This window comes from Hyaena hyaena, unplaced genomic scaffold (assembly GCF_003009895.1).
Source record: "Hyaena hyaena isolate Hyena2069 unplaced genomic scaffold, ASM300989v1 scaffold_80, whole genome shotgun sequence".
Lineage (NCBI taxonomy): Eukaryota > Metazoa > Chordata > Mammalia > Carnivora > Hyaenidae > Hyaena > Hyaena hyaena.
In genome coordinates this window covers 2,917,767-3,206,124 of record NW_024080712.1, presented here as the reverse complement: position 1 = coordinate 3,206,124, position 288,358 = coordinate 2,917,767, and the positions used below count along the sequence as shown (strand labels likewise).

The window sequence follows — 288,358 nt, the reverse complement described above, 5'->3', positions numbered from 1 at the left end:
TAACCCATTGACTAGAGTCTGCCATTGTCACAATACTGGGTCAAGTAACGATGCCCTCTACACTGCTTTTTCTTCTCTTTTCCCTTTTGTGTTCTGGTCTTCTTTTCCCACCACTTCTCAGCAGGATTCTCATGCAGATGCAACAGCCGACTGTCTTGACTGTCTTCTGCAGGTGGAAGTGTTCCTTTCCTGAAGCCAGCAATCAGAACACACTTTGTTTTCTGCCATCTTTTTATCTGTGACTGTTCTAGGCCATTTATACTGTTATACAGGGTTTCCTACTGCTCTGAATAAAAGGTGCTGGGCTGCCGAATGCCAGCTCCGTGGGGGAATACACATACCCCTTTATAAATCAAGGGAGAGTAACTTGACTTCTTTGAGTAATAAAACCATTCATTTTTAGAGCTGGTCAATGACAAAAAGTATTATTTAGGACATGTAATGACTGCTTTAACAACAGATGAAAATGCATAAAAACTGTTAATAGTTCACCGAAATTTTACAAAAAGCATTACTTTTAGCATTTATATTACAACTACCCACTCTAAAAGTTTCCTACAACTCTTACTTCAAAGGGTTCTAGGACTTCCCTATTCTTAAACAAGATGGCAGGGTTTTCATGTTGAGGCTTCTTTCAATAATTTAAAAAGAATTAATGCTACTTGAAATAACATAGGCCAAGAACAAATGAGGTCAGTGTCTTGGAAGATGGAAAAAGTAATGTCTGGCACATAGATGTGAAATAAAGATTTCCTGAGACAGTATTGTTTTAGTAGACTATTTCATCTAATTCACAACTTCAATTACAACGGGCAGAGCCTTTCTCTCTAGAATTCCCTTGGGAAAAGTTAAGTACAGGAACCACTACACCCCAACTAGCATCTAAAGCATCACAACACAGTGTTTCTAAGTCTGCCTTTTCATTTCTAAAACTGAGTTCTAAAAAATCTATGCCATACCTTAGCATTATGATGTTCTGTATGTATCACCTTATAAAATGAAGTCATACAAGCAACAAGAAGCCCCAAGAAATGAGTCTCCTCTTCAATTTTGGAATACAATATGTTACATCTAAAGCTACATCAAAACTGTATTTTAAAAAGCTTATCAAGTACGTACATATTTTGCTGTATTTCATATGAACCTTACTCCCTTTATTTAATACTCACAAGATCAGCATATTTCTTACAGAGAGCTGCCAACTTCTCTTCTGGAGTTGAAAGGGTGTTTAGGGCTTGCATCAATAATAAAACTTCTTTTCCTGATGATTAACAAGATAAGAAATAAGTCCCAGAAGAAGAATGAGATCAAACCTAACCTGTAAATTCTATAGAACACTTCCTATGTTCTGATATCCCTAGTGAAATAATTTGTGCCTATAACTAGAAGTAAGAGATTTATAAGCTAAATTAAGAAAGCTATTTTTAAGTTCTGGATTAGCATGCAACCCCCCTCCCCCCAAATTTCTTCATTCACTAATACTGCTAGCTATTTGTAAGAACACTTGCTGAAGGCTTAAAAATTCCCTTGCTTAACCACTGGTGTCCAAGTTAAGACAAAGGGCAAGTTACAAAGGGCAGAATATTTTTAAAAGCTTCCTAACCGAGTACAAATATAGAAACAAGTTCAAAAGGAATTTCTGTTGGTACTTTCTGTCTAAGATGCACATAATTACTTGTGACATGTATCTTTTCTATGAGCAATTAACTTCTATGTGATTTAGAAAGCACATTCCGTGTGTTAACCAACTTTAGTGTATATAAAAGGATGTCAACATAACTTTTTCCCCCATGAGAAGCACTAACAACAGTATTTTAAAAACTTTTTCGCAGGGAGAAGCAGGTGTCTGAAATAGAGGACAAATGGTCTTTCAAAATAAGTGGTAATGTTTTGTTTCTTAAAGAACCATTCTTACTTTTTTTTTAATGTTTACTTTTATATTTAGGATGTTTACTTTTATATGTAGGATATTTAGAAATCTATATATATATATTTTAAGTTCATTTTATTTATTTTGAGAGAGAGCATGCACAATGCGTTCACAGGAGGAAGAGAGAGAGGGAGAGAGAGAGAGAGGAAGAGAGAGAGAATCCCAAGCAGTCTCCACACTGTCAGCACGGAGCCCGATGTGGGGCTTGAACTCGTGAACCGTGAGATTATGACCTGCGCCGAAATCAAGAGTCCGATGCTTAAACCGACTGAGCCACCCAGGAGCCTCTAGAAATATATATTAAAATGACTTTGGTATGTGGTATATAGACTGCTCTGAAGAAAAAACGCAGGCTGACATGAAAATAGAACACCTTCCTATCCACAATACCTAAATCTCTCATTCACAGCCTGAGGCCAATAAGAATTTTAAGAGATGACTCAACATGATTATTAAGTATGATTAGAAGTAACCATAATATAGCCAGTAATTTTTAATCAAGACTTAAAAACCCATACTCCATCTGCTTGGTTTTTTTCTTTGAGATACAATTCACATACCATAAAAATTACCCCTTTATTTTTTAATATTTTTATTTTTTAAACTAATCTCTCCACCCAAAGTGGGGCTCAAACTCACATCACTGAGATCAAGAGTTGCATGCTCTACCAAATGAGCCAGCCAGGTGCCCCAAAACTCGCCCTTTTAAAACTGTACAATTGAGTACGTTCATAAAGTTGTGCAACCACCACCAATGCCTAATTCCAGAACATTTTTATCACCCCAAAAAGCAGCCCCATATCCATTAACGGTCATTCCCTTTCACTCCCACTCTAAGACCGTGGCAACCACTGTTCCACTTTGTCTCCACAGATTTGCCAATTTCGAACATTTCATATAAAATGGAAACATCATATGGCCTTTTGTGTCCGGTTCCTTTCATTTAGCATGTTTTCAAGATTCATCCATGTAGGATGTTATCAGTACTTCATTCCTTTTTAGAACTGAATAATATTCCATTGTACAGATACACCACATTTTCTTTATCCATTCATCAGCTGATGGATAAGTGTTGTTTCAACTTTTTGGCTATTATGGAAAAGGCTGTCATGAACACTCGTGTACACATTTTTGTATGACATGTGCTCTCAACCCTCTTGGGTACATATCTAAGAGGGTCACATGGTAACATGTAACTTTTTAAGACTTAATCTGCTTTTACACATATAACTGGGGCTGATTTTGAAAAAATTTGTAAGGAATTAAAATTATTTCTTGTCTTTCTATAATAATTTTTAGGTTTTCCAAGTTGGCAGAAAATGGATTTAATAAGGATAACTTGGGGCGCCTGGGTGGCTCAGTTGGTTAAGTGTCCGACTCTGCTGTCAGTGCAGAGCCTGCTTGAGATTCTCCCTCTTTCTCTGCCTCTCCTTCCCCTCCCTCTCTCTCTCTAAATAAACAAACTTTAAAAGTATATAAGGACAATTTTATAGAGAAAACCAAACAAATCAAACACTGTTAATCTTAGGTATAATAAGTATAAAAAACTTAGGGGCAATAAGTAAGGCTAAAATAAAAGGGGATTTCAGATTTCATAACAAGATTTAACGTATTACTTTTTTAGTCCTAAATCTCAAACACAGCAGGGAGAAAGAAAACATACCCTTGAAAGCCCGTCTTAACCCACTTTCTGAACTACAGACATTATGTTTTCTCTTAAGTGTTAGGACTAGTTTTTAAATATATCAAATAAATATACAGTTTTCACAGTAAATTCCAGTCAGACTCCATTAAAGATGCAAAAAGGCAAGTCAAATACTACTCCTGTCAAATTGGCCCCAAATTTTGTCAAGGAAGCCTATTCTGGATTATTCAGGGAAAACAACTTCTGGCTTTTTGTCTCCTACACAAAATGCAGCAGACACACAGACTGACTCCCCAAGAGCTGTATTAGCTAAACAATAACTGCCTCAACACCGGCCATGTTCATCAATCACCTGTGCTGAAGAAAACAGAAGTAAAAAAGTGCACCATGAGAAGATGTTCAACCACTGAGCACAGATTATTACCTAAAGTTTTTTCTTTGTTTCTGTTGCATTCTGAATCTTGCTGACCATCAGGGGGATCTGTTCGAGCCTCTCGCCCAGGAATCTCCTCCCTCGACTCTTGTGTGCAGTATGCTGGGCTCATCAAACTCCTATTCTTTGTAATAAAATCACTGCCTTCATCCTCTTCCAATGAATGCTTGTTACTTGTACCACCACAATTTGAGTCTTGATGTTGAAGAATATCATTTGATTGAGAGTTGCGCAACATGTCTGCTTTCACCCCTAACCCACACACTCCAGCTTCTTCCATTGTGCCCATCACAAACTAGAGGGAAGGAGGAAAAGAAAAAAGATGAGAGAGGGATTATATCAAATGTAATCAGTGTTTACATCCAATGACCTACCATAGGTTGACAGCCTTTCTTCTTTCTTACTGATTTGTAAAACTAATATAAACATGGTAATTTCTAAGTTTCACAGACAGGTGATATAACTAAAGTATAAGAAAACTAAAGTTAAAATAAATCACAACTAAGTGGTACCAAAGGAAGTGAGAAATGCCATTTAGTTGAAAATCTAAACTTATTTCCACATAAAAATTGACCACTTAAAATAATCAACATCTTAGAAGTACAATTCTCCCAAGTTAGTGATCATTAATATTCTGGTCGGATCCTTGGTGAGATGGTGCAGCAGAGATGGCTCACTAGCTACCCAGCAAAACCCCATGCTCCTCCAATATCGTGTGGGGCTGGCACTACCCAACAAATCTCAGCCTAGGACTATGTTTCCCAGAACCCCATATTTCAGTGGAACTCCCATATGAAGTTCCCACAAATGGAATATAAGACCAAATAAAGACTGTCCCTTCTGCAACAAGACTTTTATTCTTAGAAGCACACATTCTTTCCCCATCATCTCTTCCCCAATCTGGCTGAATGCAGAGGTCTCCTATGCCTTGTGAGATGGCACAGCCACAGGATGAAATAAGTGACAGTCTAGGCCCCTAAATCCCATGTACTTACAAGGGAAGGCTGCCTTTCTTACAAAGAACACCCACACTGGATTAGACGAGCACAAAAAGAAATTTCTCTCAGGTTAAGCCACAGAAATTTTGAGAATCATGTTTTAAGCAACTATCCCCACCCTAACAAATATAGATAGTAGGCATGGGGAAAAAAGGCATTACTCTAGTATTTTATTCTCAGATCAGTAAAATTTACCCTGCTCTCTCTTCTATCATATTGTTAACCCCATTCATTTATGGGGTTTTTTTCCCCCCTTAACACTACTTGGTCATATGATGTGGCACAAATTTGAATTCTATACATTTCCTCATCACTTCTCGGCCTTTTGGCTAAGATCAAGTGTAGTATACATTTCCTCTCTGTATGAAGGAGAGCATCTTCTTTTGAATAATACAATTGAAGAGGGAGGTGTCTAGTATATTTCTCTTATCACAAGTGGACAGAAGTTACTTTCCAGTTAATAGGAGAGCAGAGATTTATTATTTCAAGTTACAATAGTACTTCCAACTGAAGAATTAAAAATAATTTTTTTTAAATTTATCTTGAGAGAAAGAATGTGTGCCCATGGGGAGGGGCAGAAAAAGAGAGAGAGAGAGAGAGAAAGAGAGAGAATATGAATCCCAAGCAGGCTCCCTGCTGTCAGCTGTCCACATGAAGCTTACTCAAGGCTCAAACCCGGGAACTGGGAGAACATGACCTGAGCCAAAAATCAAGAGTTGGGACATGTAACCAACTGAGCCACCCAGGCACCCCTAAAAATAATTTAAAGTATCAAAGTAGCAGGAGATAGGGACATTATGGAAACTAAATCTTTTATAGTCTAATGTTGATCAATCAGGAACTGTGCTTTTGGAAGAACAAATTGGTATAGCCACTTTGAAAACCTGACAATACAGATACTTTTCAACCCATTTAATTCTACTCCTAGGATTTTACCCAAGTGTGTACACATGTGCAGCCAAAGGCCAAGCATGTTTAAAACAGTGCTATTTGTAATTGCTTCAAGACAGAATCAACCCAAATTTTTATCAACAGAAGGGATAAATTGTACTATGCTCAGACCATCCGGCAACAAGAACTAACTACTGCTAGATGCAGTGACACAGATAAGTCGCATAGACCTAAGGCTATGCAGAAATCCATACTGTAGTATCTATCCAAGGGACACAGGTATGCGGTTTCGAAGGGACATATGCACCCCAATATTTATAGAAGCGCTATCAACAATAGCCAAAGTATGGAAAGAGCCAAATGTCCATCGATGGATGAATGGATAAAGAAGATGTGGTACACACACGTGTACACACACACACACACACACACACACACACACTGGAGTATTACTCGGCAATCAAAAAGAATGAAATCTTGCCATATGCAACTACGTGGATGGAGTTAGAGGGTATCATGCTAACTGGAATTAGTCAGAGAAAGACAAATATCATATGACTTCACTCATATGAGGACTTTAAGATACAAAACAGATGAACATAAGGGAAGGGAAGCAAAAGGAATATAAAAACAGGGAGAGGAACAAAAACATGAGAGACTGTGAAATATGGAGAAGAGACTCTTGAATCACTGTTGCACTAATGCTAACTTGGATGTAAATTTTAAAAAATGAATAAAAAACATCCATTCTGCAGGAAACCATATATATATTATACATATATAAAGTTCAAAAACAGGCAAGGCTAATCATTTGTGCTGGAAATCAAGAGGGCAGTTACCTTTGGGAGTAGGGTCTTCTGGGTACTTGGTAATATTCTATTTCTTGATCCAGATGGCGTAACAGAGATGTTCACTTTATGAAAATTCATTATACCTAAACATTTATGACTTGTGTACTTTACTGAAGTGAAACATTAAGAAAAGTTTATTTTAAAAGTTGCAATTTAGGGGCGTCTGGGTGGCTTAGTCGGTTAAGCGTCCGACTTTCGCTTAGGTCACGATCTCATGGTTCGTGGGTTCGAGCCCCGCGTCGGGCTCTGTGCTGACTGCCAGCTCAGAGCCTGGAGCCTGCTTCAGTCTGTGACTCCCTCTCTCTCTGACCTTCCCCCGCTCACGCTGTCTCTCTCTCTCTCTCTCTCTCCTAGAAATAAATAAAACATTAAAAAAAAAAATTTAAAAAAAAAAATAAATAAAAAAAAATAAAAGTTGCAATTTATACACTGTTCAAAAGTTATGGAGAACCAAAACAGAATATATTTTCCTCTTGACAAAATGATTAAAAATGTGCTGCTTTAATCAAAAAGAATAAAATCTCACCATTTGCAACATGGATGGAACTAGAGGTATTATGCTAAGCAAAATTAGTCAGAGAAATACAAATATCGTATGACTTGACTCATACGTGGAATATAAGATACACAACAGATGAACATAAGGGAAGGGAAGCAAAAACAGTATAAAAAGGAGGGGGACAAAACATAAGAGACCCTTAAATACAGAATACAACCTGGGGGTTGCTCAAGGGGTGATGGGAGCAGGTGGGGGCTAAATGTGTAAGGGGCATTAAGGAAGACACTTGTAGGGATGAGCACTGGGTGTTTTATGTAGGAGATGAATCACTGAAATCTACTCCTGAAATCATTATTGCACTATATGCTAACTTGGATGTAAATTAAAAAAAGAGAGAAAAAAAATGTGTTGCTTTCCATATTTTAAAAATAATGTACACACAATACTTTCATTTCTTTTAAAAAAATTAATGCATTAAGGAGAAATGGGTGGTCTAGTTTCAGAGTTATGGTTTGAAACCAAATTCCAAGCCTAAAAACTTAGAAATATTGAAAAGACTCCTAAATTCTTTTAAAAATTTTTTAAAATTCACTTCCATATGTAATGCATTCTGTAGAATGACATAATCCATAGGTATTATAGTTATAAAACATTCATAATGAAGTTTCAAGAAACATCTTGTATTACATTTCATTACTGCAAAACCTGTAAAGCCAAGAATCTGCCCAAATAACATACTACAAAAATATTATCAAACTAAATGCAAAGTAATCATTTTAATGCTACATTATACATAGAATTACCAGTTCCATCTATACTTTATATCAAATATTGAATTGCCATAGACTATTGGGCACATGGATAATGTTAACGGGCACCCTCTACACATAAGCAGTACAGAGGAAAAATGGGTGCTATTAATATCATCTTTCCCAACTTATAAAGAATAATTTTTATACTTATCCCCTGAAAACTATTAGCATAAGAATGGGCTCATTAAATCACAATATTGGTTTTAAATATTGATGAAACTCTGTTAAAAGATAACTAAAATGGAAGACTGCGATCTCTAACACATGACAGAATTTCTCAGAAGTGGAACGATAATAAAATCCACATAGTACCAGAAAATGTTTCGTTAGGCCACACTAAAAATATAATAAGCAAGCAATTTGCTGGAAGAAGAAGGGGCAAGAATAATTTCCAACAAGGAAAACCTGAGGCCTCTCCTAGGATCAATTTTAATAAGAAGGGTACCTGAGGAATGGAATTTGTTAATTTCTAGTGTTTCAGTTCTATTAGTGATTTTTCATAACCTTTATTGAGATATAATTCACATATTTTTCACCAATTTAAAGTGTGCAATTCACTGGTTTTTAGTATATTCATAGAGTTGTGCAACCACCAATCTTAGAATACTGTTGTCAACTCAAAAAGAAACCCTCCCGTTACCCCCAGCCTGAGGCAACTAATCTATGGTGTCTCTACAGATGTGGTTATTCTGAATAGTTCACATAAATAGAATCATCTAAATGTGACCTTTTGTGTCTGGCTTCTTTCACATGTTGTAGTATATTATCTCTACTTGATTTCTCTTTACTGCCAAATAATATTCCATAGTTTGGATATACCACATTTATCCATTCATCAGTTGATAGGACATTTGGATTATTTCCAACTGGCTATTATGAATAATTCTGTTATGTACATTAATGCCCATATGTCTTTATGTGGACATATGTTTACATTTCTCCAGGGTATATATACCTGGGAATGGAAATGCTAGGGTCATATGGTCACTCTGTTTAATCTTTTGAAGAACTGTGACACTGTTTTTCTAAGTAACTGCACAATTTTATATTCCCAACAGCAGTGTATAAGGGCTCCATTATCTTCACCAACACTTGTTATTCTCCGTCCTTTTGATTATAGCCACTATAGTGTGAAGGTATCTCATCTAACGACTAATGATGTTGAGAATCTTCTCACGTACTTACTGGCCATATGTATACAATCCTTTGGTGAAATGTTTATTCAGATCCTTTACCCTTTATTTAACTGGGTTATCTGTAATGCTATTACTGAGTTGTAAGAGTTCTTTATATATGAAAGACAGGAGTCCCTTATCAGATATATGATTTGCAAGTATCTTCTATTATTTTTCTCTCAATTTTGGAGAATATATATTCTCCAACATACAGGTGCAATATAGGTGCAATATATTCACCTATTTCAACATGTCACCGATTTAATTAAGTTACTCTGGCTTTCAGGTTAAAGGCATATAGGTCAATTACAACTATCATAAACAAAAAAAAGTTTAAAGACTAGAAAGGTCAAAATGTTTACCTAACACAAAATAAGAGCTGGCGGCACTGAGCATAAATAAGGATACTGATCTGCAGAGCACACAACCATCGCATGGTATCCTATTTCATCATTCTCTATTTTTAGTTAATACTATTTTTCTTGTTTTTCCAGACACTCCCCCTTTTACCTCTCCCTGTCACACATATTACATTATCACTTATTTGGTATGCATATCCTCCTGTAGACAGCAAAAACTTATGCATAAAAGGTACTCAAATGCCAATCGATGGAGAGCACAAGGAGTCAAAACAGCTGCTGAAAACAAGCCACAGAAAGTACCTAAACATTACTATACAACTTTGAGAAAAATACCTCTAATACTACTTTAATCTCTAGAAGTAATACGGTATTACATTACAATATTAGTGCAACTAATTTTTATGGATTTTTCACATGTGCTAATAAAAAGACGGACTTTGGCTCTAAAAATCTTTTTTGTTTATGAATAAGCCTAGGTCCAGCTAGACTCTTGAAATAGCAGGCCCCAATTGTTTGTTTGTTTGTTTGTTTGTTTTTTACTGTAAGGACTATTTGTTCAAGAACTTACTTGAGGTTCTGCACTAGGCCACGGTATGAAGCAAATTCTTACGCCAACTACTTTATTTATATTGTAAATTATTTCTCAGCCCTCATCTCCTTAAGCAGAGACCTCTACATCAAATGGCAAATACAACTTCCTACTCTGCTCTGATACCCATTCTGGATGCCTTTCCTTGGGAATAATCGCTGGTATAAAAAATAGCAACAGCAGCTAGTATCTATACAGCAAATACATCTTGGCACTACTGTAAGCACTTTCCTGTATTAACTAACTAAATCCTCACAATAATGTCACAAGAGAGGTACTATTATGATCTCCATTTTACAGATGAGCAAACTGACATGGTAAAGCAAGTACCATGCAAACGGTCACAATTAGTAAATACCAGAGCAAAGATTCGAACCCTGGCAATCTGGTTTCTTAGTCCACACATTTAATCACAATGATATACTGCTTCATGACTACCCTTGATCTACTATACAAACACCCTTATCCTGGCCAGCCATCTTACAGAAATGTATTTATTAATAATGGGTCAAGATGCTCCCCAAATATTGTGTATAAAAACAAATTGCAAAATAGTACACACCACATATTTTATATACACACTTGTACATTTATGTGTGTATATACATACACATAGAAAGTGCTGGGAGGAGGAGCACCTGGCTGGCTCAGTTAGTAGAACATGCAACTCTTGATTTCAGGGTTTAGTTCAGGCCTCATGCTGGGTGTAAAGATTACTTAAAAAGAAAATTAAAAGAAAAATAAGAAGAAAGTGCTGGAATAAAATACATTTATATACTAATAATTGTTATTTTTATATAGTATAATTATGGGTGGTGCTTCTTTTTCCTTCACTAGATTTTCTAGTATTACTATAGTCAATTTTTATTCCTCTTGAAATTGAAAAAATTCAAAAACTACTCATGCTAATAACATTGGAAGCACCATAGAACATATGTAAATGTTATTAAAATTTCTACACACAGTTATTTAAGATAAAAATTAATTTGGGAGGCACTTGGGTGACTTAGTCGGTTAAGCCTCCAACTTTGGCTCAGGTCATGATCACACGATTCATGGGTTCAAGCCCTGCATCGGGTTCTGCGCTGACAACAAGTAGCCTGCTTCAGATCTTCTGCCTCCCCCTCTCATGCATGCATGTGCGCGCGCTCTCTCTCCAAAAATAAACATTGGGGTGCCTGGATGGTTCAGTAGGTTGAGCTCCCAACTTCAGCCCAGGTCAGAATTTCAGTTTGTGGGTTTGAGCCCTGCATCGGGATCTCTGCTGTCAGCACAGAGCCCACTTTGGATCCTCTGTCCTGTTCTATGTCCCTCCCCCACTCTCTCTCTCTCTCAAAATTAATGAACTTTTAAAAATAAATAGTGGCCTCTGGGTGGCTCAGTCGGTTAAGCATCCAACTTGAGCTCAGGTCATGAACTTGCAATTTGTGACTTCGAGCCAACATCAGGCTCTGTGCCGACAGCTCAGAGCCTAGAGCCTGCTTTGGATTCTGTGTCTCCCTATCTCTGTTCCTCACCAGCTCACACTCCACCTCCCCCTTCACCCCCCTCAAAAACAAAGATTAAAAAAATTTTTAAATAAACATTGAAAATTAATTTTTTATTTAACACAAATGGATACTCAAAGAATGTTAAGACCCACAACGCAACAAAAATGGGCAAACAATATGAAACAAGAAATCACAGAAAAGAAAATACAAGTGGCTAGTAAACATATACTTAACCTTATAATAAGAGAAGTGTAACTTAAAACTATCAGATACTGGAGCGCCTGGGTGGCTCAATCAGTTAAATATCTGACACTTGATTTTAGCTCAGGTCATGATCTCATGGTTTATGGGATCAAGCCCTGCATCGACTCTGCACTGACAGCATGGAGGCTGCTAGAGATTCTCCCTCCTCTGAGCCCTCCCACTCACGCTTGCTCTCTCTCAAAATAAATACACATTAAAAAAAAGTATCAGATCCCATTATTCACATCAAAAACTTTGACCACACAGCATGGGAGAGGGTTAGGTACTGTCAAGCATTCCTGGTTGGGGGACAAATTGGTTTAACAACTAAGTAGTCCAATTCTAGGCAGGGATTGTGTGAGAAGGGGGACAAAAGGAACTTTCTGCGGGTGATGGGGATGCTCTATAATTGATTAGGGTTTGGGTTACAGAGTTGGATCCATTTGTTAAAACTCAGCACGTACATACTTAACATGGCTTTATGGGTAAAAGGGACCAATAAAAGGACAAATGAAAAAGTAAAGTATCAACGGTAGAATCTTGGTGATGGCAATATGGTTGTGTCAAATTCTTTCAACTTTATGTTTGAAATTTTCCATACTAAAATGTTGGGGGAAAAATTATGCCATATAGCTTTGACTCGCCAAAATCATTTCTCAATTTCCCCTATAGACAAACCATTACATCTGTGAAATTACATAATGAAATTTATAGGATCAGGATTTATAGCAACAAAAAAAAAATCAGAAATACCCTAAATGTCCATTAATGATGAAATAGACGTTAATAACTTTGTATGGTGACAGATGGCAAACTGCAGTGGGCATTCCGTAATGTACATAAATGCTGAATCACTATGTGGTACAGCTGACACTAATATTGCATGTGAACTATATTTAAATCAACAGGGGCGCCTGGGTGGCTCAGTCGGTTAAGCATTCGCCTTCAGCTCAGGTCATGATCTCCCCACTGGTGAGTTTGAGCCCCACATCAGGCTCTCTGCCATCAACATAGGACCCACTTCAGATTCTGTCTGCTCTCTCACTGTGCCTCCCCTGTTGACGTGCGTGCTCTAATAATAAACTTTAAAAATGAAGTAAAATAAAATGACTACATACACCCTACCAAAATAATGGGCTGGCTAGATCAATGTGGTACATCCATACAGCAGAGTACTATTCCATCTATTAAAAAAAAGAATAAGGTAGTTACATAATTACTAATCTGTAAGGATAAGCTGAAAAGGGGGGGGAAAAACACCCTGTACGGTGTGCTGTATGCCACAATTTGGGGGTGTGGGTGGGTGGTGGTGGTACAAGTTTATCAATGAGAATCATATACAATCTCTGGAAGGATACAAAGAAACATACTTAAGGGGAGATGGCAGGGAACACAAGGCTTTCACAGCATGCCTATTTTTATCTTTCAACTTAGGGATAAGTTACCTTCATAACTGTTGTTTTAAAAAAAAAAAAAAAAAGCCAAGATGAATAGAGTTCTCCAACATAGTACCTATCATTAGGAAAAACCAGGAGGAAATGTTTATTGAAATTACAATTTCAAACGAAACCGAAACAATAGGTAGTTTCAAGATAAATTTCTATAGGAACTTCTCCCTGAAAATCACCAAACATGAGCTATCATTTTCATTTTGTTCATGAGTCTACAGTCATGAGCAGTACACATAGTTCTTGTAGCTTTAAAGGCTCTAGGGGCGCCTGGGTGGCTTAGTCGGTTAAGTTTCCGACTTTCGCTTTGGTCATGTTCTCTCGGTTCGTGGGTTTGAGCCCCGCGTCGGGCTCTGTGCTGACTGCCAGTTCAGAGCCTGGAGCCTGTTTCGGTCTGTGACTCCCTCTCTCTCTGACCCTCCCCTGCTCACGCTGTCTCTCTCTCTCTCTCCTAATAAATAAAACATTTAAAAAATAAATAAAATAAATAAAATAAATAAAAAATAAAGGCTCTAGAGAGGGCAGGTCATTCCAGTGTTTACTGGAGTCCTAAACCATAGCAATCCTCCACCCCAGCCACTCCCCCCCCAACACCCCCAATCAAAGGATATGTTTCTTAACCTTCCTTCCACTGTCTAAATACTTGGAACTAAGATGATTCCTTAAGTGAAGAAGAGATGCCTTCAAAATGATAGCCACCAGTTCACCAATCATTAACTGCAGGAGCAAATAATAGCTATTACAAAAGATTTTTTGCAAACATGAATACACTGTATCCATCTACTACCTGTGATAGCTTTTTCCACCAATACATTTGAAACTGAGATCACATGGGAATTAAAAGACTAAAGAAAAAAGTATTTAAATTTCTTTCCCTTCTACTCTGTGAATAAAGAAAAAGGTGAACAGTTTTAAAGTTTAAAACTTTCAGTTATGCTCTTCAAATACTGCTGAAGCTTAAAGAACCAGATTTCTTTGACTTATTTTGTTTCAAGCACTTAAATGTTTTTAGTAATGGCGGCTGTTCTTTTAGTAAAACTGGTCTAAATAAAAAACTAAAAAGCAACACCCACATTCACTTCCTAATTATTTCAACTATCATTTACTTAAGTGAGACTGAATGCCTTCAACCAGTGCTAGGCACGTGCTAAAAGCAGAAATCACTCAGTCCTTGCCACTGAAGGCTAAGGTGGCCCTTCAGAAGGAGCAGGTGGGAAAGACTGCACATTTATACATTTTCCTGAGGAGCGATCCTTAGCTAGCCTCAGGTTCCCAAAGAGTCTTGGAAAAATTTACCAAGTAGGCAAAGTGAACCTTCAGAACCTGCAAGTCCCCTTACCCCATTTAACCTTCCCCTCTGAGAGGTGGGTCTTATTGTTCCCAGAAAGGAAAATGAAACTTAGTGAGTTAAGTAACTTGCCTACGATATTAGAATAAAAGGAGCTCGCAAAATTCAAAACCAGGTCTGTCAAAATCAAGAGCCTATGTTTTCTCCATTACACAACTTCCCTCACTTCATACATTAGCCTTGAAAAATCAAAGGTCAAACACAGCTCTCATGTAGTTATAAGCCTAAGACATTACATGGATGTCTAAAAATATATAGCATGCTAGATATTACTAGGGTGAATTTAGGAAAACACTGGGAAAAAGCTTTTAAGATTTTTAACAGTGATTAATTCTGGGACTTAGGGAGGTGAGACAGGACTAAGTTAGGGGTAGGAATATCTTTAATTATAACTGATTATTTAAGGCATTGAGGTTGTTGTTATTTTACTTTTTTGTGTCTTAGGATAAACTAAATTATGTCTAAAAATCTCTTCAACCCTAGGTGTTTAATAATTCACCCTAAGAGTCATCAACAACCCAACAGGAACATGAGGACAGGAGTACGTGCTTGGCAGGCTCAGTGGCGGCCAGCAAAGGAAGAACGGCAGGAGAAGATCCTGAAAGGTACCAAAGATCCTCTAGCTCTCAAAGTATCAGCTATCAGCCTTGGTTGCTTTTTAAAATATGAACCTTCCTCCTAAACACATCCAGTATTTTGAGAAGCTTTATACATTTCCAAAGACAAAGTTTACAAACTTACTAAAAATGTACATTCTCATGTGGTTTTTAACTTTTTTAAATAGGTGAATGGAGTTGGTGGGCATTTCATGTACTTTCTAAATTAGAAAAGTGACTTTGGCTTTATACAAGTCATTTAAAAGTTTATATAGTAAAGCTATTTTAGTCTTTAAAAGAATTATTCTGGATAGCAAACTTTTCCACAGCGTTAACACTCTATCAATCATTCATTTCAAAATTCTGTTTCAACCATTCTGGACCAAAGCCTTTAAGATATGTATTACATAACTTGATACCTCCTTTAATGGTTTTACTGTGTTAGAACAAAGAAATGAAAGGGTTTTAATTTTTTTTTACTATTTTTATTTATTTCTAGGAGACAGAGAGACAGCGTGAGCAGGGGAGAGTCAGAGAGAGAGGGAGATACAGACTGTGAAATAGGCTCCAGGCTCTGAGCTGGCAGTCAGCACAGAGCCCGACGCGGGGCTCGAACCCACGAACCGCGAGATCATGACCTAAGCGAAAGTCGAACGCGCAACCAACTAAGCCACCCAGGCGCCCCCCCTTTTTTTTTTATTTTTTTTATTTTTTATTTTTTTATTTTTTTTATTTTAGAAAGGGTTTTAATTTTTAACAGATAAAATGATATATTATCATGCACTAGAATATAAGTATATTCTGGTGTACGTTTCCACAGTGTGCCTATGTTAAGACAATAAACTCCTAATATGTCAAAATAAAAACTCCCAGATGAGACCTTATTTTTACCTCAGGCATGAAATACTTGTCTGAGAATTCCTAATTATATAGCACTGTCTTCCAAAACAGATCATGCAGAACCATATATGGGAATTCACTATATTTTTAAAAAATGGTGTCATTTCAAATTGGTAAAGAAAATAAATAATTGGATTGCCTGGGTAGCTCAGTTAGTTAAGACTTCAGCTCAGGTCATGAGCTCATCACGGAGTCCGAGCTCCACATCAAAGCCAGCTTCATCAGATCCTCTTGTCCTCTCTCTCTCTCTCCCCTACTCACTCTCGTGCGTGTGCTCATGCTCTCTCGCGTGCTCTTTCTCTCGCGCGCGCGCATACGGGAGAATAAAAAAATAAAAACATTAAAACAAAAAGAAATCAAACAAATTTCACCAATAAGACCACTTAAAAAAAAAATGAAATTATTTCAGATCTCTCCCAAACCATTTGGGAGAAAAAGAATGATATCCTGTAGCATCCCTCCAGATGTACCAAGACTGAGAAAATAAAAATGAAAACCACAAAGAACTAGAAGTCCTAAGTAAAAAAATTTTTTCATAATCTTGGCATGGGAGAACCCTTTCTAAATAAACCAAGAAGCACAAAAGTTATTTTATTTTTTAAAGGACAGGAAGATCAATTTACTAAACAGTAACTGAAAACACTGTACCAGCCAAAAGGCCACATTTACATGGGCCTCAAATGAATCAGAGACCCAATTTGCAAGAGTTTGTGAACAAGCAGATCACAGTTAAAGAATATATTTAACTTCATTCATAATAAAAAGAAATACAAATAAAAACATAAATCATTTTTAATCTACCACAAAACAAACGTTAGTGTGGGCAAACATGTCCCTCAGTACAGTCCTGGGGAGTCCGAATTAGCAGAGTATTCGTTTTGTAAGGGTATTTGGCAGTAACTATCAATGTCTGAGTACACATTCACTTCCACCTAGTGATTCCATGGCTAGTTTATTCAAAAGACATTCTCAAAGGCAAAAAAGGCTATTCACCAAATTACTAACTCTTACCATGCAAAACGACCTGTCTACCAGTAAGGAACTGGTTAAATAAAGAACACTCATCCATACAAGGTAAAACTGCAGCTATTCAAAAGAATAAGGACAGATCTCCAGGGGCACCTGGGTGGCTCAGTTGGTTAACCATCTGACTCCTGACTCACAGTCATGAGATCGAGCCCCATGACTGGCTCCACCTAAGTCTCTCTCTCCCTCTGCCCCTCTCTCTTGCTCTAAAATAAAGGAATAAATAAAATATGAAGAGATCTCCAAGATACAATTAAGTAGGGAAAAAGACAAACATCTAGGGCAGGATGAATGTCTAAGTTTAAAAATGTATTAATGGGGCGCCTGGGTGGCTTAGTCGGTTAAGCGTCCGACTTTCGCTTAGGTCATGATCTCGCGGTTCGTGGGTTCGAGCCCCGCATCAGGCTCTGTGCTGACTGCCAGGTCAGAGCCTGAAGCCTGCTTCGGATTCTGTGTCTCCCTCTCTCTCTGACCCTCCCCTGCTCACGCTGTCTCTCTCTCTCTCTCCTAGAAATAAATAAAACATTAAAAAAAAAAAATTTTTTAAAAATGTATTCATATATAAGCCAGTATATTGGTAAAAATTTTCTCTGAGGATATCCTCAAAATTGTTCGCCATGACGGATTGGTGCTGAGAAGCTGGAAATGAAGACTTACTTTTAATTTTATACTTTTTGGTTCTATTTTATTTATTATGTGAATGAATGTATTACTTTAAGGGAAAAAAAAAATCAATGAAGTTGACTGATTTAATTTTAATTTTGGGGTGACATCACAGTATTCTACATGTTTACACTTCTACCACTACATCCCAAGATCAGGTCTAAAGATTGCAAGAGTTCCTATTTCATGTCATCTTTTCCCTTCACCCTGCTCTACACCTCTGGGTCTGTCCCACTACATCTTTATACACACATCTTCTACTGAATTATAGAAGGAAGATCTACCAAGCATGAGGTTTTGTTCTTATTTCCTTCTTAAAACAATTCTGAAAATTCGAACATCTCATTTAAACTTGGCCTCAATTTAGAACTATGGCTAGGACATCTGACAAATCACTTTGAGTTAAAAAAAAAAAAAATGTTTAGTCATGGATAAGTGTTCACAAGTGGAATCAGATGGTCAATCTCTCTTCAATGTACACAGATACAAAAACCTCAACAAGATATTAGCAAGGGGTGCCTGACTGGCTCAGTCGGAAGAGACTGAGAAAGAGAAAAACCTTATGATTTCACTTATAATGTGGGATCTAAAAAACAAAACTCAATAGATACAGAGAAAAGACTGGTGGTTATTAGAGAGGAAGGGAGTTGGAGGTGGGCAAAAGGGTAAAGGAGGTCAATTGTATGGTGACAGATGGTAAATAGACTTATTATAGCAATCACTTTGTAGTGTATGCAAATGATTATTACATTGTACATCTGAAACTAATATGTGATGCTACCATTTTACCTCAATTAAAAATATCTAACTTGACTGAAATATATGGAACTTACAAAAGAGGATTAACATGATATACATAAGGCTAAGTTCTAAGTAAAGCAAGGAAAGAATAAACCTAACATTTACTAATTATTATATGCTAGACATTTTAAATACATTATTTAGTTTAGCCTTACAGTTCTAAGATTGTGAGAATGTCACCCCGTTATACAGATAAACTAAGGAGAAAGGTAGGAAGAGGGGAAAAGCCCATTATTTCAGACCTGCATTTACTGAGCTTAGTATGGAAGTAATGCTTCTGTGGCAGATGTCCTAAAGAATCACATGTGAAGTTAAGAATCCTGACGAATACCCAAGTGTTTCCTGACAAACAAAACATGGTATATGATACATACACTAGATTATTTAGCCTTAAACAGGAAAAGTTTGGCACATGCTAGCACATGGATGAACCTTAAAAATACCACATTAAGTGGGAGCACCTGGCTGGCTTAGGTGGAAAAGCATGTGACTCTCGATGTCAGGGTTTTGTAGAGTTGTGAGTTTGAGCCCCAAATTGGGTGCAGAGATTACTTAAATAAACTTTAAAAAAAAAAAATCATGTTAGGTGAAAAGAGCCAGACACAAAAAGACAAACATTGTATGATTCCATTTATATGAAATACTGACAGTGGTCAAATACACAGAGAAAAAAATAAAATAATGGTTGCCAGGAACTGGGTCGGGGGAATGGAATACAGAATTTCAGTTTGGGAAGATGAAAAAGTTCTGGAGATGGATGACTGTGTCTACGGCCATACCACCCTGAACGCGCCCGATCTCGTCTGATCTGGGAAGCTAAGCTGGATCGGGCCCGGTTAGTACTTGGATGGAGATGGATGATTGTGTTGCTTGCACAACACTGTTAATGTAATCGATGTAATTAATGCCACTGAACTGTATGGTTAAAATGGTAAATTATAGGGGCGCCTGGGTGGCTCAGTCAGTTTAGCGTCTGACTCTTGATTTCGGCTCAGGTCAGGATCTCACCAGGATCTGATTCATGAGACCTAGTCCCTGCTCTTACCGAGGAGCCTGCCTGGGATTCTCTCTCCCTCGCTCTGCCCCTCCTGTGCATGTGTGCACACACGCACACATACACTCTCAAAATAAACATTTAAAAAATGTAAGTTTTATGTCATGTATATTTTAACACACACACGAATCATGATGAATGTATTTTGCTTTAGAATGTTCTTCAAGCCTTTAGCAAATAAAACATATTGGCCATTAGGAATTAAATGAAAAAAAATTCTGGTTGCTAGGATTACTGAATCGCTCCATTAGCAAGATAAAGCAGTTGAGTCAGTAATAATTAGGATTCCACATTCCTCGAACAAGTCTTAGGAAAAGGGCCAGGAAAAATAAGCCTATTCTCTTCTGATAGAATGGTCTTGGGAAACATAGAACAAGGAAAAGCAGAGCCCACTTCTGATAAAACTCAGGGACGGTGGTTCTCAAAGTATGGTCCCCGTGAACCCTTCACAGAAGTCTGCAAGCTCAAACATAATTTTCATAGTAATACGGAGATATATTTGTCTTTCGGTGTTAACATTTGCACTAATGGTAACAAAAACAGTAAAGAATACCAGTGCTGGCTCCTTAGAACAAAGTCAGTGCAGTGGCACTAAACTCTAAGTCATCATTTTCTTCACCACCATATACTCAAAGCTGGGGGGGGGGGAGCATTTTACTTAAAAATGCCCTTGAGGAAGCAGTAAAAATTACGAATTTTTATTAAATCTCAACCAATAGCCACACATCTTATCTGTGTGAAGACACATCAAGTATACATAAAGCACTTCTGGTGCACACCAAAGCAGGACAGGGATCTTGAAGAAAACCACTAATGCAGTTGCTTGAATTATAAGCCCAACCAACAGCTTTTTCCATCAATCACCTTCTTTTTCTTTTTTCTTTTTCTTTTTTTTTTAATAAAGATAACCCATGCTTGTTTATTCAGACTTGGGTATTTGGCAGACATAGTCTCCAAAATATATATATACTAAGCCTGTTACTTCAAGGCAAACAATGGACAGTATTCATTGCCAATGATAAAACTGAATTTTTAAGCAAAATTTAGAATTTCTGAAAACTATCCGCTACCATGAGTTTGACAGCTTCCCAATACTTAAGACTTTTCTGTACAACATAAAGAATGTAGTTAATAATATTGTACTAACACTGTACAGTAACATATGGAGACTATACACTTAAGGTAGTGAGCACTAAGTAATGTATAGAATTATTTAATCACTATGCTGTACACCTGAAAATAATATAACATTGTTAAAAACAAAGATTCTCTAGAGGACATCAGTGGTGATACTTAACATGATTTTGATATTATAGAACAAAATGTGTCAACATTTGGAAAATCAACACAATTTGGTAAACCAATGTTTGTTTTCAAATGACTAACAGATGATGTTTACAAAATGATGTATGGGGGGAAACATCCATTCAAAGTGCAAAACACACTATTAGATTTTAATATAGCAGTACTAAAAGTTCAAAAGGATTTCAGATCCCACACAGGCAACTAACCTTCAAGAATTACTAACTGCCAGGGTGCCTGGGTGGCTCAGTTGGTTGGACATTTGACTCTTGGTTTCAGGTCAGGTCATGATCTCGAGGTTTACAGGACTGAGCCCTGCATCGAGCTCTGCGTGGAAAGCACAAGGCCTGCTCAGAATTCTCTCTCCCTCCCCCCTCTCTGTCCCTCCTCATTTTGGCACACGCACGCACACACTCTCTTGGTCTCAATAAAAACATTAAAAAAAAAACTACTTGCCAAGTTTTGGTGTAATATCAAAGAATTTCTACAAATGTCTAAAAAAAACTATTAAAGCACTCCTCCCTGCTCCAACTACATATATATGTGTGGCCAGACCGTCTTCATATACTTCAACTACAGTGGCATATTGCCATAGATTGAATCCAGAAGCAGATGTGAGAATTCAGCTGTCTCCTATTAAGCCATTCATTAAAGAAATATGCAAAAACATAAAACAATGCCATTCTTCTCACTTAAAAAAAAAAAAGATGTCTTGATTTTTTTAATTCCCTTCATCTATTTCATCCATTCCCCCACCCACATCCCCTCTGGCAACCACCAGTTTGTTCTATTTAGGAGTCTGTTCTTTTACTTTGGAAAATCAACAATTTTTAATTTTCAAAACACAGGCTAATATGTGGTAGGCAGCTTCTGTCATGGTTCCCAATGATCCCAGCAATCCTCCTGGTATTCACAACCTTGTATAATCCCCTCCCCTTGAATGTGGGCTAGACCTAGTGACTAAATTCTAATGAAGGGCACTAATCTGGCAAAAGTGAGGAGATGTCACATCTATGGTTATGTGACAAAAGACTGCAACTTCCTTCTCTCTTGTGCTAACACTCTTGCTCATTCTGATGAAACCAGCAGCCACGTTGTGAGAGGCCTATGGAAAAGCCCATGTGGCAAGGAACCAAGGGAGGCCTCGAGCCAAGAGCTCCTGAGGAACTGAATCCTGGTAACTGAGTGAATTAGGACATGGATCCGTCCCCATCAAGCCTTCAGATGACAAGAGTCCATGAGATCCTGAAGCAGGGGACCCAGGTAAGGCACACCCACATCCCTGACCTATAGAAACAGTGAGATCACAAATGTTGATTCAAGCACTAAGTTTGGGGGTGATTTGTTATACAATCGATAATAATTGGTACAACATTACTTCATTTTAAATGAGTAATAAAATATCTAATGTACGAAATACTAGCTGTAACCCACAAAAATTCCTTGGGATTCTCAAAAAAGATCCTGAAGCCAAAAAATGTGATAACTACATACAGTCCTGGCTGTGGTGGAACAGGAATAGAGACAGACTAAAAGGCCAGCTTGGTCAAATCACAGTCTAAGAGGGGTCCTTATCTTGGCACCCTTAACCAAACAGATCCATCTCTAGGGAATATGGCCCTATGGAGAGGAGTGCCATTTCCTCTGGCTCATTCAGAAACCTCTCCAACAGTACTTGATACACTTCTCCTCATTTAATCTTCAGAACTGCCTTAACAGGCAAGTATGACGAACAAATAGGCTCACTTGGTAAGGTAATTTTAACTAGTTTGTTTGGTCATGAACCTAAGGGCTTGGAAAGCAGAAACAGAACTCTTAGTTTTCTCTGTATCATTCCAGAGAATACGTTCTTCCAAGGTTATATGAAAAATAAATGGGAGAGTCTGGCTGGCTCAGTAGGTTGAGTGTCTGACTTTGGCTCAGGTCATGATCTCATGGTTTGTGAGTTCAAGCCCCACATGGGCTCCCTGCTGTCAGTGTGGGGGCTGCTTCAGATCCTCTGCCCCCCCCCCCAGTCCTTCCCTGTTCACACACTCTCTAAATTAAAAAAAATAATAATTTTAAATAAACGTGTTGGGGCACATGAGTGGTGCAGTTGGTTGAGCATCCAACTTCAGCTCGGATCATGATCTCATGGTTCATGAGTTCGAGCCCTGTGTTGCTGTCAGCATGGAGACTACTTCATATCCTCTGCCCGCCCCCCACTCCCTCTCCCCTGCTTGCTCTCTCTCAAAAATAAGTATTAAAAAAAAAAAAGGGAAACACTTCCCAATTCAAAAAATAAAATAAATGTGGTGATAGTCACACAACTCTGAATACACCAAAAACCACTGAACTGTACCTTTTAAGTGGGTGAATTGTATGGTATGTGACTTATACCTCAATAAAGGGACTATCCAAAAAATTAGTAAATTAAAACAGGAGTAAAGTCAGAGAAATGACAAGAGCTCAGAGAAATGACAAGAGCTCTGAGGAGGGATAAAAATTGGGAGGCAAGAAGTCCTAGGAGTTGTCCCAACTCCTAATTTTTGGCAGCAAAAGGCTCCAGAATGATCTGTCGCAATACATTAGGAAGACGGGGAGCACGTGGAGGCATTAATAGGTAAATGAGAAAGGGGGAAACCAGTGCTGAAGTTAGAATGAGGGAACCTGATTTCCCCCACTGGTGAAGAAGCCAAGAATGAGCAAACATGTCCGGAAAAGGTCTAGTTGTGACACAGCTTCTTTAGCCTTATGGCCTCTCTTGCGGTAGTATTAGCATCTACAGTGGTAGGTGCTGACATCTATATTAGACCATGCATACCATTTGCCTTTTAAAACAAGGACAATGGCATTAGATTTCACATTTAACTTCCATGGCCATTTATTTTATAAAAAATAAAGGATGCTGGACTGATTTGTAAAATCACTTCTATCTCTAAGACTGTAATCCAACGATAATTTACAATCTGAGAGATACCTGCATTAACTTAAACACCTATCTAGGCACCGAAAGCTATCAATCAGGAAGCCCTAAAATTTTATTGCCCAAAGCTACTAAAATATGCTTGGACCTGACCTATTTTGCAGAAGGGTAGGGGCTGGGTCACAAAATTAACATCTTCAAGCCACAGACTCCTAAAAATGTAAAATGATCTCCTACTTTTAATGGAACACCCCATCCCAATTTTTGAAGTCACATTTCACCAGCTCCACGTGGACCAACCATGATGCACCTCTGAACATCAAGCTATCTCTTTTTTCTTGTCCTCCTTACCCAAACCACTTCAGTTCTTTGTTAACACTGTGCTGTGTGGACTTTAAGACAGGTAATTTTAGGGCTAAGCACCAGACTCCTTATCTCAGTTTGTGACATCTACGCTGAGCATGGAGCCTCCTTCGGATTCTCTCCCTATTTCTCTGCCCCTTCCCTACTCACACTTGCGCAGTCACTCTCTTTCAAAATAAATGAACATTTTTTAAAAAGACAGGTTGTCGGGGCGCCTGGGTGGCTTAGTCGGTTAAGCGTCCGACTTTCGCTTGGGTCATGATCTCGCGGTTCATGGGTTCGAGCCCCGCGTCGGCTCTGTGCTGACTGCCAGCTCAGAGCCTGGAGCCTGTTTCAGTCTGTGACTCCCTCTCTCTCTGACCCTCCCCTGCTCACGCTGTCTGTCTCTCCTAGAAATAAACAAAACATTAAAAATAAATAAATTAATTTAAAAAAAATTTTAAAATGTTTTTTTTTTTTTTTTTTAAGTTCTCTCTAAACCCGCTTTCAATTTGTCCAAATTACAGGGATACTTTTGCGGGGAATTAAAACATTCATCTTTATCATTTATCGTAAGGTCGACCATGAAACCTGTAAGGCTCAAAACTTCCTAGATTACAAAAGCTTTTCTATACCCCCAGAGACCCAACCACTTTTCATAATTTGTTTTCATTTAGCAAAAATTATTTCTCTTTTCACCCACCACCAAATTTTGCTTACATTCAACAAGGTGGATGTTTTTATTTTCTATCCTTGAGAAATGTGTTGAGAGCACAAGACACATGGCATACGGGTAACAACTTCGGAGCCCCAAAAGTCTGACCTTTGAATATACCACTCACTGCTTCCTATGTAGCCGCGAGAGTGGTCAACCTCTCAGTTTCCTTATCTGTAAACTAGGGATGTACAATTTTCTACCTTCCAGAGTTGTAAGAAGATTAGATATAACCAATACAAACTGTAGCATACCGAACTGTTAAAATAATATCTGAGTAAGGATGCATTTGCAAATTAGGCAAAATGCCTACATTCTCGCTTTTAATATTGCCCGCACGTCAACCCATAAAATCCTTAGTGAAATGTGCTTCTAAGCTACTGGCACATCTTCCTTGCCAAACTATTCTACATTGACCTTTCTGAAAGTAGGGAAAGAAAAAAAGTGAAAAAGTGCTATTTTAGCAATATTACTTATGGCAGGTTGTAGAGTGGCAAGTTGGGGATAATGGGGGGCATTCTGGGGACATTTTGGAAATGGAACACAGAATGCAAATCAAAACCCTGAGCAATAAATGCTAAGGAAGTTATTTTGAAATAACATTTTGATAGCACAGGAGGACAACACTGAGCATTTTATTTATCTTTTCTCTCAAGTAATAAAATTTAAGTAGTTAAAAGTACCAAGAGAATTTCAACTAGAAAATAAACTGAATCATAAAAATATACTTTCAGGGGCGCCTGGGTGGCTTAGTCGGTTAAGCGTCCGACTTTCGCTTAGGTCATGATCCCGCAGTTCGTGGGTTCGAGCCCCACGTCGGGCTCTGTGCTGACTGCCAGCTCAGAGCCTGGAGCCTGTTTCAGTCTGTGACTCCCTCTCTCTCTGACCCTCCCCTGCTCACACTGTCTCTCTCTCTCTCTCTCTCCTAGAAATAAATAAAACATTTTTGAAAATCTTAAAAAAAATAAAGTTCTTTAAAAAAATAAATAAAAATAAAAAATAAAAATATACTTTCAGGGTTCAAATCCTTAAAGGGTCACCTGACCTATTTTTATTCTCTTCTGGAAATGCTCCACTTGGGAAAAATTTAAACATAGCTAATTCTCAATGTTAACAAATATTACATTAAGTTTATATGTTACTTTATACATTTAAAATACTGTCACATCTGTTATACTAATTGAAAGTTGCTGACAATCAGTTTAGAACCAAACAAAAAGGAACTGAGGGAGAGGGAAAGGACTGGAAGAGGGAGGAAAAGGTAAAGGAATTTCTTTGGGATACTAGGTTAAAACCTGCTAGGTAAGCAGAAACTGTCCACAAAGGAGGGTAGATCAGTTACACAATTATGTATCAACCCTATGCCAACTTCACCAACTCTGAGCTATGTTATTTAAGCAAGTTTTTTGTTTTTTGACTGAGCCTCAGATAGCGTATCTATACACCTGGGGATACCACCCACTCTGCAGACACTAGAATGTAAGCACATTTTAAGTGCCCAGCACATTGCAGGAAACAGTGAAGACTCACATTTCTTTCCTTTGAAACACAACTCTCTGTAAAGTATAAAATCTGAACAGAACATCTATTGAAAAATCTATTATAGTGAATCCTTCTGCGAAGAATCCCACACAAAAGCAAATCATAATACACTGTTTTACGACATCTAGATTTGACATATACATTCCTCCATAAAATTTCTCTAATCAACTGGATGGATGGCACTAGAGGGCATTATTGTAAATGAAGTCAGACAGAGAACAAAAAAATACCATGATTTCATTGTATGTGGAATCCAAAAAAAATAAAAAATACAAATAAACAAAAAGCACGAACATATCCATAAGTACTGAGGACTGCCAGAAGGCAGGTAGTGGGGGGATGATGGGCAAAATGGGTGAAAGGAAGTGAAAGGTACAGGCTTCTGGTTATGGAATGAGTAAGTCACCAGAATGAAAGGTACAGCATAAGGAAAACAGTCAAAGCTATTGTAACAGCACTGTATGGTGACAGAGGGCAGCTAAGCTTGTGGTGAACACATTAGACTTGTTGAATCACTATTTCAGGTACACCTGAAACTAATTTGACACTGTGTATTGATTATACTTCAATTAAAAAAAAACTTCTCCAGTCAAGACCAATACAAATGAAACACATAAAATCCAAAACACCTTCCAGTAACATAGTAAATAAATGTGGCATATTATGATCTAGAAACATGGTATTACTAAAGAAACTTGCTATATCTGTTCGGCTCTCAATACTGCTTTGCCTCTTTGGTTCCCCTTGAAAACTGAATTTACCAAAGTTTGATAATAGACAACAATGTTGTCATTAGAAGATCACTTTGATTCTTAATATTTAATCTCTGTGCCAAAAGAGTGGAAATTCAAATCCACAAATGGAGAGAAAAACAAGATAATGAAATGGTTTCTTCCTACCCCACACTCTTGCCACACCCTGACTGGACTTCTCCTCATTTTATCTACCACAGAGAAATTCTGGGAAGAGAGAAGAATACAAAGGTCGGAAGATGGATGTACAAAATTAATAGCACACTAAAAGCAAGAGAAATGGATCTTTCATATATTCTCCCTGCCAGATCAGCTAAAATTCTACCCGCCCAGTGCCAGTACTGTGCTGCACACTTTACATCAACTCTTCCTCTTCACAACAATCCTGTGTGGCAGGTGTTGGCATCATCATCACTTTACCACTGATGCAACAGAGGCTCAGAGAGATTGAGAAACTCACCCAAGCCTGCACAGCTAGTAAATGGCAGAGAGCCAAGAGTCTTGACTCCAAAATGCATACTATTCACCCACTAGTACAGTACTAATTACCACAGTCTAGATGAAAGGGTATTGAGTTCTAGATTCGGCTTCATCCCTTGGGCAAATTACTAGACCTTGCTGAGCAGTTTGTCATCTTTAAATGAGGGCAATTACAGCTGCCCCAGCCTTGTCCATAGCATCCAGTAATGCTCAAAGAGTTAACATGTGTGCTGTAAAAATTATGGGGCACTATGCTGATGTAAGATTTTGCTAATCTGAGCCTTGGTTACATACCTTTATCCTTCCAAATGGTTTACCGACCTAAAAATAAGTTTAGCAGCAGTTAAATAATCTTTAATATTCCAAAGCAAAAATCTAGTATTAGGAAAAAGAAAAACCTCCCTTAGACATTCTGGAAAAATGCAAAACTATAGAGATAGGAAGATCAGTGACTGCCAGTAGTCTGGGGGGAATAAAGGCAGGGATATATAGGGAATTTTCAGGGCAGTGAAAACTATTCTGTAGGATACTATAATGGGGGATACAGGACATTACACATTTGTCAAAACTCTCGGAATGTGTAACATCAAGAATGAACCTCAATGCAAATTATGGCCTTTAGTTAATGGCAACGTATTAACATTGATTCATCAATTCTAACAAAAGCACCACATGAAAGCAAGATGTAAATAATAGGGGAAACAGCGTGTGTGAGGGAATGTACAGAAACTCTGTAATTTATGCTCAATTTTTCTGTAACTTAAAACTGCTCAAAAAAGAGTATTAAGTTTTTAAAAATTCAACCTTATAAAACAAATTCTATACAGAAATTTAGAAAGTAATGAATGATCTTGGTGTTCTAAAAAAATGCCCAGATTACATGACAATGTATATCCTTTTTAGACCAATGTTGTCGAAGAGAATTTTATGCCACGATGTAAATATTTTTGATCTGCTCTAATACGGTAGCCACTAACCACACTAGCTACTAACCACACTTGAAATGTGGCTAGTATACGAGGCACCTGGGTGGCTCAGTCGGTTAAGTGTCCGACTTTGGCTCAGGTCATGATCTCACGGTTCATGGGTTCAAGCCCCGCGTCGGGCTCTGTGTGGACAGCTAGCTCAGAGCCTGGAGCCTGCTTCGGATTCTGTATCTCCCTCTCTCTCTCTCTGACCCTCCCCTGCTCACACTGTCTCTCTCTCTCTGAAATAAATAAAACACTTTTTAAAAATTTTAAATAATTAATTAAAACATTTAACTTAAAAAAATGTGGCTAGTACAGATGAGGAATGGAATGTTAAATTTTATTTATTTTCTGTTAACATTTAAACTACCACATGCAGCTAGTGACTATCATATCAGCACAGTTTTAGATAATTCAAGAGATTCCCTAGAAATGTACTAGTATTAACTTTAGAAGAAAAGAGTTACCTTAAGAGACTATTCAATGGATGTAGTTATGAAACAATGACACAATTAACTGAGCTGGTGAAGAATGACTAAGTAGATGGTCCAAACAAATAGGAACCAATAAAGCCCATCTCCAATTGTTTTTCACTTTCAGTCCCATAATGTAACCAAAGTGACCAGTCACTTTTCCTTTAATTCTTTCAAAATTCTGAAAACATTCCAGTTAGTTAAACATCATTAGTGCTTCCTGAAAAATAGGATACAAGTCAAGTTATAATTAGGAATATTTTTTCAAGTTAGTAACCCAGAGAAATAAAAAAATTAAGGGTCATAAACAAGTGATTTTTGCAGACACAAGATAGTCTCCTATTTTTTTAAACAAAAATTCAAAAACTAATATTTAATTGGGTGTTTCAATTCCATGTCATAGTCCATTGGAAATCAAAAGGAAAAATGATGCCCAGAAAAACATGAGCAAAGAAAAAAAGGTACAGGAGATTATTAAACAAAAATGAGACCTTACAGACACACATGAGTATTCATATCTAGCTATTACCCAGAGTGCTGCCTCAAAGGGTCATTACCTCTTGGTCATTTAAAATGCTAGTTGAGGGGCGCCTGGGTGGCTCAGTTGGCTAAGCATCCGATTTCAGCTCAGGTCATGATCTCACGGTTTATGGGTTCGAGCCTGACATCGGGCTCTGTGCTGACAGCTAGCTCAGAGCCTGGAGCCTGTCTTCGGATTCTGGATCTCCCTCTCTCTCTGACCCTCCCCTGCTCACGCTGTCTCTCTCTCTCTCTCTCTCTCAAAAATAAATAAAACATTTAGAAAAAAACAATTTTAATAAATAAAATACTAGTTGATTAAACCTCAGTTCCTAATTCAGACTTCTGGTCCTAACCCCAGTGGCACAAAAGGGAACTTATGCCCTCAACTGCAGTGGCTTTTTTTTATCAGAGTCCTCCCCTGGGAGACCTATGAAATCAAACAGGGAGATTGGCTCCCCACTCTCAGGGAAAAAACGAAGCGTCCAAAGTGACAGTTTTGAATCCCTAGAGTACATTCGGTCCACAGCTTCTTTTCCAGCCCTTCAAGTAGTGGATCTTTATTTTACAGTACAAAGAGAGGGAGAGAAAGACAGATAACTGAGAAGTAGTAACACCCTTATGCAGAGGGGTATGAAAATACCTGACCGTAGAAACAGGCCCCCAAAAGCCAATTCTTGACGCTGTGCGCAGATGTAAGCCAAACCTTTGTTCTCCTTTTTCAAGACGGTAAATTGGCATTAGAAAAATATTTCGTAACTTCACACAGGAGTGATTTTTGAGAGTATTCAAATATGTAATTAAGAAATATTAAAATAGCCCTGAGTGATCAAGCAGGACGTCCAACAGGTTGAACGTTTCAGGAGGTTCAACTATAAGGAAAGAGAGACAGGGTTTCCATCTTTCCAGCGCCTAACCGTGCGGATTTCCACTCCTGGGCCCTGAAAGCCCTGTACCCCATTTGTTGTGCAATCTTTATCAAACTCCACCCACTGACTCCAGAACAAGTGGAATTCTCCCATCTGAAGGTCTCGATTTCCCTGTATCCAGGGAGACACTGAAAACTCCTTGACGTGAGTCAAGTAAGGCAAGGGGAACGGTCCAGCCTGCCTCCGAGATTATGAGAGACCAAAGGCCAGGGTAGGGGAGTCGCTCAAGTTTCCGTCACCCCCAAAAAAATAAAAAGAAAAAAGGGGAGGAAATAAAGAGCAAGAAGGGGGAGCGAGGCAAAAATAGGAAGGCCGGCTATCACGCGATGCTGCCCCCAACTCTACGGGACCCAGGTCCTCCAGCATCGTCTTCCCATCGCTGGCTCCACGTGTAACCAGGCCCGCGGCGCCCAGAGACGAGCCCCGGGGCCGGGAACCCAGCGGTCCTTCCAGCCCCGCGGCGCTCGCCCGCCCGCGCAGTGGCGGGGAGCGCAGAGGGGGCGGGGGAAGCGGGGCGCAGTGCAACCCCGGCTCCCGCGCGGTTATCTTACTGCGCAACAGCCTCGCCCGCGCCGCCCGGGCGCACCCCGCAGCGCGCCCAGCGCACCTGCCCGGTAAGAGCAGGGCCGGCCGGTGACCCAGGCAGCCCCCCGACGGCAGCGCCCAGCGCGGAGAGCACGGGAAGCACGGAGAACACGCCGAGGGCGGGGGCTGAGAGAAGGAACACCTGGCGCCGGGGGCTCCGCGGCGCCGGCCGCACGTGGCTGTCACACCTGGTGCGCCCCCGCCTTGCACCCCCTCCCCCTCACACCGGGCTGCGCCCCCTGCCCTCTGCCCGCCTCTGCCGCGCGCCGCGAAACCCCAACCATCGCTCCCTCCCACCCCATCCATCCCGGTCCCAATCCCCCCCCTACCTGCTCCCACTGTCGTCACCCCCGGGAGAGAAAAGGGCCGGATGTTCGTCCTGTGGCTAAAGGTAACCAGACAGAGTGAAGATGTGGACCCCGAAAAGGCTAGCCTGAGCATCCCCCGGCCGGCAACAACGCGGCCGCCACCCAGACTGACCTTCTGCCGCGGGCTGCGTCGCCGTCCGCCCCGTCCGGTTTCAATAGCCTCCTCGGCGCCGCCGCCTCTTCCCCGCGCTGCCTCCTCTACCCGCGTCGCCATGAGGTGACGGCAGCAGCCAAACAAGCAGCCCGACAAGGGGCACGGAACCTTTCAGGGCCCCCGCGCCCCGCCTCCGAGCCCCCACGGCCAATTGCCGCATGAAAGACTTGCCACGTGACCGGAGGAGGTTGGCCCCCGAGGGGTTGGAGCGGGACGGAGGTGGGGAGCATTGAAGCCTGGGCTGGCTTCTGCAGGGCCGAAGGGCGAACACAGGCCGCGCGAGTCTGCGCAGACAGGGAAAGGGACTCTGAAGCGGACTACAAGTCCCAGCGGGCTGCGCGGCCACGGCTCCCAGACCCAGCTCAGGATTGGAGCATTAGGCGGCGTTCTGAAACGGGGAGACTCTCCACTGGGCTGCGCAAGCAGCCTACTGGGACTTGTAGTTTTCTGGAATCGATGTATCAGTACCGGAAGGTACTCCTTATTATCCTGAGGGAAAAGTTTAGAAATATTCCAGTGTTTGGGAGAGAGCCGGAGTGGGCGCACGTTGTTGTGTCTTTATTTCTGTTGCTCCTCTTCGGAATTCAGCCTAAATTATTTAGGGATAAGGGGAAATCGTGACTTTCGAGACGGGAGAGATGGAATGGCTTTCAGAATGTGAGGTCTCTGGCTGGGACACCTGCCCCGAGTCCTGCTGTTCCACCAGGGCTCTCAGCACCGTTTACCTGTCCCGAGTGCGGGTCGGTGGCTGCGCCCTATTCACCTTGGCTGAACCGCCCGGTCTTCTAGCACAGTTCTCCACACTGAGTCGGCGCTTAATTCATGACATGTTGAATGTATCCTATTTTCTCTGCTAGTCGGTTCGTTATTGAAATTTTTAAACAAATTAGGTTTGCTGAATCGATTCTATTTTCTTGACAGGATTGGGGCGGGGGCGTGCAGTTTTGCTCAGGAATATTCCCTGTTTCCATCTGATGGATCTCTAAGGACCGAGCCGCTGAAAGTCACAGACCGTCATGAAAATTCTGATATATTAAGTAACTCATTACGAAAATTTGTGTAAATCCTTTACCATTTTTTATTAGAGTTGAATACAAAACAGTGGTATCAGACGCTAAAAATTAATAATATACCTGAGAGTAAATTTCAATATTGTGGAAATTCCATCTATGAATTTTAATTATTTCTGTAAATTTGGGGAAAGTACCTGTACTTTCTTTCATGGACAGAATACCTCAGTCCAGCTTTGAGATTTCAAAACTAGAGCAGTAGATAACGAACCGATACCCAGATTCTATGTAAAGCTGATGGTCTCAGCCACCATGCCTCACCTTAAAGATAAAATTCCCAGCAAGATGCATAATAAATGTGTGGGTAATGCTTTTTCAAACCTGTTCAAGGAGTGGAATGTCAAAATGCACAGTAGTTAAATTATGGTACAATAGAACACCATGCAGCTACTAAGAATGATCAACATTTTTTATATATGACCTAGAAAATATACATAGCATAGTGAGCTTTAAAAAAAAAAATTCTAGGGGTGCCTGGGTGGCTCAGTCAAGCCGCCAACTCTTGATTTCCGTTCAGGTCATGACCTCAATTTCTTGAGATCGAGCTCCGCTTGGGATTCTTTCTCACCCTCTTTCTGCCCCTCTCCTGCTTGCGCTCTCTCTAAATAAATAAACTTAAAAAAAAAAATTTTTTTTTAAATAAAAATTCCAGGGGCACCTGGCTGGCTCAGTCGGTAGAACATGCAACTCTTGACATCCAGATTGTGAGTTCAAACCCCATGTTGGGTGTAGAACTTAAAAAAAAATCCAGGGGTGTCTGGGTGGCTCAGTTGGCGAAGCATCCAACTCTTTGATTTCGGCTCAGGTCATGATCGTACAATTCATGGGGTCCAGCCCCACATCAGGCTCTGTGCTGACAGTGAAGAACCTACTGGGGATTCTCTCTCTCTCCCTCTCTCTCTCTGCCCTTCCCCCTACTTGTGCGCTCACACACTCTCAAAATAAATAAATAAACATTTTAAAAAATTCTATTTGGAAAGGGTCGGGGATGGGCAAAAGGAGTGAAGGGGAGTGAGAGAGGGGTACAGGCTTCCAGTCCTGGAACAAGTCACGGGAATGAAAGATACAGCACAGGAAATATAATCAGTGGTATCGTAACAGCACTGTATGGTAACAGACTAGCTAGCACAGCATGAATGTATAGACTTGTCAAATCACTATATTGTAACATGAAACTAATGTAACATTGTGTGTCAATGATACTTCGATAAAAATATCCATTTGTGTAGAATTACCTGTATGTTCATAAAGAGTTATTTAGAAGGATATTGATCAAAATGTTAATAATGTGTTTACCTGGGTGGTGAGATTTGGAAGTATTTTTATTTCATGGTTTTCTGTATTGTTTGAGTATAAGTATGTGGGGAGGGGGGGAAGTCAGTAATTATCTTTGCTAAGAAAACAAAGGGCACCTGGGTGTCTCAGTCAGTTAAACGTCTGACTTTGGCTCAGGTCATGATCTCACAATTGGTGAATTCAAGCCCTATATCAGGTTCTCTGCTGTCAGCATGGAGCCTGCTTGGAATCCTGTCTCACTGTCTCTGCCTCTCTCTCTCTCTCAAAACTAAACAAACATTTTTAAAAAAAGAAATAAAACAAAAGAGCTATGTAAGTGACCTCAAGTCTTAAAAGATGAAAAATATTAAATTGTATTTATTTTATTTATATATGCTCTTATTTCAAAAGGGATTTAGGTTGCTTGGAAACATGTGCAGCATATGCCATGACATACGTGTGTATGTAGATGTATAGATCTATATCATGTTATTCATTCATTCATATGTATATATAGGGGGGAAGGAAATGAGGAGAGTGAAAGTAGGATAGGAAAAAGAAGATGAAGTCATGGGTGACTTGAATCCATAGAACGCATGCTTTGAGGTCTTGTACACAACCTGGAGGTGAGCCAAATGTTTTTTTGAGCTTCTTGACAGCTGAGAAAAGAGTAAAACACAATTTACAGAGTGATTCACAACACTGTAAAATAAAAACAAAGTGGTTGCTCAAGAGAAACATAGCTATTACTGCTCCTGAGAGAAATATGAATTTTAGACGTCCTATAACATCTTAAAGTAGGCAATGGTGGTTTTTAAATCTGTCCACAAGTTCTTTGATGCTCCTTTCTTCAAAAGGTGGAGTCTGATTCCCCTCCTCTTGGGTTTCGGCCAGGCTTAGTAATTGGCTTCTAAGGAATACAGCAGAACAGAAGTGAGGCATAGCTTTCAACACTGGTGAGACAAAAAATAGCTTCTGCCTGGCCCTTTAGGTCGTGGATCATTCTCCTAATCCTTGGGTCTCCTAATCCCTAGATCAGACTAACCTGATTTTTTAAAATATACTCATTCTTTGTTTAGATTTTTATCTTCAGTGTCTTCAGAGAGGTCACTGTCAAACCTTAGTCGAAAGCTCTATAAAGCACTTTGCTTATCTCTGCTGGGATCCTTTGTTGGGGTTATATTTTAGGCTTTCAGGGGCCATCATTTTGTCATTTCTGAATCTTAAAAAGGCACCCCATAGTCTGTCTTCATTAATTATTTTCACATTTGCCCAAAGAATTGTCATCTATTCAATTAAGCATTGTGCCTGCCTTGAAGCGCCTGGGTGGCTCAGTTAAGCATCTAACTTCAGCTCAGGTCATATCTCATGATTCATGAGTTCAAGCCCCTCATTGGGCTCACTGCTGTCAGTGCAGAGCCTGCTTCAGAGCCTCTGTCACCCCCCAAAAAACATAAATAAACATTTAAACAAACCAGCAATAACTAAAAAAGAATTGTGCCTGCCAGGAAAGTGAAGGTCACAAGATAAATAGCTCCTCCTTGGTTAGGGGGTATTCTCCCCAGGTCCCCTAAGTGCTATGCATATAACCTGAACATGGGCCCATTTATTCAGATGTTTATGAAACAGCCATGAGTCTGTGGCACAAAACAGTTTTTATGAATAGTAAGTTCAATAATGCCCCAGCTGTCTGTTTCACATACTCTGATAATCATGCAAGGCACTCAAGATGGGCTCACCACAATTACAAAGGGATGATTCTGTTGGCCTCATAGCCATTATCAGAGAACTGGAACCCCTAGAGTTCACAGCTGGACGCAGGGCCATTTGGAGGTTTAGCCTATAGTATTCTGCCTAAGGAAACAAGCTTCCAACTTGCAAGGTATTATACCTTGTCATTGCAATGGTGAGGAGAGTCTCACATAGTCTAAACAATCAATGCACATGTCTTGAATATCATTGATTTCACCAATTCGAGCCCATTTCTCTCACCTGTTATACTAGCTAACAAACTACTATTTCCACCAACGAAAACCAATTGTTAACCTTCATTTTGCTACTTAGCAAAGCTGCTGGTTTGAGCTGTGGCTGACAGAAGCATTAGTAGCTATAATATGGCATATGGACTCCTGGATTGATATAGCCGATCACCTGTGGTGTGTGTGTAAAGTCCTGAGCAGAGTCATGGCTAGCCCTTAATTTAACGCAACACACACACACACACACACACACACACACACGCTACTACAACCACACTTTTTGCTGACAGTAAATTACAGGCCTCATCATACAGTAAGGGCCAAGGGCAGACTGCCCCCAAATGTGCCCCTTTAGTATGCAGATTATTTCAAGCTAAAAAATAACCAAGGCCCAGAAACACTCCAGAAGAAACTTTGAACTTCCCCCTAACTGCCTAAAAGAACACAGAGGGCCTGATCCGGAAACAGAGCTAGCACCATAGGTACTATATTCTACTATGAACTGGGTATGGTAGACAAGAAGGAACCCAGCAAGCCTGTTTGACCAAATTCCTCTTTGTGTCCCATTGTTTGAGTGGCCCAGCAAACATTTGTTTACCAAACATTTACTCTCTTTCATCTTTGTGTAAGTTGCTTCCCTTCCCTTTGAGGTCCCAGACCCCTACCCACTTCTCCTTAGTTCCAGAGGACCTTCACACTTCATTTTGCCTCTCATGTCTCTGTGGATTCCTTGTACGTCCATAATTAAATTCTATTTTCTCCTGTTAATTTGTCTTTGGTCAGTTTGATTCTTAGACTAGCTAGAAGAATGCTGAAGGATAGAGGGAAATTTTTATTCCCCAACAATCCCTTATCATATGAGCAAAAGTATTCACAAATCTAAAGAAGCAGTGTGTCTATTAGAAGAATAGAAACCCAGGGGGCGCCTGGGGGGCTCAGTTGGTTAGGCAACGAACTTTGGCTCAGGTCATGATCCGACAGTGAGTTTGAGCCCCACATCAGGCTCTGTGCCCACAGCTCAGAGCCTGGAGCCTGCTTTGGATTCTGTGTCTCCCTCTCTCTCTCTCTCTGCCCCTCCCCTGCTCGTACTCTGTCTGTCTCTCTCTCAAAAATAAACATAAAAAAAAGAAAAGAAGAATAGAAACCTAGAAAAGGGAGAGTCAGGAAAGCCTGGCTCACAAAGCCATCTCGGCAATGTTTGGGGGAGAGAGAATCTTGGTCAAAAAAGAGAACTTAAAAAAAAATTGTCCCTATTCACAAGCCTAATTCCTAGTGTGGGGATGGAGGCCCCATCATCCAAAGCCTTTGAACAGGTAAAAGTGTTTTGATGTCTGGCCAAACAACCTTCCTGTTAGAATCTGGCTCTCTATGTGGATCTGACTGCAAAGAGAGAATGTAAATATGTGTACATTTCCATTCAGTGAGCGACTTCCATTGCTTATTGTTACTAAAGGGACATTTTGACTTTGTAAATCAGGCCTGAGCACTGTGTTCTGGAGAGAATATATTGTGAGCGGTCCCTCCGGGAAGCCTGTCTGGTGCCCAGAGCGTCTCACATGCACCACGTTATCCATCCCTGTCAGGCTGTACTGTTCATCCCGAGCCAGCCCTGCTCTTCCGTGTAAAGGTTTAACTGACCCTTTCCCCCAACCAGGTGGTAATTGAAGTGAGGGCAAGGACTGTGCCCATCAAACTCCTGTATCACCAGTGCCCAGCGGAATGTCACACTCAGGGAAAGCTTCCATTGCGTACCTGAGAATAAGGGCCTCTGACTAGATAAAATGTACTGATCCCTCATTTTCCTCAACCTGTACAGACGAAGGCCAAACCCTCAACTCCCCAGAGTGATATTCCTTTGTACAACCTCTTAGAGAGTCTCCTGGCAGCAACAGTTCCCACCCCACTGCCCACCACTATACTGAGAAGACCTCAGCAAGCCACACGACCAAGATCACCCCAAGATAAACTTGGTGACAACAGAAAGTTTTCATTCATCGATTAAACATTTGAGCACCTACTACATTCTGAGCTCTTTATTAGACCTTGAGCATGCCACAATTTAGAATAAGGGCTCCCAGGCTAATACTGGACAGTGACATACACAAGCAATGTAATTCATAAGATACAAGTGTTGCAAAGGAACTTCTTGAGGATCATTTTCTATTGGTGGTAGAGAGATCTAAGGAAGTTCTAAGGTAATATCTAAGCTATGTCTTGAAGGGTCAACGGGAATTAAATTAACCATGTTAGTTTAACTAGTCCACCTCAGCATTTTCAGAGAAAGAAAAGCTCCTACTAACTTATAAATCCACCAGGAGTATTATTTCATCAAGAGTTAAATTTCATGGGGCGCCTGGGTGGCTCAGTCAGTCAAGCGTCTGACTTCAGTACAGCTCATGATCTCACGGTTCATGAGTTTGAGCCTTGCATTGGGCTCTGGGCCACCAGCTCAGAGCCTGGGGCCTGCTTCGGATTCTGTGTCTCCCTCTCTCTCTGCCCCTCCCCCACTCAGAGTCTGTCTGTCTCTCTCTCTCTCTCAAAAATAAACATTAAAAAAAATTAAATTTCATGTTTGTTGGATACTTTTGGAGCTGTAGGTAGTGGAAGGAGTATTTGTCTTGTCATGGAACAGAGAACATATTGTTTAATTTGATTACCCAATACCATCCTTATGAGTTAACCCTGATTTCCATGCTTATAGGAATTTGGCCAATTGCAGTATTTGCTATACACTTCCACATTTCTGGCAGACACTAAAACATTCAGACAATGATTTTACTTTATACCCAGATTGCTCAAGCATATTGATGGCAGGGCATGGAGTGTACTATTAGACCGGCACACAGTGGAGAGCCAGCTTCAGCAGGAAGTGGATACTTCCAAAATTCTCACTGTGTCTAGAATATCGGGAGAGTACGTGCATTTCAAAAACTCAAATGCATATATTGCATATTTCAGTATAGGCATTCATGAATTTTGTTCTGATTTCCCCAAGTCTCAGCTTTAATTACATGCTTTCAAAGAAATGGAAACTATGTATATAAAGATAATGGTAAAGAACACGAACTATTCATGGGTTAGGCTCTATTAAAAAGTCACCGTATAGGGACCCTTGGCTGGCTCAGTCAGTGGAGTGTGTGACTTTTGATCTCAGGAGAGTACATTCGAACCCCACATTGGGTATAGAGATTACTTAAATATAAAAATCTTAAAGAAAAATCCCTATATAAATATCAAGTTTCCTTGAGCAAATATTCTACTTGAAACATTATCCCTTTTCAATCTTTTCCAAAGTTGGTCCAAGAGCTTCAATTTAAAATTTTCCTTGGATGTGGGGATGAGCACTGAGTGTTATATGGAAACCAACTTGACAATAAACTATTCAAAAAATAAAATAAAATTTTCCTTGATTGATAAATTACATATTCCAGGTATCCCTCCAAGATCTAATTTGGAGAAGAGTGGCATCTTTTGGAATATTTGTCTTTCCATCCATGAATACAGTATATCTTTCCATTTATTTAAGTGTTCTTTAATATCGCTTCACATCACATGTACATCTTTTGTCAGATTTATTCCTAGCTGCCTTATATTGTATGTTGCTAAGTGGTAAAAGCAAATGAAATATTTCAGACATAACAAAAAACTATAAAGCAAATATAACTGGCTGCAGGTGATACATCAGTCCTCTCTTGCCAAAAGAATGTAACAATGTAACCAAACCCAAGTTCACCTGCTGGATGAGACAGGAGAGCAAGACTCAAATACACCTCCCTAAAGGAGTCAGAGGAATTTGATGCTGGCGAGGATGTGGAGAAACGGGCACCCTCCTACACTGTTGGTGGGAATGTAAACTGGTACAGCCCCTCTGGAAAACAGTGTGGAGGTTCCTCAGGAAACTAACAATAGAACTCCCTTATGACCCAGCAATAGCACTGCTAGGAATTTACCCAAGGGATACAGAAATGCTGAGGCATAGGAGCACATGTACCCCAATGTTCATAGCAGCACTCTCCACAATAGCTAAAACATGGAAAGAGCCTAAGTGTCCATCAACAGACGAATGGATCAAGAAGATGTGGTTTATCTATACCATGGAATACTACATGGCAATGAGAAACAATGAAATCTGGCCATGTGTAGCAACATGGATGGACCTTGAGGGTGTTATGCTGAGCGAAATAAGTCAGGCAGAGAAGGACAAATACCATATGTTTGCACGTATAGGAGGATTAGGAGGAACTTGACGGAGGACCAAGGGGGAGAAGAAGGGCGGAAATGGTGGGGGAAAGGGAGAGAGGCAAACCATGAGAGACTCTTGAATGCTGACAAAAACTGAGGACTGATGGATGTGGGGGGGAGGGGGGGATGGGCATGAAGGAGGGCACTTTGGGGATGAGCACTGAGTGTTATGTAGAAACTAATTTGACAATAAACTATTTTTAAAAAAAAAAAAAAAAAAAAAAGGAGTCAGAGGAATTTGAAGGCAAATGAAAAAGTTGCAGCTGTATTTTATTAAAAAAATTTTTTTTGTTTATTTAAGTAATCTCTATACCCAACATGAGGCACGAACTCATGACCCCAAGATGAAGAACTGCACCATCTTCCAACTGAGCCAGCCAGGTGCCTCAACTGCAGCTGAAGAATGAGATGATGACTGCTCCAGTTACTTCTGGGTTTACAGGAATGACAACTTTCTGCATTGCTTCTGGTACTATATATATATTATGTTCATTTATTTCTGAGAGAGAGAGAGAGAGACGTGAGCAGGGGAGGAACAGAAACGGGGAGACACAGAATCTGAAGCAGGCTCCAGGCTCTGAGCTGTCAGCACAGAGCCCGACACAGGGCTTGAACCCACGAACTGCGAGATCATGACCTGAGCCAAAGCCAGATGCTTTACCAACTGAGCCACCCAGGCGGCCCTGTACTATATTTTATCTAAGGCCTTAGGGGAGATTTGTTGTAGCCCAGTAGCTTGTTGTACTTATTGACTGATTTTTTTTAAGTTTTCATTTTTTAGGGGCGCCTGGGTGGCTTAGTCGGTTAAGCGTCCAACTTTCGCTTAGGTCATGATCTCACGGTTCGTGGGTTCAAGCCCCACGTCGGGCTCTGTGCTGACTGCCAGCTCAGAGCGTGGAGCCGGTTTCAGTCTGTGACTCCCTCTCTCTCTGACCCTCCCCTGCTCACGCTGTCTCTCTCTCTCTCTCTCTCTCCTAGAAATAAAAAAAACAAAAACAAAAACAAATTTAAGTTTTCATTTTTTAAGTAGTCTCTACACCCACCGTGGGGCTTGGACTTACAACCCAGAGATCAAGAGTTGTAGTCTCCACCAACTGAGCCAGCCAGGTGACCCTCAACTGAGGTCTTGTTTTGTTTTGTTTTTCCAATTGGTTGGGGTTTCTAGGAAGTACGGAATATCCACTAGACGCCCCAGGCATTGGACATTGCTTGTGGAACTTTTGCCACAAATGCTACTCCATTGTCCCTATCAACTATTAGCAGCAATCCAAGCCCTGGAATGATTTTGTTTAACAGTGATTTGACAACTTCTGAGGCCTTCTCTGAGCAGCAGTGAAAAGCTTCAACCCAACCTGTAAAGTTGTCTACAAACAATGACAAATATAAAAATGACCTGTTTTGGGGGCACCTGGCTGGCTCAGTCACTAGAGCATGCAACTTGACCTCAGGGTCAGAAGGTCAAGCCCCATGTTGGGCATAGAACTTACTTTAAAAAAAAAGTTACCTGTTTTTGGCATCATGGCCTAGTCTGTCAGTCTTCTCCAGGTTTGGTGCCTCTAACTTATACACCTTTTAGAATTGGTAGGGGCCCAGTCTTGGGATTATTTTTAGCATAAATGTCTTATTTCTGCATTGTTTTCTGAAGACTGGGACCCACCAATTACTTCTGGATTCACTGATGATTAGCATCTCACCCATAATGGGTGATTTGGTGAATATGGTTAACTGGGATAAGGATTCATTATATTTCTGGCTGGCTTTAGTGCCAGCATGGTATCCAAACCCCCATTCTTTAGTTCTTCTGAGACTCTCCCAGAAATATTATTCCCTTGAGCAGTCAATTTGGGGTGTCGTTGGCATTGGACAATAGCTGATGGGTCACCATTCCATCTAGCGCTTTGTTGTCCTTGATCTGTAACACTGCTCCCATCCGTGACTATCTCAAGGTCTGGAATTTCCAATGGCAGACCTATCAAGTCAGGATGGCAGGAATAAACTTGTTCCAGTGATCGGAGTGGCCCATATGGCAAGAGGCAAACATGGGCCAGGATGGCCATATTCTCTGGAGTTTACTTCAAGTTTTCTAGCCTCAGTTTGCAGGGGTTCTAGAAAAAAAGGGCCAGTTTAGTTCTCAATGATTTCAAGTCAAGACAATGGGAGAAAATTAGAAACCTCAGTTTAATCAATGACCTAATAAAGACAAAACATTCAAACTTTGTTTTCCTAGACAGATTAAAGGTAAAAACCGTGGTTTACAATTCAGACCAAAAATCTCAAAAAACTGTCATTTCAACAGAGAGGAAAACCAAATCACAATCTCATACCGTGTACTAGATATTTAGTCTCTTATTCCAACAAGATGAATTTTCAAAAAAAAATTTTTAATGTTTTATTTATTTCTGAGAGACAGAGACAGCATGAGCAGGGGAGGGTCAGAGAAAGAGGGAGACACAGACTCTGAAACAGGCTCCAGGCTCTGAGCTAGCTGTCAGCATAGAGCCCAAAGCAGGGCTCGAACCCACAAACCGTAAGATCATGACCTGAGCTGAAGTCGGCCGCCCAACTGACTGAGCCACCCAGGCACTGCACCCCACCTTTTTCTAAATTTTTTTTAAATGCCAACAAGATGAATTTCTAAAGACTTTATGCAGTCTCTTTTTTCCCCTCCCTGTCACTTCCCATGTTGACATACACTTCTTTTTTTCTTTTTTTTAATTCTTTAAATGTTTTTATTTCTTTTTGAGAGAGAGAGACAGAGAGAGAGAGACAGAGTGAGCAGGAGAGGGTCAGAGACACAGAATCCGAAGCAGGCTCCAGGCTCTGAGCTGTCTGTCAGCACAGAGTCTGACGCGGAGCACGAACCCACAAACCGTGAGATCATGACCTGAGCCGAAGTCGGACGCTTAACCGACTGAGCCACCCAGGCGCCCCGACATACACTTATTTTGACAAGAACATCCAGGGCATTGCATGGATCTGAGTTGTGGACACTATGATATACTGCCCGCAGTTTCCACCAGGAAGACACGACTCTCAGCTGTGGGGAGGCTGCTAACCATCCTCAACTCTCAGAGGCTGTCAGCGACTGCCTTGACTGAAGACCGCTGCCTTGTGAAGGGCATCCCCTCTTTCCAAGTGGTCGTATTCAATGACCCAACCCTTTTGCCTGCATTTTGGATGGTTCTGAAGGATAATCTAACTTTTGGAACTCCTCAGAATCAGCTAAGCCCTCTGTTAATATTTTATCACTGCTCACCTTCTGTCTCATCTTGCTCTTTTATGCTTCCTTCTCTTCCCCAGGTATTTGTTGATCACTCCCTAAGAAACTTTTTTTCACGCTCATTGTCTAGAACCATAGTCCCCGCCATGTACAAAATTCCTTACCGAAGATTCCCTTCTCACAAGCCTTCTACAACCTTCCTTTTTCACATTTAGATTTTACTCTAAGTTTTCCCTCTTTAACCAGTCTCGCTTTCATTGCATACCGACTTATTTCCCTTATTATTTCGTCTTAGATGACCCATACAACTTCATGAAGCATGAGACAAAGCTCTAAGTTTTTTTCCTTTTCTGACAAAATTTGCAATGGAGATAACATAAAGTTTTACATTTATTAATTTTTTTTTTATTTTAGAGAGAGAGGGACAGAGAGTAGGGGAGAGGGGTAGAGGGGCAGACAGAGAGAATCTTAAGCAGGCGCCATGCTCAGTGTGGAGCCAGAGGTGGTGTTCGATCCTGTGACCCTGGGATCGTGACCTGAGCTGAAATCGAGTCGGATGCTCAAACAACTGAGCCACCCGGGTGCCCCATGAACTTTTACATTTAATGCTGATAATTCTAAACAAATGTCCATTTTAATTAAACCAACAACCTTAAATTAGCTTCAATGCCAAGTATTTCCCAAGATCATGTGAACTTGAAAACCATTTGAGTTAGTTTCTATCTTTCTGAGTTTAAAAATTCCCAATTCTTACAAGTGCTTGCCTTTAAAGCAACTAAATAGAGCTTTTACAAAAAGAGCGCAGGGTGGAACTCATGAACTGCAAGATCATGACCTGAGCCAAGTTAGACGCTTAACCAACTGAGCCACTCAGGTGCTCCCTCTCTAGTCGTTTTTTTTTTTTAAGTTTATTTATTTATTTTGAGAGAGAGAACACAAGTGGGGTAAGGGCAGAGAGAGAAGGAGAGAGAATTCCAAGTGTGTTCCACGCTGTCAGCACAGAGCCTGACTGGGGCTCAAACTCACAAGCGGTGAGATCATGCCCTGAGCCGATGTCAGATGCTTAACCGACCCAGGCGCGCCTCTAGCCTTTTTTTAAGCAGACAAGAAAAGGAGGCTAAGAGAACCAAACCCCTTACGTGGAGGCAAGCAAATGAGGTGAAGAAGTCTCAGCGAGCCAGGCCAAACGGGAGCAAGAAATAAACTCATGTCACACAAAGGACTCACCAGGAGAAGTCTGTCCTGATCGAACCCCACAACCATTTCCAAACTGCAAGAGATAGATTAGGTGCTGCAGGTCAGTGGTGCCCAGTCGGGGTGGGGCCCTGGGGACGGTCCCGAGTTCAAAGAGCTAGGCAGCTGCCCAGACACTTCTCCAGACTCCTGTTACCAGCTGGGGGCTGGGGCCCCGACGAACCATGGGCACTGGAGTTCCCTGCTGGCTTGCCAAATTTGTAACCAAAACCAAGCTCCTCGGCCTGACTCTTGATTTGGGTCATGGTCTCACAGTTCATGACTTTGAGCCTCCATCAAGCTCTGCGCTGGGATTCTCTCCCTCTCTACACCACCCCTCCCCCCCTCCCCGTACAAGCACACTCTCTCAGAAATAAAGAAATAAACTTAAAAAATAAAGGCAAAGGAAAAAAATCTGGGTAAAAAGCTGCACCTGCGCTTATTAGTCTGCAGCCGCAATTGGTCCCATTAACCACATTTGGTTACCAATTGCAACAAGAAGGTCATGTCACAGATCCAATTTAATGTAAAGAATGATTCGTCCATATATTGGAGAGGGAAAAGGGAACCCTGAGGTTGCACTTGCCGGAAACAGCTCTTACTCCTAGGACTGGAGGAAACAAAGGAGAAGCGGGAGGTATTGGGGTGATCAGCGTGGAGGAGGGGTCCGCACCTCCGATGAGGGGGCACTGACTATACCGGCATCTCAGGGAAAAGCTGCAAATGGGAATTAGCTGCTCCCACTGAAACTAACGACAGCCAGGTGAAATTGATGTGGTGGACAAAGCCCAGAAACAGGTCCTCTCTCGGTGCCTCCCACTGACAGGCCCTAACAGGGAGCAGCTGGCCAGGAGAACCAAGGCACCTGGAAGGGCAGGTGTCAAGTTCTGAAGGGAGAGCTTAAGGCTCCGCACAGGTCTTCAACTTCTGGCTGCCTGGGGTCCTGGAGGCCCTGGCTCAAGACGACTATAGTGGTGTCAGCGGCTGGGTCACGGGGAAGACTAGGGTGGGAGGCCTGGCAGAAGGGTCTGAGTGGCCCAAAGGGCAGAGGGACATATTCACAGTGTCATTATCCATGCTAAATTTCTAACAAGAATTTTTTTTTTAAATGTTTTATTTATTTCTAGGAGAGAGAGAGAGAGACAGCGTGAGCAGGGGAGGGTCAGAGAGAGAGGGAGTCACAGACTGAAACAGGCTCCAGGCTCTGAGCTGGCAGTCAGCACAGAGCCCGATGCGGGGCTCGACCCCACGAACCGTGAGATCATGACCTAAGCGAAAGTCGGACGCTCAACCGACTAAGCCACCCAGGCGCCCCTCTAACAAGAATTTTTAATATAACCCAATGTCCAGTCCATTTTCAAATTTATTCTACTGTCTCAAGGATATATTTTAGATATACACATCTAATATGTAATACACATATTAGATATAAAATACATAATATATCTAATAACATATATTTTTAAATTTATTGAGTGAGATTTGCATAAAAGTAGCCATTTCTGTGATATTTTAATTTAAATTCAACTTAGTTAACATACAGTGGTCTTGGGTTCAGAAGTAGAACAAAAGTAGCTATTTTATTATTTTTTTATTTTTTTTTTAATGTTTTATTTATTTCTTTTTGTGAGAGAGAGAGAGACAGCGTGAGCAGGGGAGGGTCAGAGAGAGAGGGAGTCACAGACTGAAACAGGCTCCAGGCTCTGAGCTGGCAGTCAGCACAGAGCCCGACGCGGGGCTCGAACCCACGAACCGCGAGATCATGACCTAAGCGAAAGTCGGACGCTTAACCGACTAAGCCACCCAGGCGCCCCAAAAGTAGCTATTTTAAAGTGAACAATTTGGTGGCATTTGATATGTACACAATGTCATGTCACCACCACCGCTATCTAGTTCCAAAACTTTCCCATCATCCCTATACTCATTATGCAGTTTCTCCCCATTCCCTCCCCTAACGATCAATCCTTGTTCTGTCTCTATGGGTTTACCTATTCTGAATATTTCATATGAATGCAATCGTACATGGGGTGCCTGGGTGACTCAGTCAGTTAAGCATCTGACTCTTGATTTTGGCTCAGGTCATGATCTCACAGTTTATGTTTGAGCCCCACATCAGTCTCTTTGCTGAGCAGAGCCCTCTTGGGATTTTCCGTCTGTCCCTCTCTCTCTCTCTCTCTCAAAAATAAATGGATAAACATTAAAGATAAATAAATGCAATCATACAATATGTGAACTTTTGTTCTGACTTCTTTCACTTAGCATGCATGATGTTATATGCGTATATATCTATCTATATATATCTCAAATCCTTTAAATTTTTTTTAATGTTTTATTTATTTCTAGGAGAGAGAGAGACAGCGTGAGCAGGGGAGGGTCAGAGAGAGAGGGATTCACAGACTGAAACAGGCTCCAGGCTCTGAGCTGGCAGTCAGCACTGAGCCCGACTTGGGGCTCGAACCCACGAACCGCGAGATCATGACCCAAGCGAAAGTCGGACGCTTAACCAACTAAGCCACCCAGGCGCCCCTATATCTCAAATCCTTTAATATCCTGAAAGAAAATTTTTTTCCCACCAAGAATCATACACCCAGCCAAAGTATAGATATGGAATGAACTTGAGAGTGGCTATGTGATCTGCTTTGGCTATTAGAATGTAGGCAGAATAGACAGTTATCACTTCTGAGCAGAAGCTTAAGGGTCATCTCTGGCTAGCTACACCCTCTTTTCCTCTAGTTTGACACTGATGTCCCAGTCAGGGGCCGCTCCATCCCCTTGGTTCTGGAGAGAAGAAGCACAGAGCTATAGCCAACCCATGACAGACACATAACACACCTGAGAAAGATTTGTTGTTGAAGACCAGACAGGTGTTGGGATCATTTGTTACCAAAGCATAACTTAACCTTGGGTGACATACAGAGGGGTAACTCAGAAAAAAGAAAAGTATGAGATCCAGAAAAAGGGACCCAACCGAAGAAACAGGAGAAAGGAGGCCCTGACTGGAGAGAGCGAACAGTCCGCGCTGGAACAGAAGAGAGTAGGTTTCCTGGAGGGATGTCTCCTGAAGTAGATAAAATGACTCAATTACCTGAAGTGTTAGAATGGATTGAAAGGAGACTGCATTGAATGTATTCGTAGCAGAGACTCTAGAAAAGAACTATGTCATAGGGGTATAGAAAATCAAGCAAATAAAACCATAAGGCAATAGTTAACTCAGAGGCAAAAAAAACAGCTGAACAAAAAAACTTCTATATTCTTAGGACACTATATGACTAGGTTGTAAATAATATTCACATGGAAATAATGTAAAAAAGAGATTAACAAAATTAAAACACACTTCTGCTTTTTATGGGGAAGTGTGTGTGTGTGTGTGCACACACTTCAAGTTTCTTTAATTCTTTCATAATTTTCTTCTCTCCATTATGTTTTCTGTCTCTGGAATTCCTTTTTTTAAATGTTTTATTTATTTTTGAGAGAGATAGAGAGACAGCGTGAGCAGGGGAGGGTCAGAGAGAGAGGGAGTGACAGACTCTGAAACAGGCTCCAGGCTCCGAGCTGGCAGTCAGCACAGAGCCCGACGCGGGGCTCGAACCCACGAACCGCGAGATCATGACCTAAGCGAAAGTCGGACGCTCAACCGACTAAGCCACCCAGGCGCCCCTCTATCTGATGTCTAATTCTTAATATTATTTGTGCCTTCCTTTTTCTCTTGATCAAATCTTTCAAAAAAATCATTTGCTTCTCTGATTCTTTGTCTTGTACTCCTGCTGCTTATTACTCTTCCCTTCTAAAAAAGGGGAAAAGGGTAACTGTATTAAATGTATTTTTGTAATTTGCCTTTTATATTTCATCGAACGTATTGTTGTTATGCCGAGAGACACAGAGCCCAACCGAGACCACTGAAGTCGAATTCAGGGAGTCTTTATTACCGGCCGGGAGCGCATAGAGTTAACACAGAACTCTCTAAATGTGCGGCCTGAGTCCAAGGACTTAGGGCTTTTTATAATGAGCAAGCAGGCAAGTGGGCAGCACGGAATCAGAATTGACCAGTTACTGTAAAAAAAAAAAAAAAAAAAAGTCTACAAAGTGATAAAGAGAGCAGTCCTTATCCTGGTATGTAGGACAACATTTGTTATTGTCAAGGCATGGTTTAGGGTTTTGGGGAGTTTCAAGGGAATAGCCATTATCTCAAGGACAGAGTATGCAGACTGTGTCATAAATAACCATGAATACGGCACATGAACCCTCGTCGTCTTTGTGTTTTTTCCTTGCACCTGAGGATAGTCACGCAGCCCTCCGAGCGCAGGCCCAGAAGGCAAACTCTGGGTCAAGATGGAAGGGCTGAGGCTAAATTCATGTGCAACATCATGAACATTCTTTCCTGTCAAATACGGACCTCCGACACCATTTTCTTAAGCAGTGAACAAAATGCTTTATCCCAGAGAAATCACACCCAGAGCCTCCAAGAACAAAACAGATGCAATTAGGGTCTGGGCCGACTAGGGAGGGGGGCCTTTCTCTGCCAAGCAGGCAACAGCGGAGCCGGGCGCGTTAATCTCCAGGGCGATGACTCAGCTTTGATTTGCATCACCATAGTGCACCGCAGGCAATATATTTTCAAGTTAAAAGCCAAGGTTCCCTTTAAGCCTATTATTTCAGAAAAGGAGACTTTTCTTTACCCAAATGGTTGGAAGAGCTGCCGCCTCACCCTCCGTGCACCAGGAGTGACAGCTCCTGGCTATCTTCTCTCTAATGGTGATGCTCTACTCCTGTTTCTCTTCAGATAGTACAAATCTTTTGACTTTTGTTGAATATTTCTGGGGATTGGAAACAAGCTTGAGTAGCGATCTTTTCTGAGCCCTGTACGTGCCCGGCTGATATTTGCATATAATGGGACATCTTGTAGCTAACTACTTCTGGCCTGTTGTGACTTCGTATCTTTCTTTTTACGTCTCTCCTAAATTGTGAGAGGGCCCTGGCTTTTCTAGTTCTGTAGTATCTGATTTTCATGGTGTTTGTCTTCGTGGTTTTACTGTTCACTTGTGTTTCAAGATTATGCAGATGAAGCCATTCTGCTCTTTTGGGTCTTACATTCTCTGCTCAAACGTTTTGTGAGAATCATAGATTCGTTCACATTCCCGGGTGCAGCTGTTATTTATTCAGGTCTTTGCTGTTCACTCTGGTGTAGATTTCCATTCTGTATTGATGGTCCTTTGGGTTGAGTGCAGCCTGAGGCCCCTGGAACACTGTGATGGGTATTTTGGCACATGTCACATTGGATATATCCTTCCATTTATCTTCCATTTTGCTAAGTAATGGCAATTTTCTTCATAAGTACTTATATCATTTTAGACTCCCTGGGAGGGGAATTGCTGGTCAAAGGGAAGTGCATATTCAACTTTTCATTTAAGTAACGCCAATTTTTGCTTTTCCTCAAAGAGGCTGTACCAGCGGACACGCTCCCCAGCATGTTAATATACAGTCCAGTTTTTTGGCATGCTCACCAACTTGCTTTCAGACTTTTACATTTTTGAGCATCTGGTGGGTGTGAAATCCATCACTTACAATGTCTGCATATTGTTCCATTATATGGATGAGCCGCCACTTGTTCAAATGAAGATTCCGATGTAGAACATATAGGTTGTTTTGGATTTTCCTCTTTTCTAGCCAAAGCCGTGCTTGTCCAATCTGTCAGGATAAATTCCAAGAGTGAAAATGCTGGACTAAATGTTCTGCACATTTAACATTTTGATCCATAACATCCAACTGCCATTCAGAGAGATTTTACAATTTTGCATTCTCATTGACAGTATTTGCATACCTTTCTTCTTTTTTTATTTTTTTAATGTCTTATTCATTTCTGAGAGAGAGGGAGACCACATGAGCAGGGGAGGGTCAGAGAAAGAGGGAGACACAGAATCCGAAACAGACTCCAGACTCTGAGCTGGCTGTCAGCACAGCGCCCGATGTGGGGCTCGAACCCACGAACCGTGAGATCATGACCTGAGCCGAAGTTGGTCGCTTAACCACTTAACCGACTGAGCCACCCAGGCGCCCCTGCATACCTTTCTCCCCATACCCTAGTCAAGAATGGCAGAGAAGAAGGCGTGCCCTGTCTGATTTTTGGCAGGCTACTGCTCAGTCACCTCGGACCTGCCCACTGTCATTCTTGCTAGACTTAGAGACTTGGCAGGTGAGGGTCTAGACCTGACATTGGATATTGGTAAGTTATGGGGCCGCAGTTCAATCAGACCCACCCACAGGGGTGGAAGGGAGACCTGATCACTCCCCGGAGACCTTTTAGGTCTCACAGGTATGGATTCCCAGGGAGTGAATAGTGAATGTAATAACCTCTGGTCTTAATGTGTGAGTGAATGTGCAGCCCGACCTGGTCCTCCAGTTGGGACTGAATCTGTGGCTCCACGGGGAGGGGGGGGGGAGGGCACCCTTAAGGTCCCCGAAAGCCCACAGAGTCTGAGTGGGCTCGTCTGCAATTCCGTGGTGAACGGCATACAGTCTATGGCAGCATCAAAGTAGTTCCTGATCATAAGTCACAAAGCTGAGACCGCTACGGCGAAGCATCACCTAAGTTCCTTAGGACATGGCCAGATGGGCATCTGACTGGTCTCCTCATTAGAGGGGGCACCCCTACCCCTTTGTCTGTCTTTGCAACTCTGTCTCATGGGAACATTATGGGGTTGGGACAGAGCAAACCCACAGTTCTCAAAACTATGATCAAGAACTTCAAAAAGAGGGGCGCCTAGGTGGCTCAGTCGGTTGAGTGTTCGACTTCGGCTCAGGTCATGATCTCACAGCTCGTGGGTTCGAGCCCCATGTCGGGCTCTGTGCTGACAGACAGCTCAGAGCCTGGAGCCTGCTTCTGATTCTATGTCTCCTCTCTCTGACCCTCCCCTGCTCACGCTGTCTCTATCTCTCTCTCAGAAATAAATAAAACATTAAAAATTAAAAAAAAAAGAACTTCAAAAAGAGGTTTTTGGGAGACTTTGGAATTAAGATGCCCCCCAGCAAGTTAAGGACTCTATGTGAGTTGGAATGGCCCACTTTTGGTGTAGGATAGCCCTTGGAGGGAACTTTAGATGTCTCAATGGTCCGCCGAGTCTGGCGTGTTGTGCCCGGGGACCCAGGTCACCCTGATCAGTTCCCGTATATAGACTCCTGGTTAGAGATTGCCAAACCCTGCCCCCTTGGGTGCGATTTACCTGCAACAAACACGGACAGGATAGGGTCTTAGTCGCCTCCACAAAGTTGCCCAAGGAAGGTCAACAGAAGTCCCGACTTCCACAAATTCTCGCTGCTGATCCAGAGAAAGAACAAATCTTGCCCCCAAACTGCCTCACCCCCACCCCTAGTTCCCGATACTCCACCACCTTCCGTCTCCCCACCACTTCCTGACTCAGCAGATCCTCACTTCCCCGGACCAGCGGCCAGATTGCGCCCTTGGCCAGGCAGGCACTCTCCTGATGCCGGTCCACAGCCGCTGGTACCAAGAGGCTCTCCTCTGGGGGGGGGGGGTGATCGGGGGATCGGGGGATCAGGGGATCGGGATGGAGCAGGGGCTAAGAGGCCCATGAATATGCCCAGCAGCAAGGGGAATCCCCCAGGGATTATTATGCGAGGCTACGCGAGGCTTAGACCCTGTTTGATCCCAAGGCACAAGAGGTCATGATGAAAGGATGGGGAAGGTCCAGCAACAAAAGTGGGGAGGCCCAGAACCTCCTTAGCAAGGGGTCCCTGCGCCTACTGCAAGGAGGAGAATGAATGTCCCAACTGGGGAAAGTCCCATGAATGTCCCAACTGGGAAAAGTCCCAGAGGACTGCCTTCCCCACTGTATGGGCCGAGGACAACCCCCTCAACCACTCCCCCAGCCCCAATTTGCCCATAACCAGGACCCTGTCATTGTAGAATTAATCCCAGGGGCTCAACTGCAAAGACAGCGGCAATTCCCCCTCCCATAAGAGGCAAGGGCAGGCATCCAAGACGCAGGCATTCTGGTTGAATGCCAGTCACCCTGGATCACCTGGCTCTTGCCAGTCAAGGAGCCAGGAGGAGGGTACAGACCAGTTCAAGACATACGAGCTATCGACAAAGTGACTGTCTCCTTGCACCTGGTGGTCCCGAACCCGTACACCCTCCTCAGCCAGATCCCAGGCTCTGCCAGCTGCTTTCCAGGCCTAGACCTACGGGATGACTTCTGCCTCTGTTTGGCCCCGCCAGAGCCAACCCGTTTGCCTTCGAATGGACCAAGCCATCAGAGGCAACTGACTTAGACGCACCTCCCACAGGGCTTAAAAACCCGCCTGCCCTCTTCGGGGAGACAGTGGGCAGAGACCTCGCCAACTTTCCCAGGGAGGCCACATGCTGCACCTTCTCCTGTCGGACTCAGGGTATCAGGTCTCATGGAGAAAGGCACAGATCTGCCAACAGCAACTCTGATACTTAGGCTTCCTCCTCACTCAAGGAAAAAGAGCACTAGGGCCTGGGAGAAACAAAGTCATCACCTCCCTACCCCAGCCCCCAACTAAGGAGTGGGGGGGGGGGGGTATGAGATTTCTGAGGGCTGCAGGATTCTGCTGAATATGGATTCCTGGAATTTTGGCAATAGCAAGACCCCTCTATAATCTCTTGGTAGGGCTGGATCGAGACCCCCTGTCTGGACAGAGGAGGCCGAAGCCACCATCCTAGAGATAAAGGCCTCCTTGGGTCCAGGCACAAGCCCTTGGCCTGCTGGATATAGAAAAGCCTTTTAATCTCTTTGTGCATGAGAAGGAAAAGGTCACCCTCGGGGTTCTCGCACAGACTGTTGGCCCTTGGCCATGGCCAGTAGCATACCTGTGGAAGAGGCTGGACCCAGTGGTAGCAGGATGGCCACTGTGCCTTAAGGCACTAGTGGCCACGGTTCTGCTCATTAAGGAGGCATATAAATTCACCCTGGGACAAGAAGTAAATGTCAAGGTCCCTTATACTGTCGCGTCTCTCATAAACACACAGAAACACCACTTCCTCTCCAACTCTCGGCTAGCACAATACCAAGGACTCCTCTGTGAGAATCCACAGGTCACTCTTGAAACAGTGTGCACGCTAAACCCAGCAACTTTCCTACCTTCTGAGGAAGGGAAACCAGATCATGACTGTTCTGCGGTGACCGGTAAAGTATTTGCAAGCCCCCCAGATCTGTGTGACCAGGCCGTACAGAGCCCAGGCCTCACCTTGTCCAGTGACGGTAGCAGTTCCATCACAGAGGGTGTTCAAAAGGCAGGGTGTGCAGTGACAACCACAGATGAAGTCTTAGAGGCCAGTGCCTTACCAGAGGGACGGTCAGCACAATGGGCTGAATTACATACCTTAATCTGGGCCCTCACCATTAGCAAGGACCAGTGAGTCGACATCTACACTGACTCCCAGTACGCCTTCGCTACTGCACACATACGTGGGGCAATCTACAGAGAAAGGGGCCTCCTCACCGCACCGGGGAAGACCATCAAACACAAGGTGGAAATACTAAAGCTCCTCCAGGCCGGCTGGCTTCCAAAAGAAGCTGTAGTTCTACACCACAAAGGACACCAGAAGGGAGACGACCCTACAGCACAAGGGAATCATCTAGCAGAAAAACTGCATTAGAGGCCCTCCTCAAAAAAACAACATTACATCAGTCTGCTGAGTCCAAAGAATGGGAGCTACCCGCTTTGAGGACCTTAAAATAGACTTTACGGATGCCCACCCAAGCTGAGGACTTAGATGCCTCCTAGCGATAGGCTGTACATACTCTGGATGGGTCGAAGCTCTCCCAACCAGGACAGAGTGGAGCATGGAAGTAGCTAAAGCCCTCCTGAGATAAACTGTCCCCTGGTTTGGCTTACCAGCCACAATCCACAGCGATAACGGGCCTGTGTTCATGGTGGACATTATACAGACCAGCCTCAAATCTCAGGGAAAGTAGAGCAGATGAATCGCACCCTCACGGGAACCTGAGCCAAGTTCTGTCAGAAAACAGACGTCCCGTGGCCGGACCTGTTGCCCCTGGACCTCCTGCGTGCCTGTTACACACCAGGAACTCCAAGTTTCTTCCCCTTTAACCTAATATATGGGAGGCCCCCTCCATGTCTAGGGAGACTCCCAGGGAACCTACACCGAACAGGGGATTAGGAAATAAAAGAACAACTTCAAGCTTTAGGGGCCACCCTAAATAAGTTACAGTGATATACCATAGAGAGAGCCCCCATCTCTTTAGGATCCCCCAAACACCCCTTCTCACCAGGGGACTCAGTCTGGGTCAAAGATTGGAAAAAAGACCCTTTCAAACCACAGTGGCCTGGGCGTCATACCATTATTCTGACCGCCCCTACTGCCCTCAAGGTCACAGGTATCAGTCCACAGGTCCACCCCTCCAGAGTCAAGAGGGCCAATCCTGAGGAGCCCCAGACTTGGAAGATGGACCCAAGTTTGATGCACCCACTCAAAGCGACCTTCCGGAGAGTCCTAGATTCTTAGGGTCTTCAATCCTGCTCCAGCCACACCCGGGAAGCTGGCTGGTCTCCATAGGGCAGAAGCTTGAGGAAACGCTCCCGGTCGGATAAAATAAATAGACTGTCCTTACTCCTTGCCATCGGATTGGCAGAGGTTGCCCCAGAAAGCTGGAGAAACAGCGAGAAGTTCCTGTTTGCACCCACCTTCCTCTTAACAGGTAGGATGTTTTGTTGGTATCGATTGCCTCTAATCTGGGCCCCATTTGTAAGAGCAGGGCACCTTCAGTAGAAGGATCTCAGGAGGGGTTTAAAAGCTTAAATGTGGTGTAACCTCTTTTGGTCTGCTGGTTTGCCTGCCAATAAGGAGGTTGGTAATGCCATTTGGGGGAAGTGTTTGCACTGGTGTATGTGCCTCAAGCTTCAGGAAAAAGAGATTGAATGATACTCAGGATGAAAGTTGGTGCTCAGATTGACCTTCAGGCCTAAGGCCCAGGCTAAACGAGCAGTGGTGCTACCCGTCTCCTAGGGGCAAGAATAGCCACAGGTATCGGGACTGGCATAGGAGGCATAGGCTAAAACACTGTTACAAACCGGGCTACGGCCCGAGTGCCGCCCCTGCAAGGTTACCAGCCCATAATCAGTGAAGAGGATGCCCTCTAATACAGCCTAGATCTGTTTAAAGGGGCATCAAAGTGGGGAATGATAGGGAAAAATCTGTTATAAGATGGCCGACAGGATTGTTAGGGAAATTCCAGTCCCTGACCAAAGACTCCCCCTCTGGGTTCTTCTTTCTACCCCACTTACCACGCACTCCAAATCACTACTAACGTGGAATGCGGAAGTAACAGACTATAAATTGTCCCCTCTGCTTACGCGGGGGACTCAGATCTCTGGAAAGTGATCTCCTCTGAGCTGGCTGGTGTAAAATAAACCTCCTACCCGCCAAGATCTCCGAGTGCCACTTGGTTCTTCTGCCGGGCGATGCAGACCAGGTTCTGTAACAAGTTAATTGTCTGATTTCAGCTCAGGTCATGATCTCGTGGTTCATGAGTTCGAGCCCCGCATCAAGCTCTGGGCTGACAGCTTGAAGCCTGGAGCCTGCTTCAGATTCTGTGTCTCCCTCTCTCTCTGCCCCTTCTCTGCTCATGCTCTGTCTCTTAAAAAGAAATAAAACATTAAAAAAAAATCTTCTCGGGGCGCCTGGGTGGCTTAGTCGGTTAAGCGTCCGACTTTCGCTTAGGTCATGATCTCGCGGTTCGCGGGTTCGAGCCCCGCGTCGGGCTCTGTGCTGACTGCCAGCTCGGAGCCTGGAGCCTGTTTCAGTCTGTGACTCCCTCTCTCTCTGACCCTCCCCTGCTCACGCTGTCTCTCTCTCTCCTATAAATAAATAAAAAAATATTTAAAAAAAAAATCTTCTCTTTATAATCTAATCTTAATTTTAGAAGTCAAATGATAAAGCCTTTCTGAACAGCAGACCCCTTACTTGCCTTTCCCCATCCCCACTTCCCAGGAGCCATAATTTTCTTTTATTTTCTATGTATTTCTTTTTTTCTCAGGGGCCATCATTTTAAACCCTTAGCAGTTTCACCTGTTTGCTTCTGTAGCTCATAGTATGCTTCTATCACTCTTGATTTTTCAGTTGTAAACTGTGGGAAAGGCCTCTCTAGTCGCCTACGCTTATCCCAATTTTCCCTGTCTTTACACCTTTGGGAATTCTGAGCCTTTCAGGTTCTGAAACATCAAAATGTCTTCCTCACTGCCTGGCTACTGTTCCTGCTCGCCTGTTTTTATTACTATGAATTTATACTTTTTTTTTACTCCTTTACTGTCATTTAGTGGGATTTGTGGATGGAGTGGAGCTAAACGCATATACTTAATCTACCATTTTCAATCTCAAGCCCAAGATATCGTACATATCAGAAAACAAAAAACACTGTGAAAACAGAATTAAAATAGTCTCTATTTTACAAAGGGTAAAAATAGGGTAACATTTAGGACACGGGATGGACTTTAAAAACCATCCCATGGCTGGCTTCGTTGGTAGAGCCTCTGACTCTTGATCTCAGGGTTGTAAGTTTGAGCCCCACATGGAGTGCAGAGATTTCTCTAAAAAAATAAAAAACAAAACAATAAAAGGAAACAGGCAATTCTACCCTTTCACTTTTCTAAGGAAGCAACTCAGTGCCCCCCCCACCCGGTTATTTTGCCCAAGCAGATCTTTTTATCCCAGGCCTCTTTCCCCTAGTCCCAGAGCTTTGCAATTCGGGGCTGCTCATCAGAAGGACTCAGGGAGTTTCAGAAGGACTCAGGGAGTTTATTTACAAAAAAAAAAAAAAAAAAAAAAAAAAAAAAAAAAAAAAAAAAAAAAAAAAAAAAAAAAAAAAAAAAAAAAAAAAAAAAAAAAAAAAAAAAAAAAAAAAAAAAAAAAAAAAACAGAACAAAAAAAACCCCCTAAGGCCAGGCTACATCCTGAACCAGTTAGTCTCTCTGGGGGTGGGGGTTGGGCATCAGCATTTTTAAAGCTCCCAGGTAGTTTTCAAGTTCAGGGACACTGCCCTAGGCCAATAAATTCACTGGCGTAGCCGGTTCTTTTTTTTTTTTTTTTTTTAAAGAATGTAACTTTATTTTTTTAATGTTTTATTTATTTCTGAGACATAGAATCTGAAACAGGCTCCAGGCTCTGAGCTGGCTGTCAGCACAGAGCCCGACGCGGGCTCAAACCCACGAACCATGAGATCATGACCTGAGCCGAAGTCGGACGCTTAACCGACTGAGCCACCCAGGTGCCCCTAGTTGGTTCTAAAAGTGTGGTACTTCGGACTCTAAGGCCTACATCCTAGGTTCTTGTTATGAAATTACTTTTGTGTGTTGTCAGATTTAATAGTGTCTGTTTTCATGCCTTAATTTCATAAGCACGTGGTTTTTAAAAAAATTTTTTTTTAATGTTTATTTATTTTTGAGACAGAGAGAAACAGCATACGTGCGGGAGGGGCAGAGAGAGAGGGAGAAACAGAATCTGAAGCAGGCTCCAGGCTCTGAGCTGTCAGCACAAAGCCTGAGGCGGGGCTCAAACCCACAAATCATGAGTTCATGACCTTAGCTGAAGTCTGGACCCTTAACCTACTGAGCCACCCAGGCGTCCCCACAAGCACGTGTTCTGTTGGTTCAATTACCAAAGGACACTAATCTTCTCTGGTGGCATTTTTTTTTTTTTTTAAGTAAACTCTACGCCCAATGTGGGGCTTGAACTCAAGACACTGAGATCAAGGGCCACAGACTCCAAATGAGCCAGCCAGGCACCCTCAAGTTGTATCTTGTACCACACTCATTTGGTAGTGGGATACTCAGTTCTCATATCACATTTATAGCCTGCAGTGTCTTCATGAAAGAGTTAATAGTGTTGAGTGATGTGGTCATTTTGCTGCATCTGGATTTTTGCACTAAGTGATGGCAGAGAAGAATAATATGTACTTAATGGCTATTTCCAGGATTATCATGTGGATACTTCAGTAGTAGTCACCAAAATCCTCTATTTCATTGAATTGATCTGTTCTATTTATTAGGTCACAGGCTTTTTTTCCCCCCTTTCTTAAGTAAGCTCTAGGGCCAAGGTGGATGCAAACTCGTGATCACAAGAGTCGCATGCTCTCCCCAACTGAGCCAGCCGCGTGCCCTTATTAGCTCACAGGCTTAATTTTTTTCCCCTCAGCTTTAGTGAGAACCGGCTAACCTTGTTGAGTTTTAGCTCTAGCCAGCAGAAAGCACAATCAGTACTCATCATGGTTATCAGGAAAGAACAAGACAGATCAATATGGACTATAACTAGTGGAGGAGGGAATAGCTTTAGAGTAAAAGAACTGCTGACTGGGTTAGAATGATTTTTTATTATGAAGGACAACCCACTGCGCTTGAGTAGAAGTCTACAGTGAAAGTGAAATGTGTTCTGAAAACTCAGTACTTTCTCAAGGCAGTTTTAATTTTCTTCCTAATTTTTTTTTGAGGGGGGGGAGGGGCAGAGAGAGGGAGACAGAATCCGAAGCAGGCTCCAGGCTGTCGGCACAGAGCCTGATGTGGGGCTTGAACTCACAAACCATGAGATCATGACCTGAGCTCAAGTTGGATGCTTAACCAACTGAGCCACCCAGGCGCCCTGCAGCAGTTTTAATTCTAACAACAGAAGCCTACATACCAGGTAACTTTGAAATATTTACAGGTCCTTATTGGAATAGAATTTTTAGTTATTCAGGAAAAACCATTATAGCTTATACATTATCACTAAAAATGACATTTATTTATTCAGAACAAAGTGGAATATAGTTTTTTCATATTGGAAATAAATCAGAATGCACTGAATAAATGCTGTTAAAAACTAACAACTGTTTAACAACTGAAATCATAAATGGGTTTCTCTGAACAAATTCCTTAGTGTGAAGACCAGATAAACAATTGACAATTTGTCAGAAATATGTAACTGCATTGATTAAAGCTTCATGAATATATATTTATCATCTGTCACGACTCATTAGTTTTCTAAGCACCATCTTTTTCGGGTATTATAACATGCATTTTGTAATTTTATTTTCCTATCAACACAGTCTGGAAATAATCATTTATTAAAAAGGACTCCCCCCCAATAAAACGGATTATATAAACTGTATCTAGGTTTCTGCCACTTACATTTTTAGAAGCTGAAAAATAAATTTGCTAAAATTGAATACACCTAATTTTCACAGCTGAAAAAGGTTTATCTTTACTTAAAAATGGAGGGAAAAAAATCTCACTATTACTGGAAAGAACTGTATCAAATTATTTAAATTATAGAAGCACATTCACAGTCCTGATTTTTATACCGAAGTAGTCAAAGAGGGAAGTGAAGTATTGCAAGTTAGATGTGATCACAAGGTTGTTGTTTTTTTTTTTGTAAACCTTTACAATGTCCTAAAAGTCCTATTTGTAATAACAGTTTGATCATAAAAAACCATCTTGGTTACTGTAGGGCATCTGAAAGCACTGTGAGTTACAAGTATAATTGCTGCTTTATTCCCTAAAAGATAAGGGTCTCTGGTTTAACTTCTCAAAAATTACAAATTGAGATTTTCCGCTTTGTAGAAGTTACCATGTTTGCACAAATGGACTTCCTGACATGGTAACTAAGTTGGCTGCAGCAGAGGGTTTTAGCTGCTTGCCCTAAACTGCTGGGACTACAAATTAACAGCCTGCGAATTCTTGCATAGTCAACACTCATGTACCGAAAATTGGCTTTAAAGACAGTTTGATACTCTACTACCTTTTCAACTATTTTCACTTGATTTCACATGCATAAACATGTCATACACGGCGCCATCCATCATCCTTTTTAGCCTTCAGGGGACATGAATCCTTGATGTTGCACAACCTCAGAGAAAACTCGGCAACGTGTGAAGTTCTCAGAGGGCCTGATCTCTGCGCTCTGAAGTGTTGTCATTTTTCTCTGAAATGTGTGATGTTAGAGATACCTGAGCGGGATTAGTCCTGGTCCCCCTGGGCACCTGGTTCCTCTTTATTTGGCACTGTACTGACTGCAACAGCACAGAGATCTGTAGCACCAGCTAGAAAGATACCATCATCCAAGGACGCTAGTGGAAAGGGAAAAGAAAAAGCACCAACAACCTTGGCTGCCGAGTGCCTCAGCACGTTAGTCCAATGTGCCTCAAACTGTAAAGCTCGTTTTTTCCCCCAAAGACTTATTTTTAAGTAATCTCTACACTCAACGTGGGGCTGGAACTCACAACCCCGAGTCGCATGCTCCACTGACTGAAATAGCCAGGCACCCCTTTAAGCCCATTCTAATCCCCAGAGGTCTTGGTCACGTGCTTTGGGCGAATCCGTGGCAGGGCCCGAGCCCTGCAACCCTAGCAAGTGCCCAGGGCGGGTCACGGCTGGTTCCTGAGCCACACTCTGAGGAGTGTGAAGAAGTCTGTTTACATGTCAGCGTCTGTGAAGCTTGGGCGTTTTTATGCTCCGTATAGCTTGTTGGCTACTCCCCAGGCATGCAATAAATACTTACAAATCTTCCACCAAACAGGGTTACACATTATTTTTCCCTTTAAAGGAATACATTTCAGGGGCGCCTGGGTGGCTGAGTTGGTTGAGCATCCGACTTCGGCTCAGGTCACAATCTCATGGTTTGTGAGTTCAAGCCCCACATCAGGCTTGCTGCTGTCAGGGCACAGCCTGCTTGAGATCCTCTGTCCTCTCTCTCTGCCCCGCCCTTGCTTGCGCTCTCTCAAAAATAAATAAAATATTAAAAAAAAAAAAAAGGAATACACTTCAGTTACCTGTATCATTTATAAAAGCGTAACATTTTACTCCTATTTGAATCATAAAAATAGAGCATAACTGTATTTGTATGCTGTGTATAAAATCATTTTATCCTTTTATTCTCACAGAGCAGTGCACAGGTTGTTTTTAAATGCAGTGAGAGTATTATATAAAGTTGACGGTAACAACTGTAACATATGTCTATTGGCATTTTAATTTTTTACTTTCTCTGAAAGCTTTGCTTTTTTACATTTATTCAACAATATGAATTTTAGTGCATATACTAAGAGCTAAGTGCTATCATACTCTGATCTGCTTACATCCAGGATTTTCAGCTACATAAAGAGATTTTACGTGTTTCTTTCCCTCCAGAAAACCCTATTTACAAATTATAAACCGAATTTTCCCTTCAGTAGGATTATTTTAGAAGTTGCCAATCACAATCTCTGAATCCAAACTCAGTAATCAGCAACTGTGGCACCGCAGTGGAAACCCCCTGATAGTGGGGTCAGTGGTTTCGTAGACTATGTGAGTTTATTGCTATAACCCAAGAGATCCTAGCTGAGACAGTCTGGCTCCCTCACAAGTGTGTATACCATGCTACAAACAAGAGCAAAGCTTGGACGCATACTCAGTTTTCTCATTGACTATACCTTTGCCAGAGGACCATGGACTGAGTTTATGGGGTCAACAACATAAATAGTACATTTTTCCTATAAAGGATTGTCATAATCCTCTTCGCTTTTATGAAATAAAGCTTCCTTGAAAATTATAACAGTTTCAGGAAGCAAATGCCTTGGGAGTGTTACGACATTCAGCCACCTTGTTCTTTTAAAATAACCATCTTCTATGAACACGGGCCTGCTGGTGTAACAGGACTGAGCAGTGAAGTTCCCTAAGGTGTACCCAGAGGAACACAGTTTTATAAAGACTGACGGTTTAATTAAGACAAACAAGGCTGAAACATTTATACGTGGTGATGATTTTCACAAAAACAAGAGACTGTAAGGTGAATGGGCTTCTTGAAGGTCATTAATATAAAAGGGAGGAAATGCCCTGCTTTCTAAAAAAAAAAACCTGTGATGTGAAATTTAGGAAAGCAACAATATTAAGTTTGGTATAGTTAAACAAACAAACAAACAAGAAAAGGCCCCAGAGAATAATAAATGTTTTTGCAAAGTATTTCTCAATGTCAAATTGTGTGATGTGTATACCATTAAAATTAATGTAATTATCTCATCCTTAGGCTTCTAGGTGGAATTTTAGAAAATATCTACCAAGAAAATAGTCTTGAAAGTGCTTCTTCTTAAATTCTTTCATACAATTTGGTCATTTCGATACTTATCAATCCTTTAAAAACTGTAACGTACATGTAGCAATGAAAATGCAACAAGTAGTACAGATATTTAGAAAACCACAACTGAAGAATAAATTATAATTCTGACCTCACGGAAAAGCATTTCTGTGGCAAAGATATCCATCCTCACTATGTGAACATCTCTAACTAGATTTTTATTAAAGAAATATTACATAAAACATCCCTTTTTGAATATTAGAATAACTGTTCTATGTACTTTTTTTAAAAGCAGAAAAGGCAAGTTTCAGCTTGAAAAAATAATTTTCAATTTCATAAAGTTATGCCAATCTTTTGTGCCTTCTGATTCAGTGAACGCCATCATCTAGAATTTAACGTCAGTTACAGAATGTTAAAGATTATTCTTTTATTTCAGGAAAGAGCTAATTTTCCTCCTGCAGCATTTTCTCTATTTCCTTATCCCAGTTTTCATCTCGTTTCTCTGATTCCGTCACCACTTCATATTCTTGCAGCTCCTGTTGTAGTGCCTTTTCCCAATCTGCAGGCTCCTCTGAAACAAACAATTGAGAAGGAAAAGATTCATAAGGCTAGGTGTGACAATTCGGTCAAGTACAATTACCTGTGGAAGTCCCTGTCGTGGTAACTTTTAACATCTCAGGTTTCCTTGATGTGTGTGCCCAGAAAAGCGGACCAAATTTTAACAATAACCAAAAGGAAATAGGATTAGAAAGATAAACTTGTTAAGTGCTGTAAGTGTGAGTGTTATTTTGCTTTATTAAAACCTCTGCTTGTCTTTATATTTGAGTGGATAATTGATAATTACTATGTGGTTGCAAATTAATCCTTACTGCTATCAAGGACTACGTGGCAGAAAAAACAGCTAACATTTCTTGTGCACTCACTGAGCCGGGCGCTGTGCTGTCTTCTACACACCACTCTTTTTCTTTTCTTGCATCCTTAGAACAATCCAGGGACTAGATACACTCCTGCACATTTTACATGGTGGAAAACAGAGGCTTAGAGAGGTTAAGTGACTTGCCCAAGAACACATAGTTTGACAGCAACAGACATACAGACGGAGGCAGATCAGCAGGCTTTAGTCTCTGTGAAAGTACCTTAGCAGTAGTCTCCCTAGAGTGGCAACAGTTACCAGAACCTGAAGTTGGGAGGTCTCCGGCTGAAGCCTGGCCCCTCACACTGGGCTCCATCTAAGCTCTCACGTTCCTCTTCCGTGCTGAGATTCAGAGCCGCAACTTTCTGCTTGGATATTCAGTATAGGTGTGTGTGTGTACACGCATGTATGTATGTAGATGTAAGGTATCTGCTATGTGGTGTATCTATAAGGAACTCACCAAACTCCACACCCAAAAAACAAACAATCCAATGAAGAAATGGGCAGAAGTTTTGAACAGACACTTCTCCAAAGAGGACATCCAGATGGCCAACAGACACATGAAACGATGCTCAGCATCCCTCCTCATCAGGGAAATATAAATCAAAACCACACTGAGATACCACCTCATGCCGGTCAGAGTGGCTAAAATGAGCAAATCAGAGGACTCTAGATGCTGGCGAGGATGTGGAGAAACGGGCACCCTCCTACACTGTTGGTGGGAATGGAAACTGGTGCAGCCCCTCTGGAAAAGAGTGTGGAGTTTAACTCAGAAAATTAACAATAGAGCTCCCCTATGACCCAGCAATAGCACTGCTAGGAATTTACCCAAGGGATACAGGAGTGCTGATGCATAGGGGCACATGGACCCCAATGTTCATAGCAGCACTCTCCACAATAGCCAAACCATGGAAAGAGCCTAAGTGTCCATCAATGGACAAATGGATCAAGAAGATGTGGTTTATCTATACCATGGAATACTACATGGCAATGAGAAAGAATGAAATCTGGCCATGTGTAGCAACATGGATGGACCTTGAGGGTGTTATGGTGAGCGAAGTAAGTCAGGCAGAGAAGGACAGCTACCATTTGGTTGCACGTATAGGAGGATTAGGAGGAACTTAACGGAGGACCGTGGGGGAGAAGAAGGGGGGAAGTGGGGGGGAGAGGGAGGGAGGCAAACCATGAGAGACTTTTGAATGCTGAGAACTGAGGACTGATGGGTATGGGGGGGGAGGGTAAGGGGGATGATCGGCATGGAGGAGGGCACTTGTGGGGATGAGTACTGGGTATTATATGGAAACCAACTTGACAATAAACTATTTAAAAAAAGAAAAAAGAAAACAAACCAGCTATTTAAAAAGCAAAGCTAAAATTGATTACATTTTTAAGTGATCTCTATGGCCAACATGGGGCTTGAGATCAAGCAAGGGTCACACGCTCCACTGAGCCAGCCATGTGGCCCCCAGAAAAATAAACCTTAAACTTAGTAGCTATAGAGAAAACAAAAACCAAATGTTTTAATTTTTTTTTTTTTTTTTGGCAGCAGGACCTCAAGGGAAAGGACATGGTGTGCTGCTTACTGCGTGCCAGACTCCACACTGGTGGGGTACTGTGGGGAACACAAGAACAAGGTGTAACTCCCTTGAAGAGCTTACAATTTAGGTGCGGGGGCAAGATAATGAATATATGTAAAAATATTATGTGGTCCACATTAAAAGTTGGGCAGGAATTCAGAAAGAACAGTTCGCTCAGAGCAGCCAGCCAGCACCTGACGAATCCTGCTGCAGGGAGACTTCCAGCTTCCTGTGGGGCCTCTGCTACCAGCCATCTCTGGCAAAAGAGGAAGCAGGGCACAGCCTGCTCTGGCGACTGCCTGCAACACATGGGGCTCGTACGCACTGTCCTGGCGAGGGGGCCAGCAGCCATGTTTATTAGAAAACAGACGGGGGGGGGGGGAAGGGAGGGGTCCGAGGCACCTAGTGAGTTCACAGTTTCGCTTCCCCTCTGGCCCTCTCTTTCCCCCAGATGCTCTTCCCTCCTCCTTCCTTCTCAAGTCTCTCCCCCAGAGTCCCTCTGCGGCGCACAAACAGGGCTCCAGTTCACCTCTGGGAGGCTAGTTTTCTCACGGGTGCTCTCTGTGCAACCAGGTGAACAGCTGGCTCCCTGAGTGCATTTTAAATCTCAGAAGGCTTCAGGAAACACTCTTAATTTGATGATTAACCCGAGCCTTTGCTTTTCATCCAATAGAAAGCCAGTCATTTGCCCTGATGTGCCAAAGAAAGCAGCCTCCCCTCCTTCCACTTGTACTTTGTCTCGAAATTCTTTTTGTTTTTTAAAAGCAGGGTGCTCCTTCCCAGGAGCAATGCTCTTGTGGCACACAGCAGCGAGGAGCACAATCTTCTACATATAAGCATAAGCCCAAGTAGAAGAAGGCTGGAGGGCAGTGTCTCTAAGTGAAAGGTGGCGCACTCTTTGCGGCCCGTTGCTGGCCGCATGTTCTCGGGGCTGAGGTGCCTTGGACCAATCATATAACCTCTCTGGGCTCAGTCTCTCCTCTCTACACTCCAGTGCATGCTTAAGGCAGAGGAATGTGAGGTCTGGTCAGGCGTGCTAGAGTCAACCTTCTAACTGTGAACAGAGAAGCAATTCTGATGCAGAAGTTACAATATGTCTGTAGATCTGCTTCAGAATGACGCTGTCTATAATCAGCCTCGGAACTGGAAAAGAGCACCACTATTTGGTTAGTTTGGTACCTTCTAGTACGGCTGTCTCCTCCTCCTTTTTGTCAAGAACCAGTTGCTCCATTTCCTTCCTTAGATCCTCCTGATTTAAGTTACAGGTATCAAAGGCATCGCTGACAAACTCAGAAACCCCTGGGCTGGTAGAAATCTCCTCTTCATCCTGAAATGCAACAAACGAGCTTAGAATGGTTTTCTAAGTGGCATTTAGCGCAACCTCACTTTCATCTCCTTCCTCCACTAGTCAGATGCTCACAGTTCTCCAGGCTTCTAACCTACGCAGCTGCTCGGGAAGCAAATGAGCTGCCACCTGAATCCACTATGCTCTCTCAGTTCAGGTCACTCCCGTCATTAGGTCCAATTCCTGAGAGCACATCTAGAGTGACTGATGCCAGGGAATCGCCTCAGGTCTCAGCCACAGGTCCCTAACTGTGCGAGTGCCGGAACTCTCTTCTCCAAAACAGCTAAGACCCGTATTCATAAGTAGTTTCAAATGGGATCTGAGATCGTTAACACAGAGTTACTTCACTTCCAGACATCAACCACTAGGTACAATGTAAAACTGTATTACCTCTTGAGTTTTAAGCTGAGATTTGATTACGACAGGTGGTGTTTTGGGCCGTACTGCCTCTAAGAAGTGAGAATAAAAGAGACAAAAACGCTTGATTCAATTCTGAATACACATTATAGTAACAACTAAAATATCCACAAGTACGACGATACTAAGTAATTTTCATAAATGAGCTTTTATGTTATGCTTTTAAGAAAAAGCTAGGTGAGACCATTTCAACCTCTTTCTTTTGGGGATATTTTTTAGAGGTCATCCTACTTGATGCCCCGCATATAAGACTTCCAAGCAGGAAATAAATTTTGACGTCAGTGTTAGCTGAAGCCAAATTCAGGAAGAGTTCTACTCCTTCTTTCAGGATAATGAGAACTCAGTTATTTATCAGATTTTCCTTTTGTCATGAATGCTAGAAAGCACGAAGCAAAGTGCAATGCTCAGTCACAGCATTTCTATCTTGTGAACCTTACTAGGTGTATAGTCTTTATTGAACCCTGTCTTAAGCCTGTTTTGTTACACAGGCAGCATGTGGTTACATGGCATTTCCCAATAAAATTAGTGAAAACAAAAAGCAAAGAATAATACACAACCAGGATTCTTTTTAACATTTATACGCAAAATGCCAAATTGTAGTGTGTAGAGCAACCTCATCCCATTTCCCCGACCCTAAATGCACCGTCAGGTTCTTTTCTAGTGGACTGTACAGCCTGTGCCTTAGGATACCTGGTTTTGCCTAATTATTTACAATCCCACGAACAGGTTAAGTCTCCAGTTGTAATTAGTACCTATACACAGGTGTTCATTAAATGTTACAAAAGTGACACAAAATACCGGTCTTATTTTAATTACCATTGCAGATCTTCAATTATTGCTGATATCTTAAAACATTTCCCCAGCAACCAGGGGTCACTTGTCCCAACAAGACTGCAATGTGCAACGTGATGGTGCCTCGGTCTGAGCTGGACCCTGACGACCCGGAGTGGAATGGAGCTTAGTTCTGCTCCACAGATTACAGCACTAGGGGAACGCCAGCTTGAACGGAAGGCAGAAAAACCAAGAAAAGCGGTGGGGAGGACAGAAAGTATAATATGCTAAGTGGTAAAGGTCCAGGAAAGAGATGGAAAGAGAGACTAATGACTAAGAGAGAAATAAAAAGGAAGAGATTTAAAAAAAACACAACCCTGAAGAACAAGAAAAGGAAAGGAAAGGGACAGGGACAGGGATAGGGACAGGGAAAGGGAAAGGAAAGCTTGGGGGAAGACAAAGGAGCAGGGTCAGAGAGAGGGCAAGGAGAATGAGTCTTTCCTCAGGAAAGAATTTTCCAGAAGATGACATTTTTGGTACACATAAGATGACAAGCTCATGAGAGTCTCTGAGTCAAGAATATTTTTACAGTAACTCTTTGTCTTACTCCGAGTCAAGTCTTCTCCCAGCATACCTGTCATTGGCAAGTCTTCGTCTTTGTCGTGGCTCTTCTCCTCCTTCCCGGCGGCCTGCTGCTGGGCGGCCAGGGCGGTGAGCTGGGCTGACTGCTTTATCAGGGAGACGCGGTAAAAGTAGTTCCTCCAAAACACTTCTTCCCTCACGCTTTTCAAGACAGACAACGACACATTTAAGAATGCATGCAACACATACAAATGCATGCAGGGGCTATTTGTTTCAGTGGAGTTGGGAAGAGATGTTTAGGGGCGTTACTCGTTTGTATGTGAAAACCACTTGGCAGAGTGGGTGCTGGTGACCAAATCCTGTAAGGTAATTGTCCACGTGGGGGTGGCCCAGAATGGGGAGTAACAACCTGAGCCAGGAAAGGGGGATGTCTGAGCAGGGAAGGGGGTGGTGGTGAAAATGGAAGACTACTTACACGCAGAGGGTTGATCAATTAAGTAAAATTCTTTTTTTTTACTTCAGTTAAGTAAAATTATTAAGGATAGTGGGAACCAAGTTTCTCACAGAGAAGGGAGTGACAAATATTGAAAGGGAAAGTTCTAGAATGATCCCTGTTGTGAAGTAGCACTATGAATACATGGTTTTCATTTAGTAGAGACGTAAATGAGCACATGGGTATATACATGAGCACATAAATATTCCTCAGCTCTGTCCACTGAGTGGACCAAGGAGTAGGACAGCTCAATACCAATGAGCATGCCTAAGTGCTCAGATCTTTGTGTCTATACACCATTTTCCACTAAAATGAATCAGAGCTCTTTGGGTAAATGGCCAATTCCAGGGTTACAGCAGGGAAAGAACAAGATGAGCCTGGACTACCTTATACCAGAAAGTAAGGAAGCACTAAAAAATAATGAGGAGGAGTCAAAAAGACACAGAAGTCAACCTGAATAGGCTCCCACTGGCCAACCTGGTGATAATTTGAGCATCACAATAAATAATTATAGCAATGTAATGGATTATAAGCATTACATAAAACGGGACCATGAGTCTATACAGATACAAATAAATACATGAATACATTCAAAGTCTGATGAGGAAAGCAGTATTTTTAGAGAGTTCCAAAGTACCTCCCCAGAAAATACTTGTTAATTTCAAAGACGAAAGAAGTAACTTTATGGTCAAGAAGTCTGGCAGAAACCACCTTCATTGAGTGACCAAAGTGTAGACAGTGCAAAAAGGCACTGTGCACCACTTGATAGGATGCAACAGACAGAAGGAGACTGATGAGACATGAACATTAAATGCAACATCTGAGCCTGTACTGGATCCTTCTGCTAAAGAGGACACTGGGACAAATGGTAAAACTTGAATGGGGCTGGGGTGCCTGGCTGGCTCAGTAGGTAGAGCGTGTGACTCATGATCTTGGGGCTGTGAGTCTGAGCTCCACGCTGGGTATGGAAATTACTTAAAAAAAAAAAAAAAAAAAAAGGGTGGGTGGTGCCTGGGTGGCTCAGTTGGTTAAGCACCTGAATATTGATTTTGGCTCAGGTCATGATNAAAAAAAAAAAAAAGGGCTGGTACCTGCTCTTAGGGAGCTCATGGACTAGTGAGGTAAAAGTAAACAAATTACTATAATATACTGTGCAGGAAAAGCGTGTGACTCATGATCTTGGGGCTGTGAGTCTGAGCTCCACGCTTGAAAAAAAAATTAAAAAAAAAAAAAAAAAAAAAAAAGGGTGGGTGGTGCCTGGGTGGCTCAGTTGGTTAAGCACCTGAATATTGATTTTGGCTCAGGTCATGATCTCACAGTTGTGCACTTGGCGTGGAGCCTGCTTGAGATTCTCTCTCTCTCTCCTCTCCCCCTCCCCTGCTCACTCTCTCAAAAAGTACCCCCCAAAACAAACAAAAAAACCCCACAAAACTTGAAAGGGGTTTGAGAATCAGAAGGTAATAATGCATAAGCGTCCATTTCCTGATTCAGGTAGTTACACCGTGGTTATGCAGGAGAAGCCTTATTCATAGGAAATATACACTAAAGCATTCAGGAGTAATGGAGCATCAGGTCTCAAATGAGTGAGAAAAAAGTTTTCATGCTATACTTCCAAACTTTCTACATAAAGGTGCGATTGTTTAAAAATAATAATAATAAACAATGACTATGCTTACCTAAGAGCAATTAAATAAAGATCTCGAGGGTGGAAGGCAGAACACAACTCAACAAAAACCATAAAATGCACTCCCCAGCCCACCCCGTCACTGAACTCGCAATGAACGGCTTTGGTGACCCAAGGAGTTGTGCAGGGCCACACCTACTGGAGGAGTCATACGTTTTGTGTTCCCAGAACACTGTGCTAGTAGAAGTCACAAAAGGGTGGGAGAATGTACCTTTATTTCCCAGTTTACTAGAAGGGATGGATGCGGGATTTAGAATGGAGAGAAACCTAAGAAAGTATAACTGAAAAAGGTTTTGAAGGAGTAGAAGAAAATCATGAGAACTAAGAAAATTGAGGACAGGACTTGGCTTACAGGAGACATCAGGACACATGGTTGCCACATCTGTGAATGGCGAAGCTGGGCCAGGAGACGGGCTTTTTAAATGATTGAGGCCAAATACAACTCTATACAAGCTCAGCTAGATAAGAAGATGATGTGCTGCTAGATGCAGGCCATCTTTTCTTTCATTAATTCCACCAATATTTACCGAGTGCCACATTCATCAGACCCCACGCCAGGCGATTCAGGGATGAAGAAGACAGATTATCTGCCGACACAGATGGTCACAGGAATAATGACCTCTTACTTGTTAAGTTCCTACTCTGTGCCAAGTAGCATGTCCCAACCTCATGTGGTCTCACAACCCTTTTTCTTATAACATCTCCTGGAAATAGTTTGGCAGGAGGGAGATCCAGCTTAATGGCAGGTGGTGAGAGGTTAAGGTCACACACCAGTTTACCTGAGAAGAAAACAGTATGCTGCAGCTGCCAGAAGAGCTAACAGAACCCTAGGCGGCATCAGAGTGACACAAGGCTCACTCTAGTGTGCTCTTCTGCAGGCAGAAAGCACTTGACACCCCTTCGGATACCTCACTTTCAGACAGTAAGCACCTGGATGTTGAGGGGATACAGAGACAAAGACACCTGGGGAACAAAGAAAACAACTGGGGCTCTTTACCCAGTTAAGTTCAAGAAGTTTCAACTGTTAACATTGTGGTTAGATGGAATGGGTAGCTGAGCTCCCTGAGTGTTTTCAAGGTCACTCTTAATTCTGACCTCTATGAAAAGTCTAAAATGAAACAGGTATGCTAGCAATCTACAGCAGATTACGGGCAATCTTCCCTCTCTCAGTACAACTAAGCACCTGGACTATTTTCCTTCCCAGACCTTCTCCCTCTTGATGGAAGAAGAAGCAGTCACAGAGGCACACTACAGAAACAACGTTACCCTCTGGAGAGTCACAATGCAGGTGACATATAAAGGTTCTGAGAGGCTCTATGATAAAGAAAACCATGGGAGTTAGCAACTCCCAAATGTCTACCATCTAACCACTTAGGCTTTCATGACTTTTTTAAGGCATTAGTAGGCTGTGACTACCCTCTGGGAAACAATGCGCATAGGTTACAGTCCAAGGCCAGAAAGGACTTGTGATTTCTCTACTTTGTCAGAGTAAAGACCTCAGACGGCGTCTGTGAGGCAAAAGTAGGGCCCCGTCTCATGTCAGCGCTGCTGTTGCAGGGATGTGTTAACACGCTAGGAGGCATTTTGAAATACAGAGCAAGGGTTTGTTTTGATTTGTTTTCTAAATTGTTCCTGGTTAGTGATGGCTTCTGTTTAGAAAAAGTGTCTCAGAGGACCAAAACGAGAGTCCTAGATTTGTGTGTGATGGCTCATGTTTTTATTATGGAAATTTCAACAAAAACAAAAGCAGAGAGGCTAGGACAAAAACGCCCCCTGTACCGGTGACCTAACCAGCAATCACCGGCATTTTGCCAATTACACTTCATGTCTGTCCCTCCCCCCTCCAGGCATGCCTTTCTCTGGGTATGGGTTGGAATATTTTAAGGCAATGCCAGATATCACATCCTTTCATCCACAAATATTTCAGTAAGCATTTCTAACACATAAAGACTTATGAAAAATGATAACCCTAATTTCTAAATCATCCCCAACAGAATTAGCAATAGGAAACTGGAATTATATTACTCAATAGACCATTTACCTAGCCAGCAACAAACCAGAAATCCTACTTGCCAAATACCAATTCTCCCAATCTTTTCAAGACTCTAAAATTACTCTCAACAGTAAGAGGGTGTCCAGAATTGTCACTAACCAACGCTGTGGACAGCTGGCCACATGCCTGCCATGCGTAACCCCGGGCCACATGCCCCACTGCCTTGGGGCCTCAGGACCATTCCGAGAGCATTGGCAGAGAGTCTGCTGTGTGGCCCAAGATGATGTCAATAGTCTTCAAGTTGATGGAGCCTTTAGGTACAAAGCCCTCCCGAACCCCAGACCTTTGCTACTCTTCTCTCAGAAAGAGGCAGTTATTCAGAATGGGTACAACCTCAAATTCTGAAAGAGCTTCTAACAGGTATATACATATGAACTTGTTCAAAAGCCAACTCTCAGGATTTTGTGAGCGTAATAGTGAAAAAAGATCAGTTGATAAATTTTTTTTATATATCCTTAACTAAAAAAACTAAACTACTTTATCTATCTAGCTAGCTATCTACCTATTTATTTTTAAGCAATATCTACACCCAACATGTGGCTTGAACTCTCAACCCTGAGATCAAGAGTCATGCCAGCCAGGTGCCCCCAAAATAGCTATTTTGGACACAGTCTAAGGATTAGATTTATAATGAGACTTTAGCCATCCTCAAATAACAGAAAAGGAATTAAGTAAATAAAACCCGCATGCCAAAGAGAACTGGCGAGGAAAGCACAGTGGGAGGGGGAAAGCTGATGGGCAAACAGCAACCTACTCTGTAAACCAGGCAGGAAGGGTGGCCGGCGACGACAGGCCGGGTCCCCAGGGGCGCGCTCCGAAGAGCCGGGGACAGGAGGCACAGGCATCTCTGAAGGCTGGGTGCAGGTCGGGCTGAGACAGGAGGCATGGCGGCAAGCCCCAGAGGAGCAGCAAGGTGGGTGATGCCTGAGCCGCCCTTGCCAGCTGGGGACCTTGCTCCCATGCGACAGAGAGCGACGGTTCACCCGGAGCTGAGCCACTCCACACTCAGACAGCTGGCGTGGCTGGGAGGGTCAGGCAGGAGGTGGAGGAGTCCTCTCCAGGAAGCCACCCTGCCCGAAAGGCCTGTGGGAACACACAGCACTAAGTGCCCTTTCTGCACGGCGCCTTCAGATATGAAGGACAGATAAGGAAACCCTGCGACATGAATGACAGAGCCCAAAACAAACACAGATTAAAGAAAAGCACTGAGACAAAAAGGTATTTCAAGAAAACTATACTTCATGTCCTCAGAGACCAGGAAGATACTGCACCCATCCAAAAAGAACAGAGTGCTATAAAAAAGGAATGCTCACAGAGTTAGACAGACTGTGGACTAAAAATGCAACAGATTCAAACGAAGGAATTGGAATTAAAAAAGGGGAGGAAGAGCCCGTGATGGCAGAGGGGAAGGGAAGGGACCCACCCACCATGGGGGGCCCCTGCTCATCCAGGTCAGGGCTGTGTCCCTGAAGACATTATGCTTGCGCCAGAGCTAAAGGACGAGCAGGACTTTCAGAGGAGAACAGGGCCTGCGGGCAGAGGAAAACTTTGGGTGGGAAGGAGAACAAGAACGCGGTCACTAGAGAGCAGAGCGGAGTGGAAAACGGCAGTGGACCAGGTCCTTATGGGCCTTGGAGACCTTAATTTTATTTGGAAGACACGGCACGGTGGTTGTTTCTAAAAGAAACTGTGTTCTAGCTTCTAACTGGGGATAAAAGAGAGCATCTTATCTCTACCCCAAATTTCCCGTTAGGCCCACTCTCAGTTCCGATTCTATGGCTGTGTGTGTGTGTGTGTGTGTGTGTGTGTGTGTGTGTGTGTGTGTGTGTGTGTGTGTGTTAGAGTGAGAGTGAGTGAGAGAGAGAGAGAGAGAGAGAGAGAGAGAGAGAGAGAGAGAGAGAAAGCATGCATGCACACAAGCTGAAGGGCTGCAGAGCCCATTTTCATGAAAACAGAACAGGAAACTGCCTTGGCCCCCATTCCATGATTTTGCCCCGAGACCCTGCATGTGACCAAGGCCACCAGAAACCACATATACGTGCGGTGTGAGCAGCGCAGCTCTGTCTCAGGAACGCACTGCTTACAGTTTAGGAACAAGGGCAAATCTCATCCTACTCAGCAGCTCGTCCTCCCGGAGCATGACGAGGGCAACAGGGTACATCTGATCAAAGTCAAAATTAAACTGCACTCCGGCTGGAGGGTCACGAAGGAAATTCCTCTTGTCCTTTGACGGAAAGGGGGGAAACATGGGGAAAACCATAGAAAGCAATTAATATGTAACAATGCATCACTGATTTGACAAATATTGAATTCTCCTCAAGATTTCAGCCACAAAATCCATTAAAGTATCATTGACCTGTCTGCTTGAGAGTGGAGAATGACCAATTCTGTCATATGTTTATCATTTTTTAATTTTTATTTTATAAAGTTTATTTCAGAGAGCGAGTGTGCGCATGGGTGCACACGTGCACACGAGAGTGGGGAGGGGCAGAGAGAGAAGGAGGGAGAGAATCCCAAACAGGCTCTGCCCTGTCAGCATGAAGCCCCTGAGATCATGACCTGTGCTGAAAGCAGGAGTCGGACACTTAACTGAGCCACCAGGCACCCCCTGTCATGTATTTTTTAACGGTCTCCATTGAAGAGAGCCTTGTGGGAGGCCAGGAAGTTCAATCATGCAAGTAGTTGAAATTACATAGTTCGAAATCATATGAATGTACGTTTGTTTCAGTGAGCACCTTCAATATGTGAAAACCACTGTAAAATAATCTTAGGATACTGGCTACTTAAATAATCTTAGAAACTGGCTACTAAAAGTCGGTTTCATCTTATCTTGCCCGTGTTAAATTTTAACTATATTTTTGGTTTTTGACCATTCCTACATCAATAAAGCAAGAACAAATCTGAAACTAAATGGAGTTTAGTTATCTTACCTTCTCATGTAAAAATTTCAAAGTCTAAAATTGCCGCATCAGGTTTTGGCTGGAATTCTACAGCAGCCGCTGAAGGGGCAGCTATCTCCAGTCCCGTCTCTCCTACCCAGAGCAACCAACTTTCTACCCTGTCCCAAGGCAAACATGTGTTTCACCGGTCACTAAAATCCTTCAACGACTCCTTTGTCACCTTTGAGATGAAACCTAAACTTACCAGAATGGTACAGAAAGGTCTTCACAATCTGGCTCTTTATCCACACCTCCACCTGCACCATGCAGCCCAGCCACACCCAAACGCTTACGACTCCCCCTACCTGAACGTCAAACCCTGTCCCATATCCCCCAAACATCCTCACACCCTCCTGCCAAGACTCGTGACTCCACTGCCACGTCATCACTCCCGGGAAGCTGCCCTGAAATCATCCTCTTCCCTCTCCAAAACCAGGGGGACGCCCCTTTTCTTGGTGCTTCGTTGGTGTCCCGCACAACGGCGCTCAGCACTGGGAGCGATGCTGTGTGTACTCAAGTAGCAGATGTCCGGCAAGCCTTCAGGCTCTGGAGGGCAGGTCTCAGCCACCTCCAGGCGCAGGACTGGGCTGGCCCAGGGGAGGTTCTAAACACAATTTGCTGAATTGCATTCTCACAACTACCTAATGACAACTGTACTATCAATGTTTCTTTTTTATGCGTGATGCTCTGAGGGGTGCCCCAGCACAAGAAACTTAAAGATCTACTCTGCCATAGGCTCTGAATTGTCCCAACGAGTGCTTGGCAAGTCAGAGAATTTAAGGCAACTCTAATGGAAATTGCTAATCATCTCCCAGTATCCCTCTCTCCTTCCCTCCCATCTCCCAGTATCCATCCTTTCATCCCTGCTTCCCTCCCTTCCTTCCTTCCAGGATCACAACTCTTGAGTTCCAGCTGGGCAGGTGGCCACCCAGCCAGAGACCGGATTTCCCAGGCTCCCCAGCATCTAGGAGGGGCCATGCGTCTAAATTGCCAAAGGGATGTAGGCCTGGAGGGACAGGTGCAATTTCTGAGTCTCATCTTTCAAACGGTCTGGCATGCCCACCAACCTCTTACCCAATTCCCACAGGCTGGAGCACAGGCATGGTCATGGGAGCTGGCTTCACCAAAGAGAAGGCAGAGAACACCCCAGGGGCTGGCATAGGATAGGATTAAGACAGGAAATCCTTGGGTCTTAGATGACTTCATGAGCGAAGCACACCTACGTGGACCATCTACCTCTAGACTCTTACATGAGGGGGGAGGAGGGAGGGAAAGCCACAGCTTGCTTAACCTACTGTATTTTTTTATTTCTCTACTATAGCAATTTAGTCTCTCTCTTAAAACATTCAGTAGCCACCATAAAGGATGAGCTGAAGATGGCTCAAAGCTCTGGGTCATGCTGACATCCTGGGGGCTCTCTTGCAGGCCCATCTGTGTGCAGTGTTCCCTGCATCATCCATTCAGCAGACGCGCAGTGAGCACCTGCTATGCCCCAGGCACCACGCACCTGCTCAGTAGGGCACAGCACAAATGGAGCCCCTCCCTGCCTTCAGAGCATTTCCATTCCACTTGAGGGGTGGGAGAGTGGGAAGAGACAGACAAGGGTTTAGACTGCTAAGGCTAGGAAACGGGGTGACTGGTAGAGGGCTGAGAGGGTGGCGAGGGAGGTGACCTTTGAGATGAGATCTTGCGGAACGGTGCGGGATGGGCTTCCAGGGAGAGTGGGCAGCAAGCACCAGGCACTGAAGCAGGACAGAGCTTGGCTTGCTTGTGCTCCAGAAAGAAACAGCAGCTGGAACACTGGGATGCAGGGCAGCGGGGCATGAGGGAGGGGAGGAGTGCAAAGTCAAGAGCCTTCGAAGCCAGTGGAGGGGGTTTAGATCTTAGCCCACGAGAGATGAGATGCCATTAGAAGGCTCTATGTAGGAGAGTGATACAAAGGAATTTATACGATAAATGGGGCCCCTGTGGCTTCTGTGAACTTGTTCGGAAAGGGGCAAGGACAGGACTGCAGTTGGGACTCTGAAGACAGGAGATGATGGCACAGGGCCCGTGGTGGCGGCGGCAGGGGAGAAGTGGTGTAGAGGTGTGCCGGGAACACAGCGTTGTCAGGATGCGGCAGGCCCAGGCGGGCTGGGGGTTGGCTGTGACTGAAGGAAGACTCCTGGGTTCGTGACTAGAACAAACTGGTGGATAACCGGAGTCTTATTCTGAGATGGAGAAGATGAGGACAGAAACAGGTCTGGGGGACAGAGGAGCTATGAGGACTCACTTGACTGGTGAGTATCTATCTGATGTTTGCCCTCAAATGACAGTCTCATTGTCCCCCTTCTCTTCTGGAGATAAGCATTATGTGTTGCCGGATCAAGTGTGGCCATAACACAGTAAACAAACAACATGGTGTTCATACTGAACTTGTAATGGTCGGTCAGGCCTTTAAAGGGCTTACTAATGTGGGGGGCACCTGGGTGGCTCAGTAGGTTAAGTGTCCAACTCTTAGTTTCCGCTCAGGTCATGATCTCATAGTTCATGGGATCAAGCTCCGTGTGAGGCTCTGTGCTGACAGCGCGGAGCTTGCCTGGAATCTGTCTCCCTCTCTCTCTGCCCCTCCCCTGCTTATACTTGCGCGTGTGCATTCTCTCTCTCAAAATAAATAATAAACTTAAAAAAAAAATCTTTTAAAGGGTTTACTAATGGAAAGGAAAAAACCTTAAAATGTCCTGGGGGAGAGCAATGGAAGCAAAGTAAAGTCCAGCTCTATGTCTGTTTTCTAGACTGAAGTTCCATTTATAACCTTGGTTAAAAAAAAAAAAAAAGGGGGACGCCTGGGTGGCTTAGTCGGTTAAGCGTCGACTTTCGCTTAGGTCATGATCTCGCGGTTCGTGGGTTCGAGCCCTGCGTCGGGCTCTGTGCTGACTGCCAGCTCAGAGCCTGGAGCCTATTTCAGAGTCTGTTTCTCCCTCTCTCTCTGACCCTCCCCTGCTCACAATCAGTGTTCTAAGTTAAAAATTTTTTTGACACATTTTAGTAGTTGTAAGTATCTCACTATGGTTTTATTTTGCATTTTCCTGATGACTAAAATGTTGGGTACATTTTCTTTGCTTATAAATATGTATGCATTTTTAATCCAGCAATTTTACTTCTAGGGATTTATTATGAAGAAATACACACTCATGCACGAGCANTCGAGCCCTGCGTCGGGCTCTGTGCTGACTGCCAGCTCAGAGCCTGGAGCCTATTTCAGAGTCTGTATCTCCCTCTCTCTCTGACCCTCCCCTGCGCACGCTGTCTCTCTCTCTCCTAGAAATAAAAATATTAAAAAAAAAAAAAGAGTGGGTTAAAAACAAAGCTTGAAAACCACTGATACAGTCAAAGCCCTATGATACAGGCTGCTGGCTGCTGAGGACAGAGATCAAAGCCAGTCTCTCTGCCCAGTAAGAATCCACGGCCCAGTGGAGACACATGTAAGTAGTGAGGGTCACATTTGGGAGTCAAAGTCATCACGCCTGCACAATGGCGATAAAAGCTTCTACCTACCTCATAAATGTGCGGTGAAGCTTAAAGGAGTTAATGGGTAAGAAAAGTTCTTTCTCAAACTGTCAGGTACTGTACAATTGTTAACTGGTATCACTATGTTCCCTTTGAAGTACCAAGAGAAATCTTTGTAGGCTAGCAAACAAAATTTTATTTCAGTTTCAAATACATAGAATAGTTAAAGAGAATTTAGAATACAGTCTTTTCATTCAGATGAATTAGAATGCTATCTAGAAACTTTGTATGATAGCATATCTCAAAAGATTATCTTAATAACATAAAAGAATCCTTTTAAGGCTGAAATAACTGTTTTCTGTAACAGATCATACTTTTCTGTTAAGAAAAAAGAACTTAAGAAGTTAAAACTTGTGGGGAGGAACTCGGGAAAAAACAGTGGAAGTTGAGGTGTACAGTCCTAGTGTCTCAAAACATTTTAAATACTGTATAGAAGAAAAACATTCTATGGATAAAGTCATAATAGGAAGAAAGTATTTCTATACAGGGAATCACAAGGTACTTACAGCGGACAAGGCCAAGATTTGTTGTTGAATTGTTTCTTCATCATTACTATCAACCCATGGGGGCACCGCTGCTTCTAAAGATTTTAATAACAAAGAAGAGTAAAACAGGTTACAAAGGTTACACTGCAATCCGTGGTTTGAAAGAATGAGTTCTCACATAGTCATTTTAGCAATTTATTAATGAGCGCCAAATATGAACATCCATCATAATGCCCAGACTTAAGGTATGAGTCTAAAGCATGTACGCATTTGGTAAAAAATTACTTGAATTATATGGTGAGGAAATTGGACAACACCTTGACCAAGTAACCCAAATCATGATCACCAATGACAAAGAGAGGATCCATTGTAGGCCTCCAGGTAGGCTGAGAAGGACGCAACATCATCTATGTAGTATTCCGGCCAAGAATGCATAATCTGAATCTAATCATGAAATATCAGCCAAAGCCCAACTACGAAAGGTCTATTTAAACAAAAAAAAAACAACAACAAAAAAGGAGGCGGGCGGGGGGCAAGGAATATCCTTTGAAAACATTAATGTCCTAAAAGACAAAGGCCCCGGATTCGTGCAGATTAAAGGAGGTAAAGAGGGGCGCCTGGGTGGCTCAGTCAGTTAAGCATCTGACTTCGGCTCAGGTCATGTCTCACAGTGCATGGGTTTGAGCCCCGCGTCGGGCTCTGTGCTGACTGCCAGCTCAGAGCCTGGTGCCTGTTTCAGATTCTGTATCTCCCTCTCTCTCTGACCCTCCCCTGCTCACGCTGTCTCTCTCTCTCTCAAAAATAAATAAAACATTAAAAAAAAAAAATAAAAAAAATAAAGGAGGCTAAGACACATGCATGCTGTACTGAGGGGGAAAACATACAAAGGACCTTCCTGGGTCAATTGATAAAATTAGAATATGCACATCGTATCAATGTTCTTTCCTAGAGCTGGTAACTGTCTGGTTGGTGATTATGTAAGAGAATACCCCTAATTCTTAGGAAACACACATGGAGTGGAACAGAAAGACACACACAGAGGGAGAAAGAGTGTAAAGGATAAGACAGATGGACTAAAACCAGCAACCTAGGGAGAGGGGGGATGGGTGTTCTCAGTGCTCCCTTTATACTTGCAGCTACTCTGTAAACTGAAATTATTTCCAAATAAAAATTTGTTTAAAAAGTCACTGTACTTGATTCATGACAAAAGGTGATAAGCAGTTAGGAACTGAGAAAAGGGTTGTCAGGAGTGAAAGCAAAGAAAGAAAGAAACGGGCAAATCAGGGCCAGTAAATAACAGGGCTGGGATCTACAAAGACACATTGTCTTTGGGGCTCACAAGAAAAAGGGGATTATAACTCAGCAGGCTTATAGTGCTGGGTGACAAATGGCAGCCACTGAGAGGTGAGTCCCAGGGGTTTTCTGCGGAGACCTGGGAGGTGATCTTGGTCTAGGAGTTCAGTGCTGGGTGTGTGTAGCAGGTGTTCAGAGGAAGCAGCAAGTACGGAACAGTGGAGACAAAGCCAGTGAGCATCCAAGCTGGGGCTGTGGAGGTGGAGGTCAGCACAAAAGATATACATGCAGGGTGTCCTAGTCTTTTTGTCAAAACACCCCCTCCCCTTTTCTATCATGTGGTAAAAGTCCAATGGAAGAGACATCCTATTGTATACCAACTGATAGAAAAGTTATGTGCATGTGTGGATGGACATACGGATGGACAGAGACAGACAGACACCTGGCTCATTCTTTGGCTCCATCCTAAGCAAGCAAATGACAGCAATTATAATCCAAATTCTGTTAAATATTAGATAAAATAAACATATTTCCATATTTTAAAAAATTGGGGTTAAAGCCCCTTTAAAACACTATTTACTTTAATAATCTGGCCTCCAATTTAAGTCTATTCACCATGGGTGGCCTCTCCTGGTGCTACTTACCCTCAGATGAGGTCGTCTCAAGGCTCAAGCTACTGGTATGGATGAGACACTCCCCGCCTCCCTGTTCCTCTGAAACTGCTCTTTTAGGGTGATCGACAACCTCCTGGTTGTCCAACCCGTGGACAGTTCTTAGTTCTTTTCTCTCTAGGCCCAGTTTCCTTCTTTGCGAAATGGAGATAAGAGTAAGTGTTTCCGAGTTACTGTGACCGTTAAATGAACAAACGCACATGGAGCACTCACAAGGTGCCTTTCTCCGTGGTCCTTGTAAATGCACCTCTCAGCTGATCTTACTCTCCTTGAAATTCTCCCCTCTCTGGGCTTTCGTTGCTTCTCTCTCCTAGCTGCTCTCTCTTGGGTAAATGGGAATTGGTTTTAATGGCAGATTTGGTTCATCACTTACCAGCTGAGTAACCTACAGCGAATTAACTTGTCAATCCTACCTTTTAGTAAAGGAGATGTTGCATATAAAGTGCCTGCCACTTAAGAGGCACTCAGGAGCTGTCAGTTTCTCCCATTCCTTCCTTCCCCTCAACACTGTTAGATCTCTGCTCAGCTCTCTCTGTGCTCGACACACTTCTCACTGAGCTCACCTACTCTCATGGTTTTTACACGATTTGACCACTAATCTGTATCGGTAGGTGGAATTATTCATGCACGCCTCACACAGGAATCAACTGCTCCTGTTGGACCCCATTCAGTTAATTTAGAGCTGTGCCGACCAACAGAACTTTCTGCAATGATGGAAATGTTCTAGGTTTCACAACTGAAAGTGCCTCCGATCCTTTCACCCTGCTCCCTCAAAGGTCCTATCTCAGAGGCCCTGACCAGCTCATATCCCAAGTCTCCAAGCCAGGGTCACTTTTACTGCTCCCCTAAGGTAAACTAATTTGTAAAGATTATTTGTCCCCAAAGCTGCTTTACACTTTGAGTTTAACTAGGTACTTCAATGCCTGACCCGTCACAAGACTAAGTAGCTCTTTTTGAATTTCTGGCACTGCTCGAACTGATGGAATTATTTTACCCTTTTGCCAGATTCAAAGACAAGAGGCCAGTTTTGTGTCTGAGCACATCTAAACGGTAAAAGTAGACATTCTGAGATCCTGTAACTGCAAACATTTAAACAAGCACTTGTCGGTAATGAAATGTATTAACTTCCTCAAACATGCATGACTTTTTGCAGCTCTCTGTCAGTCCTCTGGAAGGCTCTTTCATTCTTATCTCCTGAAGAGAATGGGAAGGGAGCCAACTTTTGCTAAGTGCCAATTATGTGTGTATCACACACTGTGCTGGCCACGTTATAAGATGAGAAATGAATGCTCACTTTCTGTCAGAGTCCGCTCTCCAGAGGGGCCATCACCAGCTGATCTCACTCTCCACCCCAGCCACAGGGAATAATTTCTTTCCTTCCTTTAAACCCCAAAGGTTTATGAGCTTTTAGTGACTTCCCCACTAGTCTTTGTGCTGCCTGAAAGATGGTGGCTGTTACTTACACATTTTTGTATTCTCAGAGCCTTAGTGTAGTGCCTGGCACATTAATAAGTGCTCAATAAAATCCAGTAGGTATGTCATGTATAAAAATCCGTATCATACCTGATTTTTTGGTATGCTGTTCCTCAACAAATTTTTTCTGTTCCTTCTGAAAATCTCCTATAATGGTCTGTTAAAAAAACATATAAAGAGTCAAATTACTTTGGGAAGCTTATTACATGTAGGATTTGTGAAGTCATTTGAGATATTTTATTAATTTTTCTCAAATATAAAGGTTAAAAAAGTGATACTTCCCCCTTTCTTCAACAAAAAGAGAAAATCAATTCAACAATTTTGAATTTTAAGTATATAACCCTTTTATGATGGATTATCTTTTCAAATGCAAAGATAAAATGAGTTAAAAATTGAATTTTTGTTTTTTTCCAAAAAAACAATAAAAGCCAGGTCAAATCTCATTCTAACATGTAGTACACAGAACAGAACATCTAAATAACAAGCTATCTAAAGTTTAATTGATGACCTTTTTAGTTCAAATAATTACCAACATAAATGAAATTCCTTAGGCCTGTACCCTACCACTGCAGGAAGTGAACAAACTCACTCCTTAAGAATCTTAAAATGTAATTCCTAACGGGACTTTAAAAATTTAATGATGCAAAGGCATAAATATTTGGAAACAGTTACAGTTTAAAATTAAACTCACAATATAAAAAGTTCAGTATTATGCAAAAGTATCAGTGTATCTCAGAATATATTAAAATTAAAACCAAGGTTACTTAACTCATAGCCACTTCTTATACAAAAAGAGGGGAAAAAAATCCCAAGAGTCTCAACAATTAATATTTTTATCAGAATATGATATCCTACTTGGGTTAATGAAGTTCATAAAAAGAAGGGATGATTACATTTAGCTGCTAATCAATGTGAAAAGATGTTGAAATGTACCTTATCAATGATGTTATCTATTTTTCCTTCTTCTACTGACTTCTTTATTGTTTGTGCTGTTTCAGCAACTGATTCAGTTATCTTTTTTGTAGCAGCAGTTGCAAAGCTAAATAGATAGTCTGTAAAGAATAAAAGAGAGTCTATGCACCATTCAAGTACAATGGTTATTATATTTGTGATTATTCCCTTAAAGAACTCTCATGCGAATCTTAAACTATAGGGCAAGTTTCTGGTTAATTAGGACATGAAATAAGAAGCACTGACAGTATCCCACCTTTTGGGTGGACTGGCCGGCCATCCATCCCACGCCTTTAATTCATCTCTTGCAAAGAGTGTTAAGCATATTCCCGTTCTCCCCTAGTAGCTGTTTCAGACTTGTCTTGCCCTTCTCCAGTCTCTTGTTCTAACTTACCGCAGCAAGTTATCTCCCTTCCAACCTCACAAATAAGATCAAAGCTCCTTTTTACTTTCCTTACTTTCTAGACCCTAAACCTCCTATTTTATTTTCTCCTTCCCTCTTCCTCAAAGAAAAAAATCCCTCCTTCCCTAGATTAACCCATCCTGTGATAAATCTGGGGGGAATTTTTAATAAAAAGAAATATTGGCAAGCCTGAATATAAATATAAATCCTTCTTAGCTAATAATAATGAGCAAATATGTAGAATAAAATTAAAACTGGAACACACAAACTTTCACCTTTACAAAAGCACAAAACTAACTTTCCTGAAGACCTGAAAAGACATTATGTATCAAGGTTCCATTGCAACTATAACATAAAAGCCTGTATGTAGACAAATATCATTTCGTACACATTGTATACAATGTAGGCTGCAGGAAGCAACTTCAGGCAGGTCCTGAAGCTGGACTCACTGGGGGATGCTCCTGAACCACTGCCTTGCAATCTCATCTAGTGGGAGATACTCCGTAAGTTAGGGCACTCTTGCCTCTGCTACTTGTACCTGCTGAGGGGCAGGTGGGTTGACTCTCACAACACTCAAGGAGAAAACCCAGATAAGAATGGTAAAGGGAGGGGCGCCTGGGTGGCTCAGTCAGTTAAGCGTCTGACTTCAGGTTGTGATCTCACGATTCGTGGGTTCGAGCCCCGCGTCGGGCTCTGTGCTGACAGCTAGCTCAGAGCCTGGAGCCTGCTTCAGATTCTGTGTCTCCCTCTCCTGCTGACCCTTCCCTGCTCACATTGTCTGTCTGTCTGTCTCTCAGAAATAAATAAAACATTAAAAAAAAAAAAAAGAATGGCAAAGGGAGCTTGGCACACTAGATTAAATCCTCACTGGTGGCTGGTATCAATTCCAAAGAATCAGGCAACTTGTCTCATTATCTGGGAGGAGCAGTACTATCTCTCAATCTGAATGACCTTCTCCTCTACTTTCCATAGCCTTTACCATAAAAAGTCTACTTTCTCCCACTGTGTCTGGTGGCATTCACCTGTCAATGACGTCAATACCCCACTGTGACTATAAAACGGGACACTACTTGCCTATGGTCTCCTTGTCATTCTTCCCCCTCCTATTCTACATTCATATGATGCCAAGAAATTCTTGAATATCAAGGAGGTTTCAGATAAATTATTCCTTGGTCTGAAACACCTTTATCTGCTCTCCTTTTATCTAGCTTAACTCTGCATATACTGTGGGTCTCGCTTACATATCACTTCTCAGGAAATGTTCCCTGGCTCCTTGACTGCAGTAGGAGCTCCTGAGATGTGTCCCCTCAGCAACTGTGTTGCCCAACCAACAATATTCACGACACTGTATTGATTACTTGGTGGATCTATCTTCTCAGTTAGATGGATTCAGGGCCCATTCTAAGTCCCACTGGGGCAGGGACCAAGGCTGTTTGATTTGTCACTGTATCCCCAGTGAGTGGCCGATAAGTCCTTGTTGAATGGACAAATGGGGAGCAACATAGTAAGTTTTAGGGAAGGGTTTTAGGGAAGTCCCTCATTTCTGTTTGGTTATGACTAGTCTATTTACACAGGGTGGTACAATAAATTGGGTAGACAGCCAGATTATTTTGTAGAAATATTCTTTGCAGATAGTCAAAGAAATCTAAAGTTCTAAAAGAGCAGGGTTCCTCTTAGATTTTCTCTCAGGAGGTGCCTGAGTGGCTCAGTCGGCTAAGATTTTCTCTCAGGAAATTTTTTTTTTTTTAATGTTTATTTATTTTGGAGAGAAAGAGGGAGACACAGAATCTGAAGCAGGCTCCAGGCTCTGAGCTGTCAGCACAGAGCCCAACACAGGGATCGAACTCACAAACTGTGAGATCTTGACCTGAGCCGAAGTCAACCGACTCAACTGACTGAGCCATCTAGATGGCCGCAGGAAAATGTTTTTCATCAGAATTATCATTTTTATGGGGCACTTGGATGGCTCAGTTGATTGAGTGTTTGATTCTTGGTTTCAACTAAGGTCTTTTTTTTTTTTTTAATTTTTAAATATTTTTTGAGAGAGACAGAGACAGACAGAGCATGAACAGGGGAGGGGCAGAGAGAGAGGAGACAGAGAATCCGAAGTAGGCTCCAGGCTCTGAGCTGTCAACACAGAGCCTGATGTGGGGCACAAATTCACAAACTGTGAGATCATGACATGAGCTGAAGTCAGATGCTTAGCTGACTGATCCACCCAGGCACCCCTCGACTAAGGTCTTGATCTCACAGTTCATGAGTTTGAGCCTGACATCCCGGCATCAGGCTCTGCATTGGCAGTGCAGAGCCTGCTTGAGATTCTCTCCCCCTCTCTCTCTGCCCCTCCTCAATGGGCACACTCTCTCGTTCTCTCTCTCAAAATAAATAAAACTTAAAAAAAATCATTTCTATTCTAAGGAGGACTGCCATTTAAAAACTGGCATTTTAGGGGTACCTGGGTGGCTCAGTCAGTTGAATGTCTGACTTTGGCTCAGGTTGTGATCTCGTGTTTGGTGAGTTTGAGCCCTGCATTGGGCTTGCTGCTGCCAGTGCAGAGCCTGCTTCAGATCTTCTCTCCCCTTCTCTCGGCCCCTCAGCTGCCTGCATGTTCTTTCCAAAATAAACATTTAAAATACATAAATAAATAAAAACTGGTATGTTAGCATAATCATCTCAATTCTCAGATTTTAATGACCCCATGGGTGAGTACACTGAACACAGAGAACATTGGAGAAAGTATAGTTCTCGCCCTCAAGGAATGACCATTTCCAACCAAATAAAAGGCTCAAAGACAAGAAGAGCAAGAATAATCATTAAACAGAGGCACTCAGAGAAGGGAGTAATTAGAGAGTGGTCTGGATTGTGAAGTCAGAGGGAGTGGGGCATGGGAAAGCATGATGGGAGATTTTCAGGCAAGAAAGCTCATAAAGATGACAAGTGGCTTATTAACTTTGCAAATTAATATATCAGCTGACACCAAGTTAAAGGCAGTTTTAATTGCATGGTTAGGAAAAGTTGAGACAAAGATAAGAGTTAACAGGAAGTAATAGCAGTACAACGTCCACTTCAGGAACACAGGCAGAAAGAGAAGGTCGGAACTGAAGCAGCCACCAAAGAAAAGGAAGACTAAGTAAAATGTGTTTCAGTGAGCAAGAAATAAGTGAGCCTTATTAAAGGAGGGGGCAAATTTCGAACTACTGAAAGTAGTCATTTTACCTTCATTTTCATTATGTCATTTTAGTCTCACTATCATCCTGGGAAGAATAGGTATAATCTGCCCAGTTTACACATCGGTAAGCCAAGGCTCACAGACAATAAATGATTTGCCCATTAAGATAGCAGCAGACTCTGCTGATGGCTTAGCCAATACCTATTCCCTTCCTCCTTACCAAAACAAGCCCAATTTTGGTGGGTGCTCATCAAACCTGGGAGTGGTCTTAGGGATTTCTGACACAATCAAGGTGGTCTTATTAAGCCTGTTTGTTGGATTTTCTGTAATTTGTAGCTGAACTTTCTGTAATTTGCAAATGATATCACAATAAAGACAACAGTGCAGAAAACTTAAACACAGGCCACCTGCTTCTAACTGGCAAGCTTGTGCTCCAAATCCACACTGTCTCATGTCAGATGAGCACCTGACAAGGCTTGCAGAACTGAATGGAATGATAAAGATAAGGGAAAGTGGGAAGGTTCTCAAAGGTCAGAAAAAGCATTAAATTCATCAGAATAAAGAGAAGAAGGTACAGTTTAAGGCTTGCTGCTAGAATTGGAAAGAAAATGAGCAGAGAGTGGTTTTTAAGGCAAAGCCTTAGAAAATTAACCTTAAGAAGGGGCTGGCTAATTTTTCAAAAATACTGTATTTCATACAATTTTAGAACCTTCATGTTGGAGGACTTTAGAGGTTACCTAACTGAACCTCTTATCCAGGTAGCCCCACTTCTAGGGATGGGGAGAACGTGACTTCAAAAGGTAGCCAATCATTACTGTTATCCCCTCTAATTAGGAAATCCTTTTCATTTTCCTTCTCATTCCTACCTCTCAGACTTAAATTTTTTTTAATGTTTTATTTATTTCTGAGAGAGAGAGAGAGAGTAGGGGAGGGTCAGAGAGAGGGAGACACAGAATCTGAAACAGGATCCAGGCTCTGAGCTGTCAGCACAAAGCCTGATGCGGGGCTCAAACCCATGAACTGTGAGATCTGACCTGAGCCGAAGTCGGATGCTTAACCGACTGAGCCACCCAGGTGCCCCAGAGGTCCTGGTTTCTTTAAAAGGCTAAAGAAATGAATCTATTCAGAGGCTGTCAGGCTCAGAGGTGCTTAACTTCAGGTTTTTAAAAAAAAATTATTTATTTGAGACAGAAAGACAAAGAGAGTGGGGAAGGGGCAGAAAGAGGGAGAGAAAATCCTAAGCAGGCTCTTTGCTGGATCCCACAAACCTGGAGATCATGGCCTGAGCCAAAGTCAGACGCTTAACTGACTGAGCCACCCAGACACCCCTATATGTTTTTAAAATTACATAAATATCAGAACCAAAAGAGCTCTCACTTATTTGGAAACTACATTTGCAATGTGTATGTGAGTGGGGAAGTTGGGATTCTCTCTCTGCCTCTCCCCGACTCTTTCTCTCTCAAAATAAATAAAATTAAAAAAAAAAAAAACCTGAAATTAAAATATCTCTGAGCCTGACTTCCACTTAAGTAGGTTCATGGTAGTACTTCCATCTAACCCTAGCTTCCCGAAACACCAAGAGTCTGGTGAGGAAAGAAAGAGATGGGGGCAAAGTAGACATCCATATTGAAAATAAATCTATTTTATAATATTCAGGTATTTGTTACTAAATACAAATTTTCAAATTGATGATAAAGCCCTCACTGTTTTTTTAAATATAATTTATTGTCAAATTGGCTTCCATATAATACCCAGTGCTTATCCCAACAAGTGCCCTCCTCCATGCCCATCACCCACTTTCCCTCTCCCCATCCACCCTTAGTTTGTTCTCTGTATTTAAGAGTCTCTTATGATTTGCCTCCCTCCTTCTCTGTTTGTAACTATTCTTTTTTCCCCTTCCCCTCCCCCATGGTCTTCTGTTAAGTTTCTCAAGTTCCACATTGAGAATGAATGAAAACATATGGTATCTGTCTTTCTCTGACTGACTTATTTCACTTAGCTTAATACCCTCCAGTTTCATCCACATTGCTGCAAATGGCATGATTTCACTCTTTCTCATTGCCAAGTAGTATTCCACTGTATATATAAACCATATCTTTCTTTATCCATTCCTCAGTTGATGGACATTTAGGCTCTTTCTATAATTTGGCTATTGTTGACAGCGCTGCTATAAACATTGGGGCACATGTCCCCCTGTGTATCAGCACTCCTGTATCCCTTGGGTACAAGAGTCGGACGCTTAACTGACTGAACCACTCAGGTGTCCCCAGCATGTGACTCTTGATCTCAGAGTTGTGGGTTCAAGCCCCAAACTGGATGTAGAGATTACTTAAAAAAAAAAAAAAAAAAATTTTTTTTTTAAATATTTATTTTTGAGAGTGTGTGGGGGAAGGGCAGAGAGAGAGGGAGACAGGATTCAAAGCTAGCTCTGCACTGACAGCACAGAGCCCAATGTGGGGCTAGAACTCATGAACCTTGAGATCATGACCTGAGCCCAAGTCGTATGCTTAACCGACTGAACCACCCAGGTGCCTCAGAAGCGACTTTTGATAGTTCCCTGAAGAGCAATGAAAATGGTTCTCTGTGTTGTATGAAATGGAGTAAACATCCATACCCTGCTTTTCCTAACATGGTCCCACTTGTATCCATCTCAACTACTTAACATAGCCTTTCTAGTTCTAGTCCAATTCATCTCACATATTTTGAATAAGGCAAGCTCATTTCTCCTCAATTTTCTACACAGAAAAACAGTTATTCTCTCTTTAGGGATTTTGTTGCACAGCACTTAGTTTTATGTCTCTTGTGCAGTGTTTAGGGGCCTGGAGCTGAGGTTCTGTGCTGTCATGACTTTAGATTAGGCCTATTTTCCCTGCCTCTCCCCCAAACGTTCTGAACGTTACAGGCTTTCTTTTTTAAATGTTTATTTATTAATTTTTGAGAAAGAGAGAGTCAGCATGAGCCAGGGAGGCGCAAAGAGAGAGAAAGAGAGAGAGAGAGAGAGAGAGAGAGAGAGAGAGAATCCCAAGCTGACTCCTTGCTGTCAGCATAGAGCCTGACTTGGGGCTTGAACTCACAAACCATGAGATCAGGACCAGAGCCCTGTGAGATCGTGACCTGAGCTGAAATCAAGACACTTAACCAGGTGACCGGTTTAGCGCCTTTCGCATTCTACTATGTGTTTCTCCACTTTTCAGGCTCCAGCCTCCCCTATGCTCTTCTTGCCTTTTAGTAGTTTCTTAAAAAATGCTTGCTAAATTGAAGATCTCCCTTTGCCACAGTTCTCTCACTTGTAGTACCATCTGCTTTGGGGCTCCCCTTCTCAAAGAGGTCTTCTTTGATTATTTCAGCCTGCCAAGGTCTCCAGAATTAGAATTACCAGAGCTATGTGTTTATTTTTCAAGACTACTACTTTTATTCTCCTCCCTAACCAGACTGTGGCTCGCAAAGGGTATGACCGTTCAAATTAGACAGACCCGGATTCAAACGTCTACCACTTGCCATAGCTTGGAGCCAGTAACTCTAGGCTTGTTCTCCCAACTCACTGAGGTGTTTAACAGACTAAATGAGAAATCGTCCACAAAACATCCCGTACTGAAACCTGCATCACAGACAACAATCGATAGCTACTTTCCCGCTTTAAAAAATAATGCCACTGCACCTATACCAGCCTGGGGGCCGCCTTCGCTAACTCTTCCCGCAATTTACTTCAGACAACGCACTGCACTAAAGGCGCAAAAGGGCACTGTTCCAACCACCTGAAGCGCCCCAACGTCCCCCGTCCTGGGGGTGGGGGGTGTGGAGATGAAAGCTGAAGAAATGAATAACGAAGATGCCTTGTCAAACCTACAGACGTGGAGCCACACCGCTTTACGGGAGGCCTGGCTCCCAGTGTTTACACACCTCGTAAAGAGTGGCCTGTCACCAGGAACTTGCCCCGAATTTGACTGCTAGGTGAAGCTTCGGCCTTGCCCGGATCCTCACCAACCTCTCCCGTCCCAAGAGGACCCACAGACACACCTTCCCCACCCTTGCACCCACTCCACACCCCCCAAACCGTCGGGTCTGCGCCCCGGGGCGTCAGAGGAGGGAGCGGGCACCCCCACACTCTCTGGTCCCGAGGGCCGGAGAAGACTCACTGCCGAGGCCTTTCGCTGGGTGAAGGAGTTCCTGGTCCCCCGCTTGCTGCGGCTCCCCCTCCGCCGACTCGGTCACCGCTTCAGAGCACTCCTGGGGTGGAGCGTCTCCCTCCAGCGGCCTGTCTCCCTCAGGTTGCCGGCCACCCGCCGCCGGCTGCTCCAAGCCAAACCAACTGCTCAAACTCCGGAACATCCCGCCCGCGGTACCGCCACCGCGGTCCGGGTCACCGGAGACCCTAACTAGCACCGCCGGCTAGTGACTCCACAAGCCGCGTCGCCCAGGGAGATGGCCGGAAGTGCGACCCGGGAGCAGCCCGTCTATCCGTCTCCTCGTCTCTATGGCAGCTCCGCCGCCGGCCGCGCGTGCGTCACTTCCACCAAAGGCCCCGCCTCCGTGGGCTGTTTATTTCAGTAATTTTATGACATGCGTGGAAAACGGACAAAGGGTTTTCCCAGCGTAGTCCCGCCCTGTCGTCTCTCCTCCTTCCCCAGCTTTTCTAGGTGACTGATCCTGTCGTGTGAACAGCGTCTTTGTCACTGTAAGCAGCTTGGCTGCTGAGTCAGCCTCGCTTTGTCAGGCCATGCTGGGCGGTCCGCGCAGAAATGGAGGTCTTTAGCCCCTGAGTCCGAATCAAAATTGGCCTCTAGGTGCAACGACCAGTTTACAGGGAATACAACAGACTAAGGAAAGTGTTAGAGGACCCCATGGGATGTGGGCAGCAGAATCTAAGCCGTGAGAAACCACAAGTCAAATGACCTTGTTTCTTCAAATAAACTGCAACGAAGAGAGGGGAAAGAGAACCTTCAGGTTAGAAATGATTTTAGAGACATAACCCATGGCAACCAGTGGATTTTCTTTGGGTCCTATTTCAAAGAAACATTGGGAGAAAAAGTATGACTTTTATAAGAATTGGAAATTTGAGCAATGGATAGTTGATGAAATTACGGAATTGTCACATTAAAATTTTAATTGTAGAATACACATAAAATGTATCATATTAACCATTTTTAAGTGTACAGTTCAGTAGAATTAAGTACATTCCACATTGTTGTACAACTATCTCCAGAGCTCTGCTAATTGCAAAAGGCACTAAACAACTCCCCATTTTTCCCTCCCAACAGCCCCATTTTACTTTGTCTCTGTGAGTGTGACTACTCTAGGAACTTCATGTAAGTGGAGTCATACCATATTTGTCTTTTTGTGACTGGCTTATCTCACTCAGCAAATGTACTTGAGGTTCATCCATGTTGTGGCACATGTCAGAATTTTTAAAAATTCTGTCTTAAACAAAGGCTGAGTTGGGGCGCCTGGGTGGCTCAGTTGGTTAAGCGTCCAGCTTCGGCTCAGGTCATGATCTCACAGTTAGTGGGTTCAAGCCCCGTGTTAGGCTCTGTGCTGACAGCTCAGAGCCTGGAGCCTGCTTCAGATTCTGTGTCTCCCTCTCCCGCTGACCCTTCCCTGCTCACTCTCTCTCTCTCTCACTCAGAAATAAATAAAACATAAAAAAAATTTTTTTAAAGGCTGCGTTGAAAAACCTGAATAATATTCTATTGTATGTATACACCACTTTTTTTTTTTTAATGTTTTATTTATTTCTAGGAGAGAGAAAGAAAGAGACAGCGTGAGCAGGGGAGGGTCAGAGACAGAGGGAGTCACAGACTGAAACAGGCTCCAGGCTCTGAGTTGGCAGTCAGCACAGAGCCCGATGCGGGGCCCGAACCCACGAACCGCGAGATCATGACCTAAGCGAAAGTCGGAAGCTTAACCCACTAAGCCACCCAGGCGCCCCTGTATACACCACTTTTTAAAAAACGTTTATTTCTTTTGAGAAAGAGAGGGAGAGAAAGAGAATCCCAAGCTGGCTCTGCATTGTCAGCACAGAGCCTGATGTGCGGCTCCAACCCACAAACCATGAGATCATGACCTGAGTGGAAATGAAGAATCAGATGCTTAACTGACTGAGCCACCCAGGCGCCCCATATCACTGTTTATCCATTTGTGTGTTGATGGACATGGAGATTGTTAATCTTTAAATTGTGGCGGTAGTATTGTGTGTATTCAAAGGAGTTTTTATCTTTTAGAAAGTTGTACTGAGGTATTTACCAATGAAACGATAGGATGTCTGGCATTTGCTTCCAATTAATACAGGATGGGGGGAAATGGAAGGGATATAGATGAAACAAACCTGTCCACGGGTTGACAGTTGTCCAAGCTGGTGGTTACTTTATGAATGCTGCTCTATACCTTTATTTTTTCCCACAATAACATGTAAATGAACAACAACAAAAAAACTAGTCAAGTAAACAACTACCTCTCCAGAGAATTCATGAACATATTTCACAAGCACAGTCTCAAGCAATCCGTTGGCAAAGGACATTCCATTATTCCTCCTCCCACCATTTCGAAGAGTAACCTAGTTCCGGAGACTTGTGTGAGTACCTGGGGACACATTATGACAGATTATGATTCTGATTTCCCTGATTTCCTGTTTTCCAGCCTGAGGTATATTTACAATTCAAGTCTGGGACTTTAGCTAAATAAGCCCCAACAGGGACTTTAGCTAAATAAGCCCCAACAGCTTTATTGAGATATAATTCACATACCATGTAATTAGTGTGTTTAAAGTGTACAATTCAATAGTTTTTTGTATATTACACTATTAAGTTTTTAAATTGTAGTAAAACGTATATAACAAAATCTGCCATTTTAACTATTTTTAAATGTACAACTCAGTGGCATCCGTGACATTCCAACCTGTTTTTAGAGTCTGGGTATTGACTCAGCTTTGAAAGTCAAGAGACCTCTTAGGACCAATGTCTTGTAGGATCTGTGTCAGTGAGAACCTGAAGAAGGTGGTCAACACTTTACTAAAAAGAGATAGTTGGTTCAAGTATGATTGAAATGAGCCCAGAATTTCAGTCAGAAGCTTAGAGGAATGAAGATTCTAACTTCACCATCTACTAGATGAATAACCTTGACTTGTTATTTGTCCTTTCTGCCCTTCAAGTTTCTTCACCTGAAAAATATAGTGCTGGCCCTTCCAATAAGCAGAGGTGGGGCCCAGCCCACTCCGCTTGACTTTTGCTTTATCTCCAGGAGCACCCGAAACCACAGGGAAAGCTGTGTTCCCCAGGGCACAGGCAGATTTACAATAGTTCTGAAAGGTAGAATTCTTCAGAATAAAAAGATTGTAAAAGAGCGTGAGCAATCTACTTAATGACAAACTTCTTTTTAATCTCTTTTTTATCCTTATTGCTAGGCTCGTAGGAGGCCATGAATGGGCACTTGTTGAATGAGGATAGTCTTGTCCCACCCAAATCAGTCAGTCTGAACCCTCTTATCAAATCTGTTTTCCTGCTAACTCCTCCCCCCATTTTGAATTAATTATACAATAGTTATCATAATAATCCCTTTGTATTCACAAAATGGCTTTCATCTGTTAGCTACATAGATTGATAGACTAAGGTAAGAATAAGGTCCCACATCATGTGGTGAAGAATCTGGCTTCTGGGGCAAACATTTTACAGTGGCTTTGCCACTCATATTAACTAACGTACCTTTGGTCAGGACACATCACATGTGTCAGGTTCTTCGTTATAGAAGGGAGATCATAGTAATTGTCCTGGTTATAAAAAGGGAATGAAGTGTTGAAATGTGGAAGGAAATCTGACATGTGGCAGCAAAGTATGACCATCGACGTCAACCCATTTCATAAGTGTTCTTTCCACAGGATCTTCTGGGAGTGTTGGTTCACAACAAGCCTCTTCAAGCCTCCAGCCTTCAAAGGTATTTCCTCCTTTTCAAAAAATGTATTTATTGGCTTTCGTGAAAACTTGGGGCTTCCACAGGGTTCCTGCTGAGTGAAGCCTCTGTTTATTTTTCTAGAAGTTGACATCACCATCCCTAGCTCCTTCCTGTTTCTCCCTTGACACTCCTCTGTCATCCTTGGTGGGGAGAAACTCCGTCTCATTTTTGCCATACAACCCTCCAGCCATCCTTGTTGCTGTCATCTATTCACTTTGGGGTCACTCATCCACATTCACTGAAGATTTGGTTCCTTGGCCTCCATCCGCTCCTCCAAGCTCAAGGCCCTCAATGTCCCGCACACCGGCCTGGTGGGTGCTAGACCCAATTTCAGTGATGCCCAACTCGTTTGACTCTGTTTTAGCTGTCAGACTCTAAACTGTATCATCTCCTGGAATTACTTTCCCTTTGAAGTCTCAAATGCCAACCCCACACTCTGGTGACAATGTGCCAGCTGCCTCATTCCGATAGGCCTTTGTCTTTAGTTCTCTTTTCTTTCTCCTAGTCTGTCAGCTCCACACTGCTGTCAGTCCTTTCCTGTGTGGACTAGACTCTTAGTGCATTACCACAATTACATTCTCTCACTCTGCTCCCTCTACTCGGCCTACAAACTGCTTTAATCATAAATATTCGTATTTATAGATCTACCTGTAGATAGCTGGCAAAATCATAGCTGGCCGTCGTTACACAAGAGTGGTTGTGACTCCTCTGGGTCTTCAAAATTTTTTAGTATTTTATTTATTTCTGAGACAGAGACACACACAGTGTGATCAGGGGAGGGTCAGAGAGAGAGGGAGGTACAGAATCTGAAACAGGCTCCAGGCTCTGAGCTGGCTGTCAACACAGAGCCCGATGCGGGGCTCAAACCCACGAACCGTGGGCGTGAGATCATGACCTGAGCTGAAGTCAGACGCTTAACCGACTGAGCCACCCAGGCGCCCCTCCTCTGGGTCTTCAGTGACACTTGTCTAACTTGGCACTCTAGTGACTCTCACTGGTTATTCACAATTTTCACCACTTTCCTAGCGCTTCAATCTCAATTCCCAACCCTTCTATTGTTCAGTTAGATCCTTTCTCCTTCAGTGGTGTGTGTCCTTCCCTTTGGCTTAATAACGTGTGTCCTCTCCCAGCCCAGCCCTCCTCCAAATACTTAGTTTCTGAGTGAAGCCCTCATTGTCCTCCACCCTCAACCAGCTTTTTTCCCCCCTACACTAATACCGTTTGAGGAAATTTACTGATTTGTTTTTTTAAGGATTTTATTTTATTAAAGAATGCTTAAATGTTTATTATTTTTGAGCGAGAGGGAAAGAGACAGAGCGCTAGCAAGGGAGGGGCAGAGAGAGGGGGAGACACAGAATCCCAACCAGGTTCCAGGCTCTGAGCTGTCAGCACAGGGCTGGAACTCACCATCAGGGCTCGAAACTCACTATCCTGAGATCATGACCTGAACCGAAGTCCCACGCTTAACCACTGAGCCATCCAGGAGCCTGAAATATTTTATTTTTAAGTAATTCCAACACCCAACATGGGGCTGGGACCTACAATCCCCAGATCGAGAGTCGCACGCTCCACCCGCTGAGCCAGCCAGGGGCCCCAAGGAACTTATTGATTTCAATAGACGTGTAGAACTGCCTCCATACTGCGAGCCCCACAAAGGCAGGAGTTTTATTTGCAGTTCCTGGAGGGCAGTCAGGGTTCCGCAAACGTTGGCGACAGCGTGAAGCTCTTACAGTGGTGAGAACTGGACGGGAAGACCCAAGCCAGGGGGGGTCGCCCTGCCTAGAGGCAGGGGCTCGCCGGGAACGTGGCGTTCACCCGCGCCTACGAAGTGCCTCTGCTAAGTGAGCCACGGAGGGGAGGAGCAGTCCCCGGGCTGAACGAGGCCTGGGGCCAAGTACATCCAGGGCGGAGGGTGGCGGGAAGCTGTCTGTGCCTGAGGAGTCACTTTTTAGGTGCTTGTTTTGGAGCATTGCACAAACACGGGTGCAAACCCCAAGCTCATCAGCGTGAGTCAGCGGGGCCGGCAGCAGCAGGAGAGGGAAAGGTGGGCGAGGAGGGCGCCGCGCACCCCGAGGCCCGCGCGGGCAGCGGGAAGGACCCGGTGGCGACAAGGGACACCCCTAGCGGCGGCCCCTTCCCCAGCCCTACAGGTGAGCGCGGGCCCGCCGCGGGGCGGAGCGCGCCGTCCCTACTGGCCACCCTCCCGGCGCCACCACCACCGCCGCAGGTAACCCCCCTCCCGGACCTTTCCCGGACCCCCAGGGCCTCCGCATCCCCAGCCCCGGGGCGCACGTGGGGCCCGTGCCTTTGTCCCCTCGCCGATGGCGCCCGCGCCGATTCGGAGAGGGGCCGGCAGCCGGGCGCGTCCCCGCACCCCGTGCACGCAGACTGCCGGCGGACGGCGGACGGCGGACGGGCGGGGGCCGGGGCTGCCCTGCCAGCGCCCAGTGCCGTCGGAACCTGCCGTGCGGCGGCCCAGCGATCCGGGCTCGGGAGCGTCGCGTCCCCTGGGTGCGCTTCTCCCCGCACGGGCCTCGGAAGGGGGCGCAAGGGCCGGCTGCGCTCTGGGCCCCATTTCCCCCTGGCCTCGGGAGCCCGGAGAGCCCCGAGATGGCGTTGGCGGAAGTGAAGCCCCGCATGGAGTGAAATGGCCTTTCTGTCCCCTCCCCCGCCTAGTGCACTCCTTAAACAACGACCCTAGCATTTCCCCCCAGAATAGCTGCTTAGGGCTAAGTACGCAGCTGTTACAAAATAGCTTTCTTTTTGCAGCAGTTTTCAGGGATTTGATGTGTAATTTACATGCAACAAAATGCGCCCATCTTAAGTGTGTAGATCAGGGATTTGACAAATTATACACCCGTGTGATCACTACCCCAACTTTGACGTAAACCATTTAGATCACCCCAGAAAGTTCCCTCGTGCCCCTTTCTAGTCAATCCACAACTCCCCCCAGCTGCCTGATTTCTATAATAGCTCAGTTTTGCCTGCTTTCGAACTTAATAAAATGGGATCAGTCAGGAAGTGCTCTCATGACTAATATTACGTTTTAAATGGCTGTCATTGAGAAGGTGTGTCTTGGTGCTTCTGACGTTTTTAGTTGATCTAGGCCTGCAACTGTCCAGGGTGGTAGCCACTGGCCACATGTGGCTCTTGAGCTTTGGAAATGTGGCGAGTCTGAATTGAGATGTGCTGGAAGTAGACATACCAAATTTTGAAGACTAGTACCAAAAAAATGGGGGGAGGGGGAATGTAAAATACCTCACTAATGAATTCCGATATTGATTATATGTTAAAGTGATAGTATTTTGGGTACATTGGGTTAAATAAGATACTGTTAAATTAATTCATCTAATTCTTTTTACTTTTTAACTGGCTACTACTATGAAATTTAAAGTTACACAGGTGGTCCTTGTAATGTTTTTATTGGACAGCAGACAGCAGCTCTACACACTACTGTTTTAGAAACAGTTGGTTCCTTTTACTGCATATTAAAAGAAAAAGAGTCAGTGAAGACTTCAGTCTTCACAGGGGGAAAAACATACGGATTCAAGAACGTAGCCTGAAAAGCCTGATTTTTCTTGCAGTTTTAAAACTTTGCTTCAAACTTACTGGCTTGCTTACAAGAAGTAGAAAGGAGTAGGTGTCTCTTTGATATTAAGTTACATTTTCAAGAAGAACATTGTAAAATATCTGATGTGCTTAAAAAGGGTTAGCTTGTGCCTTTGAAAATACAAAAAAGTAACAATTGCTTACTGCCCAACCACCTAAGCTTTAAAATTTAGCTTTTTGATGTAGTTTTGATTAGTCTTAATTAAAAAATATATTTGAGATAATGTATTCTATTTTATATTCTTGTATATAAGGCAAATTTTTCTGAAAAATTCTTAGGCTTTTTGACAACCACATAATGAGACTTCACATGAATGTACTCTTGTTTTCAATGACATTTTTCAATTTTGCTAACTTTCACAAACAGGAAGCCATTTATTTTTATTAAAAAATTTTAAATGTTTATTTAGTTTTGCAAGAGAGAGTACACATGGGGTAGGGACCGAGAGAGAGAGAGAGAGAGAGAGAGAGAGAGAGAGACATAGAGTCTGAAGTAGGCTTCAGGCTCAGAGCGGTCAGCACAGAACTGGACACAGGGCTGTAACCCCAAGCCGAGAGTTCATGACGAGCTGAAGTGGGATGCTTAATGACTGAGCCACCCAGGCTCCCCAGGAAGTCATTTTAACAGTGTGACAGTACCGGTATAAGTTACAATTACAGCAGTTCTCATTTGAGAGAGTTTGTCCACCCCATGCGTAGCAAGCCAATAAAAACGGACACTGAGCTTTTACAGTGAAGGAAGATAGGTTATTCACTGGTGTGATGCTACCTAGGAGAAGGGTGAGCTAATGCTCTAAAGTCCCTAACTCCCTAATGGTTCGCAAGTGAGGGTTTTGGGGGGCAAGATTTGGGGCAGGGGTCTCCTGAGAAGGTGGATGCCATGAGATCATGCTAGCAGGTGCCTGGCTGCTGCTTCATCCGACTTTGTGTTTATGTTGGAGATTTCATGAGATACACCTGGTAATTACGTCATTACTTGTACACGAATGGAGTTGCACTCCTACGGGTTCCTTGACTAGTCCAGCTGCACCTCGGGGTGATATGACCTCTGGTATTCATTCTTTTGTCTCAACTGACAAAACAGGTGCTGGCCTCAACTTGCCCCTTAATCCCATAGGAAAGGTGAAGTCCAAGAGGGCAGGGGCCTGGCCTTTTCATTCATCCCCATAGCCCCAGGACCTGGGAACATGTCAAGCATAATGGACGTTTAATAAGCATTTGTGAGCTGATTGAATGGTGAATAGAATGCTGTGAAAAATGCTAACGGCTAATTTTTGTTGAGCATTTGGGCACTCTCTTTGTAAATGCCCACAAACCTCTATACCACAGGCACTACTATTATCTTTGTGGACGGCACAGGTAGGGAAATTTGAGGTTTAAAAAAGTTCAAGAAGTTACCCAGGGTCATAGCTGTAAAAAACATTTGAACCCAGGCTATCTGACTCTAGAGGAGGGGCACTTAATAAAACAGAAGAAATCAACAAGGGGGTGGGTAACGGAGAGCTGTGAAGAAATTACCCCTATAATGACTACCTGGGCCAGTGGAAGTGGAAAGAAGCAAATATTTAGATGTATTGTGGATCCACAGGAGGACCATTCTGGGTTTGGACTGATTGTGAATCTTTTAGGCTAAATCTAGCCGCAGTCAATGGAATGCCAGCTGGCTAGGAAAGAGGAACAATGGCACTGAATGTGATCATCTGTAGTATGTAGAGAAAGGTAGGTAGGTCCGTGAACTTAGGGAAGCGATTTGGGAAGGGGCGTGTGTGTGTGTGTGTGTGTGTGTGTGTGTACTTTTTAAAATTTATTTTGGGGGTGGGTAGAAGAAGTGGGGGAGGAACATAGAAAGAGGGAGAGAGAGAATCTCAAGCAGCACACATTCTGATGCAGGGCTCAAACTCACGAACTGTGAGATCATAACCTGAGCTGAAATCGAGAGTCAGACGACGTTTAACCGACTAGCTACCCAGGTGCCCCAGGACATGTGTATTTTGGATGGCTTCAGTTTACTTGCCTTGACCATGGTCAACTAGTTCAACAGAGCTATAACCTTATACCTTTCATATCATGATTGTTTGTTTTGAAAGTAGAGGAAATTACAAAATCAGAATGGGCACCAGCTGACCTCTCATCTATAGCTCATTTCATCCTCGCAACCACCTATGAGATTTTTTTTAATGTTTATTTATCTTTGAGAGAGACAGAGACAGAGTGTGAGCAGGAGAGGGGCAGAAACAGTTGGAAACACAAAATCCGAAGCAGGCTCCAGGCTCTGAGCTGTCAGCACAGAGCCTGATGCGGGGCTCGAACTCTGAACCATGAGATCATGACTTGAGCCAAAGTCGGACACTTATGCAACTGAGCCACCCAGGTGCCCTGAGATTTTTTAAAATGTTGGCTTATTTGAATATTGATTTAAAAAAACAGACTTAGTTTTTTGGAGCAATTTTAGGTTCACAGCAAAACCGAGCAGTAAGCACTGAGTTCTCATATATTCCCTGCCTGCCCTATAGGCACATACTTCCCCACTATCAACATCTGGAACCAGAGTGGTTCATTTGTTACAACTGATGGAACCTACATTGATGCATCGTTATCATCCAAAATCCATGGGCTACATCGGAGTTTGCTTTCGGTGTTTTACATTCTGTGGGTTGGGACAAATGCATAATGATGTGTATCCACCATTAGAGTATCACACAGAATAGTTTCACTGACCTAAAGATCCTCTGTGCTCTGCCTATTCATCCCTCCCTCCCTGTAAACCCAGGCAACCACTGATATTTTTATTGTCTCCATAGGTTTGCCCTTTCCAGAATGTCAAATAGTTGGAATCATACATTATGTATGCAGCCTTTTCCTATTGGCTTCTTTGACTTGGTAATACACATGGCAGTTCACCCATGTATTTTCATGGATTGATAGTTCATTCCTTTTTACTGCTGAATAATGTTCCAAGGAACTGGTGTGTGTGTGTGTGTGTGTTTTTGTAAGTTTATTTATTTATCTGGGGGGGTGGAGGGGGAGCGGAGAGAGAGGGAGAGAGCGTCCCAAGTAGGCTCTGTGCTGTCAGTGCAGAGACCAATGTGGGGCTCAATCTCATGAAAACATGAGATCATGACCTGAGCTGAAACGAAGAATTGAATGATTAATTGACTGAGCCATGCAGGCGCCCTGGGACTCGTATTTTTTTTTTTTTTAATCCCATTTCACAGATGAAGAAACAGGCACAGAAAGGATTAGTAACTTGCCCAGGTACAGTGTGTACAGATCAGTCTGATTTCAGGTCCTTGTCTCTTTCAGGGCGCCTGGGTGGCTCAGTCGGTTAAGCGTCCGGCTTCGGCTCAGGTCATGATCTCCCGGTCTGTGAGTTCGAACCTCGCGTCAGGCTCTGTGCTGACAGCTCGGAGCCTGGAACCTGCTTTGGATTCTGTGTCTCCTCCTCTCTGCTTCTCCCCTCCTGCTCATACTCTGTTTCTCTCTCCCCAAAATAAATAAACCTTAAAATTTTTTTTTTACCATGCCTCTGACTCTCATAGAAATTTGTTTTCTCATGATGAAAAACAGAGTTTTTCACATGACAGAGTTGGGGTAGATGGAAAACCCGGGCAACGGAGGTAGCCACTTTGCTTGCAGGAGGTATCTACAGCTTCCTGCGTATCGACAAAAATGGAAAACCCAGAAAATAAGATTTTGTTTCGAAAATTTATTTTATATGGAAAAATGCTGTTTGCTTTGAAATTCTGGTTTAACTCCCTCCTGCTTCACTGGTTTGAGAATATGTTTCTCTTCCCTGACCCTTAATTTTATTATCTTTCAGATTATATCTGGGTGCTGGCACCCAGCCACTCGTCTCCCAATGAAGTACATCCTGGTCACTGGAGGGGTCATCTCGGGCATTGGTAAAGGCATCATTGCGAGCAGCATTGGAACGATTCTAAAATCATGTGGACTCCGAGTCACTGCCATAAAAATTGACCCTTATATTAACATTGATGCAGGCACTTTTTCACCTTATGAGCACGGTATGAGAGAATAATTCCCCCCTCTTATAAAGCACAGGGTTAAATTGCAGTTCTTTCTTGTATTTGGGGTAATTTCATTAGGATAGAGCTCCAGAAGTAGGGTTGCTGGATCATACATTATGAAAATGTGGATGTTCTCATGGTTGTTGATACCTTTTTCAGATGGTGATGACATTCCACATTCGTTCACCCTTTTGAAAAACAGTGTATGAGGACACCATTTTCATTGTACCTTTTGCAGTGCAAATTATGTTGTTTTATTTTATCATAAAGGTAATATAGTTCTCTTAACATCGTAAGAGAAGAAGTCAGACAGTAATGGATCATTGCCAGAGGCCGGCTCCAGCAGGTCCACGGGTCCCTGAAGGATGGACGGTGTCGGCGAGAGGGAGAGTGAGAGAGCCCCGAGATCCTTTCTGATCACCAGGCAGGCATCTCCGTCCTGTCAGTTTTAATGTATTTATTTAAAGGTTCAACAGTAACATGACATCAGAAGACAGAATTTTTACAGAGGCTAATTATTTGTAATAAGACGCTTTGATCAGCGGAAGGTGTACAGAAACAGGCTTTACAAAAGTATTCTTGCAGAACCTCCCCATATTCTTGACGTCAGTCCCCCAGATTAAGGTACTAACAAACTTCTCTTATTTTGCATGGGTAGGCCTCTAGACAATTTTTAATCACAAGAGGAGGAATGTATATTAGGCTTGTTCCTAAATTGCTTGAGCGAGCCTTTTCCTTGATGCTGAATGTGCAAGCACCATGGGGGCCCTAAATGTGTCAGTCTCTGCGTCTGGGTTTATGTTTTAGCTCCTCTTGTCTATCCTCCTCCCAGCTGCCGGTGTAAGGGAGGGGGTCTGTGGAAAGTAGGCCTTGAGGAAGGGACTGCTGTGCTTCACCAATTAGCAAAGATATATGTAGTAACTATGTTCTGCCCTTATCTGTACCTTAACTTTAAATTAGGCTCTTTGTCTCGGGGCCAGGCTCAATTATAACTCTTGTGTTTTTAACCTCCTTTATTGTCTAAGTCTTGGATCTGCAAGGCCCATAGGAAGAGCCTTTTGACGATCATCCATAGAGCTTTCATCTAAAATCTCTCTTGCAAAGGCAGGAATATGCTTTTCCTTATGAGGTATCTGTATTCAGAATATGGGTCTGATACGGAATATCGTGAGGCCTGGTCAATACCAGCAGCCTCATTTCCAACATGAGCCAGTAGTAGCAGAAGGAGATACCAGTTTTCATTTCTCATGGCAGGAGCTGCAAACACTGCCATTTCCTTGCTGTGACCGCCATCCAGAGAGGCCGGTGCGGTTCCCGGCAGATCATATTGACAGTTACATTGACAGTATAGAATGGCATGAAGAAAACAAAAATAATCCATTTCCCACCACTTGGAGTAACTATTATTATTATTATTCAATGTTTATTTATTTTTGAGAGAGAGGGCACGTGAGCAGGAGAGAGGCAGAGAGAGAGGGAGACAGAATCTGAAGCAGGCTCCAGGCTCTGAGCTGTCAGCACAGAACTGGACATGGGGCTTGAACTCACAGACCGTGAGGTCATGACCTGAGCTGAAGTCAGACGCTTAATCGACTGAGCCACTCAGGCGCTGGAGTGACTATTCTTAACGTTGACATTTTAATATATATGCCAACTACTTTTTAAAAGGTATTAGCACTTACATACATTTTAGTTTTTATTTTTGAGGGAGAGGGCATGCATGAGCATGGGAGGGGCAGAGAGAGAGAGAGGGTGACAGAGGATCCAAAGTGGGCTCTGTGTGGACAGCAGAGCCGGCTGAGGGGCTCAAACTCCCATGAGCTGGGAGATCATGACCTGGGCCCATGTCGGATGCTTAACCGACTGAGCTACTCAGGAGCCTCTAGGCACCTTCTTTTTAAACTTTTTACATGCAAGCAGGAAAGTGCATAGACCATAAGTGTACCACTCGATAAGATGAACATACTATGTAGCCGGCCCCCAGGTCAAGAAACAGAAAACCCCCTTTGCCCCTTCCCATCTTTCCCCACCGGAAACCACCAAAGTGACTGCTCTCCTGTCTTCTAACACTATAGATTACTTTTGCTCATTCTTTTTAACTTATTTATTCTTTTTTGCTTTTACTTTTCATCTTGTTTTTATTACGCCCTACATGATACGCTGCATGTTGCATAATATACTGTGCAACCTACTAGTAGGGATAGATGAGCATTAACGGAGTTATTTCTCAACAATTAGGAAAATGCTTCCTTAATCAATGTTCTCCCAACTCTTCGACATATAGTAAGGATTGACTCCAGACATTACTTTTGCCTTTTTTTTGAACTTCAAATGAATTGAATCTTTTTTTTACTCTTTTTTTTACTCTTACAGGCCACCCACAACCTGTACAATAATAGGAAATAATTTCCAGTGTATTGATATTAAAAACATTTTTTTTGGTAATGTTTTATTTATTTCTGAGAGAGAGACAGCATGAGCAGGGGAGGGTCAGAGAGAGAGGGAGAATCTGAAACAGATTCACAGAATCTGAAACAGGCTCCAGGCTCACAGAGCCTGACGCGGGGCTTGAACCCACGAACCGTGAGATCATGACCTGAGCTGAAGTCAGATGCTCAACCAGCTGAGCCACCGAGACACCCCTCCAGTGTATTGATATTATAAACAACACTGTGATGGAAATCTTGAAATCTTATGTTTTTAAACATAAATACCTATGTGCAGAATTTTTGATGTCACGTATGCTTTTTAGGCTTTTGACGTATAGTGTATACTACCGAAGGTTTTTAGGTTCATGATCCCTATGTATAACTCTAAAATCCAAAAAGTTCTGAAAAATTAGAATTCTTCATAAGTTTGTGGCTATTTGTAGTTTTTTTTCAAAAGTTTAGAAAATTGAAAAATCTTCATAAGCTGTGACTATTTCTAGTCTTTACTTGGAATGTGTTTGTGATTCTTTTTTTAAAAAATAAGGTTTATTTACTTATTTTGAGAGAGAGAGAGAGAGAGAGAGAGATTGAGAGAAAATCCCAAGCAAGTTCCACACTGTTAGCACAGAGCCTGATGTGGGGCTCGATCATGACCTGAGCTGAAATCCAGAGTCAGCTGCTTAACTGATTGAGCCACCCAGGTGCCCCTGGAATGTGTTCAGTTCTTTATTTCACTTGGGATGTGTTTGCATTCGAAGTGTTTTCTAATATATGGAAAGTTTTCTATATCACCTTTCCATAACCTGAAGAACTTCAAATTTCAACTTCCATCTTGTTTCCAAGAATTTTCTGATGAAGGCTGTGTATCTGCCTAATTTATATACACATCAATTGCATGAGGCCTGTTTTTTTTTTTTTTTAATATCCCTGCTGAATATCATTCTTTTTAAACTTTACTGACCTGAGAGAAACCCAGAAAACAAAAAAAGGTATCTCATTGTTCTAATTTAGATTTCTTTGATTTTCATTTTGTCTGTGGAATGACTTATGCAAGTCGATGGTAGATTATATTTTTGTTTGAAAGTGTTACCCAGCTTCCTTCTGTGGAGTAAATTTCCTTGTTCCATTGACTTTGGACTCTGGTCATGTACGGTGGTTAACTCATCCAGGTTTGCTTGGAGCTTTCGTGATTTTGAAACTGAAAGTCTAAACCCTGGGAACCCAATATTAGTCCTGGGTAAACCCGAGAGATTGGTCACCTTATTTGGCCACGTGATTAGTTTTTCCCTAGGAGACATTAGTGAATGTACCTTGTTGAAGCAGAAATTTTCAGTGCCATGACACGATCTGTCTCTGTCTCTTTGGTGCTTCTGCTCTCTGCCTTGAGAACTGTCTGCCCTGTGTAGGAGTTTCTCCTTCAGTCTGGGTCCTGGAATGACTCACAACTGCCCCACATACGAGGGAGAAATCAATAAGTGTTTTGTAAGTCACTAAGATCTCAGGGTTGTTTGGTGTGCAGCAAAATTGACTAATGCCATGTGTTATGCCAATTTTTCTTTGGACTTTTTTATATGATTTTCAAGAATATGTTTTTTTTTTTTAATTTTTAATGTTTTATTTATTTCTGAGAGAGAGAGAGAGACAGCGTGAATAGGGGGAGGGTCAGAGAGAGGGAGACACAGAATCTGAAGCAGGCTTCAGGCTCTGAGCTGGCAGTTAGCATAGAGCCCGACGCGGGGCTTGAACCCACGAACCGTGAGATCATGACCTGAGCCAAAGTCAGCCGCCCAACCAACTGAGCTATCCAGGCGCCCCTCAAGAATACTTTATGTAAAGTGTATTAACCTCTGTGTATATAGTTTTACTCTATTTGAAATTTGCCTTAATATTCTGTTAGTTACTGATGAATTTCAACTTGCCATTTATGTGATTAAAGTATCAACTATTTCCTTTATGGTTTCTGCCTTTGATGTCACTTTAGGCTTCTCTGCCACAGGAATATTTAAATACTCATCTGTATTTTCTTCTGGGGCTTTTATAGTTTCCTTTGCTTTTACTTTAACATTAATAACACTTCTGGAACTTAATTTGGTGTGAGATGGGGATGTAACATAACTTTTTTTCTGATTAGCCGACTATTCCTAATGGCATTTATCAAAGACTTCATCCCTTTTCTGCTGACTGGAAATGCCACATTTTCGTCTCTACTTAAGTCTATCTTTGTCCTCTGTTCTGTTCCGGATTTCTGTGTTTATTCCTGCCTATCATTTTAATAGCTGCAGCTTTTTATTATCAAGTAGGTCAGAGCTCTCCATATTTCTTTTCTTCTTCCTTTGTTTTTTTCTGAACCTCAAAATGTTTGTTGTCTACAGAATTAACTTAGGGACCATTTTGTCCAACTTCACAAGAAATTGCATTGGAGTTTTTGACAAAAATTTCTTTAAATTTATGAATTAATTTGGGGAAGAATTAAACACTGAAAACATTGACTGGCCCATTCAGGAGCTTTAGAAGTAGCTTTCCTTATTTTTATACCTTCTTTTTTTGTCTCTGAAGTAAGGTTTTTAAGTTTTCTAAATATAGGCCCTACATTTCTTTGAAGTTGATTTCTGAGTGCTTTATTTCCTTTGATTTGTGATGCTCTTAGGTTTTATTATTTTCAGGTCCTATATTAAATTCTTTGATGTAATAGGGATTTTCTTGGATATTTTGGTTCTGTACACTTGTTGACATCTTGTTCCATCTCTCTATATATTGAAATATAGGTATGCATATGTATTTCGATCTTCCTTTACTCACTGTTATTCATTATAAGGACTTTCATTATTTTTTGTATGCTTTGTTTTAGTAATCACCTGTGTTTCTAGCAAATTCACTGTAGGGTCATCGTCAAGTTGAAACAATCTGTTGGAATTTTTATTATAACTACATTAAATCTAAGAGCCTGTTTTATTTATTTATTTTTAAAATTATTATTTTTAAATGTTTATTTTTGAGAGAGACGCAGACAGAGCACAAGTGGGATAGGGACAGAGAGAGAGGGAGACACAGATTCCGAAACAGGCTCCAGGCTCCCAGCTGTCAGCACAGAGCCCGATGTGGGGCTTGAACCCACAAACTTTGAGATCATGACCTGAGCCGAAGTCGGACGCTTAACCGACTGAGCCACCCAGGTGCCCCTCCCCAGAACCTGTTTTAAAGACTTGTCATCCAGTTTGTCTCTCTCTCCTAGGAATATAATGCATACATACTTTTAAAATTTTAGGAATTTAAAATTTCAGAACTTTAAAAATTCAAGACCTTTGCCATAGACACCTACAGTGTTGCCAAACTGGCTTTGGCCTGAGTTAACTAAAGAGATTTTAGCGATCTTCCCTTATGTGTCAGAAGTTAAGATGATCAAAGTAAAAACACTCCTGGGGCACCTGGGTGGCTTAGTCGGTTAAGCGTCCGACTTTCGCTTAGGTCATGATCTCGCAGTTCGTGGGTTCGAGCCCCGCGTTGGGCTCTGTGCTGACTGCCAGCTCAGAGCCTGGAGCCTGTTTCAGTCTGTGACTCCCTCTCTCTCTGACCCTCCCCTGCTCACGCTGTCTCTCTCTCTCTCTCCTAGAAATAAATAAAACATTAAAAAAAAACAACAACAAAAAAAACAAAGTAAAAAGACTCCTATAGGTTGATGATTCCTCATTAACGTGAGACAGTGGATTTTGGACTGGAAATGGAATTTAGGAAATGTGAAAATAGTGTGATTTTATCAGTTTGCTCTTTTGTTCTTAGAGATCTTCCTGACGTCACTTAGGTACCTTATAAGGGAGACATAAATGAAGGTATTAAAGGTTTATGAGGGGTGCCTGGGTGGCTCAGTCAGTTAAGCATCTGACTCTTGACTTGGGCTCGGGTCAGGATCTCATAGTTCGTGAGTTTGAGCCCTGCATCTGGCTCTGCACTGTCAGCGCTTGGGATTCTCTCTCTTCCTCTCTCTGCTACTCCTCTGTTTGTACGCTATCTCTCTCTCTCAAAATAAATAGATACATTTTTAAAAAAAGGTTTCTGATTCGGTTTATAAGCTAACCAACCTTCTTTTTCGCTGTGAACATCTTGAAATGGGAGTAAATGATAGAATTGCCTTGATCAGGGAGAGGTTCAATTCTTTTTTTTTTTTTTTAATTTTTTTAATGTTTTATTTATTTATTTCTGAGAGAGAGACAGACAGCGTGAACAGGGGAGGGTCAGAGAGAGAGGGAGGTACAGAATCTGAAACAGGCTCCAGGCTCTGAGCTGGCTGTCAGCAGAGCCCGATGCGGGGCTCGAACCCACGAACCGTGAGATCATGACCTGAGCTGAAGTTGGACGCTCAACCGACTGAGCCACCCAGGCGCCCCAAGGGAGAGGTTCAATTCTTATAAAGTGGTTTTTGAACACTGGACTCCCAATTGATGCCCTCAAGCCACAGCAGAGACCCAGAGACATGCACAATCATCAGCACAATCGTCCTTGTGTGATGAAGTCTTTATCTCTGTCTTTTTCAGGTGCTGTTGTGCAGCCTGGCTTTTTTGTCCCCCTTAAACTAAGTTGCCCTGTCGGCCTGCTGGGGCCCTACTTTTCATGTATTGTCTGTTTAATTGTGGCTTAAGATTCCTGAGATGGGAATTAAGATGTTTTTATGCCACTTCCAGAGTCCACGACACTCATGCTTTGAAATAAATTGCTATTTACCTAATGTGGGGCTCGAACTTAGCACCCCGAGACCAAGAGTCTCATGCTCCACCAACTGAGCTGGCCCAGTGCCCTGAAAGATTTTTAATATTTACATTGTCTTTTTTTTTTTTTTAATCTTAGGTGAAGTATTTGTCTTAAATGATGGTGGAGAAGTTGATTTAGACCTTGGAAATTACGAACGGTTCTTGGATATTAACCTTTATAGAGACAACAACATCACCACTGGGAAGATCTATCAGCATGTGATCAATAAGGAGAGACGTGGCGATTACCTGGGGAAAACAGTACAAGGTACTCTTTTCCCTAAAGCTTAACAAGTCCTGTGCGCTGAGCACCCACACACTGCTCAAAATAGATGTGAAGAGGAGGAGGTCCCTGAACTCTACACGTTCTAATCCTTTTCCTATCCCTGCTTTCTTTTCTCCTTTGTTTTATTTTTATTTTTTGTTTTTTTTCCCTCTTTGTTTTATTCAGAGGTGTCCACTTCACCCTCCATGCTCTTGATTGTATTTTTTTTTTTATTTCCACATAACACTTAGTGCTCATCCCCACAAGTGTCCTCCTCCATGCCCATCCCCTCCTCCCCCCTCTTGATTGTATTTTTATCAGTCTTTAGGTGTATTACTAATGGCATTATTTTCCCTGGTCCATATATCTGTCTTTAGCTTTTATGTATAAAACCCATGGAGAACCGTAGTCATCACTTTTACCTAATTGAGGTGCAGGTTTTTTCGGATTGTTTTTATTTTGTCTGTCTCCCTTTTTCTTGTATCTTTGCATGGATCATACCTACTCCTCTTTGGGGGACGGACTGGGGGATTGAACTGGAGTGGCTGGTAGTATGGTCTGAGCCTTTTTCACCAACCCTCTTCCTGAGTGGTAAGATTCTCTTTTGCCTTAAGAGAGACCCCCTGTCCTCCCTTCTCTGCCCTCCATCCCCACCAAGTTTTGTATTCATACGTTCCCACATGGTAAAGGTGCTATCCCCCAACTCCTTGAAATCACTTACACGTTGGAACCGGCTGAGAAGTGGACATGGAGGTTGGACGGCTGTAGATCAAAAGATCAGCTGTGTTATTACTGAAACTGGATGGTGTGGCTTAGATCTCAGCTGCGCTTGTGCTTTCTAAGTTTCCCCCCGAGGGTAGATCTTGGAGGACCCACGGGAGGGAGAGTTGCTGCATGTAACGTGGGTTGTTCCAGATGCACCAGTCGGTGATGACTTCCTGCCCCCTCGAGGAAGCAGCAAGTGGGAGGTAGAGCTTTCTCGCCTCAGCTTCCCAGTGGGCGACTTTCCTGCTTCGTGAAGCCCATTAGGTTAGTTGGCTGTACCCGCAAGGATGTCGCCTTTCTGTCTCTTCGGTAGCTGCAGGCCTGCTCCCCACCCAAGGGACCTCTGGGCCTTAAATCCTTGCTGGGTTGTCACCTTCTGGCCTCTTCAGCTGATGTGAGCAACCACAGGTCCCTGGTCAACATGAGGGTCTCGTCTATACCCGGAGAAGACCCCTCCCCACTGGCTGGTGGGTTGTGGGGCCAGACCACTGTGCGTCTTTCTTCCCTGTGGGGTCCGGCACACAGTACCCTTGACAGCCCTCCTTGCAGTTTCTAGTTGGCATTATGGGTGTTTCTAGTTGAAATGAACATGGCATTTCTGCTCTCTGTTTCTTGCTCTCCGTGGTTGGTCAGTCTCACTAGAAATGACAGAACATTTAAGTGATTAAACTTATATTGTGCCCATAATATTTTCAAGTGAGGTGGATAATCACATGAGAAATGTAGTTTGTCTCATTTGCCAAGTGGCTTTCAGGTCTTTTGGGAGGTCTAAAGACACGAATACGTTCCTTCCTCCTGACCATGAAATAAGCTTTTGTGCTAATTACTCCTTCTTTCTGCAGTTGTCCCTCACATTACTGATGCTGTCCAGGAGTGGGTTATGAATCAAGCTATGGTGCCCGTGGATGGCCATAAGGAAGAGCCCCAAATATGCGTTATTGAGGCAAGCACGGAATTTTTTTTTTTTTATAAATTTATATCCTTCTGGGTTATTAAGCATCTACTCTTCATTCATTCAACACATACATATAGATGGCTTCCTATGTGCTAGACACTGTGCTGGGAGGTGGGATTACAGCAGGGAATGACATGGATGGTCCCTGCCTTGGTGGTCCCAGATCACTGGGCAAGATCAGCATTAAACGCGGTGAGTACTCCTGGGATCGGTGTGCAGCAACCTGCATGTGGAGAGAAATCAGTTACACCATGCATTCTGGTGAGTGCTACTTGAGTACAGTTGACCCTTGAACAACTTGGGGATTAATGACGTTGACTTCTCCCCTCACCCCCAGTCAAAAATATCCCTGTATATCCATGTATAGCTTTGACTCCCCCAAACAGCCTACTGTTGACTAGAAGCCTTACCAATAACATACACTGGCAATGAGCACATACTTTACTTTGTATGTGTATTATGTACCATATTCTTTTTTTTTTTTTTTTTTTTTTTTTAGAGAGAGAAAGAGAGAGACAGCATGAGCAGGGGAGGGTCAGAGAGAGAGGGAGTCACAGACTCTGAAACAGGCTCCAGGCTCTGAGCTGGCAGTCAGCACAGAGCCCGACGCAGGGCTCGAACCCACGAACCACGAGATCATGACCTTAGTCTTTTTTTTTTTTAATATACATTTTTTTTTTAGAGAGAGAAAGAGAGAGACAGCATGAGCAGGGGAGGGTCAGAGAGAGAGGGAGTCACAGACTCTGAAACAGGCTCCAGGCTCTGAGCTGGCAGTCAGCACAGAGCCCGACGCAGGGCTCGAACCCACGAACCACGAGATCATGACCTAAGCAAAAGTCGGACGCTTAACCGACTAAGCCACCCAGGTGCCCCAGTACCATATTCTTATAATAAAGTAAGCTAGAGAAAAGAAACTGTTACTAAGAAAATCACAAGGAAGAGAAAATCTGTTAACAATACTGTATTTATTTTAAAAGTCCATGTATAAGTGAACCCACACAGTCCAAACCCATGTTGTTCAAAGGTCATCTGTATTTCCAAAGTGCTCTGGAAGTAGAGAGAGACTGAGTTAGGGAAATCTGATGGTGGAGGCAATCTGGAAGTGAGAAGTGAGGATTAGCTGCTTAAAGAAAGAACATAGTATTTGAACTTGTTATTTGTTTACTGTTTCCCTTCCTCTCAATGAATGGGAACGTGCATGTACTCCTTATCTGAATGTCAGGTGACCCAATTGCTAGGCAGGACAGCAGAATAATGAACAGTTTAGTTCCTATGGACCGCCTGCACAAGTTCAGATTTCTGTTGTGACTTCCAAGTGGTATATCGCTCAGTGGTTAAGAATCTGGAGCCAGATGGCTTGGGTTCATAGCCAAGCGGCGCCACTTACCAGCTCGACGACCTTGGACAAGTGGGCTTCTGTGTGCCTCAGTTTACTCATCTGCTAAATGGGGGATAATGTTTTGAGGCTTAAATAAGTCAATACACTTAGTGTTTAGAATGGTGTCAGATCTATAGTACGTACTCAAAAATTACTGTCCATTATTAAGGTGCCTGTGTGACTTGTGGCAAATTACTTCTCAAAGCTTCCACGTACTCATCTATAACATGATAATAATGTAATATTGTAATACAACCCAGACGATATTAACAGGGTTGTTGGGAGGATTCAGTGCAATTATATAAAGCACTTGGCATGTCTGACATTCAGGAAGTGTTCATAAACATGTGAGCTGTTATTACTGTCATCATTGTCAATGTCAGCAGATACATGTGCTATCTGCAAGATCCATTTTGTTAACAGAGCTGATAAACTTGTGCTATCATTTATTAACCATAAATTGTACTACTTTAGTAGTATCCTACTGAGTATGTTAAACTTCATATGAATGCATCAGTGTGCTATGCAAAAGTTTCTCTCCCTTGCTATTTCTTCCTTCACAATTTATGAGGGAAAAAAAAGGGTGCTTCCTTTAGAATTTTTTAAAATTGGAGTATCACACAAACACACAGAACTGTGCACATATCATAGGAATATAGCTTGATGAAGTTGTATAAACTGAACATACCTGCATAACTAGGTTGGCTTCTTTTAAAACATATTTAATACTGGGGCTCAGTCGGTTAAGTTTCCAACCTCGGCTCAGGTCATGGCCTGCCTCTCCCGCCTCACGCTCTGTCTCTCTCTGTCCTCAAAATAAATAAAAACATTTAAAAAAATAAATAAATAAAAGAAGATTTATTAGACAAGTTTCTCTCTGAAAATAAACTTAAAAAAAAAAAGCAAAAAAATTCCCACCAAGACCCAAATCCTGAAGTATTACAGCTCAATTTTTCACCATTAACTTAAAAAAAAAAAGCTTAAACTTACATGCCTTAGAGGTTATTAAATGAAACTAGAACTAACAAACATGCCAGATGTTTTCAGTTTTAATTGTAGACACAGCTCCTATACTGATTTTTACAAAAAAGCATGTTTCAACATGCATCGGAACAGTGTTCAGTGTCATGTGGTTTATGTAAGAGTGACATTTACCATAATTCAACTGCCTTAACCTAAGTACACTTACTGCTTAAGTACATCCTACAATATAACTAGACAAAAGCTGAAAATCGTTTAACAGCTATACTTTACTCAGTTTTTACATCCTAGATGAATGTGCTCAAAAATACTGAATGTTAAGTCTTTAAAACAATCCTGATTTCCACTTAGAGCAGGCATAAATCACAAGCTTGTATTACAAAGCTGAAACACTTTTTTTCTTTGAAAAATGCTGACCAAGGGGCACCTGGGTGGCTTAGTCAGTTTAGCATAAGGCTTCAGCTCAGGTCATGATCTCATGGCTTGTGGGTTCAAGCCTGCATCAGGCTCACTGCTGTCCATCCAAGAGCCCGCTTTGGATCCTCTGTCCCCCTCTCTCTCTGCCCCTCCCCTGCTCACGCTCTCTCTCTTTCAAAAATAAATAAACATGAAAAACAAAAGAAAAAGAAAAATGTTGACCATGAGTCAGTGATCAGGATAAATTACATTCCCCCTCCATCACTTAATACTGGACATGCTACGCATCCCTCCCATTTTGTTCACTCCCAGAGATGCCCAGCTTCCAATACGGTAGTAGCTGCTGTTCGCTGCCCCTTGGCTGCCTGTGCAATGCTTGCTTGGAAATCACTGGAGTTTTCCCATAAAACTTGGTCATATCCACTCATGCTGCTCTGGCCACCATGGCCACCCCCACAACCACCACTTGGCTGCTGACTGGCCGGGCCACCATAACTGGACTGGTTTGACAAGTCTGTGCCTCCCATCATTTGGCAACCATCAGCCCCCACCGTCTGTTCCTGCTGTAGAATTCAAGAAGAGTTCTACATATCTGTGTTGCATATTTGCTTTGTCTTTTAACGAAGCTGCTGCGGCATCTTCGTGAGTTACAAACTCGACACCGGCTTCACCAGCGACTCTGCCATCAGAACCCATTTCAGTAGGTACTCTCACAGGGTTGAGCAGTGAAAAACAATTAGAAATGTCATTCTCAGTAGCTGTGTAAGATAATTCCCGCATGTGTACACAATGTCCCATTGTGCTCTGGAAGGTAGACCCCCCCCCCCCCCCCCCATTATCTGTGATCAGGCATTCCTGAGAAACAATAATGGAGGTCTCTTCCAAATCCATCTGACCTGAATCCATAGCCGTCATTATAGACATGATAAGCATCACAGCCTCCGTAGCCTCCACCGTAAGCCCCTGGCCTCATCCGGTCAGAGCCAGCTCCTTGCCAGTGCAGTCACAGCTTCTGCCAGCTCCAGGTCTGTCGTAGGGACCTGGCTGCCGCATTGCCACAGGCCTCCGTGGTGAATCATAGCGACTTCTACCTTCAGCTCCACTGCTCTTTAACATTTTGATCTACCTGTGCTGCATTCTTTCCTTGTGTTTCTTTAGAGCCTTTTCAGCTATGAAATAACATTTTGGATTTATTAAGCTACATAAAATATAATGTCAAAATTAATTTCTCCTGTTTCCTTTTGCTCTTTTGAATGTGGCAACTAAAAACTTTAAAATATTGAGCGCCTGCGTGGTTCAGCTGGTTAAGCATCTGACTTCGGCTCAGGTCACGATCTTACGATTCATGAGCTCGAGCCCTGCTTTGGGTGAGCTTGAGCCACACTTTTAGTTAAAAACATGAGCCCCTCCTCTTAGGGTGAGTCCTGCTTCTCTCTTTCTCTCTGCCCCCTCCCTTGCTTGCACCCTCTCTCTCTAAAAAAACAAAACAGAACAAAACAACCCCAAAGCTTTAAATATTTTTATTTTTATTGGTGAGTGCTGGTCTAGCACTTTCACTAGTTTTTGCTGTTCTAGCAACAGGAAAGGTAAAAAAAAAAAAAAAAAGGCTTTTTTTTTAAACAGTATTAACCTTAATCACAGGAAAATTTCCAAATGGTCATGTGTATGAATGTTTTTGCCTCTGCTTTTTCTTATTTAAAAAAAATTTTTTTAATGTTTATTTATTTTTGAGATGGAGAGAGACAGAGTGTGAGCGGGGAAGGGGCAGAGAGACAGAGGGACACAGAATCCAGGGCAGGCTCCAGGCTCTGAGCTGTCGGCACAGAGCCCGACACAGGGCTAGAACTTACCAACTGTGAGTTCATGACTTGAGCCTAGAAGTCGGATGCTTAACCAACTGAGCCACCCAGGCGCCCCTCTGCTCTTTTTTTAAGAAATAAATTATCATCACAAAAAGAGAAGGAGTAAATCTATTTTTTAAATGTAATTGAACTGCCTTTGAACATCATTAACATATAAGCCCAATTTGACCTTGAGGAGAGCCTACTTAACCCTTCTTTTCCTTTTTGTCTGATTTTTAGCTATTGTTTAAAAAAATTTTTTTTAGAGGCACCGGGGTGGCTCAGTTGGTTGAGCGTCTGACTTCGACTCAGGTCATGATCTTGTGGTTCGTGGGTTCGAGTCCTGCATCGGGCTCTGTGCTGACTGCCAGCTCAGAGCCTGGAGCCTGTCTTCAGATTCTGTATCTCCCTCTCTCTCTGACCCTCCCCTGCTCACACACACACACACACACACACACACACTCTCTTTCTCTCAGAAATAAAACATTAAAAAAAATAAAAAAAATTTTAATGTTTGTTTATTATTTTTGAGAGAGAGTCAGAGTATGAGCCGGTGAGGGGCAGAGAGAGAGGGAGATGCAGAATCTGAAACAGGCTCCAGGCTCTGAGCTGTCAGCACAAAGCCTGACATGGGGTTTGAACTCACGAACTGTGGGATCATGAGCTGAGCTGAAGTCGGACACTTAACCAACTGAGCCACGCAGACGGCCTTTAGCTCTTGTTTTTTGAGAATCATCCTTGAAGAAAACTTCTATGTTTCCTTCTGGGGCCGGCACACCTGATTCTCTGTCATCATTTTATAAAGATGCATACTATAGATTCAGACTTTTGTTGAAGATTCCACTTGTACCGTAAAATCAAGAATTCTCAATGACATCTCAAATTAAACTGAAATTTCCATCCCATCAAACAACAAGCAAACATTTTAGGCCTGTACTTGCATATCATCCTTTTTTTATGCCTTTGGTTCTTTGGTATTATTTTTTATCCTGTTCTCGAATTGATTTATTTGGCTTAAAAAACATTAATTTAGCGTTTACTAGGCACTGGTCCCAATCCTAGCTGCTAGGCATAGGAAGGCAAATATGACCCAAGTCCTGCTCTCCAGGACTCCTTGTCTTCGTTTTTAATTTCCTGGAAACGGAGAAACTATGACAAACTGTCCCCAACAAAACTCCTTTTTCCTATAACCCTGACATTTATATATTTACTTAATATATATATACATTACTTAATGGACACTAGATCAGGCAGTCTTTTGGGTTCGTTGTAAGTTGTGCTCAACATTTGTGTTTGTGCACGATTTAAGCTTTTGAAAAAAAGACCACCAAAATGATTTTCAGTTTTAAGCGTGTAGAAGCTGTTGAAACGTCTCCAAAGCCTTTTTGTGAGGCTCTTACTTCTCAGACCCGTGGAACTGACAGGCTTTATTTGTATTAGTCCAGGTTATCTCCACATAAACCTGGAATAACTTATGCCTGGCTTAAAGGAATAAAAGGCTTCTTTCTTTCTCTCTCTCTCCCTTTCAAAAAAGAAGAATCCTTTCCTTAAAGGCAAAACAGACATTGCACATCTCATAAATTTGCTGTTGCTTCAATTTCAACTGTGGATAAATCTTAAAATATTGTTAAGGCTGATGTTTTCCTTGTTGTGCGGGGGAAATAATGAATTTAGGAGTATTCTAGTAATAATATGGAAAGTTTCTGATGACAATGGGGAGGCAGAGGAGTGGTAATGGGATCTTCCTAATTGGCCGAGACTTGCAGTACCACTCTAAGCCATGTGAGGGCAGAAGTGGATAATGTTTATAGCCTTTTGCCTTCTTTTCCAGATTGCCTGTAGATTACGAGAGTACACCTATGAAAAAACAGATGTCCCTATATGGTTTAGTTTCAGTGCAGAGACCTTTTTTTTTTTTTCCTAAAATTTTTTCCCATTGGATTCTGGTGCGTTGCAGTTGGTGAGCACTTAAGCCCTTTACCCCCTGCCAATTTCCTGATTGCTTGTGATTTTTCTAGGATTTTTGTAATAAGTTTGTCATTCTCCTACACAAAGGTCGTATATTTCTATCTGTTCCACACCCGGGAAGCTTGAATTTTAATTATGTTTTGTTATCTGGCTTAAAATTAGTAAAGAATCATTTTCTTTTTTGTAACAATGTAGTCTTGAGATTTCTTAGTTTGATTCCATTGCAGTTACAGTAACAGGTACTAGAATGCTGTTTCCTAGGGCTTATATTGACTTTTGAGACCCTTCTGCCCTGAGATGACAGCTAAGCTAAACCCTGTTGGAGAGGGAAAATTTTACTGTTACCCTTCAAGGTTCTTCTGGTTGATCTAAGAATCCAACCGACATGAAACAGATTAACTGGACAAAATCAAAGGCTGAATTACATACATACAGAAAATCCATATAAACATGAAAGATTCCCAAGCAGTCAGGCAAAATGAGGCTTATATGACACCCTGAATCAAGGAGAGGGGTAGAGCCTCGAGGCTACAAAGGGAGGTAGGCCATTTGCAGGGAGGCAGAGGAGATGTTTGGAAAACAATGACTTCCCTGTTATGCAGCTAAGTTTCTTAGGTAAAGGGGCTCTCTGGTAATAGCTTTCTTCCTGGGACAGGGATCCCACAGTCTCCAATGTAAATTTAGGCAGTTGAGGGGGAGGTGAAGAGCTTTTCCTGAATCTGCTGGGTTTTGATTGCTTTTAGTTCAAAATAATCTTCATGGCAGAGTGGCATACTTCTGGGAGACCTGTCCTGAGCCCCTTCAACCCCAGGGAGCTGGGCTTGTGCCAGAGATAGGGTGGGGAGCAGGGCGGGTATGTTCCTAATCTCCTCCTGGGGCTTAGAGCTAGAGGCGGGAAACAAGAACGCACGCGAAATAATGGCACCCGGTGCCGACTTCGTAGGAAGGCCACAGACACAGCGCTGTGATAGGGAGTGGTGGGAGGGAGTCTGCTCTAGGTGGTGGTCAAGGTCTGGCTTTCTGAGGAAGACGTGGCCTTTCAGGCTGAAGGATAAAGAAGAGATAGATGTAGATAAAGAAGGAGTGTTAGAGAGCTTACGGGGCAGGAAGAAGAGAGTGGCCCATGTGAGGGCCTGAAAATCCAGTGGGGCTGAAGCACACACGCAGGGGGTGGGGGGAGGGCGGTGAGCAGGGGCACGAGATGAGATTAGAACCCTAAGCAAAGGCCAGATCATGTAGGGCCTTTGATTGGCTGCCTAAAGGAATTTAGAGTTTATTTTTAGTGAAGCAGCAAGCCACTGAGGGTATAAGCTCAGGAGAGATATATTGTGAGGTTTTGTTTTGTTTTAATATTTTGAGTTTTTAAAAAAATTTTTTAATGTCCATTTTTTTTTTTCCATTTTATTTTTAAGAGAGACAGAGACAGAGCATTAGCATGAGCAGGGGAGGGGCAGAGAGAGAGAGCGAGAGAGACACAGAATCTGAAACAGCCTCCAGGCTCTGAGCTGTCAGCACAGAGCCCGATGTGGGACTCAAACTCACAAAGTGCAGGCTCATGACCTGAGCTGAAATCGGATGCTTAACCGACTGAGCCACCCGGGTGCCCAATATTCTGAGTTTTTATAACGTCCCTCTGCTGGTGTGTGACAAATGATTTAGTTGTAGGATAGGAGAGGGGAGAAGCTAGGAGGCCATTTAGATGGGGAGGTCAGCCAACCTTTTCCATAAAGGGCCAGATAGATATGGTTGGCTTTGTGGGTCAGAGAGCCTCTGTCACAGCTACTCAACTCTGCCGTTGTAGTGTGAAAGCAGCCACAGACAATATGGGCATACCTTTGGCCAATCAATAAAACTTTATATATAAAAAGAAGCCGCAGGCTGTAGTTTACCACTCCCTGGTTTAGGTTATTGCAATAATCCTGGCAAAAGGTGGTGTTAGTGTGGGTGTCTGAGGTGGTCGAGGTGGGCATAGAGAGCAGGGGAGAGATTTTCAAGAGGTGTTACAGGTATGACGCGCTGGACTGGGTTGGATGAGGAAAAGCGGGGATCAAGTATGATTTCCAGACAGCTGGCTTGAACCAGTTAGTGGGAAGAGACGCCTTTGCTGAGATGAGGAGACATGCGGAGAAACAGGCCCAGGGGTAAGGGGAGTTCAGTTTGGGACACAGTAAGTTTGAGTAATTGTTGAGCCATCCAGGATGTCAAGGGCTTGTTGGCTCCAAAACTCAGTTGTGCTGGGGAGACAGGTCAGGGCTCGTAGGAGATTGCAGACCTAGTCAGGTAGCTGAAGCCAGACAAGATGGTGCATTCTGGGACTGGGCCCACCATGACCTCTTTCCTCCTCAGCTTCCAGATCATTTCAGTTAGTACTTAAGTTTTCCTCCTCATTATTGTTCTTTACCTCTGCTTTATTTTCGTCGCTAAATTCTGAGCTCCTTAAGAGCACGTTGTCTTAAATTCTTCCCAGCGCCTCATTTATAGTGTTGAGCATGCAGTAGGTCGTCATGTGCTAGATAATTAATTTTAAAATCCAGGTGATAGTCTTTAAGTATTTAAAGATGGTGAGGATACGTAGGTTAAGGCAAATTTTATCCTAAAGTAAATGCTTACTTTAAAATGCCTTACTTGTTAGAAGCACATTGTAAATTAAGCTAACATTTATCAAAGGATTACACTGTCAGGAATGTTCTTTCGGTACTACTGTTTCAGAAAGCCAGCGTGTTTTAATAGCAGTTGTTTAATTCTAGCAATACCACTGTCTCAAGGAGAAATGTTCAGATGCATGCAGGGGTGGGTGTGTGTGTGTGTGTGTCTGTGTGTGCGTGCGCGTGTACACATGGAGGGGGGAGAGAGAGTGAGAGACAGAGAGCGCACGAGGTATTTCACCCCAGGCAGCACAGGTGGCCCTCATCTTTCTCACATAGTCACTGGATTTGAATTCTGCTGTCCAGTGGACCACTGGTAGAAACTAGCTGATCTCACTCCTCAGTGGCCTATATTTTGGATCTTTTTATCTGCTTATGAATTCCCTTCCCTTAAAGCCTTCCTTTTCTTGTAAACATTTTTTTTTCAATCTTGGTGAGATGAAAGGTTGACAGTTTTACAATGGTTCCCCATTTTTTTGAATGAGGGGATTTACTGTCTGTAAAATCCAAGTGAATCAGTGATAGCAGAATTCATTTACTTAGCTTAGTCCCTATCTCCATACAACAGGATCTTATAACACAGGAGTCAGGTCATTCTTTATGTTTTTAATGTTTTATTTTTTTGTTTCTGAGAGAGAGAGAGTGCACATGAGCGGGAGTGGGGCAGAGAGAAGGGGACAGAGGATCTGAAGCGGACTCTACACTGACAGCAGTGAGTCTGATGTGGGGTTCGAACCCGTGAACTGTGAGATGGTGACCTGATACAAAGTCGGATGTTCAACTGACTGAGCCACCTGGGCACCCCAGGAGTCAAGGTCATTCTTAGAGCCTTCCTTGACCTTGCTTTCTTCCCCCCCGCCCCTCCTTTTTTTTTTTTTTTAGAGAGAGAGAGGAGAAAGCCTGGGCGAGGGGCAGAGGGAGAGAGAGAATCTCCCGCAGGCACCACACCCCAGTGCGGAGTCAGACTTGGGGATCAAACATGAACTGAACTGAAATCAGTAGTCAGATACTCAACCAACTGAGCCACTCAGGCGCTACGTTTTCTTTTCCCTTCTTGCTGTTCTCTGCTTATTCTCTTACCTGCTTACCTGGTTATGTTATACTGCATCCTTTCTTCTTAGTTTACTTTCTAGTCTCCATTTTCTCTTTCCTTTGCTTCATCTCCTTCTTAAATGTACAGTGCTTTTCTCTTTCATGTCAAACAGCTTTAGTGAGGTTTAATTTATATATTATAAATTTTACCTGCTTTAAGTATACAATTCAATGATTTTTAGTATATGTATAAACCTGTTTTTGTGCTGTTTATTTTTTTAAAGTTTATTTATTTTGAGAGAGAGAGAGAGAGAGAAGGAGACAGTGAGTGGGAGAGGGGCAGAGAGAGAGAGGGAGAGAGAATCCCAAGCAGGCTCCACGCTGTCATCAAAGAGCCTGACACAGGGCTCGAACCCATGAACTGTGAGATCATGACCTGAGCCAAAATCAAGAGTCGGATGCTTAACCCAGTGAGCCACGCAGGTGTGCCCTGTCTGGCGCTCTGTTTATTAATAATGTTTCTGGGGCGCCTGGGTGGCTTAGTCGATTAAGCATCCGACTTTCGCTTAGGTCATGATCTCGCGGTTCGTGGGTTCGAGCCCCGCGTCGGGCTCTGTGCTGACTGCCGGCTCAGAGCCTGGAGCCTGTTTCAATCTGTGACTCCCTCTCTCTCTGACCCTCCCCTGCTCACGCTGTCTCTCTCTCTCTCCTAGAAATAAATAAAACATTAAAAAAAATTAAAAAAAATAATGTTTCTGTTAGTCTGTATACTGTGAAAGATCACTTGTGGTTTTTTTCCCCCCATTCCTAGTTGGGTGGTACCATTGGAGACATTGAAGGGATGCCGTTTGTGGAAGCATTCAGACAATTCCAGTTTAAAGCAAAAAGAGAGAATTTCTGCAATATCCATGTTAGCCTTGTTCCACAGGTGAGCTTTCCAGATAAGTATATAGAGAGCAAATTCTTTCTTTCTTTCTTTCTTTCTTTCTTTCTTTCTTTCTTTCTTTCTTTCTTTCTTTCTTTCATTTTTAAAAAAAAATTCTGATAGAGAAAGAGAGCGTGTGCACATGTAGGGCAGGGACAGAGAGAGAGGGAGAGAGAATCCTAAGCAAGTAGGCTCTGCATTACCAGCATAAAGCCTGCCTCCGGGCTCAGTCTCACAGTTTGTGAGATCATGACCTGAGCTGAAATCAAGAGTTGGACACTTAACCAACCGAGCCCCCAGGTGGCCCTGTAGACAGCAACTTCTAAAAGTCTTCCTATGATATTCTATTTATTCTGCATTAAAAAAATTTTTTTAATGTCACTTCCTTTATTATTTTTTAAATGTTTTATTCGTTTTTTTAAAATATTTTTTAAAAATTTATTTCTAGGAGAGAGAGAGAGAGACGGCGTGAGCAGGGGAGGGTCAGAGAGAGAGGGAGACACAGACTCTGAAACAGGCTCCAGGCTCTGAGCTGGCAGTCAGCACAGAGCCTGATGCGGGGCCCGAACCCACGAACCGCGAGATCATGACCTAAGCGAAAGTCGGACGCTTAACCGACTAAGCCACCCAGGCGCCCCCGTTTTATTCATTTTTTGAGAGACAAACAGAGCATGAGCAGGATTAGGGACAGAGTGAGAGCGAGACACAGAATCTGAAGCAGCTCCAGGCTCTGCGCTGTCAGTGCAGAGCCCAACACGAGGCTCGAACCCATAAACCGTGAGATCATAACCTGAGCCGAAGTCGGACGCTTAACTGGCTGAGCCACCCAGGCGGCCCGATTCCACATTTTTTTTAGAGGATGTAGAAGTTTGTTGAATACACTGTATGGGAGCAGCATGGAGGACAGCAAAAGAGAAACTTTTTCCTTATTTATTCCACATTTTAAGCTAGGGAGCCATTCATCATCCAGAAGAGCTAAATATCCAATATCCATTTCTTTTCAGCCCAGTGCTACTGGAGAACAAAAAACCAAACCCACGCAAAACAGTGTCCGTGCGCTGAGAGGGTTAGGCCTGTCCCCTGATCTGGTGAGTTGAGGAGAGTGGGTAAATTCCTTGGAATAGGACCTCCGTTTCTTGATCTGTAGAATCATCTAAGTCCTTTCTATCTCTCAGATGGTTCCTTGGATATGGAACTTTTGGTATCTGGGGGCCAGGGAAGGCTTATTCCCATACCCTCGTGGGTAGCTTCACACACTTCTAAACTGGCCATCTGTTCTCCTCAGGGTCCTCATGTGATTGGCAAGTGCAACGTCCTGTCATGTTTATGGTCCTTAGGTCTTTTAGAGTGAGGTGGGACCTTTGAGATTTTCCTGAGACCCACTAGGGTGGGCTGTCACTGCTCTGATTTAGAGCAGATAACCCAGTTATCACCAGTAGTCTAGATCAGAGGTTAGTAAATAAGGGCCTACAGGCCTCCTGCCCATAAATAAAGTTTTATTGGAACCTGGTACCATCTATCCAGCTTGCATTTGTCCACAGCTGCCCTTGTATTACACGGACACAATTGAGTAGTCAGGACAATAGCTTCTTGACTTGCAAAACCTAAAATGTTTATTATCTAGAGATAATAAACACTTCCTTTTAGAGATAACAAACAGTTCCCTTTAGAGAACACGTTTGCCAACCCCTGGTCTAGCTCTGATCTTGTTTCTAAAGAAGCAACATTTGTGAGCCTTCCCTCTTGTTTACTAGAAATGCCTGGACGTTTTACTGGCAGATTTGTGTTAAGTTTGGTTATACTGGCTTAAATTAGCGCTCTGATGTTTCTAAGAGTCCAGCGGAATGCCCAGGATGAACAGGCACATATTTGGTCGGGTCTCTGTTGTGAGAAGAGATTAATATAGCATCCTCCTGAAAATGAATGGTGGGACGAACCGCTGGGTTCCTGCTTGCTGACCTTTGCAAAACTGACTTTGACAGATTGTATGCCGGAGTTCAACGCCTATCGAAATGGCCGTGAAGGAAAAGATTTCCATGTTTTGTCATGTGAACCCTGAACAGGTTAGTGCTGCTCTTCAGATTTTATTGCCTCGCAGGCACTTCTGCTGATGCTAATGTTGTGCATCTCTTAAATTATCATATTCCTTTTCATGGCACTTATGAAAGCTTTGGGAGGAGATTCATATCCAGCCACAGCCCCCTTGCCCTGAAGTGAACGATGCGAGAGACTCCTGATTCCTTAGGTAGATCACAGGCTTCTTTGCATAGTCATGCCTCAGGTTACAGGTACGAAGCCAGGTGGGCTTTTTAACTTACCGTCAAACCTCTAAGAGAGAACCATGTGAAGCCTGCTTATCGTCTGTTTATCTTGTCTTTCTGGGACACTTATTTCTTTCACTGCGATTCCTCCTTTGTACGTGTTACAGCTTCGCTCCGTCCAGACCACACATCGTATTGACATTCACGCCATCACTTCCAATTACATCAGTGGCCTCAGTTCAATTCATTGCTACAGAAACTGTACGGTGATTTGGGCTCAAGTCCTCTGTCCTGCACGACTTTGCACCTGGGTATCTGAGAGCTTTTTCTTTTTTCTTTCATTCTCTTATCTGTCTCTTGTTTGCAACGAGGCTTAGGTGTTAAGGGATCAGTGCAGGCTATAGTTTAAAAAGCGATATGAATGGCGCTCAGGAAAAAGGTGAGGTTTGGCAGAAGCCTTTTGTTTTCTTCAGATTAGCCCTGGGTTCTTTGAAGCCTAAAAACCCTCTAATTGGATTTCTGTATCTCTGGAGACAGTCCAGTGCACAGCCTCCTGTCTGATGCTTCGGGGTCAGCACACGCGTCTGAACGATTTTGAAAAATGTGATGGCAGGTTTAAAGGGCTGTCCTGTATTTGTATGTCATCAAGCCACTTTGGCTTTGTTCTGTTGTTTTTTGTATCCTTCCTACTGGTGCATAGTACTTTGTGTCTGTGCTATATAACTTGGTCACTGAAATGGAAGGAGGTTACCGTTTTCAGAGTCGAGTTACTGAGAGCTCTGAGAACAGACGAATGCAAATTTCTGACCACACAGAGCCTGTTTTCTACAAGACTATAGATCCCGAAGAATGCTCTAGCCCATCAATTCACAGGCTAGTTTATTAGGCATTTTTCAGCACATCATTTTTTCTGATGTGAGTTAATGCTCCTAATTCTTCGTTCCTGGTGAACTTGCATTTAAAGATCTTGTCCTCTGGTTTCCTGAGGAGAGGATGGAGGGTCAGAGGCGTCTCTATGGATGTGGTCATTACCATGACATTTGAAAAAATATCTCTTCGACCTGGAGGATAAAGTAGTAAATATCCCCACATTCCGTGTCTTCCACTACGGGAGTTTGGGCTGGCCAGAGATTTGGTTTGAATTAGTAGTTAGGATGGAGCTCACATCAGTGACCTCTTGGCACTGTGAATGCACAAGTGAGGCCCAGAAGTCCTCTAAGTATCAAGTTGGTGATGTCCAAACAACTTAGGGACCCGTGGGTGGATTTGGCAATGGACTTGGGAAGACTGAACACACAGACTTAGAAGAATATTTCTTTGGCATTGATTTAGATTGTGGCAGACCCTTAAATGCCTGCCAGCAGCCCCTCGGATGTACTTAAGAGGGTGGTGAAAGCTCATTAGGGTAGACGTGAAAAACAGCCATAGCACCTGGCATTTAAGGGAGACAGTCTCCTCTAACAGGTGTAATTAATTTGACTGGATTCAATATGTGCTTGGAAATTTATCCAAATGAAGGGAGTAGACAAAAGCACTACAGCTGCAGCAACCGCAACAAATGAATGCACAAACGAACCGCACACCCACCTTTAGAAGACACAGTATACGTGTTCAGCGTGACTGCCTTAGCCTAGACTTAGAAGGTGATGCCTTGGGCCAGATGTCTTAGCTATTGACACATAAAGCATCTGTGTTCCAACACCAGTTCTCTGACACCAGCTGAGGTCCTGCAATTCAACTCTGACACTAACTACCTGAATTGAGCATCAGAGTCCACAGATTTGAGAGCTGAGTTCTTTTTTTTTTTTTAATTCTTTTAATGTCTATTTTTGAGAGAAAGAGAGACAGCATGAGCAGGGGAGGGGCAGAGAGAGAGGAAGACAGAATCCGAAGCAGGATCCAGGCTCTGAGTTGTCAACACAGAGCCTGAAGCGGGGCTCGAACTCACGAGCTGTGAGATCATAACCTGAGCCGAAGTCAGACGCTTAACCGACTGAGCCACCCAGGTGCCCCAGGGGCTGAGTTATTTATAAGACCACCCCTCCACGCTTCAGACACCAGTCACAAATTTCCAGAGTCCCCAAACCACTTTCACTTCTGCCTGGTTGACTGTTAATTTAGGGCTTTTCATAACTTCCTTAGGTTCAATAATTCTCTAGAATGACTCATGGAACTCAGGAAAGTGCTATCTTTACTATCACCATTTTATTATAAAGACTGCCAATGAGCGACCAGATGAAGAGATACATAGGGCAAGGCCTAGGAGGATCCCAAGTACAGGAACTTTTGTTGCCATGGAGTCAGGTTGTGGCAACCTCCTGGTACATCTGTGTACATGTACCAACCAGGACAGTCCCCTGAGTCTTGGTATCCAGAGTTTTTTTTTAATGGAGGTTTCATTATATGGGCATGATTGAGTAAATCATTGGTCACGTGATTGAACTTATGCTCCAGCTCCCTTATTGTCCTTGGAAGTCATGTGGCTGAAAGTTCCAGCCTAACTTGGTTGGGTTTTCTGGTGACCAACTCCCATCCTGAAGCCATCTAGGGACCACCATGAGTCACCTCATTAGAATAACAAAGACCCCTACCCCTGTCACTCAGGAAATTCCAAAGGTTTTTGAAGCGTTGTGCCGGAAATTGAGAGCAAAGCCCAGATATATATTGTTTTGTGTGTGTACACACACACACACACACACACACACACACACACACACACACACCACATGTTTCCTGATTTGGAATAATGAGTTCAAAGAGTTCAAAGTAAACTTGTATTAATTCTGCCTCTTGTTTGCATCACCGGGCTCTTGCTTTTCCTCAATCAGTATAAATGAACTACCATGTCTCTCGAGTTTTGGCTCATTCTTGAGGCATATTTGAGGTGTTCCGTTTAAATATGGTGTTTTATCATCATTAATCAGGTCATATGTATCCATGATGTTTCTGCAACATATCGAGTGCCCGTGCTTTTGGAAGAACAAGGCATTGTTAAATATTTTAAAGAGAGGTTGGATCTGCCCATTGGTGATTCTGCAAGTAATTTGCTTTTCAAGTGGAGAAATATGGCTGACAGGTACGTGAAAGGAATTACTAATGTAATCTTTAATAATTCTTAGGTTTGAGGGTAGAACTGAGACATAGCTTGAAGGATATCTATGTCACATTCAGCTTTCTGCATGTGTATGTTTTGGCCTGGATTTATCTAAAGCTTCAACACATTGTTAGAGTGTTTTGCTATATTCTTTGAAGATTTCTGGGGCTTTTGATTTTGTTCTACTTAAATGAAAGTGAATTGAAGGAATTTGGATTCCGGAATGATTTTTTTGTTGTTGTTAATTCTGAAAGCCTTTTGATTTATTTATTAGTTTATTTCTTAGTTTCTGAATACGTATTTTATATTTTTAAACATTTTTCCTTTTTTAAAAATGTATTTCTTTTGAGAGACAGAGAGAGAGAGAGCATGAGCAGGGTAGGAGCAGAGAGAGGGAGAGAGAGAATCACAGGCAGGCTCCATGCTGTCAGCACGGAGCCTGATGCAGGGCTCAGACTTACCAGCCATGAGATCATGACCTGAGCTGAAATCAAGAGTCAGACATTTAACCAACTGAGCCACCCAAGTGCCCAGTTTCTGAATTTTTTTTCATACCCACTGCCCCATTTCTGAATATTTTAAACAGGTTTAAATGTCACAGGTGTTTGTTATTGCTGTTTGTTTTGCTTTGTTTTTTAAGTTTATTTTTTAGTAATGTCGACACCCACGGGGGTCTCAAACTCACAACCCTGAGATCAAGAATTGTATGCTCTTCTGACTGAGCCGGTCAGTCATCTCCGAAATCCCTTTCTTTCTTTTTTTTTTTTTCTTTTTTTTTCTTTCTAGGAGAGAGAGAGACAGCATGAGCAGGGGAGGGTCAGAGAGAGAGGGAGATACAGGCTCTGAAATAGGCTCCAGGCTCTGAGCTGGCAGTCAGCACAGAGCCCGATGCGGGGCTCGAACCCACGAACCGCGAGATCATGACCTAAGCGAAAGTCGGACGCTTAACCGACTAAGCCACCCAGGTGCCCCCCGAAATCCCTTTCAATGAGAAGTTTAGGCTATATCATCATTGTTCTATCCTGCAGTTATTAACTATCAGCATTGTTATTAAAATCTCAGATAGGATCTAGCTTTGAGACAACGATATTGATTTCAGCAAGTTTGTCTCATTTGAGGTCATAGGGAAATTAAATCCCTGTCGCCTGTTTCTTTTACTAGATGTAGACAAGGCCTAACCCCATAAAGTCCTGACTGCCTGGCTTTTTGTGCAGCTTAGGCAGAGGCAACAGGTGCAGCAGTTACAAATTCAGGCTCTCGTTTGCTAAGAAATAGAGCTTGAAAGTTCTCATCACAAGAAAAAGAAAATTGTAACTGTGGTGATGGACATTAATGAGACCTATTGAGGTGATCGTTTCATAACATATACGAATATCAAATCCTTCCTTATATTGTATCCCTGAAACCAATATAATACTACATGCCATTTATATTTCAATAAAAAAATGTAAGCTCTGGCTTTGGGCCCCAGCTTTTCCTCTCACTAGCTGCGTGAGTTTGGGTGGATTACTTAACCTCTCTGGACCTGTTTTCGCATCCCTATGTCACGGGGCGATACTACTCCCCACACTGAGATAATTATGAGAGAAAACACATTAGATCTCAATCTTGCATTGGGCACCGGGTATTGGTTCCTCAGTGTTACTGAAGTTAGTGCCATTAATTAAAATGGTTTGATGCTGACAAAATGACTTTTTGGTAGATGACCAGTAGATTGAAGTTCCTTGACCTCTCACTTAAAACTTTTAAAAAGAGATTTAGAATCGCTGGGGCAAGTGAAATCAGAAATAAAGTGCCATTTCGGAACTTAGGGGCTCTACTGAATGACGACACAGTGAAGGAATCAGTCGCTTTATAGGATTTTTCTGAGTAGCTTGGGGGCTGATCCTCTTTCAGCACTAGAAATTTGAATATTTAACTTTTATTGGAAAGAACTGTAAATTACTCTATGCTGCTGTGCTTTTTTATTTTTTTAATTTTTATTTTTTTTAATGTTTTATTTACTTCTGAGAGAGACAGAGAGAGAGAGAGAGAGAGAGAGAGAGAGAGAGAGGGAGAGGCAGGCAGCGTGAGTAGGGGAGGGAGACACAGAATCAGAAGCAGGCTCCAGGCTCTGAGCTGGCAGTCAGCACAGAGTCCGACACGGGGCTCGAACCCATGAACCGTGAGATCACGACCTGAGCCGAGGCCGACTGAGCCACACAGGCACCCCTGCTGTGCTTTTTAAAAGCCAGTGTTTGGTCTTCCTATTAGTTTCCTGTGGCTGCTGAAACAAATTACCACAAACTGGGCCGCATAAAATGTGAGAAATTTCTTCTCCCACAGTTGTGGACGTCAGAAATTCACAACCTGGGCCTCGGTCTCTTGCGGTGCTGTCGGCTTATTTGTAACGATGGTGTGTACTGTCCTCTCAGGACAGCCTGTAGGGAGGACACGAGAAAGCGAACAGAAGTCAAAGGGCTGGGCTGGACAGGGCTCCGTGAGCCTGGCCTGTAGGTCCGAGCGGGAAACCGAGCACGAGGCCAGTGGGCTCAGGATACATGCCCTTCCTGAATGGCAGCCCTTCTCCCTGGGACGTGTGGCTCAGGGGACGCCCCCGTCTCCCCCAGCTGCCGAGTGACTCTAGCTAGGTATGGGATCTTACCTTGACGCCACTTGCTTTGTCACCTGTGTCCTTTAGGCAGCGATGGGGTGAAGCACAGGCAGCCTCACAGTCTCCAGAGCAACATAAAATTCTGGAACGAGCTAAAGATTTAGCCGCCTTTTCCTAGGTGGTTCAGCCACCTTCCTGGAAAGTCACCTTTACTGTCAGTTTTGACCCCTTAGTTTCTTAGGCGTGTTTCTCCAGCTTGCCTGCTGTGATCACATTTCTCCGGCACACTCAGCAGATGTTGGTAGGAGGGAGGACTTCTGCTCATGGCAACCTTTCTGTTCTAAGGTGTGTGGGGAAGGGTTTGCTTCCAGACTCTAAACCATCTTCAGCCCCAAGATGACATTTGTACTTACGTAGTACCGGACCAGACGATTTTCCTATTCGTTGAACAGATTTCCTTACAACAGCAACAGTTAACATTGTGTCTTTCATGGCAAAGTGTGATGGAGCGTCTTACGTAGAATAGCATTTTCTCATAAAAATGATCTAAATGGCTTGTAATATTGTAAAGAGTTCTGTTAGTGCCATTCTTCAGGCATGCCACGAATAACCTGGCTTTTGTGGGCCAGCTGGGACTGTAACCATTTTTACTCTAGACAGTTTGAAAGCATTTTCTTATATAATGTCACCTTACAGAGTTAATATTGAAATGTTTCCTGTTGACATTCACAGTGCATGTTCTTATACAGTGTCACCTTATAAACGAATTTAAGGACAGCACATGTTTATGAGATGGAGAGAGCTTTTTAACTTTTAATGCTTTTAACTTTTTCTCTGAAACTCTTTCCTTGGATTTACATCTGTGCCGGCTTATGCAAGCCAATGTTGGGGTTTCTTATGATTTTGCAATCTGTCGGCACATAGATTTTCATTCATTGGCGGTGGGGTGGGGAATTTGAGTCAAGTACATCCAGTTCGAGGCTCATCTGTCCTTAAGGTTTTGAAAAGCGCCTTGGGAAACGAACAGTGGCTGTCATTATGTTTGTGATGTTATATCACGTGCCTATAACCTTTAAGCTTTGCTTTCGTCTCAGGTATGAAAGATTGCAGAAAACGTGCTCCATAGCCCTGGTTGGCAAATACACCAAGCTCAGGGACTGCTACGCCTCTGTGTTCAAAGCCCTAGAACATTCTGCATTGGCCATCAACCACAAGTTGAATCTGATGGTGAGCCCCGGCTGGTCTTCCCCATATTTCAGTCATTCGCTGTGACGTCTCGTGTTTCAGAGGCAGGCTGTGTTGAAGGATCCCCAAGACAGCCTCCAGGATTGATGTCACCAGGAGCACTCACAGTACTCAGCACATAGCTGGACTTGTGGCTAAGATTTAATACAGTCAAAGGAGAGAGAGCAAAGTCAGCAAAGGGAAAAGATGCATGGGAAGTCTGGGGGAATTCATATTTGCAGCTTGAGTGTGTTCTTTGTCTTTGTTAGGTATGGAAGTAGTCCATGCTTAACATAGGAAATTTAAACAAAGTGTCACCTGAAATGCCGAAAGTGGAAGGTCCCTCCTTCCTGAAATCCTACTTCTCTGTTGTAATGTCATTACCAATTGAATGTATATCTTCCTAGACAAATACATACATATGTATATATGTATATATCTTTCTAGACAAATATATATATACACATATATGTATATATATGTTATATTTAATGATATTCTATACAGGTATACGATGGTTTAAGCAAGCCTTATTATCCTGATTTAAATAATGAAATCTTTATATAATGAGCAAAAAGATACATTTATACATCTGAGAAATTTCATAACTTCCAACTAAGGACCTATCTGACTTCTCTCACCTGTTTAGTCCCCTCCTTTCGTGATCACTTTTGATTTGTGGCTTTCCAATGAATACTTTCTTCTCTTCTTCTTCCTGCTCATCCAAGTCCCCCACCCCCTCGTAGAAAAAAGAAAACCACAATAGAAAAGTTGTTAGGCTACAAACTTTATAGAGCCTTTAAACTTTTGTATGTTAAGATATACTCGGATAGTGATTTTGACAAAATAAATACTAAAAGAATATAGGTCTCCAGGCACTTTTATGTACGTAGGAGTCGTTTGTACATGATTTCTCAGTTGACAGAATTTATTGGCATTCGCTTCTGCGAAGTACTGTTTGAATCACGGCCTTGCCATATTCTTTTTAGACCACTTTGCTTCTGTGTTTACCTCGCCTGGTTTCCCGAGGGGTTTGCCATTTTCCCTCCATTTTCCACATCATAGCACAGTGATCCTTCTAAAATCCCTCTCTGTTCTCTGTGTTCCTTAAGACCTTCCAATGGCTTCAAGTGTAAACTTCTCCTCTCCCTGGGTGGAGTGTCTTTTGAGAGTCCCAGAGTGACCACTCCTTTTTGTCTTTACTCTGAGATTTTTCATACAAGGTGTTCCACGCCCGCCCCCACTCCCCGTGTCTCCCACACACCTTCTTGCCGGCCTCCCAACTTGCACGCTGGGTCTCAATTAAGTGTGGCTCCCACTTATTTCCACAGCATTCTCTTTGCCCATCATAGCCATTATCACGCTATGGTGCGTATACCTGTTCATTTGGTTCTGGAGCCTTACCAGAAGGCTCTAAGAGCCACAAGACTGAGATTGTGCATTTCTATCCTAAGCGACCAGTGCACTGTTTGCATAATAAGTAGTTATTGAATAATTGGGTCATAATGTTAGATGCCCCTAGTATTTTTGAGTATGTACTTTTCTTAAATGTTCTTTTAATCTGTTGGATGTTTTTTAGTACATAGACTCCATTGATCTGGAGCAGACGACCGAAACCGAGGACCCGGTGAAATTCCATGAAGCTTGGCAGAAGCTATGCAAAGCTGAGTGAGTGCTGAGGCCTGTCCAGGACCAGTTAGCAGAATGCCACTGTGCTTTTTCCATAATGATTTGATTTACCTCAATTCCAAATTTTTGTGCTTTTTCTAATTAAAAAATTTTTTTAATGTTTATTTATTTTGGGGAGAGTGAGCAGGGGAAGGGCAGAGAGAGAGGGAGACACAGAATGTGAAGCCGGCTTCAGGCTCTGAGCTGTCAGCACAGAGCCTGACGTGGGGCTTGAACTTGTGAATTGTGAGATCATGACCTGAGCCTAAGTCGGACGCTTAACCAACTGAGCCACGCAGGCACCCCTAGATTTTATTTTATAAGTAATCAACAGAACTTGGGGGGGCAGCACTGTATTGTGGGGGCAGCATGACCCTCCCAGCTGTCTCTTGAGCTCTTGTCTCCTCAAATAAGTATTTGCTTAGAAGGTTTCTTTTTTTTTTTTTAATGTTTTTTTATTTATTTCTAGGAGAGAGAGAGAGAGACAGCGTGAGCAGGGGAGGGTCAGAGAGAGAGGGAGACACAGAATCTGAAGCAGGCTCCAGGCTCTGAGCTGGCAGTCAGCACAGAGCCCAATGCGGGGCTCGAACCCACGAACCGCGAGATCGTGACCTAAGCGAAAGTCGGACGCTTCACCGACTAAGCCACCCAGGCACCCCTGCTTAGAAGGTTTCTAAAGTCTCTCCTGGCCAGGAAATTTTCATGTGCCACTACTTAATTAGCAGTTGAAATCTTGAGCTGATTTTACTGGTTTGGCTCTCTCTGATTATGCAAGAGATCTTCACATTTTTATAATAGTACTTTTAAAAGAACCTTACCCTATTTTTATTCAGACAATTTTCTCAGTGGCATTTTAAAGGGAATTGAGTTTTCCCAGTCACTGTGTATGCTCACATACCACCAAGACCTATCAGAAAATATAGCTCGAAGTCCGTTGTGAAAAATTATTCCATCTTCTTCATAACATTGGGAGGATTTCAAGAAGAAAGTTCAGGACATGATGAAATCATGTCGTCAATTCTGAAAATAGACCTCAAGCATATTCTTTAGCAACCATGGCAAGCGTTGGACTTGGGATCAGTAAACACGAGCAGCTGAGCATAAGAGTTTTAAAAATAAAGACAATGTCAAATTCACCTACGTCTTGTATCGATTGCAGTGGTGTTCTTGTGCCAGGAGGCTTTGGAATCCGAGGAACACTGGGGAAACTCCAGGCAATCTCTTGGGCACGGACAAAGAAGATCCCTTTCCTGGGTAAAACTCATGTTTATGGATCCTGAGTACGAGTTTATTAGATTGGGGGTAACATTTCATAGGGTTTGTTCACGTGAAGGCTGTGATACTCGGATTTGAATATTCAAGTAGCAATAGTCGGCCACAGGGGCCAGCAAACTAGGTCCTGGAGGCCACCCCTGGCTCATGGGCTGTTTGTGCAAATGATATGTGAATGGAATAAAGCACACTGATCTGTTTACACATTGTCTGTGGTAATAGTGCAGTGGCAGAGTTCGAGGCCTGCAGCCTGCCACCCTAACATCTTTACTGTCCAGGCCTTTATAGAAAAGGCTGCGGACCTGGGAGAACTCACTGCTCTTCTGGTTGGGTAGCAAGAGGCTGGGAGAAGTCGCGGTGTACACCTGCCCTTATCTTCTCTGATTTTTCCCCAAATCCATGTTTTCAGTGCTTGAAACTAGAAAAGATAATACAGTCAGACCATCCAATGTCACAGGAAGAACTCGCTAAAATTTAGTAGAGCCAGGTCTTTTTAATGCCTTTGCTCAAATTGCAAAGCGTGGCTTCTGGACCCGTGAACCCGGATGAATTGGCCCCTCGATGGGGTAACGACAGCCCTGCAGCTGGGGAAATGGGCGGGGGGTGACAGGTGTGGGAACGGAAGTGGGGACAGGCTGTGTTTCACACTGTGCTTGGCGGTGCTGGTGGGTTTGTACCCGGGCGGACTGGCTTCGGTGCCTTTTATATCAGAACATTGCTCATTTTCCCCACTGCCTCCCAAAATCATCTTGTTTGGTTTTTGTCTAAATGTGGTTTGTGTTCTTCAGATTTCACTACATAGAATAGTTTGCAACTCTTTAGCTCTCTTTATGTGTCTCTTTATGTCTTAGCCATATGGAACTTTCTGAAGTTCCTCCCCAAAGCACCCAGCTGTTTCAGGCTCACCAACTTTTGTTCTGGTGCGCCAGGTATGTGGATTGCTCTTCTCCGATGAGTCCCTTGTAGACCTCAGATGTGTCTATAATGACATCTGGAGTGCGCCTTGGCATTCGTTTAGCAGACAGAATTGCTGGAGGCAGAGACGGGTGAAGGGCCCATCCGTGTGGCCGCTTGGAGCTACCCAGGTGTCTGATTTCCTCCTCAACAAGCAAGCTCTCTCTTGGCTTCTGTCTCGCATCCCCCTTCCCTGCTCTCCGCCATGTTCCAGCCCGCATGGAGATGCCGGCGTTCGGCAGGGAGCATAGAGGGCTGTTCTGGGCCCAGCAGCCTGACACAGGCTTGCCACTCCTTAGTTCCCTGCCTGCTGGCCAGCTTGAGGCTGCCCTCTGAGAAGAGGGAGTGTGAAGTCTCCCTCTTGAGTGGGGGTGTTGTTAGATATTCTCGGAAGGAATGAGGTGCTCTGGCACAGCTGTGCAGCCTACATGTGTGCCTCAATTTAGAGACAAATCTGGAAGGAGGCAGATTTGCCTTTTGGACGTTGCCCTGTCTTCTCTTGCCCTTTTCTGACCTTGAATTCCCTCTTCCTCAAGTCCAGATGGTCTAATCCTCCTTCCTGCCTCTGCCACGGTTGATCTGAGTGCAGAGGGTATAGCAGTGAACCCGGCAGAGTCTTGCTCTCTCTGAGCCTGCATTCTAGATAGAGGAGACTGACGGTAAGCAAATGAATGGGAAATACGAAGCAATACAAAATATGTTCATCTGCTTTATGTATATGCTTTTTCGAATAGGGATTTGCCTCGGGATGCAACTAGCAGTGATAGAGTTTGCAAGAAACTGCCTTAACTTGAAAGGTAAGCCTGCTGTTTGCTAATAACCTTTAAAATATTTTTTAGTGTTTATTTTTGAGAGAGACAGAGACAGAGACACAGAGTGAGCGGGAGAGGGACAGAGAGAGAGGGAGACACAGAATTTGAAGCAGGGGAGACACCGAATCTGAAACAGACTCCAGGCTCAGAGCTGTCAGCACAGAGCCCGACTTGGGGCTCAAACTCATGCCGGATCGCAAGATCATGACCTGAGTCGGAGTCGGATGCTTAACCTACTGAGCCACCCAAGCGCCCTGCTAATAGCTTTTATTTAAAAAATTCGTATTACGTAAACTATTTTCAGCAATATTGGTGAGTGATTGAACTCATTTCTTAATCTTCAGATGCTGATTCCACAGAATTTGAGCCAAATGCCCGTGTTCCTCTGGTAAGTGGCTTGTTTCTCTTTCTGGGTTGGGTCATTTTGTTTCTGGCTCTGACCTAAACTCACAAGGGGCTATTGTTATTATTTCTTCATTACAACATCAGGACATTTTAGATTAGATACAATTTTATTATTATTACTACTGCTACTATTATTTTTGTATCGAACTGCTCTGTTCTCAATAGTCCCTCTCGTCAGCTGTGCCTTGAAGAAAGACACAGTCCTGGACTGATCTCTTTTTGCAGCTGTTTTCAAGCTTAATGTTTAGGAAAGGATGAAATCGACTGTGACAACAATTTATAACAGCTACTATAAATAAATGGGCTGTCCTGTCTCTGGACTCCTCGCCCGTCTGTCTAGTCTCCACATTGGCAGTCATCGATCTTTCCGAAACAAACGTGACAACGTTTTTGCGCTGCTCCTCATCTTCCACGGATTCCTTTTCCTAGGAAATATTCAGTGCAAGGTTCTTGGCTGTGACTGAAGGTCACTGTGCTCTGTCTCAGGCGGCTTATCTGTGGGGGACACGTGCCAAGGCCGCCAGGGGCTGCCTGAAACTGTGGAGAGTGCCTAGCCCTGTATATGCTTTAGGTTTTCCTATCCATCCACACCTGCAATAATTTATAAATTGGGCACAATAAGAGATGAACAACAACAGTAATAAAATAGAACAACGATAACAGGGTACCGTGATGAAAGTTCCGTGAGTGTGGTTTCTCTGGCTCTCAAGATGTCTTACTGTGCTCTACCCACCCTCCTTCCCGGGAGGATGTGAGCTGCTAAAATGCGTGTGTGAGGCGAATGCGTGTGTGAGGCGATGAAATGAGGTGAGTGACTCAGGCGCTGCGATGTAGCCTCAGGCTGTACTGACCCCCCACAATGGGAAACCACGGATAAGGGGGGGCTGCTGTAATTCACGTCTGGTGTCCTCATCCCTTCCACGCTTGGGGGTTGATGTTTGGGCAATCTAAATGATTTTTTTTTAGATGGATCCTGAGATTCCCTATACCTGAGGTGTCCCTCTTCCTGCAACCTCCCCTCCTATGGAATCTCACTAAAACCAATGAAAAATTTAATTAGAAAAGTAACCAGACCTTATGACTGGCAACTTCCTATTCATCTTGGGAAGTCTATCCTGACCTCCTTTCCTTCCTTGCCTCGTACTCACCTCTGTCAGAGTGCATACCTGACCATTGTGATGGCTTTTTAAAAAAGTTTATTTATTATTTATTTTTAGTAATCTCTACATCCAACGTGGGGCTCGAACTCATGACCCTGAGATCAAGAGTTGCATACTCTTCCTATTGAGCCAGCCAGGTGGCCCGTGATTGTTTTTTTCAACAGTTTTACTGAGATATAGGTACATACCATAACATTTAGCCATTTGAAGCATACGATTCAGTCGCTTTTATCAAATGCACAGATCTGTGCAGCCATCACCACAATCAATTTTGGACCATTCTCATTACCTCAAAAGAAACCTCACACCACTTAAACCTGACACCCCCCGGCTACTGTCACCCCTAGCCCATGGCAGCCATTCATCTGTTTTCTGTCTCTATGGATTTGCCTCTTCCGGATACTTCGTGTAAATGGATTCATACAATATGTGGCATTTTGTGACTGGGTTCTGTCACTTAGTATAATGTTGTCAAGGTCCGTCTGTGTTAATAGCATCTATCAATACTGTTTCTTTTTAGTGCTGAATCATATTCCATTATATGGACGTAACACATTTTATTAATCCATTCATTCATTGATGGTCATTTGGGTTGTGTCTACTTTTTGGCTGTTATGAATAATGCTGCTATGACCCAATACTGGTGTACAAGTTGTTGTGTGGACATGTGTGTGGTTTCACTTGCGTATATACATGTAGGAGTGGGATTGTAGGTTATAGGGTGACTATATGTTTAAGCTTTTGAGGACCTGTCCCACTGTTTTCTACACCTCACATGGGGCTTGAATTTACAACCTGAGATTAAGAGTCGCATTATCTGTCTTTTTGATTAGAGCCATCCTGTGGGTGTGAAGTATCTTGTTGTGGCTTTGATTTGCATTTCCCTGATGGCTAAGGATCTTGAGCATCTTTTCATGTGCTTATTGGCCACTTGTATGTCATCTTTGGAGAAACGTCTATTGAAGTCCTTAAAACGCCTGTTTTTAAGTTGGGTTATTTGTCTTTGTATTACTATTATTAAAGATTTTTAAATGTTTATTTATTTTTGAGAGAGAGACAGACTGTGAGCAGGGGAGAGGCAGAGGGAGAGGGAGACACAGAATCCGAAGCAGCTCCAGGCTCTGAGCTGTCAGCACAGAGCCCAAAGCGGGGTTCGAACTCACGAACCGTGAGATTATGACCCGAGCCGAAGTCAGATGCTTAACTGACTGAGCCACCCAGGCGCCCCTTGTCTTTGTATTATTAAGCTGTAAGAGTTCTTTATGTATTCCGAATACAAGTTCCTTATTAGATACATAATTTGCACTATTGACATTTGGGGCTGGATTATTCTTTGCTGGGGTGGGGTGGGGGGGCCAGGCCGGGGGGGGGGTGGTGGTGTCCTGTGCACTGTGAGGATGTTTAGGAGCATCCAGGGCCTCTACCCACGAGACGTCAGTACTACACTCCTCCCAACCCCCAACTGTGACACTGAAAATTCTTCCAGACCTTGCCGAATGTCCACTGGGAGCACAGACAAAATAGCCCCCGTTAAGAACCACTGATTTTGAGAAATCCACTCTTGTTCCTCTCTCCTCCATCCCATTCCCTCCCTTCCTTTATGGGAGTCACCAATTCTTCTTTTAAATACGTTATCTTTCCATTTAAAAAATACAAGTAAACCTCTATGTTTACTTGTAACCCCCTCTCCTTCTTGGATCAATAGTGGCATACTCTGCCCATTTTTTTCTATCTTGCTTTTTTCCCCTTAACGCTGTATGCTGGAGATCATTCCATGGAAGGATATAGAGATATTCTTCACTCCTTTTTATAGCTTGCAATTCAGACCATAATGAACCATAACTTCCCAGCCAGATGGTACTTTTAAGTCTTATGCTCAGAAGACCTAAGACTAGAGAAGAGTTCCTTATGAAGCTTTATTATAAACATATTTCCTGACTAATGGCTGAAATGGCTGTGCAGGCAAATCATGGGTTTTCTTTCCTAGGGTAATACTTTGGGACAGGAAGTGATCTTACCAGTAGGTGCCACTATTACATAGCTTTGGCAAGGTTAATTCTTTGTCAATTATTCTTTGCACTGGTGTGTGTGTGTGTGTGTGTGTGTGTGTGTGTATGCATACCCCCATCTTCCCACACACGTATATGGATATGTGCTTCCTTTTTAACAAATTTATTGGCTGGGATGCTTGAGCCACTGTTCCCGCTTGCTTTCTGTACTGATCGCTCCACATCGGTGCAGAGGGAACTTGCACACGCTTGCCCCGCTATATGCGTCTTTTATTTAACCAGTCTCATACTGATGAATATTTAGGTTGTGTCCATTATTTTGCTACTTTAAATCATGTTGCAAGTTAGCATCCGTGTACATATGTCCTTGCACCATGCATACACACTTCTATGGGATGAGTTCCTTGAAAGGGAATTACTAAGTCTGGGATCTGTGCATTTTGCATTTTGATAGCTTCTATACTCATAAGTGAGATGGGAACAATAAAACCTAATTGCTACTGAACATCTTTATGGCCTGCAATCAGTTTGTTGGAGAAAAATAGCCTTAAGAGCCAGCATTTGTGATGATGGTGAGAAGTCCTATTAAAGGAAAAGGCTAAGGTAATAGAATCACCAGGTGGCAGACACCAGGAAGCCTGGGGGAAATCACTTAAACTTGAGCAAATAACAATGACTTACAGTGGGTTATGGTCATTCTGGCCCTTTTGGCTGAAAAAGTAAACAATTTGGAAACCAGGAGCCTCCTCTGGGGTATATTTGCTGCTAAAATCTGTTTCATAGGTGTGGAGGAGGAAAAAAAATTTTTACTCCTCCCTTCTAGGTTCTTGGCTGAGGCCTCCCTATATTAAAAGATTAACAAGACAAAAACAAAGAAAGGTTCATAACATGTATATTTCCTGTATACATGGGAGAGACCCGGGGAAAACTGAGTAACTCCCCAAAATGGCCCAAGCCTTCAAAATTAAATAACATCTCCAGCTAAAGACAGATGTTGGGATTGGGGATCCGGTAATGGCACGGGGTGGGGGGGGTTACCCAGAAAAACGCAGTAAACAAGAATATGATTGTTATGCAGATTTAAATCCATGCTTTCTCCATTCATATGAGTTTCTAGAGATTTAGTCGTCTTTTTCCTGGTGCGGAGTGGAAGACACCCTTACAGATGGAGATTTCCCTTATGCATGTAAATGTCTCTTACAGTAGTAGAGTCGCTGACATCCAGGAGAGATATTTGAGACGAGGTATCTCTTACACATATGAGAGAAGTAGATTTTTCTCGAAGAGCAAAGATAGACTCTGAGAATACCAGGACAGAGCATATAAAATTTATTTTTTTGTGTGTCATTTCTCTGCTTAATCCACAAGGTGAAATAGAAGGCTCTGGGAATTTGCAGAATAAATATTTAGGGTTCTATAGCAAGTCTGACTTTTTAGCTTGCCTCAAAGTAGGTTTACGTGCTTTTTAGACAAGGCTTACCACGACTGCAGCTGTAGGTGGCTTGCTTTCTGACTCTATAGCAATCACTCGGCTGCTTGCTGACACCCTTGACCTTGAATTTGGCTTTGGATCTCTCCAGTTCACAGCACTGTGTACTTTATATTTAGAATATTTTTGGTTTTTGAGACATATATAGGAAGAATGATCTCATTCCAATATTTAGATACGTGAGAAATTTGGAGCATTTTAAGCAGATGCAAATAGACGTTTGAGATTGTGGTGTTTGATACTATTTCAATTTTAGTTATCATGTATATGACTTCCTTTACCCTTTTTTAATCCAGAGATTTTCAAAGTCAAAATTAATTTCACATCTGACACCGTGGATTTGTGGAATAGTTACATATAATTAAAAGTCGATTCAGGTGAAGGGTCATTTGTGTTGTACATTAAGCATAATTAATAGGTAACATTTTCCTACCTCTAGATGAAGCCCTGTTTGAAATATTTTTTTTCTTCCATGTTATTTTTCAACAATTTTATATGGAAAGCAAATTAAGAAACATTAAAAAAAAAGACTCAGTCACTGAGAGTAACCTCTCAGGCCACTTTTTATTACTTAGAAAGCTGCTCGGCATTTAGAACATTGAGTGAGTATCTCCCAGCTAACAAAATAGTCTTAGAGAAGTCATTCGGAGCTTAGTTTGGACTAACAAACTTTTCTTGGCCATCAAAGCAGCTGTCAAGAAGGCAGCTATATACCGTGGGTAAAATAGCCATTTATGAACCAGTCTGATAGCCTAGTAGTCTATTAGGGGACTGTAGGTTCAGAGTTGATATTAGGCTGTTAGCCATAGTAACTGCTTTCTATGTGGAAAGAAAAAGTCTAGGTATGATGGCTGCCGTTTAATGGCAAGGGCATCTTCTCCACCTGACCCTCCCCCTCTCTCAGGCTATTTCTTGAAAGGAGACAGTGCAGTGCTTAGAACGAACCCCCATTTGTGAATCACCAGGTTAGTCTATAATTTTCACAATAAATGACTAAATGAGTACTTCAAAGCTAATGTATTTGAAAGCTTTTGTACCTTGAGCTCAATGGGAAATGCTTTAGGAATAGGCCTTTCAATCACTTAAAAGATTTTTCTGCAGTAGGAATAACTGGATGCTAGTGGAAAGAGATTATGAAAAAGAAAAAAAGTCACTGCACATTTGGAGCTTGTCCACTTCAGCGCAGTCCCAAATAGTGTATTACAAGCTTAGCTTGGGCTTCAAGACATAGACTGGTGAAATGGATAACCAAACATATGGGTAGTGTGTGCGTTAGGCCCGCATTAATGCTAGCAGTGCTGTCGACTAGAACTTTCTGCCATGATAGAATGCTCTGGGTTTGTGTCATCCAATATGATAGATGGCCACTAGCCACGTGGGGCTGTGGAGCACTTGAAACGTAGCTAGTATGGGCAAGGAACGGAACCTTAAATTCTATTGAACTTTAATTGATTTGCATGTCCATGGCCACGTAATCTTGATGTCACAGTATTGCACAGCACAGGTAGACCTTAGATACTTAAGAATTCAGAGTCGGGAGGAAATACTTGGATTATAGTAAGAAGAGAAGGTTTTCTAGGGCTTGGAGACTTCATAGAGAGGAGGGGAGGGTTAGGCGAGGCCGGAATGTTCAAATTTGCTCATAAAATACCTAGTGGCTTGGGTGAAGCATGTGGCTCCTATAGGAAAGTGGTGGGAAATAAGGGAGATTGATGGGGATTTGTGGAGGTCCTTGAGTATCAGTGTCAAAATTAATCCTGAAGGCAATAGGGAACCCATAAGATAATACCTGTCAACTGTGACATAGTATGCAAATACCGTACTCGTAGCCGAAGGCTTTCCCATAGAATGAGTGCTTGAGGAAGATTCAACTGGCATGAAAGAGAGAGAGAGATGAGAGGGGATAGAAGACTCCAGACACAGCTGGTTGAGTATTAGCAGCTTCAGTCTGCAATCTAAGGAGCTGGGTTGGGGCAGGAGTTAGAGTAGAAAAGTCTGGCTGGCAGAGCAGCTTTATGGAATGAATCAATGAGATTTAGTGACCGGATACTCAAGAATCATTCATTCAGCAAATAGCTATTGAACCTGTCCCACGTGCCAGGCTCTGAGCTCGACTTGGGGATACCTCAGTGAAAGAACAGGTAAAAATCCTTGCCCTAGTGGAGCCTACAGTCTAGTGAGGATTGATGTTTTGTGATTGACAAGAAGCTGTTACTGTTGATTCAAGAGGAAATTCAGGTGAATCCTGTTGGATGTGGGCAATGAGCTCACTGTCGGATACCAGGCCAAGGAAGCCAATGAAGTAGGCATGTACGCCCATGCTACATACAACGCTTCATGCTTTTTCACCCTTCTTGAAGGCAGTCAGACAATAACTTGTCCGAGTCAGTAAATCTTAGCCAGGTAGAGAAGGTGTCTCCATTGTGCCTTTCCTGTGAATTGCCACCCGGACACCTTCCCTGCTTGCCCCAACTGCCCAGCCCCAGCCTCCACCCTGCCGACACCTTCCACCCCTTGCAGCCTCTTTGTGGCTGCCACCTCATCTTCCTAAAGCACATTCACATCACTTTGTACCTCCTACCCCCCTCCTCTCCCTTTCTTCTGACCTTGGTTTATCATGGCAACCAACGGCTCTCATGATCTGAAGTCCACGTGCCCTCTAATTCCTTGTAGCTGACTTTCCACCCAAAGTGTAGTATGTGTGTTTCTGAACTGCCTTGAACTTGCACATGATGTGTTTACTTGGGGTGTTTTCTCTCTTTCTGATAGCCCAGTGCTTCCCCTTCCCCCACAGCTTCCCATCGAGGCTTTTCTTGCAAATTCCAGTTCTCGATGAAGCTTTTCCCTGACCTCATCCCAGACTTACCAACTTAGGATCTCAGAGGGCTAGAAGTTTGTATCTTTTATGGCATCTTGTGTAATGTCCTGTCCGTAGTAGTTGCTTTATATATGTTGGAGTTGAAAGAGGTAACCTATGTTTATTCTGTGAGAGACAAATGGAGAGAGAGCCAGAACTCAAGCTAAAATGGGAAGCTGGCATGACCTTGATATTAGAAGTCAACAAAGCACCTGTAACAAAAAATAAAACCCCAAATGATAGACTAATGTTGGTTGTTAATAGAGATATGAAAATCTGAAACAAAATATGAGAGTGCCCAATTTAACAGCATTAAAGAATAATTGATTGGACTGGTCAGCATGGTTAAGCTGGGGACTGAACTGATTAATGCATTATATTGATCAGACAAAAGAGAGAACCCCCATGTAGCTGTAGATGTTCAGTAGGCAGTCTACAGATCCCAAACCCTCCTTCTCACAATCTCTTAACAAACTAGGAAGAGAAGGGGACTTTGTTTTTGTTTTTGTTTTTGTTTTAAGTAGGCTTTATGCCCAAGAGCAGAGCCCAATGTGGGGCTTGAACTCACAACCCTGAGATCAAGACCTGGCCCGAGATCAAGAGTCACATGCTTAACCGACTGAGCCGCCCCGGCGTCCTGAGGAGACTTCTTAAACAAGAGAAAGATTATCTTTTACAAACCAATATCTGGCAATAAAGTCAATGGGGATCCCTATGAAAACTAGAAATGAGTAAAAGATGTGCACTATGGTGACTAATGAAGTTGTTAAAATGAGACCAACTAATGCTGTCTGGAGAGTGAAGCTGGTGTTCTCCTACCTGTTTGTAGATTTTTGAATCAATACAAGCTTTTGGAAAATCAATTAGGTGGTCTGTTTCACAAACCATCAAAATATTCATACCCTGTAACTCAGGCATTTACTTCTCGGAAATTCTCCTAAGGCAGGAAATATGGTGTTGACAGAGGTATGAACAGTTAGTTACTCATTAGTATAGCATTGTTTAGAAGAGTCAGAAATGACAACAGTTGAAGTGTCTCTCAATGGGAAAATAGGTAAGACTATTATGGGGTATCCCTGCAGTGGAATATAATTAGTCATTAGAAACGTTTAAGGCTTTTGATGCAATGAGAATGCTCTTGTATTGAATTAGAATGATACAAATTGTATTTAAACATTTCCTTACCCGTGTATAAAAATCTGCCTTGTCTCTTGGTGGTAGAGTTAGAAATCATTGTTCTTTTCTTTGGTTCAATTCCCCTCCAACACTACCCCCCCCATCCCTCACCTTCCCCCAAGCTTGACTCAGCAAATGGAACTTGAAGGTAGCTGTTTCTCAGATCCTGAGAGTCCCGGCAGCATGGGATGCCAGAGCTGAGAGGGCCCTGTGTCTTCCTGTCCCTTTTATTTTACGCATTACATACCAGAATCAAGGCCACCCCCTTGGTGATGGAGCAGAACTGACTCTTGGTCCTATAATGCTTCTACTCCCCAAGAGGGTCATTGATTCAAAAAAACACAGCAAGTGATAGAGGTGACTTTAAGACAAGTATCTGTTTTTTGAAGTCTGCTCCTCACTAGCTATTGACTGGAGTGAAGTAGGGGCTGAAATTAGAAATGACGTGAGCCCTGAGCGGCTGGGGAGGGAGAGCAGGAACAGGGTTATTCTGGTGGAAGACCGGAATAAGGGCCCTGGTTTGGCACGTCAGAGTTCTTTCCAAGCCTCTGACGCCATCTTTGTAGTCTTTGTGAAGATCATGGAACTATTCTCAGCCTTTGAAAAAAAAAAAAAAAGCCTATATAATTAGATGCATTACACTAAGGTTTCTGTCAAATCTATTAAGCTATGGGGGTCTGTACCTGATAAGGAGAGACATGTCTAAGAATTTCTTTATTAACAGTAATTGGCCTTCACAGTCAGATCATTATAATTGCAAAGAATTAACCAGAGACATTAGTGATTCCATACAGAATAGGGTCACATCCCAGGCACTCTTCTTTTGGAATGATATGTCTGTTTGTTTTTTCCTTCAGTGGGATATCTTCTTGACTAACACCTGGAATTCTTCGAAACTAACTTCTCCGTCTCCATTCTTGTCCAGTTCTTGAAAGAGGTCGTCTAGGGTGCTGGGGCCCTGGTTTTAGACAAGAAGGATGGGAAAGGAGAGAGGAGAGAAAATGAATCAGTTACCGCTACACATTTCCTGAAATCAGAGGCAGGGGGTCTGTGTTCCAAGAAGGCAGCCTAAGTTTCCATTACGTGCCATTTATTATTTTAATATTGATAATGTGTATTTTAATATACAGTGGACCCTTCACCCTCACACAGTCGAAAATCTGAGGATAACTTTTGCCTCGCCGCAAGACTGAATTATTAATAGCCTACTGTGGGGGCGCCTGGGTGGCTTAGTCGGTTAAGCGTCCGACTTTCGCTTAGGTCATGATCTTGCGGTTCGTGGGTTCGGGCCCCGCGTCGGGCTCTGTGCTGACTGCCGGCTCAGAGCCTGGAGCCTGTTTCAGTCTGTGACTCCCTCTCTCTTTGACCCTCTCCTGCTCACGCTGTCTCTCTCTCTCTCCTAGAAATAAATAAAAAAAAAACATTTAAAAAAAATAGCCTACTGTGGACTGAAAGCCTTACTGATAACATATATACAGTTGATTAATACATATTTTGTATGTTACATGTATTAAATACTTTATCTTACAATAAAGTAAGCTTGAGAAAAGAAAAGTGTTATTAAGGAAGTCATAAGGCAGGACAAATACATTTATGGTACCGCACTGTAAAAACTCCGCGTATAAGAGGACCCTCGCAGTTCAAACCCATGTTGTACAAGGATCAATTGCAATTGGTTTTCTTTGTGATCCATTGTTCCTTATGCCTCTAAAAACATTCCTTTGAGAAGGAATCTGCGGCTTCACTGGACTGCAGAGGAGCCCATGGCCCACAAACACTGGAGGGTTCTTGCCCCAACTTTTCCCAGGAGCTAGTTCCGTGTCTGGCTCCCGGGCTGGGCCAGCATATAACCTGAGGCGGCTCTGTGTCAAGGGCTTTCTGTAGACTCACTCAACAGATGAGGAAACTGACGCTCTGAGACAGCTGCTAACTTGCTCCATAGCTGGTAAATAGAGAGGGCTGGAGGCTCAAACATTGACCCTAGAGCCTAACCTCTTAACTAGGAACCACATTAGTTTTTCCCCACCCCCTGGGCTGCGGCCCACCTCTACGCTGTGCGGGATGACTGGATCAGTGCTTCTCGGACTTTGGCATACAGCAGAGTCGCCAGATGGGGTTGCTGACCTTAGTAAATACAGACTGACAGGTTCCTACTCCCAGAATTTCTGAGTCACTAGGCCTGGGGTAGAGCCCGAGAATCTGTATTTCCAACAGGCTCCCGGGTGATATTGATGCTGCTGGTCCAGGACCGATCTCGTTCGGAGAACCACTGCTTGAGATGTTATAAGAGATCATGTTAAGCTTGATCTATTGACTCTGTAGTGTCTTTTTTTTTTTTTAATGTTTTGAAAATGTTTATTTATTTTCGACAGAGAGTCTCTGAGACAGTCAGTGTGAGCGGGAGAGGGGCGCAGAGAGAGGGAAACACAAAATCTAAAGCAGGTTCCTGGCTCTGAGCTGTCAGCACAGAGCCTGACACGGAGCTTGAACCCACAAACTGTGAGATCATGACCTGAGCCAAAATTAGACGCTTAACTGACTCAGCCACCTAGGCGTGCCCCCCTCTCAATTTTTAAAAAATTGTGGTAAAAAAACACATAACATTTATCATCTTAACTGTTTTTAAGTGAACAGTTCACTATTGTTAAGTATGTTAACATTTATCATCTTAACTGTTTTTAAGTGAACAGTTCACTGTTGTTAAGTATGTTGACATTGTACAGCTGGTCAGCCACATCAAGCTATGTTTTAACCCGTAAGATTCCTATAAAGACATTTTGTATTTTGCTGCGATCAGAAGACTAAACTAAATTAATTACTCAGCATTTGTTGTATAAATACCAAACACTCTTCCTGAAGCATTTACTATATTCTAAACCATACAAGGTGATGATGGAAAGACCATAGCTTGGAAAACCTTAGTAATTGTTACGAAAATATAATCAGGTACACGACTTGGTAAGTAGATTTTTCAAAACTTACCATTAGTCTTCCTACCTTTATCCAAATTATAAGTCATATATGCTTTTTGTAGTAAATACATAAACCGTAGGAAAATATAGAAAAATTCCCTGGTCTTACCTTTTATTTTATTTTTTTAAATAAATGTTTATTCATTTTTGAGAGAGAGAATAAGCAGGGCAGAGGGGGGTGGGGGGTGAGTGGGACAGAGGATCCAAAGCAGTTTCTGTGCTGACAGCCGCGAGCCTGACACAGGGCTCGAGCTCCCAAACTGGGAGATCATGACCTGAGCTGAACGTGGACACTCAACTGACTGAGCCATCTAGGTGCCTCCCTCCTCAGTCTTAACTTTTAAAACAACTTGTTTGAGTAGGTTGCCTAGGCTTTCCTGTCTGATTATTATTTTTCTTTCTTTTATTATTATTCCTTCCTATTACAATTTTTCTTCCTTTTGGAAACACTTCAGAGTGTTTTTTAGAATTTAATCTTTCTCGGGGCACCTGTATGCCTCAGTCAGTTGAGTGTCTGCCTTCAGCTCAGGTCATGATCTGGTTCGTTATCTCGCAGTTCATGAGTTCGAGTACCAAGTCTGGCTCTGTACTGACAGCCCAGAGCCTGGAGCCTGCTTCAGATTCCGTGTCTCCCTCTCTCTCTGCCCCTCCCTCACTTATGCTCTGTCTCTTTCTCTCTCAAAAATATGTAAACATTTAAAATAAAAGATTTTAATCTTTCTCAAAGAACTTTGTTTTAATTTTTAATTACAAAGTCTCCTTTTCTGGGACATCTGGCTAACTTAGTCAGTAGAGCATCCGACTCTGGATCTCAGGGTTGTGAGTTCAAGCCCTGTGTTGGGCGTAGAGCCTACTTAAAAATAAATAAATAAAATAAAAATCAAGAAAGTTAAAAAAAAATCTCCTTTTCTGCTCTCCTTTAACTGTTTCTAAAGGTTATTTTATATTTTAACTGTAAGAAAATGAGGCGAGATTGGATTATAAGGTCATTGAATCCAACCACTCTTTAGTACTAAACACAGAAACCTCAGCAAGTACAATGAGAACCTCCTCACACTCATACTGGCGGAAGAGACCTTTCTGGTTAAAATCTGGGAAGCAAATGCTTTCTTCTGAAGGTACAGCTAGATAGTAACCCAAGTCGGATGAAACAGTTGTGCAGTCGCCTCCATTTTGAACATCCCTTTTAGTTGCAAGGAAAGTATTTTGGAGCACGGAGAACCAGCCTGCCTCTCCTCTGTATTGCCCCAAGATGCACTTTGGTTTTGACAACTCTGGGGCGGTTTTGACAAGAAACAGTAAGGCTAAAGAGATTGCATCCCTTCCTGGAAGTTGTTTAGAAATGCATGGCTGCCTCATTAACACAGATTTAGGTGCTTAACACAAATTAACACAAATTTAAATGATTTTGAAATATAAATGGGTGTCGCCAGATGGCAATTTGTCAGCGCAAAGTGGGTTTTCTTTACAGATTGCCGAGTAAGTGTTGGTCTTCTTGACAGATCCTACCCATAACAATGAAGCAAGTCCAAGGCCAACTAATGCTGTTTTTTGCAGACCTCTTTGTTTTCCTAAAGCCTGGCGCGAGGATCTCGCCGCGTCCAGGCTAAAGGCCGTGTGTGTTTTCTGGGTGACCTGTGGGTCCTCTAGGTGAAACTTCACCTTGGCTGCTGCGTGCTCTGCCCTAGACCAAGCTCCGGTGGCTACTGCACTCGTCAGCCTCTCCCCTCCCCTGCCCTCCCTTGTCACCATCGGAGCTTTCCTCCCCCCCTTCCGTGGGCTCTGTGGTTGTACACTCACTTTCAGTAAACTGGGGAATTCAGTCTGAATCAAGAGCTTCAGCTCCTCCTTCGACAGCTGGTCTGGATCACCTTCTTTGGCCGCGTACTTGGCAAAAATGCCCTTCAGTTCTTCAGGAGACTTTTTAACACTCATTTTGGTGTCCTGTAAAGCAGGAAAGGAATGAGCTCACCAGAAAGCGGAGATGGAGTTTTATGCCAATGATGGCCAGCACTTTAGTGTCTTTGGGGTCTTTCCTTGGTGTAGTAAAAATAATCATCTTAGTATGCTCAACGTCTATTCTTAGAGTACATCTGTCCCTGGAGCCACACGCTTTTATTAGTAATTGTGACATTCTCCACATTTGATGTGCCTGGTCTGTGTTCTGTAGGCTGTGGTCTTGAGGAAGCCTGACCATGGCTTTTAGCCTCTAAGTTACTGGTAATATCTTTAGATGGCACAAACCTGCTTTCTCTCTTGACCAGTATCGTTGGCACCATTCTGAAAAGAAGCAGAAAAAGCCCCAGGAAGTACTAAAATCACACTTACCTGGTTGCCCCAGCAGCAAGCCAACTAGAAGGATTCAATAGGAGTGTGGAGTTGAGCAGGATCGTGACTTTTATAGTCTTTACAGCACACCACCCTGATTATGAAATTTTCCTTTTGCTTGCCATTTAAGGGTAATTATTAATGGTTTTTGAAACCCAAGCTTAAGACTGCATGAACCTCATAATTAAGGGCAAGATCCAATAAATGGCCATCTCAACAGTTGCTTAATGGTTCAGAGTCCCAAGAGTAAACTTGGATTTTCCCCCCTTACATTGTATTTTCCCTCCAATGTGGCATTACTATATTTGCTGAGTGTTCACATTTTGGACAGCTTAACTATGGAGGGTTGTATATTTTTCAATCTGGTTGCATATTTAGGCTCGAAAAAATAACTTGCTTCATATCCAGACAAAAATGCTATCCTGGGTGGTCAGTACTATGTAGTCTAAGAAATTGCAGTATTGCTGTTGAAGTCCCTGTGATGTTTTGTATAGATTAGGTGCTTTAATACTTGAACAACTGAATGAATGAATGGACAGAAGTATCACTGAGACGCAGGCTTCAGAAGCAGGGAGAAAATACACAGTAATTTGTGGTTTTATCTGCCAAAGCAAGATTACCAAGCCACATGGTCATTTTTCAACTCTTCCATTATTTGGTGCTCTCATATCTGCTTTTTTCCCCCCACCTTACCCCTTTCCTTACCATATATAAAGTTATTTTTTTTTNGGAGACAGCGTGAGCAGGGGAGGGCCAGAGAGAGAGGGAGTCACAGACTGAAACAGGCTCCAGGCTCTGAGCTGGCAGTCAGCACAGAGCCCGATGAGGGGCTCGAACCCACGAACTGAACCGCGAGATCATGACCTAAGCGAAAGTCGGACGCTTCACCGATGAAGCCACCCAGGCGCCCCAAGATGGAGCACGTTTTGTGTGTTTTAAGGGTTTTCTTCCTTCCTTCCTTTTTTCCTTTCTTTTTCTTTCTTTGTTCTTTTTCTTTTTTAATTTTTTTTTTTAATGTTTTATATATTTCTAGGAGAGAGAGAGAGACACAGCGTGAGCAGTGGAGGGTCAGAGAGAGAGGGAGTCACAGACTGAAACAGGTTCCAGGCTCTGAGCTGGCAGTCAGCACAGAGCCCGACGTGGGGCTCGAACCCACGAACCGCAAGATCATGACCTAAGCGAAAGTCCGACGCCTAACCGACTAAGCCACCCAGGCGCCCCTAAAGTTTTTTCTTTTAATTGAAGCATAGTTGACATGCAATTTTACGTTAGTTTCGGGTGTATAAGTCTTTTTCCCCCAATATATTTTGTTAATCATTCTAAAAACTTGTGAAAATACTTGCCTTACTTTTATTCAGTTGGAAATACTTCAAACTTGCAGAACTGCCAGGTTTTAAAATTGAAGACGAAATTTATTTGTACTGGAACGAGGTCTATGAAAGAACAAGGACGTTACCAAAAGGCATTAATCTAATACTGATTGTAACTCACCATACAGGGTTCCGGATTGACTTTAAGGGCCCTCATCAGCTTTTAAGTACTTGCACGCTTCTACACTTGTATCATTTTCTCTGACCCTTCATTATATCATGTATAAATTGAGCATTGAGCTATTGGACTGTATTTTTCTTTGACACTTTTCAGTTCTAAACTTCTAGGGCCTTATTTACCTTGTAGAACAAATGTAAAATCTTACAGTTTCTTAAAAAAATTTGCCACCAGTCCGGAGCATTTATCATTCCCTGTGCCTTCACTGTCTTTGTATATGTTATTCTTGCTTTTTTTAACAGATTCTTTGACTTTGGTACTCACCGGTATTGACTATATACGAACTCACTTCTTGGAGTAAAGATAAGCATTTTGGTTTTGGTTGTTGTAAGATTTTATGCAAAAAATTCTGATTTTGGCAATGCATTTTAATGAAGATTTTAGAGCATTTCTGGTGTTTTTATGCTTACGTTTTGTTTTCCTTTTTTTTTTTTTAATATTTTTATTTATTTCTAGGAGAGAGAGAGAGAGAGAGACAGCGTGAGCAGGGGAGGGTCAGAGAGAGAGGGAGATACAGACTCTGAAGTAGGCTCCAGGCTCCGAGCTGGCAGTCAGCACAGAGCCCGACGCGGGGCTCGAACCCGCGAACCGAGAGATCATGACCTAAGCGAAAGTCGGACGCTTCACCGACTAAGCCACCCAGGCGCCCCATGCTCTGTTTTCCTTGGGAGGAAGTCAGCTTTTGTTGAACAACCACAGCAAAAAAAAAAAAAAAATCTTTTTCTTCCGACACCTTTAAAAAAATTTCAAAGCTACAGAAAAGTTGCAAGAATGGTCAGTGAACACCAACCTACTTTTTGCCCAGATTCATTTGAGAATCAGTTGCTGACCAATTTCCCCTCTAAATACTCCAGCAATCTTGTCTCAGAAGGACAAGGACATTCTTCTACACAACTGCAATGCCATTATCACAGGCCAAATTCAAATCTCTCCAAATGTGGAAATAGCATCTATTCTCTTAAATTACCACCTGTGAGCAAAAATCAACATGGCGGTTGTTACATTTCTTGAGTCTATATCAAAAAAATTACTTTAATAACTATATGATATATAAGTATATAGTTTTAATAACTGCATATCATGTGACAGATATATGTTATGTATAATACATGGCATATATTGTATATATGGAGTGTGTGTGTGCGTGTGCGTGTGTGTGTGTGTGTATGAAATTAACCCCAAGAGAAACATTTGGAACAGTTTTGGCTAACAGTCTTTCAGGCTACACGTCTATAGTTTCAAGCGAGGACCTCTGATTAACAGAGGCCCAGTGCTGGGGCGCTTGGCTGGCTCAGTTGATAGAGCATGCAATTCTTGATCTCAGGGTTATGAGTTTGAGCCACATGTTGGGTGTGGAGATTACTTAAAAACAAATCTTAAAAAAAATTAATGAGGCCCAATGCTGTTTGTTGTCAGAGCTTGTGCTTGTAGTAAACACTAACAGAACTTAAAACACAATTCATGGGTCTGAAATTTTCACTTGCTTACCTCTGCTAGGCCCATCTCCTGTCTCCTATGTTTCTCTCCCTCTTTTTTTTTCTTTAAAAAAAATTTTTTTAATGTCTTATTTATTTCTGAGAGAGAGAGGGAGACAGTGGGAGCAGGGGAGGATCAGAGACAGAGGGAGACACAGAATTGAAACAGGCTCCAGGCTCCGAGCTAGCTGTCAGCACAGAGCCCGACGCAGGGCTCGAACCCACGAACCGTGAGATCATGACCTGAGTCTAAGTCGGACGCTTAACCGACTGAGCCACCCAGGCGCCCCTAAACTTTTTTTTTCAACGTTTATTCATTTTTGAGACAGAGAGAGACATAGCATGAATGGGGGGCGAGGGGCAGAGAGAGTGGGAGACACAAAATCCCAAGCAGGCTCCAGGCTCTGAGATGACAGCACAGAGCCTGATGTGGGGCTTGAACTCACAGACCATGAGATCATGACCTGAGCCAAAGTCGGACGCTTAACCGACTGAGCCACCCAGGCGCCCCTAAACTTTTTTTTTTAAATGTTTTATTTATTTCTAGGAGAGAGAGAGAGACAGCGTGAGCAGGGGAGGGTCAGAGAGAGAGGGAGTCACAGACTGAAACAGGCTCCAGGCTCTGAGCTGGCAGTCAGCACAGAGCCCGACGCAGGGCTCGAACCCACGAACCGTGAGATCATGACCTGAGTCAAAGTCGGACGCTTAACCGACTGAGCCACCCAGGCGCCCCTAAACTTTTTTTTTCAACGTTTATTCATTTTTGAGACAGAGAGAGACATAGCATGAATGGGGGGCGAGGGGCAGAGAGAGTGGGAGACACAAAATCCCAAGCAGGCTCCAGGCTCTGAGATGACAGCACAGAGCCTGATGTGGGGCTTGAACTCACAGACCATGAGATCATGACCTGAGCCAAAGTCAGAGGCTCAAATGACTGAGCCACTCGGGCGCCCCTCTTATGTTTCTCTTTACTGTGGTCTCAAGTGTGAGGATTGAGACCTGCAGTGGGAAACACGAAATCCACCACTAGATATTCTCATGAAACATTAACTAAAAATATATGGAGACAGGCGATAAACACAGGGTGTGTTCAAAAGAGTGTATTTTGAAACGAGAGAAGGGGGAAAAATGACAGGCCCAAGATCGGTAATGGAAAAATGGAGAGGCAAAGGTTATTTATCACCTCACCGTTCAATTGCTTGATCTTTGGACAGACTTAAGTATTTCCTAGGGACGCCAAGAGTAACTTATTTTAAAAGCCCCGGCACCACGGGCTTCCATAGCTGTGTTAGCTGACTCAAAGCCCACAGCGGGTGGTGCCTCGAAAAGCACCTTTGGGAGGAGAGTCCCGCAGGAGGGCCTGCAAGACAAATGGGCAGGCAGTGCTATCCTGGGTTCGCGTTGTCTTTGATCGTGAGGTTTAGGAAAGAGTCTGACCCGCAAAGCACAGCCGGCCCTAAAAGCTGTGGGACAGCTTCGCCTGGCCCAGCCTACCCCGTGTGCTGCCTCGGGCTTCCTGTTCTTTTCCACTTCTAGCCTTTGCCTGGGCGCTGCGTCTCACCGGTTTGGGGACCGCCTGTGCTGAGGTCACAGAGGCCCCCTGATCACATAGCCCACTCTTAGCGAGGGCTGCTGCTTCCTATGGCCGAGTGCTGCCCTCCGCCAACCCCCGGCCCCATTACCTTGATAAATCTTCCCAGCACCCCCGTGAACTGGATACCACCCTTACCCGCAGTCTACAGAGACCTTCAAGGACTAGCTCAAGGTCACGGCACTGGGCAGTGCTAGAGCTGGGATTTTGGCCCCGGGCCGAGGCTGCACCCTCAGCTGCCGCGCTGCCTGCCCCCCCCCCCCCCCAGGAGGAGGGCTTCTGTGAGGAGAGCTGGTCAGCTCTTAGTGTGAGCCCCGGAGGTAAGACTTATGTGTTATGTTCGCACCTGAAGGTCTAAGAATGTTTTCTTTCCGATGGAAGTAACACAGGCCTTCTTTTACTGGTGGAAAGTGAGTTGAAAGCACTGGAAAACATAGACGTACTTATTGGACTGCTCCGCGCCCTCACTCTTGTGGATTCCATCGTCTCGCTGCCGGTGATGAGGCAGGCTGGGGAGACAGACAGGGCAGCGTCACAGCCCTGCGTTGGGTAGGAGGGGTGCTTGGGCTCAGCGGTGCCGTGCCTCAGAGCCGGGCACCCCCCCTCCCCTCCCCTGTGCTGAAACCCTGTGCCTGCAGCTCGGGACCGAAGCTTTTCCATTGCTCTTAGGCTGCCCACCAGCCCCTTAGTCCGCTCTGCTCGTTTCCCATACAAATCCAGGGAGATTTAATTAGGGAGCCCTCGGCTCGAACCTGACACTGTGTTGAACTCTGCTGGAGACAGAGAAGAAGCTCCAGTCCTTGTGCTTGATGAGCCCACCCTTTAGCTTATGAGAGGAGGCAGGTAAAGCAAGTGACGAAGGAGGCTAAGGTTGTATACAACGAAGGACTGTATTCATATCCTCTGGCTTCTGTAACAAATTACTGCAAACTTAGTGGCTTAAAACAACACACTAACAAAACAAAACAAAACCAAAACCAAAAAACAAAAAAAAACCACAGGTTTTTTTTTTTCCTTACATGTCTGGAGCTCAGAAGTATAAAGTGGGTAGGCAGGTAGGGCTACCATTCCTTCTGGAAACTAGGGGAGGATCTGTTTCTTTGCCTTTCTAGCTTCTAGAGGTTGCCTGCTCATGGTGTCTTCTTCTGTCTTCAAAGCCGGCAATGTAGCGACTTCCAATCTCTCCCTCTTTCTTTTCTCTCTGACCATCACAGTCAGGTCACCTATCTCCTTCTCTGATTCTGACCTTCCTGCGTCTCTCTTATAAAGACCCTGTGGTTATATCAGGCCCACCCAGATAATCCAGAATAGCCTTCCCAACTCAAGAGCCTTAACGTACTCATGTCTGCAAAGTCTCTTTTGACACGTAAGGTAACATATTCACAGATTCCAAGGAGTAGGGCATGGACATCTTTGAGGGGAGGGTCATTATTCAGCCTACCGCAGAAACTAAATCAAAATGAATTAACAGCATGCAGGTTATTTATTTGGTAGGGTTAGCATAATAGCATGGTGTTAATCATGGGTCAGTGAGGAGAATTGCAGGGTGGCCCGAAAACATGGGCCCGTGTGGAATGGTGGGGAGAAGGCATTTTAGGAAACGTAACGAAGAGACAATATAGGCGTAGAGGGGTTGTGGGGAGGGGAGCCAGGGAGCCAATCAGCAATGGACCTGTCCGACCAAGGTGGAAACCGTGGGGTAGAACACGTTGGGAGAACTTAGCCACACTGGGTTCCCAGGTGAGGTGGGACCTGAGTGCCACATGCAGAAGAGTATAGGTTTGATCTGCGGTGATGCGGGCTACTGTAGCTAGCAGTGTAACACTATGAGTTCATACTTTATGAATATCAGTTGGTTCGTACTTTGTGCACAACTTGAACAGGAGTCATCGGAAAAAAAAACTAATGGACAGGAGGAAAGGAACCGGGTGGGGAAATCCTTGTAAAGAATACTTGAGGAATATAGGGGCGCCTGGGTGGCTTAGTCGGTTAAGCGTCCGACTTTCGCTTAGGTCATGATCTCGTGGTTCCTGGGTTCGAGCCCCGCGTCGGGCTCTGTGCTGACTGCCGGCTCAGAGCCTGGAGCCTGCTTCAGTCTGTGACTCCCTCTCTCTCTGGCCCTCCCCTGCTCACGCTGTCTCTCTCTCTCGGTCTCCTAGAAATAAATAAAACATTAAAAAAAAAAATTAAAAAAAAAAAGAATACTTGAGGAATATAGTAGAAAGTCTGAGAAAAATCACTGGGCTGCCTAAGAGACTGGAAACAGCCGACTTGGGGGATAGGCTCCTTCAGTGTCCCCAAATGAAATGTCCAAAGGCGAGGGACGTGAGGGAAGCTGACCTAGCCAGGGCTCTGTTGAGTCAGTCAGCGTGTGCTACCTCCTACACTGGAATTTCATCTTTGATAAGAGACCGTGACTTCCCTAGACACTGTTGTTAAGGCATCTGGGACCCATGAACCCAGGCTTGAACCCATTACACTTTTATCGTGGGCTGCGGAAACTTCGGTAAAGGTTAATCAGTGCTGTATTTATCCTTATGTGATACTTTTACATCTAAAGCTTTATCACCACCGATATTCGTTACTTATTGATCCTTTTTTATTTTTCTTATGCTATATGGCTGGCTCAGTTCCAAGAAAGGACAGATCTGCAGTGGGGATCAGACAACAGCCAGTTTTGCGGCAAAATCAGAGCAGGCCAAGGTAGTCCCTTTGCAATGGAAGAGGCATTTCCCTCTTAGATGCAAATGTAGGGTATTTTGGAAATGTTGGGATTAAAACCAAATCATATTTGAGGATCGTTTTTTTTTTTTTTTTTAAACTACTCCAGTCATGATAAAGGATGTTTTGAAACTGATGTCTCTCAGGCTTTTTGTGGAGGGAATACCAGGTACAAATACGTTTTCCTGGATTTTGTTGCTGAATCAGGCTGCTCACAACCCAGGAGGCAGTCATACTGCCAACTTTCGAGCTCATACGAGGTGCTTGTAACTGAAGGGAGCTGGTTGGGCCCGCCTTGGCCAGAACTGCAGCGTATTCTTTACCTTTCCCACCCTTCCCCGTGGTGTGTTTGGATTCCACCGGCTCGTGCCTGGCTTCCGTCAGAAGACTGAGCGTCTGATGAGAATCCCCAGATGTGGCCTCCTAGGCCAGACCGGACACAGAAGCGACTCCCCTCTCAGTTCTTGCTCTGCTTTTCCCCTTTCACTGACGATCCGGGCATCGTTCGGCATTGGAAACCAACTTCCGCCTGCTCCCTCCTCTTTTCTCTGTCTTCTTCTGTGCCTTTCCACTGATTTCTGTGCTCGCTTGCTTTAAGCAGAGGATCACTGTGGCTGCTATAACTTGGGATTTCTCTCTGTGCTATCATTTCAGGAGAAGGTTGTAGTTATTGCTTCTGAAAACAGCAGGGATAATGTGAACTAATACCCTAGGGGAAGGTCTAAATGATATATTGCACTGTTTGGGCTTTAAATTTGTATTTTCATTAAAAATAATACTAGGTACAAAATTTTAAAAGCCGACTAGTTCCATAAGGCCTATAATGAAAATATTCAGTAATCCTGACCCCCTCTCTGCCACCCTCAAGTCTTCTAGCTGTTTCTCCTGATACTTACCTCTGTTTTTATTATTTTTATGTATGTATGTATGTATGTATTTAAGTAAACTCTACCCCCAGTGTGGGGCTCAAACTCAAGACCTCAAGACCAGGTATCATGTGCTCTACCAACTGAGCCACACTCCATGGTTTTAAATAGTGGAGGGGCCCCTACCTCCATGTTTTTAAATAATATTCTTATATTGCTCTTGCAGGGATTTCGAGACTTCCCTTTATGTTGGAGGAGTATTTAACACCCTTAGGCAGCCCCTGTGCCCACTGCATTTTTCTTTTGGAAACATGATCTGGTCTGTCTTGTCTGTCAAGATCATCTCCAGTAAGCAGTAAGGCAGGTTTCCTGTTCTCAGATGGGTCATTTGACTTTTCTCAGTGGTTCATAGCAGAACATTTCTTGAAGACCAAACATGCCAATGACTGCACAAACTACATTAAAAGACTCTTCCTGGGCCAAAGAATCCAACACAGGAAGTAAGGGTGGATCGAACAACCACAATACACCTCTAAGAAGCCGGGGTTTTGGCGAGGGCGGGAGGAGGCAGTTATTGCCTTGCTCTTCCTACCATGGTTCACTGCAGGAAAAATTGAGGCTGTGGTGGATAGTGCAATCTTATCTGCCTTTTCCTAGAAAATACACAAGGGGATGGGTGTTAAAAAGCAGCTCAGCTTTGAGAACTAGAATCCAATGCCCTCTCTCACCTCACTCCAGTAATACTTAATCTAGCTATAATTAGTCAACCGGAGAAGATAGGAAAGAGATGTCAAGGTCAAGAGCACTTCAGAACTGAGCACTCCATCCAACAAGGGGAGTAATCAAGTTGTTTTCTCCATCCCTTTCCCTCGGTTACTCTTGGAGTGCACTTGGGACGCAGGGTTCAGATGGCTCCGAAAGTTCTGGGGCGCTGATAAGATCATATAAGTTCTGGGAAAATTTTTACCTCAGGAAATTCTAGTTGTCCAGGCTTCCTATAGAGCAATACATGGCATTTAACGTGGATGATGGGGGAAACTGAAAGAAAGGTTTTGTGAGAGGGAAACTTGAGCAGTTTCATTAGAACAGGTTAACTTGCCCAACTGTAGTCTGTGCTAACACCTTAAAAAAACAGTACGTGAAACAAAACCATGGGATTGTAGCAAACAACTGAGAAAACCGAGCGATGACGAACAAGAACGGGCTTTTCATAAAAATCACCTTTTGGAATGTCTATGAAGTAATCATAAAGATAAATCTGAGATTATTTGGCCTGGGTTCATTCATTCCTTCATTCTTGCATGCATTCATTCAGTGTATATCATGCGCCAGTTCCATATATGCAAGGGGCTGGGAATGCAGTGTAAGGAAAAACAGCACTGCCCTAGCTCTCAAGGCTGTAGAGTCTAACAGGCAGGATGGACTGGGGCCATGTGAAGGTGGAGCCGCCATTCAGCATGCTCTGGCTATAGTCTGGGTTGAGGGGCTGTGGTATGGGTGGTGGTTGGAGCCAGGGATGGATGCAGGAGGGCTGGAAGGGGGTAAATAGATAGGACTTGACAAATGGGGGGTGAGGCACGAGGAAGAGGGGGAGATCTAGTGTGGTGCTTAAGTTTATGGCACAGTGAATGTGCTAGAATGGATGATGTTACTTTTTTTTTTTTTTTAAGGAATCCAAAGGTTTTCTAGAAAAAAGTATTTTTGGTGTACCTCTCCACAAGGATGGACAGATCTGCTCATGGAGAATCTTTAGGGAATGAAATGGGCAGTGGGGGAGGGACGTGAGTGAGTTTACCCAGAAGTCCAGAACTTGAAGTGTGAACATTGCCTGGAACTGACGTCTTGAGTAATGACGGGTGGAAGCTTATAAAGAGGGTCCAGATAAATTTTGTACAAGTGATTTGAATGAAAGACAAGAACAGAGACGAAAAGGAAGCATACTGTGAGGAGTGTGTAAAGTATGGCCGTATTTGAATAAGAAAATTGGAGGGAATGATCGGGTTTTGTTGTTTAGGGAACATCCTTACCCAACCAATGATCATTACTTTAAAAGTAAAGCTTGGAATTTGGGAAATTACATTTGTATAAGATGTATACAAAACCAGACTTGTTTTGTCTTCGAAGGTGATTGATATGCCCGAACACAACCCTGGCAATTTGGGAGGAACAATGAGACTGGGAATCAGAAGGACTGTTTTCAAAACTGAAAATTCAATATTAAGTAAGTTTCTCCGATCGTTTGTTCTGTCAGAGGTCGGGGGTGGGTCGCATGGGTCTGCGCAGGCGCAGCAGCAGTCAGAATCCTCTGGAGCCCACTGCGCCCCTTCCACCTCTCCAGCTTCCTTCCAGTAGCTGCAGGCTCTGTGACTCTTCATCCCACCTATGCCCTTTGCCTATACTGCTCCTCCTGCTCCCCCCCACCCCCCTCTCCCCGGAAAGGTCGGTAGAATGCATGTGAACGCCCTTTCTCATATGACCTCCGTGACACCGGGCCCAGAGGTCTGCTTTGTGATTTACAGATGCTCCTGGGGATGACCTTGCACAGGGAGAGCCCTGATTCACTCACTTCTTTCCAAGCCACAGTTCCCTCCACTGCATTGAAACCAGCTCCCTGTTTAATTCTTTCATGTCTGACTGGTGTTAGCCACGAATTTACCAACCTCTTTTTTTTTTTAATTTTTTTTAATGTTTTTATTTATTTCTAGGAGAGAGAGAGAGACAGAGAGACAGCGTGAGCAGGGGAGGGTCAGAGAGAGAGGGAGTCACAGACTCTGAAACAGGCTCCAGGCTCTGAGCTGGCAGTCAGCACAGAGCCCGACGCGGGGCTCGAACCCACGAACCGCGAGATCATGACCCAAGCGAAAGTCGGACGCTTAACCGACTAAGCCACCCAGGTGCCCCCGAATTTACCAACTTCTTAAGTAGAGCAGTTAAGTCTGAGAGATATATTTTTCTGTTCCCCCAGCGGCTTTCGCATGGGGAGAGGAAAATATGATGTGGCTTGCCATCTGCTATTTGCTCATCTTCTACTCCCGATAAGGCTATTCTAATTTCTGTGGAACTTACTTTCATCGATAAACACATTATAGGAGACTAACGTAAAGCAAGAAAAACCCCAGAGCCATGAATTTAGTTTAACAAACATATCTTGAGCGCCTACTCTGTGCTATATGTACCATGCTAGATTCTGCAGATACAGTAGTGCCCAGGACAGAAGTCAGCCCTTTCCTCCCCGGGGCCTCAAAACAAGTGGAAAGAGGGTGATGAAAGGGAACCTGTCTGTCAGGTGCTGAAAGGACCGGAAGTAGAGGAAGGGAACCCACCCAGGTATCTTGAGTGCCCAACATCATTCCCATGAAGTTATAAGCGTAGCTTCGAAAAACGACTTCTTAAATACCAGAAATATGAATTTCTCCTTTACAGATAATAAAGAGCTTCTTTTTATTTTTTTAAAGTTTTATTTATTTGTTTTGGGAGGGGAGGGGCAGAGAGGGAGGGAGAGAGAGTCCTAATCTGCACCGTCGCAGGACTTGATCCCATGAACCTGTGAGATCATGACCTGAGCCTAAATTAAGAGTCCTGCGCTTAACCGACTGAGTCACCCAGGTGTCCCAGTGATAAATAACTTCTAAGGAATACAAAGCTTCCCAGTAAGAATGAAATTTAAAAAGGAAAAGTTTCGGGGCGCCTGGGTGGCTTAGTCGGTTAAGCGTCCGACTTTCGCTTAGGTCACGATCTCGCGGTTCGTGGGTTCGAGCCCCGCGTCGGGCTCTGTGCTGACTGCCAGCTCAGAGCCTGGAGCCTGTTTCAGCCTGTGACTCCCTCTCTCTCTGACCCTCCCCTGCTCACGCTGTCTTTCTCTCTCTCTCCTAGAAATAAATAAAACATTAAAAAAAAAATTAAAAAGGAAAAGTTTCAAGGCACATTTCTTTACTCTCTCTGGATAAGAAGCCATTGTTCTCTAAGTGACTTTTTTCTTTAAGAATAAAACAGTTTTTTCTCTTCGGGGATATTAGTAGTGATTCTGCAGCTTTCAAAGGTTTTCAAATACTTTGAAACTTTGTTCAAATAATTGCCTAAGAGACAGAAAATGGTTAGTGAGAAAGTTAACGTTTGAAAATTGTATCTGCTTTATATGAAAGATTCGGTGCTAATCGTAGCAAGCTTCTAAAAAAGAACATTGTCTTCAAAATATTTAAAATTTTGATCTGTCTTGATAGAAATAAGACTGATTTAGGATTTGTTTTTCTTGACAGTTGACATGAAAGTAATGTCGATGATTTTATGAATCTTAAACACAACACCAAAGCTTGCTTAATTAATGTCTTTTGCCTGCTTTGAAAGGAAAATTTGTAACAGCTTTATTGAGATATAATTTACACACCATATAATTCATCTGTTAAAAGTATATAGTTCACTGTTTTTTATTCTGTATTCATAGTTATGCAACTACCATCACAGTCAATTTTTGAACATTTTCATCACTTCAAGAAGAATTCCTGTTTCCTTTAGCTATGACTGGCCCCCCTCATTCCTGAGCAACCATTAATTGGCTGTCTCTACAGATTTGCCTGTTATGAATACTTCATATAAATGGAACCATATGATATTTTGTTTTTGGCTTCTTTCATTTAGCATAGAATTTTAAGGTACATGTACATTGTAACACGTATCAGCACTTTGCTCTTTTTTTTTTTTAATGTTTTATTTATTTTTAGGAGAGAGAGAGTGACAGCGTGAGCAGGGGAGGGTCAGAGAGAGAGGGAGTCACAGGCTGAAACAGGCTCCAGGCTCTGAGCTGGCAGTCAGCACAGAGCCCGACGCGGGGCTCGAACCCACGAGCCGCGAGATCGTGACCTAAGCGAAAGTCGGACGCTTAACCGACTAAGCCACCCAGGCGCCCCAGCACTTTGCTCCTTTTTACGGCTATATACTATTTCATTGTATAGTTAGACTACATTTTGTTGATATGTTCATTAGTTGATGGACATTTGGGTTGTTTCTAGGCATGCCTTAATTTTCTTTTAAAGTTTATTTTATTTATTTTGAGAGAAAGAGAGAGCGCACAAGAACAGGGGAGGGGCAGAGAGAAAGGGAGAGAGAATCCCAAGCAGGCTTCTCACTGTCAGCCCAGAGCTGAATGCCGGGCTCAAACTCATGGGCCCTGAGATCATGACCTGAGCTGAAATCAAGAGTCTGACGCTTAACGGACTGAGCCCCCCAAGCCTGCCTTCTATTTAAACTGTGCTTCATAATTTGCAAAAGTCGTATGAGTATGTGAACCTGTGAGCCTCGGGACGCATAAGGTTTTGCCCTTGCACTTGTGCCAGATCTCCCGCAGTTCTCCAAGAAGGCCATATTCGAGATAAGAGATAAGAACACGACCACTGGCCATGGCTGTATTGAGTGTTGTAAAAGTATAAAAACAAATAGCCCCATAGTATCTTGTGGGTTTCTTCCCCCAGTCGGCATATTTCTTTTGCAGGATTTTTTCCTCTAGGCAGCCCATTGCTTTTGTAAGGCTTTTTCCCCCTAGTCAGCATATTTCTGCAAGATGGTAGAAACAAAATACACTTGCTTACATTGCTTCTGACAATAATTTATAGTTTTGACGGAAAGCATGTGATGATATTCATTCATTATTTAAATTTGATTTATGGGACTGTGATTGCAGTGCCCTGGGCTGAATTGAAAAACAGAAAAGTTTTGTTGTTGTTGTTGTTGTTGTTGTTCTTTTTTTAGCGAAAGATAATACTTTGAAATAGGACCAAACAGAGCAAAGGCTTCTGCTTATTAAAGGACTAATGACAGTGTGTGGGGGCGTTGGCAAAGCTGGTTCAAAGATCTTCACAAAACATTTTTCTAAACTGCATTCCTCTAATACTTCACCCAAGTATCAATTACATATTCTTGATCTCTTCTTTTCTTTAAATGTTTCTTTATTTTGAGAGAGAGAGACAGAGAGAGAGTGAGCGAGCGAGAGAGAGAATCCTAAGCAGGCTCCATGCTGTCAGCACTGAGCCCAATGTGGAGATCGAACCCACAAACTGTGAGATGATGATCTGAGCTGAAATCAAGAGTTAGACGCTTAACTGACTAAGCCACCCAGGCGCCCCTACGGATTCATTTCTTATTGCTAAACATTTCAAGTTGTTTCCAGCGTTTTGTTAGAAAATGGTGACGTGAACATCTTGACATCTTGTTTATATTCTTTTGATTGCTTCCTTCGAATAGATTTCCAGGAGTCGGACTATTAGGTCAAAGGGTGTGAACACATTTATGACCGATAATTCTACCAGATTGCTGGATGGAAGAGGTGAACCAGTTCATAATGGTGTTAACTATACTGCACTGTTCTTGCTTTTTCTAGTCGTTTTGCTAGTATTTTTATTATTTGTCTTTTCGCTTTATTAGTGGAACAAAAAGGGCCCTTTATTATTGTACTTCATTTTGCATTTCTTTTCATTACTAAAAAGCGGAAAGTCCCTCCCCTCCCAATGCTGGTTTATTTGTGTATATGCTGCCTGTGTCTGTATATTTCATTGCATATAAATGACACACCCTCGATTTTTGAAAAACCACATTTTATCTGGATACATAGATGGCAGGACTTGTCTCACAGTGACACTCTTACTTGGTTGCTGAACTCATGAGATGACATCTGAAAAGCAGGGAGAAATGGTGGAGAGCGGGTAAGTATTAAGTGGAGTGCTTTGAAGAGTGAGAAATCTAAAATGAGGCATGGCTGGAGATGGAGTGGCTCAGGCTCAGGTGAGAGAGGATCCAGGGGAAGAAGCACCGGGGAACTTCGTTATGAGAGGGTTTTAAGATTCCAAAAATAAACTGTATTGTTTTGCTTGTGGCTCTCAATTGAGTGTGAGAGATGGGAACATAGTAAAATACAAAGCAATTCCGACAAGGTTCAGAGCTCCTTAAGGGGATGGCTGACAACTTGTTTGATGGTTATAGTTTCCAAAATATTACCGTCCCCAGGCTTAATTTTTTTGGTCCGGTCCTGGATGTGTTGCCGAGATGTTCAGAAAAGGAAGCATAGCTTTGTGCTAAGCGTGGTTTTCAAACCAAACTGCCACCTACCAGAAAGAATATGCTTTTTGGACGCTCCAGGTAGCATGTTTTAATACTGCACAATCTGGGGGCGCCTGGGTGCCTCAGTCAGTTGAGTATCCAACTCTTGGTTTCAGCTTAGGTCAGGATCTCACAGTTCACGAGTTCGAGCCCCGCATTAGGCTCCGAGCTGACAAGGAGCCTGCTTGGGATTCTCTCTCCCTACCCCCTTTTTGCCCCCTCTCGCACTCTCTCTCTCTCCCTCTCAAAATAAATAAATAAACTTAAAAAAATACTGCACAATCTGGTGTGTGTATGCACTGGTAGGGATGCTAGAGTAGACTCAGTTTATTTTATTTTATTTTTTTAATATATTTTTTTTATTTATTTCTAGGAGAGAGAGAGAGAGAGACAGCGTGAGCAGGGGAGGGTCAGAGAGAGAGGGAGATACAGGCTCTGAAATAGGCTCCAGGCTCTGAGCTGGCAGTCAGCACAGAGCCCGACGCGGGGCTCGAACCCACGAACCGCGAGATCATGACCTAAGCGAAAGTCGGACGCTTAACCGACTAAGTCACCCAGGCGCCCCTAGACTCAGTTTAAAGCAATCCCATAGTTGATGTGCAATTTGAGAAACTCTGCCCTCCAAACCAATACCCAAATGGTAGGGGGCCCTTGCTTTTAGAAACAGGAATGCTGCGGGGGTAGAAGGGTGCAGAGCAGACCTGAGTGCTCGGGGCGGGGTGGGGGTGGGGGGCAGGCAGAGGAGGGAAAGGGCCACCCATGAGCATTGTGCTGGGCTGTGGGGTCATTAGAAGCAAGTGGATGCCATTTTGCCCGGGAGGGGCGGCCAGTCCAGTGGAGAATGTGGCACATTCTGGGAGGAACCAGAAGCCCTCTGCAGTGCAGTGTATCCAGCTGGAGACCAGGTCCTGGTGATTTCCCATCACAGTTCTGAGAGGATGACCCTCATCCTCAGGGCAGATGACTAGGCTGATGCTGGCAGTGTGTGTGCCGGAATCTAGGCGGGAGGAGCCCGTGGCAAGTGGAAATTGAGTGCTTTAGGAAAAGACTTACTTTCTTTTGGGGATCGTCTTTGCATTTCATCAGGATAAGGAGGAGTCTTGACTAAAACTCTTGGCCCTGCTTCGCTCTAAGGGAAAAAAGGTTTTTGTTCGGAGAGGAACAGGCCACCCAGGAAGTACTGAGTGAGTGGCAGCTAACCCTGGATCTGGGCTAAATGCATGGCCTTGGAAATGCAGAGTGGTCAATCTCAAATTTGAAAGCACTGAAAGCAAAGGGGATAAGGTGGAACAGATTTTCACTGGCTAGACAAATTGCTTTTGCTTTCTTATCTCTTATCAAGGCCCTGATAGAGAAAAACAGCTTCTAGTTCCTGGTGTGGTTAGATTGTTAGGAGGTTTGAGAAAAAAATTGCACCATACAAAAAGCTTTGGCTCGGTTAATGAGGTGATTTACAAAACAATTTAAAAGAGGTCACCGGGGATTTAGGGACATTGCAAGTCCACGGCACGGCAATTTGTTGGCGCTGAGCCTCGCCTCTCCACCTCCCTGCTGGTGCTCCACGCTGCGGGGCGGCTCTCTCCCCTGCTCCTTCTTGCCTTTTGCTGGGGAAACCGTTTGCTAGTGTGTTTGTGGACGTGGGGCCTCACGGTTCTGGGACATAGCTCCTTTCGTCCTAACAACAGACGGCATTTCTGTGTCTCTTACTGAACTGGCTCTGTGGCGAGCACTTCGCCCGTGGGAGCTGGTGGAGAGGCCCACAGCCCAGCTGCCCGAGCCACACTGTCCCATCGGAGGCCCCTCCAGCCCCAGCTCTGGGCGCCCGGCTCTGTAGGTGCTTACCGTGCTACACTGCGGCTTCTGCATCTGTAAACGGACAGCAGATTGCCTCCTGCCTTGTGGGGTCCTTGGGAGGGTTAAATCAGTTATGCATGTGGATCCTTCAGTGCCCGGCACAGAAAAAGCACTATTCGAGTGTGGCTATTAGGATCGTTAATAAGAAGGGTATATGGTCAATCTGATGAGACCTGGTTGTCTCTCAAAGGTCTCGGTATGACCTAGTATTTTTAAAAAATGTTTATTTATTTTTGAGAGAAAGAGAGAGAGAGAGAGAGAGCTAGAGAGAAAGACAGCATGAGCTGGGGAGGGGCAGAGAGAGAGGGAGACACAGAATCTGAAGCAGGCTCCAGGCTCTGAGCTGACAGCACAGAGCCGGACGCGGGGCTCTAACTCATGAACTGTGAGATCATGACCTGATTGTTAGGAGTCAGATGCTTAACTGACTGAGCCACCCAGGTGCCCCTGGGTATGACCTAGTATTAAGAGTGGGGAGCCCCACTACTGGTGTAGCCACTGTGGAAAACAGTATGGAGGCTTCTCAAAAAAATTTTTAAAAATAGAAATACTATATGATCTAGTAATTCCACTACTGGGAATTTGCCCAAAGAAAATGAAAACACTAATTCAAAAAATACATTTGCACCCTTATGTTTCTTGCAGCATTATTTACAATAGACAAGATATGGAAGCAGCCTAAGTGTCCATCAATAGATGCATGCAGAAAGAAGCTGTGGTATATATACACGATGGAATATTACTCAGCCATAAAAAGGATGAGATCTTGCCGTTTGCAACAATATGGACGGACCTAGAGGGTATTGTGCTAAGTGAAATAAGTCAGACTGAAAAAGACAAATACCATATGATTTCACTCATAACGTGGAATCTAAAAAAACAAAACAAATGGATAAATAAGTGAAAAACAGAATCCAGACCTATAAATACGGAGAACAAACTGATGGTTGCCAGAGGGGACGGGGTTGCTAGAGGGGGTTGGGCAAAATGGATGAAGGGCAGTGGGAGATACCGGCTTCCAGTTATAGAATAAACAAGTTATGGAATAAAAGGTATAGGGGATATAGTCAGTGGTGTTGTAGTAGTGTTATAGGGTGACGGACAGTAGCTACACTTGTGGTGAGGACAGTATAACATAGAGATACTGAATCGTTATGTTGTACACCCGAAATGAATATAACACTGTAGGTCGACCATACTCAAATTAAAAATTTTTTAATGAATATACTAAAAAAAAAGAGAATACGGTCCCACTATGGCAGTGGGAGGGGAGAAGCAGTGAGTCTGAGGAGAGGGCGAGCAGGCACCCCTTCGTTCTAGTCTCTAATAGGACTAGCAGAAGCATAGAGAAAATTCTAAGAAAAAAAATGTTAAAAATAGGATACGAATACTAAGTCGGGTGGAGGGGAAGAGATACCAGCAACGAAAAAAATGTAGAGTTAAAGGCAAGGATTCGCATTTCAAAAATAGAAAATTAGCATTTTTATACTAGCACAATGAGGTAAAAGCAGATCATGAAACATAAAACTAGGGAAAGAGGAGGAGTTTAGATACTTAAATGAGATGTTTTATAAAAACTAAGGAAGTGGTATACCAAAATCTGAAAGTAATAAAGAAGGACAAAGAGAGTGGCTGGCCCTGACTGTACACTTTCTAAGCATCAGTAATTAGGACGTTATGTGCATCATTTCGGTTATTTGTTTCAACACTCCTAGGACCCAGGCGAATTTTGCACTAGAGAGAAAGGCATCGTAGCCAGGTTATTTGTTAGAAAGTCACTCAGCTGATGTCTGAGCCTGAGCTCTTGACCACGTCACTATACCAAATGGCTGGACCTTAATTAAAGGGGGAAGAGAAAAACCCAAACAGCTTGCGGAGCTGAAAGCTGCCTTGTGCTGAGAGCCCCAACACAGGGTTCCACAGGTTTTGGAGTGTCTTGTGAAAGGCAAGCAGAGAGCAAGAAATCGTAGACCCCACTCTGGTTTCCGAAAGCCTGTCTGAAACCACACGCTTGGCTTGAGGAGGGACAGATGCACTGAATCAACATCGGACTGAGCAGCTGGGCCAGGAGAACTGGGTTGGGAGCGTAAATGAGTCAGACAGCCAGGTGTAAGAAAATGCCACAGCTTATGCTCAACAATCGGTGGCAGTGAAATCAGGCCTTAGAGTCAGAGAGGCAATAGGGAATGGTGGGGACTGGGGCAAATTGACAAGGACTCGATCCATCAAAGGAGTAACTGCTAAAACAGATAGGCACATGAAGGACTGTGGATTCACTGGTGCCAGTCTTCTAAATTTTTCAACAGAATCTGGAAATCTGGAGTTGCGTGAGAAACGATCCAGCACCGTTCTCACATTTTCTCTGTGTGCTGGGGGTCTCCGTCATGAGGGCTGGCACCCGGGGGATGGCTATTGGACTCTCCCACTGCTCCCGTGTTATAACCCACTTGGTGCCAGTGCCATCCTGCTTCTGCGCGTGATCCGGGGGGGGGGGGGCGTTCGTGTGAGGGTTCTGGTGACAGATGCCACTGCTATCTGCCTGACACCATCACTGGCCATCCCACCGATCACTGTGACCATTGCCAGACTGGTCATGCCCCATATGCTGCAGCACCCGCAGCGACAGAGGCATGTTTTAGCAGCCCCACACGTGACCGTCAGCCACACACTCCTGGTTAAGAATCGTTGCTATAGGGGCGCAGGGGTGACTCAGTCAGTCAACCCTCCCACTCTTGGTTTCAGCTCAGGTCATAATCTCTCCATTCGTGAGTTCGAGCTCTGAGATGGGCTCCTCGCCGACAGTGTGATTCTCTCTCTTTCCCTCTCTCTGCCCCTCACCTGCTCAGGCTCTCTATCTCTCTCTCAAAATAACAAATAAATAAATGTTTAAAAAAACTTAAAAAAACCCAGAATCATTGGTATAGATGTGCTCTCATTTAACCCAGCAGTCCTTTATTCCTGACACTCGGCTTATTTCCAATCGGCTGCTGCTAAATAATGAAGCAGTGCACATCTTCATGGTGAACTCTCTGTCTTTGTTTCTATTTTCCGGGGTAAATTCTTAGAGGCCATATTTTAGAGTCGAAGGACAGACTTATTTTTAAGGCGGGGTACAAACCAATTCGGCCACTACACAGAGGTGGCTGGTGTGGTGGAGAAAGCATGGGCCAGGTGTGAGGGGGCCTGGGCTCAGGACCGACCTGTTCTGCCAGTGGGGCTGGGCTTTGGGCAAGTCCTTCAGTTTCATTTCCGCTCCTTGGTTTTGTTTCGTTCTTTTGTAAAACAAGCCCTGTTATGAACCTGCACAAGAGCGATGGTACAGACGTTTCTCTGCCTCTCAGTACCGCAGGACTCCATGGTGAACTTGTGTAACAGAGAGCTTCCCTTTATGCAATGATGATGGCTTACTTGAGAATTGTTTCAGAGTTTCGAAGAAGCTATCGCTATTCTGTAGCAAGAAGAAAATCCAGATTACTATCTAGAATCCAGTTAATTCTTAGGCCTCTAACATATGGATAGAGACCGAAGAGATGTCCCCCATACATATGCTATGGATGGGGTTCCAAACTTGATTACTTCGATATTAATTTCACTCTTGTATCTTTATAGGGAAACTTTATGGTGATGTTCCTTTTATAGAAGAAAGACACAGACATCGGTATGAGGTATGGCCTAGACGCTAAATTACTATGGAATGTAGATGCTTAGTTAGAGGAATTCCAGTGATTACAAACGGACCTCTGGAAAAGGTGTCCAACCCGGTGGGTCTGTTGGGCCCAGCCCTTCTTGGCTTTTCAAAGGCAAAATCTTGAAGTATCTGCACAAGGGACATATCAGGGTTGTATGTTACCCTAACCATTACCTCCTAGACCAAGGTAAGGTCATCATCTTTATCCTTAACCCCCCCTGCCCTTTATTCTATCACATTTGGGAAAAGGGAACTTACATCTTCTGAACCAGATTAGATGCATCTTCGGGTTAGAGACGGACGCATCTTCGGGTATCACATAATGGGTTCTTGGTTTGAGAACCTCTTTGGAAGTCTACACCGAGCAAGAGCCCTTACTGTCACATGATTAGTAAGAGTTACTGCTGAGATTGTCACATGAGAAGCATAGGTTCCTCCAAAATGCAGACTATGTATACCAGGAGTAATTGGTGTATCACGTGTGATGCTTTTGGCTGGGAAGAATCAAAATCCCAGCTTGTTATTCACTCAAACCAGCCTCAACAATAAAAAATTAGTTATCTCAGATAATAGGTAGTTCGGAGGCTGGGCAGGCTCCAGGCCTGGTATGATCAGAGCTTCTACTATGCCGGGATTCTCTTGGCCCTTCCCTTTTCTGTGTGTTTACCTTGCTCTTAGGCTGGTCTCCCTCATAGTTGCAAGATGACTATGAGCTGCAGCTGAGGCAACACACATCTCTCCTAGACATGGAAGTTTTTCTTCAGTCCGATTGGATCAATACAGATCATTTTCATAAGCTGATACATCTGTATGGCTCTGCTGCTCAAAGACACTTAATTTCTTGTTTTTCCAGGTGAACCCAAGCCTGATTGGTCAGTTTGAAAAGAAGGACTTGAGTTTTGTAGGTCAGGATGTCGATGGGGAGAGGATGGAAATCATTGAACTGGCAAGTAAGTGGGCTTTTTGTTTTTGAAAACTCGTGGTAAATTAATGTCTATTTGTTGTTGTATAAGAAGATATAATTTGTCGTTGTATGTGAAGATACCAGTTGAGATTTATTTTGTTTGCTGTCCTTCTTTTCCTCTCCCCTTGGAAATACACAACTAAACATAAATAATACACCTAGATATAAATTACATGAGAAAACAGCGAATAATCCTGATGATGTTGGGGCCCACTAGTCAATCTACCATAAAATGATACGTTGTTCCGAGTCTACCAGTTCCACTAGCCTATGCCTCCTTACCATCCCCGCCCCCTTTCTGGGCCGTCTGCAGTTGCTAGCCTCTATGGTAGTTGTTCTGGGAAAGGCAGGCAGCGCGCCCCTCACTACTGGTGACCGGTGTTGACATCTGTTGTGTGTGGGACCTGGCCCCTCATCGTACCTGGAGTCTGCCTTCCTGTACTGCTTTCTGTGGTCAAGTGTGGGCCAGTCATTTGACTTTTGCACACTAGTCCCTACATCCACGGAAGTTCTTAGTAAAACCAAAAACACAGCGCAGAGGGACTTGACTTTTGTTGAGGGAGATCACTGAAGAAGTTGATTGTGTGTGGCCTGGGACACCCTCGGGAGCATAGGCACAAACCGTACACCATTAATGATGAGAGCACAGGGTTCTCATTGAGAGCTGCAAAGATAGAGTCAGCCCATGCTTACAGCTGACCCCAGCTCTTGCTCTAACGTTACTTTCTACCTGGCCCTTTACAAAAACGTTTGCTAACCCCTGTTTGGGACGCACACGTATATACTTCATTTAACTAACTTGAACTTAACATGTTCAGTTGCCTGCTTGACCTGTTTGTCTATCAGGATATTCTCCTAGGACTTCTAACTCAACTTATTTAAAATTAAATTTACATGCTTCCAAACTAGTTCTTCCTCCTGACTATTTCTGTTAAGTTATCATCAGTCTCCTTGTCCAGCGCTTCTCACCCTTGCCGCCATTGACTTTGGGAGTGGGATCCTTCTTTGTGGTGGGGGCCGTCCTGTGCACTGTAGGATATGGTGGCAGCATCCCTGGCCTCTACCCACAGGAAGCCAGTAGTATCGTCCCCACCTCCGAAAGTTGCAACCCTCCAAACCATCTGCAGACGTTGCCTAATGTCCCTGAGGGGCACACTTGCCCTGATTGGGAACCACTGTCCTAGACTATCAGGCTTCAAATTGGATTTATTTAGTTCTTCTTCCCTTTTTTTTTTAATATTTTTTATTGATTTCGGGGCGCCTGGGTGGCTTAGTCGGTTAAGCGTCCGACTTTCGCTTAGGTCATGATCTCGCGGTTCGTGGGTTCGAGCCCCGCGTCGGGCTCTGTGCTGACTGCCGGCTCAGAGCCTGGAGCCTGTTTCAGTCTGTGACTCCCTCTCTCTCTGACCCTCCTCTGCTCACACTGTCTCTGTCTCTCTTTCTCCTAGAAATAAATAAAACATTAAAAAAAATTTAAAAAAAATATTTTTTATTGATTTCTAGGAGAGAGAGAAAGACAGCGTGAGCAGGGGAGAGTCAGAGAGAGAGGGAGATACAGACTCTGAAATAGGCTCCAGGCTCTCAGCCGGCAGTCAGCACAGAGCCCGACGTGGGGCTCGAACCCACGAACCACGAGATCATGACCTAAGCGAAAGTCGGACGCTCAACCGACTAAGCCACCCAGGCACCCCAGTTCTTCTTCCCTTTTATACCCCCAACTTGTAATCAGCTGTCAAGTGCTGTAGATGCATCTTGAGAAAGAAAGACCGAGTTTGGGATTGCGTTCCCATCCCTGTCACCCTGGGTCCAGTGCGTGGTGACTCCAACCCAGAGTAGTCCTAAAGCTTCTCCCTGCATCCAGGCTTTCCCCTCTGCAACACCTCCTACTGAGGACGGGGCTGTGACTGTGCAGTGCAGTTGACACTAATGTGTTGGATAAACCACTCTTATTACCAAATTCTTAGTTTGTGCAGGATACTCTGAAAATGGTAACATGACTTTCTAGAACCTATCTTTTCAACCTATCTACTTTAGGCTACAGATATTCAGACTACTTATTCTTCTAAATTTCTTACTTTTACCATCTTAGCCCATGTCACCATCCTCTACTTCAAATTACTTCTCTCTGCCCCTTTCCTTTTCTGTCTCTAGTCTGTTTAGGTATTTCAGGAATCCTGGGCAGGGAGGAGAATTAAAGTTGGCGAAGGCTTCTTTGAATGCAGTAACATGTTACCTGGGCCCTCAAAGAGGGAAAGCAGTGGACACTGAGTGCACACTCACTAGATGCTTCTCATTAGACGCCTTGCTAGGGACTCTGCATGACTTAAATAATTGACAAGGCAGGTAATGTTATTCCCACTTTCCCGGGAAGTTGATTGTAGTGCAGAGAGGATAAGTAACCTGCCCAGGGCCATCCAGCTAGTCACAGGCACGGCTGGAGCCCACCCAGGGCCTGTGACCACCTCTGGGGATTTTATTCTTGTTTTCAGTGGTCATTCCACCTAAGATTTTCTGTCCGCGCCTGAAGTTTTGAATTAGGAGATGGGGGTGTATTTTCTGGGTCTCTCTGATGGAAATGCCCATCATTTAGAATTTTTATAGTGTGGATCACTGTTTGGGGTTGAAGTCCCTTATATCTTTCTGGCATGTGAGAGGCAGAGAATTTAAGTAGATAACTATTTGTTTACTCCATCCAAGTCTGTACTTTTCGTTTAATTCTCCTGGCTCTCATTACTGTCAGCAAATACTTAGATGCCTCTTTTATCACCCGGATTTAGATTCCTATCGATCCTTTCAAATCTTGTGCGTGTTGGAAAGGAAATGAGAGATGCTGTGAAATCCTGCAATTTTAAAAAGCTGATTGCAAAGAAATTCATTTTATTAAGGGAAATTCCCCCCCAAAGATTCTGATCTTAGCTGCCCCTTGGAATCATATCCGTGAATCTCGACATTCCTAAAAGAGTTCTAAAAGGAACAACAAAACGTGACATTAGTATAAACTTCAGAATGTGATTCAAAGCAATTAAGAGCACTATTTAAGATACCTTACCTGACTGATCTAGAACACCATCAAAGTAAAACCTTTTTAGTTTCCTTCCTCATTTTGGCATAAGGGATTTTTTTTTGGAGAAACTAATTCAGAACAGTGGTCCATTCGTTCAAATATTTTGTTCCTCTCTATGACACGATTCATTGCTTGGCTTCGGTGTGTAGTTGTACAAAAAGCACAATTACTATCTGCTTCTTTCAAAGACATCCTTAGATGCTGTCCTGTAAGAATTATTGCATATTAAATTTAAAGCTACACTGCTTAGTTTCTTTTCGTAATTTTTTAAAGTGTTTTATTTATTTCTGAGAGAGAGACAGCGTGAGCAGGGGAGGGTCAGAGAGAGAGGGAGACACAGAATCTGAAGCAGGCTCCAGGCTCTGAGCTGGCAGTCAGCACAGAGCCCAACACGGGGCTCGAACCCACGAACCGTGGCATCATGACCTGACCCGAAGTCGGACACTTAACCGACTGAGCCACCCAGGTGCCTTGCTTAGTTTCTTTTCTAAGAGTGGATGGTTTCTTTTTTTCTTGAGGGGACACATTCCTGGGAGAAGGTAGCATTCTCCTCACCAAGTTTTCCTACCTGAATGTCTAATTCAAAGAGGCTTTTTCCTAGATGTGATGTAGAGGATTTCTACACTGGATTTTTCTGGACTCAGAGCTGTCCAGTTAAACTTGCTGCAATGATGGACTATTCTGCCCTATTCGGTATGGTAGCCACTAGCCATGTGTGGCTATTGACCACTTGAGATGTGCTCAATTAATCTGAATGAATTTAAATAGCCACATGTGGCTAGGAGCTGCCATGTTGTATAGCAAAGCTTTAAATGATAACCTTACAAGAGTGGGCATTTCTGTTCAATCATCATTCCTCACTGTTGTAGCTTTTGGTTTCCAGTGGTAAGTGATGGAGATTTGTGATTTTGAATTCCATACTAGATTTTTATTTATCTTTCATTTTTAAAAATATTCTTGGTGTGTTTGTTTGTTTATTTATTCATTCATTTATTCATTTATTTGAGAGAGAGAAAGGCAGAGAGAAAGGGAAACAGAATTTAAGCAGGCTCCAGGCTCTGAGCTGTTAGCACAGAGCCTGACATGGAGCTTAAACCCATGAACTGTGAGATCATGACCTGAGCCGAAGTCCCACACTTACCCGACTGAGCCACCCAGGCACCCCAATTAAAGAAATTTTAAAGTAGGGAATATGGCACTGACCATGTTCTGTACTGTAGTGATTATGGGATTAGAGAGTTGCCAGATTTCTAGGGAGTTGCTTGATTAGGAGTTGCTTCCTAATCGGGGAGAAAAAACGTAGTTCTTGAGCGTTCTGATTGGCCAAGGAATTTGCCATCCTGTACAATTTCTACCGAGATTTGGAAATGTTGCCCATTTAATTTTTTCCATTCTAAAACGGGATTCGTGTGTTTGAAAGTAGCTAGGTAAAGCTACTTTTCTCTTCCTAATACACCTAACAGAACTTGAATTGTTCGTGTAGGAGCTTTTGACAACCCTCAGTATGAAAATCGCTTAATATCCCCTCCACTCCCCCAACGATGTAAGGAACATATGCTCATGGAAAAGTTTCACATGATAGGGAAAAGTATAAGGAAGAAAATATAAATATCTTGACCTCTTACCACCTGGAGCCATTACCACCATTAACACGTTGACAGGCCATCCTTTTATATCGCTCCGAGACTCCTCCTCCCAGATCGGTTGGCTTAGGCTGCAGTAGGCGTGCAAGTTCATTGTCATGATGCCATCTCCAATTAATCTCTGCCCTAAAGCTGTGACTAGAAAAGCACTTGTACTTGCTGCATTCCCTGGGACTCTTACCCTTGGGAACGGAAATGACCTTGTAGGAAATGGCCGGAAGCCACCTAGGAGACCCAGTGGCCTACAGTTAGCCCATAGCGCGAGGGATACCATTAGAATGGAGCCAGTGTAAGTCTATGAAGAGCTTTCAAAATGCAGGTGGGCTTTGGGCAGGCAGGATTCACTTTCCATTCAAAAATTTGGCTTGATTCTGCTCACGCTAACACCTTGCGCAGAGAAAACGCCAGATCTCTTATCAAGTGAGATGTGTTTTGCCGTGTGAAATTCTGCTGTGAAGATGGCTCATGAAAGTCACTGGCAATGATAACGGGTTAATTGTCTCACTGTTTGATGTGTTTTCTTATGAAAAGATAAGACCTTGAAAGCAGCTCTCTTATCTCTCTTGTTTGTCTGCCTCAATTGCATCATGGTTATTCTCATTTCAGATCACCCCTATTTTGTTGGTGTCCAATTCCATCCTGAGTTTTCTTCTAGGCCGATGAAGCCTTCCCCTCCATACCTGGGACTATTACTTGCAGCAACTGGGAACCTGCATACCTACCTGCAAGATGGCTGCAAACTATCTCCTAGGTAACCTTAGCTTACCACTCCTAGCCCCGACCGGAGCTGGGCTTACCAACGTCTTAGGTTTCTTTCTTCCTTCCTTTTTTTTTTTTTTTTTTTTTAAGGGTTTTCATGAAATTTAATATTACAGGATTTTTAAAAAGTGATGAGTAATTTTTTCTTTCATAACGATCATAATTTTTTTCTCTGAATGAAAATGATTTCTTCACATCTACAATGGTAACGCGTCAGCTTTCCAAATCATGCTGATGCTGGGTATTATTTGAGAAATTTGTGTCATTTTGATAAGTGAACAATGGGATTTTTTGTGTTGACTCTTTGATTAATGAATATATAAAAATGTTTTATGTGTTTATTTGCTTTTTAGGAATAGCCTGTTCATACCCTTTGCTCTATTTTTTCCTTTTGCTTTTATATCCTTTTACTTACTGATTGATAAGCTGATTATATATAAAGGACATTAATCCTTTCTTAGGTTGCAAATATTTTTTTCGAAGTGAGTTTCTTTGTCTTTTAAATTGTTAATGGTAGTTTTCATTTTCCCCAAAGAGTTTTCAATTAGGACTTTATATGGTCTTTATTGTGGGTTTTTTTTTTTTTCAAGATTCTATTTTTCAGGGCTCCTGGGTGGCTAAGTTGGTTAAACATCTTACTCCTGGTTTTCAGTCAGATCATGATCTCATGGTTCGTGGGACTGAGCCGTGTGTTGGGCTGTATGCTGACAGCATGGAGCCTGCTTAGGATTCTCTCTCTCTCTATGCCTTTCCCCCACTCACGTGCTCGTGTGTGAGCTCTCTCCCTCTCTCTCTCAAAATAAAAAAATAAAAAAGATTTTATTTTTCAGTAAGCTTTACACCCAGTATAGGGCTGGAGCTTAAAACCCCGAGATCAAGAGTCACATGCTCTACCGACTGAGCCAGCCAGACGCCGCCCCTACTTATGTATTTTTAAAATTTATGTAGTCAAATCTTTAACTTTTATGGATTTTGCCTTTACTATCATGCCTAAAATCTTCCTTTCCCTATCAAAAATATTACATAAACAATGGCCCATTTGCTTTCCACTGGCATTCTTACGGTTTCAATTTTGTAGTTTAAATCTATAATTCATATGTACTTTATTATTGGCGTATTATGTAAGGTAGGATCTTCACCCCCACCCCCACCCCTACTCCCATTGTTAGTAAACTGAGTAGTTCAGATTTGTTGTAAGGATTTCTGTTTTGTTCCACTGATGATTTCATCTCTGATTTCTAAACCCTTACCTCCCTCTTCATTACCATAGCATTATCGTAATTCAAGCCCTTATCTGCCCTCCACCTGATATTCTTTAACATTTTAAAAAATATATTTTGCCATTCTTCCAGATGAATTATACAATGATTTTGAAACTTAGGTTCAAAGAAAAAATACCTTGGGGATTTTCATGAAAATTTCTTTACATGTAAATATTAGTTTGGGGAGAATTCATATCTTTACTCCTTCTCATGCAAGAATATTGGATACAATAACTTTAACAGCGGGTGGAACTAGCCAGAATCAGAGAGGGGTTAGGTAAGGTCAGCACCACAGTAGCTGGATACGTGTTGTTGAGAAGATTACTGTTACTGACCCTCATCATAGCAAATAACCCCCATGGTGCTGCGGTTGAAAGGTGCCAGGGTCAGTGTCTGATGTGTGTGCGTGTGCCCGTGTCACCCAAGCCTGCTTCTTTGGGACATCACCTACTAGGAGAAGCTCCCGGCTATCATTTCTTTTACCCACATTTTCCCGATGGGAACAGCTTTACATATTTCCATGTTGGGGTGTCTTACTGCCTTAAGGATCACTCCTCGTACTCTGGAAGCGTGTCCTGTGGAGCTGGATCTGGGCTGCTGCGGTAGCGGCTGAGGGGCTCCAGACTCTTCCCTGCTCCCCCTGAACAGCTGCACTTGATCAGGCTCATGTGACACGGTTCTGCGTGAGATCTCGCACGGAGACAGCATCTCCTGTGTTCTGCCACCGCGCGGCTCACGCGGCAGATTGGAAATGCCAGCGTGGTCCCGCGTCACATGTGTGCTGTGACCCTTCTCGGCCATTTTATAGTCTCCATTATTTCAGGTGCTCCCTTGGAAAGGGAGAGTGACAGTGGAGAAAGTTAGATGGCTGAGAGCAATAGTTCGCACAGAACTGGTTTGCAAGCAATGGCCGGGAACAAATGTTATCTAATTTGTGTGAACTGCCCGCCTGTGTTCTGGATGGCCTGCTGATTCCTGCAGGGATGGTGGTCCCTGGGTAAAGCTTCCCAGCAGTTTCTGAGCAAAATGGTTGCTTGCTAGCGACTTCTGAGCAAGACTCAATATGTCTGGAAAAGGAAAGATTTCTTAATATAACTCTGATGCTGGTGTTGGAATTATAGCTGAGCAGCCTGCCTCCATGGTAGTCAGACAATGCCTACATATCAGCTGTAAACCGGTACATTTCTCTTTCTCTCTCTCTCTTAGTTTATTTATTTTGAGAGAGAGAGAGAGAGAAAGAGAGAGAGAGCGCGCGCATGGGATAGGGGCAGAAAAAGAGGGAGAGAGAATCTAAAGCAGCCTCTGAACTGTCAGTGCAGAGCCCAGTGTGGAGCTTGAACTCATGGCCTGCGAGACCATGACCTGAGCCGACATCAAGAGTCGAACAGATGACTGCTTTGACGGCCAGGCTCTAATGTGAGCTGAGTGGGGACTGTCTTTCTGTCAAACAAGATTATTGACTGTAACCAACCATAAACAACTATGACAAGGAATATGAACACTAGAATGATGACTTCCTTTCCCAGAAACTGGCTGACGGTATGTAATTACATGGCACGCGTGCAGCTGACGTCTTTAAAGCCCAGAATGTAAAAATCCTTGGCTTTGAGCACGTATACCTGAGCTATAACCTCTGCCTCCTGCCCTGTGGAGAAGAGCTCTCTTTCAGTGCCTAGGAAGTCGCAGCAAGAGTATGATTTGGGGATCGAGAGCTGGCGAACAAAGTCCGTGGCTACTCGGTCATCTGCAGTGGCAGCAGTTATGAGGACCAGTTCCACCTGGTTTTCAACTTGGAGCCTCTTTTGTTCAAGAGGCATAACAGCTGTAGGGTAGTACTTTTTCAAGTATTTTAAATTTAAGTTTTATTTTTATTTATATTGAGAGAGAGAGAGAGAGAGCAGTCAGGGGGAGGGGCAGAGAGAGGGGGGACTGAATCCCAAGCAGGCTCCGCACAGTCAGTGCAGAGCCCCAGGCGGGACTCAACTCACGAATCGTGACATGGCGACCTGAGCTGAAATCAAGAGTTGGATGCTTAACTGACTGAGCCCCCCAGGCTAAATGTAAAGCACTTAGCTCAGTGTCTGGTCTATGGTGGGAAATTAAATGGGAATTATTTTTTTTAAAGTAAGCTCTCTGCCCAACATGGGGCTTGAGCTCACAGCCCCAAGATCAAGAGTCCCCCGCTCTACCGACTGAGCCAGCCGGGTGCCCCTCGATTGGAATTATTAATTTTACCTTAGTTCTGGTATCCTTCATCTCTTGCCTACTACAAAGCTTCCTGCCTGGCCTCTGCACCTCCAACTTTCCTCTTTTCAGTCCATCTTCCTACGTTATTTTGGAGTTTAAAACTCTAAGTGGCTTCTCTTGACTTCTAGAATAAAATGCACACAAATCCATAGGGAACAGCTTGCAGTCCCTTGATCTCCCCAGAAGGTTTTGATGCTTTTGCTTCGGCTCACACCACTTTTGTGGCTCTTGATATACATTCCTAAACCGCGTAGTGAGAGGTATGTCTGTATGTTGCCAATCTGTATCCTGTTAGGATGCTAGTTAGAAGAATCATTCCTGTGGGGGAAGGGGGGGGTGCATTGGGGGCAGGTGTGGCCTCTCCATTGATTGTGCATTTCTCTTGCTAAGGCATACTTAGCCCCCTTGGGTACCTCTCTCTCTGACTCTGAGGGTGAGATTCTCTTCCTCCCTGCAGGAGTCAGGTGTATATTTCCCAGCACTATTTTAAGCTTGGAATCATCTTGCCTGTTTTTGTTTTTGTTTTTTTTTTTATTTCGGGCTGCACGGTCAACGTTGCCAAGGGCCATTCTTGGCAGTATATGGTGTGTAGGGGCCCAGAGCAGGCCGCCCCAAGATGGGCCACTTTGGCATAAAGATTGTTTCTAGTTTGAAGGGGTTTGGGACAAGTTTCCCCAAATTATGCCACTTTGGCACATGGACTATTTTTTAAATGATTGTTTATTTATAAATTTAATTTCTTTATGTATGAAAATTTTCATTTATTTATTTATTTGTGTGTGTGTGAGAGAGAGCATGAGAATGAGTGAGGGACAGAGAGATCTCAGGAGGTGCAGAGAGAGAGGGAGAGAGACTGTGGAGCCCCACACAGGACTTGAGCTTACCAGGTGCGGCTCAAACTCACCAACCATGAAATCATGACCTGAGCCGAAGTCAGATGCTTAACTGACTGAGCCACCCAGGCACCCCAATAAATGTTTATTTTTGAGAGCAAGAGAGAGACAGCAAGCATGGGAGAGGCAGGGGGCGCAGAGGATCCGAAGTGGGCTCTGTGCAGACAGCAGAGAGCCCATTGGGGGGCTCGAACTCACAAACTGAGATTATGACCTGAGCTGAAGTCAGTTGCTTAACCGACTGAGCCACCCAGGCACCCCTGACGCATGGGCTATTTTGAGCAGAAGGCAATCATGACCCTGCAGGCTCAAGAGAAACTTTTGCCTCCAGTTTTCTCCTATTAGTCTGCCTCATGTCACGTTGACTCTTGGTCCAGCTAAAAGAAGTAACTTAAAGGGGACAGGTGCAAATAGTTTGTTTCTTTGGGGACAGTGCGGATGCATAGGATGCACAGCAGGTGCTAAGGATTTGATTTCTGGGTTTGCTACTTACTGGGTCCTTTTATCCAAGTCTACTTCTACATCTCAGGGTCTGCATCCTTTCTGGCTGCTGTGAAGAATAGTTAAGATAGTGCTTTGTAAACTTTAAACTACTATAAAAAGACGACTTTTTCCCCTTTATTACATTTCAAGCAAAAGTGATCTGGGAAAAAAAATGATTCTTTTTAAGCAGTTTTTAAAACACCTTTTACAACAGCGCCTCCTTCCCTGCCCCGCATTGTTTGTCACCAACTCCATACCTTGAGATGCTTTTTGATAAAGTGTCGGAGGCCGGCTCCGGCAGGTTCAGGGGTCCCTGAAGGATGGACGGTGTCGGTGAGAGAGAGTGAGAGAGCCCCGAGATTCTTTCTGATCACCAGGCAGGCGTCTCTTCTCTGACTGGGGCTCAACTTTATTTTGTTAGTGTTTGAGGGACTGCACAGAAGTAGCATTTGCCTTAGACAATGATTTCTGATAACAAACTTCTTTGATAAGTGAGAATTTCCCGGAAATCTAGAAGACTCCTGCACAACCTTTATCAATAGTGATTGAGATGCTTATCCTATGGGGAAGAAAGTATCTTTAGCATACCAGACAACGTTTTTAGCATAAAAGGGGTGAAGTTACTTCTTTTAAGGTGGAAGTATCAAGAGAAACAGGTCTTCCAGGAAACACCTTTGCTCCCATGATGACAAAAGTAGTTCCTCAACAGGGAGTAATCAGCATATTCAAGGCCAGGAAATGCTCCAAGTAGAAACAAATGGGTGGGGGTGGATATCTGCCCTTCACTCTAAATTAGGCTCTTTGTCTCAGGGCCAGACTCAATTGTAACTCTATGTTCTTGGCCCCCTTTATTATGTAAGTCTTGGATCTGTAAGGCCCTTAGGAAGAGCCTTTTTACAATCATCCACAGAGCTTTTATCTAAAATCTCTTTTGTAAAGGCAGGAATATGCTTTTCCTTATGAGGCATCTGTGTTCAGAATATGGGTCTGATATGGAATATCGTGAGGCCTGGTCAATACCAGCAGGCTTATTTCCAACATGAGCCAGTAGTAGCAGAAAGAGATACCAGTTTTTGTTTCTCATGGCAGGAGCTGTGCAAACGCTGCCATTTCCTCGCTGTGACCGCCATCCAGAGAGGCCGGTGTGGCTCCCGGCAATAAAGTGCTGCTAATAAACCACATTTGAGTACACATTCCCTTAGGGATTAAATGTTGATTGAAGGGTGCTCTTTATTGATGGAGGTTCACTGCAATGCTGATGATACGGTGTTAGCCCGGAATGGCGTTCATAGCAATAGAGACTACTGTGCTTTTAATGCCCTGCCTGGCTTGTAGCCTACCATTTACTATTCAATGCAAAACTCATTCAAAGCATACTAAGTTTTCGTTCCATTGCTCTTATGTTTTATGGCTTCCAGGGGCTCTATGAAACGCACGTAAGTACAGCAGTAACAATGCTTTGGAGAAAACTGTGCATGGCAGCCTGTTTTAAAACATGCTTTTTCCACATGAAATGGATTTTGATCTAAAGTACAGTGGGAACTCCTGTAGGCTGGGAATCCTCAGTATGCTATCAAAAAAAACTTAAAAAAAATTCCAACCACCTCTTTCTGTTAATGGAGAAAAACTGTTTTCACGGCTGCCCTTGGGGTACCATAAAACGGGGGATATACGAGGCATTACTATATCTTGTCCTGGTGCCTTGGAATATATAGTTTTTTACATCGGGAATTTATTAGGAACCAAGAATCGTTGACAAACGACTATGACAAGCCTTTTGTTTGTCAAAGAACCACTCTAGAATGTTGCAGTCAAGTCTTGTAAGTCAAGCCAGTGTCGTTAGGATAGAGATTCCCATGAGTCGCTGCTGGTGATTTTGATTTCGTTTTGTAAAGAATCACATGGGGGCACCTGGCCGACTCAGGTCGGTAGAACGTGCGACTCTTGACCTCAGGGTTGTGGGTTCAGGCCTCACGTTGGGCTTGGAGCCTGCTTAAAAAGAATATAGTAAAAAACTTCTTTTGAAAAAAAAAAAGGGTGCTTCTATTATTTGGGGGTATATGCATGCATGAGAGACATTTGCCATGATTTCCACTTAACTATAGATAGCCAGACCTGAAAAACATTTTTCTTTTTTTTTTAGTGAGTGACAAGGAGATGATTATATAGTTTTTAAAATCATTATTTCTTTGTTTTAAAATGAGTACTATCCAAGAGAACTTTGTGCAAAGATGGAAATGTTCTATAATCTGCACTACCCAATATGACGGTCACCAGCCACACAGGACTATTTGGTAGACAGTTAAGCGCAGGGAGGAGGGGTAAAGCAGATGCTTGTTACCCCTGGGGTTAAGAGCCACACCCTCAGAGCCACCTCTGAGGGCTAAGGGAACAGGAAAGGCCTAGCCACAGAGCTGGCTCAGAAGCCACAAGGGGACTTCCAAGAGCTGAACATGTGCACCAAAGGTGTAACTTGCCCTTAAGCTCACAGCAAAAGCTCATTAGAAACTCATAAATATATAATACATAAATAGATACAATTATAACAGCATGTGTCATGGGTAGACGCTTGCGCAGAAGCCAAAATGCACTATAACCACCAGCTGTCAATCAAAGCCGAGTTTACATATGCAGAAAGCAGGCTTAAAAGGGTGCAGCTAGAGCTTCTTGGGGCCATTACCACTTTTGCTCCAGCAGTGGCCCCCTTTCCTTCTTGAAATTGTACTGTACTTATCTCGTTCATAAACCCCATATGCGGAGTCTCATAAATCTCCCCATTCTGGTCTCAGGTGTCCAATTCTTCGGTGCATCTGGGATAAGAGCCAAGGACCCGGTCACATATTGAACACTTGAGGTGCAGCTTAATATGTGTGAGTGAGGAATGGAATTTTCCGTTCAATTTGCTTTTAATTGATTTAAGTTTAGAGAGTTACTGTGGCTTGTGGCTACTATATTGGGCAGTACAGGTTTAAAATTTCCCCTCAAGTGGGGCCTGGGTGGCTCACTCCATTAAGCCTCCAACTCTTGATTTTTATCTCAGGTCATGAGCTCAGGATTCAAGAGTTAGAGCTCCACTCTAACTCACAGTTGGTCTGTGCTGTGGTCGTCAGTTGGTCAACTGGCAGTTGGTCTCTGTGCTGACAGTGCTGTGGAGCCTATTTCGGATTCTCTCTCTCTCTCTCTCTCTCTCTCTCTCTCTCCCTCTCTCCCTCTCTCCCTCTCTCTCTCTCTCATCCCCCTCTCCTGCTTGCTTGTACATGCACACTCTGTCTCTCAAAAATAAGTAACTTAAAAAACAAAACTTCCCCTCATCAAATATATCAAGATACACACAAATGAGTCCATCGTCTATGACATTTCATAGAATTGAACATGGAAGACCTTAATGTCTAATAATTTTCCCTACTGAGAAACATGTGGGTGCACGTGTGTATGTACAGAGATTATTTAAAAAGATGGGTTGGGGCACCTGGGTGGCTTGGTCGGTTGAGCGTTCAACTTTCGCTTAGGTCATGATCTCGCGGTTCGTGGGTTCGAGCTCCTCGTCGGGCTCTGTGTTGACTGCCAGTTCTGAGCCTGGAGCCTGTTTCAGTTTGTGTTTCCCTCTCTCTCTGACCCTCCCCTGCTCACACTGTCTCTCTCTCTCCTAGAAATAAATAAAAACATTAAAAAAAATTTAAAAAAAAGATGGGTTACTCTTAAAAAAATAAATAAAATAAAAGATGGGTTAGTCTTAAGGTAGAGCTGTGATATCTCGAATTAAGTGAACATATGCCCAAATAAGTACGTCTTATGACTTCTTTACGTTTGTTCCAGCATTTGTTTTTTGCTGGCACGTGAATGCCCTAAAATCAGCACATGTTGCAGCCATGCCTATTTTGATGATTCTGTTCTTGCGGGCCGTGGTTTGTTTCATCGTCCTACTTCTGGCCGCTGACACATATGAAAGAAAATGAGTGAACCTACTCATTGGCCTGGGTGGGTAATGAGTAAACTCAAGCTGAGTCTCGCTCTGTTAGACTCAGCCTACGGCCTTTTGACTGTGGTCAGAGTTTAGGGCAGCCAGCCATCAGATGGAAATGAGAGCCATTTGCTTACAGACAGAGCCACCCAAGTCTGTGGCTAACGTGAACAGGGAATTACTTGGCACAAGAAACAGTTCTGAAAATCATGCACTTGGCAGTTTTGATGACTTTATATTTCCACGACTTGTTGAGAGATATCATGTTATAAATATGTAACTCCCATAAACAGCAACCACTTATATTTTTATACAGTCTGCAGAGCACATGTATGCTTTCTCTTTCAGCCCTCAGAACATTTTGGTGAGGTTGTTGGTATTGTTACTACTTTTTTCTGGACTCTCAGGAGTCAAGTGGCCAGTCCAAAAGTGTGTGGCTAATAAATAGTACAACCAGGCATGTGAGGGGGAAGCTGTGGGCCCATCTTACTCTTCCCTGGGCTCAGAGGTAGGGAAGGAAGCAGGTATAAAATCTGATGCCTGAGGAAATAACACAGGGTTTCCCTGGCTCTTTTAGCCTTCTCACTTGTGGGATCAGAGGACACATGACTGCTGGCACATTGTAGCACAGTTTAGACTTGAGCTTGCGGCCTGGGTTAGTGCTGGAGGCCAAGCCGGCTCCGGCAGGTCCAGGGGGCCCTGAAGGATGGACAGTGTCGGCGAGAGAGAGAGTGAGAGAGCCCCGAGATCCTTTCTGATCACCAGGCAGGCATCTCTGTCCTTTCAGTTTTGGTGTCTTTATTTAAAGGTTCAACGACTATATGAGGTCAGAGAAAAGGAATTTCTTACAATGAGAGGCCTTTTGTGATATCAATTGTAGAATTATCCCAGTCATGGTGAATTTACGACCAAGGAAATAACAGGATGCTCTTAGTGAAAAACAGGATAACATATAGGTTACGTTATATATAGATAAGCTAGGAGTCATTCTGTCTGGCTCTTAAGAGGATGAATGTTTCTGAATTGGTTTGTTTGTGGAAAGTATCATGGGGGCCCTAAATGTGTCAGTCTTTGCATCTGGCTTTATGTTTTAGCTACTCTTATCTATCCTCATCCCAGCTGCCAGTGTAAGGGAGGGGGTCTGTGGAATGTAGGCCTTGAGGAAGGGACTGCTATGCTTCACCAATTAGCAAAGATATATGTAGTAACTATGTTTTGCTCTTAACCCCAAAATAGGCCCTTTGTCTCGGGGCCAGGCTCAGTTGTAACTCTTGTGTTCTTAACCCCCTAAGTCTCGGAACTGCAAGGCCCATAGGAATAGCCTTTTGACAATCGCCCACAGAGCTTTCATCTAAAATCTCTTTTGTAAAGGCAGGAATATGCTTTTCCTTATGAGGTATCTGTATTCAGAATATGGCTCTGATATGGAATATTGTGAGGCCCGGTCAATACCAGCAGGCTTATATCCAACATGAGCCAGTAGTAGCAGAAGGAGATACCAGTTTTCATTTCTCATGGCAGGAGCTGTGCAAACACTGCCATTTCCTTGCTGTGACTGCCATCCAGAGAGGCCGGTGCGGCTCCCGGCAGGTTAGGATGATGGGGATTCTGGCCCAACCTTGAATGAGCTGTGTGCCAGGTGAATCACCGAAACACCCTGACCTTCATTTCTTCTCCCAGAGGAAGTCTAGTACAACTTCCAGATCCCTTTTTGTTTCACAGAACCAGGAAAGACTTAAATTTGTGCAGTGCGATTGCATAGATGAGGAAGGATATATCAAGTTTCGCGGGCAGTTTCTGAAAAAATATTCTTCACTTATTCCTGTGTTTTCTTTACTGGAAACCCTCTTGTAACAGTAGAACTGATTTTCCTGATTTAAAATCTAAGTTGGAGTTATCTTCTATTTGATTGCTTTAAGGGTACGTTCATTAAATGTTTCTCTAACATGTCTTGTATGCTGGTTCTTTTTTTAAGGTTTATTTATTTATTTTGAGACAAAGAGAGAGTGGGGGAGGGAAAGAGAGAGAGGGAGAGAGAATCCCAAGTAGGCTCCACACGGTCAGTGCAGAGCCCGACTCGGGGCTCCGTCTCATGAACCGTGAGCTCATAACCTGAGCTGAAATCAAGAATTGAAGCTTAACCGAGTAAGCCACCCAGGCTCCTCTTTTCAACTCTGTGGAGGTGATCTACTTGGTAACTTATTTGGAACCGAGCAAGAAAAACCACACCCTGAGCTCATGGCTCAAAGCAGAACTTAGAATTTCAGGGCTCTCTCCTGGAGAAGGTGTGTTGAGGGAACCCAACATGGCAACGTGTATGTCAGTAATTGGGCTTGTTTTCAATACTCCCTGTGACTCGAGGGAGTCGGAGCATGCCATCAAGTTTCTTATGTGGAAATAGCATCATTATGCAAATTATTTATCAAATCTCTGGATGTCTGAGAATGTTGGAATGGAAAACTTTCATGCTACTGATCTTTGTTAGTGGTCTTCAGAAGGTTATGAATTGTAATCTAAGTTGGAATGATTTTATCAATTTTCTGAATAAGTTACTTAAGATGAAAGTAGGCCATCAGCTCGTCTGACAAAAGGGGATCACCGTGTGCGGTTGGACTAACCTCTTTCTGTAGTGACTAAAAGTGATAGAATATTTCTTAGCATTTTGTCTGAATGGGGATTAATTATGGAACGTGTTCAGAATTGGAAATAGAATAATTGTCCAGGGTCTTTTTTTTTATTTTTACACCTTGATACATTAGTTCCTCTTTTGATCTAGTGATAGATACAGCGATGCCAGTGATGACAGCTTTTCAGAGCCAAGAATGGCTGAGTTGGAAATAAGCTGAAACTAATACATGGCTTGGAATCATCAGGACTTCCTGAGAGGGTAAGATGGAATCCTCGAGTATCATCTGTTGGTCTCACCGATAAGCTGTTGTCCCGGTGGGGAAGGGGGCATTATAGGACTTGTCTTGTAGGATTTTGCTCTCTTATCATGCTACTTGACTAACATAGGTAGCAGTCAAACAGGAACATCCCAGGGCATAGTTAGGATAGGCTTACCGGCCCATCATGCTTTTGGGAAACTGGGATGCACCAGAGGAAGCTCACAGTTGGCATGGAGAAAATGGAATGCACCTGGGGCCAGGAATAAATATGTAAGTGCAGTTACAAATGTGTATCCGGGGACTGTGGTGCTTAGAGTAGTAATAGGTCAGCAAACCTGTTCTATAAAGGGGCAGATAGTAAATATTTGCATCCTGTCTCTGTTGTAGCTATTCTACTCTGCCATTATAGAGGGAGAACAAGGCTAGACAACACATATATGAAAGGGCGCGGCTTTCCCAATAAAACTTTATTAATAAAAGCAGTTTGCTGACCTCTGGTTTAGGTCCTTCACGGAAAAGCAGATTTCTTTGGATTTGTGTAAAATAAAATTGCATTTTATGTCTTTGTAGCGAGGTGCCAGAGCCCGGTTTGGCTTCTTAGGGGAGCTTATTTTCTCCGTGGCTCTTTTAGGCTTCATTAGGGAGGATCACAGTCTGGATAGCTTTATTAAGTTCAAGCTCAGAGGCAGATATTGCCTGGGACAGGTCTAGTGTTATGGCAGGCCTTGAAGTGGATGAGCAGCTTTCCTTAGCAGGACAGAAGTTTCTGGAAAGTTTATAAAGAGTTAATTGCTCTAGTATGAGCTCTCTTCATATTTCACTTCGGGGTAGAATATTCATGTTCACTAGGGAAAGCTTACTTCTATTTAGGTTTGCCTCAAACAGGGAGACCTTTAGGAGCAAACCAAAATGGTACAAAGGCTAGTTGGAGGTATTTTAAGACTTACATTATTCAGTTTCTGATGTTGCTAATACTTATATTCTTTTTTTTTTTTTTTTTTTTTTTAAGGCCCTGATGTAACTGAAGCCGGGATGAAGGAACTCTCTAAGGAAATCACCATACTCTGAATCACTCTGTTTTCCACCAAACATTGATGTAAAGCCTTGAAGGGCATCTAGTAATAGATGAACCAGAACCAAAGGGCTAGTTTACTTTCCACTCCAGAGGCAGCCTTTGGTTCTCACAAATTTCTGTAGCCAATTAAACTTTTCCCAATGACCTCATGGGGGAGAAAGTGTGTCTGTGTTTTGTCCGACGTATGGTGCTGTCCCAGCAGGGAGCAGGGACCCCGGGAACCTGACCTTCACTGTGCTCTATGACAAGGCTGACGGGGCACACGCGATAGTGATTTTTGAGTAAAAATGGAGTCATTCTGTGAGCTGGAACTCAACCACAGGTTTGGGTGCGGCCCAAGTTTCTTTCCATTTGTCACCCTGCTTATTTGTAGTTACAAATAAAATTAGACAAGTCCAAGACTAAGGATGGCAAGTAAGGCAGGCAGAACTTAAGGGGGGATAAAAAATAGAGGTATATATTAATTGAGGTTGAAATTCACAGAACGTAGAATTAACCAATGTACTTTACTATTTTTTAAACATTTATTTATTTTTGAGACAGAGACAGAGCACGAGTAGGGGAGGGGCAGAAAGAGAGGGAGACACAGAATCCAAAACAGGCTCTAGGCTCCGAGCTGTCAGCACAGAGCCCGACGCGGGGCTCGAACCCATGAGCTCTGAGATCGTGACCTGAGTCGAAGTCGGACGCTTAACCGACTGAGCCGACCGGGCGCCCCATGGAATTAGCCATTTTAAAGTGGACAGTTCCGGGTATGAGGTACATCCGCACTGTTGTGCAACCACTGCCCATATCCAGATGCTTCTCGATGCTCCTTGAAAGGACAGCTGTTGCGCACCGGAGCTTTCTGATACTGATTTAAATATTTTAACTGCTCAGTTAACTTTTCTTGTGTGTGGTTGTCTTTGGCCTTTTAACTTTGTTCTCTTAATGCTGTAAGGTGTTACAGCGTTAGTTTGTAAGACACTGCAGAAAATTCATCCTGCAAACAGGCAGAAGTGAAAGGAGTAATTCTGGTAAACAAAAATATTAAAGAGCTTTAGGGCTCCACTTGTGAAAATTACAGCTTGAAGATTAGAAAAGGCTCTGAATGAAAAACCCACAAGGTAGGTTAAAAGCTGGAATAGGCCTCACAGAGAGAGGGACTTAAGCATGGGGGCGGGCGTGGGGGAGGCATATTTAACATCACAAAGGGGCGGGTCATCCGGCTTAAATGTAACTTTTCAGTGGTGATGATTATCGTTTCTAAAGTCACTTAAAACGGCATGCTTTCACTGTGGGTTAATGATGCATGTAAATAGGACCAGAAGAACTTAAAAACAATAAGCCAGCCTTTCTGTTGTTGCTCCGTGAAGTTTTTCTTTTGAGACACCCCTTGAACTTGGAATCCATGGAAGGCTTGGAGGTAGGTAGTAGCATGGCTGCTTAGGACAGTGGAGCAGTTGTGGGACCTGAACACATAGGAAGTTATTATAAATCAGTCATTTAAGAAATGTATCTTGAGGGGCGCCTGGGTGGCTTAGTCGGTTAAGCGTCCGACTTTCGCTTAGGTCATGATCCCGCGGTTCGTGGGTTCGAGCCCCGCGTCGGGCTCTGTGCTGACTGCCAGCTCAGAGCCTGGAGCCTGTTTCAGTCTGTGTCTCCCTCTCTCTCTGACCCTCCCCTGCTCACGCTGTCTCTCTCTCTCTCCCCCCTAGAAATAAATAAAAACATAAAAAAAAAAAAAAAGAAATGTATCTTGAAGCCCCCAGTGTGAGCCACGCGTGGTGTCAGGTGGGGGCGGGGGAATGAAGGCGAGCGGAATTTGCACCTGAAGGGGCCCAGGGCAGGCTGCCCCAAGATGGGCCACTTTGGCATAAAGATTATTTCTAGTGGAAAGTAATCCAAACCCAGCAGATGTGGGAAACGCTCTCTGCTTCCCCTCAACTGCCTACATTTTACATTGGAGAGAAGAGCGCTGTTAACAGAGACTCCCTTTCACCTAAAAGCCTTATCTACATAATAGAGCAACTTTGTTTTCCAAAACATCTCCCTTTCCTTCCTACTAATGGTCTTTCTCCCCTTTGTGTCCTCAGGCCCCTCCTCCTCTCCTTAGCTTGGCTAAGCTTCACGTTGCCTTGTTATCTGTGCAATTTCCACGTCTGTGTAGATTCTCTTTACGTATGCTGTTAAATTTGGTTTATTCCTGTCAATCTGTCTCATGTCAGTTCGATTCTTAGTCTGGCTAGAAGGACCTTGAAGGGCACAGGAAAGTCTTCCTCCCCAAAACCCCCAAAATATGTCTCTTTGGCATAAGAATTATTTTAGGCGGATTTTAAAGAAACAGCAGACATAGGAAAAGCTCTGAAAACCGAGGAGAAGTTCTCTCTTTTGTGTGCCGGGGGTATACATGTCAGTAAACTGTTTTTCTCCTATTAATCTGTCCTTTATTACAGGAGATGTCTTCCAAACCAAGCTTTGATAGAAATATAACTTGAACTTGGTGAGCTACTTTTTGCCACGCGGCTTTAGTTTTTAAGGTTCATGTCCACAAAGATCTCTATAACAGGTGGCAAATCTATGGATGCCATTCCGTTTTGTCTCTCCCCAGTAGGGCTCCCTTTCCATTCCAGTAGCTTCCTTGGTATAGTAGCTTCCTTGGTACTAACTTCTCCTCTGAGAAAAATACTGGTGACCAGTTGGGGAATCCAGGTGGCACTGTGTGGTGAGATAGTTCATTTATAAACCTTATCGTCAAGTTTGAAACTTCCCATCTTTTCCTTGAACAAGAAATTGTTTTGAAAATAGAAGTATCACTTTGATTTGTTTTCGCTGGGAGAGACTATGCTTTCAGTTAACACTCTGGGAGTATTCCATATTGAGAGTAAGACAAAAACCTAGAACCTGGGGGTGCCTGGGTGGCTCAGTAGGTTAAGCCTCTGACTCTATTTCAAGTCGGATGTTGATCTCATGGTCTGTGAGTTCCAGCCCTGCATCAGTCTCTGCGCTGATGATCTGGAGCCTGCTTGTCATTCTCTCTCTCTCTCAAAATAAATAAACTTAAAAAAAAAGCCTAGAACCTGGGGGCTGGCGCCAGTCTACCAGGAAACCGCCCTTTTCCCACGCTGAATCACCCTCTCAAGGGGGCTCTTTGAACTAGAGAAACCTCATCACATGCCACAGGCCAGGACGATGAAACTAGTTGTTATAATGATCACTTCTGTAGAGAATTGAATGGCAAGAGATTAATATTTAGTTGGAACTATCTCCATTTCTGGAGGAGCAGTTTCTGAATTTATTGGCACAAGTATATATTGTTTAAACGTCAAACTTGAGACGTATGAAGACTCCGAAGTAATTTTCAACCCAGAATGTGACTTCTTCGTTGCTACCAGGAAGATTTCTTATAGGATGATGAGAGTTTTCATGGCTTTTGTAACACTTCTGCTTTTCTGAGTGAATCTCACAGCTCCATGGCTTTATCCCATAAACTTGATGTTTTTCTTCTGTTCTCCTTTATCTTTCCTTTGTTCCAACCTTCTTAAGCATAACTCCTTGACTTGGTTTGAAGGGATCTGTTTTAGCCTGTCTAAAAGAATGAAGAAGGAGGGGCACCTGGGTGACTCAGTTGGTTAAGCATCTGACTCTTGGTTTCAGCTCAGGTCATGATCTCCTAGTTTGTGAGTTTAAGCCCCACTTTGGCTGCTTGGAATTCTCCCACTCCCTCTCTCTGCCCCTCCTCCGCTCACTCTCTGTCTCTCTCAAAATAAGTAAACTCAAAAAAATGTTTAAAAGCTTCAAAAGAATGAAGAAGGAAAAAGCATGATTGTGCTTTCTTTAGTGTTCAAAGGAAGCACTATCTAAAGCAGGGGGTTGGCAAACTATAGCTGTAGGCTAACTCTCAACCTATTTTTGTCAATAAAGTTTTATTGGCACATAGCTGCACACTTTTTTTTTTTTTTTGACTGTTGTCTATGGCTGTTTTCCTGCTACACTGGCAGAGCTGAGTAGTTGTTGGAAACCCACAAAGCCTAAAACATTTACTATCCGGGGCTTCAAAGAACGAATATGTTGACTGTTATCTAAAAGGAGCGCTGCGAGAAATCTTCTTTACAAGTCTCTGATGGGGTCTCAGCTTTCAAAATCTTTTTTCTGTATAGTGAAGATGCGTTCTTTCAGACATTTTAAAAGAATTCCTGACATGAAGTTCCACATTGAAAGAAAACAGAAAAGTCTCTCTTAATCTTCCATCTTCAGCCACCTTGTTCCCTCCCCTGGAGGCTGTTTTATCAAATTGTTCTGGGTCCTTCCTGCTACATACCATGCACAGAGAGGATTGTTTCACCATCATGTTTAAGCAACATTCTTATTTCAGAAGAAATTATATTTATTTAGTGAAAAAAGAATAATTATGAGATACCGAGAAACAATGTACAAGGGAAACGTCAGTAGTTATTTCAGCTTGTGACAGATACTTTGCACCCACTGCGGGCCCAGCCCTGAACTGATTCAGCAGACAGTATGGAAGACCTATAGGATGTGGTCCAGCGGGGCAAGGGCCTAATACAGGGCTTGAGCCGAATCCTGAAGGAGGAGTAGGGGTTGACCACGTGTGTCTTTGTTATCAGCGTTAGCGGGACCAGTCATTGGCTACCCCGAACATTTCCCAAGGATGCTCCTGAGACACGGTGTGAGCCCACTTCCTCAAATAACACTGCCCAGATTGGGAGCATCCTGCAAATTGTGAGCCACTGTGAGGCCGCTAACGGGCAGAGATGCTTTGGTGGTGAGAAACCCAGCTTCCCACGATCTTTTTTCTCTTCTCCTCTCTACTCCAGCTGCTCTATAGACCAGCACTATCCCAAAAATAAAGCATGAAAAAAAAAAAAAAACGTGAGCCACATGTATTATTTGAAAATTTCTAGTAGCCATAGTCAAGAGTAGAAGCAGGTGAAATTAATTTTAGTCGTATAATATTATATATTAAGTTTGGTAGTATAACATAATATTATATTATATTATACTACTAAATATTATATTAATTATACAGCACAGCTCTAGATTCTATGTAAAGAGGATGTACAGATCTCCCACTCGCTCATGGCAGAATTTCTGGGTATATGTCACAGAGCACAAGTATATATATTAATATCTCAATGCATCTCATGTTCGTTTATCCATATTTTTGTTTGAGGTGCAAAGGGGTTCAGGAACGCTCCCCCACAGTGCCGCTTTGGCCTGTGGATTATGATTTTTAAAAAATGTTTAATGTTTTATTTATTTCTGAGAGAGAGGCAGCGTGAGCAGGGGAGGGTCAGAGAGACAGGGAGACACAGAATCGGAAGCAGGCTCCAGGCTCTGAACTAGCTGTCAGCACAGAGCCCGAAGCAGGGCTCGAACCCATGAACCGTGAGATCATGACCTGAGCCGAAGTCGGAGGCTTAGCTGACTAAGCCACCCAGGCGCCCTGGGCTGTGGATTATTTTGAGCTGAAGGCACTTGAGACCCAGGTGCTCAAGAAAAACTTTTGTCCCTCCCTTAACCACACCGAAGAATCTCAATTGAGGGTCTTTCCCAGAATAAGGGTTATTATCAGAGATCAGTTTTATCTGAGTGACCCATGTGTATGGCAGGGCAAACATCTAATTACCAAACATCTCCTCTTCTTATTGCCCCATGAAGGGCGTTCCTTTCCTCTGAAGCGCCAGACCCCTACCCCTCTCCTTAGTTCAGGATGACAGACAGATCTCCGTGTGCCTGACTGTCTTGGCAATTTCCCTGTCGATGTGGGTTCCCCAAATGTACGCCTGTTACGTTTGATTTTCTCCTGTTATTCTGACTCATGTCAATTTGATTCTTAGTCCAGCCAGAAGGGCCCTCGAGGGGATAGGAATTCTTGCTCCCCAACAAGGTGAAACCCGTATAGTGCAGTCATGCGTGAGGCTTACTGTTGGATTTGCTAATCTGCCTTCTTGCTGTGGGTTGTTTTTTGTTGTTGTTGTTGTTGTTGTTGTTGTTTTGATGGCTCCCCAGGTTCTAGCCCGACCTTTGCCTCCGGATTTTGAGAAAGTGCTTCTTTCTTTCTTCCTTAGAATTCCCTGGATGCCACGTAGAGTTCTTTTTCTTTTCTTTTCTTTTCTTTTCTTTTTTTTTAAATTTAGTTAGCTAACATACAGTGCAATATTGGTTTCTGGAGTAGAATTCGGCAATTCATCACTTACATACAACACCCAGGGCTCGTCAACAAGTGCCGCCTCACTTCCTGTCACCCATCTAGTCCATCCTCCACCTGCCTCCCTCCATCTATTCCCAGTTCGCTCTCTATCATTAAGAGTCTCTTGTGGTTCAAGGGGCGCCTGAGTGGCTCAGTCGGTTAAGCATCTGACTCTTGGTTTTGGCTCAGGTCATGATCTCACAGTTTGAGAGTTCGAGCCCCGCATTGGGTTCTGAGCTAACATGGTGGAGCCTGCTTGGGGTTTTCTCTCCCCCTCCTTCTCTACCTGCCCTGCTCTCGCTCTCTCTTTCTCAAAATAAATAAATAAATAAACTAAAAAAAAAAAAAAAGAGTCTCTTGTGATTTGTTTCCCTCTTTCCTCTCCTCCCCCCTTCCCACATATTTATCTGTTTTGTTTCTTAAATTCCACATATGACTGAAATCATGTGGCATTTGTCTTTCTCTGATTGACTTCTTTCACTTAGCATAATGCCTTCTAGCTCCATCCGTGTCATGCAAGTGGCAAGATTTCATTCTTTTTGATGGTTGAGTAATATTCCATTGTGTACATGTACTGCATCTTCTTTGTCCATTCATCAGTCGATGGATGTTTGGGCCCTCTCATAGTTTGGCTATTGTTGATAATGCTGCTATAAACATTGGAGTGCATGTACCCCTTCGAATCTGTATTTTTGTATTCTTTGGGTAAATACCTACTAGTGCAATTGCTGGATCTTAGGGTAGTTCTATTTTCAGTTTTTTTTTTTTTTGGAAACCTCCATACTCTTCTCCAGAGTAGCTGCACCAGTTTACATTCATACCAACAGCTCTAGAGGGTCCCCCTTTCTCTGCATCCTCACCAACACTGGTCGTTTCTTGCGTTGTTGATTTTAGCTATTTTGACAGGTGTGAGGTGGTATAAAAACACATCATGGTTTTTATTTGTATTTTCCCAATGATTGATGTTGAGCATCTTTTCATATGTCTGTTAGCCATCTGGATGTCTTCTTTGGAAAAGTATCTATTCATACTTCTGCCCATTTCTTAACTGGGTTGTTTGTTTTTTTGGGTGTTGAGTTTGAGAAGTTCTTTATAGATTTTGGATATTACCCCTTTATCAGATATGCTGTTTGCAAATATCTTCTCCCATTCTGTAGGCTGCCTTTAGTTTTGTTGATTGTTTCCTTCACTGTGTAGAAGCTTTTTATCTTTATAAAGCCCCAATAGTTTGTGTTTGCGTTTCTTTCCCTTGCCTTTGGCGACGTGTCTAGTAAGAAGTTGCTGTGGCTGAGGTCAAAGAGGTTGCTGCCTGTTTTCTCCTCTAGGATTTTCATGGTTTCTTGTCTCACATTTAGGTCTTTCATCCATTTTGAATTTACTTTCCACGTAAGAGTTCTTAAAGAGAGAAAAGACACAGGTCAGTTGGGTTTGCTGTTCTAACATTTGTTACTCTTCCCAGGACCACAGTAGGGGAAATTTACTTGGCAGGCTCTTTCGGATCCCCTTAAGAACATTTGCAAGTAATGAGTATTGTTTTGCATTCAAAGGCGAATAACACTGACAGTAAAATCTACTAATTGCCAATGTAGTACTTCTACATTCTTTTTTTTTTTAAGTTTATTTGTTTATTTTGAGAGAGAAAACGAGTCGAGGGCAGAGAGACAGAGAGAGAGAGACAGAGAATCACAAGCAGGCTCTGCACTGCCAGCACAGAGCCCAATGTGGGGCTTGAACTTCCGGACCGTGAGATCATGACCAGAGCCAAATTCAAGAGTCAGACGCTTAGCTGACTGAGCCACTCAGGTGCCCTACATTCTGTCTTTAAAAAAAAATGTATCTGAGTACAGTTGTCACACAATGTTATATTAGCTTCAGGTGTACAACACAGTGATTCAAACATTTTTGTCCTATATATGGATATAGTATAGAAAATAGCAGGACCCCCCCCCCCCCCGGCAAACTTCAGGTAGAAACTACTGGTGACAAGAAAATTTGGCCTTTCTACTCATTACGATGTGAGAAAACGGAACTTTTAAAGAAAGAAATGCTGAGGTGTATGGATAATTCAATTAATCAAACATTAAAAATTTTTTTTTAATGTTTTTTGAGAGGGAGAGAGAGCACAAGCAGGGGAGGGGCAGAGAGTTACCTTTGTCAGTAGGGGGCTAGGCAGTGACTTGGAGCCCAGTATGCAGGGAATTCAGTCTGATGTCAGGGGCAGTTAGGAAAAGATTCACAGTTGGGTAACATCAGATTCTTTCATGCGCTTCAGTGGAGAGATAGAATAATGTCAGGACATCTTACTGGGGAGGTGATGACGCACATGTCAGGCTTCCTACGCTACTGAGAAAAGCTGCCCACACAGGTGGTTGTGTACAAGCATGATTTGCTCCAACGTAGAATAGAGCTGGGTCCATTTATGGAATTGTGACATGTTTTATGAAGGAATTCTGTAGTAGCAATAATGGGACTTTCAGCTGTTAGATGAACAGTGGGAAATGCAGTCATGCTATGCGGATGGGAATTTAGTAAATTCGCGAATTGCACTAGTCTTCCTTTCCTCAGCTCTCCTGATTCCTGCCTATTTCCGGCTTGATAATAAAACATTGTGGGGCAGCTGGGTGGCTCAGTTGGTTAAGCGTCCAACTTTGGCTCAGGTTGTGATCTTACGGTTCGTGGGTTTGAGCCCCATACTGGGCTCTGTGCTGATAGTGCAGAGCCTGCTTCGGATCCTCTGTGTCCCTCTCTTTCTGCCCCTCCCCGAATTGTGCTCCCTCTCTCTCTCTCTCTCTCCCCCCCAAATAAACATGAAAAAAGAAATAATTTTATATTAGTATAGTTCTTTTTTAATCTAAAAGAGAAAAATGGCTTGAAGCAGGTGGAGAGCTTCTAATGCTAATAACCAATCAAGGTGGTTTTAAAGTGTCAGTTAACAAAGGTAAATCCAAATAGTAGGGGAGAAAATCCTTAAATTGGCTATGTAAAGCATGCATTTCTAATGGCTATGTAAATGATGTTTGTCTTAATTTAGAAGTGAGACTCAATGTTTATTGGACATTTGTTTCAAATTTAGCATGTCGTCTAGTCTGTTGATCTCAACAGCACATTTCAGTTCGGACTAATGTCATTGTAAGTGCTCAGTAGTGGTTCGCTGTGACAATGACAGACTCTGGCTGGGGGCACAGAAGTAGGAAGCTTGGTGTCCAGAATACATCCTTAGTAGAAGTGTAAATATAATGTTACTTCTTTGTTTAGTAATTAGAGGAATATAAGGGCCAGACTAACCTTAACGTAAGGTTTGTATCTTGCAAAGCTAGGACTCACCAAAGAGCCAAAGCCCCCTTCATGGAGAAGGAGCACCTTTTTCTTGAAGAGAAAATGGAGCTGAATTCTCAGAGCAAACTGCCTGGCCAGGGGTGGCCTCCCTGGAAAACCACTGAACTGAATTAGACAGAAGGCAGGTTCCGCTATCACAGCATCCTCTTGACTGGAGTGTGGTAGGGTTTTTCTGCATCCATTTTCTCTCTGTTTAATCTGGAGCCAGACAGTATGGATTGGCTAGTTTTGGAATAGCAGTTATTTGTTCTTGGCATCTTTCCGGTCTTGTAGAAACAGGCCAGCTTAAACTCAACTCAGGCAGAAAGAATTCAGAAAGCATCGAAGGAAAAATAACATATAGCCTAGAACATCACTTGAAAATACAGCACAAGTCAAGTAAATGCTTGATGTGTTTTTATTTCGTTTCATCCTGTTTGTTTTTTTGTTTTTGTTTTAAAATTTTAAAAAAATGTTTATTTTTGAGAGAGAGACAGACAGAGTGTGAGCAGGGGAGAGTTAGAGAGAGAGGGAGACACAGAATCTGAAGCAGGCTCCAGGTTCCAAGCTGTCAGCACAGAGCCCGATACAGGGCTCAACCCCACAAACCGTGAGATCATGACCTGAACCGAAGTCAGACACTTAACTGACTGAGCCACCCAGGTGCCCCTACAATTCTTATTCTACGTTTTACTGCTATTGTTCAACATCATGTTTTTAAAGTCTATCCCCACTGCTGTATGTACATTTAGTTCATTGCTTTGGGCTTCTGAGTAGTATTCTTTCCTCTGCATCCATTACATTTACTTATGTACTTCTTTCTTTCTTTTCTTCTTCTTTTTTTTTAACTTATGTATTTCTTGAGTTGCATCCACCTTCCCGCTACCACAAACAATGCTGCACAGAACGTCCTTGAACATGTGCGCTAGTGGAGCTACACGTACGTTTTTCCGGAATGCACATACCCAGGAGTGGAATTGCTGGGCCATAGCAAATAGGCACGCTTAATTTAGCCCAAACTAGCCAGGTTGCTTTTCGGGAAAGTGGCTGTAGCAGCCTGTCCACATTTCCATGAGTGGGTGAGGCTTGTGCCAGGTCCCACTGAATTTGTCAAGTATTATTCACCTTTCTACATTTTGCCCATTTGATGGGTGCAAAGTGGTATCTCATTGTTGTGACATTTTCCCGATTGCTGGTGATGGTAAACCGTTCTGACTTCCACCTTTGTGGATTGTCTCTTTTTAATCTGTTTTTATTCTCTCTTTGACTTCCTGATTTAAGAAAAAAATATATATATAGCTTTTATGAGAAAACATTTGCATACCATAAAATTTACCCACTTAAAAGCGTTCATTGGGTTTCAGTATATTCACAGTGTTGTACAGCCATTACCACAATCCATTTTAGAACTTTTTTATCGGCCCAGAAAGTGGCTGTTCCTTTAGCTCGAGGAGAACGTTTAGGTTGGGCACAAGCTGTGACCTTGCTGGTTGCACAGGCCTGGACAAAAGGTCCATGGACTCTGACTGTGCCAGGGCCCTGATTTCTGCCTTCCACAGCGTGGCTCAACTTCCTTTGAAGTATGTGAGCTTCCTCAGTGCCCTTCCCACGAATTCTTCCACAGCCCATGCCCTTACTTCATGCTTGTTGCCAGCATTGGTTTGTTTGCTTGCAATCAAAAGAACCTAAACTAAGTCAGAAATTTAGAAGGATTTTGCAAGCAACAGACCCTAGAATGTGGAGCTGATTGAGTTGTAGTGAATGGCAGAGCCCGTCATCTTTTCTACAATAAAGGGCAGCACGGGGCGCCTGAATGGCTCAGTCCATTAAGCGTCTGACCTTCAGCTCAGGTCATGATCTCGCAGTCAGTGACTTTAAGCCCCATGTCGGGCTCTGCACTGACAGATCAGAGCCTGGAGCCTGCTTCAGATTCTGTGTCTCCCTCTCTCTCTGCCCCTCCCCCACTTGTGCTCTGTCTGTCTCTCAAAAAGAAATAAACGTTAAAAAATATAATAACGGGCAGCAAAACTATTCATCGGGTTATGATTCATTTCCTTCTGGGACTGTGTATCTGCTGGTATGCCGGAGGCCGCGCCGGCTCCGACAGGTCCAGGGGTCCCTGAAGGATGGACGGTGTCGGCGAAAGAGAGTGAGAGAGCCCCGAGATTCTTTCTGATCACCAGGCAGGCTTCTCTTTCCTGTCTGTTTTGGTGTCTTTATTTAAAGTTTCAACAATCATATGAGGTCAGAGAAAAGGAATTTCTTACAATGAGAGGTCTTTTGTGATATCAATTGCAGAATTATCCCAGTCATGGTGAATTTACGACCAAGGAAATAACAGGATGCTCTTAGTGAGAGACAGGATGACATATAGGTTAGGTTGTATATAGATAAGCTAGGAGTCATTCTGTCTGGCTCTCAAGAGGATGAATGTTTCTGAATTGGTTAGTTTGTGGAAACTACCAAGGGGCCTCTATATGTATTGGTCTTTGCATCTGGGTTTATGTTTTAATTACTCTTATCTATCCTTATCCCAGCTGCCAGTGTAAGGGAGGGGGTCTGTGGAATGTAGGCCCTGAGGAAGGGACTGCCATACATCACCAATTAGTAAGTTATGTTCGGTACTTATCTGTACCTTAACTATAAATTAGGCTCTTCTGATATGGGACCAGGCTCAATAGTAACTCTTGTGTTCTTAACCCCCTTTATTATCTAAGTCTTGGATCTGCAAGGCCCATAGGAAGAACCTTTTGACAATGATCCACAGAGCTCTTATCTAAAATCTCTTTTGTAAAGGCAGGAATATGCTTTTCCTATGAGGTAACTATGTTCAGAATATGGGTTTGATATGGAATATTGTGACGCCTGGTCAATACCAGCAGGCTCATTTCCAACATGAGCCAGTAGTAGCTGAAGGAGATTCTAGTCTTCATTTCTCATTGCAGAAGCTGTGCAAACATTGCCATTTCCTTGCTGTGACTGCCATCCAGAGAGGCCGGTGCGGCTCCCGGCACTGGTAAAATGTCTGGATGTTTCCAGAGCTACTTTTCTGCCTTTCTCTAGGTGCTTTGAGAGGGAGAGCTAGGCTTTGCTTCAAGACAATTCAGCTGAAAGTAGAGAACAAAGCCAGTGCACGGCTTCACTAAGAAAGCACACACCCTGGCCAATGATCTGACACATCAGAGGCCTGTCTGCCAGGCTCCCCGGGGAAGTGGGCCGCCATGATGGTCCTGTGCTCAGCAGGGGAATCCTCTCACTGCCTGTCTCACATGGGGCCCCGGCAGACACTGGGCAAAGGAAATTCAACGGGGACCACCTCAGTTAATCAAGGGCCTCTTTTCACTGCCAGAGAAGCAAATCAACATGTCCATGCCTGAGATGTAGCTTTTCTTTTTTTCCTTCTTATTAAACGTTTTTGGTCTCTCTTCATGTAGTATATCAGATACTATGCAGGCCACGGATTGCGAGACCATGAAACACCACATCTCTTCTTGCCTGAGCCATGGACATCACCAACAGATACGCGACTTGATAGCTCAAGGGGGAGATTAGCTATAATTTTTGATTGTCTTCTGATGGGGAAGGGGGGTTTCAGTTCATTTTTGGTTTTATGTGGAGTAACTATATTGTTAGGTGGTACCATTTAAAAAAATTTGTGTACAGGAATAAAGGTGTGTGTGTGTGTTTGTGTGTGTGTGTGTACACCTACACTACCAAAGATAGACTGTGGTATACATTTATTATTTTGTCTTCCCAGAGCAGAGAAGACTGACTGCATTAGTCAGGTTTCTGCTGTGATAATGCTATATAACAACTACCCCCCCATCCCAGTGGCTTATAAAAACAAGTACTTATTTCTTACTCATGGGTCTGCAAGTAGTTGTGAATTTGCAGCATTTGGCTTCTAGCTGTGGGTTGGATTCTGGCTTGTTCCATATATCACCAGGGGCTACTCAAGGCATGTTCTTCTCACTGCCGGTTGCAAAAGTACAAAAGAGGCCAAGCCAAACCCTGTGAGCACAATTAAACCCTCTGCTTCAATTCCATTAGCTAAATCATTGAGGGTTGTGATTTATTCTCTGCCCACAGTAAACCCTAGTAGAGGGGGGGAAGAAAGGAAGAATTTTTTTTTTAATGTTTTATTTATTTCTAGGAGAGAGAGAGAGAGAGAGACAGCGTGAGCAGGGGAGGGTCAGAGAGAGAGGGAGTCACAGGCTGAAACAGGCTCCAGGCTCTGAGCTGGCAGTCAGCACAGAGCCCGACGTGGGGCCCGAACCCACAAACCGCGAGATCATGACCTAAGCGAAAGTCGGACGCTTAACCGACTAAGCCACCCAGGCGCCCCAAGAAAGGAAGAATTGAGACAAATAACTCATTCTACCACATTCCCTCTTCTTCTGAGAAGTGAACCGTGTGGTCTAAATGTGTTTTTGCTCTCAGCAGATTACCTTGTTATCCATTCAATTGCTCATGTTAGAAGCCTAGGCCATAAGAGAAGGTCCAGATTGGGAAGGGAGGAGCATTTATTTAATTTCAGATATATTGAGGTTGAGGTGATGCCGGGAGCCGCACCGGCCTCGCTGGAGGACAGTCACAGTGAGGAAATGGCAGCGTTTGCACAGCTCCTGCCATGAGAAGCAAAACTGGTATCTCCTTCTGCTACTACTGGCTCATGTTGGAAATGAGCCTGCTGGTATTGACCAGGCCTCACAATATTCCAGATCAGACCGAAAGTCCCCACACAGATACCTCATAAGGAAAGGCATAATCCTGCCTCTTCGAAAGAGATTTTAGATGAGAGCTCTGTGGATGGTTGTCAAAAGGCTCTTCCTATGGGCCTTGTAGACCCAAGACTTAGATAATAAAAGGGGTTAAGAACACAAGAGTTACAATTAAGCCTGGCCCGGAGACAAAGAGCCTAATTTAGAGTTAAGGAACAGGTAAGGGCAGAACTTATACACCTTTTCTAACTGGTGACATATGGCAGTCCCTTCCCTGAGGCCTACTTTCCACAAACACCCTCCCTTACACTGGTGGCTGTGATGAGGATAGATAAGAGTAGCTAAAACATAACCCAAAAACAAAGGCCGACACATTTGGGGCCTCCATGGTGTTTACACATTCAGCATCAAGTCAAAGAGGTTTCCACAAACAACTTATTAACCAGCTAAAAAACATTGGTCCTCTTGTGAGCCAGACAGAATGACTCCTAGCCGATCTATGCACTTAACCTATGTCCTAATCTAGCGTTATTAACTTAGAACAAATATGTATGTCATCCTGTTTTTCACTAAGAACATCCTGTTATTTCCTTAGTTGTAAGATTTACTCAACCTCACTATGATTGGGGTAATTCTGCAAGAATACTTCCAAAAAACCTGTTTTTGTACACTTTTCTTTTAAAACATTTTTTAAAAATGTTTATTTATTATTGAGACAGAGAGAAACAGAGCATGAACGGGGGAGGGACAGACAGAGAGGGAGACACAGAATCTGAAACAGGCTCCAGGCTCTGAGCTGTCAGCACAGAGCCCTACGTGGGGCTCGAACCCACGAACCGTGAGATCATGACCTGAGCCCAAGTCAGACGCTTAACCAACGAAGCCACCCAGGCGCCCCTATTTTTGTACACTTTTCAAAGCAACTTATCACAAAGAGTTTTCCATTGTAAAAAGTCCTTTTTCAGATCTCATGTTATTATTTGACCTATAAATAAAGACACCAAAACTGACAGTACAGAGAGGCCTGCCTGGTGACGAGAAAGAACCTCGGGGCTCGCTCTCTCTCGCTGACACCGTCCATCCTTCAGGGACCCCTGGACCGGCTGGAGCGGGTCTCCAGCAAGGTGACTATGGGATAGTCAGAGAGATGGTAAGACTGTTGGCTATATAGATTCAGAACCGAACCATTCTGGTTGTTTGTTACCACTCAAGCTCCTACAGGTTTTGTAAGTGGGGCTGCTGCTGAGTGTTACGAGTTTCCTAGAGTCCTCTCCACTAAGGTGTCCTTGTGATGCAACCAAGATTGGTCCTGTTGCCTTTTCATATATAACTCTGTGAGTTACTGAATATCAATGTCAGGGTCCTCTCTGTGAAATTCCCATGTAGATTTTTATTACTTCAGTGAAGATTTACGACTGAAGGGCATTGGCACGTAATATTTTTCAATCTAGACCTGCTTTAGTCCACCCTTTGTAAAGATTCTCCTGAATAAGAACTTTCAGTCATCATATCTTGTACAAATTGTATTGATTAATGGTCTCTTGTTTGCTTCCTTTTGCTTGTTGTATTTATAGCTCACATTACTTATAATTGTTGGACAACGTAATATGGACCAGATGGCTTCATTATTCTATGTTTCACATTTTGAATTTTAAATGTGGTGTTGAACTGCCTGTCTGTGGCCAGCTGTGTCCTGGAGGACATATGGGGCCAAACCGTAGTTCAAAGATCCCAGGCCAGATATGACGGACAGTAAGTGCTGCTGAGGTATTAGCATTTGAGGTTTCCTCTGATCACTTTGCCCTTGAAAATTCAGACTGGAAGGGCAGGCGGAGAGAGAGACTGCATCAAAGGCCTTCTGAATCACTCAGCTGGCTTATGATTGCATTGTGTTTGAAAAGGCTCTTGGGGCGCCTGGGTGGCTCAGTCGGTTGTGCGTCTGACTTGAGCTCAGGTCATGACCGCACAGTTCATGAGCTCGAGCCCTGTGTCCCCCTCTCTCTGCACCTCCTCTGTTTATACTCTCTCTCAAAAATAAATAAACGTTAAAAAGAAAGAAAAGGCTCTTTACCAGTAAGCTCACAAAATTTATTAAGTGTTAGGAATTTTAAGTGTAGCTGCTAATATTTAAAAATGAGAATATCAGTCAGGGGCTGAGCAGTAAACAGATGATATACGCAAATAGGATAATTGAAGAATGGTTCCATAAAGGACTCTTTACAATAGTATGGGTTAAGGGAAAGAAGTTACAGTGAAGTAACAACAGTGTTTCCTGGCCTCAAATTCAAACTAGAACAGTGGCTCTTCTTGGGTCATGAGCCTACTGGCTTTTGTACTGGAACTTACCTCATCGGCTCTCCTGGATCTCAGGTCTTCACACTCAGGCTAGAACAATACCTTTCCTGGGCCTCCACCTTCTCCAGCTTGCTGACTCATCCCGCAAATCGTAGGACTTAGCCTCCATAATCGTATGAGCCAATTCCTTATAATAAAGTGCTCTCTCTCTCTCTTCTCTCACTTGGTCTCTTCCTCTCTCTCTCTGTCTCTCTCTCTCACACACACACACACACTGGAAAATCCTGATTAATACACAGGATAAGGCAACAGGTGCTGTGGCCTTTCTTAAGGAATACATAGACAATCCTAACCCCCCAGGCAGTGGGGGAAATGGGAGAAGAAATACCTAAATCTCACCTTTCTCCCTCGCGCCCCCAGTTGGCTGAACTCACTTGGAAGTTATAGAGCAAGAGAACCAGCTGGTTTAGTCTTTAAAGAGTCTGAGATACAGAGCAGCTTGGAGGGGCAAATGGAGCCTTTCCAGGTTAAGTTTCTATTACAACTACTGTTACCACATTTTTGTATATCCTCCCAGAGATATGCTATGCATACAAAAGCCTATATGGAGATCTTGGTAATTTCATGATATTTCAAAATCTTCCAAAAATATCATTTTGATGGCTACATAATATGAGAAAGACTTAAAAAAATGTTTTTTTGTTTTATTTATTTATTTATTTTTGAGAAAGACAGACAGCGTGAGCAGGGGAGGGTCAGAGAGAGAGACACACACACAGAATCAGAAGCAGGCTGCAGGCTCTGAGCTAGCTGAGACAGACTTTTTTAAAACAATGTTAATTTTTGAGAGAGAGAGAGAGAGAGAGACAGAGAGAACGCTAGCAGGGGAGGGACAGAGAGAAAGGGAGACAGAGAATCTGAAGCAGGCTCAGCACTGTCAGTGCAAAGCCTGATGTGGGCTCAAACCCACAAACCATGAGATCATAATGTGACCCGAAGTCGTACTCTCAACTGACTCAGGCCAGGTGCCCCAGAAAGCCTTTTATTATGAAATAGCGTCACAGAGAATAGCTGTAACATTATATAATGTAAAAATACACTAATGGATGAAATTCCTGTAACACTAATGTTGCTTTAAGAACTAGAATAGTATCAGGGCACCTGGGTGGTTCAGTCTGTTAAGTGTCCAACTTCAGCTCAGGTCATGACCTTGTGGTTTGTGGGTTTGAGCCCTGTGTCAGGCTCTGTGCAATAGCTCAGAGCCTGGAGCCTGCCTCAAATTCTATGTCTCCCTCTCTCTCTGCCCCTCCCCTGCTGACACTGTCTCTCTCTCTCTCTTAAAAATAAATATTTTTAAAAAAAGAACTAGAAGAGTATCCAAACAAGCAGGGGAGGGGCAGAGAGAGAGGGAGACACAGAATCTGAAGTGGGCTCCAGGCTCTGAGCTGTCAGCACTGAGCTAGATAAGGGTTTGTTCAAATTCAAGAACCATGAGATCATGACCTGAGCCGAAGCCACTGAGTCACCCAGGTGCCCCTATTTTTTAGTTTTTTTTTTACAGAAAAGAAAGTCAAATTTATTTAATGAAAAACTAGAACAAAATTTAGCAAACACACAAATATACACACACACCAGCACTATGTATTGACTCAAAGGGAAAAGCAGTGGTCCAAGACCATTCTACATGGCTTGTCAGTTAAAGGAAAAAACCACAAAACCACTCACACATACACACATGCGCATGCACGCATGCATGCAAAGTTTCAGGCACACACACAAAACAAAAACGTGGTATTTTTCAATAGTACACTCAATCTACAACACAGATTCAGGGGTGCCTGGGTGGCTCAGTCGGTTGAGCGTCTGACTGGCTCAGGTCATGATCTCGCGGTTCCTGGGTTTGAGCCCCGCCTCAGGCTCTGTGCTGACGGCTCAAGGCCTAGAGCCTGTCTTCGGATTCTGTGTCTCCCTCTTTCTCTGACGCTCCCCTGCTCACATTGTCTCTCTCTCTTTCTCTCTCTCTCTCTCGGAAAATAAACATCAAAAAAAAACCTAATTCAGAATTATTTTACAAAGCTTCCTTTCTTAATACTTACTTTACTTAATAATAAAAGATGCCCATCTTGGGGTGCCTGGGTGGCTAAGTTGGTTAAGCGGCTGACTTCAGTTCCTGTCATGATCTCACAGTTGATGGGTTCCAGCCCAGCATTGGCTCTGTGCTGCCAGTTACAGATTCTATGTCTGGAATTTGCTTGGGATTCTGTGTCTCCCTCGCTGGCTTTCTGCCCCTCCCCCACTCATGCTCTGTCTCTCTGTCCCTCAAAAAAGAAGTGTTAAAAAATTGATTCAATAAAACACAAAAGATGCCCGTCTTGGGGCGCCTGGGTGGCTTCGTCGGTTAAGCGTCCGACTTTCGCTTGGGTCATGATCTCGCGGTTCGTGGGTTCGAGCCCCGCGTCGGGCTCTGTGCTGACTGCCAGCTCGGAGCCTGGAGCCTATTTCAGAGTCTGTCACTCCCTCTCTCTCTGACCCTCCCCTGCTCACGCTGTCTCTCTCTGTCCTAGAAATAAATTAAAAAAAAAACAACACATTAAAAAAAAAAAGATGCCCGTCTTGGGTGCAAAAACAGATTTATTTCAACAGTTTACTATTAACTTATTTTTAAATATATTAGAGTTACTACAAGCAACTGTTTCGTATATTTAACAGCCTTTGCTTTTATTCATCTTCAGGTGTCTACCTTCCACCCACCGAAAGTTTAAGGCTGGCAGGCAGATGAGGGCCTTATTCTATGTGAAACTCAACACAGCGGTTTTCAACACTGTCCAGAAAATGTTTGATTGTCCTTTTAATACATGAAAATAGTTACGCTGATGCTCAAATTGTTATCTTCTGCAAAAAATTCTGCCGTGTTGGTCTCAAAGACGAAGCAGTCGCTCTTCACAATGGCTGCTGCAATTCTCTCATCAATCGATCTCGGAGTCCCTTCCCAAGTCAACCGCCTGGTCTCACTAGTTAGTTGAAACCGATAAGCAAAATTTTCAGCTTGCTTGCGTGTTCCTAGCAGCTGTGCGATCGCAAAGAACTGCTGGTGACCCTCATGGATTTCCTGTTTTTCCAAAACTAGCATGAAGTGAAAGCCGAAACAGTGCTGCAGCATCACCCAGTCAATAGGACCGGGAATATTAATGTTCGTTGCGAGGAAGACGACATCCGCTCCCTCTATGGTTGTAACGGACTCATGGTGCTGCATCAGATGGGGCGATATAGCGTGCAAAGCGCCTCTCCATTTACAGCACGTACCAGGGCAAGGGCACGGATAAGGCCTAAACTTACATATCTCTTCATGGTCTGCTTTTTCAGTGTGTCGCAGGGTTTTCTCACACCCACAAGAGGTGTATTTACAAGGGAAAAGCATGGTATCGGCCACTTTCTCCAGAGCCAAGTTGCGAATGGATCCCAACTGGCCTTTGCAGATTGGACAACGCGTGAGCTTTGGGCGACAGCTGCGACAAACAAGATGGCCATTCTCACACTGAGGAATGGGCGGTAACACAAAGCCACAGCATTCCTGACACTCAAAAAGGCTCTTCACGTCATTACTGGCTGCGGTTGTGCCAGGCAGGGCAAGCACCTTCCTGCGCGGCGGGGACGGGGAGGTTCTGAGAGATGAGGGGGACGCCCTGCGTCTCATTTCTGAGGGTGGAGGGCGCGCCTCTGATCCCGGTCCCGACTCAAACACGCTCAGTCGCCCCCGCGAACTCCCGCCACCGCCTCTTCTCCGCGCCGGCACTGACCGGCACTGACCGGCACTGACCGGCACTGACCGGCACTGACGGGACACCCTGGGCCGCCAAAGCCCGTCAAGAATGTTCCCCTCAACAGCGGGCTCCTCACAGAGCGGCCGCTGCCTCAGCCCCTACCGCCCCTCGTCGTCAAGGGGCGTGTGTTGCGTCGTCCTCAAGGGGCGTGTGTTGCGTCATCGTCAAGGGGCGTGTGTTGCGTCGTCCTCAAGGGGCGTGCTCGTGCGCGCGCCCGCACTGAGGCGCGTTCTGGAGCCAGTTGCTTTCTCTGAGGAACACGCGCTGCGGCCGGCGCGGCCCCGCGCGCAGGCGGCCCAGAGGGGGCGGGCTGTTCTCAAAAGAATTGACCCTTGTCTTCCGTCCCAGCAACATGTTCTAACTTTCCGTAAATTCAGGACACCCCCCGCCCCCCGCAAGTATAGATAACAAAAGTTGGCTGCAGTTATGTTCAGTATTTTATGCCTTTTATTTGAACATCTGAACGCAATATTCACTTTATTGTGCAATTTAAGAAGCGAACAGGTGCTCATTTATCACTTAATAGGCTAAATATTTCCAACATTCCAAATGTGTCGTTTTGAATATGGAAACTCTTGCTCTGCTCTGAGAATTACTGAAAATCTGATTCATGATTAGGTTGAAAAAAAGGAAAAGTATTAAAATTAATCAATTTTATACATAATTTATATAACAGAGAGTCATGTGTAACTTTTCAACTTGTTATGTACCATTGTCTGTTTGACAGAAGCCCCTTCCCAGCTTTTGATTTAATCATGTAGCAAAGACATGACAGGGATAGGTTTGTGATTTGAATCAATTGTCTTCATAATTCCTGGGGGAGTCAGGATTAGATGTTCATCCAGAGTTACTCAACAATCAGTAATGAAGCTACTTGGATATCTGATGTCCTCTACCACCTTTCCCCCCACAACCACCACCTCAATGCTTAGAGGAAGAAGACTACTTTCAAATAGTAAGACTCCCAATGAATAAGAATGATCAAAAGATGTTATCAACATTGGTTATTTTTTTTCATGTTTTAATGAGATTTTGGTCTAGTGGAGTAAGATAGCAGATGCGGTTCCTATTTATCACTTGGGTTCCCCTACAGAATTGGTTCTGGAAATACCAAAGGTTTGGACTGTTATCTGAGGTAGAGGATGTTTGGAGATGAATCTTGTGGGTGAGAGAGAAGGAGAGAGCATTGATTAGTTTTCAGTCTCCAGTCTGGGTCAACAACAGTCAACTGCTCCTTTACTTTGTTTTAACCTCTCCTCTCTTGCCAAAGACGAATATGGTTTTATTTAGAGAAGGCAGTGTCCGAACCAGAAATCGCATAACTGTGAAAGGTGCCTATTTTGGGAAATTATTTTTCTTGATACCTTTATCTAAAAGGAAGCAGATATGAGAATGTGAAGAGAGAGTCTAAATGTGATATGTTTGGGGGAAGGGATAGATGACAGGGTTAATTTTCAGTATATTTTAATTTAAGCAACATGTGAGTTGGCTCTACTCACATAGGTGAAATGGAGCTCCTTTGTGGCAGTGGATGTCAACCCAGGCTACACAGTAGAATCACCTGGGGTGATGTGGAGAATGATAGTGCTTCAGCCCAACCCTCAAGAAGTTCTTACTTAATTGGTTTGGGATTGAGCCTGGGCCTTTTTTTTTTTTTTTAATTTGAGGGAGAAACAGAGAGAAAGAGAGAGAGAGAAAGACACACACACACACACACACACACACACACACACACACAGAAAGAGCATGAACAGGGGAGAGAGGCAGAGGGAGAAAGAGAGAATCTTAAGCGGGCTCCACCCTCAGCATGGAGCCTGACATGGGGCTCAATTCCATGATCCTGGGATCATGACCTGAGTGGAAATCAAGAGTTGGATGCTCAACCGACTGGGTCACCCAGGTGCCCCAGGCCTGGGTCTTTTTAAAAGGTCCTTAGTAGGGGCGCCTGGGTGGCTTAGTCGGTTAAGCGTCCGACTTTCGCTTAGGTCATGATCTCGCGGTTCGTGGGTTCGGGCCCCGCGTCGGGCTCTGTGCTGACTGCCAGCTCAGAGCCTGGAGCCTGTTTCAGTCTGTGACTCCCTCTCTCTCTCACCCTCCCCTGTTCACGCTCTCTCTCTCCTAGAAATAAAACAAAAACAAAAACAACAAACAAAAAAAAGGGCCTTAGTGATTCCTTAGTGCAGCCAACGTTGTGAACACTGTCTGGGGAAGATCACCAAGGGTCTAGGGGGATCAGATTTTTTAACAACGTGTGAGGTAAAATCAGCAAGATTTGGCAAGGGATTGCAAAATTATGTGTCACCAAAATATAGCAGACATTTTATCTTATTATTCTTTTAATTAAAAAAGTGTTTAATGTTTATTTATTTTTATGAGGCGGAGAGGCAGAATGTGAGTGGGGAAGGAGCAGAGAGAGAAAGGAAGATATAGAATCGGAAGCAGGCTCCAGGCTCCAGGCTGTCAGCACAGAGCTCAATGCAGGGCTCTGATCCACCAGCCCTGAGATCAGGATGCTTAACCGACTGAGCCACCTATGCGCCTCAGTAGACATTTATTTCACATCATCTTGTTAGATAACATCCAGTGTCCAACTAGTTAAGTTTGTGGGGTTATTTTTTTCTAAATTGACCTTTTTACATCCTGAAATAATGTTTCCATTAAATGAAGCAGCGTGTCACTGTCTCGCACGTGTTACTATTTAAAGTCCTATCTTGACCTTCTGAAATATAACTGGTTAGAAAGACCTGACATAGCATGGTCAGCTTTCAGATTGTGCAGCTGTGCATGTCTGCCACTGTTATCAGGTGATTTCTGCAAAACCTGATCTTAAAAATAGCCAGTTTTGGATCTTCTTTCCTTCCTAATGTTAGTTGCTTCATGAAAAAATTGTTGGGTCTTATTTCAGCCCTGAAGTTATAACTTATATTGGAAAACAAAGGTCATTAAACCTTTTGGGATTTATTCAGTTGTTCATTCATAGGGTACAGGGGATTGCAGATATTTCCAGGGTTTGCTAGGCCTCTCATTTTCCCCAGCTTCCAAAACGGTTCCACTTAAAAATGTGCAGCTAAAAAATAAATAAATAAATGAAAAATAAAAAATAAAAATGTACAGATAAAGCTAAGATTAAACTCATGCTTCTGATTTTTCTTTTATTGTTTTTTAACTGACAAGTTATTACATTGCCTATATTTTTGTCACTTTTCTCTGATGCTCCAATTATCCAGGCATCAAAGATCATAATGAAATAAAAAGAAAGGAGAATGTTAAAAAATCATCTCTATCACACTAGGGTGTTGACATATTTGATAAAACTAGTGTTCCAACCTGGGAATGAGCCTACATGATTCATAGGTCCTTCTTTCCTATGAGAAATTGAGTCAAATTAAAAAAAAAAAAAAAAAAAAAGGAAGAGGTGGTGCCCAGCTGGCTCAGTCTGTAGCATGTGCAGCTCTTGATCTTGAGGTTGTAAATTCAAGTCCCACAGTGGGTCTAGAGATTACTTAAAAATAAAATTAAAAAAAAAAAAGAGGATGACGCATCAGTTGGGATTAGTTTGGTCCTTCCAGGCCTTGTGTGGTGGTTCTGTTCCAGAAAGTCCTCAGAGGCCCAGGCTATCTCCAACTCTCCCCTCTGCTATCTCTGGCCATTATCCTATCGGTCCAAGATGGACTTAGAGCCATCACATCAACATGTTAAGCAGCAGGATAAAGGAAGAGGCAATGAGAGGCAGGGCAGGGGAAAGGAGGAGCAAAGGTGAGCTCTTGCTCTTAGGAAAGCTGCTCAGATAAGATCATACGATGAGATCACATTTGTAACTCATTGGCTAGAACTTGGTCATATGGCCAACCTAGCTGAACAGGAGTCTGGGAAATGTAGGCTTTACCTGGTGACCATGTGCCCAGGTGAAAATCGGGAGTTACAAGAGTCAGAGAATGGACATTAGAATTGGGTCAACAATCTGTGTCTTAGGTGGCATAAATTGGATTGGAAAGTCTCTGGGAAGTTATTTTCTGAGGTTGAATTCTGCTCTACAAACTTTGAGATTTTATCGGAGACTCCTCTGTACACATAATTCCTATTCAGTCACTTTTCAGGATTTCTTCTCTATTTGCTTTCCTGTGGGACCACCATGGGATAAACAAATAGAAGTTCGTAGAAATCCAATTTAGAAGAGACCATCCTGCAGAGAAGTGCATTTTCGTTCTAACCTATCTCTTCTTCACATAGACAATCCATTCAGTTATCCCATGACATGTATTTTTTTTTTTTAAGATTTACTTATGTTTGAGAGAGACAGCACAAGTGGGGAAGGGTGTCGGAGGCCAGCGCCGGCAGGCCCAGGGGTCGCTGAAGGATGGACGGTGTCGGCGAGGGAGGGGTGAGAGAGGCCCGAGAGTCTTTCTGGTCACCAGGCAGGCATCTCCGCTCTGACTGGGGCTCAACTTTATTTTATAAGTGTTTGGGGGACGTCACAGAAGTGGCATTTGCCTTAGACAATGATTTCTGATAACAAACTTCGTTGATAAGTGAGAATTTCCCGGAAATCTAGAAGACTCCTGCACAACCTTTATCAATAGTGATTGAGATGCTTATCCTATGGGGAAGAAAGTATCTTTAGCATACCAGACAACCTTTTTAGCATAAAAGGGGTGAAGTTACTTCTTTTAAGGCGGAAGTATCAAGAAGAACAGGTCTTCCAGGAAACACCTTTGCTCCCATAAAGACAAAAGCAGTTCCTCAATAGGTTCCTTCACAGGGAGTAACCAGCATACTCAAGGGCAGGAAATGCTCCAAGTAGAAACAAATGGGCTGGGGTGGCTATCTGCCCTTAACTCTAAATTAGGCTCTTTGTCTCAGGGCCAGACTCAGACTCCTTTCATTATGTTAAGTCTTGGATCTGCAAGGCCCTTAGGAAGAGCCTTTGAACAATTATCCACAATGTTTTTATCTGAGATCTCTTTGGAAAAGGCAGGGACATGCCTTTCCTTATGAGCAATCTGTGTGGGGACTATCGGTTTCATCTGGAATATTGTGAGGCCTGGTCAATACCAGCAGCCTCATTTCCAACATGAGCCAGTAGTAGCAGAAGGAGATACCAGTTTTCATTTCTCATGGCAGGAGCTGTGCAAACGCTACCATATCCTTGCTGTGACTGTCATCCAGTGAGGCCAGTGCGGCTCCCAGCAGAAGCGTCGGGGGGCGGGGGGGTGGGGGGGGAGGGGGTAGACAGAAGATCTGAAGCGGGCTTTGTGCTGACTGCAGTAAGCTCGATGCAGGGATCGAACTCAAAAGCCGTGAGAGTCGAAGTTGGATGCTCAACCGACAGAGCCACCCAAGTGCCCGCTGTCTCATGGTACTTTTACTGGAATCTTTCTGGGACTGATATCACAAGATGGAAAAGGTGGTAACCCAAATGGAGGGATTTGGGAAATGTCACTGAAGGCCTTCCTACAGAAAAATAATCCTACAGCTTTCCCAACACATCACCTAAGATCACACCATTAATAACACATTGCTTTCTAAAATACAAAATATTTTTTTTGGAAATTATAAAGCATTAAGCTTTTTAGCTATTTATACCTTAATATGAATTAGCTCATTATATACATGAGGTCCAGCTGGAATAGGAATTTTGAAACGTGATACGAAAGGGAGATATATATTAGGAATGTGACAGGAGACCTGGGTGAGGCCACAAAACTCCTTAGATCTCCTAAGCATCCCTTATTCCAATGTATACCATTGCTTTCTACGGAAATACAAGGCCACACTGGTAGCAGTGTTAAAGGGGATTGCCAAAAGAATGGGAAACGGTAGAGCAAAAAAGATAAATATCACCACTTCAGGTTCCAGTTGAAAAAGACATTTGCATATAATTTTACTTGGAGGAAATTATTATTTCATGATCTAACATTCATATACACTTAAATAAGAGTAAATTACATTTTGAGACCAAGATTTTGTGACCAAAAAAGATATATACTGCAGTATTGGAGACTCTCACTTTGCCTGAAGCCAGGGCATCTGAATTCGATATCACTTTCACAGACATTTCCTTTCCCGGTATTGGATTTTTCCTTTACTTCTGTTGATCAATGGGAATTTGTTTGTTAGCCCAGACTGAAAGTGATAAAGTTCATTAAGATAAGTAAACTGTCAATATGGAGGGAAGAAGCATTGGAATTAAATGTCATCCACCATGCCAGCAAGGAGTGATACATATCACTTGCATTTCACTGACATGGTTATTCTTTGCCTTCTCTGCTTATGTTCATTAGTTTATAAGGATCTTTCTGAAACCGTTCCCAGAGAAGAGAAGAAGCCAAGTCAACCATGCTGGGTGATTTGAGAGCAAGTAAGTTGTCCTATGCCAGGTGGATATTATAGAGGACTAGCACCACCAGGGCCTAGTGCAAAACAGTGTGGGCTGGAGAAGTCTAGGTTATTCATTATAGCAGATGAAGTTAGGTGCCCTGTGCACCCCCAGGCACTTGCCATTCCGGTACCCACCAGTGCTAATGGCTTCTTAGCAGGAGCGAGTTTATGCTTTAGCCCTGTGCAGGGCAGGCCAGAGTGGCACAGACCGAAGGCTCCTGCCTGTGAGCTACCCGCAACCAGTGATAAATGAGTTGATGGATAAATGTCTCAGTTTCCACATCTCTTGAGAGGTCTGTTCAATATCATCTCCCTGAGATCCTCAATAGGATTAAGCCCCTTTTGCTCACAGTAATAAGCTGTTCATGAAGGCATTCTATATTGGCTTCCTTTTTCTCTTTCATGTTCCCACTACCCTACCAGAGAGAGCTTCCTAAGGTCCCCTCCAAAATTAGCTACTCACATTCAAATCCCTGTCTGAGTGCTTCTGAAGAGCCAAAAATTAAGGCCTCCATTAAGAGCAACCTCGGGCTGCACGTAGCCCCAGTCCCAGGAAAAGCCTCAGACCGTTCAAGGCTAAAGCCATCCTCGGACCGCCCTCAGTTCAGCTAATCAAAAAGAAAAAAGAAACACTCCTATGGTCTGAGTCAAGGCTGGGAACTGCAGATACAAACTAGCCAATTTCTCACCACTTGCCTGAACCCCACGTGGGCCCTTTGAACTCACTTCATAATTGGTCATTTCCAAAGGATTCTCAAAAGTCATGATTGGGTCCCACCAAAAGGAATGAACACCTCACAGGTACTGAACGGTCAAAGCTGTTACCAGGGGTGCTGTACAATTGTAATTGGTGCTTATGTGATGCTGCTATGTGTACTGTAACACCCCCATCCCTTACTCCTTAAAAACCCTATTCGCTATTGTTCTTGGCTTCACCAAACTGCCACGACTCCGGTAGGCTGGTGAGCCCCTGCTCGAGCTTGTAATAAAGACTCTTTTGTATTTGCTGTATCAGTGGTAGAAACTGGACTTTCATATGTAGAAACCAGATGGTGCTTTACATAATTTACTCCTCAGGAACTTCAGTGAAGGACTATGAGAACAGTGATAGGAGACATTTACTCTAAGTTCAGAAATGACCCTGCTTAGATCAATGGACTGAGAGATAATTTTAGGCATCAAAGTTCTTCACAAAAGCGCTATAGTTGTTTGGAAGTCTTGCTTGTGGTAATCACTAGACAGTCTTGATTACTGTATATGGGAGAAGGAGAGAGAGAGAGAGAGAGAGAGAGAGAGAGAGAGAATGTTCTACATGAATAGATCGAAATTTGGAGCCAGAGAGTGGGGAGAGGATTCATTCAGGATGAAGAGGAGACAATCACACGTGAGCACAGGAGAGAGAGGAAGAGAGCCAGGGGATGGAAGAGGCCTTTGCACTCTTAGGTATGACCTCTTCCTGCAAGCTCTTCAACCTTGAAAACGTTTTATTAAATCCCCAAAGTGCTTAGGATGGTGGATGCCTTGTAGGAAGTGGTGAAGGGACTATGCATCCGGGGGCATTGGGATGGATCAGAGATGGCACAGCTGAACATCACAGCCTAAACAGAGAAGTGCAACTCTAGGAATAAGCAGAAATAACGGGGAGAATTTAGGACTATCCAGGCAATGACAGTGGCTGGGATCCGTGCTTCTCTCTCTCTGGCCTCCTCAGTGCCAGGGGGCCATAGCTGACATTTTTGAGATGAGTTGAGCGTCAGAAAGGGAACTCAGGAGGTGGTAGGAGTTCCTCCCAAAGCCTTCAGCATTTTTCTTTTGAGTCAGTTAACTATTGTTCCTTCCTGGAACAGATAATCAGTTTAAATGGTTTTTGGAATTTTCCCTGGCTTGATTTATGACTCTGTGAAAGGAACCTGAAGTTGTACAGCTTTGGGGGCTTGAAAGTTTTTATTGAAAAATTCTAAAGAAATAGGTTTTATCTGACTTGGGCTTCTGGTTTTAGCATTTCCTCCAGCAACTAATTCTATTTTATCTTCTGTATAATTGTTAAATATTCATTTTTTCCCCTGTATCTGAAATTCGTGAGTCATACTCTTTCCTTCTGTATTTTCCATGATTGATTCTTATTTTCAGCCCGCAGTGTCTTTTCCTTTCTTGTTTTTCATTTCCCAAGAGCCTTCCTAGCACTCAAGTTTCCTCCACCCCTGAGATCCCAACAATTTCCGCGGGTCCTTTAAGACCACGGCTAAAGGACTCCTCGGTGTTCGGGTGTTCGGGTGTTCGGGTGTTCGGGTGTTCGGGTGTTCGGGTGTTCGGTGCGGTGTTCGAGGTGGGCACAGTCCTCCCCCCTCCCTGAGCGCGGCTTCTCCCGTGCACTTGCGCATGCGCGCGCTCAGTCAGACACTGCCCACCGCGTGGTCAGTAGGCAGATGCTCCTCCTTCTGATGCATCGTCGGAGGCGGAGGGCCGCCGTATATCCTGACGCTGCGTCACGACGCCCACCGTCACTCACCTCGCTTCATTTCATCACGCAGGCGCACGGTGTAACCTCATCTCGTTGCAAGAGGCGGAAGAAGGGTGAGTACAATACACTAGCACATTTTGAGAGACAGAGCGTGACAGACGATAGTCACATAACTTACAGTACATTGTTGCAGTTGTTCGATTTTATCATTAGTTATTGTTGTTCATCTCTTATTGGGCCTCATTTATAAATTAAACTCTATTGTAGGTATGTATGTATGTAGGAAAATGATAGTATATACAGGGTTGGGCGCTGCCCACGGTTTCAGGCACCCCTGGGGCATCTTGGCACGTACCCCCCATGGATAAGGTGGGAGAGTCCTGTATTGTTTCTGCCTGATTTGATTCTGGACTCCAGAAAAAACATTTCTGTTAAGAAATGTGGAGATTTCCTGATGTTGCCTCATGGCTGGTTTTCTCCTGACAGAGTCCGGAGAGCTTCAAGTGCTCCGCCCTGGGGACCCGGTGCCCTTCACCTCCCCCATGGCTGCAGAGAGCAAGATTTTCCCAGAGCTCTCTCCGTCTCTGCCGTCTCTCAGTCCTGGTGGTCGGCTGCCTCAGAGCTTGAGCTGGGATCTATAGTAGGAGTAAAAAAGGAAAAACCTGAGAACTCACTTCAAGGTCATTCTTTAAGACCTAGATTTTTTACCCAGTCAGCCCCCTTGCTCATTATTCACTGTAGTAGGTTGAATAATGTCTCGTCCCCCCCCTGCGCCGCCCCCCCCCCCCCGAGCCTGCCAAGATGTCCGTGTTCAAAGACTTGGAACCTGTGAATATATTACCTCACATGGCAGAAACGACTTTGCAAACCTCATTAAGTTAATGATCTTGTGATGGGGAGATTATCCTGGATTATCTGGGTGGATCTAATGTAATCACAAGGGCCCTTGTATGAGGGGGCAGGAGAGTCGGAGTCAGAGGGGATGTGAGATCAGAAGCAGAAGTCGGAGTGATGTGAGGAAGAGACCACTAGCCAAGGATTTCAGGGAGCCTCTAGAAGTTGGAAAGGGAAGGAAATAGATTCTCCTCTAGAGCCTCCAGAAGGAACACAGCCTTGTAGACCCATTTTAAGTTTCTGACCTCTAGGACTAAAAAATAAGGTATTTGTGTTGTTCTGAACCACTAAATGTATGATAATTTATTTCGGTTGCAAAAGACAGCTAAATATATTCACCTTGCAGAGCCTTCTAGTAGTGGCTTTATGTATCATGTCTAGAGGCTTTTTTTTTTAAATTATAATCAAAGAAAGGGGGGGGGGCGCCTGGTGACTCAGTTGGTTTAGCGTCCGACTTCAGCTCCGGTCATGATCTCACGGTTCGTGGGTTGGAGCCTGGCGTCAGGCTCCGTGTTGACAGCTGACTCAGAGCCTGGAGCCTGTCTTCAGATTCTGTGACTCCCTCTTTCTCTCTGACCCTCCCCTGCTCACGCTGTCTCTATCTCTCTCTCAGAAATAAGTAAAACACTTAAAAAAATAAAAAACAAAAGGAAAAAAAAAACCCCAAAGAGAGAGGTGGAGTGGAGTGTCTGTACTTCATCTTGAGTGGAACCAGAGTCTATTATTCTTAATTTCCAAAATTTTATGACTGTGAACAATAGAAGCTAACTTCTGTGTCCTGTGGACCCCATCTGTTAATCTTTGAAAACTTCCCTGCTTTCTGATTTACCATGCTGTCTTGTCCCTTTCCTGCTTCAGACCCGGAACAGCCATTTCTCTGAGGAAAATGTTTAAATTAGTGAAAAAAGTATTACAATGTGTTATTGAGTTCTTAAAACAATCATCACTGAAGCCCAGCGCTGTCCTGGTTCTCTTCGTACAACCACAGGGCAGTGTGGGGCTCCACCATCCGCATCGCTCAGCCACCTGCTTGGGGATACCTCCCTCCCTCTATTTACAGGCCAGCTGAGGGACTTCTGGGGTTTTTCCTTCAACGGCCACCGCCACCCCAGGTGGATGCCTACTCCGTGAGGCTCAGTGAAAGCTCATTTGTGCAGAAGTACCCAGGATGGGGCACAGGCTTTGTCCCTGTCCCAGCGTCCCTCTGACTCAGCACAACGCTTTGCCAACAGAAAGGACTAAATGCCCAGGTATCTGATCAAAGCTGACGGTTCACAACCAGCTATTTGAAAATACAGTCTCCGAGTGGAGGCTGAGGATGAGTCCATTTAGGTAAACAAAAAGACTTTGAAAGAGCAAGCCCCAGTTGACTGTCATGGTAGACACACAGTTCTTACAACACATCTCTCTGGCTGTAGACCTTGCCCGGTGAGGCATTATCAGGACCGTGTTGTGGGAGATGCAGGGAAGGTTGGCAACTGGCTTAGCGGTGGCGGGCAGCCTTTTTTACATTCTGTGGCCTGGGGTGCAGCGTTTGTCTTGGGGAAAGACTGCTCTTGTTTGGGAGAACATTTTGAGGGGCTTTTTGGTAGGCGTATGAAGGCAGTTCAGAGTGACAGCCAGGACATATACACATTCCCTGAGAATATTCAGAAATATTCTGGAGATAGCTGGATCTCCGTTGCCGGAAAGGTGCTCAATTCTCCAGCTCTGGCATGCCCTCTGTATAAAGGTGGAGAAAGAAAATGGTGACAGAGGAGTCACGGCAGCATCTATCTGAGTGCTGACGAAGAGAAATAGAATGTGAGCTACATATGTATTTTTACATTTTCTATTACTCTTGTTAAAAAAGGTAAAAAGAAATAGGTGAAATAAAATTAGCACTGTATTTTATTTAACCCAATGTATCCAAACGATGATTTCAACATTTAATGAACATAAAATATTATTAATAAAACATTTTACATTTTTCTGATATTAAATCTTTGAAATCCAGTCTGTGTGTTACATTTAAAGCACATCTCAACCCAGACTAGCCCCATTTAAAGTACTAAGTAGCCTCGTGTGGTTAGTACCGTAGTGGACAGCGCCGTTCTAACTCTTTATACTCTGTGATTATTAAAGTAATTTCACAGCCTTTAAAAAACAAACAAACAAACAAACAGAACTTGCTGTACGAGCCTGCTTATCTCAGTGACTACATTTACCTTTACCATAAAAACAAAACGAAAAATCTGTTATAGTAAACACAGTCTCTTTATTTCAGAAAACAGTCTTTACAAAAGGCTCATGAATTGCTTATGACCATGGGTGACTTCTGAGTGGGTGGACAGAATTAAGCCCATAGAGAGATGAAAAATAGATTGATGTAATCACAAGTGAAGTGAAAAATAAAAATATTACAGCCATGTCAGTATAATGGTTACTTAGGTGATAAGTCTCTGTAGGAGCTACTTAAAAATGCACCTCCTACTTAATTCATTTTCAGAAGTCTTCTGAGAAAATGCCATGTTGTAAGAAAGGAGGTATTAATTTATTGGAATGAAAGCAAAAAGTACTTTTTTCGTTGATTAGAATGGCTGTATGACTCACCAACCTTTTTGTCTCTGCTGTTTATATAACTCAAGCATCTCAGCCACATTAACCTGGAGTTTGAATAGGTCGGGGCAACAGCGACAAAATTCATACAACTTGTATAATTCAAATCCTATGTAATTCAAGTGAATATTCTAATAGGAACATTATTCCGTTTTTAAGTTTATTTTTATTTTTGAGAGAGAGATCAAGCATGAGCAGGGGAATGCCAGATGGAGGGGGGGAGAGAATCCCAAGCAGGCTCTGCACTGTCAGTACAGAGTCCGATGCAGGGACTGGTCTCATAAACTGTGGGATCATGACCTGAGCTGAAATCAAGAGTTGGATGCTCAACCGATTGAGCCACTCAGGTGCGCCAGTCGCTACTGATTCTTTAAAAATTTTTTAAATGTTTATTTTTGAGAGAGAGAGAGAGAATGAATCTCAAGCAGGCCCCACACTGTCAGCGCAGAGCCCGACTCGGGGCTTGAACTCACCAACTGTGAGATCATGACCTGAGCCAAAACAGAGTTGGACGCTTAACCGACTGCGTCACCCAGGCGCCCCATTATTTCCGTTTAATAGCTAACGTGGCTGTGCCATGTGAAAATAGGATCAACTCAATATGAAATTCACTTGGTCATGCAGCTTTGGAATTATGAGATTCTTGAATTAAAATCATGGATGAATTATTCACATTTCACATATAAAGTTAGACTTCATTAATCTTTTCACACTGTAATGTTACAAATCTGCTTAATACAAATTGACAGAAAATGAGAACACACTTATAGTCCCAGGCCCTGCCTTCACCTCCAGCACTCTGGAAGAACTCAAGTCTCTCAAATCCCTTGAGATAGTCTTGACAAGCTCAAAGAAGTATCTCATGAAGACTCCAGAAACTAATTCCCTTGACTTCCCTGTGGCACCAGGGTATTTGTTTGTTTGTTTGTTTGTTTGTTTATAGTAATCTCTGCACCTGACATGGGGCTCGACCTCGTGACCCTGAGATCAAGAATCACATGCTCTACTCAGCCAACCAGGTACCCCATGTGGCATCCATGTTTATCTCCTCCTCTACTCTTTACCTTTATAGAAGAGTCTCTTTACATTGCTCTTGCCCAAGGTGGCAGCTGGTTCTCTATTGGTGGTGTCCAGAGGTGAGGCCAAAGCTGATGTTTGTCCTGAAGCGGCACAAGTCCCATGCTGAGGGCACTGATGTTTGCTTGGAAGGCACAGTTCTTATGGGTTTTGCTTGCTTTTTTTGCTTCAGGACCCTGGTTCTAGGACTGTATCATCAATCCAGACAATCTGAAGGCCAATCTCTTCCTTTGACCTTGTCAACTGTTATGGTGCCGATATTATTCCTTATGATTCTCTTAGGTTAGAATGAGTTTCTTTGAAAAGTACATTTCTATAAATGATCAGAGATATTCTATTCCACCATCCAAACCCCTAAGTAAACCTGATTTCTGTGGTGAACCAAATTTACATTCAAGCTGAGTGCCCTGCTATACTTAAGGAGGATATTCTAAATTACATTTCCCCCTCTATTTTGTCTTCTGTAATATAGTGGTAAGTTACCCAATGGATAGCATCAATTTTAATTTAATAATCAGTTCCTTGAAGAAGGTCTGGCACAGAATAGGTATTCAGTGAATATTCATTGAGTGAATGAGAGTTTTTATTTGCAAGGAAATCTTTATTTTGAGAACAAGGCTGAGTCTTTTTTCCTGGATTCCTAATCAAGGTCAAATTTCAATCTTTGTTCCTTTTGGCATTTGTGTCAGATGTCTAAACAGGGACAAGGAGAAGCCAACATAGCAGAATAGTTAGAGTCAGGCAGACCTAAAGCTGCATAGTGATTGAAGAAGTTAATCTTTCTAATTCTTCTTACCGCGTAAAGGGAATAATATGGAAGCATAGTATTGTGTGAGTTTTAAATGAAGCAACATGCCTTTAGCATTATACCTGTCACATAATATTTGCCAACTGGATGGTAGCTATTAAAAATATTATTGAGGGGCGCCTGGGTGGCTCAGTCGGTTAAGCGTCCGACTTTGGCTCAGGTCATGATCTCACGGTTCGTGGATTCGAGCCCCGCGTCGGGTTCTGTGCAGGCAGCTTAGAGCCTGGAGCCTGTTTCAGATTCTGTGTCTCCTTCTCTTTCTGCCCCTCCCCCGCTCATGCTCTGTCTCTCTCTGTTTCAAAAAGAAATAAAAACTATAAAAATTTTTTAAAAATATTATTGATTGTTTTAGAGAAGGAAAAAGAATCCCAAGAGTTTTAACATCATTTGAGTGTGTCACTGTTGTTTCTGAAACCATGAAACTTCAAACCTTATGCAAAGGCAGTAAAAACGTTCCCCAAATTCAGTGCCCTTTGTATATTTGGATAGGAATAATATTGTAGCAAAATAGTTTGTAGCTTCATTGTATAAGAGGGGTTGGTGTTTTCGTTGAGTCATCAATGTTTCTGCTTATGTTATTATTATGTATCTGCCTTCCTGGGGGCAGAAGCTATTTCGTTTTCTTGAGCTCTATACAGAAGAGTATGTGTGCATACAGTGCCAGGAACTTAATGATGTCAACAAGGAACTCCATTTCTGAGATCCTGTTTTGCCTATTAATTGTAGATGACGAACAAATAGAAGTCACTGCAAAATTATTGTTCAGAAGAAACAATAATTTGGCAGTTGTACTGTCCTGGGAGCAGCACTGGCCTCGCTGGACAGCAGTCACAGTAAGGAAATGGCAGTGTTTGCACAGCTCCTGCCATGAGAAACGAAAGCTGGTATCTCCTTCTGCTGCTGCTGGCTCATGTTGGATATAAGCCTGCTGGTATTGACCAGGCCTCACAATATTCCGTATCAGACCGATATTCCCCACACAGATTCCTCATAAGGTAAAGCATATTCCTACCTTTACAAAAGAGATTTTAGATGATAGCTCTGTGGATGATTGTCAAAAGGCTCTTTCTATGGGTCTTACAGATCCAAGACTTACATAATAAAGGGGCTTAAGAACACAAGAGTTACAATTGAGTTTGGCCCCGAGACAAAGAGCCTAATTTAGAGTTAAGGACAGATATCCACCCCCACCCACTTGTTTCTGCTTGGAGCACTGACCCCCAAGGCATTTGTGATCAGTATTTGGAGTGACTTATTCTGGCCTTGAATATGCTGATTGCACCCTGTGAAGGAACCTATTGAAAACTTTTTCTTTTGTGATTATGGGAGCAAACAAGGTGTTTCCTGAAAGACCTGTTTTTCTTAATACTTCTACTTAAACAAGCTATTGACCCCTGCTCACAAAGAAGTAACTTCACCCTTTTTATGCTAAAAACATTGTCTGGTATGCTAAAGATACCTTCCTTCCCCATAGGATAAGCATCTAAATCCCCTACCTCAATCACTATTGATAAAGGTTATGCAGGAGTCTTCTACAAATCTATGTGCTGGGAAATTCTTCCGTATCAAAGAAGTTTGTCATCAGAAATCATTGTCTAAGGCAAATGCCACTTCTGTGCTGTCCCCCAAACACTTAATTATAAAATAAAGTTGAGCCCCAGTCAGAGCAGAGATGCCTGCCTGGTGACCAGAAAGATTCTCGGGCCTCTCTCACCCCTCCCTCGCCGACACCGTCCATCCTTCAGGGACCCCTGTTCCCCTGCTGGAGCCAGCCTCCGACAGTGCTGTATAAAAACTGCTCAGCAAAAAAATCTGTTATTTTTTTAAAGTATTTACACTAATATTTGAGTGTCAAAAAACTACATTTTTAAAAATATGTTATTTTTCAGTAATTTCTACTCCCAACGTGGGGCTTGAATTCACAACCCCGAGATCAAGAGTCTCATGTTCTACCAACTCAGCCAGCCAGGTGTCCCCCCCCACCCCCCGCCAGAAGCTACATTTTTGAAAAAGTTTATTTATTTTGAGAGAGAGAGAGTGAGTGCACACATGCAAACGGGGAAGGGGCAAAGAGAGAGGGAGAGAGAGAATCCCAAGCACTGCACTGTGCAGAGCCTGATGCGGGGCTTGAACACACAAACCTTGAGATCATGACCTGAGCTGAAATGAAGAGTCAGAGGCTCAACCGACTGAGCCACCCAGGTGCCCCCCAAAAGCTACATTTTTAAGTACATTATAAGTAGCGTTAAAATAATCAGAAGAACTGATGTTATTGTACCAGATTAATGAGGTGGTTCAATAAATTTTCCAGATTGCCAGTCTCTAATAGAACTGACTGTGCAACCCAGTCCCTACTCTTGACTTTCCCTTACATGCACAGCTGGGGTTTTTTTTTTATTTTTATTAATGTTTTATTTATTTCTAGGAGAGAGAGAGAGAGACAGCGTGAGCAGGGGAGGGTCAGAGAGAGAGGGAGTCACAGACTGAAACAGGCTCCAGGCTCTGAGCTGGCAGTCAGCACAGAGCCCGACGCGGGGCTCGAACCCACGAACCACGAGATCATGACCTAAGCGAAAGTCGGACGCTTAACCGACTAAGCCACCCAGGCGCCCTGATGCACAGCTGTTTTGAAGGTAGAGAAATATTGTTTGGACCAAACCCAGTGTGAATAAATTTTGTTTTATTCTTCAGACAAATATTACAATCGAATAAAGGGTAGGAATAGCCTGGAATAGAAAGCACAAAATAACAGGTTGGAAATAAACTCAAATAATGGTGTTTCTGCCATAATATACCACATGCTCTTGAAATATCTTACCTTCTGTGAAAGCAGACATTAGAAATTAGATAGTTTAGGGGAAAAATAAAGTAAAGAAAGATTATAGTATTTAGCCATGGACTACAACAGCCTATAATACCCCACCAGGGAAAATTATGGAGAGATGTGAAAGGATCATATAAACATATAATTGCCAAAATCAGTGTGGCACACTATCTTTAATAAAAAAACTAGCTTGGTCTTAATCAAATATCTGATGGTTTATTGTTCATGCCATTTTACTTACCTCTATTAATATATATAATGACAGCATGATATATATTCACGGCATTGCAGCCAATGTGGCGTGCGCAGGGTGGAGGGAGGAATAAGAGAACTCAGAGGACCAAATTGCCCATGCGTCTTTCCCCACGTCCAACTGTGAGTGTGAGTGTGTGTGTGTGTGAGTGTGAGTGTGTGTGTGTGTGTGTGTGTATTAAGCTCTATTGTGATATAGTTGACAGCCAAATTTGTAATATGCGTTTTTCTTTCTTTTTGATGGGGATGCATCTCCAAGTTCATCTTATTTGAAATGCAAGCATAGGGAAGAAGTTCAGGGAGACTGGAAGCAATTTCACATGTTTCTGTGATATCGTTCATTTCAGGAAGTTCATGTGCACTTTTCATGTTGAAATAAGGGAATGAGGATGCGTGTTTGCTTGAGGAAAGCATACAGAATGGTGTTAAATTTAATAAAAAGAAACATTTTGGAGAAAATACAAAAGTGTGCATGGTTTCCATCTGAGGTGGTGTTCAAAAAAAACCTTTTTGGTACGTTGCCGTTTTATTAGGTGGCTGTGAAGGGCATCTTCAAGGGAGTACCAGCCTGTGATGATGGGCCACGGCCTCAGGGACCAGATGGGCACTGGGCATTTGTGCACTTGGGTGGCAGTACTGCCCAATGGAGTAGCATCTTCCCAGCTGAGGACTGGACCTTCTCTGGCTGGGAGGACACATAAAGATGGACACTGGTACATGGGGGTTGTGGTGGGCCGGCTGGAAGGTCACTGGGTACCGAGTGTCTGGGCAACACCCACGTAGGGTTCTCCAGACCTGGGCTGCTTCAGTCAGTGTGAGAGGAAGGACTCAATGGGCTTAGGGTAGCAGTTATTTACCAATTGGCATGGGAACATTTCTGAATTGAACAACCTGGTTTCAAGATCTTTGTAGTAAAATTGTGTGTTTTTTTTTTTTTTTTTTTTTTTTTGTGAAATTCCTAATTTCTGTAGGGAGAAATCAACTAGAGCAATGAACAAAGAAATTAATGAATAGGAGGGCAAGGGGGATTATAGGTCAGGAGCAAATAGATAGAGTTAATCACAGAGGTAGAGCCCAAAGCACTTCCTGCAGAAGGCAACTTCCTCCAGTGCTTCTCATAGTCCTTTGTCCTTGAATTACTTTAAATTGGTTTCTTCGGTTCTTTTCATTTTTTTTCTTTGTTGACAGTTTGACATCCCTCCTCACTCCCAAGTTGCTTTGCTCCTACAGAAGATTAAAATGCTTTCCCAGAGAGCAAAAATGCCCACTAACCAAGATGAATTGTATTTGCAAGCCTAAGTGTGTCTCATTTAGTGTTAGCCTTCAAGGTGGGGGGAGGGGTGCATGAAAAATTGTCTGCAAAATTAATTTATGTAAAGAGATAAATTCCTTACAGCTGATTATGTTTTCAGAGATAACACTTTGGAAAATGAGATCATGATTTTGTGAATGCTCAGTAAAAGATATTTTGCTCCCAACAAAATGTGCCGCTGCAAAAGAATTCCTAGTTGAGACAGGCAATGCAAAGTAGTGCTTCTTATCATACACTGTGAAATAGGCTAATTTATATGGTGGAATGGGTTTGGATTTGAGCTTTCCAAGTCTTTTTTTTTTTGACGTGGAATTACCTGCCCCCTGAAGTTCCTGTCAGCCGAGCAATTATTTATGTTGGCAAGGTATCACAGTTCAACTCAGCTCCCAGATTCATGCCATAATGTGGGACACACAAAAGAGCTCTAGACTGGGAGCCATAACCCTCGGCTTCTAGGCCCAGCTCAGCCACTAGGTAATTGTGTGTTTGTGGCCTGTGTGTTTCAGTAAGAATTCAAATGACCTTGTACACCTAGGACACATGCTCTCTTGACCTGCCTGAGCTTTTCTGATTTATATAGCATGGGATTTCCAAGTTAAAAGTCTGCAAAATATTTGATGTAGGAAATCACCACATACATGGTCTTCAGTATTGATGGGGGAAATTAGCATGTCTCAAACATGCCAGCCTGGTCAAATTGTAATTTCCTCTCAGTATCTACAGAGATACCAGCGGGTAGAGAATCATACAGTTTAGTGGTTATGCATTTAAATGTCCATTTTTTAAATGTTTATTTATTTATTTTGAGAGAGGTGGGAAGGGGCAGAGAGAGAAGGAGAGAGAGAATCCCAAGCAGGCTTCGTGCTGTCAGCACAGAGCCCAATGCAGGGATTCGTCTCATGAACTGTGGGATCAAGACCTGAGCTGAAATCAAGTGCTGGACACTCAACCAACTGAGCCACCCAGGTGCCCCCAAATGTCCATTTATCGGAACATTGTGGGCCCCGATACTGTGTCTGCAAAATATTTCACTGCCCAGTGCAGAGTTAGCCAAGCAATTCTATTCAAATTAAATTGATGTTGGTGAATCTAAATAGTAATTTCTAACTCAAGAGCAAGAACAACAGCAATACAAAAAATCTCATCAGCCTTGAGACGCTCTGATAACACACCAGAACCAAGTATCCTTCCTCAAAACTGGGGGGATGTCATCAGTCTGTACAGAGGGATTTGCTGTGTTCCTGGGGGTGAAGACAAGGCCTTTGCGGGAGCGATTACAAATTGCCATGAAACTCAGGTAAAAGGTGAGGATTAGGGTATGAACACCAGATTTTGGTAACCTTATCAAGGTTGCCAGTAAACAAATATCCTTTCATTTAAATGAAAGAATGAAGTCTTTGGAGTCATTCTTCTTCTTTGTTTTTTAATGTTTATTTTTGAGAGAGAGAGAGAGAGAGAGGGGAAGAGAGAGAAAGGGAGGAGCAGAGAGAGAGAGAGGGAGACACCTACTCTGAAGCAGGCTCCAGGCTCCAGGCTCTGAGCTGTCAGCACAGAGCCTGACACGGGGCTTGAACCCATGAACCGCGAGATCATGACCTGAACTGAAGTTGGATGCTGGACTGACTGAGCCACCCAGGCGCCCTGCTCTTTCTCCTTTAAGAAAAGAATAAATGGTTGCATTTCTGCAGGAGTGCTTTTCCCATGTCTGAGTATTACCTCAGTTTTTCTAATCATTTCTTATGTGCCAAGCTCCGAAGCAACCATTTTACATGTATTGCCTCTTTTACCCCTCATAGCCACCCAGTGAAGTAGATGCCACTCATATCCCTATTTTAGAAATGAAGAAATAAGGGCTCAGGGGGGTTAAATAACTTGTCCAAGGTAAACATATCAGGGAAGGATGCTTCTCAGGGAGTCTTATTCCCAGGCTCACGTTTCTGACTTCCAGGCAACACAGCCTTCAGAGGCTCCTGGGCTACACTTTGGTAACCACCAGCTTAAATAAAATCTTCAGGGGGGCGCCTGGGTGGCTTAGTCGGTTAAGCGTCCGACTTTCGCTTAGGTCATGATCTCGCGGTTCGTGGGTTCGAGCCCCGTGTCGGGCTCTGTGCTGACTGCCAGCTCAGAGCCTGGAGCCTGTTTCAGTCTGTGACTCCCTCTCTCTGACCCTCCCCTGTTCACGCTGTCTCTCTCTCTCTCCTAGAAATAAATAAAACATAAAAAAAAAAAAAAATTAAAAAAAAAAAAAATAAAAAATAAAATTAAAAAAAAAAAAATCTTCAGGGATGACTATAAAGGCTGGAAATGGTTGATCTGTGTCTGGAAGACTGGATGGTAGGTGAGGCACCTGAAGTATCATCTGCCAGGATCAAATCCCAGCAGCCTCTGTCCACTTTCCACCTAAGTACGCCACTTTCATGGTCTTGACACCATTTGGAAACAATCTTTTTTTAAAGCCTTGAGCTTTGTTATCCCTGCTGTGAACACAGTCTCTTGGCCTGCCTAATCTTAAACTCCTTTATTCCTAGAACATCTGCTCTGCTGTCTCATTGGCCCAGTCCCTTTACCATTCCTTTTCCTGGACTCACTTCCTTTCCTCTCCAATGTAGACTTCATAGCACTTCACTTTAACATCTTCCGGCCACTGCCCTCAATGCCATCTCCCCCTTGTCTTTCTGTCTTGGCCTGCCCTCAAAGCCCAGACCAGGATGAAGGCAGCCCTTATTCTCCATCTGTCCACCTCAGTTGTTGAAGAAAATCCTCTAACTCTGCAGATTTGCACCATGAAGGAGCCACTAGAATACCAGCAGTAAGGCCTCAAGACCCATCCCACCTCACTACAGTGTTGGTTAAAGAGGCATAACTTCAGAACTGAACTGGAATAAGAAAGAGAAGTCACCAAATGCCAGGAAGGAAGGGAGGAAGGGAGGAAGGGAGGAAGGAAGGGGGAAAGAGGGAAAGAGGGAACTCAAAGCATCTCAGCTGTTGTTCTCGTGGCCCGAAAGACTGGATGTGAACTCGGCTCTAGGGGTTAAAGTTCAACATCCACAACATAGAAAAAGATCCAGGTTCCTAAGCCCCTGTTGCCATCACAGAGAATGTAGACAACCCTACGCAAGGGCCACAGAAGGCTAGGTCCGTCCACCAAAGAGAAGTGTCCTTGGGGCTGTGTGAGGTGGGGAGCTGGAATTGGAATCCTAGACTAAAGCTGTCCCCCGGGAAAGGCTGCCCCTGTGTGTAAACTAGAAGCCTCTGCCCATGGGTCTAGGAAAGAAGCAGTCTTGTCCCAGGTATGGTCTGGGTTAAGGAAAAATAAATCTGGAGAAATTCTGGAGTATCAGAAAGGTGTGGAGCCTGAATTTATAGTCTCTACATGGTGTGGGAATCCCTGGCCAAAGAATTAATGTAAGCCCAGCAGTAGCCAATGGTGTAAGGCAAGTAAAGTAAATGAGAGGCACACCTTTTATAAAGGAAAACATGAAACTTATTACTTGTAGGTTCCATGAATGTGGATCTAGAAAATCCAAAAGAATCCCCAAACTATTAGGATTAATAAGTGAGTTTAGTGAGGTCACTGTATATGTATATGCAAAAACAAAAATTGGAAACAAAACTAAAATCTTGGACTCATGCGTCAAACCCACTGTCCACCCCGTCACTCGGCAATGTCTTGTCTCAAACCATAAGACAAGGCTCTGAGGTTTGAGCTCCTTCAGTTGCCCAACCTTGTGACCTCAAGCTTTCCGGTCAGCCCCACACTTGTCTCCTTTCTATATTCATAGGGGGCACCCCTTTTCTTTCTCATTTTACAAACACCTTTCTCTGCTTTTAAGTACTGTCCTTCGTATCTCCCTTGGAATAAAGATAAGCCTTTCTCCAATATTTCTTTGTCTTAGGGATCATACTGTCTCCTTCCCTGTAGCCTTTAAAGATACTCAAATTGCTGTTATCTTAAAAAAGCAAGCCTTGGCAGACCCCCCCAAGCCCCGACCGCCAATCATCTCTAACTATCACATTTTCAAAAGAACTGACTAAACTTCCTGTTTCCCTTTCCCATTTCTTAAAAGACTCTTATTTCAATCAGATTTCCCTTCCTGTTACTGCTCCGAAATGTTTTTTAAGTTTCTTTTTTTTATTTTGAGAGAGAGAGAGAGCAGGGGAGAAGCAGAGAGAGAGGGAGAGAGAGGATCCCAAGCAGGCTCTGTGCTGCCAGTGCAGAGCTTGATGTGGGCTTGAACTCATGAACTGTGAGACCATGACCTGAGCTGAAACCAAGAGTCAAATGCCTAACCTATTGAGCCACCCAGGCCCTGAAATGGTTTTTTATCAAAGTGACCAAATGGACTTCTTAACTGCTCAATCCAATGGATACTTTCCAGTCCTCTGGCAGTCACCACTGGACTGCTCATTTACCCTACCTGCACTTTGACTGTGAACTTCTGGGTGCTGGTATAGATCTGACTGGTTCCTTGACTCTGTCCTTTATACTCACACAGTCTTGCCTCAGCTCTTGTGGTCCTAGCCTAGGGTTGTCTACATTCCTCATGGTGGCAACAAGGGCTTAGGAATTTGGATATTTTACTAGATGAAAGTGTGGAGTCAGAGCAGTTAAAGGTCTGAGATGTAACATTGAAATTAGAACAAGACCATGGGACTGTCATTGAGACAGCCTCTAGAGGCAAGGGAGGTTTTTTTTCTGGCTCTTACTGCTCACTGATGAATAGGAGGCAGGAAGTAATTGTAACTCATAGGTCATTGGACTTTTCAGCTGTAACCACCGCAGACAAGTGATTGATGACTGATTTGGTTGTAAAATATCCCAACCCACAAGGAAGGGAGGGGAGATGGGTGCAAATGATTAAGACTGGATTTACTGCCAGCCAGGAGGAACTAGGGCTCAGAGTCCTATTTAGGTTGACTTAAAGACAATAAAGAAATGTGAGTTTTCTTGCACAGATAAGTTTGTTAGCTGAGACCCACACCTGTTTCCTATTAAAAATGTCCCGTAATTGATAGCTTTTAGTGTAGGGAATATCCGTAATTATCTAGTTCCCTGAATTTGGCACACTGTGGGACTCAGCTGTTGAAGCAGAAATGGTCTGATGCACAGATTTCCAGGATCGATAGGACTACTTCCTGCTGCAGAGCAAGCAGAGAAATAAAGATAGTTGTGTTGACGGGGTGAACTTGTAGGGTTATTTGACCTAAAGAAGGGCACTCGAGGGACTTGTGATTTTGTGACGGGCAGAGGCAGAGAAAGACATTTGGCTGTTAGAAGCCCTGAAATTTATTTATTTATTCTAAGCAACATTTCTGCCCAAGTGCATTAACTAAAGCAAGAACAAAATTTGAAATTTCATCTCATTATCGTTCCAGTTTTGGCAGCATAATTTTCCCTGAGGCTTTTAATTCTTTCCTTGGAAGTCCTCTATATTAACTTTGAATCTTCGATGTGTTTTCAAATATTGACTTAAAGCATCACAGGTTGTTATTTTATTGAAGTGAATAAATTGGCCATCTAGACGTATCGTATTTAATATACAAATGCACACTTTCATGCACATAAAACAACTTCCACAGGAAACTGTTTTAGTTGTCAGCTGTCATAGGAAAGTCATGCATGTTTATTTACTCTCAGAGTCCTGACTCTTTGATGATATTATTGTTAAATCATTTATTTATACTATACTATTACCTTGTTAGTAGTGGGACTAGATGTCCCGAAGCATTTCTTCTCTTATGTTCTTTATCCCCTGTTTTGCTGGAGGCCCGCTCCAGCCAGTCCAGGGGTTCCCGAAGGATGGACGGTGTCGGCGAGAGAGAGAGTGAGAGAGCCCCAAGATTCTTTCTGATCACCAGGCAGGCGTCTCTGTCCTGTCGGTTTTGGTGTCTTTATTTATAGGTCAAACGACAACATGACATCAGAAAAAGGAATTTTTACAGTGGATAACTCTTTGTGATAAGATGCTTTGGAAAGTGTACAGAAGCAGGTTTTATAGAAGTATTCTTGCAGAATTACCCCAATCATAGTGAGGTTGAGTAAATCTTACAACTAAGGAAATAACAGGATGTTCTTAGTGAAAAACAGGATGACATACATATTTGTTCTAAGTTAATAACACTAAGATTAGGACATAGGTTAAGTGTATAGATAGGCTAGGAGTCATTCTGTCTGGCTCACACGAGGATGACTGTTTTGAGCTGGCTAATAAGTCGTTTGTGGAAACTTTTTTGACTTGATGCTGAATGTGTAAACACCATGGAGGCCCCAAATGTGTCGGCCTTTGTTTTTGGGTTATGTTTTAGCTACTCTTATCTATCCACATCCCAGCCGCCAGTGTAAGGGAGGGTGTTTGCGGAAAGTAGGCCTCAGGGAAGGGACTGCCATGCGTCACCAGTTAGAAAAGGTGTAAGTATTAACTTAAGTTCTGCCCTTACCTGTTCCTTAACTCTAAATTAGTCTCTTTGTCTCGGGGCCAGGCTCAATTGTAACTCTTGTGTTCTTAACCCCCTTTATTGTCTAAGTCTTGGATCTGCAAGGCCCATAGGAAGAGCCTTTTGACAATCATTCACAGAGCTTTCATCTAAAATCTCTTTTGAAGAGGCAGGATTATGCCTTTCCTTATGAGGTATCTGTGTGGGGACTTTCGGTCTGATCTGGAATATTGTGAGGCCTGGTCAATACCAGCAGGCTCATTTCCAACATGAGCCAGTAGTAGCAGAAGGAGATACCAGTTTTCGTTTCTCATGGCAGGAGCTGTGCAAACGCTGCCATTTCCTCACTGTGACTGTCCTCCAGCGAGGCGGGTGCGGCTCCCAGCACTGTTTCACACACAAACAAATCTTTAAAAAGAAAACCCTGTCGATGTACATACAGGAAGCATTTTTCTAGCCCTAATGATCCCAGGGGCAAAGTATCCTCTTCCATACTTTTATTCCACCCATCTCAGTCTTTTGACTTCCAAATTTCTTCGCACTGGACCGCTGAACCTTTTTTTATATTGTGAACAACCTTCCTTTATTTTCAGGCCGTGACAAAATTGGAAGTCTGAAAGGTACTTTCAAGCATTACCATTCCAAGCATTACCAATCGCCTTGCCCCATGCCTGTTTCTGTTCAATCCGCATCTCTAGTGGGAATCAGCTGTGCCCTAAGTGTGCTGGGGAGGATTTTGCAGTAGTTTTTTAGCTCTCTGTAGATGTCAGCTGGTCTATGAGAGTCAACATGCTTAAAACCCAAATACATGCAGACATGACCACACACAGTCAATTCATGATTCCCCCCTTTATGTGCAAACTTTTCTTTACTGTATTTTTCATTAATGACATTACCGTCTCTTGGGTCACCTCAACTGGACATGGCAAGAGCCTTATAACATCTCTGTCACTTTCTCAATATTACCCCTTAATTTAATTAGCCCATAAATGGTGTTAATTAAATTCCTATCAGGCCTTGGGTATAGATCCTTTCTTCCTCAGTCATCATTACTATTCTGATTTACATTTTCCTTGTCTTTGCCTTCCCTAAGGCCAACTCTCACTTATCTCTCTGCCTTCTCCAGTCTCTCTTCCCCCTAAGCCATTTGCATTATCTATTTTTGCAAAACATATTACCTCAAAATTTAACGGCTTAAAATGATAAACTCACAGTTTGCACGGGTCACAAGCCCAGGAGCCGTTTAGTTGAGTGGTTCTAGGTCAGAAGCTCTCATGAAGCAACAGTCAAGGTGCTGCAGTCATCTGAGGTTTGGCTGCCTCCACGCTCACTCATGGGATTTTTAGCGTGCTGTTTCTCACCACTTGGGCCTCTCCACCAGGCTGCCTTAGCACGAGGAAGCTGGCTTCTCCCACAGAGATTGAGCTGAGAGTGAGAGACTGAATGCTCTGCCCAGATGGAAGTTGCAGTCTTTTTATAGCCTAACCTTGAAATCGACATCCGTAACTTCTGCCATATTTAATTCATTAGAGGAGAGTCACTAAGAGCAGTCCACAGTCAAAGGAAGAGGAATTGAGTTCCATCTCTTGAGAGGAGGCATATCAGAGAATTTGTGGATGGATCTTTAAAGATGCTACAACTTGTCCTCTGGCCACAGATTATTTCTCTTTCTCCCATATGCAAAATCCATATCAAAAAGACTTTGTGGACATATCTTTAAAATTACCACACCATCTTACACTTCACAGAAACTGGGATCTTGAGACACGTCCTTGTTCTGAGTATTTTTATGGACTCCACTTTACATATACAGGAGCGCCTATGCTCCCCAGGTCTTCCACCATATGGTCCTAATTACGTATTTTCCATCACTTGCTTATGAATCCTGCATGTAGTCAAGCCAAATGGTTCACCATTTCCTAATCACATCCTACATCTAGCATTCTCTGTACCTTTATGAATGCTGTTTCCTGGGCTGGAAGGTACTCCCTTACCTCTTTCTTTTCAGATTCTCTGCAAAAGTCTTAGTCTTGCTTTCATATATTACTTCGTTCATAAACTGTGACAGCTGCCCCCAGATAGAATATACCCACTATTAGGTCGTAAATTCTTGGAAGACCGGAACTGTACCTTGTTTGTCTCTAAATCCCTCAAAACAGGAAGATTTCTGCATCAAGCAGATGTTCTACAATGGGTGAGTTAAATTATATGGAGGGTAGCACTTCTCTAACTTGGACAAAGCAAATACTTTGAGCTGTTTGTGTCCACGTGGTACACCAACACCACGATAGAATTTTATTGGTTGCATACAATCTGTCTTCGAAAGACACAAAGCCAGAACTGCTGTGTGTGGTGGCACCCCGACAGAATTGGGAGAATTTCCAAATTATGTCAGCATCTTCAAAGTGATGGGGTTTTGGGCTCCTGGTGGGTTTCACAGCCGATGGCCAAGAACGAATTCTTGAAGATGTCCTTGGTACAAAAAGGTGATTTTATTAAAGCACAGGGACAACACCTGTGGGCAGAAAAAGCTGCCCCCCCCCCCCCCCCCCCCCCCCCCCCCCCGCCGCCGCCGCCCAAGAGAGACTGATTATATACTTGGGGGTTGGGGAAGGTAAAGTCAAGAGGAAGTTTCCAAAGAGATTTTCATATGCTAAAGAAGACTCACAGGCTCCTGGAGGCCCAGCTATTGTCAAGCTAAGGTTGCTTTTCCCTCTAGCAAAGCATTAGCATGGGCACAGTAGGAGCTCCTGCAGAAAGGTTTTACTCTGCCCGCCTCAAGTATTTGTCAATGAGATGCAGCTTATAAGGAAATTCAATTCTATCTGCCATTTCCTTTTGCCTTTGTTCCCACATCATTGGGGCTCCAGGAAAGTAGGTTTCTGGAGATTAGGCTATGGATATGATTGCCTTTTTCTTACAGTTTATGAAATGATCCCTAAACTGAAGGAGACTCCTGACCTGCCCGACTGTGATCTCGATCAGTCAACCATTTGTTTTCTTTCCTTTCCTTTGTTCTTGGGCAGCCAGGAGTGTCTGAGGAACATCACACATACCCCGTGGTGGTGGTGGTCCTGTAAGCCTGTCCTTTGCCCGCAGCCTGTCCAGTTACAGCAAATACTCGGCACCCAGGAAGAGACAAGCGACCAGCACTCGGGGAATCAGAAAAGACTGCGAGCCCGGCGGAGTCACCTCCAAAGGCTGAGCATCCGGCTTGGGTTTTATTGGTCTTTCATACATATGTGCTCCTGGGACGGACGAGACTAGTAAAGTTAAGCTTCTGGTTCCTGGCTGCTGGCTGAGGCAAGACGCAAGCAAGATAGCAGAGGCCAAAAGCATGCAAGGAGGAATTTGGCCTCGGTCATCTGGCTGGCGTTTACCAGCTTTCCTTCTCAGCCCCACGCTTCCTCATCAAAAGTACCAGCCTTCTGCTGCTGTTTGGAAGGCCAAGAAAAGTTCATTTACCAACATATTGATGTGCGTGGATCCCACAACATGGGGATGATGGAGCTGTGCAGCCTGGCTGTCTTTAGCTGTGCTATAGGGGGACATCTGTTTCAGTTCTTTTTTTTTCTTTAATTCTATTTTAATGTTTATTTATTTATTTTGAGAGAGAGAAAGAGAGAGAGAGAGACAGACAGACAGAGCGGGAGTTGGGGAGGGGCAGAGAGACGGAGACACAGAATCCGAAGCAGGCTCCAGGCTCTGAGCTGTCAGCACAGAGCCCCACGCGGACCTTGAACTCGTGAACCGCGAGATCATGTCCTGAGCCAAAGTCAGACTTAACTGACTGAGCCTTCACCCAGGCGCCTCAGTCTCCTGTTGCATTTCTGAACTCTTTTCTCCCTTCTCCCCTCCTTCCTTCCCTTGCTTCACTCTTTCCTTTTTTTTCTTTTGTTCTTCCTGCCTTTCTGCCTTTATTTCTTCCTTTCGTTGTCCACATCACTATCTCATCTCACCTGTCCTTGTTATTTTCTCCCAGCACTCTGGGGGTGGGATGGGATTACTGTCCTTGAAATTTAGTCAAATGGAAGTGCTGTCTTTGTTAACAACTTTATTGAGGTGTAATTTACACACCATAAAAGTCATCCATTTTAAGTGTGCAAGCGAATGATTTTTAGTAAATTTACAGAGTTGTGCAACATCACCACAGTCCAGTTTTAGAACATTTCCGTCACCCCAAGGAGATCTCCTGTGCTCACTGAATTAAAAAATATTTTTGTGCCTTTTTTCTCTTTTTACAAAAGCAGTACAACATCACTTCAGACAATTTAGAAAATATACAAAAGCAGAAAGAAGAAAATAAGGATTATCTTCAGTCCACAACTACAGTAATCATTGCTATTTAATCCCTCTCTCTATCTCCATATTTATTCATATCTTAGAAAAGAAGATGCTATTTAGGGGATGCTGAGAGGTTGATTAGCTCTGAGGACACAGCAGCTACATATTAATAATTTAAAAATAGCAGGGAAGATCTCTTTTTATCTTATTGATTTTAAAGAACTTGACTGAATTTTTGACTTTTGAACTACCGCATTATATATTTACTTACGTGTGAAGATGAGAAGCCAATTAAAGCAATGCATAGGCCAGTGTGTAGTGGGATTGCAATGCGGTTTTACTTTAGTTTGGGGGACATGGGGGTGGTGACGAGAGAAGGGGATACAGTGATTATGTCACCAGCTGGACCCTAGGACCTGGTCTTTACTGCACTTGCTTGTACTCATTAACTGTTGTCTTACATTTTCTCCTAAGCTCTTCCTTCCAGCTTTCCTCTTGACTTAGGCCAATGAAACCCTAAACCACCGCCCAGGTGACTACCTCCTGCAGGCCCAGAGCACCCAGACCTTTTGAGCTAAACCCCTATTTTGCACTTGTGCAGATGGACTGTGGAATGACCACTGGAATGACCTACAGTTACCTTTACCTCATAATAATACTAAAATCTCCACTCAAGGATGAGCCTTAGCCTCATTTATATACCTTACAATGTATGTATGTATAGGCATGTTTCCTTAAGGTGCACGTGTGACATTATGCCCACCTCTGTAGCTGATGACAAGGCTTCCCTATCTAAATATTCATCCTAACCCCAAACAAAAGGAGCCCATTCCTCTCTCAGAGCCTTGGCTTTGGAAGCCATTCCCTGTGATCTCCTTATTTGCAGCAAATACGTTTTCTTTCTGTGACAGCTCAACCTGGTGCAGTTTCTGACTCCCCGAGGAGTGAACTCCTGTTGATTCGGTTCTGTTAAAGCTCAGGGGTATCATGGAAGACCCTAAATGCGACAGTCATGGGTGGGGGCAGTGGGAGGCATGTGAGCATGAGAATATTAGAAGAAATTTTGTAAGGAAAATGTAAGTTGGGCTTCAAGGGTCTGCGTCCAAACTGAGAGTTCTTGGGGAGTCCCCTAAATTTCTTTGAAATGGGAAAATGGGGGAAAACTGAATTTAAAAAGGAACTATTTGTGATGATGCAGTGGGGAATTAACATGTCAAGGGGTTTCTGATTAGTTTTGTGCCTACTCAACAAGCTTAGCAGTAAATGAAGACTGTGAGTGACAGTGCCAAAGATGATGTTTTGGGGGTGATGGTGGGGTTCAGAGCCGACGGCCAAGAAAATTCTTAAAGATGGCTTTGGTACGAAAAAGATGATTTTATTAAAGCCCAGGGACAGGACCCAGGAGCAGAAAGAGCTGCACTGGGGTTGTGATAGGTAACTGGTTATATACTGTCAGGCTCAGAGGAGGGTAGGGACAGGGTTTAACTCTCTAAGGAGTTTTGGAAGCAAGGTTTCCAGGACCTTGAGGGCCTAGCTGTTGCTAGGAAAATGTCATTTATTACTGTTTAGTAAAACCTCAGTCATGAGACCCTTCAGGTGTATATAGGAGGCCATAAGCTTGGAGTATGATTGCCAGCATATACCTTGGGGGAGTTGAGGTAGAGGAAGTTTCCAAAGGAATTTTTATGTGTGTAAGGAGACTCACAGGATCCTGGGGGGGGTCAGGATAATGTTAAGCCAAGGTTCCCTTTTGCCCCCAGCAAAGTGTCATCCCTGAGGCAGCTGAGCTCCTAGAGAGGCCACTCTGCCTGTTTGAAGTACTCGTCACTGGGCTGTAGGCAGTAGGAATTTAATTTTTCATTTGCCTTTGCTTCCAATATCACCATGGCAAGTACTTAAACCCTCTTACATCTTGATGATGGTGATATTAGGGCTCCAGAAAACAGACTCTATAGATTTCTGGAGATTAGACTATGGATAAAATTGCCTTTGTCTTGCAGTTTACTAAGTGACCTGTAGACTGAAGGAGACTCCTGTCCTGCATGACTGTGATCTCTACCAGTCAGCCATTTACTTTCTTTCCTTTCCCTTGTTCTTGGGCAGCCAGGAGTGTTCCAGGAGCATCACACATACCTCACCTGGGGGGGGGGGGGTGCTGTTAGCCTCTACTTTACCTTCAACTTGCCCCATGCTTCCTCATCACCAAGATGTGGAATTGGATGATCAAGATGGGTGTAGGGCTGTGGGGATTCTTTAACTCTGGCTGGGAAATAGGCAGTTTGTTTTGTGTTAGCAAAGAACTTGGTTAAATTGTTGTCCATGGCATCTTGATGATGAGGGACCTAAGGCAAGCTGAGGGCCAAGCATAAGCTAGCATCCCCTCCACCCCCAAGTGGGATATGTGTTTCATTCCGGAGGCACTCCTGGCTGCCCAAGAACAAAGGAAAGGAAAGAAAACAAATGGTTAACTGACAGAGATCACAGTTATGCAGAACATGGGTCTCCATCACATTACTAATGTCTTAGTAAATTACAAGAAATAGGCAATCCTGCTGTTAGACCTCCCTTTCCAAAGGAGAATTACCTAGAACAAAGCCCACAAAACACAAAAGGAGTTGGTTATTCAGGTTTATTTTAGTCCGGCCAGACGGCCCCTCCCAAGCACCCAAAAAGTCCTCGGAAGAGTGCCCCACCGAGCCATAGCTCAGGGTTTATATAGGGAGATATAGACGGTGTACAGAAGCGAGAATTTTGCAGTTAGAGTGGCGGTTGCTTAACAGTCGCTTGAAGAACATGTTTGACTGTCCTAATCACAGTGTTCGTTAAGGATTTACATCTCAGGGACTTGCTGGAGCCAGGAGGAGCTAGGTTCCTCAACCTCTGACCTTTTACCAGAATAGAGTTTGAGATCAAACAATGGTTGGTATTTCCTCATTTGTAGGTCCCTCACCTTTTGGCCCAAGGGAGTTTTTACACTACCAGTAGCCTAATCTCCAGAACCCTATATACTCAGTTTCCTGGAGCCCCAACATCACCCTCCCCTCCATAGTGATGTGGGGAACAAAAGCAAGAAGGGAATGGCAGGTAAAATTACATTTCTTTATAACCTGCAGCCCACTGACAAATACTTGAGGCAAATACAGAGTATAACCTTTCTCCAGGAACTCCCAACTGTCCTATGTTAATGCCTTACTAGAGAGAAAACAACCTTAACTTGACAATAGCCAGGTCTCTGGTATCTTTGAGTCCTCCTTAGGACCCGAAGTCCTTCTAGAGGCTTCCCATTTGTCTTTACTTCTCCCAATTTCATAGTATATAAACAGTCAGTCTTCACAACCCCAGCACAGCTCTTCCTGCCCATAGGTCCTGTCCCCATGCTTTAATAAAATCAACTTTTTGCACCAAAGACTTCAAGAATTCTTTCCTGGCTGTTGGCTCTGGACACTCTCCATCCCCTCCCCCTCCCCCCGACAAAAAAACAACAACAACAACCCTAATCATTGGGTCTTAGACCTTATAGGTACTGAGGCTAAAGCTTTAGGGGAATTGATAAGAAAACAAGTCAGGGCATTAGAATGCTCTGGTGACTTTCTGTGGCCTCCAGTAGTTCTTACAAGGAAGAGAAAAGAATCTCTATTTGAGGCTGTTTCAAGACTTTACTATCTTTCTGCTAGTAATCCAAATTGTTGAGAGGATATCATGACCCATGCAGGATTGAAAAAGGTGAATTCTCTATTAGAGGCCAAAAAACAAGAGAGGCAGGAAACATGGAAGGTAGTGAAATTGCCTCTGGTAAACGCTCCATGTTGCCGCTCCTTCTGGCCACCTTCAGCAGTGTGTTTCCTGCCTGGTAAAGATTTAGAACATCCAGCCCGAGGGTACAGAGCACCTGTGCCTGCTACTGTTTCGCATTTGTCTAAATCAGATGTCAAGATGGACACCATGAAGCTGAAGGCTGGAGGGTAGACAGAGCACTAAGACAGCAGTTTTTATTTTTTATTTTATTTTATTTTTTTTCATCTATTTTTACTTTTATTGAGTTTTGAGACAGAGACAGAGAGAGAGAGACACAGAATCTGAAGCAGCTCCAGGCTCTGAGCTGTCAGCACAGAGCCTGACATGGGGCTTGAACTCATGAACCACAAGATCATGACCTGAGCCAAAGTCGGCCGCTTAACCAATTGAGCCACCCAGGCGCCCCTAAGACAGCAGTTTTTAGGTTAGGATCTAAATTCATGGACCTGACTTTGTTTCTTAGCTCAGAAAAATGACCAAATGCATATAAGCAAAAGACTTATTAAGCTTTTAAGAAGGTTATGTTGCAAGAGAAACCCGAAGTCCAGTGAGCAAAGGTTTGTGGTCTCCTGTTTAACCAAGAAGGTTATTTTCAGGCTCCCAAACCTGCAACAATGGGAGCCAAGTTGCTAAAAGGTGCAGTCCCCGAAGGGGAGATTGATTCTGCCACCAATGTCCATCTCAGATGCAGATTCACAGGACAGTGATTAAGGGAGCTTCTGTCAGAGAACAAAACAAGAGGCAGCTGGTTTTCTACAGCAGGGTGTTGTTGATACTCCTCTCAAATAGGATATACCACTCATGATCATTGTGTTTTTTCCCTCCTTTCATGTTTTTTCTTCAAATGGGAATTGTTTTTCTAATAGTGGTCCTGTTTTCCACTCTCCTCTCCCCTCAGCCCTTGTATACTGGGTCTGTTGGGGAGGTTAAATATTCTATCCATAGACGTCCAGGCAACAAGGAACTACATGTACACTCGTCCGGGAGATAGCACACAGATATCTTGAGTAGGATAACTTGATGAGATTTAGTATTGGGGTATATCCCTTTAGGAAGTGGGCAAGTGCAGTTTTGGTGGTATATTGAATAGTTGTGTAATGTTGGGAAGATAGATTTTTATTTATTATTTTTAAAAATAATTCTTTTTGGGGTGCCTGGGTGGCTCAGTCGGTTAAGCGTCTGACTTCAGCTCAGGCTCAAGTCATGATCTCATGGTTCGTGGGTTCGAGCCCCACATCGGGCTCTGTGCTGACAGCTAGCTCAGAGCCTGGAGCCTGCTTCGGATTCTGTCTCTTCTCTCTCTCTGACCCTCCTCTGCTCATGCTCTCTCTCCCCACCCCCCTCAGCAATAAATTAAAAAAAATTTAAAAATTAAAAAAATTCTTTTTAACGTTTATTTATTTATTTTGAGGGAGACAGAGACCACACGAGTAGGGTGGGCAGAGAGAAGGGGAGAGAGAATCACAAGCAGGCTCTGTGCTGTCAGTGCAGAGCCCATTGTGGGGCTCAAACTCACGAACCGTGAGATCATGACCTGAGCTGAAACCAAGAGTCAGACACGTAATTGACTGAACCACCCAGGTTCCCCACCTGGGGTATCCTCCACCCCAGGAGGCTACCTTTAAAAAAATTTTTTTTAAATGTTTTTTTATTTATTTCTGAGAGAGAGAGAGAGAGAGACTGCGTGAGCAGGGGAGGGTCAGAGAGAGAGGGGGATAAGAATCTGAAACAGGCTCTAAGCTCTGAGCTAGTTGTCAGCACAGAGCCTGACATGGGGCTCGAACCCATGAACCATGAGATCATGACCTGAGCCAAAGTCAGACGCTTAACCAACTGAGCCACCCAGGTGCCCCTACATTTTTAAAACTATACCTAAAGAAAGGTTTAGGGGGTGCCTGGCTGGCTCAATCAGGAAACCATATGACTCTTGATCTCGGGGTTGTGAGTTCTAGCCCAATGTTGGGCATAGAGCCTACTCGAAAACAAAAAACAAAAAACAAAACAAGCCAAGAAAGGTTTATAGATGTTAGTAAGTCAAGATATGGACTGTAGTGAGTCCTGATGCCATTGTTTGATACAACTGTGACTGAAACTAGAATTCCTTCCCTCTACTTTTCAATTAATGAAACAAATAATTTCTCTTTTTATTATAAATGAGTTTGAGTTGGTTTTATTATCACTAGCAACCAGAAATGTTCTGACTGGTGGAACACATATATATTGAATACATATTGTCTTACAGAGGAGGAAAAACAATTTTTCCTCTACCCTCTCATTCTTGGCTGAGACCCCCCCCTACAATAAAAGGCAAATTAACTGGAGAAAAACAAACAAGTTTAATAACCATGTATATCTCTTATATACTTGGGAAAGACTTCAGAAAACTGAGTAACTCCTGGAGATGGCTCAAGTCAGCATGTTAAATAAATACCATCTTCAGCTAAATACAAAAGAAATTGTTGGGGGTGGAGAGTTAGGATTGAGAGGTTACTGACTGGGTTAAGCAGAGTAAACAGGCGTAAGTTTGTGATGCAGATATGAGTCCTGCCTTCTCCATTGGTAAGAGTTTCTAGAGATTTAGAGTCATCGCCCCCTTTCTGATACAGAGGGAGACACCCCTACAAATGCAGATTTCCCTTCTAGATGTAAATGTCTTTTTATAGAAGGATTAGCTTCTACTCAGTTTTCGGAGCTTCACCTTCCATTTTCAGAGTCTCCTATTTCTTAAAAATAAGCAGACCCAAAGAATCCTTATGCCAAAGAGACATATTTTCAGGTGACAAATCTACTCTGCTTCACTCTCAAAGTCTTCTATTTAGACAATCTGAAGGGAAAATGGTATTAGCAACTAAGAAAGTAGACATATATTTATAAGTAGATCAACTTATTTTTTCAAAAATAAACTACTTTTTTACAAATTTGTCCTTTGAAGGGAGGGAATATTTCTCCTCATGTTTGCATCCAAGTATCTGATTAAGTTAATTCATGGGTAATGTATGTCTCAGATTTTAGTTAATGGTCAGAGCCATATGTGGGTTTTAAACGTAAGGGGATCAGATAATTTGTTATGGTATTTTAAAAATTGTGTTTCATTACTGGTAAATACATTTGGGGGTTATAATCTAATCTTCATGATCATTTAAAGATACTTGGCCGAGGAAATTTTACAAATAGTTTCCTAAGCTGTGAAACTTGCCTATGCAATTCACAGATGTCTAAAGATATTTGAATGATGTATTAATGCTGACAGAAAGATAATTGCTTTCACTCATAATTAAATTAACATTTTCTGATAATACGTTAAATATTACTTTTCTGTTCAGGCATTGAAGACTTTGTTCCACACCATACACCATTTCATTTCAAGTAAAATCCAAAATGGAGAAATTTAGGCTTCCTCCCTAGTCATTGAAAATCACTATTGATAGTATTATTTTCTTTCTTTCTTTTTTTTTTTTTTTTACAAATAGTTTATTGTCAAATTAGTTTCCACATAACACCCAGTGCTCATCCCCACAAGTGTCCTTCTCCATGCCCACCCCCCCTCCCCCCCACATCCATCAGTCCTCAGTTTTTGTCAGCATTCAAGAGTCTCTCATGGTTTGCCTCTCTCCCTTTCCCCCACCATTTCCGCCCTTCTTCTCCCCCTTGTTCCTCCGGGAAGTTCCTCCTAATCCTCCTATACGTGCAAACATATGATATCTGTCCTTCTCTGCCTGACTTATTTCGCTCAGCATAACACCCTCAAGGTCCATCCATGTTGCTACTCATGGCCAGATTTCATTGTTTCTCATTGCCATGTAGTATTCCATGGTATAGATAAACCACATCTTCTTGATCCATTCATCTGTTGATGGACACTTAGGCTCTTTCCATGTTTTAGCTATTGTGGAGAGTGCTGCTATGAACATTGGGGTCCATGTGCTCCTATGCCTCAGCATTTCTGTATCCCTCGGGTAAATTCCTAGCAGTGCTATTGCTGGGTCATAGGGGAGTTCTATTGTTAGTCTCCTTAAGAACCTCCACAATGTTTTCCAGAGGGGCTGTACCAGTTTGCATTCCCACCAACAGTGTAGGAGGGTGCCCATTTCTCCACATCCTCGCCAGCATCTAGAGTTCTCTGATTTGCTCATTTTAGCCACTCTGACTGGCATGAGGTGGTATCTCAGTGTGGTTTTGATTTGTATTTCCCTGATGAGGAGGGATGCTGAGCATCGTTTCATGTGTCTGTTGGCCATCTGGATGTCCTCTTCGGAGAAGTGTCTGTTCCTATCTTCTGCCCGTTTCTTCACTGGGTTGTTTGTTTTTCGGGCGTGTAGTTTGGTGAGTTCCTTATAGATTCTGGATATTAACCCTTTATCTGATATGTCATTTGCAACTATCTTTTCCCATTCCGTTGGTTGCCTATTAGTTTTCTGGGTTGTTTCCTTGGCTGTGCAGAAGCTTTTAATCTTGATGAGGTCCCAGTCATTTATTTTTTCTCTTGATTCCCTTGCTTTTGGGGATGTGTCAAGTAAGAAGTTGCTGCGGTGGAGGTCAAGGAGGTTGTTTCCTGCTTTCTCCTCTAGGGTGTTGATAGTTTCCTGTCTCATGTTCAGGTCCTTTATCCATTTTGAGTTTATTTTTGTGCATGGTGTGAGAAAATGATCAAGTTTCATTCTTCTGCATGTTGCTGTCCAATTCTCCCAACACCATCTGTTAAAAAGGCTGTCTTTTTTCCATTGGATATCCTTTCCTGCTTTGTCAAAGATCAGTTGGCTGTATACTTTTGGGTCCACTTCTGAGTTCTCAATTCTGTTCCATTGGTCTATGTGTCTGTTTTTGTGCCAATACCATACTGTCTTGATGATGACAGCTTTGTAGTAGAGGCTAAAGTCTGGGATGGTGATACCTCCCGTTGATAGTATTAGTTTCAAAGAGCTCCTCTAGTAACTTGCTTGGTATTTTCCCCAATTTCCAAAAATTTTATGTTGTTTTCTCCTCTCCTTTACCTCAACTTAAAAAAAAAAAATCCCTTCTTGAGGCTCCTGGGTAGCTCAGTCAGTTAAGCATTAGACTCTTGGTTTTCGTTCAGATCATGGTCTCATGGTTTATGAGTTCGAGCCCTGTGTTGCGTTCTCTGCTGTCAGCTCAGAGCCTGCTTTGGATCCTCTGTCCCTCCCTCTCTCTGCCCTTACCCCGCTCATTCTCTCTCTCTCTCTCTCAAAAAATAAATAAACATAAAAAGAAGAAGACAGCCAAGTATATACCATTATGTAAAGTACTTACTCTGTGAGTCACTCTTTTAAGTGCTTTAAAAATAGTTAATCATGCAAACTGGTGCAGCCACTCTGGAAAACAGTTTAGAGGTTCCTCAAAAAATTAAAACTAGAACTACACTATGACCCAACACTTGCACTGCTAAGTATTTATTCAGAGGATACAAAAATGTGGATTTGGAGGGGTACATGCACCCCAATGTTTATAGCAGCACTGTCAACAATAAATAGCCAAAGTATGGAAAGAGCCCAAATGTCCATCAGCTGATGAATGGATAAAGAAGATGTGGTATATATATTCAATGGAATATTACTCAGCAATGAAAAAGAATGAAATTTTGCCATTTGCAACAACATGATGGAACTAGAGTGTATTATGCTAAGTAAAATAAGTCCGTCAGAGAAAGAGAAATATCATATGATATCACTCATATGTGGAATTTAAGATACAAAACAGATGAACATAAGGGAAGGGAAGCAAAAATAGTAAAAAAAACATAGAGGGAAACAAACTGTAAGAGACTCCTAAATACAGAGAACAAAGTGAGGGTTGCTAGGGAGGGGTGTTGGGTGGGGGGAATGGCTAAAAGGGTGAGAGGCATTAAAGAGGACACTGGTTGGGATGACTACGGGATGTTATATGTAAGTGTTGAATCACTAAATTCTATTCCTGAAAAAAATATATTTTGATTAAAAAAGTAAATAAAAGCAGTTAATCATTAGAACTTTAAGCAATTATTATTACTTTCATTTTCATGTGGGGGAAACTGAGGCACATAGTTAAAGTAACTTGTGTAAGTTACAAAAGTAGTAACTGGCAGATCTAGGATTTGATCTCAGAGACTCCAGTTCTAGAATCAGCATTTCTGTGTTAAGCCATGTACTATGTGCATGTTGAATGAGTGATCCTGTGTGTGAATGCATGACTGTACATGTGTTTATGTGTGTTGTGTGCATGTATGTGCAGGGAACAGAATGGGATTTAAAGAGGCTGTGGAGGGACATCTGGCTTGCTTTGTTGGTAGAGCATGTGACTCTTGATCTTGAGGTCGTGAATTCGAGCCCCACCTTGGGGGTAGAGATTATTTAGAGAAAAAAAAAAAAAAAAGATGTGGCATTTGAGCTATATCTTTCTGTTTTCATGTGCTTCTATGTTCAGTTTGTTACATCTTGATCTCTTGATCTTTTCTTAACTTTCCAATTATACTCTGCTTGAAACTCTTCAAAACTCCTGGACCTCTGATTTCTCCCCTTAGCTACCCCAATCTAATCAGGTCAGAACTTTATGACTTTGGACTAAAGCTTTTGTAAAAGTTCTAGGGCAAAGTAAAAGTACATTATGTTCTTTAGAAAAGGTTATAAGATTTCAGACAGAACAGAATGGAAGTCACCGAGTTTATGACCACACATTATAGAGCTGGTTTTATGATGGGAATTGCCAGACCAACTCATCACTGTATCCAATTGATTTCAGTGTCCAAAATCACTTTAGCTCTGATTTTTGAGGTCAACTGAATAAAGATAGGGAGTGTGGATGATGTGTATATGTCTATGTTGGATAATAAATGAAGCAAGGATCCCTGCTTGTGCCTAAGGTGTGACCAGTCCTGCAATTCACATATACTTGGGAAGAGATTATTAATGGGGCATCAAGGGTTGGTAGACAGGAGGGTTTGGGGAGCAATAAGAATGATTATGAGAAAAGACTTTGGGGATGAAAGCATGGGGTCTGTCTTGCACATGCTCTCCACAATGGCTTCGTGGGCTCATGGCTGAGGTTTGTGGTTGGAGGGGTTGCAGGCAGCAGATTCCAGAGGGGCTTTTCTACAGAAGTTATATGTAACTCGGGAACACAAAAAAATGCCATGTGGTTTCCCATGTGACGAAGTATGACCAACATAGAGAAGGGGACATTCTTCTCCCTTCCTGAGGAGCCCAGGGTGACCTTAGTGTGTTAAGAACCCTGGAGGAGAGATAGTGACCCTCAGTGGGGCAGGGGACAGTGGTAGGGACCTGACTGAGTGGTTTATAGCATACATGAGACACATTTGGGAATTCCTGAAAGTAATTTAGAGGGGCTTGGATTGCAGGGATAGGAGAGAGTGAGATGTGGATCACATTCTGCAGAGTACCCACTAACTAGTGCAGCCCAGAAAATGGATGACACAGTTAACTTCTCTTTTACAGACTAGTTCTTGAATGAGTTCTATTGCGTGAGTTCATTGGAGTTAGATGAATCCAATACGATTTTGCCCCTGCTCTAAATTCATAGGACAGGCTGTTTTCATAGTGTGGGTTCCCCCAAGAAGACCTTGAGGCAACGATTCTATGCAAGTAGTTCATTGGTGAGTTGGTCCCAAGAAGCACTGGGGGGAGTGGGGAAGTAAGACAAAGAAGAGAAGCAGCCAATAAAGGGTGGGTTATTAAGCCAGTTCCCACTGGGGGCAACCAGGACCATTCTCACTGGGGACACCTTGGGAAACAACGCAGAACACACATCTCAGTCATTGGTGGAAGGTTAGTCCCAGGGGGATGTCAGTCCCCCAGCACTTCCACCAGAGAAAACTGCTTTAGCAGCCAGAGCATAGGCAGAAAATAGCAGGTGCTGGCAGTTGGAAGTCAGATTAGTGTGCATGGAAATGGTAAGAGTGCGGAATGTGGGTGGGATGCAAACATCATCTGCTGCCACTATGACACGGAAGGTCTAGTTTGTTAGTTATGCTATTTGGCATTGTTCTGGTTGTGTAACAGATCTCCCTGCTGACCCACACCTGTCTCCTCTGTTCCTACTTCCATTGGCATGACTCTTTCTCTTTGTCTTTCCACATTACTCTGTTCATCACTATTTGGCGTGGGTTTTGGCAGTAGAGAGCTGCGGGAAGTTATTTCCTTTTCTGAGCCTCACTTTTTCTAATGTTTAAGATAAGAATAATTCTTTTTAGAACTGTTGTGTGGATTGAGGAATGATTTAACATATAAAAAAGCACATGTCATAATATAATTGAGAATGGCAAATTCTCTTTCTATGGCCATACTTGTTTTTCCCTCGGCAAAGCCAAAATTTGGGGACCTTATCTTTCTGGTACCTTCAAAAGCAGACATGTATAGATAAAGGGTGGGTTTGTCCTCTAAAAGAAAATGATGGGTTTTGTCGTTTTTCTAATTTTTTATCTGAGTTAATTTGATTGCATTTAAAATTTGGGGGATATTTAGTGCAGTAATGCAAAGCATACATCACTGATGTCTAAGCATATTGCCTCTATTTTGTTGTCTTTGATCACTTAGCTTATCCCACAAGTAGCTGGGGTAGGAAATGTAGACTCAGTTCTATGAAGCCACAACCATGGCTCTGCCCTGATCTTAGGCCAGTCTCAGAGCTATTTATTGCCTCAGGAGACTGTGGTCTTTTATGTCCCTGTCATTTTGTGTCCTGTGGTATCTATGTTGGCTGTTGATTTGATGGATTACTGCCTTTTGCTCTGAATTATTTAGTATGGAAGGAGAGAGAGGGAAAAGGAAAGAGAGGGTGTGGGGGGGGGGCGGAAGGAAGGCTGCTCTTGTTGGCTTCAGAGTAAGTGGTAATTATTACAATACTTTCATATATATATTTGTGCTGTACATGATTACAAAGTCCTTTTACAAACATTAAAGACTTAATCCTCATGGCTATCCCATAGAATGAGCAGGAAAATAAAGGACCCGTCAATAACAGGTTTGCACTAATCTTTGGAAGAGGCAACTGTGAAGAAAAAGAGACTTAGAGAAAAATAGGATGCACGTATCAAGGCAATGAAGTCACACCTTTTGTTTGCATAGAGAAGAAAGAACGTGCCTAGTGGGGTTTATGTGAAGGTCTTCATTGCTTTATATGCTGTTGTGGGGAAGGATGGCAGTACTGAAATTTGAACGGGTTGTGGCCCTGGAATTTCTGAGATGAGTCATTTTGTGAAAGGCCTTTGATCACCATGAGCCCTGATTTCCATCTACAAAATGGAGATAAAAGTACTTGTACGATATACCACCACGTGAGGTACTGGTAAGAATTTAACAAAATGCATGGAAAAGCACTATGCAAGCTGTAAGAACTGTACGTGGTACTGCATGCTGATACTTCCCTGATAATGGAGATATGATCCTGCAGGATCAGCGGAGTATAAAACACTAAAACTAAGAGTTGACTTCTTTTTTTCTCTATTTTATTTAAATCCAAGTTAGTTAAAATTAGTGTAATAATGGTTTCAGTGTTACAGCAATACTCAGCACACAGGAAGAGACCCAGCACTTGGAAAATTAGAAAAGACTGTTTATTTCGCATTGGTGCTGGTCCACCACCTCCAAAGGCTGAGTCCGAACCCTGGCACTGGCCTTTGTTTATGCCTGGCTAGCTTCTGGGTACTTGAAAACTTTCTATCGGCTGCACAGGTGGGTGGGATTGCAGGGGCCCAAGCAAAAAAAGTGTGTGTGGGGGGGTCACTAGCGGTTGTGCTACATGAGCAGTTGGCTGATGCAAGAGGCAAGCAAGATTACAGAAGCCAAAAGCATGCAACGGCGGGTATCCGGCCTCAGACATCTGGTTGGTCTTCTTTATCTGCTCTTGCCGGCTTCCCTTCTCATCAGGAGTAGAATTTATTGATTCATCACTTACACATAACACCCAGTGCTCATTCTAACAAGTGCCTTCCTTAATGCCCATCACCCATTTTCCCCACCCTCCAACCCAACAACCTCTCCAGCAACCCTCAGCTTTTTCTCTGTATTTAAGAGTCTCTTATGATTTGCCTCCAAGAGTTGACTTCTTAAAAGCATTGTTAGAGATACAAAGTTTACTTATTTGGAGATTTAAGATTTGTCTGGTAGAAAGTTGTTTGATTATTTGTTTCTTTTTATTTATTATTTTTATTAATTTTTTTTGACAGACAGAGAGAGAGAGAGAGGGAGAGGGAGAGAGAGACTATCCCAGGAGAGGCAGAGAGAGAAAGAGAGAGAAGCAGGGCTCACCCAAAGAGGGGCTTGAGCTCACCTGATGTGGGGCTCAAATTCAGGACTGTGAGATCATGACTTGAGCTGAAGTCAGATGCTTAACAACAGAGCCACCTAGGCGCCCTGTTTGTTTTTAGAAGTAACATGACAACACTGGCTTCTTTGCCCAGTACCTTTATTGAGAGTGGAGGGGTATTATTAGAATAGCATTTTGGAGGCACTTTATCCAGATATTTTGGATAAAGTAATGCTTATGCAATATAAAATTGTTATAAGTTTTTCAGGTAATGGCAGAAACCTCCACTGTGCTGGGTTGTTGGATTTTGAAAGATCTAGGTTCAAATCCATATTCAGGTACCCAGCAGTTGTGTGACCCAGGACGAGCTATTCTGTTTTTTTTTTTTTTTTTTTTCCATTCATCAGAAAAGCTACACGTTCTCCTAGGGATCATTGTGAGGATCAGCTGAGACACTGAGTAAGAAAATTCTCTGAAAACTGGGGCACCTGGGTGGCTTAGTCAGTTAAGCATCCGACTTTCGCTTAGGTCATGATCTCGCAATTCGTGGGTTCGAGCCCCGCATCGGGCTCTGTGCTGACTGCCAGCTCAGAGCCTGGAGCCTGTTTCAGTCTGTGACTCCCTCTCTCTCTGACCCTCCCCTGTTCACGCTGTCTCTCTCTCTCTCTCCTAGAAATAAATAAAACATTTAAAAAAATTTCCTTTAAAAAAAATTCTCTGAAAACTATTAACAACCCCATAAATATAAATTGATATATTTATTATCATTACTCATGTTTAAAGAAATGAAACCAATAAGCAAATATTTAATAATACAAGTTAAAGAGAATCAAGGCAGAAATTAATGAGATAGAGTCAATATAGAAACACAGATTGCTCTCTGATGCTTTCTTTCCATATGGTTTTACTAGGGGATGCTTACTGGTGATAAATGGGGATATGCAGATGTGATGTGTGTGCACAGTTCATTTCAAGATTCATAAGTTACCTTGCTGGCAAGCTATACTTCTAAGAGCGTAATTTGAACCTGTTCAGTCGATTGCCTGTTTGAGATTTAGTAGATTGTTAATAAGTTTGATTCAGCCTGCAAGAACTCTGTAAGAAAGCGATAGGGATAACTGAACTCCAGGTGTCAGTGGGTAGTGTAGAAGTTATAACTCTGCAGAAGAGGGTCACCTGGGCAGAGCTGGGTGGCTGTCCAGGCCAGCTCTCCATAGGATGCCCTTAATGTGGTGAATTTTCCAGAACTCACCTTCTGGGTGTCAGCATTGTAGCATATGAAATCCACAGTTTGTCATCTTTTGGAGTATATATATATATAAAGTTTATTTATTTTGAGAGAGAGAAGAAGAGGGACAGAGAGAGAGAGAGAGGGAGAGAGAGAATCCCGAGCAGGCACTGTCTGTGTGGAACCCGATGTGGGGCTCAAAATCATGAACCACGAGATCGTGACCTGAACCGAAGTCAAGAATCAGACACTTAACTGACTGAGCCTCCCAGGCATCCCGATCTTTCTTTTTGAAGTGGACTCACATTATCCCTACTCATCACCTGAAATTTAAAACTTAAATTTGAATTAATTTTCAATGAGAAATATAGTTACCAAGAAGACCCAAGCTTTCTAGTTAACGTGTGAGAAGCCAAATGACAGTGAGAAAATTGCTTGGTGAGTTTAGTATGGAAACAGACATTATCATTCATTTGACTGGAATGTGAAAGGGTTTATCAGTCAAGTTTCCTGGGTGTAGGCAACAAAATTCTCTGTTGATTCACCTAAGCAGAAAAGGAATTCATTGAAAGTTCTTGAGTAGCTTACAGAAATGATAGGCAGGCTAGAGAACCAGGCTCCAAAAACAACGGGAACCAAGAGAGGCTATGAATGGAGAACATGGCGGGCATGTTGTAGTCTGTTCAGTGTACCACTGCTGTCCCACGTCTGAGCAAGTGGTGTTGCTGCTACCTATGGATTCCCAACTCCAAAGCTACTGCAGGTCTTGAAAATGTTCACACGACCACGTATAGCTTCTCAACTGTCCCTGCACCTTTGTTCCTCTTTTCGGGTCTCAAAGGCCCCGATAGGAGCATCTGGGTGCTAAATTTAGGTCATGTGCATCTACACAGCTAGCAGGGTGCTGGGAGAGGAAATACATGGTCCCAGCCTGTGCTTCTTCAAGTGTAGTCTACAGACTGGTACCAGGCTATGGACTAATTGCTTTTATTTTGTGATGAGGCAAAGAACTTGTGGTAGAATGTAAACCACTTTAGTGCTTTCTCTATGGAGAAAAAGTTATCTATGGACCAAGTGTCAGCTTTATTAAACAGTGTACTGCCAAACAGAGCAGCACTTTCCTAGACTTCATGGTTGGAGGCTAGGACCTGTTGTCAGAGGGCCACCCACAAAAGGCAGGGTGTTTGGAAGCTGTGTAGTCAAAAAACAACAAATGTTCACTGCAAATGAGATCAGGATTCATTAGGACCACTCTGCCACAGAGACACATGCGCCATCAGGAATGTGACTTATGTGGATCTGGACATACTCTCAGCTGGCCAGTGCTTGGTTAGGCATGATGGTATTGGTTCTGTTGCCACTACCTTCTTTTCCACAGGCTGGGTACCCTCTTGGGAACATTAGAGGTACATTCTGTGGTCTAAGAGCATTTCTGTGCCACTAAGCTGAACTCTAATGTTTTGATATTATAGATTAAATCTGAGCTGCTTACCAGGTGACTCACCTAATGAAAGATTATTTCTATATCTTTTCAAATTTTATGTAGTGGGTAGGTTAAAATAATTGAAAATTTCTAGTGTGATTACTTGAAATAGCATGGTTAATAATTCTGTATCTGTTAATGGACTCATGCCATAATTATGCATTTTTTCCTATGAGGAGAAGAACTGGAGATCTTTTAACTTTAGTCATGTCAGTACAGCCTTCTTCCAAAGAGATTTGCATTGGTGAAGGAAAGAATTTATTTTCTTGAGGCCATCAGAAGACACATGTGATTTAGGCATTCATTGGTTCCATTAAAAAGTGATCATCAGCTTCTATATCCCATAGCTCCAGATTCAATGGACTTGGTTTCACCAATTTGATCTGTTTCAGTGTTATGAAAAGGAAAGTGTAGTAAGTGGCTAGAGGCGAAAGGGAAAGTAAAGGAGAGTGGAGGTGCAGGAGGAAAGAAATAGTGCATGAGAGGAGGTGAGCAGAGCATACACCATCATCACATCTGAAGATGGAAGGGGGGGCAGGTGCATCTCCATCTTCACATGGTGTAAAAATCTTCTGAGGTTTCACATGTGTGGGACAAACATGAATGTATTGGCAAACATTACAGTGAATATTGTGCATAGAGCAACGTGGAGGGTGGAGATTAGAGATGTTAAGAAATAAACACATGTAAAATTATAACAAAATATCCTATAGGGCAAGTGCTCAAGGCTGAGTGGAAACAAGAAGGGTTGAGAGCTCTGAGAGGTTAATAAAGTCACCTGGGAGCCATTGAAGGATGGGATGGTAATGTCAAGGACTTCAGGCTCTGAGATTTTACCCTTCTTGCAAGTTAATGAACTAGCTTGCCACAGTTTCGTAGAGGCTGCTGGGAGACATAAGATCAGAGACAGAGGACTTTATTGCTCACAGCACAGCAAGCAGAATGAGTCAGAAATTGTTTTCTTATTTTAAAAGAGAAATTTATAGAAGGAATAATAGGGGAAAATAAAGTGATCAGAAAGTACAACTTATTCTGACACAGTAGGATGTACCAATCCATATTGGGTTTTAACAGACCAGATGTGGCCCAGATAGTGGGGAGGGGTAAATACAGTTATCTCTAAGATGAGGGCTAGCTTCCGGGACATTCCTTATTTCTCTTTCATGGCTCACTCTTGCTAGCCCTGGTCTCTGATTTCTGTAGAGAGCCCTAGTTCTGCCACTAAATGAAACACAGTGAACGAGAGGTTGTAATACAACGGTCCTTTCTCTTTCACGGTCACGCTGTCCAATATTGTATCCAGCAGCCACATGTGGCTATTGAGCACTGGAGCTGTGGCTGGTCTGGATTGAAATGGGCTGTAAGTGCAAAATACATGCTGGATTTCAAAGATTTAGTTAGAAAAAGGGAAAGTATCTCTAATAATTCTTATATTACATGTTGAAATAATATTTTGGATATATTATTTAAATCAAATACATTATTGAAATTAATTTTACCTTAAAAACTTTTCTTTAATGTTTGTTTATTTTTGAGAGAGAGAGAGAGAGAGAGAGAGAGCCAGAGCACGAGCAGGGGAGGAGCAGAGAGAGAGAGAGGGAGACACAGGATCTGAAGCTGGCTTTAAGTTCTGAGTTCTCCAGATGTGTTCTTTTTTTCCAGATTATTTTGGTTATTATGGTTTATGAATTTTGGGATCAGTTTGTTAACTTCCGCAAAAAACAAGGCAGTTGGGATTTTGATAGGAAGTGAATTAAATTTATAGATCTAAAGATTACTTTTAAAATTTAATGAAAAGATTTGCTAAACTCAGTTGTTATTTGCTGATACTTGAGCTTTATTCATTCTCATGTAAACTGCTAATATGTTAAGTTCAGTTTACAGTGGCATAGTTTTGTAGACTATGTATGAATGTCTCCATCCTTTGGGGAGAGGGTAATAAGATTTGTTATAGAAGTTGTGTAACAGTCTGGTAAAGAAAGGACCTGTCTTTTGACTGTGTATTCATGTTCCAGTGTATTGTATTTCATGTTCTAATGTGCTTCATCAAACACAGGATGTTAAATAGATTGGTAGTTTTTGTTGAGTTTTCCCCATAATTATCTAAATGAATATAATGAATTTTAATGCCAACATTGTTTTCAAGGAGATTACATTTCTTTTTTTATTCAAATTTTATGAAATTGGAAAGTGCTGTTTTAATAAAGAGGTTTTTTTTTTGTTTTGAACATAACCTCAAGATCTTACTGTTTTCATAATAAAGCAAAATATGAAGCTTAGATAGAAATGGATCACTTGGCCCTTTCTCTTCTTATGTCCTCCCAATTCAAAATGCTTTCATCTTTTAATAGCCAGCATTTTTGTACATCTGTAGTTGGGCTCAACACATTCAGTCCTCAGCACAGTCCTCTTTATAGTTTTAGGTTTTTTTCCAGAAAATCGGCTTAATCTGCCCTATGTAGCCACTCTGCTTTCTGTCATAATGCTGCTTTCCCTGGGCATGCAGAGAGTCCTTGCCCTTCTTGTATTCTGTCACTTTGTGGGGTTGGTACTTGCCACACTTCTTACAGAGAGTCCAGCAGGTTTTAGGAATGTTCACCATGTTTTGAGAGCATTATCAGCATGGAAAAGCAATAATGAATATTTTGAATGAACCCATTATAATCACCCCAAACTTCAGAAAAAGCAAATGTGTTTAAATGAAAAATAGAGTTACTATTAAGAGGCTAGAATTATAAACCCAGCAGATATCTCATGTATATGTGAGATTGTTCTTGGTTTCATAAAGAAATTGCCAGATCAAATAACTTATTAAGATGCTATAAATTAATCTGGAGTATAAAAGCAGTTATTATAGACATAAATCTTAAGAATATCGACCACAGGGGCACCTGGGTGGCTTGGCTGGTTAAGCATCCAACTTTGGCTCAGGTCATGATCTCACAGTTCATGAGTTTGAGCCCCATATTGAGCTTCTGTGCTGGCAGCTCAGAGCCTGGAGCCTGCTTTGGATTCTGTGTCTCCCTCACGCTCTGCCCCTCCCCTGCTCACACTCTGTGTCTCTTTCTCTCTCTCAAAAATGAGGAAACATTAAAAAAAAAATATTGACCACAAAGCTGTCACTCATGATTGTACCAAGAGAATGAAAGACATTTAGGCTACAAAGACACACTCAAAATGCCTATGACCCAGAGTGGTTTGGCTTTGAAGCAGGTTGGACTTACAGAGAGAAAGGGGGGCATAATGAGCCAGGCTGGACTCAAGTTTGTATATATGACCCAACAACAAAGAGCAATTAATGTCTATAACACAGTGCTTTAAAGATGGGGTGGCTGGGTGGCTCAGTTGGTTAAGCGTCTGACTTCAGCTCAGGCTATGATCTCACGGTTCATGAGTTCAAGCCCTGTGTTGGGCTCTGTGCTGACAGATTCTGTGTCTCTTGTCTCTTTCTGCCCCTCCCCTGCTTGTGCTCTCTCTCTTTCTCTCCAAAATAAATAAACGTTAAAAAAAAAAAAAAAGAAAGAAAGAACCCATAGATTTGGGGTCCCTGGGTGGCTCAGTTGGTTGAGTGTCTGACTCTTGATTTCAATTCAGGTCATGATCTCACCGTTGGTGGGATTGGGCCCCACATCGGGCTCCATGTTGTCAGCACAGAGCCTACTTGAGATTCTCTTTCTCCCTCTCTCTCTCTGCAATCCCCTCCTCGCTAAATAAATAAATAAGCTTAAAAAAAAAAAAAAAAGAAACCATAGATTTGAACTGAGTTAACATTGAATTCTTGGAACTGGCTGGGATTTGTAATCGGAAACAAAATCAAGTTAAAAGCTTGTTTTTCAAAAGGTAGAGCCATTTGATCTTGTGAAGCTGTGAAGTATAAGAATACCTTGGGGACATGGCACCATGAATGACTAGGAGAAGGTCTCATTCCTCTAATTAGGAAGGTGATACGCTTTGCTTAGAACCGAGGTCCAGTCCACTAGGGGCTTGGGAATTGAGGTAATGGGTCCATCATGTAACCTGTTCAAATGAACTTTGTTAGTCCTGGTAAAAAAGGCTATACATCATGGGCATATTGAGGCTAAGGTTTTCCCAAGAATATATGGCCTGTGGTGGTTCGCTTGTTTTTCACTCTTCATGCTGGTGGTGACAAGGTCCTTCGCAAAGTCTTGCCTTGGACACAACTAGATGGTGCTGAAAGTATTGACACATTTGGCAAGTGCTATAATATACTAGGTCCTGTGCGAGGGTTTGGAGATAGGGAGATGAATGAGACTTAGGGCTCCTGGTCTGGCAGGGAGACCCATATACCAGATTTCTGGAAGAATGCTGATATCATTCAGCTAGTGAAGGATTAAGGAAGAATAAATCTTGGGGCGCCTGGGTGACTCTGTCGTTTAAACGTCTGAGTCTTGATTTTGGCTCAGGTCATGATCTTGCATTTGTGAGTTCTAGCCTTGTGTTGGGCTCTGGGCTGACAGTGTGGAGCCTGCGTGGGATGCTTTCTTTCTCCCCTGCCTCTCTGTCCCTCCCCTGCTTGTGCTCTCTCTCAAAATAAATACATATTAAAAATGAATAATAAGTTTTGAGGGACAGTGAATTTCATTTGGAGATACTGAGTGTTTGAAACCTGTGGAGCATGCAAGTAGAGATAGCTGGTGGACATTTGGAACTATATCTGAATCTCAGGAGAGAAATCCAAATGGAAGTCTAGCTTTGTGAGTCATCATTTTACATATGCTAATTGAAGTCACTGACATTAAGTCACAAAGAGATTCTATAGAGTAAGGAAGAGAAGGATTAGAGCTGAATATCTTGAAAATTCTTTCATTTCAGTGGTGACATCTGATGAATACTACTGTCTGAGTACACATTGCTCTTACACTGAATTTACATTTGAAAAGCATGAATAAACTTGCAAAACACATTCAAAGGGAAACTATCACAGCAAATACCGACACTGGACATTTTGAAAGTAAAATTTACAATTCAGTCCAATAATAAAATGCAGAGTATCTTCAGAGTCAAAGAGGAAGTTAAAGCATTAACTATATTAAGGGACTAATATAGATAAAATGGTCAGAGTTTCTGAACTCAAAGTAAGCTCTAATAACTTCAACTATTCTTTTGAGAACTATGGGATATAATATTTGAAACCAGAACGTCTGGAATTCATGGTTGAGATCAATATAGAACACTCAAGTAACAAAAGAACGATTCAGACATAAAAAGTGGACAAATTAAGAGGTTATCTGGGATTTAGATTTGTTGATATCCTTGACTGAGATGGGTTGGATTGTTAAACAGATCTCAGTTATCTATATTCTGATATAACAGACTCTCTCAAAGCTTAGTGGCTGAAGACAATAACAACTTCTTATTTCTTTTTTTAATCTTTATTTTTTAAAGTTTATTTATTTTGAGAGAGATAGAGCGAGCAAGTGAGTGCACGTGAGCGCAAAAGGAGAGAGCCTGTTGAGGGCCTTGAACTAATGAACCGTGAGTTGGATGCTTAATCGACTGAGTCCCCCGACAACTTCCTATTTCTGACAGATTCTGTGAGTGCACTGGGCTTCACTAGGCGGTTCGTCTCCTAGATGTGGTGCTGGCTGGATTCAGCTGGGAGCTCAGCTGGGGCTAGAAGGTCCAACATGGGATCACATACACATCTGGCCTCAGCTGGAATGGTTGGGGGCTGGCCAGGCTTCTCTCTTCTTACTTAGTGGTTTAGCTTGAGCTTTTTTTTTTTTTTAATATTTTATTTATTTTTGAGAGAGAGATAGAGACAGCATGAGCAGGGGAGGGTCAAAGAGAGAGGGAGACACAGAATCTGAAACATGCTCCAGGCTCTGAACTGTCAGCACAGAGCCCGACGCGGGGCTTGAACCCACGGAACTGTGAGATCATGACCTGAGCCGAAGCCGGACTCTTAACCGACTGAGCCACCCAGGTGCCCCTGACAGGAGCTTTTTTAACCTGTCAGGTGATTCCCAAAAACACAAAAGCAGAAACTATTACTTTTCTTAAGGCCTTGAAGTTCTTGTAGTTCTTAGGAGTACTAGAATGTCACTTTTGTCCCATTCTCCTGATCAAAGCAAGTTATAAAACCAGGCAAGGGGAAAGTATGTTCCACCTCTTGATGGGAGGGCGGCATGTGTGTTTAGGGATGGAGGAGATTTTTGGTGGTCATCTTTGGAAATGATCCACCACAAGAGTTCAATTCCCTTTTCAACTTGGCTGCAAGTACTACAGTCTTCTGCAGGACATTGTGCTTGGTCCTCAGTGCATACTGAGAGTTCCTGATGGCATCCTAGGTCCTATATCTTTCTAGTATGTTTTGCTGAAAAATTCCATTGAAGGGGAGTTTATAAAAAACTTACAGGGCCTTTTCAAAACAGAACTTTGCCCCCAAGTTTCCTAAATTTCTCTCTCATTTCCTTCTTCTCAATGTTTGCCAGCTTTCTTTCAGCTAACTCCTAAAGTTAAGGAATTGTTATATTGTGAAATTCTGTGATAGTACCTTTTCCAGGTACATGGTAAAAGTGGTGGTGGTTCTGGGACGAGAGGAGGAGGACTGTTGAGCAAGTTATTTCTAGGGTGGCTTTGGGGACATGATCTGTATCATTCACTGTGCGTTCAAGGGTGCCAGTCACCATGGCCCTTCTTCACATGTGAGGTAGGTGTGTGCTTCCCTCAGGAATCTGGAGCTTGGCCATAAGCCTCAAGCAGATAAGGGAGGTTTGAAAAATAATAAGGTTGGATTTGTGAACATTGGCATTTTTTCCTGGGTGCTGAAGAGCGGGCAGAGCTTGGTGGTCATGTAGCTTAGAGTCAGATGAAGAATTGGAAAGAATGACTCTCAGGTGAAAGTATGACATTCACAGCTTTTGGTCTCTTCTTTCTTGTAACAGAGTTTTCAAAAAAAAAAAAAAAGCACAGGTTGAAGAAGGAAAGGAGAAAGGGAATGAGAATGAGAGGGAGAAAGAGAGAAGTGTAGCGGTATAGTGGTTTGTAGCACAGACTTTGTGATATTTAAGGAGGTGATGTGTGTGTTGGTTTCTGGAGAGGAGAAATAGTTGAGAGGGCCGGATAGTGGGACTAGACAGCATGGAGGAGAGAGTGACTTCTCAGGTAGGAGAGGGAAAAGCTCCTGGGAATTTTGGGATGCCTGAAAATTAGAGAGGAAAGAGTCTTTTAGTACAAGTTGTAGGTTCCACGTAGTTGCATCCTTTTATGTAGAGACTGGGGTTCCTGGCTGGAAGATGCTTCTTGAACAGTAGAACCTCTCAGGCTCACTGCTTTGATGACATTACCTATCTTAGGGAACTTTGGACCCCAAATCTTTACTTGGGAAAATTGGCTCATTTTGTGCTATTCTTATCTTCTTCTTTTATTTCTTCTAGTGGTTTCTAATGTAATTTTGGAAAATGTCAATCTGTCTCCACTCTGCCATGGAAATACAAAGAAAAAGATTTTCTGAGTTGTTTTTCAGTTAAAGAAACTGAAGGAGAAAAGTAGCCTGGGGGGGGGGTATTGGGGAATACAGGGGGTGTCAAAAGCGGGTAACAAGAAGGTGAATACATAGCTAAAGAATGAGAGTGTTGCTTTCTTATCATAGTTATCACTTTGCTTCTGTTAAATCCCAGTCAAGAGCTTTTCTCTGCCTTTAAGGGTTTATCTGAGTGCTGTTGTCTTATAGCAATGGTTCTCGTTGCTATAATGGTAGCATGGGAGACCATATTTAGTTTGGAAGAGTTCCATCTTTGATGCTGATATTCTGTTCTCTTCCTTCTCCCTTCTCATCCAATTGAGGAGGATTGCACCACGGATTCTCCACCAGCTGCAGAATAACATTTAACCTCATGCATCAAACATTCAAGAATCTTTATAATGTGGCTCCCTAGACCATACCTTGCACTTCCTCCCAGCTGAACCTATTACTGTGGCCAGTTCAACATCTTCTGGACTTCATATTACTTCTCAGCTCCGTTGCTTAGCACTAATGTGCTTGATTCTTCCTCTTCCTATACCTGTCTGCTGTTTTTCCATTCTTCAAGGCCCCACTCAGGTCCTTCTTATTTCATGAAGCCTTCCATAGATGCTCCAGCCACACTGATTGGACCTTGTTTCTGAATGATAGTTAAGTGGGGCCAGCAGTGGGAAGAGAAGGCTATGAATGCAGAGAAATAAACATTATTTACATGGGAACCTGTTGACAACCTCTTATAGTTGAGTTAATCTAATGACACTAATGCTTTTGACACAGATTTCTAGAGGTACGAATAATTTTCTCTTCAAATGGCTTCTGAAATCCCTTCTACCCTCCCACCACAACTTACGAAGTTTCTTGATGAAATAAATGTTATGTAAATTGATCACATGGCTACTACAACCAACAATTGATTTATCCATGTAAACTTGAAAATGATTGTTGGTTCCAACAACCTTGGAAAAGTCCATTTCTTTTTTTTTTTTTTTAAATCTTTTTTTTTTTTTTAATGTTTTATTTATTTCTAGGAGAGAGAGAGAGAGACAGCGTGAGCAGGGGAGGGTCAGAGAGAGAGGGAGTCACAGACTGAAACAGGCTCCAGGCTCTGAGCTGGCAGTCAGCACAGGGCCCGACGCGGGGCTCGAACCCACGAACCGCGAGATCATGACCTGAGCGAAAGTCAGACGCTTAATCGACTAAGCCACCCAGGTGCCCCGGAAAAGTCCATTTCAAAAAATGTTGTGGACTATAGCTGTACTAATTATAGGTAGACTATAGATTTGACTTTCTTTTTACCTCCATGTCATTGATGAGTATTGAAAATACTACATGTCCTAAGACATTTTATATTAGATCCTTTTTTTTTTTAATGTTTTATTTATTTCTAGGAGAGAGAGAGAGACAGTGTGAGCAGGGGAGGGTCAGAGAGAGAGGGAGTCACAGACTCTGAAACAGGCTCCAGGCTCTGAGCTGGCAGTCAGCACAGAGCCCGACACGGGGCTCAAACCCATGAACCGCGAGATCATGACCCAAGCGAAAGTCGACACTTAACCGACTAAGCCACCCAGGCGCCCCTATATTAGATCCTTTCAATATGGCGCATTTCTAATACTTTGCTTCGAAGGGAGTCATTAACATTACTGAATGCTCCAAATTTTTTGACTTTGCAGCTAAATTTTGAGTAGCTTATCATCTCATCATTCATTAAACAAGTAATTACTGAGTGTACCACATAATCAGTATTCTGTTCTTTATTGCAGACACAAAGATAAACAAGGCACAGTCTCTGCCTTTAAAGATCCTACACTATAGTAGTGGTAATAAGATTTGTACACAGCCATAATACAGATGTGGAGAGGAATGTAAAGTAAAATAGGAAAAGGCACTCTGAAAAAAGCTTAGCTAATGTTTTTGGGCTGACGGTTCAGCATTGTTTGGGAGGATTATGGACTTTGAGCATACTTACTCCTGGTTTTGAGACATTGCACTCTTGTGGTTTTGATCCTCCCTCTCTGACCATTCTTTCTCTGGCTGTACAGTTGCAACTTCCATCCTGTGTTGGGGTTTCTCAAGGCTCAGTTCAGACCTTCCTCTCTTATCACCCTAACCTTTCCTCCTAGGTGGTTTCATCTATGCCCGTGACTTCAGTAATTATCTATAAGCCCATGATGGGATGGTCAGACTTAACCAAACTCATGGTCACCAGTTCTCAACCTCATCTTCTAATGAATGACACCACTGTTCATTTGATTCCACAAGACAGAAACCTAAGAGTCATCCCAGCCACTCCTTTCCTTTATTCTTTATTGTGGTCTGTCATCAAGCCTTACTAACTATATCCTTTAAATACCTCTTAGGTCTGTGTCCTTTTTCTCTGTTTCTCCAGCCAGCTTCCCAGGTCAAGCTAGAACCATCACCCAGAGCAGTGTGGTAGATTCCTAACTGTTCTCCCAGTGGCCACCCTGGTCTCTTTCCAATCCAGGCTCCACACTGAAGCCATTGTCATCTTTTCAAAATGCAAGTTGGATCACATCACCCCTCCACGTCTTGATCTTAAAGTTCTTCAGTGATTTTCTACTGTTCTGTGTTAAAAACCCGAGTCTTACATAGTCACAGTCTTGCTTACCTCTCCACCTCTTCTCAAAGTACTTCCTCATCATTCCCTGTGTTGCAGCCAAACTGGCCTTTTTTCAGTTCTCTGAAAATACCATGCATTTTCTGTAACAGGGTCATAGCACATGTTGTCCCCCCCCCCCCCCCCCAGCTCCAGTGCTTCATAAATCTTATCTGTGTTTTTGATTCCAGCTCAGTGTCACTTCCACAGGGAAACTGTCCCTAGATTACTGTCTTTTATAACTATTTACTTCACAGCCCTCGTTCCATTTGTAATCATATGCTTGCTTGTGTGATTATTTGACCCTGAGCCCCACGAGAGCAGGCGCCAGTTGGCAGGGTACACAACAAATGCTTGTTAAATAAATGTTGATAAACGTGTGGCACTTGGACTTGAAGTCATGGAGATTGCTTTAGGGCAAGGAGAGGAGAGAAAAGGTATCTCATACAGGTCACAAAGGATTGTTAACGATCCAGAGACAAGAAAGTGAGTGGGATCATATATGTAAGAGCAAGTAATAATAAAAGCTATTCCTGGTAACAATTTGCCTAAATGATGTCACAATTAGTATTCAAATAATTGCATGATATTTCACTGCTTAGATATATATAATTTTCCTCACCATTCCCTTATTAGATATTTAGGTTGTTTTCACTGTTTTCATTAGCATAAAGAGCAATGTAGTGAACTCATATATATTCTTATGCTATAATTCACACTTTTTTTTTTTTTCTCTCACTGCTTGACTGCTTGAGTACAAGCAAGCTATTCAGGACTTCTTTAAGTCCACACTTGCTTAAAAAATTCCCTGTGATAGTTCCACAAATCCATAAATACAGTGGTTGATCAGTAAAAATTGTTAACTTTACTGAATGATAAAGAGTTATCACACTTAAACAGCCATCTCATTATAAATCTACTAAACATTCTAGCATTTTGAAATTGTGCCAGGCTTAGTTCAAGAAGTCAACTTGGCAACTACTGGGCTAAAACAGAAGAATGTGTGGGAAGGACAAGAAATAGCTGAGTAGGTGGAAAGAATCCGAATGAGAGAATGAAGTAGACAAAGGGCAATGGTTAATAGTAATTAGTAAATATCAAAAGCAAATAAGGATAAGACATACTTAATGATTGTTCTAGAGGTAGGGTGGGCAAAGCACAAGTAAAGGATCCAATTATTCTTCAAATGCTACTTGGTCAAGTTAACTGGAAGATATGACAATGGTTTGCTCTCTGAACTAAATCATAAAGACAAAGGTCAAAGATGAAAGCTGTGTTTAAACTTCTCATCAATTGCATGGCTAGCAGAGGATGAGTGATCAAGTTAACCACCTTGGGCATTTGAACAGCTTTACCTGTCAAAATCATTAGCCATGAACCTTACTTAACAATGAGGAAGTCACCTTTTGCAAGCTGCTTTTCCAAAAGCATGGTCATTAGCTTGAGTAATACTTGACTCTTTTTTAAAAAATACTTGATTCTTCTCACAGTTGTAAGACAAAATTCATAGAAAAATAGATGAAACTTTACTCCATAGTTTATCAGTCCAATAGCCACTGGTTTTAGAATATGGGATATGAAAAGCCCTGGACTCTTGTTTTAGTTTTTAAGACATCAAGAGGTCATACTGGAATGGTTAGTCATACCTATGACAGGTACAGTCATACCTATACCTATTTGTATATCTAGGACTAACACCAGAAATGTTTTACCAAATACTTGCATGAGAAGATGTAGTGATTGAACCATAGAGGCTGATGCAAACGAAGAAAGACTATATAGCTACACCATCCAATATGGTAGCCACTAATCATATGTGGCTATTGAGCACTGAATTATGGCCAGTGTGGTTTGAGATGTGCTGTAAATGTAAAATACACAATGAATATTGGAGATTTAGTATACAAAAAAGGAATACAAAATATCTCAATATTTTAAAAGTTGATTACCTGTTGAAATGACAATATTTTGGGGGCGCCTGGGTGGCTTAGTCGGTTAAGCGTCCGACTTTCGCTTGGGTCATGATCTCGCGGTTCGTGGGTTCGAGCCCCGCGTCGGGCTCTGTGCTGACTGCCAGCTCAGAGCCTGGAGCCTGTTTCAGAGTCTGTGACTCCCTCTCTCTCTGACCCTCCCCTGCTCACGCTGTCTCTCTCTCTCTCCTAGAAATAAATAAAACGTTAAAAAAAAAAAAAGAAAGAAATGACAATATTTTGGATATATTGAGTTAAATAAAATCTATTATTAAAATGAATTTTGGGGCACCTGGGTGTCTCAGTCGGTTAAACATCAGACTTCGGCTCAGGTCATGACCTTTCAGTTCGTGAGTTCGAGCTCTGCATTGGGTTTGGTGCTGACAGGTCAGAGCCTAGAGCCTGCTTCGGATTCTGTGTGTCCCTCTCTCTGCCCCTCCCCTGCTTGTGCTCTCTGTGTCTCTCAGAAAATGAATAAATGTTAAAAAAATTTTTTAAAAAAAGTGAATTTCATCTCTTAAGTTTTTACCTTTTTTAACATGGTACTAGAAAATGTAAAATTACATATGTGGCATGTGATATGTCTATATCTATATTTATATATGACGTTATGACCTATATGTCATACATATGTGTTTTATATATGTATATATGACAATGCTGTCCTGTATGCAATAAAATATAATATTTGAGGTCATCCCTTCAACAGGGCAGAAATTAATTATATTTCTATCTGACAAAATTAATTTGCATTTCAATCAATAGCGATTATTTGTATTACTGATAGTTTTCTACAACTTAACTTCTAACCTTACAAAGTTGTAAAATAGCCTAATCTATGGAACCAAACTCAGTCGAAGGTGTGCACTCCTGTAGAATTAAATAATCGTGGCAGGGTCGCCTGGAAAATACCCAGCATTCCACTGAAAGGACACTCTATAATCTTTTACCCATTTCCAAGTCTTTGACTTTTTTTTCTCAGACCATCTTTGTATATTCTTTTGTAACCATTCTAAGTGATTGTAATAGAATCACTTTTTCTTTTCTAGCCAATATGGGCACATTTTTTTTGTGAAATGCGCACTTGAGCCAGAAACCAATGCTTTAGGATTTCTGAAGGTCCTGATAATAAGGAAAAATGTTGAGAGTAATGCAAGTATTTTTTTAAAAGTTTTATTTATTTATTTTGAGAGAGAGAGAGAGAGCACGAGCTGAGGAGGGGCAGAGAGAGGATTCCAAGCAGGCTCCATGCTGTCGGTGTGGAGCCCAATGTGGGACTCGAACTCATGAACTGTGCGATCATGACCTGGACTGAAATCAAGAGTTTGATGCTTAACCAACTAAGCCTCCCACACACTTTAAGAGTAATGCAAATATTTTAAGAAATGTGTAGAATAGAATCAAACGCAATTGGAATGATTGAAAATATTAGAATTAAGTAATTGCATTTTGTCATGATTCCTTAGCTTATCATGCTGTTGTTGAAAGGAATACCACTATAATGGAATAGAAACCAGGTTCTTTTCTACTTTTTAATTAGCTGGAAACAAAGCCTGGCTGTTGGTTGACCGGATCTAGTATAACTTTTTCATCTCCTATTTTTGATTAACAAAGTCCTGTTTCTTTGAAAGGAAATGCGTTCTTTTTCTGTTTAAATAAAAATACTGGAGACAGACTTGCAAAAAACAATGGAGTGCTCTTTTTGCAATTCTTTGTTTACTTTGCTATGAAGACTGACAAAAATGAATTAGTGGATGTCTGTTGTGAACCAGAACTGTTAAAGGACAGAATTCAACGGAATTCTGAAGAATGTGAATTCTCAACAGAATGTGAAGATCTAATTGGCTTTATTACATGATTCATGAGTTGGGCAGCATCTTATGTAGCAAGTAGAGGGGTGCTCCAAAGGGCTACACAAAGGGAAAGGTTTTTAAAGGCAAGACAGGGAAATCAGAAATCATGAATAGAAAAACGAATTATTTCAGGTGATGTTGTTGTGCCTACGTGCAGCCCGAGGTTGCTCTTAATGGAGGCCGTAATTTCAAAATAACGTTACTTAGGCTCTTCGTGGTCACCTTCATTTGGGGACAGTGGGGGACTTAGGAGGTGGATTGTCTCATCTTCTTTTGGGAGATGGAGAGAACCATGTGACAAATTACCTCATTGGTGTTTACCAGAAAATTCCTGACCTGTTAAGACTACATTTCTGTAGGAGGTTGCAAGTGCAGTTAGGTTGAGTATTAGGCCCTGGCTTGGCGGCTTGGCCTAAGTGATGCCATTTTGGGTCTGTGGTTTTATTTTCTTTTTAATACAACTCAACAATTGAAGAAGTAGGTAAGAAAAGTTGACATTGCCATTTAAAAAAATATTGTTTGCTTTTTTTTAAATGTTTATTTTTGAGAGAGAGCGAGAGAGAGAGTATGCGTGCTTGCCCACACAGACTTAGTAGGGGGAGGGCAGAGAGAGAGGGAGACAGAGGATCTGAAGCAGCTCTGTGCTGACAGCAGCGAGCCCCATGTGGGACTTAAACTCACGAACCTCAAGATCATGACTTTAGCCGAAATCGGACGCTTAGTGGATTGAGCCACCCAAGCACCCCGACATTGTCATTTTTAACACTTAAAAAATATATGTATATACAATTTAAGACATAAAAATATAGTTTATTTTTATCAATATAAATACCTGTCTTAGTCCAAAAAGGATTAAAAATGTCCAAAAAAGATTACAATGATAACTTTTCTTTCAAGTATTTTTAAAACATTCAGAATTGTAAGCAGATGACTGCCCCTCAGTGTTCATCACTCCAAGCTTTATTTAATATCTGGTACATATTCTGTCTCCTACTCTGGCTCAGATCAAGGCAATTCCCAGAGGTTTGTTGTCGGTGGTGTGAAGACAGAGAGAGAGAGGCAGGTCTGGGCCTTGCCCTATCTTACCCCCAAATTTCCCTTTTGGTGCATCCTGGATTCGTCTCAGTTTCTCTGGCCCAGGGTTGCCAAAATTGAGGACAAGTGTTTGTGTTATTGACAAGGGTCCAAAGGACTACAGAAGACCTGAGGCTTTGCTTTTCTACTTATCTCTATAGCGTTGATCTTTCATGCAGAAATTGGCTGGGAAGTTCCCCACTGTGTTTTCATATCTGCAGTGGTTTGGGGGTGGTTTAAATAAAAAATTAAATACAATTCTTAAAGCTTATTTTGCTTAATGTTATGACCAAGTGTACACTGAAAAGCTTTGCAGAAATTAGAATTATATATAATCACTATTAAAACCGTACAACATGACAAGAAACAAGTGTTGGTGAGGATGTGGAGAAAAAGGAACTGTTGTGCACTGCTGATGGAAATGCAAACTGGTTCAGCCACTGTGGAAAACAGTATGGAAGTTCCTTAAAAAAGTAAAAATAGAATTACCATAGGATCCAGTAATTCCACTACTGGGTGTTTACCCCCAAAATATGAAAACATGAACTCAAAGAGATATATGCACCCCTATGTTTATTGCAGCACTATTTACAACAGCCAAGATATTGATGCAACCCAAGTGTCCACCAATAGGTGAATAGATAAAGAAGAAATGGGTTGGATATATATATATATATATATATATATACACATACATATATACACATACATATATACACACATACATATATGTACACACATTTACCTATACGTATACATATACACATACCTATATGTATATATACACATATATGTATACGTATGTACACACATATATGTATACATATACATATATGTAGATATACACATGTGCACACACACATACATATAGTGGAATATAACTCAGCCATAAAAAGAATGAAATCTTGCCATTTGCAACAACATGGATGGATCTAGAAGATATAGTGCTAAGTGAAATAAGTCACTCAGAGAAAGACAACTAATACGTGATTTCACTCATGTGGAATTTAAGAAACACAACAAACTAGCAAAGGGAAAAAAAAGAGAGACAAACCAAGAAATAGACTCTTAACTATAGGGAACAAATTGATGGTGAAAAATAAATAAAAGAAAAAATATTGTACAACATTGGTGGAGATAAAAGATTTTTTCCTAAATGTATCTGCTTAATGCACTCTCTTTTAATAGAGTGTTTTATTGTCAATCTCTTTCCCTGTTTAATTATTTGAAAGATTTTAGTAACTGATTTTTAAACAAAATGAATAATATTATAATCATTTTAAATAATTTTAAATATAAAATGAATGATATGTAATCATAATATTATAATCATTATAATTCTGCACTAAGAAATATGCATTTGTACCTATTTGGAGAAATGTCTATTTAAGTCCTTTGCCCATTTAAAAATCGGTATATTTGTCTTTTTATTATTGCATTATAAGAGTTCTTTACATATTCTAGATGCTGTTCCCTTATTAGAGACATGGCATGTAAAAAATATTCTCCCAGTTTGTGGCTTGGTTTTTACTCTTTTGATGGTAACATTTGTGGCAAAAAAAGTTTTTAATTTTGATGTTTATTTTTTTCTTGCCAGTTGTGCGTTTGATGTCAGATCTACAAAACCATTGCCTGATCAGGTAATTAGCTTTCATGTCTCCTAAAGACTGTAGCAAAGGCTGAGTGAGCACTTACAGTAATGATGAGAGTGTGTGTGCGCGCGCGTGTAGACTTAACATTTTAGAGCACTTTTAGATTTGCAGCAAAATTGAGCAGAAAGTACAGAGATTTCTAAAATGCCCCCTGCCCCACACATGCCCAGCCTCCTTCACTATCAGCATTCCCCAGCAGAGTGGTACATTGTTGTTGTTGTTTTGAGAGAGAAAGGGGACTAAGTGAGCAAGGGGCAGAGAGAGAGAGAGAGAGAGAGAGAGAGAGAATCCTGACAGGGAGGGAGGGAGAGAGAGAGAGAGAAGCGGGGCTCACCCAAAGCGGGGCTTGAGTTCACCTGATGCGAGGCAATTTGTTACAATAAATGAGCCTGCACTGACACATCATTATCACCTGAAGTCCATAGTGTATATTAGGGTTCACTCTTGGTGCTGTGCGTTTTATGGATTTTGACAAATGTGAAATGGTATGTATCCATCATGATAATATCACATAGAGTGTTTTTACTGCCCTAAAAGTCCTCCGTGCTCCGCCTATTCATGTCTCCCCCTTGCACCTAACTCCTGGTAACCACTAAGTTTTTTACTGTCTCCATAGTTTTTGCCTTTTTTATGTAGTTGGAATCATACAGTATGTTGTCTTTTCAGACTTGCTTCCTTCACTTAGTAGTATATTTAAGTTTCTTCCATGTTTTTTCATAGCTTGATAGATTTATTTATTTATTTATTTATTTTTTAAATATTTTTTTATTTACTTCTAGGAGAGAGAGAGAGAGAGACAGCGTGAACAGGGGAGGGTCAGAGAGAGAGGGAGACACAGACTCCGAAATAGGCTCCAGGCTCCGAGCTGGCAGTCAGCAGAGAGCCCGACGCGGGGCTCGAACCCACGAACCGCGAGATCATGACCTAAGCGAAAGTCGGACGCTCAACCGACTAAGCCACCCAGGCGCCCTGATTTTTTTTTTTTTTTTTTTTAGCATGAATGAATACTCCTTTGTCTGGATATATGACAGTTTATCCATTCACCGACCGAAAGACATCTTGGTTCCTTCCATGTTTTGGCAATTATAAAGCTGCTATAGACGCCTGTAGGTAGGCTTTTGTGCAGACATAAGTTTTTAAGTACTTTGGGTAAATCATACTAAGGGGCGCAATTGCTGGATGGTATAAAAAGAGTATGTTGAGTTTTGTATGTAACTGCCAAATTATCTTCCACGGTCGCGGTACCATTTTGCAATATCCCCAGGAATGAGTGAGAGTTCTTGTTGCTCTGCATCTTTGCCAGTATTTGGTGCCGTCAGCGTTCTAGATTTCGGCCCTTCCACTAGGTGCGTGGTGGTATCTCACTGTTGTTCTACTTTTCATTTCCCTGATGACAGATGATGTTGAGCATCTTTTCATATGTTAATTTGCTTCTTTAGTCTTCTTTGGTGAGGTGTTTGTGCAGATACTTTGCCCATTTTTTAATTGGGTTGTTCATATTCTTATTGTTGGGTTTTAAGAGTTCCTTGTATATTTTGGATAATAGTCCTTTATCGGAGATGTCATTGGTAAATATTTTCTCCCAGTCTGTGGCTTGTCTTCTCTTGACATGTTTGTGTTTTGCAGAATCACTCCCTTCACATTCATTTATTGAGAATCTATTATGGTTCAGGTTCTCCCCAGGGCTTTGGGGATATAAAAGTGATTAGCACATAATCTTGCTGTTAGCCTAATGGAGGAGAAGTACATGTAAACAGGTGGTTAGAAGCTACTTCTGAGGCAAGCAGCTCAGGGTTCTTGAAGAGGAGGCTGAGACATGAAGGAAAGGGATTTGATAGCAGGCAAAGGTATAGAGGGACTGTTGGGTGCAGAAAACACGTCATCATTATGGCAAAAGTAAGTTATTGTCAATGTGATCATAAGCTGTTGTTGCTGTGGCTCCAATTTGTCTAGTCCAGAGCTAGGCAAACTATGGCTGTGGGCCAAGTCTGCCCTGCTACCTCCTTTTATAAATAAAGATTTATAGGAACACATTCATGCCCATTTATTCATGGATTGTCTATGGCTACTTCTCTCCTACGATGGCAGAGTAGTTGTAACAGAGACAGTCTGGCTTGCAAAGCTTCAAATATTTATTATCTGTCTCTTTATAGAAAAAGTTTGCTGACCCTGCTCTAGGCAAAAATTTATTAGAAAATGCTTGTACCTTGTCATTTTTACAAAAAGCATTGCAAATTTGCATGCACTTGGCAACTGTTTATATGCCTGGAAGTGATTTTGTTGTTTTTCAGAATTTTCTCCTGATTTCTTCTTTTTTAATTTCAGCTAATTAATTTTCATCCAACAGTTATGCATAATTGACTTAACTACAAATGATAGTAACCTGCTCAGCCCCTGAAAAGAAACTTAAATATTTGCTCTTTTTTTCCTTGAAAGTTGTATTGTTTCTTTCATGGTTTATGTTTCTTTCTTTTTAAAATTAAATGAACAAATTCATGTTCAGTTCAGGAAAGTCAGGTATCATGGACAAGCAAAAGAACATTAACCCATAATCTCTCCTATCCTCGTAGGAAAAAAAACCTTTTTGGACCCTCAGTATGTAACCTTTGCGGTTCTTTTCCATGCATATGTGCGTGTTTTATTATAAATGTTTACATAGACCATCCTCTGCTACTGTCAAGTATCTTTAATAGGCATATGCTTTCCTTTTTCTTTCAGTATCTTCATGATTTCATGTGGTCAGGAGTGGTCTACTGATGGAAGATGCCAAGGAAGGTGACCACAGAGTTACCCATATTTTTGCATCCTTTTGGGAACAAAGGGAAAATGCTACAAGAAGTGAATTGGTTGGCTGCCCCACAAAACTGCTGAGTAGTCAGGTATCATAAAGCTGTCTTTGCCTTTCTGGATACTCCAAGCACAAGAGCAGAGCCCAAAAACTCGAACTTGATACCAGTTATCTATTGCCCCAGTAAAGCTGCATGATAAACCAGCACAAAGCCTTAGTCTTAAATAACAATACGATCTATTGCTGGCACATGTGGGTGGTTAGCTAGGTGGCCCTGTGCTCTCTGCTGGGCTCACGCATCTGGGGCTTGGCTGCTGTAGGTTCCTATAGGCTGGTCTTGCCTGATTGTGGCTTGGCTCACTCATGTGTCTGACAGTCTTTGGTGGGCTTGCTCTTTTATCTGGGGTTCGTCTGGCTATTGGCTGATTTAGGCTGACCTCAGCCACTTTGACTGTGTCTTTCACGAGAGGTATGTGAGAGAGCAGGTGGGGACGTGCAAGGCCTCTTGTGGTCTAGGCCTCACCTACTGGACAAAGTGCATGGGTGACATCAGACTGAAGGGGTGAGGATATAGACTCTGCGTCTTTAGTGAGATGAATGACAGAATGACATGGCAAAGTCATGGAGACAGAGGCAGGTGGAGAATTGGTGCAGTCAGTCTTCCATAGACTAGTTATGTGGCTGAGGGCACTACAGGTGATACGTACCTTTCAGGAGGAGCAGGAATTTCATTTGTGGCTGATCTAAGCCAATGCTTGTCAAGTGGTGGTAACTTTCTTCCTGTTTGCCATCTCTAAGAAGAACTACTCTGTAAAGGACTCCTGGCAACTACTCTGACATTTCTTTCTTTTGATTTTCTTTATGTTTTTAGAAGTTATCAGGTACAGATTCGTTTTTTCTGCTTGTTCTGGAGTGATGTGAGATGGGAGAGGACATGGCCTGTGCCACTTAACGACAGATCAGTTTCCACTAACAAAGCTGGAAAACCTTTTCAGCCTTGCTAGTTTGTAAGATTGTTATAACTGGAAAAGCTTTTCTTTCAGATAAACTTTAAGAAGATGTCTCGATTTCTTTGTGAGAAATTATTAGCCTTCTGAAAATCACAGTGCTCACATTGTGATGTCTACTTTTTAAGAGTTACCTATTTATATCGTATTTTTTCATTTCTCCTTTAATCTTAATATCTGTATGCTAGGAGATGGGTGTTTGCAAGTTTTTTTGTTTTGTTTTGTTTTGTTTTGTTTTTTTGGTCCTGAGACTGGGCTAGGTTATAAGGTTGTGAAATCTGAGGTTGGTAGGAATTACCTTGGAAGGGACTTTCAGTTTGCCTTTGGTTTATCTTTTAACCTCACCCACCATCTTGCTTTCTGTTCCTGAACTCATTTCTCCAACTTCCTACTCCTTTCCTGGGTCTAGAGGCCTTTTGGGCTTGTCAAAGTACTGTATGATAAGTATGTTTGTATCGACATGTTACTAAGTTTATACATTATTCTTTTTAAGGTTATTTATTATTATTATTATTATTTTTTAATGTTTTATTTGTTTCTGAGAGAGAGAGAGAGAGAGAGAGAAAGATAGTGTGAGCAGGGGAGGGTCAGAGAGAGAGGGAGACACAGAACCTGAAACAGGCTCCAGGCTCTGAGCTAGCTGTCAGCACAGAGCCCGATGCGGGGCTCAAATCCATGAACCGTGAGATCATGACCTGAGCCAAAGTTGGACGTTTAACCGACTGAGCCACCCAGGCGCCCCTATTCTTTTTAAGGTTATTGACTTTTAAAGTGGGACATAAGAAGAGGTGCAGTGCTTAATTCAAAGGAAAAACTCTCTGATAATTGAACTGAAGTCATCAGCATAGAAGAGGTATTACATTTATATTGTGAATTTTTCACAGTACTTCTCCCTTTATGTCATATAAATCATTACCCACTATGCTGAAGATAAAACTTGTCCTTGTTTTATTATTATTATTAATTAAAGTTTATTGATTTATTTTGAGAGAGAGAGCATGGGAGGGGCAGAGAGAGAGGTAGAGAGAGAGAATCCCAAGCGAGCTTCTTGATGTTGCTGTCAGTGTGGAGCCTGATGTGGAGCTCAAACGCACAAACCATGAGATCATGATCTGAACCAAAGTTGGGCACTTAACTAACTGAGCCACCCAGGCACCCCATTGTTTTATTACTATTTTAGTATTTATATAAACTATTAACTAATTGATTCTATAACAATATTATTATTATCATATAAGTTTGAATTTATTAGGCTCAGAGGGTAAGCCATTCTAAAACTCTTAACTCTTTGGGGCACCACCTGGGTGGCTCAGTTGGTTAGATGTCTGGCTCTTCGTTTTAGCTCAGGTTGTGATCTCATGGTTTAGTGAGTTTGAGCCCCACATAGGGCTCTATGCTGGCAACGCAGAGCCTGTTTGGGATTCTCTATCTCCCTCTCCCTTTGCCCCTCCCCAACTCAAGCTGTCTCTGTCTCTCTCAAAAATAAATTAAGTTTAAAAAATTAAAAAAAAAAACAAAACACCTCTAACTCTTTGGAGGAAGTTCTGTCTATTTAATGACAGCCACAAAATGTCATTACCCAGCAAACACAGTGGATGATGTATGGGCAGAAGCAGTAGTTTCTAATAAACCTAGTGTTTCTAGTTTACACTTGGACATCCAATCCTGAGAGCAACCCTGTATAAGTACACTGCATAGATATTATGATTTATTATTCCCATTTTACAGAAGAGGAAATTGAGGCTCAGAGAGTTTAAATGCCTTGGCTAGTTCATAGGGCTAAGTGAGGTAGGATACGGCTCAACCTGGTTTTGTCACTTTGAGCTTGGATCTCTTTTATATATTGGGATCTCAAAACTGCTCATGCCTTTTTGTGCTGGCTCTGTGAACTTTCCTGCCCCCACTGAAGTGTTTCAACCTGGGCTGCTGTGCCCAGAAATCAAGTGGAACAGGTATCTCGCTCTAAAGAGCCTGGTGGATTGGCTAGTGGTGGTTCGGTGAGTGGGATCAGACTTGGCCTCAGTAACCACCTCATCCCCTAGTGCTGAGATGAGTTGGGCTGCCTTTTCCCCACAGTGGGGACTGTTGTAGGAATTGTACCTCCCTCCAGGGCCTATCATGGAAGGTGAGTTCTATTAAACAAATGCATCACGGCCTGGCATCAGTGCTGCCCTTAGACCAGGGAATGGCGGTGGGGGGGGGGGGGCGGGGCGGGGTAGGCTCCTGCTCTGGGCCCTTAACCTTAGAGGACCTCAGCACATCACAAATAATAAAAGGCAATGACTTTCAGAATTTTTTTGAACTCATAAAATTTTAGGGTTTAAAAAATTTTATTAATTTTTAACGTTTTAAAATCATCTTAAGAAGTATGACAAATAAATTATGTTATTGGGAATTATGGGCGAGAGACACACTGGCTGACCCAGGCCCTCCAGGCCAAAAAGCAACTCCCCCCGCCCCCCCCCCCCCAACATCTCACCACTTTGACCAGGGAAGATGATGATAGGCTGAGAATCTGTAAATGTATATGTGTGGATGAGTGTGTCAGGAAAACACTGCTTCTGCCCCAGGAAACCAGAGAAAGAGTGGCTGCTTTTGTTGAAAGCTGACCATCCTAAATCACTCCTAAGTGGATGATTAGGCAAAAGGATTACCAGGTAACTGTTCCCTCCTTCCCTTCTGCTCAGCGGGTGTAGTTTTGAGAAGTTCTTAGAACTGCCTGAGAATCTTGAGTTGATAAAGTGCCTTCCCAGGTTTCTTGGGGAACTTGACCTGGTTGATTTGGGGCAGATCCAGTCAGACCTGGGTCTGGCTTTCATTGTGTCCTACCCCACAAAAACTATTCTGTCATTTAGACACACCGACAGTAGGGCTGGCTACTGGAGGAAGCCTCAGCAACTTTAGCCTGTCTGGAGGAATGGTGGCCCCCAGACTGTGGAGTGTTGGGTGGGAGTATGGGCTAGGCTATTGGTATAGCTTGGTTTGTAAGCTCTATATCAGTAGACTTGTGGAATGTGAACCTCATTTGTATTCTTGCTTTCAGACTTTGCAAATGTTACTTTGCAAAGTAGCTTTGAGGGCTTTATGATCTTTGCAACGTTGCTTTGAATCCCTTCTCTGGGTTACTTTCTATTAGTTGAATTGTGCCCCCCCCCCCCCACAAAAGATAGATTGAAGTCTTAACCCTTGGTACCTGTGAATATGAGAAATAGCGTCTAGAATGTATGGATATAATGCAGATAGAATCAATTTAAAGATGAGGTCATTAGGGCAGGCCATAACCCAATAAGACCAGTGTCTTCTTTATAAGAAGAGGAAAAACATCAAGTAAAGACAGACAAGACACAGGGAGAAGATGGTCATGTGAAAATGGAGGCAGAGACTGGAGTGATGCATCCATAAGCCAAGAAACCCCTGAGGCTTCCCAAACCTGGAAGAGGCAAGGAGGGATTCTCTTCTATAGACTTTGGAGAGAGCGTTGCCCTGCCAACATCTTGATTTTGTACTTCTAGCCTTCAGAACTGGAAGAGAATAAAACTTCTGTTGTTTAAAGCCACCAAGTTTATGGTACTTGATAACTACAGCCCTAGAAAACTAATACACCTTCAAAGATGGTCCTGGAGCCACCTCAAGAAAATCAGCCTCATTCTTTGGAGATCATCCCCTCTTGAAGACTTTGTCAATGATAAACACAGTCCTGACCAAAGAAGGTGGAAGGGTGTAGGGGTCGAAAAAATTTACCTTCTTCTGTTCTAGATTCTTTGGCTGTTTTAATAATTAAGTCAGTATTTGACAGATTAACAGGAGGAAAACAAATTTAGATTTATACATAAAGAAGCCCCATAAAAATGTGAGATCCAAAGGCAGTCAGGCAGTTGAGTCTTATATGACATCCTTAGCTAAGAAGACATGTCTGGGGATCCAAAGGGGAGAAAGGCCATTCACAGGAAAGGGAAGGAGAACATTGGGAAACAAAGGCTGCCCAGTTACACAGATACGTTTCTTTTTTTTATTTATTTACTTAAAACATTTTTTTAATGTTTTTTATTTCTGAGAGAGAGAGACAGCGTGAGCAGGGGAGGGTCAGAGAGAGAGGGAGATACAGAATCTGAAGCAGGCTCCAGGCTCTGAGCTAGCTGTCAGCACAGAGCCCAACCGATGCAGGGCTCGAACCCACGAACCGTGAGATCATGACCTGAGCCGAAGTCTGACGCTTAACCGACTGAGCCACCCAGGCGCCCCCTGATACATTTCTTAAGTAAAAAGATATCTCTGGTAATAGCTCTCTTCCTGGTACAGACCCCTTTTCTGATGTAAATTTAGTCAGTTGAGAGGGAGATAAAGAATTTTTCCTGAATCTTCTGAGTTTTGATTGCCTTTAGCTCAAAATAATCCTCATGCCAAAGTGATATATTCCTGGTGGTAAATTCTGCTTCTTTCCACTGGTTTCCAATGAGGAACCAGCCATCACATGGCTTTAAGAAGCATCTTCAGGATGAGAGTAATGTCCTCACACAGTGTCTGACTTTAATGTCATAGAAAGAAACATAAAGACCAGCATGTATATTAGTGTCTCTGGAGTTAAAATGACTGCAGCGTTCTGTCTGTGTAGTGACATTTTGCACATTCAGTTTCAAAGACAGAACTGAAACAGATGTGATTGCTAATAAAAACCTAGGGTGGTTTGTTTTTTTTTATTCTTGTGGCCTAACAAATTAATTCACTTTTATTGAAATATGCTGAGAATTTGCCTTTCCAAGAGGAAGTTGGTAAATTGTTTTGAGTGAACAAATTTCTTTAGCATAGAAGGTTACAGGTTGATGTTAGAGACTCTGAAACTGTCAACCAAGGAAGTGTGTCTCTGCATTTGCATCTATTGCTTCCAGAACATATGCATGTTTAAAGAATATTTTAAAATTCCAATTTAGCTCCTCTGAAGTCATTTTCAGTCCTAGGAAGTGGAAATGGAGCTTACACCTATATTTCCCAAGGGACTGATGTAATGCAATTTGTATAAAATAATCATAGGGAGTGAGAAGGAAAAGTGGATCTTTGCATTAAAATAAAATCAGCCTTGAAATCACTCTTTTCAGGGTCTGCCTTTCAGAACCCCATTTAGCTTTTAAATAGACTCGTCTTTCCTGGCTTGCTTTGATGAACTACTTTCATCTCAGTTATTACTCCTGACATTAGCTACTTGTGCAATTAAGTGGGGCCATTCTTTTCTCTTTGAGAAGGACGGTGTGCAGCTAATGTGCATTTGTAAAATGTTCCCTTGACTTGGGAGAGTAGCTGTGGATAAGCAGGTAAGATGATATTTAGAGTAATGTAGAGTTTGTGACGGAGAACCCGACCACTCTCTCTTGGCAAAGCTGTGAGTGGTTGTCAGCACATGCCCACTTTGCCTCCCTTTTATTCTCTCATTAAGAGTCATGGAGTTACCAGCTAAACTGGCTTTTCTTATCCCAGGGAATGAAAAAGAAAATCTGATAAGCTTCTCTAAGGCTTGGAGGAGAACTCCATATGCCATTATTACAGGTGACTGCAATTTTAGCAAGCTGTTACAAAATAGGGAAATGACTCAGATAAAGGATTGAATTTCTTGTGATGGAATTTTACTATTTTATTCTTATTTATTGACTTACTTTACTTTTAAGGTTTATTTACTTACTTTTTTAGTAATCTCTACCCCTAGCATGGGGCTTGAACTCATGACCCTGAGATCAAGAGTTGCATGCTCTACCCACTGAGCCAGCCAGGCGCTCCTGTGATGGGATTTTAGATGTCAAGGTGGAATGTACTTTTCTCTCTTGGCATGAGTGTGCCTGAGCTTAAGTCTGTCTCAGCAAGTAGGACAGGCAGAGCTGGAATAGATCAGTGAGGCTGTAACAGAGGAAATTTGCTGCCCACCAATGATTTGACTCCCCTTCATAGCATAGAGCTATTTGCTGGGGCTACATTTCCCAGATTGCTTTGCATCTGGGTGGGGCCATGTAACATTTTGCTATAGTTTGTGAATAGAAAGTATCTATGTCACTCCTGGTTGGAGATGAATGAGAAGCAGGTCTGCCTTGTTGTCCCTCACTTTCCTCATCTGCTAGGCATCTGCAGAGGACTCTGAGACTCTGGGAATCTAGAGCCAGAAGATGGAAGGAGTCTGTCTCTGAATCACCCCATGGAGGGAGACTGCCCAGAACTCTTTTGAGAGCCAGAAGTGAAGTTCGATTGATCTCTCAGTCATTGCTTTGTTTTACCTCCTTAGCTTTTATTACTACCTAACGTCCTATATATTGTTGTTTCTTTCTCCTTAACTAGTATGTAAGGACCAGGAGGGCAGAGATTTTTGTCTGTCTTGCTTGCTGCTATATCCTCAGGGTTTAAAACATTGCCAGGCACATATTAAATGCTTGAGGACATTTGTTGAATGAATGAACGTGGGAATAAATGCAAGGAATGTTGCTGTGATATAATAGAATTTGGAGATCTCAATCCTGGTTTCATCAGGTATCATGACCAGAGAATTTTATTCAAGGTTTTCTTTTTTCTTTTTTCTTTTTTTTTTTTTTTTTGGTGGAGAAATGAGATAGAATCCCAGAGTTCAGAATGGTTTATTGAGATTTACATTTGGAGAATCTCTGTTAGTTCTCTATTGCTGTGTAAAAAATTACCCCCAAATTTAGTGACTTAAAATAACAAAAAGTTATTATCAAGTAGTTTCTGCGGGTCAGTAATATGGGAGTAGTTTGGTTAGTGGTTCTGGCTCAGGGTCTCTCATGAGATTGTAGCCAAGCTGTCACCTGGGGTTGCAGTCAGCTGAAGACCTCTGAGGCTGGAGGATTTGATTCCAAGATGGCCCACTCACATGACTGTTGTCAGGAGGTCTGAGATATTCATGGCTATTGGTCAGAGGCCTCCCTCAGTTCCTGACCACATGGGTCTTTCCGTGGGCATGCTTACAATATGCCAGCTGGCTTACCCCAGAGCACATGAGCAGACAGGGCTGGAATTCTGTACTTTCTATATAGGTAATTTGAATCTTTCTGGTAGTTTCAATCTTTCTGGTAGCTTGGATTGCTACTTACATGTCCTTATTAATGGAGAAGGCACCGGCTTAAATCTGCATAACAAACCTTACTCTTGTTCACTCTGCTTTTCCTGGTTTCTTCCCCATAACTGGCCTCCCTCACACCTCTCTCTCTCTCTTTTTCTTTCTTTTGTCTTTAGCTGAAGATGGTATTTAAACCTGAATTCTAAGCCAACTCTGTGAGTTACTCAGGTTTTCCAGGGTATCTCCCATATGTACATGATGTATGCATGTTAATCGCCTTCAAGTTGCTTCTCTTGTTAATCTGTTTTCAGTTGCATGGGTCCCAGCTGGGAATTTGGAAGGAGAGATGAAAATAATTTCTTCCTCCTCTACATTGCTCAGATGTGGGATAGACCTGGATTTTGAACCCAGGACTGAATGATATAGGGACTTTCTCCCCACATAGCCCACCTACGCTCATCCTTTCCTTTGCTGCGTTGTTCCCCTTTCAGTGGACATAAAATAAAACACTGTTTTGATTCTTATCCATTACTTTTTGTCCTTCTAGTTTACTCAGGAACCCCCCAAAAGGGTAAATGAAGTGATTGTCCAGGCAGGATGATGGTATTCCAGGGCCCGTGACCCTAATACTATCAATTCTGGTTTTTAAATGCAACCCTCTTCCCATTGTATCCTCAAGGGGTAATTTCAAGCTGGAACTGGGCAAACAGGAGGAGTTGGGAAATGGAGCAATGGCCAAATGCCATTCAGGGGATATTTTTAGTTACCTAAATAAACTGTATTTCCACACTGTCTGCAGAACTTATGGTTTGTGTGCAGTAAATAAAATGATGGAAATGCCATGAAGGAGCCCAGCCAGATGACTTCATTTGTGTGCATTCTGTTGCACAGGAGTCCCTTAAACAGCAGACGGGCTCCATGTGATTCAGTGAAGGCACACAAGCTGTTCTCCAACACCATTGCCTCTCTCTTCTGTTTATTGTATGCCGGTCTCCCTGCACTGTGCCCAGAGCCGTTTCCCAGTGAGTGTGCTGTGGGGTGTCCGTTATCAGAAGGAACAGGGTTTTGCGATCAAGTAAGAAACACGACTTTGAGCAGAGTTCAGTGGGGTTCTTTCCCACGGGATGTCTTAGTGCTGCTAAAGCACTAATGTGTATTATGCAGGTGGTATGGTAAGTAGTGTTTTCCAAACTTATTTGAGCACAGACTTTTTTATTTGGAAGAACAGCTGTTAGTATCTGTTCCCATGATCAGTTTCTTGTCTTTCAGCTCCAGATCTGCTCTTTGTTGCCCTGATCGTGAAACTGGAATGGTTTTCCATTGCCAGCCGGCACAAGGTTAAGTCTCATAGGTAGAGGGTGCCAGAGAAACTCCGGCAGAGGAAGGGGCTTCTTTTCCTGCTTTCGGTGTGTTTTGCTTCTTCTTCCTGTGGTATTGGGCTGGTGAAGCTCCCCCCAGTGCGTTTCAGTAGTACCCCTGCAGGCAGTTTCATGGCAACTTTTGCAGATGCCCCTGCTGGGTGGGCCCAACAACACCTTTCTTGGGTACCCTGGCTGGCTTCCCTGTGAGTTTAACAGCACCTCCGTGGGTGTCACCCTTGTGGCTTTCTGTAGAGTCTGGCCAACGCCCTTGCCAGCTTCCCAGCAAATTCAACAGTACCTCTAAGGGCAGCTTCCGGGCAAATTTCATCGGCACCACAGGGAACATTTTTCTTCCCACCACCCTCTCCTGGTGGCTGGCCAGAGGGATATTTCCAGCTTGCCAGCTCCCACCTGCAGCTCCCAGCCATGGCTCTTGGCTTGTTTCACAGACCAGCTCTGGCCCAGGGCAACCGGGCAAACTTCTCTGCTATCGAGTGCTTCCCTAGTGAGGGCTGAATGCCAACACCAGGGAGCCCTCTCCCCGCTCCATTCCAGGTTTGTTTCTTCCTTGAGTCTTCTCTATTTTTAAAAAATTTTTAAAAACTTTTTTTTTTAACATTTATTTATTGTTGAGAGACAGAGAGAGACAGAGCACGAGCAGGGAAGGGGCAGAGAGAGAGAGAGGGAGACACAGAATCTGAAGCAGGTTCCAGGCTCTGAGCTGTCAGCACAGAGCCCGACGTGGGGCTCGAACTCATGAATCGTGAGTTCATGTCATGAGCCAAAGTCTGATGCTTAACCAGCTGAGCCACCCAGGCACCGAGCTCTTAGTGCTGGGTTTCCTTTCTCCCTCCCTTTTCCCTCCCTCCCTCCTTCCCTTCTTCATTCCCTTTCTCTCTCCCTCCCTACTTTCCTTCCTTTCTTTTTAAAATTGGAGATATAGTTCACATACCAGAAAATTCAGAGTTTCGAAGTTTATGATTCAGTGGTTTTTAGAATATTCACAGGGTTATGCAACTATCACCACAGTCCAATCCAGAAGATTTTATCACCCCAAAAGGAAACTCTGCCTGTTAGCAGTCACATTTCCCACTCTCATCTCCCCAGCTCTGGACAGCCACTAACCTCCCTGTTGTCTCTATAGATTCACCTTTTATGGAAAG

At 42.9% G+C, this 288,358-nt stretch overlaps 5 protein-coding genes, 1 long non-coding RNA gene and 2 pseudogenes across 15 annotated transcripts in view; 2 read left to right on the top strand and 6 right to left on the bottom strand.

The window, feature by feature from the left end:
• The window catches only part of TXLNG (taxilin gamma), a 52,800-nt gene extending 20,907 nt beyond the window's left edge, over positions 1-31,893 (bottom strand). For 2 of the 6 annotated variants that reach the window (XM_039233908.1, XM_039233911.1), the window contains exons 1-3: positions 31,747-31,861; positions 4,000-4,303; positions 1,170-1,261 (exon numbers count right to left, since the gene is read on the bottom strand). In XM_039233908.1, the coding sequence (XP_039089839.1) occupies positions 1,170-1,261; positions 4,000-4,303; positions 31,747-31,848 (498 nt within the window). In that variant the 5' untranslated portion in view covers positions 31,849-31,861. Of the gene's footprint in view, positions 1-1,169; positions 1,262-3,999; positions 4,304-29,227; positions 29,338-31,595; positions 31,652-31,746 lie in introns of those variants that run through there. The other 4 variants (XM_039233909.1, XM_039233907.1, XM_039233910.1 and 1 more) reach the window with 4 other exon arrangements.
• Positions 31,894-62,515: 30,622 nt separating this feature from the next.
• Positions 62,516-92,104, bottom strand: SYAP1 (synapse associated protein 1). Of its 2 annotated transcripts, none has more exons than XM_039233879.1 (9): positions 91,788-92,103; positions 84,062-84,180; positions 83,219-83,285; positions 79,713-79,786; positions 74,803-74,942; positions 68,541-68,689; positions 67,109-67,167; positions 66,553-66,700; positions 62,516-63,454 (listed from the first exon to the last, which is right to left on the bottom strand). In XM_039233879.1, the coding sequence occupies exons 1-9, from the start codon at positions 91,978-91,980 to the stop codon at positions 63,327-63,329; spliced, it is 1,077 nt and encodes a 358-aa protein (XP_039089810.1). In that variant the 5' UTR covers positions 91,981-92,103; the 3' UTR covers positions 62,516-63,326. The 2 variants fall into 2 exon arrangements, with proteins under 2 accessions (XP_039089810.1, XP_039089811.1); XM_039233880.1 differs by lacking the exon at positions 62,516-63,454 and adding an exon at positions 63,472-63,890 and having other exon boundaries at positions 91,788-92,104.
• A 3,426-nt stretch (positions 92,105-95,530) lies between these two features.
• Positions 95,531-192,063, top strand: CTPS2 (CTP synthase 2). 4 transcript variants are annotated; one of them, XM_039233953.1, is made up of 19 exons: positions 95,531-95,574; positions 103,022-103,226; positions 110,498-110,668; positions 112,273-112,373; positions 123,459-123,575; positions 124,577-124,660; positions 125,555-125,635; positions 128,758-128,909; positions 132,615-132,747; positions 134,324-134,412; positions 135,572-135,666; positions 137,373-137,435; positions 137,795-137,838; positions 162,172-162,268; positions 172,597-172,652; positions 173,529-173,625; positions 178,953-179,097; positions 190,728-190,838; positions 191,849-192,063. In XM_039233953.1, the coding sequence occupies exons 2-18, from the start codon at positions 103,061-103,063 to the stop codon at positions 190,795-190,797; spliced, it is 1,761 nt and encodes a 586-aa protein (XP_039089884.1). In that variant the 5' UTR covers positions 95,531-95,574; positions 103,022-103,060; the 3' UTR covers positions 190,798-190,838; positions 191,849-192,063. The 4 variants fall into 4 exon arrangements, with proteins under 4 accessions (XP_039089884.1, XP_039089883.1, XP_039089881.1 ...); XM_039233952.1 differs by lacking the exon at positions 95,531-95,574 and adding an exon at positions 97,481-97,742; XM_039233950.1 differs by lacking the exon at positions 95,531-95,574 and adding an exon at positions 97,481-97,819.
• On the bottom strand, positions 115,423-122,723 carry LOC120232889 (annotated as a pseudogene).
• S100G (S100 calcium binding protein G) lies at positions 147,281-151,868 on the bottom strand. Its single transcript, XM_039233954.1, has 3 exons — positions 151,847-151,868; positions 151,319-151,462; positions 147,281-147,504 (listed from the first exon to the last, which is right to left on the bottom strand). Exons 2-3 carry the CDS (start codon positions 151,451-151,453, stop codon positions 147,400-147,402), a joined length of 240 nt encoding a protein of 79 aa, XP_039089885.1. The 5' UTR covers positions 151,454-151,462; positions 151,847-151,868; the 3' UTR covers positions 147,281-147,399.
• Positions 192,064-211,051: 18,988 nt separating the features above from the next.
• Positions 211,052-212,377, bottom strand: LOC120232913 (E3 ubiquitin-protein ligase SIAH1-like). The gene has a single exon (XM_039233928.1). It carries the CDS (start codon positions 212,130-212,132, stop codon positions 211,287-211,289), a length of 846 nt encoding a protein of 281 aa, XP_039089859.1. The 5' UTR covers positions 212,133-212,377; the 3' UTR covers positions 211,052-211,286.
• Positions 212,378-260,577: 48,200 nt separating this feature from the next.
• LOC120232924 lies at positions 260,578-260,944 on the bottom strand (annotated as a pseudogene).
• Positions 260,945-277,721: 16,777 nt separating this feature from the next.
• The window catches only part of LOC120232927, a 27,722-nt gene continuing 17,085 nt past the window's right edge, over positions 277,722-288,358 (top strand). Inside the window, exon 1 of the long non-coding RNA XR_005528678.1 lies at positions 277,722-277,870. This is a non-coding gene — a long non-coding RNA (uncharacterized LOC120232927). The remainder of the gene's footprint in view (positions 277,871-288,358) is intronic.

Coding starts and splice junctions, on each gene's coding strand:
- SYAP1 (XM_039233879.1), bottom strand. CDS start 91,980: ATGTTCCGGAGTTTGAGCAGTTGGTTTGGCTTGGAGCAGCCGGCGGCG. Junction 83,286..84,061: donor TAGATAACATCATTGATAAG/GTACATTTCAAC, acceptor TTTTTTTAACAG/ACCATTATAGGAGATTTTCA. Junction 63,455..66,552: donor GGAGACAGCCGTACTAGAAG/GTACCAAACTAA, acceptor TGTTTGTTTCAG/AGGAGCCTGCAGATTGGGAA.
- S100G (XM_039233954.1), bottom strand. CDS start 151,453: ATGAGTGTTAAAAAGTCTCCTGAAGAACTGAAGGGCATTTTTGCCAAG. Junction 147,505..151,318: donor AATTCCCCAGTTTACTGAAA/GTGAGTGTACAA, acceptor GTCTAAAACCAG/GGCCCCAGCACCCTAGACGA.
- CTPS2 (XM_039233949.1), top strand. Junction 128,910..132,614: donor TGGAGAAATATGGCTGACAG/GTACGTGAAAGG, acceptor CTTTCGTCTCAG/GTATGAAAGATTGCAGAAAA. Junction 137,436..137,794: donor AAACTGCCTTAACTTGAAAG/GTAAGCCTGCTG, acceptor CTTAATCTTCAG/ATGCTGATTCCACAGAATTT.
- LOC120232913 (XM_039233928.1), bottom strand. CDS start 212,132: ATGAGACGCAGGGCGTCCCCCTCATCTCTCAGAACCTCCCCGTCCCCG.